At 38.8% G+C, this 288,358-nt stretch overlaps 3 protein-coding genes and 2 long non-coding RNA genes across 11 annotated transcripts; 3 read left to right on the top strand and 2 right to left on the bottom strand.

The window, feature by feature from the left end:
- Positions 1-14,393: 14,393 nt before the first annotated feature.
- Positions 14,394-40,940, bottom strand: LOC145521188 (uncharacterized). Its single transcript, XR_014065207.1, has 2 exons — positions 40,366-40,940; positions 14,394-14,658 (listed from the first exon to the last, which is right to left on the bottom strand). It is a non-coding gene; the product is annotated as an uncharacterized LOC145521188 (long non-coding RNA).
- FABP7 (fatty acid binding protein 7) lies at positions 26,523-33,739 on the top strand. Of its 2 annotated transcripts, XM_081529396.1 has the most exons (7): positions 26,566-26,760; positions 26,918-27,113; positions 29,647-29,799; positions 30,018-30,163; positions 30,621-30,793; positions 31,429-31,530; positions 33,368-33,731. In XM_081529396.1, exons 4-7 carry the CDS (start codon positions 30,091-30,093, stop codon positions 33,416-33,418), a joined length of 399 nt encoding a protein of 132 aa, XP_081385522.1. In that variant the 5' UTR covers positions 26,566-26,760; positions 26,918-27,113; positions 29,647-29,799; positions 30,018-30,090; the 3' UTR covers positions 33,419-33,731. The 2 variants fall into 2 exon arrangements, with proteins under 2 accessions (XP_081385523.1, XP_081385522.1); XM_081529397.1 differs by lacking the exon at positions 26,918-27,113 and having other exon boundaries at positions 26,523-26,760; positions 33,368-33,739.
- On the bottom strand, positions 34,307-38,500 carry LOC145521190 (uncharacterized). Its single transcript, XR_014065209.1, has 2 exons — positions 37,831-38,500; positions 34,307-34,832 (listed from the first exon to the last, which is right to left on the bottom strand). It is a non-coding gene; the product is annotated as an uncharacterized LOC145521190 (long non-coding RNA).
- Positions 39,971-59,831, top strand: SMPDL3A (sphingomyelin phosphodiesterase acid like 3A). 4 transcript variants are annotated; one of them, XM_081529395.1, is made up of 8 exons: positions 39,971-40,179; positions 46,228-46,441; positions 47,339-47,483; positions 53,971-54,067; positions 54,831-55,000; positions 55,610-55,790; positions 57,692-57,816; positions 58,981-59,831. In XM_081529395.1, exons 2-8 carry the CDS (start codon positions 46,353-46,355, stop codon positions 59,296-59,298), a joined length of 1,125 nt encoding a protein of 374 aa, XP_081385521.1. In that variant the 5' UTR covers positions 39,971-40,179; positions 46,228-46,352; the 3' UTR covers positions 59,299-59,831. The 4 variants fall into 4 exon arrangements, with proteins under 4 accessions (XP_081385521.1, XP_081385520.1, XP_081385519.1 ...); XM_081529394.1 differs by lacking the exon at positions 39,971-40,179 and adding an exon at positions 40,527-40,604; XM_081529393.1 differs by lacking the exon at positions 39,971-40,179 and adding an exon at positions 40,715-40,893.
- A 43,587-nt stretch (positions 59,832-103,418) lies between these two features.
- On the top strand, positions 103,419-284,951 carry CLVS2 (clavesin 2). 3 transcript variants are annotated; one of them, XR_014065601.1, is made up of 15 exons: positions 148,888-148,965; positions 149,933-150,017; positions 164,815-164,980; positions 165,472-166,316; positions 179,679-179,853; positions 222,880-222,990; positions 229,517-229,737; positions 235,281-235,411; positions 237,784-237,844; positions 238,508-238,632; positions 266,137-266,251; positions 275,217-275,284; positions 275,779-275,950; positions 277,819-277,938; positions 283,368-284,951. XR_014065601.1 is itself a non-coding variant. In XM_081530543.1 (9 exons), exons 5-9 carry the CDS (start codon positions 165,928-165,930, stop codon positions 238,593-238,595), a joined length of 984 nt encoding a protein of 327 aa, XP_081386669.1. In that variant the 5' UTR covers positions 103,419-103,591; positions 148,826-148,965; positions 149,933-150,017; positions 164,815-164,980; positions 165,472-165,927; the 3' UTR covers positions 238,596-238,797. The 3 variants fall into 3 exon arrangements, 2 of the variants coding, with proteins under 2 accessions (XP_081386669.1, XP_081386670.1); XM_081530543.1 differs by lacking the exons at positions 235,281-235,411; positions 237,784-237,844; positions 266,137-266,251; ... (2 more) ...; positions 277,819-277,938; positions 283,368-284,951 and adding an exon at positions 103,419-103,591 and having other exon boundaries at positions 148,826-148,965; positions 238,508-238,797; XM_081530544.1 differs by lacking the exons at positions 148,888-148,965; positions 149,933-150,017; positions 164,815-164,980; ... (8 more) ...; positions 275,217-275,284; positions 277,819-277,938.
- The last annotated feature ends 3,407 nt before the right edge of the window (positions 284,952-288,358 follow it).

Genomic DNA, 288,358 nt, shown 5'->3' with positions numbered 1-288,358 from the left:
GATTTGGGTAGTAGAGTCATTTTCACAGTATCGATTCTTCTAATCCAAGAACATGGGATCTCTCTCCATCTGTTTGTGTCATCTTTGATCTCTTTCATCAGTTTTCTGCCTACAAGTCTTTGGTCCCTGTTGTTGTTCAGTTGCTAAGTTGTGTCCAACTCTTTGTGACCCATGATTTAGGTAGGCTTATTCCTAGGTATCTTATTCTTTTTGTTGCAGTGATGGGTGGGATTATTTCCTTAATTTCTCTTTCTGATTTCTCATTGTCGTTGTTCAGTCACTCAGTCGTGTCTGCTTCTTTGTGACCTTATGGACTGCAGCATGCCAGGCTTCCCTGTCTTTCACTCTCTCCCAGAGTTTGGGACCAGATGCCATGATCTTAGTTTTTTGAATGTTTAAGCCAACTTTTTTACTCTGCTCTTCACCTTCATCAAGAGGCTCTTTAGTTCCTCTTCTCTTTCTGCCATAGGGTGGTGTCATCTGCATATCTGAGGTTGTTGATGTTTTTCCTGGCAATCTTGATTCCAGCTTGTGCTTCATCCAGCCCAGCATTTCACATGATCTACTCTGCATATAAGTTAAATAAATGTTCATTGTTAGTGTATAGAAATGAAAGGGATTTCTGTGTTTTAATTTTATATCCTTCAACTTTTCTAATTTCATTGATTAACTCTAGTAGTTTTCTGGTGGTATCTTTAGGGTTATCTGTGTATAGTATCATGTCATCTGCAAACAGTGGGAGTTTTACTTTTTTTCCCCAATGTGGATTCCTTTTATTTCCTTTTCTTCTCTGATTGCTGTGACTAAGACTTCCAAAACTAATTGAATAATAGTGGTTAAGAGTGGGCACCCTTGTCTTGTTCCTGATCTTAGAGGAAAATGCTTTCAGTTTTTCACCATTGAGAAAACTGTTTGTTCTGGGTTTGTCATATATGGTCTTTACTCCAGTATTCATTGAAACACTATTTACAATAGCCAGGATATGGAAGCAACCTAGATGTTGGTACATATATACAATGGAATATTACTCAGCCATAAAAGGAATGAATTTGAGTCAGTTGTAGTGAAGTGGATGAACCTGTTATTCAGATCCTGTTATACAAAGTAAAGTCAGAAAGAGAAAAACATTGTGTATTAATATATAAATGGAATCTAGAAAAATAGTACTGATGAACCTATTTATGGGGAAGAAATGGAGATGCAAACATAGAAAATGGACTTTACATAGCAGAGGAAAGAGAGGGTAGGACCAATTGAGAAAGTAGCATTGACATTTACACTATCATGAGTAAAATAGATAATAGTGAGAAGCTGCTTTATAACACAGGAGCCCAGCCTGGGGCTCTGTGAAGACCTAGAGGGCTAGGATGAGAGGCAGGAAGGAGACTCAAGAGGGCCGTATATAATTACGACTGATTCATGTTGAATGGCAGAAATGACCACAACACTGTAAAGCAATTATCCTCCCCACCAAAAAAAAAAAAAAAAAATTGGTTTGAATTCCACTCAGGATTCCTAAGGAAACTGAAAAGTTGTACATGGGCAGAGCAGCAGTTTTATTTATTTGTTTTCCATTTATTTATTCATTCACTCCTTCCTTAATATATATTTTACCTTATTCCAGAAAACATTTTATAGGGCAAGCTCACTCGCTATTTAATTTGCCTTTAACTTTCGAGACCATGAAGGAATAGAAACTCGGTGAGAGCCTGTGGCTCTGTAGGGTAGGAAGTAGTACCCGGAAGTGAAGCGAAGGGGATAAAGCTAAACTGAAAACAAGGGGCACCACGCCCACCCTCTACTCATTTCCGGCTTGCCCTGGGGCTGGTCACAATTATGGAAAGGGCATACTGAGGTTCTGTGGGACACACGCAAGTAACATGGCAGGATATATAAATATCGTAAAAACAGGGCCACAAAGGCAAATGAAATGATCGCCCTTGCTCCACGCAGATGTAGTTCAGAGTTTGAATAATATTCGGCAGCACGGAAGGCAGAGAAGCCCCTGATGTGCTGGGTGGGGTTGGGGGTGGCTACAGAGGTCTGGGCAAGCATTCTTCTCAGAGCTGCAAACTAGGAAAAAGCTTTTGCGCCAACTCAGAGTGTGTGGAATTGACTTCAGCAGCTCTGTGAAGGCTCTCACAGCGCTTTAGGTATATTCAGTTCAGTTCAGTCGCTCAGTCGTGTCCGACTCTGCGACCCCATGAACCGCAGCACGCCAGGCCTCCCTGTCCATCACCAACTCCCGGAGTCCACCCAAACCCATGTCCATCGAGTCGGTGATGCCATCCAGCCATCTCATCCTCTGTCGTCCCCTTCTCCTCCTGCCCCCAATCCTTCCCAGCATCAGGGACATTCTAAATTCCTGGTCTATAATAAAATTTTCACCTAAATTTTGGTTTTCTGTTAGTAGAAGGGGTTTACTTTTTAAATCTTGCCTTGATATTATAATACTGTCAATAACAGTAGAAAAAAGCAGAGGGATATCAGTCAATAAATGTGGGTTTCATTTCAGAATTTTGACTTAAATTAAGCATAAGTTGACTGCACGCTTTTGAGTAAATAATTTTCCACTATTTTCATTTTGGGGAATTACTCAAAATCAACACTAGGTGGAGCAAGCATCACATTTCTCACTATTAATTTTTTTTTTTTAAGTCCGATTTTCAGGTTTTGTTTGTTGTTTTGTTTTTACCAATTCTGCTATTGCTATTGGTCAGGATTGTTGCAAAAACAAAACAACAGCGGCAAACAAAACCCACAGCATTTTAAGCACGATTCTTTTCTGAGAGTTTAGAATGGAAATTATAAGTGTGCTAATCTCTGATTGTTTAGATTGAAGGCAGGAGGAAAAGGAGGGCGACAGAGGATGAGATAGTTGGATGGCATCACCGACTCAAGGGACGTGAGTTTGAGCAAACTCGGGGAGACAGTGAAGGACAGGGAAGCCTGGTGTGCTGCAGTCCATGGAGTCCCAAAGAGTTGGACACGACTGAGCTACTGAACAACAAATGCTCTTAGATACCAAAAGAGGGTGCTCTAATATATTTTAAGAATGCACTTCTTAGGAATAAAAAAGCCACAGCTTTTTTTTTTTTATGCAACAAAAAGTTCTTTCTTTCAAACAGGGTTCACTGGATTTCTTTCTTTTTAAAATCTAAGATAGCTATGCACAAATGCTTTATTCATTAAAATAAAATTAAAACCAGTTCTCAGTTCTCTACAATCTTAGATTAAAAATTGACGCTTGCTTTTTTTTTTGAGTTAAAAGCACTGTTTTCAGTTGAGACTTTGAAAAGCCTCTGGCAGTAAATGGTATATGAATATGTGATTTCATTCTTGATTTAATTCAAAATATCTTTTATCACTTAACAACGTCCCCCTCCACTTAGGAGAACAGTGGATCTCATGAAAACCTTGTGAGAGTTAACCAAGTGATTATTCATGGTCTTCCAAGGGCAGAAAGGGAAATAGGGGGAACTTTCCCCACAAATCCTGCTTTATGTTGTGTGGGAAAGTTAGGTGCACAAGAAGATGCTAGTCAAATTGTCTTGACCAGGAACCTGCTGGGGTAAGAGGCGCAGCACACAGCTTTTCCATGCCTCTGGAGTGCTTTCACTGGACACAAAGTTACCCACTCAGTGATGGTGTAAGGGTTGTGGAGGGAAAAATAATGCAAAAACAACTAACATTTAATATGCATTAAAGACTGTTGTTTAGTTGCTAAGTCATGTCTGACTCTTTTGCCACATCTTAGACATAGTCCACCAGGGTCCTCTGTCCATGGCATATCCCAGGCAAGAATTCAGGAGTGGGTTGCCATTTCCTTCTCCAAGGGATCTTCCCGACCCAGGGATTGAACCTGTGTCTCCTGCATAGCAGATGGATTCTTTACTGCTGAGCCACCAGGGAAGCCCCTCTGGTAATTAAATGAATGGTCCCCTTCTTCCTGTGAGAACGCCTGCTTCGCTACAGAATGGATTCTTAGGTGTTTGGCCAGGAGATGGTGTGGGGAGGTGCGTGAAGGGGGGAAATTATTGCATCAGGGGTTGTAGACCCAGGAAAATAACTTCTTAGTTACTTTGTTGTTGTTTAGTCACTAAATTGTGTCCCACTCTTTTGCGACTCCATGGTCTGTAGCCCTACAGGCTCCTCTGTGCATGGAATTTTTCAGGCAAGAATACTGGGGTGGGTTGCCACGCCTTCCTCCAGGGGATCTTCCCAACCCTGGGATGGAACTCACATCTCCTGCATTGCAGGCAGATTCTTTACCATTGAGCCACCTGGGAAGCCAAATGGGAAATGGGTGACAACTTATGCAAACTAGCCAACTTGGTCCAAAAAACTCCACGTCAGAGAACAAATCTAGACGCTGCAAGAAATTTCAGTCCATAGAAATGCCGTTTCAGCCTTCACACGTCCCCTCCCAGTACTGGTGATGTGTTTCTTGCATATCTAATTTACCTTAGCTGGTAACCTGCTAACAAAAAAAGCAACCTCTCCTCTTTGCCCTTTCTCTTTGTTTTTTCGGTATTAAGAAATTTCATTTCAAATGCCCTCAGTCTTCAGAGAAAGCAGGCGGATGTGGAAATCAGAGTCTGAACCACTGTTGTCTATGTTACTAAGTCTGCATTTTAATTAGTTGGGGAGACAGCCATGCTCTGGTAGCAAAAGTGAGTAGAATTTCTAGATCCCCGAAAGGCCTATGTGGATTTTCTAAAGAGGAACAAAACAGTAACCAGATGGTATTTAGTTAATAGGCCAACTTTAAAGGCAACTATTTGTTTTGAACTCCTTCCTAAGGGAGAGAAAGTAGCTAATTAATGAAAGAAAAGAGATAAGAGCCAGAGGAGAAGAAGTACTAAAAATAATGAATAAGGAGAAATGTGAGGAGGACTGGATATTGGAACTTAAGGGGAATAAACTAAGCAGTTCTAGGAAAATAGAAAATTAGAAGAAATATGTTACTGCAGATTTTTCACCAAATGGTTGCCTAGGAAACTTAAGAATGGTTCTCTCTCTACTGAGTAATTACTGAAGGACATACTGAATTTAGAGTCTGTTGGCTCTACCAGTATCAAATGGAAAGCAAACACATTTCAGGCAGTTTAGTCACGAGCACCATCTTTTCTATATTATGCTTTTCTCCTGACAGAAATGGTTGATTTCAACAATTTTGGAAGATAATAGCAGAAGAGCAGTGAGATCGAAGCACAGGCATGGTGAGCTATTTGAGAAATCAGATTAGTCTGGGATGGCACGTTAGTATGTGTGACATCAAGTAACAAACCGTGCAAAAAGTAAATTAGGAAGCAGCTCAGAGCCCATGTGGCCGTGTGAGGTCATCTTTACAGTTTGCCAGGTATGCTGTTGCAAAGCATTTTTCCATGTAAAGAGCTTGGTACACTTGAAGACTTCTAGTCTAGAGATTAAAATAAATCACATTGTGAAGCCATGTTTCATCTTCCATTAACCTGCAGCTTCTATTATCACTGGCATACAGAGCAAAACATTACACAATGCTTTACTGCTCCTATGTGAATTTGTCTTTCCTATAGCTTACCCTATTTTCCAGAAAATATTAATATTACATTGTTATATAATGTAAACCCCTTTCTGCCAAGCTGTCCTCTTGTATTTTGGGGGCTGAATACTTGGTTTTGTATATGTGTGGGGTGTGTGTATATGTGGGGTGTGTGTGTGTGTGTGTGTGTGTGCATGTGTGCATGTGTGTGTGTGTTTGGAGTAGTGTGGGAGAGGGCAGGGGACAAAAGGAGTGACAGGGATTGTCTTCCAGGATGACTCAGGCCATCTCTTTTTGCTTAACAAAAACAGGACTTGAGTGTAAGAATTTTTGTCATTGTTTGGAAATATAACTTGGTTGTGTCACCTTTCTCCTTCACATGAATACAAATTATCTATAAGGGAAACTTCCAAAATCACAATCTATAGTATGGGATAGAGTGAATTCTAAATCATAAATATTTATGCTTCAGTTCAGTTCAGTTGCTCAGTCGTGTCCGACTCTTTGCGACCCCATGGACTGCAGCACGCCAGGCTTCCCTGTCTGTCACCAACTCCCAGAGCTTGCTCAAATTGATGTCCATCAAGTTGGTGATGCCATCCAACCATCTCATCGTCTGTCGTCCCCTTCTCCTCTTGCCTTCAATCTTTCCCAGCATCAAGGTCTCTTCCAGTGAGTCAGTTCTTTGCATCAGGTGGCCAAAGTGTTAGAGCTTCAGCATCAGTCCTTTCAATGAATATTTAGGACTGATTTTCTTTAGAATTGATTGATTTGATAGCCTTTCAGTCTTTTCCAACACCACAGTTCAAAAGCATCAATTCTTTCAGGCTCAGCTTTCTTTATGGTCCAACATGCATACATGTTGGTCTCACATGCATACATGACTACTGGAAAAACCATAGCTTTGACTAGATGGATTTTGTCAGCAAAGTAATGTCTCTGCTTTTTAAAATGCTGTCTAGGTTTGTCATAAATATTTATGCTTATAGACAACAAATTGAAAAAGCTTAGTATAAAGCAAAAAAAAAAAAATTACCTATTGCTTTTGGCAAATGTCTGGATTTCCTCCTCAGAATTCGTTTTGTCAGTTATTTATTCTTCCTTACTTTCGTGTAGCATAGAAAAAAGTAAATCTAAGAAGTTCACAGCGGGACTAGAAACAAAGCAAATGTAATCCTCAAACTTTGATCACCTAGTTGGATCAAGTGAAAGTGAAAGTAGTCGTTCAGTCGTGTCTGACTCTTTGTGACCCCGTGGAGTGTAGCACACCGGGTTCCTCTGTTCATGGAATTCTCCAGGCAAGAATACTGAAGTGGGTTGTCATGTCCTCCTTCAGGGGCTCTTCCTGACCCAAGGATTGAACCCGGGCCTCCCACATTGCGGGCAGATTCTTTACCATCTGAGCTAGCAGGGAAGCCTTGGAGCAAAGTCAAGATTTTTTCAAAATAGAAATGAGGGAGAGATAGCCAAGAAAATCATGGTAACTTTTTGCTTTAATGGTATGTATTTGTTTTCCTGGATCCAGGGAGAAAACAGAAAATGAGGGGAAAAATCAGACTATGTATATAACATCTCTGCATATTTTGTAACATTTAACACAGCTTATGTTTGTATATATACTTTTTGAAGGTCATTTTATGTTTTAGTTGAGCAGGATAGCCACACATTTTAATTATCAGCAAGTCTTGCGTTCATAGTTTCTCAGTCGTGTCCGACTTTGCAACCCTGTGGACTGGTATTCTCCAGGCATGAATACTAAAGAGGGTTGGCATGCCTCCTCCAGTGAAGCTTCCCAACCCAGGGATCAAACCAAGGTCTCTTATGTCTCCTGCATTGTCAGGCAGGCTCTTTACCACTAGCGCCACATGGGAAGTCCAAATGCTATTAGTATTCATTAATTTTAATAAGTTTAATATTCATTAATTTTAAATTTTATTTGCTTTATAGTTTTAATAGGTTATATTGGATGTTTCAGAAGGAAAGTTCTTTGAAAATATAGAAAATATTTTTAATTTTATTTTTTTGCATTGATTTTAATTTCCTTGTTTTTTTTTTGCCTTGGATATGTTTGCAGTCCAATAGAGTTCTATGAAATTAGGGTGTTAGAACCACTGGAATCTACAGAAACATGGTGGTTATCTTTTTAAAAATTTTTTAAAAACTTTATTGGAGCATAGTCAATTTATCATGTCTTAATTTCTGCTGTACAGCAAAGTGATTCAGTTACACATGTAAATTCTTTTTCATATTATTTTCCATGGTAATTTTTCAAAGACTATTGAATATATTTCCCTGTGCTATACAGTGGGACCTTGTTTTTTATCTAATTTTGCTTTACTTTAAAAAAACCTATATTCTATCTTTGTACACTTTGTATATAAGTACATACTGTCTTTTAATCATCTAGAATAACTGCTGCCAATAGGACACAAAATAAGTGAAAAATCTTGTTAATTGCAATACAATTATTTTGCTTAAATGAAGACAAGAAAATTCATTTTGAATAATCATATAATTTATAAATTTTGCTTTTCATTATTAGTCATCCATCCATTGATAGCTCATTAGTGCAGTCAGACGTGCAGTAATAAAAATTCTTTCGTCTTCATTACTTTGCTAATTTTCATCCTTATGAACTCATACAGTTACATGTGTCTTTGGATTATGAAGGTATATTTGTCAGGGCAGGGAGTCATTGTGAAGATGTATTTGTCAAGGCAGGGAGACAGGACCTATATTTAGTGGCATGGGAACCTCCATCTTTCCTCTTCCTCTGGGATCCAGTAATGTTAAAGTCAGGATGAACAGAGAAGACGAGAAACTTGGTCTAAACCTGGATGTCATAAAAAGAATTTAAGGTGTTGTTAAGAGCAGCATTGGAATGACAGAAGGCCCATGAAAAGAGAAACATGAAGTCAGGAGGTAGCTGATAAATGGGATGATGAGAAGTTGAAGGACTAGGTTTATGCTGTGGAGTTTTTCCTGTTCTTCGGGATTGCTTAAATTACTCTGAGTTTTTCTGTGTTTTTGTGCTAAATATGCTGTTACTTTGATGTTCAATTATCCATTATACACATTGTCTCATTAAGAGTTTGCATTCGGCATCTTTTTAGTGAGTTTAAATCTTTGTGTGGGGACGTCTCTGGTGGTCCAGTGGCTAAGACTCTGAACTCCCAATGCAGGGGCCCTGGGTTCAGTCTCTGGTTGGAAAACTAGTTCCTGCATGTCACAACTAAGAACTTGCATACTATAACTAAAAGATTCCACACACAGAAACACAGACCTGGCACAGCCAAATAAATAAATAAAAATATTTTTAAGACTCTTTGTGAGAAAACAGCTATAATATATTTATACACACATAAATGTACATGAATATATATATATTTAAATATTTTCTTTGATCACTCTAGACTAGAAGAGATCATGAAACTGATGTCAGTAATTTCTACTTAATCTAAAGTAATTCAAGATTTTTATTCTTAACCTCTGTGTGTCTGTTTCCACAGAAACTCTGTGTGTCTGTAAAACAGGTTTTATAGCAGCACCTACATCATAGGGTTGTTGTGAGAATTAAATATGTTAATATATGTAAACTGGGGCTTCCCTGGTAGCTCAGTTGGTAAAGAATTTGCCTGCAATGCGGGAGACCTGGGTTCAATTCCTGGGTTGGGAAGATCCCCTGGAGAGGGGAATGGCAACCCACTTCATGTAGATGTGTTAATATAGGTAAACTACATCAAATAGTGCTTGGCCTATAGAAAGCTCTATAGTAAAAATAACTATTACTATAATAGCAAACTATAATAATAATAGCTTACTACTATTATTATTACCTCTGCCCTCATCCTTGCTGTTGATCCCAAGTGGTGACGGGTCATAGGGAACAAGGGAGGCGGGCATGCATCTTGTCCTTGGTTTTCACCATCTATGCTTGCTTGCTAGCATCCTTGCTGAGAAGTCTCATTCCTTTCAAGTTTCTACTCAGGTTCCTGCCACATCCTGTCTACAGGCTTTTCTGGTTTCCCTTCACACTTAGCTATTTTTGCACCTCTTTTCAACACATTTAGCTCAGGAAGTTTCTGTATCAGACATGTGTTAGATAATGCAAAGGGCCACTTTTATTTAATGCTCAGGGATGCTGGAAGGTAAGAAGGGAAGTCACCAAATCTTCTGCCTCTTCTCATCTCACTCCATCTAAGAATCAAGGCACTGACTTTTCATCTCTCAGGTCCCTCCAACCATATAGTCAAAGATTTCTGTCCTATGTTCCATCTCAGAACTCAGCTCGGGAAAGGGAGGCGGTGGAGGATTGTGGGCCTTAGCGGGGACTTGCTAGCTCCCAAGCTCTCTGGTTTCCTGCTCATCTTCCTTCTTTCTCTTCTCCCATCCTTTTCCCCAGCCCAGGTGATCTTTACTTCCTATGGACCTCCTGAGATCTGAGCTGGAGGGCTGGCTCTTATTTCATCAGGCTTTCCTCCAGACCCATTGTTAATGTCCTTGGGTCCCTATACCCAAATGTTCTGACTTCTATATCTGAAAACCCACTGCCCCTTCCCAGTTTGCCACACCGATATCCTCCCCCTCCTTTTCTCTGTGGGCACAGCTCCTCCCGGAGGCTTAGCTGACTAGCAAGTAATTTAGTAATGTGACTCTAGAAGGCTAAGGACCAAAAACAAAGAATCAATGATTTATATCACAAAATGTATTTTGTCTGTAAAAGTTTTTGTGTTCTGAAAAATACCTGACTTTTCCTGGAGGTATGATTGTCCTTGTAGGCAGTCTCCAAAAGAGCGAGGACCAGTTTCCTATAGAGAATCTATTTCACAAGAACAGTAACTTCCTCATCACCCTATGCAGCCTGTGCTTCTCTGGGTGACATTTCCTCCCCTCTCTCCATCGTTAAGCCTAAGTAAGTCAGTATCACAGGCAACACCCTTCACTAGCGTTGCCAGTCATTTTATAGGAGTTTTCCTCTTTCAAGTGCTGGTCTAAACTTCTGTCATCCTTTCTTGCTCTTCTCTGGGGACATTAGCCATAATTCAGGTTGAAACTGTTCTTCAAAAATAAGCTCTGGGGATTTCCTTGATAGTCCAGTGGCTAACACTCCCTGCTCTCAATGCAGGGGGCACAGGTTTGACCCCTGGTCAGGGAACTAGATTCCACATGCTGCAGCTAAGAGTTTGCACGCCACAAAAAAGATTCCACATGCTGCAATGAAGACATGAAAGTGAAAGTTGCTCAGTCTTGTCCGACTCTTTGTGACCCCATGGCCTATATAGTCCATGGAATTCTCCAGGCCTGAATCCTGGAGTGGGTAGCCTTTCCCTTCTCCAGGGGATCTTCCCAACTCTGGGATCAAACCCAGGTCTCCTGCATTGCAGGTGGATTCTTTACCAGCTGAGCCACAAAGGGAGCCCAAGAATACTGGAGTGGGTAGCCTATTCCTTCTCCAGGGGATCTTCCTGACCCAAGAATTGAACCGGGGTCTCCTGCATTGCAGGCAGATTCTTTACCAACTGAGCTATCAGGGAAGCCATGGCATAGCCATATACATACACACACACACACACACACACACACACACACACACACACACACACACACACACACACACACACATAGAATAAGCTCTGGTGAAAGCTCTTGCATAAAAGGTGAAGAGTTGGCTTTGCTTATAGACAGGGTACCTTGCGTCCTTTGTCTAAGCTTCGGACACCTTTGAAAGGGCACACTATTAACAATTATGCCAGGACATAAGGCATGAATTGGAATAGTCTCTCTCCCACCCAACAGACCAAACTTTATGGCACTTAGAGTTTACAGACAACAAACAAAGCTCTAGCCATATCTGTTCCCTCCTCATGGTGATGGCCTAGTCTTTTGCCATCAACAGTTTGAGAAAATGTAGGCTAAATTGGCTACACAGAGTCAGGGGCCTCTCTCTGATGTGTTGAATCCACCTAAGACTGCATGGTCCCTGTAGTTTTAGCCATAGTCTCTTTTTAAGGGTCTTGGCTAAGAACAAAATGCTATTTTCACAAAGGCAAAGAGAAAAATGCTCACTTCAGACTTCACGTTTAACAGCTATCTGAAATAATTCTCTCCGGGAATAAGTGGATGTCTCTGATTTTACCGTAGAGTTTAAACCCTTCTCCCAAAGTACAGTCTGTGGCCTAGCACGTGTCCTGGGTTGCTACTTGATGAGAGCTCTGCAAGATGACTTGCTAGGTTTTTGTAGACAGCTTTGAAAAGAAATTCAGAGCCTAAAGAATGGGCTGTAAATAAAATGTTCACTCCTCCCTAGGTGTTCTCCAGGGACTCAGAGAATTGAATCTCTGGGGCAGTTTAGAAGGCTCTGTTGACATTTGTTTCCTTCCTTATATAGGTTCTCCTGCATCTACCTAGAAAATGCAAAGCATTCAGTAGTCTGCTCACACTCAGTTGCATCACTGTCCAGCAGTTTATCTGAAATTGGTGTTGACTTCACAGTCTGCCAGTTCTCTCCCATCTGTCACCTCAAGATGATCCAGTTCTGTGGTGATTTGCATTTATTATAGACAGGCTTCTGCTATAGTAGGTAGCATTTTAGCCCACAAGACCCTGTTGCATAAGAAATGCAATTTTATTTTTTAAAGTCAAATTTAGTTTCAAATAGAAGTTCCACAAAGTGATTTTTACCGAATCTGTCAATTCTAGATTATTTCAGCTCATTTAAACTTCTCAGCTGATGAATGTATTGTATTTCATAGGAGAATACCAGGCAGGTATTTCCTCTTTTTCTCAAATCAAATCTACCAGTTTTCTGGCTCCAGTGCCCACATGCTGACCAGCCCCCCTTCCACTCCGTTTCAGTGGAAGAAATATCGCTACTCTTAAGGCAACTCCTTCACTGCCCTGTCATTCTCAGACCCTTCCACCTTCTCAGGGATTTATCTCTTGAAAGTATACCCTTTTTCTTAGTTTTCCATGAGAACTTCAAATAATTCAAAAGGTCAGACTCTTTCAAGTCAAAAGTGTTAGCTTCCAAAACTTGTTTTTCGCCTGTCTCCTTCCCTGTTCTTCAGTGGTAATACGAGGTGCCTCTAAGTCTGGTTGGAAAGAGTAATGGGATAAAACAGCGTGTCCAGGGTGAAAAACACCATGGCTAAGCAGTACAAAATATATTACCCTATTGCACTTTGGTGTATAATGTCACTTTGTAGAAAGTTTTACAAGGTCAAACTTTGACTTTGCCCATGTCAGGCTCCCAGGCAGGCTGTAGAGCGCCCCGAGACCACCGCTGCTCCCCGCCACTCCCACGTTTTACTACCACAGGTAATGGTACTTTCTCTGTGAAGGCTGTAATGAGGGTTGCCACTGACTGCCTCAAGGGACAATCATTAGTATAGCCTTACTGTCCCTGATGTACAAGCCTCTCTGGTCATCATTCCCTCTCTACTGCGCTAGTTTCATTAGCGCGCATGCGTGCTCAGCTGCTTCAGTCCTGTCAGACTCCTTGCGACCCCATGGCCTGCAGCCCACCAGGCTCCTCTGTCCATGGGGATTCTCCAGGCACGAATACTGGAGTGGGTTACCATGCCCTCCTCCAGTAACACTAGCATACCAACATGCTGTAATACCTGTCATTATCCAAACAAACTGAGGAATTCCCTGGTGGTCCCGTGGTCCGACTCTGTATGTTTCCACTGCAACGAGCACGGGTTTAATCCTTGGTCTGAGAATTAAGATCCTGCATGCTGCACGGTGCAGTCAGAAAATAAAAAGTTTGCATGACTTGACATAAACTTCCAGCCACTTCCCCAATTTATAAGTTCTTCTTTATGAAAAACTTTTCAAAAGGCCTCTCTGTATTCACTCTTCCAGTTCCTCTCTTAGCTTTTCTGGAACCCATTCTCATCACTCTTATCAGAGATATCAACAGCCTCCATGTGACCCGATCTGAAGATCAGTTCTGTCTTCATCTCTCCCAATTTCTCATTTATATTTGACAAAGTTAATCAGTCACTCCCCTTGAAATTCTTCTTCCTTTGCCTTCTGATACATAAAACTATCCTTGTTTGCCTCCCACCTCACTAGCCACTTTGTTTTAAGCTTCCTTGTCTGGAATCTTCTACTTTTCCTGATTTATTAACAGAGTTCTTAAGGCTCAGTCATTGAATTGCTTCTCTGTGCTGTCCACATTACTCCTTGGAACTTAAGAGTTTGATGACCTAATCCAGTCCCATGACTTTAAAGATCAATTATATGGTTTTGGTTGGAGAAGGCAATGGCACCCCACTCCAGTACTCTTGCCTGGAAAATCCCATGGACGGAGGAGCCTGGTGGGCTGCCGTCTATGGGGTCGCACAGAGTCGGACACGACTGAAACGACTTAGCAGCAGCAGCATATGGTTTTGGTGGCTCCAAAATGTACATTTTAATGGAAAATCTCTCTTCTGAGCTCTAGAATGCTATATTCAAAAGTCTGCTTGATATCTGCCTTGGATACATAACAGACATATTACACTTATAATTTCCAAATGAGAAATGCTGATTTACCCCTTCTAAACCACTTTCCCCCTAGATTTTTTAAATGCACTAAATGGAATTACAATTCAATAAGTTGCTCCAGTCAAAATCTTGTAATCTTTCTTGATGCTGCCTTTTCTCTCATGTGAGACAGGATAGGAAATCTCAGCAGGTGAGTGTCACCAATGTCCAAAGAAGATGACTGAGGACTAGATCCCGTGGTACCATAGTGATAACCACTTCCTTCCTGGGCCCTGGCCCTTTGTCCTTTCATCTCATCTTCTGTCTTTAGATCTTAGATGAAACCTCATGGAGAAGGAGGAGGGAATCTTTGAATTGAGCTGGGGAAAATCTAAAATGTCTCAATAATCACAAATTTTACTAAGTTTGCAAAAAAGTGAGCACATAAAGCTTTCTGCTTTTAGGTCAAAATGGGAAGTAAAGTTATTAGTCAAGTTCAGTTACAGAAGAACAAAGACATACATTATTACATACAGGTCTGGGCTGCAAATTCATACCCACTACCCTTGAGGTTTCTCTCCTCCTTATGTAACTTGTGAAACTTCTTTCTTGACAGGTTGCTCAAGGAGGCTACAGGAATCCCTGTGAGTCAGCAAGGTGATCTATAAAGAAGCCAGAAGAAAATATTAATGCCCTCATTCATATTTAATCTTATGTAAAATTAGATCTAAATTAGTCTTTACTAAGATATATATATAGATAGATAGATTAGCGTTAGTCCTTTACTGAGGCACATATCGGTCACTTGTCATACCATGTCCCGAGGAAGAGTGCTTGACAGTGAGTCCCTCATTTTTCATCCCATTTCAGTTACCATGATATACTGTATTGTATATGGACCCAACTAAGTGAATTTATAAATCATGTTATCCAGTTTTATTTAAACTAAGCATTATGAAATGAAGCAAAAAGATTGAAAATATGTCTAAGAAAATGAAGATTTAAAACAATGCTAACAGCATACAACCTAACAGCAAAAAGTGAGTGCTGGTGTGTGTTTCACGACTCCTAGTGCAAGCTCTTGTCAGTCACATTCTAGGGTATAAACGGGGAGCATATATAGTTTTAACAAAAAAATGAAAAGCAAGTTCACAATTACAAGAAGACCACTTGAACTGCGAATTTATGGCCATTATTATTGAAAGTAATACTCAACCCTAAATGTACATTTGGCCTCGAAATAGTAGTAAACAGTAATATGAAGTCATCTACAATTAGCAATATAATATATAAAAATATTTATTTTGTCTTCATCTCATTCTCTTCAATTTATATTTTATATGAGTTATGCATACTATGTTAACATGGTAGTTATATGTATATAAGTTACAAATAAATAATGCACAAATATGAGGTGGATAAACACTTTATCGATGAGGTGCAAGATAAAAATTATTTAGAGATCATTGCTCATTAGGACAGCAATTAGCAGGGCTACTTCTAAATCTTGTAGTGGAAATAGTAGAGTGACACAGTACTTCAAGAAGTTTCTTAAAGAAACAAGACCCTTTGGGACCAATATATATTTTGTTCTCTTCTTGGGTTTTTCTTTTGTAGAGTTATAAAGCAGGATCACTAGTGTCACAAACCCAGAACGAGTCCCACGCTCTCTCATTCATTAATTTATTCAAATGTACTCATTAAGTAACTCCTATGTGTAAAGAAAGCCCAGAGGTTCCGCCTAAGAATTTCCAAATCAAGTTACAAGCTTTCTTGGCAACAATTCTAAATTGTATTTGGCTCTGCCTTTCCCTGTAGGGTGTATGCCAACTATGCAAATCAGTTACAGAAAGGCATTTGTCATTGCTCAAGCTAAAAATCTAGACAAGCAAACCAATTCTAGTTAATTCCTAGTTTAAAAACTGATTTGCAATAAAGTGCTATTACTAATTTCTTCTCTTCCTCTTATCTTTCTCCTTTTGATGTATTAAAGTCATGTTATAAATTGTCAGAAGCATCTACTGTTAGTCAGGTTAAGCAAAGGATACAGATCTGGCAATAGCTAAGTATCTACTGAGTTCTTAGTGTGACACTATTCTAAGCATTTAATTTGTATTGACTCATTTAATCCTTACAACCATGATTTAACTATGACAATGAGAGTTTTACAGAAGAACTGAGGTGCAGAAAAATCACCTTTAATTTTACATATGGTAAGGAGTAGAGGCAGTATTTAGCCCCTAGCAGTCTGGCCAAAGAGCAAATATCCTAAATCACTATGCTATAATACAACACTAGACTACTTATGGTTCATTTGGCAAATGTTGTTTTTTTCTCTTTTAATTTTATTCCCAGATGACTCAACGGTAAAGAATCCACCTGCCAATGCAGGAGATGCAGATTCAATCCCGGGATCAAGAATATCCCCTGGAGAAGGAAATGACAACCCACTCCAGTATTCTTGCCTGGAAAATCCCATGGACAGAGGAGGCTGATGGATTACAGTCCATGGGATCACAAAGAGTCGGACACAACTTGGTGGCTGAGCATGCACTCATGAGCTATAATTTACATGCAACAAATGTGTCCATTTGAAGTGTACAGTTTGATCGTTTTGACAAACATACACATCCAAGTATCCAACAAAACAATCAACATGGAAAATATCTTTTTTCTCTAAAATGTTCACTTATGCCTTTTTGCAAGAAACAGTAGTTGAGTAATTGACTTTTCCTGTTTATAAAATGTCCCTCTTTATTCCTAACAAGTTTCTCTGTTCTGGGCTTCTTTGTCTGGTTGTTTAAATTAAATAAAATCACTTTATTGTGGTATCACTATGAACAAAGCTAGTGGAGGTGATGGGATTCCAGTTGATCTATTTCAAATCCTAAAAGATGATTCTGTGAAAATGCTTTACTCAATAATGCCAGCAAATTTGGAAAACTCAGCAGTGGCCACAGGACTGGAAAAGGTCAGTTTTCATTCCAATCCCAAAGAAAGGCAATGCCACACAATTGTACTCATCTTACACACTAGCAAAGTAATGCTCAAAATTCTCCAAGCCAGGCTTCAACAGGATATGATCTGTGAACTTCCAGATGTTCAAGCTGGATGTAGAAAAGGCAGAGGAACCAGAGATCAAATTGCCAACATCCATTGGATCATCAAAAAAGCAAGAGAGTTCCAGAAAAACATCTACTTCTGTTTATTGATTACACCAAAGCCTTTGTATAGATCACAATGAACTGTGGAAAATTCTTTAAAAGATGGGAATACCAGACCACCTTACCTGCCTCCTGAAAAATCTGTATGCAAGTCAAGAAGCAATGGTTAGAACCGGATATGGAACAACAGACTGGTTCCACATTAGGAAAGGAGTATGTCAAGGCTGTATATTGTCACCCTGCTTATTTAACTTTTATGCAGAGTACATCGTGCAAAATGCCAGACTGGACGAAGCCCAAACTGGGATCAATATTGCTGGGAGAAATATCAATAACCTCAGATATGCAGATGATACCACCCTTATGGCAGAAAGTGAGGAGGAACAAAAGGGCCTCTTGATGAAAGTGAAAGAGGAGAGTGAAAAAGTTGGCTTAAAATTCAACATTCAGAAAACTAAGATCATGGCATCAAGTCCCATCACTTCATGGCAAATAGACAGGGAAACAATAGAAACAGTGACAGACTTTCATTTCTTGGGCTCCAAAATCACTGGAGATGGTGATTGCAGCCATGAAATTAAAAGAAGCTTGCTCCTTGGAAGAAAAGCTATGACAAACCTAGACAGCATATTAAAATGAGACATTGCTTTGCTAACAAAGGTCTGTCTAGTCAAAGCTATGGTTTTTCTAGTAGTCACCTATGAATGTGAGAAGTGGACTATAAAGAAAGCTGAGCGCAGAAGAATCGATACTTTTGAACTGTGGTGTTGGAGAAGACTCTTGAGAGTCCCTTGGACTGCAAGGAGATCAAACCAGTCCATCCTAGAGGAAATCAATCCTGAATATTCATTGGAAGGACTGATGCTGAAGCTGAAATTCCAGTGCTTTGGCCATCTGATGCAAAGAATTGACTCATTGGAAAAGACCCTGATGATGGGAAAGATTGAAGACAGGAGGAGAAGGGGATGACAGAGGATGAGATGGTTGGATGGCATCACCGACTCGATGGACATGAGTTTGAGTAAGCTCCGGGAGTTGGTGATGGACAGGGAAGCCTGGTGTGCTGCAGTCCATGGGATCGCAAAGGGTCGTATACGACTGAGAGACTGAACTGAACTGATTGAAGTATATTGCTATAATGACCAAAATGGATATAATAAAGCTACAAAATGCTAGAAATGAAAAAATGAAAATTTTTGAGAGATAAATCTGTAAGTGTGGCTTCTGCAATGTACTACTTGTTTCAAAATTGATGTGAACAATTAAAATGAGTCTTTGCTGAGCATTTCCTTTTATGTTGACTGAGGCTATTTTGTCAGCTGTAAATACCTGAAAGAAAACAGCATATGTATCACTACAACAATTTAAAATGAAAGCTTTTGCCAATGATTAGTATACAGCTCCTCGTTAAGTAAACAATCAAATTTTTAATAAAACTCATGGTGAAGAGAATTTTATGAGATTTCCAGGTTAAACTTAGCACATTTACTTGACAAATTCAAACATAGTTATTTAGTTCTTTCTCTTTCCCCCAACTCCATCTTCCTAAAAAGATTATGTTTCTTATCTCAAAATTTTACATCAGGGACTTCCCTGGTGGTCCAGTGGTTGAGACTTTGACTTTCAATGTAGGGGTTGTGGGTTCAATCCCTGGTCAAGGAGCCAAGATCCCATATACCTCTTGAACAAAAAGCCAAAACATTAAATAGAAGCAGTATTGTAACAAATTCAATAAAGACATTTAAAAAATTTTGCATCAATAGAATTGTTTTATTTTCTCTGAATTAGAATCCTGACTGCCTCTGGGTGTTGCTAAATACTGACTGGGTGAGCTAAATACTGACTGGGTGAGCTAAATACTGACTGGGTGCATCTGGGTGAGTGCATAAGATATGAAGTATGAGGCTCCTATGAGGTGACTGATAACATAAATAGGTCAAAGTTCTCTTAACTTCTCAGATAGAGTTTCCATAAAGCTAAACTTGAAAATGGACTAACATAATGTAGAAGTACTGAAGAATTCTAGGGCATTAGAGAAAGAAGAAGCCTAAATTGATGATCCAGAATAACATCATCATTTCCAGACAAAGATACAAATGTTAAAGGCATTAGATAATTTATCTAAGGATAAATATATAGATAGCCAGTATAAGAAATCCTGTGTTTTGAACCTAGACAGTAGTCAAAACAAGAAAATCTTCTAATAGGCTTTGCATGTAGGACAGCAGCAGATTATTTTATTAATTTATCTAAATGCTGGTTGTGAACAGATATAAGATTAAAGGTGACAATCCCTAGGTCATGGAGTTTTGCTTCATTTTGTTTTTAATTATTTTTACAGCCAAAGACTATCTTGAAGAGATTGGGAATATAAACTTGTACATGGAAGATAAACACATTGCTGAAAGAAGTACCACAGTTCTGAATAAATGGAGCTAAAACCTATGGTTTCTAAATGGAAAGACTGCATGTAACAGTGATTCAATCCTTTCTGAAAAATTTATAAATTTTAACTCAATTCTGACCTGTTAAAATTTTGAAAAGATGTTTAAAGAGACAGAAGGATTATTCTCTCCTAAAGGATGCTGAAGATCCTGAACTGAAGAATTACTTCAATATTTTATGACCTATCTCCTTTTTGATAAAAATTGCATGCCTTCCCTTGATTTTTAAGTCAAAACAATGCAATTTTGCACCTAGTTTCTTAAACTGAACACATCGTCTCTTTCAACATTCAGGATCCTCAGCCTCAAGGAAGGGATGTGTGTGTGTGTGTGTGTGTGTGTGTGTGTGTGTGTGTATGTACCTTTCCTATGGGTTGGAATATTAGTCATAAAAAATGAAATCTTGCCATTGTGACAAGACAGATGGATCTAGAAGACATTATGGTAAATGAAATAAGTCAGACAAAGACAAACACCATGTGATCTCACTTATATGTGGAATCTAAAATACAAAACAAACCAGCCGACAAAATGACGTGAAAACAGACTTGTTGATACAGAGGACAAACAGTGGTTGCCAGAGCGTAGTGGGAGGGGAGAAACAGGTGAAGGGGATTAAGAAGTAAAAATCTCCACTTATAAAAAAGAGAAGCCATGAGGATGTAATACACAACATAAGGAATATGGTCAATATTATTGTAGTAACTTTTTATGGGTCAAAAATAAGCTTTTGTTTGAAGTTATGGTGTGATCATTTCATAATTTATGTGGCACACCTGAAACTAACATAATATTGTACATCAACTAGCTTTCAACAACAAAACAGAAAAGTGTTCGCAATTATTCAGAAACCAGACTCTGATGATGAGGATTTGGAAACAGTTTGACAGCAGACCTTGATCTTGTCTCTCGGCAGACACAGGGCAGCTAGGCTATCATGACTGATACATGCAATCAGATTTTATGGCTTTGCAGGAGAAATATAAGTGTAGAGTAAATTGGGTTCTCAAATGCAATGTCTAATATATTCTCTTCCTACAGACAAGTCGCACATGAGAATAGTATAATGAAAATGAGTGCTGACTGATTTTCAAAGAGAAAATCTCTTCTGCATTCACAATATGATGACAAAAATTGAGCCACCACTTAAAAAAAATTTCTATATCAGTGCTCTATATTTATTTGGTTTCTAAAGGCCCCAATGAAAAACTATGGTCAGCCATACTTCTTATAACAATTTATGTGTATCTTTTCCTCTGATTGAATATTGGATTTCCCCTTATATTTATGTATTCTTATTTGAATTATATTTGATTCAAAAATACTGCTAGAATTAGAGAGCTTGTGTTCTATTTTCATTAATTATGTCAAATGACGAGGCATTTTGAACTATATATTAGTGCCTATTTTTTAACTACGCAGGTTTGAACCCTGGGTTAGGGAAAACTCCCTGGAGGAGGAAATGGAAACCCATTCCAGTATTCTTGCCTGAAAAATCCCGTGGACAGAGGAGCCTGGCGTGCTACAGTCCAAGGGGTCACAAAGAGTCGGACACGACTGAGCAACTGAGCATGCATGATTTGTTAGCATACAGAAAGCTTTTCTCAATTATCATTTTGTTCACTACATATCTGATTCCAATTGTTTGGGAAGTGAAAGTCACTCAGTCGTATCCAGCTCTTAGTGACCCCATGGACGGTCCATGTAATTCTCCAGGCCAGAATACTGGAGTGGGTAGTCGTTCCCTTCACAAAGGGGATCTTCCCAACCCAGAGATGGAACCCAGGTCTCCTGCATTGCAGGAGGATTCTTTACCAGCTGAACCACAAGGGAAGCCCAATTGTTTAGATGCCTTTATTAGTAATATCTATAGTTAGGGTGTATTTTCCTTCTCTTTATATCTATTATTTTCACTTTGATCATTCACTTTCTCTATATTCTAGAAATTCTCTTCAAACAGTATTATGCTATATGTTAATATTACTATCTCCACTGCAGGATATTAGTTATTTCCAAACAGTAAATTAATAGGAAGAGCAGAAAATTTATGATATTCTGGCATTTTCTTAACAATTTCAAATGTAGGCTTACTCTTCAATAAATCAATGGGTGCTAGCATTTGTTAAGTCATTCCTACAACTTATAACAATCTTATGACTTAACAACAAAAATAATGTAATCATAATAATGGGTTTAACTTGTTTTTGAAATAAGCAATAAATTAATTAATATCCTATTTTATTTTAATTTTATATCAGTAACATTCAACGATAATGTTTAGATTAGGTTGATGAAAAAGTAAATGCAGTTTCAGACCATGAATTTTAAATCATTATAACTAGGCTCAGAGACATTTTTATTAATCAAATTAGGAAACATTGCAATCAACATGTTTTTACCAATGAGAAATAAGTTTGTTCCTGTAGCATAAAAATCCGTGCTTTGGGATTCAACAAACTTTTGGAAAGCATTTTCTGCTTCTGGCTAGTTGTGGAAGAGCTTTCCCTGCAAAAAGTTGTTGAGATGCTTGAAGAAGTGGTAGTTGGGTGGCAAGAGTTCAGGTAAATATGGTGGATGAGGCAAAATTTCATAGCTCAATTTGTTCAACTTTTGAAGCATTGGTTTTGTGATGTGTGGTCAGGCATTGTCATGGAGAATTGGGCCCTTTCTATTGACTAATGTAATCTGCAGTTGCATTTCTGCAATACTGGCAATTTTCCGTGCATCTCATCAATTTGCTGAGTACACTTCTCAGATGTAATGGTTTCACCAGTTTTCAGAAAGCTGTAGTGGATCAGACTGGCAGCAGACCACCAAACAGTGACCATGACCTTTTTTGAGTGCAAGTTTGACTTTGAGAAGTGCTTTGGATCTCCTTCTCAGTCCAACCACTGAGCTGGTCATTGCTGGTTGTCATATAAAATCCACTTTTCATCACAAGTCACAGTCCGATTGAGATTTTTGTTGTTGTTGCATAGAACAAGAAGTGACATTTCAAAAAGATGGCTTTTTTGATTCGCATTCAGTTCATGAGGCACCACTTATCCAAATTTTTCATCTTTCCAATCTGCCTCAAATGCCAAATGACTTTTGAATGGTCGATGTTGAGTTCTTGGGTAACTTCTCATGTAGTTGTAAGATGATCAGTTTCAATGATCCTCTCAGTTAGTCTCTGTCAACTTCCAATAGCCAGCTACCATGCACCTCATCTTCAAGATGCTTGTCTCTGCAAAACTTCTTGAACCACCACTGCACTGTACGTTTGTTAGTAGCTCCTGGGCCAAGTGTGTTGTTGATGTTGTGAGTTGTCTCCACTGCTTTTTGATCCATTTTGAACTCAAATAAGAAAATTGCTTGAATTTGCTCTTTGTCTAACATCATTTACCTAGTCTAAAATAAATATAAAATAAATAGCAAATAATGTCATTAGCAAAAAAAAAAAGCAAGAAATATGCGTAAAAATGATGCTTAAAAAACCACATTTATTTAAGAATGTATTCCAATATCAAACAGAAAAGTCCAGCAATGCAAGTTACTTTTGCACAAACCTAAAACTCCTATGCTTTCCAATTAGTTATTGGGTAAAAAATACCATGAATCTCAATGGCCCATTTATAATTTTTAATGATGTTATTGATCAAACTATATCAAGAGCTCTTCCAACAAATTGTCATGAAAATTACATGTTGCAAAGACTTAAAATTTAGATGGAACATATTATTAAAGGATTCCTTTTCTTCTAGAAAACAAGTATGAAAATATCTTATTCACAAGAAGGCCCAGGTAGACCAGATACTTTCTTGCAACAAGACTTCTCAGTGTCTTCAGAAGTGTCTCCATTTAAATTAATTAATAGAGTGCCTTAATTTTATGAATCTTGATAATTTGCACTCTGATAGATTATATTCTCCATTATGACACAGAATTTCACTTGTTAGCATTGGTTTAATTAATGTTTCATTCTTAGGATAGTTGGATCATGTTTCTTCCTTGCTGGTATCACATGACACATTATTTTTTATTTAAAAATATTTTTCTTTCCAGTTTCATTGAGATATAATTGACCTACAGCATGGTATAAGTGTGTTGTGTAATACACATAATTTTAAATGTGAAGCCATCCTTGGTATAAGTTACACACCATTTCTGAAATGATAGGGTCAATAATAGTATCACTGTTCCCTTAGTCTTATCTTGTATTTTGCATTGAATAAGTATGAGAATCCAAATTAATGTGATCATGACAGACTAGAGTATACTATTTATTTTATAAAGCATTAAATGTAATTAGCATATGCAGAATTTCAACTTAAAATTTTGTTTTTCGTACAAAGGTCACCATTATCCCAGACTACCTATTTCAATTGATTGCAGGAATGAAATTAAAAGACGCTTACTCCTTGGAAGGAAAGTTATGACCAACCTAGACAGAATATTAAAAAGCAGAGACGTTACTTTGCCAACAAAGGTCCGTCTAGTCAAGGCTATGGTTTTTCCAGTGATCATGTATGGATGGGAGAGTTGGACTATAAAGAAAGCTGAGTGCCAAAGAATTGATGCTTTTGAACTGTGGTGTTGGAGAAGACTCTTGAGAGTCCCTTGGACTGCAAGGAGATCCAACCAGTCCATCTTAAAGGAGATCAGTCCTGGGTGTTCATTGGAAGGACTGATGTTGAAGTTGAAACTTCAATACTTTGGCCACCTGATGCGAAGAGCTGACTCATTTGAAAAGATCCTGATGCTGGGAAAAATTGAGGGCAGGAGGAGAAGGGGATGACAGAAGATGAGATGGTTAGATGGCATCACCAACTCGATGGACATGGGTTTGGGTGGACTCCAGGAGTTGGTGATGGACAGGGAGGCCTGGTGTGCTGCAGTTCACAGGGTCACAAAGAGTCGGACACGACTGAGCGACTGAACTGAACTGAACTGAACTGAACCTATTTCAAAACCTCTCTGGGTAACTTTGAAAGTGAAAGTGAAGTGAAAGTTGCTCAGTCGTGTCCAGCTCTTTGTGATCCCATGTATAGTAGTCCATGGAATTCTCCAGCCCAGAATTCTGGAGTGGGTAGCCTTTCCCTTCTCCAAATGATCTTCCCAACCCAGGGATGGAACCCAGGTCTCCTGCATTGCAGGCAGATTCTTTACCAGCTCAGCCACAAGGGAAACCCAAGAATATTGGAGTGGGTAGCCTATCCCTTCTCCAGGGGATCTTCCTGACCCAAGAATTGAACCGGGGTCACCTGCATTGCAGGCGGATTCTTTACCACTGAGCTATCAGGGAAGCCCCTGGGTGACTTTAGACTCTGCATTATTATCAGTCTCTCCAAGTGACTCTAATGATTACCTACTTTAAGATATTACCAGGCATCTAGGATCTGTATCTTTTCTTTATAACCCTAAACTTAACTTTTTAAACAAACATTTTAAAAGCATATCCAGTTATCTCTGGGTTGTGGATAGGTTGACCTTTGATCCCACTGCCTTCTGTGGTTTTCTCTGCTCTGCAGAGGCAGCAGAGAGCAAAACAACATTTCCCAATCTCCTCTCTGGTATGCCTGTGCTCAGTCAGTCGTGTCTGACTCTTTGTGACTCCATGGACTGTAGCCCGCCAGACTCCTCTGTCCATGAAGTTCTCCATTAAGCCCTGCCTATCGTGCATGCTTGAGTAAGACTTGAATTCAAAACTCAGTTAAGTGATGAGAGAAAACGCACCCCAGACATTCACTTTGCTCCTGAGATCTGGCCCATGTGGCATGCATCTGGAATCACTGTTTCTAGGAGACGCTCCCCTATTCCTGAATGACAGCTAAGGCGAGAGATTTCTCCCACCAGTGGGTGGGGAAGCAGCTTCCTGATTCCCCAGACTTCTGATTTTAGTAGAGAAAATGCTTTCCTTAGGAGGCCAGTTTCTATGATGCAGAGGTGTGTTCTGGGAGCATTACCCAAAGCTCAGCTCAGCCTATCTCACCATCTCATCCTCTGCTTTTGCCTTCAATCTTTCTCAGCATCAGAGTCTTTTTCAGGGAGTCAGCTCTCCACATCAAAAGTATTGGAGCTTCGGCTTCAGAAATACTCCTTCCAGCAAATATTCAGAGTTGATTTTCTTTGACTGGTTTCATTTCCTTGCAGTCCAAGAGACTCTCAAGAGTCTTCTCCAGCACCACAGTTCAAAAGCAAAGATTCTTCCGTGCTCAGCCTTCGTTATGGTACAGTTCTCACTTTCGTATATGACTATTGGATCTCTTTATGAATTGCAGTCTGGTGGTGAAATGGCTTGCGTAACTCAATGAAGCTATGACCCATGACTGCAAGGTCACTCAAGATGAATGGGTGATAGAGAAGAGTTCTGACAAAACATGGTCCCCTGGAGAAGGAAATAGCCCTCCACTACAGTATTCTTGCTTGGAGAACTCCATGGACAGTATGAGGAAGAGTTTTTAGGTATCCTTATCAAATAGGGCTATATCCTGGAGTGGATTGCCACTCCCTTCTCCAGGGAATCTTCCTGACCCAGGGATCAAACCTGGGTCTCTTGCATGGCAGTCAGATTCTTTACCATCTGAGCCACCAGGGAAGCCCATCATATAGGACAGGAAGGATTATATAGGTTGCAAAGAGAGGAAAAGTTTGAATAGAAACTTGGAAAAGACCATTTGTCCAATTGCTCTCGTTCTTATTTTTTGAAGTTCTCTGATTCTCTGTGTCCACACTCTATATTTGTTCATGCCTTTAACATTGTAGAACAAACACTATGAACTTGATACTGTAACAGAAGATGAGGAGAGAGCACAATGGATAATAAAAGACATAGATGCTAAAACAGATGCTCCAGGGAACTCATGTTCTAATGGGAGAGAATGATATTAAACAATTGGCTACACAAGCATTTGATTACATTTATGACACGTTTAAAAAGATATAAACAAAACCATGGGTGACATAATTGGGGTTCTGATCCAGTCTTCCCAGAGTGAATATTTGAGTTAACCTCTAAAAGACAATTGGAAAGTAACCAGGGGACTTGAGAGGAGCATTTACTCAGCAGAGTTGTGGTGATATAGACGGCATGAAGAGAGGGAAGGTTCATAACTCTTTCCTAAACTAAGTTGGAACAAATTTCTCTCCCAAGTCTCTTTGTCAGATCTAGAAGCAGGTAAAGGACTTCTTCTGCATTTTATGCCCAAGAAATATGGAGAGTGGAATACTTGGACAAAGGGAGGTAAACAGAGGGGGGAAAACTGCAGAAAATGAAAAAGAATGAGAAGGATGTTGGAAAGACAGTCCAAACCTTGACAGCTTGTCTTTATTAGGTTTTCCTACTTCAGTAGAAGAAGATGAAACAGCACTTTTTTTCAAGATTGTGCCACACCTGCTGGTGTATCTCCTCTCTGGTCTAGTCCACATTTTAAAAAACATAATAATATAAAAATTTCACAACAACAAGGGATAGACACACCTCCTCCTGTTGAATTCCATCATCCATATTGCATTCACTCCTGCTTGAAGGTTAGAGTCTTTATCATTTCTAAAGCCTAGAGTTGGTTTTGCTGGTTGGTTGCTTGAGGGGAGAGACTGTGATGCATAAGACAGACCACAGTTGCAGCAAAAGGTGTTGGCTGAAGATATCAACTATCATGGGTCATTTATTAACTGTGGGTCAATAAATAGTGCCTTCATGGCATAATCACGTATCATGTCCAACTATAAAGATAATCTATTAGCATTTTCTTTTGTGTTATTTGGTAGCAAAAAGAAACTCAAGCAAGTACTTCGAATATTATTTAATATCTTTTGGTGAAGATCCTTGGATATTTTATAGGAAATAGTTCCGTGACCTTGGCTGGCTTACTTGGCTCAAGAACAGTGTTAAAATTTTATTAAAACCTTCTGTTTCCTTAAGAAAGAAAAATTTCCATAAAGCAGGTGCCTGGAGATTCAGCCTCATGTGGAGATTTTGCCAAGATCTCCCGAAGCAACTTTCTTTGTTCCTTTTATTTCACTATTAAAAATAGTCTTTATAAATAGATTCTTTAGAGCCCATATTACCTGTATAAAGGTAATAGTCCTGAGAGAAGGGTCAATCTGTCAAATTCTTTCCTTGTTTAAATATGTGGATGTACTTATACTATAAAAGTCATAGCAGGATCATAAATTGCTCCTAGGTTTAGGAAAATTGAAAAACAATCCATTATTAATACTTGAATCCTCCTTAGCAGAACACAATCTTTTCTCTATTCTTTTACTTTCTCTTTTAATAAAGTCCTCAATAAACAGAGCAAGTTGTCTACTATTTGAAAGCAATTATTCTTGGTTGTAAATCTATGGTATCTTGAACAAATAAAAAAAATAGATTAAATGTGTCAGTTTAGGTTAGGGAATTACAAAATAGTCAAGTGGCTTTTCCTAAAATTTTTACTATAGACATCTGCATAGCAATATTCTCTTCTGCTTATTACTAAATTAATGCACTATTCCAAAAAAATTATTTCTAAGTTGTTGTGATTTTATGTTTTATATAAGGTGTAAAAAAATTGCATTACAGAAATATATGCTTTAAGTGATAATAAATATATCAAAAGCTACTTATTTAAAGAATGGAAGACATAAATTAGGTAAACAAATATTTCAGCATCACAATCAGTAAGGAGCAATGATGAATATGTCTAACACCTGGTCCCCGCTCTCGACAATCTTGATCTTACATTTCCGGACTATGAAAAAGAAATGATCTATTACACTTTAGAATAATAATTAAACATTCCACCAGCTTAAATATGTTTTATTAAGTGGAACATAGAAGAGCATTTTGATGTAACAAAATAAATTGGTTTGAGAACTTCTCCCATAAAGGTGGTTTGTGTAAATGGATAAATTAGTGGCTTAGATTTAGCAAAAAAAAAAAGAATGTATAAAAAATTCCTACATGGGGCTATCTTCAGGAAGTTGGTTTAAAAAGGCTCAAATGTAAGCTTTGCTTCCTCTGGGCTTATTTCATTCCAGATTTTCAGACTTTTTACTGTAGCTTCTGGTAGCTTCAGGTTCCTGTCAGCACAACAGCAGGTCCTATCTAGTGCCCATGACAAGTTTAGGGACTATAGTCGTTGACTGGGAAGTATGAGCTCCAGAAAGTGAAAGTGAAAGCTGCTCAGTTGTGTCCGACTCTTTGTGACCCCATGGACTATACAGTCCATGAAATTCTCCAGGCCAGAATACTGGAGTGGGTAGCCTTTCCCTTCTCTAGGGCATCTTCCCAACCTAGGGATGGAACCCAGGTCTCCTGCATTGTGGGCGGATTCTTTACCAGCTGAGCCACAAGGGAAGCCCAAGAATGCTAGAGTGGGTGGCCTATCCCCCGGGGTCTCACCTGCATTGCAGGCAGATGCCTTACCAACTGAGCTATCAGGGAAGCCCCTGGACTCCAGAACTGAAGCCAAAGTCTTCTGACTCCCTCTGCTGCTCCAATTCTTCCCCTCCCTCCACAGCTAACACAACCAGTAAGCAGATGGAGACGTGGCCTCGGGAAATCAAAAGGTTCTAGAGCGCAGGTCATTCAAAATCTTATCAGATGAACTTCAGTTTATGTGAAGGAGTGCGGGAAAGAGTGTGTTCTGCTTTATTTCTGTAGCTCATTAGTGAATCCTAACCATACTCTCCCTTAGGTCCCTTTTCCATCTCAGTCTGGTTCTCGTCTCCTTAGAAAGATCTTTAAATTCACTCAGTTCATGTTGGGAAGAGGCCAAAATCAGGGTCCCATTAGTACTCCACTGGAGGAGTCTTTCAGCAGCACAGTCTAGGGGAGGCATTTATGTCTCCCCCTTCTCCTCCTCTTTCCCTGGCTTGGCATATTTCAGCTCGTGTTTTGCTCTTCCTATAAATATGAGAGAAAAATAAAAGACACTATTCAGCTTCCTTTGTTTGAAAAGTTTGGCATTTCAGTGGTTTTCTTGAAGGGGGGGAGTCCTCATTTGTAACCAGCTTTGCCATGAACGGAAATCAATCTGAATGTCCTATTATGCATTTTTTTTTCCTTTCTTCACAGCCTGAAATGGCCTTTGCCAAGTTTTCGAGCTGAATCTGAAAGACCCTCTCTCATTTTCCGCTCCCTGCCTCCAGCCTCATTGAACCTTTGCAGAGATTTCTCAGGCAGAAGAAAGGCTGCGGTGCGAGGACGGGGAGGAACGCGACCTACTCGGTAACCTAGTGGCCTGAGCCAATCACAAAGAGAACTGGAACCTCCCTGAGCCTCTCGCCCCACTCCCTTCCCATCCCCGGCCCCTACTACAACCTCCGGGAAAGAGGGACACCGGAGGGATGCGTTTGCAGTTCAAATCCTTGGCTTTCTGCCAGCCTTTTTTCTAAATAAAAAGGCAGGAGCTGCGGTGAGGTGCAAAGGGGTCTTTCGAATTGCAGTGGCGCTGCGATCCGGAGATCCCTGTATCCGCCGCTTTTGTCTGCTTCTGAAGCAAACGCGGAAAGGGCAAGGATGGTGGAGGCTTTCTGTGCTACCTGGAAGCTGACGGACAGTCAGAACTTTGATGAGTACATGAAGGCGCTTGGTAGGTAAAACTAAGATGTGCTGTTCTCTTCTTAAACCTGCAGCTTCAGATACTCGCAGATTCCTTTTTTCACCCATCCGATTAGCAAGAGACAAAAGCAGATCCCATTGTCATAATCACGTGCTGTGCTGATTTTAAAAAGCCATTTTCCATGGAAGGGCTTTTTAAATCTGGCATTTGTTTGCTTTCTTGCCTAGGGCCAAGTATTCTGTGAAGAATGCGAAGCTTCTGTGCCTTTTCTGCTTTTTCTCTAGCATCCTCTTATTATTTATGCTTCCAAATTGGCATCCACATATGACTAAGGCTCAGTAGTCATCCAGCATAACTGATGGGCTAAACGTACTCTAATGAAACTTACACTTTACGACCTGGATTCCAGAATAGGAAAGTGGATTCCTGTTTCATGAGCTATTTTGGAAGTTGCCACCAACTGTATTGGTTCTTTTTACTATTTTAGGTGTGGGCTTTGCCACTAGGCAGGTGGGCAATGTGACTAAGCCAACAGTGATCATCAGTCAGGAGGGGGACAGAGTGGTGATCAGGACTCAAAGCACATTCAAGAACACAGAGATTAGTTTCCATCTGGGAGAAGAGTTTGATGAAACCACTGCAGACGACAGAAACTGTAAGGTAAGGAGCCGCTCCTTCCTCTGGGGTGGGGAGGGGAGGAGAGAATAACTGTTTTCTTCTAGATGATGGGAAGTGGAAAATGTTCTCAGTATTTCACTTCAGAGAGAAAGACCCAGGGTTAATTTTGCATTCTAGTGTTCCATAGCTTATGTTCTGAATACTGGGCAACTACCATAGCTCAAACCTCCGATCTGTTTCTTTACCACGCGTTTCTCTCATTTTTGTACCAAATCTGTATTTCAGAAAGTATTTCACAGTGTTCATTTAAAAGGAAGATTGCACTTTGTTTAATCTCTCTTTTGCCTCAAGTTGGCTAAATCAATAGTTGACCTCATTGTAAGATCCTGTTTAAACGAGTAGGATGATTCCTCAGAAAGCACTAGTTCAGGATTTTTATTTCTGATAATTTATGTACCTGATAACCTTTGCATCTAAAGGTACACATTTCAATCAAATTATGATTAGAGTTTTTGCAGAGTTTTAACTCTGGAAACAACAGAGGAAATGGTACTACCGTGATAATTAATTGATCACTATTCGTTCAATTATTGCTCTTTGAAAAATCGATTTGACTTCCATGTCAGAAATCTGATCTGTACCTATTGCTATGTTCTGCATTTTGTTGGTGGTCTCAGTCTGTTGTTAGCCTGGATGGAGACAAACTTGTTCATGTACAGAAGTGGGATGGCAAAGAAACAAATTTTGTAAGAGAGATTAAAGATGGCAAAATGGTCATGGTAAGTAGAGCAATTCCCGATTCCTGCTTCTCCTTCTCCCCCCCACCGCCCCTCAAATTTCCCATCTCGTTCCCTCCTTTTCTCCCATCTTTCCTTTTTTAATAACATTAAGTCACTAGCAAGGGTATTTAACCATGTGTAAATATTTTATATTTTAGTTTATAAAAGTTTTACAAGTTCAGTACAAATAATTTAGAATATAACAGGAAACTGTAACAAAAATATAAAATTCCTTTCTAATGTCCCCTCAGAGAGAACTATTTTGATATTACTTCCCTCCAGTCCTTTTTAATTTTATAAGATGCCTTTAAAACATGTCTATTCAATACTAGATAGTCATGTAAAAATTATAAAATAGAAAATAGAATGGTGGAGTAGCATCATAAACTGGGGAAAATGTTTTATCTTGATCTAGCACCCTAGACACTTTTTTTGGTGAGTTGGGTAATGGAATCTTGATGACACTGAAGAAGTCGATACATCATTTTGGATTTTTTCTTGGATGGGAGTTGCTTTACATATTCCTTCTGAGATAACAGCAGGATAGGTTTTTTGGTTTTGTTACTTAAGACAATTGACTAGTTTTCTTCTCCTTCCCTTGACTACCAGCTGTTCTAGGTTCAGATAGAGGACTTACACATTCACTCTTTTTCCCTGGGTGGAAGTGGGGGTGGGGAGCAGAGGGACGGTTTTCCTTTCATGTTGACAAATATTTGGCCACATTTTTCTACAGTGATCATCATCACCAAAAAGAGAGAGAGACAGAGAGAGAGATTCGTTTACAAAAGATTCTATCTGAATCTGAAATTCTCCAGTTCTCCTTTATGCTTTTTTAATTTTTCTTCCAGAATACAGAAAAGTAGATAGTTCAGCTTTTATGTATGACTGTGAGCAGGCAAGACCAAGTTGAAAAAAGGAAATGAAAGTAATGTATGACAAGGGCATGCTATCCTCTTGAAAATCACAGGACTACAGGAAAATGATGAACACTAAAAAACACTAACGTTTGTAAAGAGGATTTATAGCAATTCTTCAAGTTGGATTTGATATAAGAGCCCACAGTGCACATTATAGCTACATAACCAGCAAGGTTCCCATAGACTAAAGCATGACAGTCAAAGCAATGAGAACATTTGCACGTTTACCTTTTCCTGCTTTTGGACCAAGTCATTGAAAATACCATTTGTCCAAATAATTTGGAGTTTCTAAAAACTTTAAAATTTATCTAGGTCATGAATTGTAAACTAGTATGAGAACCTACTATAAATTTTATGCACTTTTAAAAGAGAGCTAAAATGCTCCAATTACCCTGATAATTTAAGGCAAAAGGAATTCTTTTGACCTGAATCTAGATAGTTAATCTAAGTTTTTTTTCATGTTTCTTTCAGAGGTATGAACTATGTGTACATGTCACTCACTCAATAAATATAAGGGTTTCTTTTTAGAAAATGAAGATGTAGAAAAAAATGAAAATGTTTTTACACAACATTTAGTGCTTCCCCAGTGGCTCAGCAGTAGAGATTCTGCCTGTAATGTAGGAGATGCAAGAGACATGGGTTCGATCCTTGGGTTGGAAAGATCCCCTGGAGGAGGAAATAGCAACTCACTCCAGTATTCTTGCCTGGGAAAATCCCATGGACAGAGGAGCCTGGCGGGCTACAGTCCACAGAGTTGCAAAGAGCTGGACATGACTGAGCACACAACATTTAATGTTTGTAAATGCCATTATTCTTTTGTATAATACTTAAATCATATATATGACAATCTTAATAATCAGTAGGTACAACCACTGATGTACCTGTGTAAGAAGATTTGGTTATCTTTTGGAATCTTTCAGACTCTTACTTTTGGCGATGTGGTTGCTGTTCGCCACTATGAGAAGGCGTAGAAAACATCCTGACCTGGGGCTGGAGAAGCTCTACAATATTTCTGTTTACTCAAGTCTCAGTGTTAAACTGCTATTACAGTGCGGCTGATCCCTAATTAGGTTATCTTGGTGTGGAGGTGGAAAATGATGACTTTAAACCTTGTTTTAAAAACTTGTGGCTGCAAGCAATCAAAGCCATTTTTGATATGCAAATTTATCACATTTTATAATTCAGGTTAAAATTTTAGGCTACTGTTTTTAAAATTAAGAAGGAATACATGCTATAATTTCCATTGGAATGCAAATCAAATTGGAATAAAAAAATCTTACACCCGTGAGAAATGTGTTGCTGTTTTTAATATCCCTCACTAACCTGGCTGGGAATTGTATATTAGAAAGTTTTAAGTAAAATAGCTTTTTTTTTTTTTTGTGGTATAACGTTAGGCTGGGGAAGTTAGCACTTTGCTTAAAATACTAATTTAAAATATAAGCAATGTGTAAAGTAGATAGCTTGTGGCAAGCTGCTATATAACAGAGGGAGCCCAGCCTGGTACTCTGTGCTGCCCCGAAGGGGTGGGATGGGAGGGGCTGGGAGGGAGGCTCAAGAGGGAGAGGAAATATATACAATTATGACTGATTCCAGTTGTACCGCAGAAACCAACACAACATTGTAAAACAATTATCCTCCAATTAAAAAAAAATAATCAGAAGCCTAGGGAAATGTGGAAAATGTTTGGGTTGGAACTTCCATAGACAATTTGGCTAGGATCCAAAGGAGATTTGTTATGGTGAGCTGAGCTGCACAGTGACCTCTTGATACTAAAAACAGGTAGTCTGAAGAAGCAAGCTGATATACATGAAAATGTCTTATTAAGAAGTAAATATAATCAAAGTCTCGTACAATCAAAATGTCATGTAATTCAAGTTTCTTATTGAAAGGTAAATCGAAACAGGCAATGAATTTTATCCCCGAACATAAAAATATGTCTCCAGGCAAGTACATTGAGCTGAACTAAGTTGAGAAGTGCTATAATGGATAAAACGGAGTGTGCAAAGGGCATCCGAATTCCTTTGTGTGTGTGTGTGGCTGGTAGTAAGGAAGCAGGGTGGTGGGGGAGGGTGGTGGAACTGAGTTGACCAAAGGAAAGTAAATATGTGTTTACGACTGGTTAAGATTTGCATTTGTAAACTACAAATGTTATTTTGTAGTTTATTGTTTACAAGATGATTTTTGTACATTTTCTCAAACCCATAATGTGAAGCAGGTAAGGAAGATAATCCTTTCACTTTACCAATGAGGAAACTGAAGATTAGATTAATGTGTCCAAGTTCTCTTGTGAATGTTAATTTGCTTCAGTCATGTCTGACTCTTTGTGACCCCATGAACTGTAGCCAGTCAGGTTCCTCTGTCTATGGGATTCTCCAGGCAAAAATACTAGAGTGGGCAATGGAGAAAAGACAATCTCTTTAACAAGTGGTGCTGGGAAAACTGGTCAACCACTTGTAAAAGAATGAAACTAGAACACTTCCTAACACCGTACACAAAAATAAACTCAAAATGGATTAAAGATCTAAACGTAAGACCAGAAACTATAAAACTCCTAGAGGAAAACATAGGCAAAACACTCTCCGACATAAATCACAGCAGGATCCTCCATGACCCACCTCCCAGAATATTAGAAATAAAAGCAAAAATAAACAAATGGGACCTAATTAAAATTAAAAGCTTTTGCACAACAAAGGAAACTATAAGCAAGGTGAAAAGACAGCCTTCAGAATGGGAGAAAATAATAGCAAATGAAGCAACAGACAAACAATTAATCTCAAAAATATACAAGCAACTTCTGCAGCTGAATTCCAGAAAAATAAACGACCCAATCAAAAAATGGGCCAAAGAACTAAACAGACATTTCTCCAAAGAAGACATACAGATGGCTAACAAACACATGAAAAGGTGCTCAACATCACTCATTATTAGAGAAATGCAAATCAAAACCACAATGAGGTATCATTTCACACCAGTCAGAATGGCTGCTATCCAAAAGTCTACAAGCAATAAATGCTGGAGAGGGTGTGGAGAAAAGGGAACCCTCTTACACTGTTGGTGGGAATGCAAACTAGTACAGCCACTATGGAGAACAGTGTGGAGATTCCTTAAAAAACTGGGAATAGAACTGCCATATGACCCAGCAATCCCACTGCTGGGCATATACACTGAGGAAACCAGAATTGAAAGAGACGCGTGTACCCCAATGTTCATCGCAGCACTGTTTACAATAGCCAGGACATGGAAGCAACCTAGATGTCCATCAGCAGACGAATGGATAAGGAAGCTTTGGTACATATACACAATGGAATATTACTCAGCCATTAAAAAAATACATTTGAATCGGTTCTACTGAGATGGATGAAACTGGAGCCCATTATACAGAGTGAAGTAAGCCAGAAAGAAAAACAACAATACAGTATACTAATGCATATATATGGAATTTGAAAGATGGTAACGATAACCCTATATGCGAGACAGAATAAGAGACACAGATGCATAGAACAATTTTATGGACTCTGAGGGAGAAGGTGAGGGTGGGACGTTCTGGGAGAATAGCATTGAAACATGTATATTATCGTATGTGAAACAGAACACCATTCCATGTTCGATGCATGAGACAAGGGCTCAGGGCCGGGGCAATGGGATGACCCAGAGGGATGGGATGGGGAGGGAGGTGGGTGGGGGGTCCAGGAAGGGGAACACATGTAAACCCATGGCTGATTCATGTCAATGTATGGCAAAAACTATTACAATATTGTAAAGTAATTAGCCCCCAACTAAAATAAATAAATTTATTAAATAAATAAATAAATAAATACTGAATGTAAGGCAATTAATGTGATTGGAATTAGCAAATGAGTTAATATTTCAATTCTGGCTTACTCCACAGCTCTCATAACTTCTGCTGTTCCCACACTACACTAAAGAGGTGGAAAGTTGGGGATATGCATAAAAACATAATGGATGTCAAAAATAATGGAAAATAAAATTTTGAGATTTTAGTAAAAAAAAAAAAAAAAATACTAGAGTGGGTTGCCATGCCCTTCTCCAGGGGATCTTCCTGACCCAGGGACTGAACCTGGGTCTCTTTTGTCTCTTGTATTTTTACCACTAGTGCCACCTGATTAGTGAATAATACTGAAAATAATAATATTCCTCTTAAAAATTAATATTCAGCTAAATTTTCTTCTGAAACAAAATTTAAGATTTTTATTTTCCCTGAATCACTTCTTAGGGAAACTTTCTTCTGTTAGCCTCTGTGAAGGGTATGGGGTGAGGCAGAAAAAATGTAAGTGTTTTTCAGGACATTCAGTATTCATTTTTAATCAAAGCAAAACGTTCAGTAAGTTTCTACAAGTTAATTCAAGGTCCAATGAACTTACAGATATAAGTATGAGGAAACTTTATTTAACTTACACAATTCACCACAATTATACTATTACCTGGCTATTTTATTACTTTAACTACTATAATTACTATAATAAAGAGTTGCTGCTGCTGCTGCTGTGTCGCTTCAGTCGTGTCCGACTCTGTGCGACCCCATAGACGGAAGCCCACCAGGCTCCCCCGTCCCTGGGATTCTCCAGGCAAGAACACTGGAGTGGGTTGCCATTTCCTTCTCCAATGCATGAAAGTGAAAAGGGAAAGTGAAGTCGCTCAGTCGTGTCTGACTCTTCGCGACCCCATGGACTGCAGCCTACTAGGCTCTTCTGTCCATGGGATTTTCCAGGCAAGAGTACTGGAGTGGGGTGCCATTGCCTTCTCTCATAATAAAGAGTAGAAAAATCTAAAGTGCAGCTGTAGGATTTAACACATGAATGCGCAATTATTACTAAATGTCAAGATAAGACTGGCCCAGGTTGTCATTACTAAAACTAGTAAGGTTTGTCTTTAAAAGCATGGAACAGAGAGGGTATTTGCTCCAATTGCTCTGAATGCCTTCACTTCTGCTTCTGGAGGAATACAGCTTTCTCTTGATGTTCAGCTTATGCTCTAATAGAAGCATGGCTTCTGGCCTCTCCATTTTTAAAGACATAAGGGCAAGAATAGGGATTTAGTTTCACCTCATTATTGCTGTTGTTTACTTGCTCAGTTATGTCCAACTCTTTGCAACCCTATGGACTGTAGCCTGCCAGGCTCCTCTGTCCATGGGATTTTCCAGATAAGAATACTGGAGTGGGTTGACATTTTCTTCTCCAGAGAATTAGGTCAAATAACATCCTGGCATTCATTTCCATAACAACTCTCCGAAGAAGGGGAAGGTTTTGGGATGGCCTGATGGGAAGCAAAGCTACACCGGGTTAATACACCCAGTGTATTAACCTCTACACCCTCACAACAAATTACACCTACACCAGAATGTGAAAGTGAAAGTGTTACTCACTTTAGTTGAGTATCCAACTCAACTTCAGTTGTATCCAACTCTTGTGACCCCATGGACTGTAGACCGCCAGGCTCCTCTGTTCATGGAATTCTTCAGGCAAGAAAACTGGAGTGGGTTGCCAACTTCTTCTCCAGGGGGTCTTCCTGACCTAGGAATTGAACCTGGGTCTCCTGCATTGCAGGCAGATTCTTTACCATCTGAGCCACCAGGGAAGCCCCACATCAGAACATCAGCTCAGTTCAGTTCAGTTGCTCAGTTGTGTCAGACTCTTTGTGACCCCATGGACTGCAGCACGCCAGGCCTCCCTGTCCATCACCAACTCCCAGAGTTTACTCAAACTCATGTCCGTTGAGCCGGCGATGCTATCTAACCATCTCATCCTCTGTCGTCCTCTTCTCCTCCTTTCTTCAATCCTTTCCCAGCATCAGGGTTTTCAAATGAGTCAGCTCTTCGCATCAGGTGGCTAAGGTAGTGGAGTTTCATCTTCAGCATCAGTCCTTCCGATGAAAAAAAAGGCCTGATTTCCTTTAGGATGAACTGGTTTGATCTCCCTGCAGCCCAAGGGACTCTCAAGACTCTTCTCCAACACCACAGTCCAAAAGCATCAATTCTTCGGCACTCAGCTTTTATAGTCCAACTCTCATACCCATACATGACTACTGGAAAAACCATAGCTTTGACTAGACAGACCTTTAGAACATGGGGACCTACAAATACATGCAAGGTGTGAGCTGTACACCCAGAGATGTTAAGACATTGTAGCTTTGTGCGCCTCAGAGACAAGGTATAAAGGAAAACAAAAGAGAGCGGAGAGAGTTGAAGGGAAGATAGTGTTTCTACCCATTAACGCAATATATTACCTTTTAAAAATTGAAGCATTTCTTAAGTTTCAAAATGTGTATGCCATATTTCATGCTTACTGACTGAAAAATTATTTCACAATCAGTTTACTTCCAGTAAAACACTGAAAATTGGTAAAAGACAGCATGTGGGATATAATCCCCTGACCAGGCATTGAACCTGGGCCCCTTGCATTAGGAGTGTGAGGTCCCAGCATCTGGACCACCAGGGAAGCCCCTTGATGTGCTTTTAATGTAAGAAATTACTTTTTGGCCTGCAGGTTAAAGATATTCCCATGTTTTAAAGGTTTATTTTCTCTCTCGATTTTTTTCGGAACTTTGCATGTGATGTGAAATAAAAATTCAGTTCTTTTCTCATAAACACACACACACACAAAAGAAAACTGGCAAAAGAAAAAGTGAGAATCGCTATTTTTACGAATTTTAAAAATTCTTTTTCTGTCTTTCAAAATGTTTGTCCTAGAAACATGCAAGTTATTTTTACTGTCCTTAAGGTTGTTCTCCAAGGACCATTTTTTCCACAATTAGAAAGCATTTTGGTTGTCCAAAGGCTTTTGAATCATCCTAAAGCCATGGCAGAACTTGAACAGCCATGGCAGAACATGCTTATATGCTCAATAGCTCAGTCCTGTCTGGCTCTTTGCCAGCCTGTGGACTGTAGCCCACCAGGCTCCTCTGTCCATGGGATTTCCCAGGCAAGAATACTGGAGTGGGTTGCATTTCCTTTTCCAGGGGATCTTCCCTACCCAGGGATCAAACCTGCATCTCTTGTGTCTCCTGCACTGGCAGGCGAATTCTTTACCAACTCCGCCACCTGGGAAGTTCCCTGGCAAGACACGAAACAGAAAATGGAGGCACCTTGATTCCCATTTCAAAGCCTTTTTCATGAGACACTTTCCCATTAAATTACACAGCATACAAAATAAGAATTTCTCTGTTGGGAAACAAATACACTTGATAACGTTTTTTTACGAGGTTAGTAATTCTGGAAGATTTTTTTCTTCTTCAAAGGAATTCCACATCCTATAAATTTAAATTATATGCTCCTTTATCTTAAAGGGATCAGCATCCTCATTAGTGATATTAGAAGGAACACAGAACCCAAGGAAGTTTGAGGATCTTGGCTCCTTTGTCAGCTTGAGTATCTTCAAAAATTTCTTAAAGAATAAAACCCACCAGTTCTATATATGATTTCCGTGTTGTCTCTGAAATGCATAGAACACAGTTCTGAGACATTGCTCTAACTCAACTGCAAAAACAACCAAGCAAGCAAAGAAGAAACCCCAGACAGACAAAAACTGAAACCTAGTGTTTGTGCTAAGTCACTTCAGTCGTGTCTGGCATTGCGGGACCCCCCTAGCCTGCCAAGCTTCTCTGTCCATGGGATTCTCCAGGCAAGAATACTGGAGTGAGTTGCCATGCCTTCCTCCAAGGGATCTTTTCCACCCAGGGATGGAACTGACCTCTCTTTTATCTCCTGCATAGGCAGGTGAGTTCTTTACCACTAGTGCCACCTGGGAAGCCCAGTGTTTTTGAGTAGTGGTTCTCAACCGTCACCACCACTTTAGCATCTTGTGGAGGACTTGGACACACAAACGACTAGGCTTCAGGTCCCGTTTGTGGCTCAACAGCTTTGGGGCAAGCCAAATTGGGAAATTCTCACTTCTAAAGAGACTTCCCAGATAGTGCTGAGGATGCTGTTCCAGGGACCACACTCAAATCCACTGTATTCGAAATCTCTGCTGACCTGGTTCCAATCAAGACACTTGGAGGTTCTCTGCATCACTTCTGCGGAGGAGCCCCATGCACTTAGGGCCAAGTGGCACTAGGGGACTCGATCTGCACGGGGTTGCCTCAAGCACATTCCTTCCAGGACCTGTCGCCGACTTAGAAACAGCAACAACAACAAACCAGGTAATCGCTAGACAGCTGCTGAAGGTCAAGAGAACCTGCTCCTGGAGGACTCGGCTCTAGCACGTGACCGCTGGGCGTTAACAACCGCAGAGGTCTTCTCCTTCCTCCCTGATTCCCCGGGTCCCACGGTCCAGGGCAGTCTCCGGACACAGCAAGAGCCTCCCAGACCCGCGGCTGCAACTCGCGATGGCGCGGCTGGGGGCGCTTGTCTGTTGCCTGCTGGCCGCCTGGCACTGCCGCCCGGGCCTCGGACGGCCTCCGGCTCCCGCTGGCGCTGGTCCCGCGGTGGGTGAGTCGTCTGGATCCTTTCCGTCGTTGGAGCTGCCCGCGAGCTGCGGCCAAAGCGCATGCGCGCAGCCGGGGCCCGTGCGTGGGGGCAGCGGGGCGCCCGCGCCGAGGGCCCGGGACCCGGGGCTGCGCCTCCCGCTGCGGGACGCGGGGAGGGCGAGGTGTCGGAGGCACCAGAGTGCCCGCTCGGCTGGGCGGGGAGATCGGGACTGGCTGGTAACAGCGGGGGCGCTGCTCCTCTCGTGCAGTTGTTTTCACTTTGTGGCTCCAGATGTGTTTTGCTCCCGGGCAAAAGGAAGGAAATATTGGGTGTCTCGAGGGAAAAAAGAAGCTGGGGGCTGGATGTCCCGCATTACTAGGGACCCCGAATCTGCCCTTGTGGGGCGGGGGAGCTGCCGGGTTTCAGTTGCTCAGCAGTTACATTTCAGTGGGACTCGGAGTTTATTCCATCCCGCTCGCCAAGTTTGGTGGCCTTTTCGTCCCCCTTCACCAACCACAGCACGGTCGCAGGCAACGCGCTCCCCACTCGTTAGGCTACGTTAGACCGCTCAGGGCCTTCATTTCACTTTACCTGGACGCCCTTGGGTTCTCTGTGGGCAGAGCCAATTTTATTCATTCCCAACGCCTACCCCAGGACCTGGACGGAAGTGATTCTCAAAGTGAGGTCTGGGACCAAGAGCACCAGCATCACCTAAACGGGTTAAAAGTGAAAGTTTTTAGTCACCCCCAAGTCCTACCAAATCCGAAACCCCAACCATCCGTGTAACAAATCCTCCAGCTGATTCTGGTAGATGCTGGAGTTTGAGAACCACGGGTCGTGAATAGATGGGAGATGTTATGACGCCGTATGAGCCTTCAGTGTCAGGATATCCCCACCTCCCTGACTCATTTTCAAACAGAATCGCCGAGTTATCTGGGCTTCCCAGGGGGCTCAGTGGCAAAAAATCGGCCTTCCAGTGTAGGAGACATGAGTTCAACCTTGGGGTGGGAAGATCCCCTGGAGGAGGGCATGGCAACCCACTCCAATATTCTTGCCTGGAGAATCCCATGAGCTGATGGGCTGCAGTTCCTAGGGTCACAAAGAGTCGGACACAGACTCCGCACACAGGTGGTGGTGGTGGCTCTGTTATCTAGAGGAGGGGGAAATGAGCAAGGTGGAGTTATTTTTATGTTTTGTGGTTTAGGCATAGCTGTCTCTGAAACAGCGCAGTGCTGACTGCTGAGACTGCCGATCTTGTCACTTTACTTTCTCACATGCCTTCTATTTGTCCAAGAGCCAAGTCCTCGTGACTCAGCTGCTCATGACTTACTTGAAAGCTAGAACTGTCAGTCTGGTTTCCCAACTGTCAATCGTAACAAAAAATTGTCCACAAATACTTATGTATGCTGGTTTCTAATTTCATTAAAGCTGTTTTTCTTCAATTATGTGGCTGTTTAGGATTCTGAGATAGAATGTCCCAGATTGCAGGAGGCCAGCCCTTGGCAAATTCACCTTTTGGTTTTAAGGGTCTGATTGCTGAAGGCCTCCATGACAGATTTCTGTGGTCCGGTGAATCTCCACAGCTCCCTGTTTCGTCGCCTGGGAAAGAGGGAGGGAGAGGGAGAACCAGGGTTCAAACACCCAATATACATTTGTGAGAGTCTTTTTAAAGATTTATTCGCTAAGTCGTGTTTGACTCTTTGAGACCTCATGGACTGTATGTAGCCTGCCAGGCTCTTCTGACCAGGGGATTTTTCAGGCAAGAATACTGCAATGGGTTGCTATTTCCTTCTCCAGGGATCTTCCTGACCCAGGAATCGAACCTGTGTCACCTGCATTGCAGGTGGATTCTTTACCACTTGAGACACATGAGATTTCCCTATTTGCAAAACAAGATGTGATAATTAAAGAGTGAAAAGCATGTTGGACTGTGAACCAGAGAATCTGGGTTAAAGTGTGGGCTCTGCCACAGGCCAGGTCTATAGCCTTGGACACACACACACACACACACACAAACAGTATTTTGTATAAATTTCATTAGAGGCAGGAGGTGAGGTCTCTAGATGTTCATTATTGATAAATCCCTGGTTAAGAACCTGTCAGGGCTCCATTCTTGGCTTCTATTTAAAGATACCCTTCAGTGCATCTAAATAATTACCCCTTACTGATCTGTCTAGCAGTGCAGTGGTAGTGGAAAGAGCTCTAGACTGCAAGTCTGGAGAGACTGATTCTATTTCAGCTTTCATTACCGAGTCACCATTTGATCTTGAGGAAATCCTGAATCTTTCTGTGCCTAATTAAAGAATGTTTGTTGGGGAACTACCATAGGTCAGACATATTCTAGATGCTGGGGATGTATAAATCCAGGTCATAGGTTAGGTTACATCAAACGAGTGTCTTTAATGTGTTTCCAGCTTTGTTTTACAAAAATTTTGTTTAGAAAAATTTAATATGTTAGTAATTTCATGTCCCTTACTTGACACAGTATTTCCTGTAGGTGTGTTGTTATCTATTTTGATAAGGCAAGTAAGACGGAAGGACTTTTTTTTCTGAAAGGACTTTTGCATGTGAACTAACACAGTGAGGCACTGTGTGCAGTGGTTAAGAACAATGTGGACTCTGGAATCAGACTTCCGAAATTGCTGTCTTAGTTCTGTTGCATATGACATATGTGATTTGGACTTATCTGTAAAATGAAAATAATGGTCAGTAAATACATGTAAAGCATAAGAAACAGTATTAAAGTAAGTACTCAATACACTTCCACTATTACTTGGAAATGAGGAAATTCAGTGTCAAATGCAAACTTGACATTACAAATGAATAACAATATAACTAATGCTGAGCTTACCAAGTGCCAGGCCCTTATTTCTACTAAGTCACTTAACCCTCATTCAGTAGACAATAATATGATTTCCATTTTACAGATGAAACAGGCCAAGATCATACAACTAGATTGGGAAGAAGAGCTTGGATTTGAAGTCAAGCAGTCTAACTCTGGAGCCCCTATTTATTTTTAATTTTTATTTTTTAAATTATTTATTTATTTTGGCTACGTGGCAGGGCATGTGGGATTTTTGTTCCCTAACCAGGACTTAAACCCATGCCCCCTGCTTTGGGCGCACATAGTCTTAACCATTGGACTGCCAGGGAAATCTGTGGAGCCCCCATTCTTAACCATGACACTATACTTTTCTTCTTGTAAGTTCACTACACACGTTAACATTCTTTGAATAATATATACATTTACATAAAACTGAGATGCAGTGTATATTTATACCCCAAGGAAGGGCTGTCTCCAGGATAATTCTGAGTTATCTGCCAATCCACTTTATGTGCTGGGTAAAGTAGGTCCAAGCTGGAAAAAAGTTGGAGTACTTTCTGCATTATGGAATAAAATAAATGACTCATGGCAAAAGTTTTCAAATGAGGACTGAATACCAAGAAATTGACCATGAAGACTATTTGATGACTCCTTTGTTCTGGATTTTTTTGTCTACCACTTCTTAGCTGTGGGTTTAAAATGTGCTATTGTAACAACGTCGTGGAGAAACAACATCCCAAATATATATAATATGCCTTTTCCACCTTAAATCAACTGCTTTCAATTTTCTGCTTTATTATCCAGCTTTGAGTTTTATTCAAGTATTTGCTCAGGTGCAAACTTAGCTTTTTATCATTTGTATAGATAAAACTCTGTATTCTGCTCATTTTTTCCATGCTTCTGGTGTGGCATGTTGCTACTCTGTCGCTTCTGATGTGTTTCCTATTGTAAGTTAGTCATTATCAGATTGAGCTTAAAATTCAAAGTGTGAAAAAGTCTCAATATTAAAACAATTTTTTGGTCATATATAAGAAAGCAGCAAATCATTGAAGATATATGTAAATCAATTATAAGCAAAATTGAGGGCCTTTCAAAACGGGGGTTCAGATTTTGACTCTCCTGTTACTTAAGCTGTATATACTAGAGCAAATTTTCTAATTGACCCATTATTAATTTCTAAACTCTAAAATAGGAACAGGGATTCCTGCTTAAGAAGTAGTTTTGAGAATGAAATTACATAGTGTATTTCAATTGTTTCCACAATGTCCAGCATATGGTGAATACTATTCAATAAAGAGAGCCGCTACTATGCTTATTAGTACTAGTGTTTCCTTCAATGAAAGAATCTTTGTCAAGATGACTTCCAAGCAAGAGTGCTATCAAATGGTTCCTGGGCTTCTGCCTGAAAACCCAAATGGAAGCATCTTCTTTAACAAATGCTTCCCTTAATATTATTAACATTTTAGACAGTGTATAATAGAAGATGTTCCTCTATTAAATTGCTTTTGAGAACCTCTAGCAAGGGCTATTTTTTTCTGAAAACTAGATTAAAGACTCATTTTCCATTAATGTTGAGAGGCAAGGTTTTACATGAAATTAGGAGTAAGATTTATTAGTTACAAGTTCTGCAATCTCTTCCCTGGTGGCTCAGACAGTAAAGAATCTTCCTGTGATGCAGATACCTGGGTTAGGAAGATCCCCTAGAGAAGGCAATGGCTACCCATTTCCATATTCTTGCCTGGAGAATTCCATGGACAGAGGAGCCTGGCTAGCTACAGTGTATGGGGTGGCAAAGAGTCAGACATGACTGAGTAACTAACATACATACATACATCTGCAATCTCTTCACTGTGTAACCCTAACAAAACACATCATATTTTTATGTCCACTTTTCTACAAGAAGAAAATAATTTCTAAAACATTAAATTCTATAAGAAGAAGATATACTATTAAGATACAATATATGGGATTGTTACTGACTTCCTAGAAAGGGGTTTCCATGTATATCACTATGCAAACTTATGTTTGTTATGTAGTCATTGTTAAGTAGTCACGCTGTCACTGATTTCATCAATTTTGTTGTGTGCAGATAGTAAATTTCTACTAAAATCTCTGTACTATCTTTAGAGTCAGTATTTCTGACAGGGAAAGACTGTATTTAATTTCAGGGCATATGGATATTTGGGCTTCCCAGGTGGCACTAATAGTAAAGAATCCACCTGCCAATGTAGGAGATGCAAGTGACATGGGTTCAATCCCTCAGGTGGGAAGATCCTCTGGAGAAGGAAGTGTCAATCCACTCCAGTATTCTTTCCTGAGAAATCTCATGAACAGACGAGCCAGGAGAGCTACAGTCCCTGGGTTCACAAAAAGTCGGACAGGACTACTGAGCTACTCAGCACACGGATATTTAAATGGCTAAGGCTTTCCTCTAACACAGGATGGAACACCTGTTTTGTCTTACTGTAAATATTTGTATGGGAATTCTGAAAGAGAAGTAGGTTTAACACCACTTGTTTTCTCATCAACAGGACAGTTTTGGCACGTGACGGACTTCCACTTAGATCCTACTTACCACATCACGGGTGACTACACAAAAGTGTGCGCTTCCTCCAAAGGTGCAAAAGCCTCAGATCCTGGTCCTTTTGGAGATGTAATGTGTGATTCTCCTTATCGCCTCATTTTGTCAGCACTTGATTTCATTAAAAATTCAGGACAAAAAGTATCTTTTATGATATGGACAGGGTGAGTGATTATATAAATATCATATAGTTACTGAGTATGTATCTACAGTGTCCTAAGCTTCATTAGGATATTGAATTTCATAAGAAAATTTATTTACATTTTAAAAATTATTGGGGCTTAAAAAATACTAGATCAAATAAATCAGCATTATTAGGGATAAGAAAAACTTTCAAAGTCCCAGTTTTATTTGTTTAGAATACATCCTCTAGAAATATGTCCATATGAACTAAGAGATGAGTTTATAAATGGCTTTTTGTGCCATTGTCTCGAGCTGTTTATTAATGTGATAATAAGTCTTGGTTAAATAATCAAAAAACAAAAGTCAGCAATGGGAATTAACCTGTGATAGTGATTTTACAAACAGCATCTTCTGGTGGTGTAATTAACTAATTCTATTCATCATGACAGAGTGAAGAGGTCTGTATTTCCTGTACCCTCAGTAATGATCATGGCCTTATTTTAACTTATACGTTGTAACTCATTTAATCTTCACAATAGATATTGTTATTATTCTTCCCATTTTACAGATAAGGAAATGAAGGCACTGAGCATCTAAGTAACTTGCCCAAGTGCTCACAGCTATAAGAGGGCAAACCTGGTACTTTTGGCCCTGGAGTCTCTGCTTTTAATTACTAAGCATTTTTGCCTCTTATAAATCTTCAGTCAGGCAGCGAAGTAGGCTGACATTTTCAGTTTATCTTTTGTATTTCACAAGTTTTCTTTTTCTATAGGCTTCTCAGTGGAACAAAAATAAGTGCAAAGTAGTTTATCAACTCTTTATCATCTGTTGATTTATGGTAGAACTCGACAATGACAATACAGCAAAGCTTTACACAGGAGTCTAGTGACTTTTTATGGAAACTGATTTTGTTTTCTATGATTCTGTCTTCTTTTCAGAGATAGCCCACCTCATGTTCCAGTGCTTGAACTCTCAACAGACAAAGTCATAAATGTGATTGCTAATATCACAACCACTATCCAGAGTCTCTTTCCAAATCTCCAGGTTTTCCCTGCACTGGGTAATCATGACTACTGGCCACAGGTAAATTTGACCACAACTTCTGGAAATGCTTGAAGGATTTTTCCCATCAGTAGTGTCAAAATTTTGCAACTAACTGATTGATAATAGAGCATGGGAGCGGGGATCGTGGAGGTAGAGTGTGCTCTTAACACTAACCATCAAGGAAGGCAAGACACGTGGTTTGGGGACTTAAAACTGACTCTTAATAGTTCATAAAAAGTTATGTCCATAGTGAAGTTTTGGAAGCAGATTACTTAGTTCATGGGTTATTAATTGTGATTTCCTTCTTGTTCTTCCTCACTTTTTTTTTTTGAATAATTTTGTTCACTTTAATTTCCATGTTCAGGCTAGCATAAAAAGGTTAATGTTGACAAATGTTTACATGTTTTAGAATTTCTATTAGGCATACTAAGCTACTCATACTCTGATCTAAGCTGGATTGTGATTAAAAACAAAAGCATAGAGAATTGTCGTTAAGAACCAAGAAGGGAAGTCCACGTTCAAAATATAATTCAAGGCAGAGAGTATGTTCAGAATATTTTTAATGTCTGATACTGAGGAGTCATTTCCTAGGCAGGTTGATAAGAAGTCCAGTGGTCCCCAAGGAGAGAGCAGTCTGGAATTCTCATGGAGGAAGAAAGGACAAACTTTTTTCCCCCTCTACATTCCTTAGGATTATATAACAATAATGTATCCTGCTTGAGGACAGTCTTTGGAAAAAACCTTCTGGCTAATCCTGTTATCTTGAAATGTAAATTATGGGAGTAGGTCTAGTGAGGTCTTTACAACCTCCAGACATTCTTTTGATTCATTGTAATGACTAACTGGAGAGTATATAACTCCATTGCTAGCACTAGCAAGGGGGTACTTACTCTTTCTGCCCCCTTCTGATGCCTATGTCAGAAGCTTTCTCTATCCCTTTTATACTTTAATAAAACTCTATTGCACAAAAGCTCTGAGTGATCAAGCCTCATTTCTGGCCCCGGATTGAATTCCTCTCCTCCGGAGGCCAAGAATCCTGGCATCTTTTCATGGTTCAGCAACAACCTTTCAATACAACCTAGGCTTCAACCTCTATTAGAGTGGCTGTTTTAATAAACCGCCTGTGCATAGCAGTCGGGTAGCAGTTCTAGTAACAGGGATCTGCTGTAGCAGTGCAGAATCTTACATTTGTTCAGATTCAAGAGATCTTAGAGATTATTGCAGGGCTTGACAAACCAGGGCCTGTGGTCCAGATGTGGCCTGACAGTTGATTTTGTCAATAAAAGTTTTATTGGAACACAGCCATGGCTATTCTTTCTGTTTTACCTGTGGTTGCTTGTGTACTGTAACAGCAGAGAATAGTTACCATGTTAACTATATGACCCCGAAGCCTAAAGTATTATTATTTGACCCTGTATAGAAAAAGTTTGCTGACCCTTGGTCTAGATCAACTCTTTGGTTTATAAATGCGGAAACTGAGGCCCAGAAAAGTTAAGTTGCTTGTTGAAGTGCTCACAGTCAGTGGCAGAGCCCACATCCTGTATCTTTTGTGTTCAGTTAAACAAACATCCTTTCACAGGTCCTTTGCTCTTGCCAGGCTAACATATCAGCATTTCCTGAACATGATGTTTACTTTCATGTCTTTCTTTGTCTACGTTTTGCTTTGTGTTTAGAATATCTTTTCCATCTCATGTCAAAAGACTGCTTAATAAGGGTCTTGATTACATTAGTTAATTAATCTAAATACTGTGACTTTGAAAGTTGGCACTTTAGGATGAGCTTAAGTTTAGGTGACTTCCTGGGTCTGGCCTCCAGTCTTGAGATGAATAATACGTGAGTCTTGCTGACAGTCAGCCTCTCAACTAGTGGTCAGCTTTTGTTACTGTTGAAATGTGCGACCACACAGAGCAGAGGGTTGGAGGTGGACAAGCTCCAGGAATCAGAGATTACACACGTTGTTTTTATAAGCTTTAGGTGACAGACAGACTGCTTTAATGGAAAACCTGTGGGGTTTAGTGTCACATTTATTAGAATTTAAAAACCTGTTCTGCTTCTAATAGCTGAGCAACTTGAGTAATGCATGTAATTATCCCTGATCATTTGTAAACAAGAGCAGTAATGCTTACCTTGCAAAGTTTTTGGGAGAATTAGTGATGCTCAGTGGAAAGGGCATAGTTTCTTACCTGGCACATTATAAACCCGCAGTCAGTGGAATGGTGGTTTTGTAGCATGAAGCAGTGACACGGGACACGTGTTTCCTAACTCCTCTGAGGATTGGTTTCATTTTATTTTTATTTCTGCCTTCTTTTTGTGAAGCCAAATCATATAATAATTCAAAGATATAGGTACTATCCAGGTCTAAAATATATCCTATTACATGTACAACTAGGATAAATTGGGCAGCCTTTATACCTTAAACAGCTAATTCTTTCTTCTTTCTAGCTTGTGATCTTGTATCTAAAAATCTTCTTTCTACTATTCTGCCATCTTTCCTTCCATCCCAGTTTCAGGAATGTCAAATGTAACATGAAAGCTCGACAACAAATTCACCTAAAGGCTACTCATATCTGAGATCAAATTCTGGTGAATGTTAGTAACAAATAAATTGGATGTGTTATTTCTCCCATAAACATGTATATAAACATAGCTATATAAACATACAGATACAGACACAAGTTCCCACCCATTATGTCAGAAGTAGATATTCATACGGACAGCCCAAGAATTTCTTCCCATTGCCACTCAATGAAGCAGCCCAGGCCAGCATCCTCATGTACTCCTACACTGGCAAAGCTGGTGCCACCAAACTGTGGGTGGCGCCACCTCCCATTCTGCAATAGATAATTGGATATAAGAGTGATGGTAGAAGGACCTGGAATTTAGACCTAGCTCTGGAACTGACATTGTACAGGAGACAGGGATCAAGAAAATCCCCATGGAAAAGAAATGCAAAAAAGCAAAATGGCTGTCTGAGGAGGCCTTACAGATAGCTGGGAAGAGAAGAGAAGCGAAAAGCAAAGGAGAAAAGGAAAGATATTCCCATCTGAATGCAGAGTTCCAAAGAATAGCAAGGAGAGATAAGAAAACCTTCCTCAGCGATCAGTGCAAAGAAATAGAGGAAAACAACAGATTGGGAAAGACTAGAGATCTCTTCAAGAAAATTAGAGATACCAAAGGAACATTTCATGCAAAAATAGGCTCGATAAAGGACAGAAATGGTATGGACCTAACAGAAGCAGAAGATATTAAGAAGAGGTGGCAAGAATACACAGAAGAACTGTACAAAAAAGATCTTCACAACCCAGATAATCACGATGGTGTGATCACTCACCTAGAGCCAGACATCCTGGAATGTGAAGTCAAGTGGGCCTTAGAAAGCATCACTACGAACAAAGGTGATGGAATTCCGGTTGAGCTATTTCAAATCCTCAAAGGTGATGCTGTGAAAGTGCTGCACTCGATATGCCAGCAAATCTGGAAAACTCAGCAGTGGCCACAGGACTGGAAAAGGTCAGTCTTCGTTCCAATCCCAAAGAAAGGCAATGCCAAAGAATGCTCAAACTACCGCACAATTGCACTCATCTCACATGCTAGTAAAGTAATGCTCAAAATTCTCCAAGCCAGGCTTCAGCAATACGTGAACCGTGAACTTCCAGATGTTCAAGCTGGTTTTAGAAAAGGCAGAGGAACCAGAGATCAAATTGCCAATATCCGTTGGATCATCGAAAAAGCAAGAGAGTTCCAGAAAAACATCTACTTCTGCTTTATTGACTATGCCAAAGCCTTTGACTGTGTGGATCACAATAAACTGTGGAAAATTCTGAAAGAGATGGGAATACCAGACCATCTGACCTGTCTCTTGAGAAACCTGTATGCAGGTCAGGAAGCAACAGTTAGAACTGGACATGGAACAACAGACTGGTTCCAAATAGAAAAAGGAGTATGTCAAGGCTGTATATTGTCACCCTGCTTATTTAACTTATACGCAGAGTACATCATGAGAAACGCTGGGCTGGAAGAAACACAAGCTGGAATCAAGATTGCCGGGAGAAATATCAATAACCTCAGATATGCGGATGACACCACACTTATGGCAGAAAGTGAAGAGGAACTAAAGAGCCTCTTGATGAAGGTGAAAGAAGAGAGTGAAAAAGTTGGCTTAAAGCTCAATGTTCAGAAAACTAAGATCATGGCATCTGGTCCCATCACTCAATGGGAAATATATGGGGAAACAGTGGAAACAGTGTCAGACTTTATTTTTTTGGGCTCCAAAATCACTGCTGATGGTGATTGCAGCCATGAAATTAAAAGACGCTTACTCCTTGGAAGGAAGGTTGTGGCCAACCTAGATAGCATATTTAAAAGCAGAGACATTACTTTGCCAACAAAAGTCCGTCTAGTCAAGGCTATGGTTTTTCCAGTGGTCATGTATGGATGTGAGAGTTGGACGGTAAAGAAAGCTGAGTGCCGAAGAATTGATGCTTTTGAACTGTGGTGTTGGAGAAGACTCTTGAGAGTCCCTTGGACTGCAAGGAGATCCAATCAATCCATCCTAAAAGAGATCAGTCCTGGGTGTTCATTGGAAGGTCTGATGTTGAGGCTGAAACTCCAATACTTTGGCCACCTCATGCAAAGGGTTGACTCATTGGAAAAGACCCTAATGCTGGGTAGGATTGGGGGCGGGAGGAGAAGGGGACGACAGAGGATGAGATGGTTGGATGGCATCACCGACTCGATGGACATGGGTTTGGGTAGACTCCGAGAGTTGATGATGGACAGAGAGGCCTGGCGTGCTGCAATTCATGGGGTCGCAAAGAGTTGGACACGACTGAGTGACTGAACTGAACTGAACTGAACTGAAACTGACAAGCTCTCCCTGAATAAATCACTTAACTCTGGTGCTCATATTTCTCATGTTTAAAGTAGAGAGAAAAGTCTAGGGTAATGTTTATATAATTTTGATTCTACATGACTATGCCAGTATCTTGGCATCCATCCTGAAGTAAACAAATGGCTAAAATGTTAGGTTTTTTATGATGATGATGCTTACCAATGTTTGATTAGGATTTAGATTGGGCAAAGCCACTGTGTAACTTTCAGACAGATCACTCCGATCTCTGACACAAACTGAAAATATACTTTGAATAATTAGTTTCAGTTAAAAGAAGTCATTTACTTATAACTTGCCCTGAATATATTTATATTTTAATCACGTACTAGGCATATGTATTAGGAACTAATGTGACTTGAATGTCATTTTTAAAAAGGTAAAGCATTTTAATTAATGATGTCAGTGAAACTCCTTTTAGGAAATAGGTTTAGGTCACCAATATGCAGAGGGAAATGAATAAAGTGAAGAAAATGGCTTCAGTTTTTTAGTATAATTTTTTGAAAAGAAAATAGAAATAATCACTCAATTTCACGAATGATTTCTGGGTTTTTATTCAGTATCTATTTTCTTGAAGCTTTATTTTTCTTGCCTAGAGCTTAAGTCACCGTAAGGATTCTTTAATAATGATATGATAAAGTAGGATGATAAAAATACTGTATAATATATTATACATATAATATTTAGAAAATCAAAATGATATGATTTAGGCTGACATAAAGAGTTGTTGTTATTGTTTAGTCACTAAGCCATGTCTGACTCTTTGCGACCTCATGGACGGCAGCACGCCAGGCTTCCCTGTCCTTCACTCTCTCCCAGAGTTAGCTCAAATGCATTCCATTGAGTCGTGATGCTATTTATCTCATCCTTTGCCACCCTCTTCTCCTTTTGGCTTCAATCTTTCCCAGCATCAGGGTCTTTTCCAGTGAGTCGGCTCTTTGCATCAGGTGGCCAAAGTATCAGAGCTTCAGCTTCAGCATCAGTCTTTCCATTGAATATTCAGGGTTGACATAAAGAGACTCCAAATCAAAAACATGTGGTTATAAGTCTTCTTTCAAGAAGTTAAAATACTTTATACTAGTGTTAACATTTCAGAGGACTTTGTTTAATTCTGAAATCATGACGTTTTCTCCATTTCCTAGGCATGCTACACCAGAACTTATGTTTTCAGGTGCAAACTTGCCCTAAGTGTCTAATGAGCACACTCCCACATCCATTTTGTACTCCAGTTATGCCAAAACAAGGGCTTTTTTCTGTATATGGCACTGTGTTGGTGTCTGGGCCATTGTTCTTGCTTTGATCCCCTTTCTTGTCAACTTGATGAAATCATTCTTCAAGGTCTGGTTCAAATGGTCTTCTCACTCTCCCTGCTGACTCTCTAGGCCAGCCTTGATTATTCTTGTTTCTCCACTCACAGGATCCTTGTGATGGTTCCCAGCACATTGTCTTATAGATGACTGGTTGCATTTTGTCCTCTGTCTCCCCAGCAAAGCCATTAATTCCTTGAAAAATTAAGTATATCTAGTATTCCTGCATCTCCAGATGCCTCCTGTAGTAGTAATCGCTCAAGTCATGTTTAAATTAATTCATCCATGTATCTTCAGAGTTTCAATGTTGGGTTATATTGTTTGTGGCCAGGATCAACTGCCTGTAGTCACCAGCAAAGTGTACAATGCTGTAGCAAACCTCTGGAAAGCATGGCTGACTGAAGAAGCTATTACTACTTTAAGGAGAGGTAAGTGAAAGATTTACTCAGCTTTATTTTGTTTCTGTTTTTATTCAGTTACTATTGTTTAGATTTAGATATTTAGTGTTTGCTTGGGTGTGCCAATTCTGAAGTCTCTGTGCCCAATTCTCCTAGAGGCCTTACCGTGTTTGAAAGCCAAGGAGTGGCATGGATGGCGAGTGGGCCAAGGTCCCGGTGGCTGACTCTGAAAGGGCCATGACACCAAGGTCCCAGTGGCTGACTCTGAAAGGGCCATGACAGCAGGGTTCTGTCACCACTGGCTCATAGCTGTGAGTGGGGTTATGCGTTTAAGCCCCGTCTCACCTGAGAGTCTGGCAGCTTTGATTTATCTGCTATGGTTTCTCCAGTGTTTTCTGGCAAGATCCACATGTGTTCCCATTCTTTAGATTTTAGATTTCATAGTATCTCTTATCTTAATTCCCCAAACATACAAAAGTAGAAGTTGATTTCTTAATCGTTCCTTTGTAAAAATCAATACCTCATTGCCTAGTTATCTTTTCATGAGAATGTTAAACACAACTGTTGTGACCTCAGTATGTGAAAGTGGCAGCACTGGACTTGACACGGTAAGTGTTTGTTAAATCTGATTCTTATCCAGTGACAGCCTATTTAAGTGCAAATGAAGCAATGAGAAATAAGTATAACCTTCCTAAATGGATTGTAAACCTTAATTAAGATTTTTGCTTTCACAGTGTCTATGTATCTGTGTATTATTTTATTAATAGAATGTGTTTCAAATTTGTTTTTATAGGTGGCTTTTATACACAGAAAGTTTCAACTAATCCGAAACTTCGGATCATCAGTCTCAACACGAACTTATACTATGGCCCAAATTCCATGACCCTAAATCAAACTGATCCAGCAAATCAATTTGAATGGCTAGAAAATACACTGAACATCTCTCAGCAAAATAAAGAGAAGGTAGATGCCATAGACCAGCATCACTGGGGATAAACAGAGGGTTACACTTGTGAATTTATTAAACTTGCAAGGGGTCAGGTATTAATAAAAGTATTAAAATTTAAAGATGTTCTTGCATGAAACAGTTTATGATTTGCTCTGTTGTTGATGCTAGTTTTGTTTTATTTTGCTCTAAGGCTTGATAGATATTGAAAAAAATTTTTCGAGCAAGGTCACAGTTCAGTTCAGTTCAGTCGCTCAGTCGTGACCCCATGGACTGCAGCATGGTCACAGTTACCTAATATCATAATGTCCAGGGGATCTTCCCAACTCAGGGATCAAACCCACGTCTCTCATGTCTCCTGCATTGGCAGGGGGGTTCTTTACCACTAGCGCCACCTGGGAAGACTATTGTATCATAAACCATGCAGTTTAAATAGACAAGTATAAATTTAAGACCATTAATAGTTTCATAATTTCTCCTTTTTTGATAAATGAGTAGGAGAGATGGTATATTTGTTTCTAAAATTTAATTAATGTACTTTCAATCTTGGGTATCTAGATGTCTTTTTGTTATGATAAATGTGTGGAAAGAAATCCCATCAGTCCTCTTTGTGTTTCTCTCTCCAGGTGTACATCATAGCTCATGTTCCAGTGGGGTATCTGCCTTTTGCAAGGGGCATCCCAGCAATGAGAAAATACCATAATGAGAAATTGATAGACATTTTTAGAAAATACAGTGACATCATTGCAGGACAATTTTATGGACATACTCACAGAGATAGTATTATGGTTCTTTCAGATAAAAAAGGTAATAGAATGTTCTATTTGTATCTATTTTGCTACACAAAATAGTGAATATTAACTTTTACTGATCCAGTAAATTTAAAGTTTATTAAATCTACTTGCCAGCACTAGCTTATTCTGAGTTACCTTCAACGAATATGTATATAGCTTTATAGTATGTATGACTATATCTAGTCTAGCTGCTGGACTTCTTAACTCCCCAAAGCCATCACCATTTGATCACTGTTGACACAAAAGCCTCTGAAACCTTCAGCTCACTCAAATGTTCTTTTAGGTCTGAAAGTTTAGAGAAGCACTGTTTTTGTTTCACCTGTGAGACTCAAGTTCTTTCTTTCTTTTTTTATGATTCATTTATTTTTAATTGGAGGCTAATTACAATATTGTGGTGGGTTTTGCCATACTTTTTTAAAAAATTTATCTATTTTTGACTGCGCTGGGTCTTTGTTGCTGTGCGCGGGCTTTCTCTGGTTGTGGGTAGTGGGGGCTACTCTCCAGCTGTGGTGCGCATGCTTCTCATCTCCTGTTGGGGAGTACAGACCCTAGGGTGTGCGGACTTCGGTAGTTATGGCACACAGGCATAGTTGTCCCACAGCATGTGGAATCTTCCTGGACCAGAGATCGAACCCGTGTCCCCTGCATTTGCAGGTGGATGGATTCTTCACCACTGGACCACCAGGGAAGTCCTCAGGTTTCTTTTGCTATGACTAGTTTTACTTAGAATTTAAAGAGCAAAGCACAGTTTACTGTGGTTCAAAATAAAATATATTAAGCTCTTAACTTTTAAGTGGTTACCAACATGGCCATGTACTCAGCATTAAAAGAAAAAACAGAAGGAGCAGTTGCATTAAATAAGACAATGATTATCTATCTATTCTTAAAGATAATTTCTGTATGAGGGTGGAAAACTGAGAGTTAACAAAATAGAAGTTTTGATTTTTTAGTAGTCAGCCAGGAGAAAAATCAATATATATATATTCCAGTAATTGGAGAACATTTTTGAAATGTTTTGCCTTTTTCATCTAGGATGACTGGGCTTGGTAAAAATGACCATTTTTCAGCCTTTGATAGCTTTTTCACTCAGAAAGAAATTTAGTTCTATGATAGATATAAAACATGGTGACACTTTAATCAAATTCTTATTATGTAATTATTGGAATATTTTCATAGGTGGAGTACAAAAAAACTAGCTTTGTATTTTTCATGTGTGTGTACTTGTAAAGTTGGATATTTTTATTATGAAAAATTTCAAATATATATAAAGGCAGAGAGAACCTCTGTGTACCATCACTTATATTCAAATATCTACCAAGATTTGTTTTACCCATGATTCTTTTTTTTGAGGTATTTGAAAGTAAATCTCAAACATTAAATGTAGTTCAACACCATATGCTTCACACATTGCTAAAATATATGGATAACTTGAAAGAAAGAAAGTGAAGTCGCTCAGTCGTGTCCGACTCTTTGCGACCCCATGGACTGTAGCCTACCAGGCTCCTCAGTCCATAGAATTTTCCAGGCAAGAGTACTGGAGTGGGTTGCCATTTCCTTCTCCAGGGGATCTTCCCAACCCAGGGATCGAACCCGGGTCTCCTGCATTGCAGGCAGACACTTTACCGTCTGAGCTACCAGGGAAGTATAACATTTTATTATACTTAACATAATCATACTTCCATTAACTTAACTAACAGAACCCACAATAATTCTTTTAATCTCTTCATAATAAAACTTTCCCTGTTTTCTCAAAAGTGTCTCTTTACTGTTGTCTCAAATCAGGATCCATCAAGCATCACGCGTTATTTGGCTATTAAGACTGTTAACTTCTTAATCTGAAACTTTTCATATTTTTAATATTATTAAGCTCAATTGTTAGAAATACATATATTTATGTACATATGTTTTGTCCAGGAAATCCAGTAAACTCTTTGTTCGTGGCTCCTGCTGTTACTCCAGTGAGAAGTGTTTTAGAGAGACTGACCAACAATCCTGGTGTCAGACTATTTCAGTATGATCCTCGTGATTATAAATTATTGGTAAGTTGGTGTAACTTTTAGAACTGACTTCATATTTTTGCATGTCTATGTAGTTTTTATCAGTTTAGTTGAATGTTTTCAACACAGCTACTATAAGTTGTACCTTATGTTGAAATCTACAGATGCCTTCTTTTTTGTGTTTTGAATATCGGCTTTGTATCAATTCAGCTTCAAAAGGCTAGGCATTTAGTTTATGAATACTGTCCCTTTCAACAAATATGTAATTTGAAAAGAATTTCTCAGTTAAAGTCTCTACTGATGTAACTGTAGTTTTCTCGCAGGTAAATTTAGTAAGCAATAGTTCTATTATTCCCTGGAGCATGTTTTTACAAAAAACAATAGTGCAGGAGAAATCTGATTTTAATCCATAAGCATTAAATTAAGAAAGATAATATAATAACTGACTGATAACCATAGTCCAAATGAAATTTTTTATTAGTTGCCTGTTTTTAGATCTGAAACTCATGTGTATGTGTGTACATTGACATAGAAAGATGTATCTGCTATAATACTATATCATTTTTAAAGTGCAAAATAGTTTGTATAGTTTGATTTCATTTTACGAAAAAATGAAAAAGAGTAAAAAGAAATTAAATACCTATATTTCTTTTGTACATGCAGTCTGGAACAGCTTACGTACACTGGAGTGCTGGTAAACGTTTAGTAGCTGGCTCACTGGGGGGTGGAAGGTGCTTTGTTTTGTAGTGTTTGCCAATTTCCATGGCATAAATACTCCCAAAATGGCCAATTTCAAGCTGCCGTAATGATATAAACTTAACTTGCAAGTTTCCTGAAAATTTGACAGCCAGCATTTGTGGGCTTGTACAAGCCACCTGCTGCGTATAACTGATTTATAGACAGTTGTTAGCAGTGGTTACTTCTGAGGTGTATGAACTGAAGGCTTTTTATTCTGTTTATCTCTCTGTATAGTTGGATTATTTTCTATTATGTTCTTTCATTATATTTTACATGAACAAAACAATATAGATTTTTCTATCGGGACTCTTTTTCCTTAAAAGTGATTCTCAGTTTTTAAAATGACTTCACTTTAAAATTAAGAAGGTCACATAAATCCTAATAAGAACTCTACTTGCTATGCAGTACGTTATATGCCAAAATATGAACCAGGCTTTATTACTCTTTTTAACTATTTTTTAACTATAGGATATGCTGCAGTATTACTTGAACCTGACAGATGCTAATCTAAAGGGAGAATCCAATTGGAAGCTGGAGTATAACCTGACCCAGGCCTATGACATTGAAGATTTGCAGCCAAAAAGTTTGTATAAGTTAGCTAAACAATTTGCAATCCAAGAGAGTAAACAGTTCATAAAATACTACAAATACTTCTTTGTGAGTTACGACAACAGTGTAATTTGTCAGGGGAAATGTAAGATCCTTCAGATTTGTGCAATTATGAATCTTGATGTTATTTCTTATACAGATTGCTTCAGACAATATCATATGAAGCACAGTCTGTAATATTTCACAGTTTGTTCTCTTTGATAATGAAATGATGCTCTGCTTCTGAGATCAGTTTGTGGAAATTGTTATGCAAATCTTTGTGAGTTACTGAGTGGGCAGGAATAATTCCTGTCTTTGCTTTTTTATGATGCAAAAATGTAGCACTCTCAATTTTTATTATATCAAATGTATTTAAACTGCCCATTACTAGAATGATGTTTGAATGTAAATACCCTATCTTCCAGGACTTCCTAGGTGGCTCAGTGGTAAAGAACCTGCCTGCCAATGCCAATGCAGGAGACTCAGGAGATGCAGGTTCAATCCCTGGGTCAGGAAGTTCTCCTGGAGTAGGAGATAGCAACCTGCTCCAGTATTCTTGCTTGAAAATTCCATGGACAGAGGAGCTTGGTGAGCTACAGTCCATGGGGTCCCAAAGAGTGGGATACAACTGAGCACACACTCACCCTGTCTTCCAGTTTGTATAATTGTACCTAATTTGTACGCTTGTTGAAATTGTCATTTATACAATAAAACAAATTATTTTTCCTTAAGTAGAATGAATTATTTTTAATGTGATAATTTTCAGTTTTTAATTCACTCTCTTAGAAACTTCATCTGTAAACTCAGGTTCAAACTGTTTAAGCATCATGAGGTTAACCCTGTTTTTGCACTGTCTATACTCTTGAGAAAATACCAAGGTCACATTAGAGCTGTTTCTGATTCTATGAGATATCATGGGACAGGACTTCATTACCTGTCTTTACTCTGTGAGTGAAGGAGAGCCCTTTTTAGTACTGCTAAGTTTTAAGGAAGAGAATGTCACAGGAGAATGGATAAATGAAATATGTTATCAAACTTTAAAAATTGCAGAAATATTGATAGTATAGATTGCTTAGATATATATATAATAGATCCCCCCCAAAAAGAGGTATGTTGGTAAATCAAATACAAGAATGTTGGGAGTTAATGAATGGGAAAGTTGATTGGGGAGAGATATATAAAGGGACTTAAATGCATTGGAAAAGTTCTATTTCCTAATTCAATCAGTGGCTATGTTCATGTTAACTCTATTTTTTTTCTTCAGTTCAGTTCAGTCACTCAGTTGTGTCGGACTCTTTGCAACCCCATGGACTATAGCACGCCAGGCCTCCCTGTCCATTATCAACTCCTGGAGTTTACTCAAATTCATATCCATTGAGTCAGTGATACCATCCAACCATCTCATCCTCTGTCATCACCTTCTCCTCCCGCCTTCAATCTTTCCCAGCATCAGGGTCTTTTCCAATGAGTCAGTTCTTCATATCAGGTGGCCAAAGTATTGGAGTTTCAACTTCAGCATGAGTCCTTTCAATGAATATTCAGGACTGATTTCCTTTAGGATGGACTGGTTTGATCTCCTTGCAGTCCAAGGGACTCTCAAGAGTCTTTTCCAACACCACTCTTCAAAAGCATCAACTCTTCAGCGCTCAGCATTCTTTATTGTCCAACTCTCACATCCATACATGACTACTGGAAAAACCATAGCTTTGACTAGATGGACGTTTGTTGGTAAAGCAATGTCTCTGCTTTATAATATGCTGTCTAGTTTGGTCATAACTTTCCTTCCAAGGAGTAAGCGTCTTTTAATTTCATGGCTGCAGTCACCATCTGCAGTGATTTTGGAGCCCCCAAAAATAAAGTCTGACACTGTTTCCACTGTTTCCCCATCTATTTCCCATGAAGTGATGGGACCAGATGCCATGATCTTAGTTTTCTGAATGTTGAGTTTTTTGGGTTTTTTTTTTGAATGTTGAGTTTTAAGCCAACTTTTTCACCCTCCTGTTTTCACTTTCATCAAGAGGCTCTTTAGTTCTTCTTTGATTTCTGCCATAAAGGTGGTATCATCTGCATATCTGAGGTTATTGATATTTTCCCAGGCAATTTTGATTCCAGCTTGTGCTTCTTCCAGCCCAGCATTTCTCATGATGTACTCTGCATGTAAGTTAAATAAGCATGATGACAATATACAGCCTTGACTTACTCCTTTTCCTATTTGGAACTGGTCTGTTGTTCCATGTCCAGTTCTAACTGTTGCTTCCTGACCTGCATACAGGTTTCTCAAGAGACAGGTCAGATGGTCTGGTATTCCCATCTCTTGAAGTATTTTCCACAGTCTGTTGTGATGCACACAGTCAAAGGCTTTGGCATAGTCAATAAAGCAGAAATAGATGTTTTTCTGGAACTCTCTTGCTTTTTCGATGATCTGACGGATGTTGGCAATTTGATCTCTGGTTCCTCTGGCTTTTCTAAATCCAGCTTGAACATCCGGAAGTTCACAGTTCACATACTGTTAAAGCCTGGCTTGGAGAATTTTGAGCATTATTTTGCTAGCATGTGAGATGAGTGCAATTGTGCGGTAGTTTGAGCATTTTTTGGCATTGCCTTTCTTTGGGATTGGAATGAAAACTGACCTTTTCCAGTCCTGTGGCCACTGCTGAGTTTTCCAAATTTGCTGGCATTATTGAGTGTAGCACTTTCACAACATCATCTTTTAGAATTTAAAATAGATCAAATGGAATTCCATTACCTCCCCTAGCTTTGTTCATAGTGATGGTTCCTAAGGCCCACTTGACTTTGCATTCCAGGATGTCTGGCTCTAGGTGAGTGATCACACCATCGTGGTTATCTGGGTCGTGAAGATATTTTTTATATAGTTCTTCTGTATATTCTTGCCACCTGTTCTTAATATCTTCTGCTTCTGTTAGGTCCATACCATTTCTGTCCTTTATTGTGCCCATCTTTGCATGAAATATTCCCTTGGTATCTTTAATTTTCTTGAAGAGATCTGTAGTCTTTCCCATTCTGTTGTTTTCCTCTATTTCTTTGCATTGATCACTGAGGAAGGCTTTCTTATCTCTCCTTGCTATTCTTTGGAAGTCTGCATTCAAATGGGTGTATCTTTCCTTTTCTCCTTTGCTTTTTGATTCTCTTCTTTTCACAGCTATTTTTAAGACCTCCTCAGACAACCGTTTTGCTTTTTTGCATTTCTTTTTCTTGGGGATGGTCTTGACTCTTGTCTCCTATACAATGTCACAAACCTCCATCCATAGTACTTCAGGCACTCTGTCTATCAGATCTAGTCCCTTAAATCTATTTGTCACTTCCACTGTATACTCATAAGGGATTTGATCTAGGTCATACCTGAGTGATCTAGTGGTTTTCCCTACTTGCTTCAATTTCAGTCTGAATTTGGCAGTAAGGAGTTCATGATCTGAGCCACAGTCTGCTCCCGGTCTTGTTTTTGCTGACTGTATAGAGCTTCTCCATCTTTGGCTGCAAAGAATATAATCAATCTGATTTCAGTATTGATCATCTGGTGATGTCCATGTGTAGAGTCTTCTCTTGTGTTGTTGAAAGAGGGTGTTTGCTATGACCAGCAAGTTCTCTTGACAAAACTCTATTAGCCTTTGGCCTGTTTCATTTTGTACTCCAAGGCCAAATTTGCCTGTTATGCCAGGTGTTTCCTGACTTCCTACTTTTGCATTCCAGTCCCCTATAATGAAAAGACCTGTCTCTTTTGTGTGTTAGTTCTAGAAGGTCTTGTAGGTCTTCATAGAACCGTTCAACTTCAGCTTCTTCGGCGTTACTGGTCAGGGCATAGACTTGGATTACTGTGATATTGAATGGTTTGCCTTGGAAACGAACAGAGATCATTCTGTCGTTTTTGAGATTGCGTCCAAGTACTGCATTTCAGACTCTTTTGTTGACTGTGATGGCTACTCCATTTCTTCTAAGTGATTCTTGCCCACAGTAGTAGATATAATGGTCATCTGAGTTAAATTCATCCATTCCAGTCCATTTTAGTTTGCTGATTCTTAAAATGTCAGCACTCACTCTTGCCGTCTCCTATTTGACCACTTCCAATTTGCCTGATTCATGGACCTAACATTCCAGGTTCCTATGCAATATTGCCCTTTACAGCATCAGACCTTGCTTCCTTCACCAGTCATATCCACAACTGGGTGTTGTTTTTGCTTTGGCTCCATCTCTTCAATCTCTCTGGAGTTTTTTCTCCACTGATCTCCAGTAGCATGTTGGGCACCTATGGACCTGGGGAGTTCATCTTTCAGTGTCCTATCTCTTTGCCTTTTCATACTGTCCATGGGGTTCTCAAGGCAAGAACGCTGAAGTGGTTTGCCATTCTTTTCTCCAGTGGACCACGTTTTGTCAGAACTCTCCTCCATGACCCATCTGTCTTGGGTGGCCCTTCACGGCATGGCTCATAGTTTCATTTTTTTTCTTCATGTATTTTTAAATATATTACATACTATAGATGGAGATCCAGCCTTTAAAGTTGATTGTTTTGGCTCAGCCATGGAGAATGGTTCATAATGAAAGCATAGAGACACCAGGAGGGTTTGAAGTAGTCTAGTAGGGAAGGGATTTTGGTGGGCTTAGGTGGCGGCAGTGAAGAGAGGTAGCCGTTTTGTGATATATTTTGTTAAGTAGAAGCAGCAAGATTTGTTGATGGCAAGAATATAGGAGACAAAGTACAGAGAGAAATAAAGGATGACTCCTGGATTTATGGCTGGAGAAACATGGCTGTGTTATGAAGGAGTTAGGATTACTAGGAGAGGAGAGGGCTCGTGGGGAGTGTGTGGGACACAGAGCAACTGATTAAGAGTGCTGTCGTGTGTTACAGTTGGTACAAGCTACCCAAGAATTCCTCTAGTTCTTTAAACATTTTGCTATTCTCATCATCACTAAATAGAGAACTTTAGGATTTCTTTTTAAAATTAATCTGTACCCTGATTAATTAAGAAACTAATTTAGAAAGCAGCCAAACCAATTCTGATTGTTATTACAATATTTAAAATTTATCAGGAATAAATAAGATTCACTTATAGGAATGTATTATCTGCCTGCCTCCTCACTGGTACTGCCTCAGTCATTCTAGACAAATGTTGAGGACACTTAAGGAAAGGAAAAATAGTGTTAGTTGAATTATTGATGTGGTATATATATATTTTTTGATAGAGAATGCATTTCTGCAAGCTACAGCCTCCCCTACATGGGTTGTTTCTCCTTGGAGCAATTACGTATGTAAATATAATGTAGGCAACCTTTCCATGAACGTTGAAAGAAATGATAAGGGTCATATTTATTTTATAATCAATTTTTCAAAACATACCTAAAGTTCCTGTTTAACAAAATTCTCCTCATTAAAATGTAGTATGATTTATCATCCTTAACTTTTAATGAAGCAAATTTCTTTCTATTATCTGTTCTTTAATTTTAAACAAATCACTCTAAAATTCCTCTGTTTTATTGTAAAAATCCAAACTTCAAATGTCTTTTGCATTCTATATTGTACATAGTACATTCCGTCATGAAAGTTCTGTGTCCTCAAACTGGTGATTTATGAAGTGGGCTATGAGTGTCTCCTAACCAACGACTTGTAGACTTGGAGGACAGTTCTTCATACAGGACTAGGGACCAGAGGATCCTGTTGGTTTCTATAGCCTTTGTTCGTGCTTTAGGGAAGACTCCTACCTCCCATCACTATCCCATATTCTAATTAAAATAGGGTGTCAGTTTTTAAACACACATGTAATTATCCGTGTAGATAAATTACTTGTATTCAAAATATATAAATAACTCAAAACTCAACAATAAGAAAACAACTAAATTTTTTTAAATGTCAAAAAATTCAAATGTTTCACCAACGAAGAAATGCAAATGGCAAACAAGCATGTAAGAAGATACTCTACATTAGTCATTAAAAACATGTAAACTTGAAAGTAAAAACAAAAATTGCTTCTATACACCTATTGGAATTGTTTTTTAAAAAGCTGGCAATATCCAGAACTTGTGAAGACACAGAACTGAAATTCTTATATACTGTTATACACTGTTCCCCACTTTTAAACTGGTACACTTTATTAGATTAATTTTTATTTTTTATTAACTTCCGATATAGCATATATTTCAATTTCTTAATTTATTGTAAGGTTAGGATATATTTATTTTTCATTTTTAATTGTTTTCTTTCTAATTTTACAAGTGATACATGTTCATTTTAGACTAGAGATACATAAAAAGATAAAGTAAAAAATAACAATCACCCATTATCCCCACCCTTCAGAGGTAATGACCATGAGCATTTGATGCATTTACTCTCAGTGTCTACATATAATACATTTTTAATAATTCAAGTATAACTGACCTACAACACTATGTTAGTTTCTGTTGGACAACATAGTGATTGGGTATGTCTTTACACTATAGAATCATCATGATGAAAAGTCTAGTTACCGTGTGTCACCATACACAGGTATTACTATATAATTGATTAAATTCCTCATGTTGTACATTTCATCTCCGTGACTCATTTATTTTATAATTAGAAGTTCATACCTCTTAATCTCTCTTTACCTGTTTCTTTCATACCCCACCCATCTCCCCTCTGGTAACCACCTATTTGTTCTCAGCATCTGTAACTCTGTTTCTGTTGAATTAATGTTAGTTCATTTGTTCTGTTTTTTAGATTCCACACATAAGTGCAATCATACAGTATTTGTCTTTCTCTGACTTATTTCACTTAGCACAATGCCCACTAGGTCCATCCATGCAATTACCCATTTCTTTATTGTTTCTCACATTGTTTCTCTTTGAAATCTAAGGACCCCCGTATCTTTATCTCTCTAATATTATTATTTTTAAAGACCTGGCATAAAAATTACCTTTGTTGTCAAAACTTATCTAACCTCTTCAGACAGAATTAATCTTTTCTCCTTGGGGCCACCATCATACTTTATTTAAAACCATGAGGTGGATGAAAATGGAGCCTATTTTACAGAGTGAAGTAAGCCAGAAAGAAAAACACCAATACAGTATACTAACGCATATATATGGAATTTAGAAAGATGGTAACGATGACCCTATATGTGAGACAGCAAAAGAGACACAGATGTATAGAACAGTCTTTTGGACTCTGTGGGAAAAGGCAAGGGTGGGATGATTTGAGAGAATAGCATTGAAACATGTATATTATCATATGTGGAACAGATCACCAGTCCAGGTTTGATGCATGAGACAGGTGCTCAGGGCTGGTGCATTGGGATGACCCAGAGGGATGGGATGGGGAGGGAGGTGGGAGGGGGGTTCAGGATGGAGAACACATGTACACCCATGGCTGATTCATGTCAATGTATGGCAAAACCACTACAATACTGTAAAGTAATTAGCCTCCAATTAAATAAATTTGAAATATATATATATTACCAAAAACTTAAAAAAAAAAAAAAAACCATTAATGCCATTACTATGCCGTCCTTTCTCTCGTTTTCTTCCTTTAGTTCTGAGAGGACAAGGCTCACTTTACTCAACTTCGTATCCCCCTCACTTAACACAATGCTTGACCAATAGGTAAGTAATCTTTATAATGAGCAATACCAAATGAACTGGGCTTCCTTGGTTGCTCAGACTGTAAAGAATCTGCCTGCAATGAAGAAGACCTGGATTTGATCCCTGGTTGGGAAGCTCCCTGGAGAAGGAAATGGCACTCCAAATACCCACTCCAGTATTCTTTCTTGGAGAATGCCATGGACAGAGGAGCCTGGTGGACTACAGTCCATGGGCTTGAAAAGAGTCAGACATGTCTAAGCACACGTGCATGCATCAAATGAATTACATTATATTTACATTGGAAGATATTTTTCTCAAATTCTTGCTGATGCTCAGGTTCCTTAATGAATAGATAAAACCATTTATTATTATCATTAATCAGCAGAGATTAAATGTTGAAAGTGGAAATGCTGCTTAGGCAATCCATTGATGGGAACTTATTTACACCAATGGGTAATGAGTTGATTAGTCAGTCATCCTACCTGTCCGAGAGCATCCTCACTCCAGCTGAGACAAAGAGGATGGATTCTGGCATTGGCACTGGTGGGTTGGGGAAGAGACCTGAGAAGGGAAGTGGGGATTTTCAAACATAAGAAAAGAAGTGTAACCTGTCCTCTGACATGGTGGCAGGGAGAAGGGCTTAGTGAGTAGAAGATCATTAGAAAGTGATACAATTAGTTGATGAGGGCAGGGATTCTAGTTTAAGGTATTTGTGATCTGGTCTCAGCTCCTCATTCATTTTGAGTGTATTAATAGTTCAGGGCCCTCAATTTCTCTGTAATTCAATTTGTCTCATTTACTGAGAGTTATAACATCACCTGTTTTATAAAAAGGTTGTAGAAATTAAGTGAAAATGACAAGTGCACAGCTCAGTTCCTGGATGTTGTAAACATTGTGTAAAAGTTATAAATATTAATGTGATTTTTGACATTATTAAATGATGAAAAGGAGCAGAGTAGATTTGACAAGAATTTGGAAGCACAGAAGATGGAAGATAAAGCTAAGGAAAACAGAATCTAATATTTTTCAGTGTTGCTCTGTGGAACATGCAGTCTAATATGCAAATAAAGCTGACCCCTGAGTTTTGTACAGCACAATTCTCTTCACAAATATGTATGGGGTTCTTGTAATGTTATAGGCACTGTTCTGCATTCTGGGTACACAGCAATGAACAAAAGAGATGGAGATTCCTTCCTTATGGCTAGTTAGTGTGATGTGTGTGTGTGTTTGCACACAGCTTACTGGAAACACTGAATTCCTTTGAACCACATTGCATGTAACTCAAACTGATTTAACAATTGAAATGTTTTAAATAGTACCACCTGAAGATGGATGTCATTACAATGGACGTCATTCCCAGACACTAATTAGGAGCTGTGACTGCCATTCACAAAAAAAGAATGTCAGAAATACTGACAACTGTATTACAAAGATGACCACTTACGTCTTTGTTATTTGGAAAGAATGATGAAAAGTTGCTAAAATGATTGCTTTGTCTAAAACCATATGATTGCACAAACATGGAAATGTCTGTCACAACATAGAAGAAAAACCTTTTCCGATCAGTCTGTCAGGCAGATTTTGGTATTTTGCTGATTAATATTGAAATTCCTGCCGGATACTGCTTACAAAGCCCCTTTTATGTGTGCGTCTTGAAAGCATTTATTCTCAGATCACCCAGACAGCCATGGAGCTATGCTTGGAACAAGGACTGGAGTTACAAGGAACATTGTCCTATAGTCTTCATTTGTCTTCTTTCCTGTTAAGCCTGTAAATTACTGCCAGCTGGTGTCAAAACACTGTTGTGGTAGCCTGAGGCAGTTTCTATTCACCTGAAAATTCATTAATCACTAGTTCCCTTAAAATCTAGCTGGAATCTTTAGCTGAAACATATGTAGTTTCTTTTAATCATTTATTTGTTTGGCAAGGGTTGGTAGCATTGATTTTAGATGTACAAGGATATTAGTATCCTTTGGAAATGAAAGAAGTCATTCAAAAAATTTAAATATCATCTATTCATTATTATATTTTAATGGATATGATTGCTATAGAAGAAAGAACCAAAATCTTTCACTTGGAATCTTTATGCTTTGGAATCAAAACAAGATCTTTTCAATAAGAGTACATTTAAGAGGCTATTCACCTTCTACATTTGAGAACAATAGGCCGCAGAATATCAAACTGGGGACTCCTTTGTTTAGAAGCCATAATGTGTTTATTTAAGTTACTCATATGTTTGATAATTATTTTAGGAAAAAAGATTAATAGATTCACACATTTATTCATCAAACATTTTCTTAATGCCTATTCTATGCAGGGTTTGTGCTGGATACTAGAGTACAAAGGTAACTGAAACCTGAAACAAGAAAGAAAACATACACTTAAGTGGATAATTAAAAATTATTATATTCACCACAAAAAGAAATGATACTTCTGTGACATGATGGAGGTGTTAACGAATGCTAAGTTGGTAACTCTATTGCAATACACAATCAATCAACGTGTTGCACACTTTGAACTTACATGATGTTATGTGTCAATTATATCTCAGTAAAGCTGGGGGAGAAAAGATCTATCAGGATAAGAGAATATAAGTCCAGAAATTATATTTTTCCTTTAAATTCATGCTTCCTTGGTGGTGCAGTGGTAAAGAAATCACCTGCCGATGAAGGAGATGCAAGAGACGTGGATTCGATCCCTGGGCCAGGAAGATCCCCTGGAGGAGGGCATGGCAACATACTCCAGTGTTCTTGCCTGGAGAATCCCATGGACAGAGGAGCCTGACAGGCTGCCTTCCATGTGGCCGCAAAGACTCTGACATGACTGAGCACGCACGCATCCGCACTGCAGGCTCTGCTTTTTTTTTTGTTTTCAAATTCATATCAGAAACTCCTAGAAGGAACATAAGTTGTTTTCTGAGACACTTTTCTGAACCACAGATATTTTTCTGTCAATCAGTGCTGCAATTTTTAAGATTTGAGCCAAAGGTGGAGCAGAAGCACTTAACGGTCTTTAAGAAGATTTACATTAACTTGATAATAAAACTTCCTCCCCGCTCTGAAAAAACTATTATAGTAGATAAATCTTCCTGATCCACTCTCTTATTTTGCCTGATCCTATGTAGTTATAAGTTCTTGAGCTTTTGTATTTGATTAAGGATTTTAACAAATTTTCAAAACTTATTTTTTGGTTCTTGAGATGAGCTAGTTTAGAAATACTGTCCCGGCTCTTAATTTAAAGGCTCAGGACTTCCCTGGTGGTCCAGTGGCTAAGATTCTGCACTCCCAATGCAGGGGGCCCAGGTCTGATCCCTGGCTGGAGAACTATACCCCATGTGCCTCAACTAAGACCCATTGCACCCAAATAAATAAATAAATGAATATTAAATTAAAGGCTCATTGTTTTGTTTCCTTTTGCTACATTAGTTTTGTACAATACCCATTGTGGACTTTTTCTGTCATGCATTTTCAAATGAGGTATGCATAGTTTTGGATATTACCAAGAGAAAGAAGAGAGTTTTCTCATTTGTGAAATAGAGATAATAATAGTACTTCACACTGGCAATTCTTATGAATGAATTTTTGTAAAAAATGTAAAACAATGTATGACACATAGTAAGGGCTAGAAAATGTAGTTAAATAAGAAAAAGTATATTTATAAAATATATAAATATTTTATACTTTATATAAATTTTCTATTTTATATGAATATATTGATAAAATAAATATTTTAAAACAAAATTTATGTTTTTTCTTAAATCACATAGTTTATCTTATTTAACTACATTGATTGACCCCATCCGTTGTTTTCTTGAGTGCTGAGTATTGACAAGTCAATTTATTCTCAGATTCTCTTTTGGCAGATAATGGTAACCATCACCAAATTCTTACCTGTAAGGTAATAATGAAAGCAAGTTTCTGCCAGATTATACCACACATACAGACATTTATTAACGAAATATTTAATAGTTCAGTTCAGTTCAGTTCAGTCGCTCAGTCGTGTCCGACTCTTTGCGACCCCATGAATTGCAGCACGCCAGGCCTCTGTCCATCCCCAACTCCCGGAGTCTACCCAAACCCATGTCCATCAAGTCGGTGATGCCATCCAACCATCTCATCCTCTGTCGTCCCCTTCTCCTCCCGCCCTCAATCCTACCCAGCATTAGGGTCTTTTCCAATGAGTCAACCCTTTGCATGAGGTGGCCAAAGTATTGGAGTTTCAGCCTCAACATCAGACCTTCCAATGAACACCCAGGATTGATCTCTTTTAGGATGGATTGACTGGATCTCCTTGCAGTCCAAGGGACTCTCAAGAGTCTTCTCCAACACCACAGTTCAAAAGCATCAATTCTTCGGCGCTCAGCTTTCTTCACCGTCCAACTCTCACATCCATACATGACCACTGGAAAAACCATAGCCTTGACTAGACGGACTTTTGTTGGCAAAGTAATGTCTCTGCTTTTAAATATGCTATCTAGGTTGGCCATAACCTTCCTTCCAAGGAGTAAGCGTCTTTTAATTTCATGGCTGCAATCACCATCAGCAGTGATTTTGGAGCCCAAAAAAATAAAGTCTGACACTGTTTCCACTGTTTCCCCATCAATTTCCCATGAAGTGATGGGACCAGATGCCATGATCTTAGTTTTCTGAATGTTGAGCTTTAAGCCAACTTTTTCACTCTCCTCTTTCACCTTCATCAAGAGGCTCTTTAGTTCTTCTTCAATTTCTGCCATAAGGGTGGTGTCATCCGCATCTCTGAGGTTATTGATATTTCTCCTGGCAATCTTGATTCCAGCTTGTGTTTCTTCCAGCCCAGCATTTCTCATGATGTACTCTGTATAGAAGTTAAATAAGCAGGGTGACAATATACAGCCTTGACGTACTCCTTTTCCTATTTGGAACCAGTCTGTTGTTCCATGTCCAGTTCTAACTGTTGCTTCCTGACCTGCATACAGGTTTCTCAAGAGACAGGTCAGATGGTCTGGTATTCCCATCTCATTCAGAATTTTCCACAGTTTATTGTGATCCACACAGTCAAAGGCTTTGGCATAGTCAATAAAGCAGAAATAGATGTTTTTCTGGAACTCTCTTGCTTTTTCGATGATCCAGCGGATATTGGCAATTTGATCTCTGGTTCCTCTGCCTTTTCTAAAACCAGCTTGAACATCTGGAAGTTCACGGTTCACGTATTGCTGAAGCCTGGCTTGGAGAATTTTGAGCATTACTTTACTAGCATGTGAGATGAGTGCAATTGTGCGGTAGTTTGAGCATTCTTTGGCATTGCCTTTCTTTGGGATTGGAACGAAGACTGACCTCTTCCAGTCCTGTGGCCACTGCTGAGTTTTCCAGATTTGCTGGCATATCGAGTGCAGCACTTTCACAGCATCACCTTTGAGGATTTGAAATAGCTCAACTGGAATTCCATCACCTCCACTAGCTTTGTTCGTAGTGATGCTTTCTAAGGCCCACTCGACTTCACATTCCAGGATGTCTGGCTCTAGGTGAGTGATCACACCATCGTGATTGTCTGGGTCGTGAAGATCTTTTTTGTACAGTTCTTCTGTGTATTCTTGCCACCTCTTCTTAATATCTTCTGCTTCTGTTAGGTCCATACCATTTCTGTCCTTTATTGAGCCCATCTTTGCATGAAATGTTCCTTTGGTATCTCTAATTTTCTTGAAGAGATCTCTAGTCTTTCCCAATCTGTTGTTTTCCTCTATTTCTTTGCACTGATTGTTGAGGAAGGCTTTCTTATCTCTCCTTGCTATTCTTTGGAACTCTGCATTGAGATGGGAATATCTTTCCTTTTCTCCTTTGCTTTTCGCTTCTCTTCTCTTCCAAGCTATCTGTAAGGCCTCCTCAGACAGCCATTTTGCTTTTTTGCATTTCTTTTCCATGGGGATTTTCTTGATCCCTGTCTCCTGTACAATGTCACGAACCTCTGTCCATAGTTCATCAGGCACTCTGTCTATCAGGTCTAGACCTTTAAATCTATTTGTCACTTCCATGGTATACTCATAAGGGATTTGGTCTAGGTCATACCTGAATGGTCTAGTGATTTTCCCTACTTTCTTCAATTTAAGTCTGAATTTGGCAATAAGCAGTTCATGATCCGAGCCACAGTCTGCTCCTGGTCTTGTTTTTGCTGACTGTATACAGCTTCTCCATCTTTGGCTGCAAAGAATATAATCAATCTGATTTCGGTGTTGACCATCTGGTGATGTCCACGTGTAGAGTCTTCTCTTGTGTTGTTGGAATAGGGTGTTTGCTATTACCAGTGCGTTCTCATGGCAAAACTCTATTAGCCTTTGCCCTGCTTCATTCTGTACTCCAAGGCCAAACTTGCGTGTTACGCCAGGTGTTTCTTGACTTCCTACTTTTGCATTCCAGTCCCCTATAATGAAAAGGACATCTTTTTTGTGTGTTAGTTCTAGAAGGTCTTGTAGGTCTTCATAGAATCGTTCAACTTCAGCTTCTTCGGCGTTACTGGTCGGGGCATAGACTTGGATTACCGTGATATTGAATGGTTTGCCTTGGAAACGAACAGAGATCATTCTATCATTTTTGAGATTGCATCCAAGTACTGCATTTTGGACTCTTTTGTTGACCATGATGGCTACTCCATTTCTTCTAAGGGATTCTTGCCCACAGTAGTAGATATAATGGTCATCTGAGTTAAATTCACCCATTCCAGTCCATCTTAGTTCACTGATTCCTAGAATGTCGATGTTCACTCTTGCCATCTCCTGTTTGACCACTTCCAATTTGCCTTGATTCATGGACCTAACATTCCAGGTTCCTATGCAATATTGCTCTTTACAGCATCGGACTTTGCGTCTGTCACCAGTCACATCCACAGTTGGGTACCGTTTTTGCTTTGGCTCCATCCCATCATTCTTTCTGGAGTTATTTCTCCACTGATCTCCATTAGTATATTGGGCACCTACTGACCTGGGGAGCTCATCTTTCAGTGTCCTATATTTTTGCCTTTTCATACTGTTCATGGGGTTCTCAAGGCAAGAATACTGAAGTGGTTTGCCATGCCCTTCTCCAGTGGACCACAATCTGTCAGACCTCTCCACCATGACCCATCCGTCTTGGGTGGCCCCACATGGCATGGCTTAGTTTCATTGAGATAGACAAGGCTGTGGTCCGTGTGATCAGATTAGCTAGTTTTCCCTGTCGGCCGCCACCCCCGGCCCCCGGTCCCCGGCCCGGCCTAGGCCCTGTAGGCCGCCCTCCCCGGCCCCCGGCCCGGCCTAGCCCCTCTCGGCCGTCGCCCCCGGCCCCCGGCCCTCGGGTCCCGGGTCGGCCTAGGCCCTGTAAAGATACCTTTAGGGTCCTCCCAACCCACTGTTCTTGCTAATAGAAATTTTCAGCCATTCTGGTCACACACTCTTCCTGTGTATTTAATAGTAAAATAACATATAAAACAATACAATATAAAATCAAACAACAGACATTTTACAATGTTCCTTTTATAGTCTCTAGAAGATCCAGTTCTCCCTTCCTTGGGGTTCTTTGAATGGTACCTTGGATAAAAGATTTGGTAGAGTCAAACCCCAAAATTCTACAGATATAATGTTTCAGTCTTGTAGTCTCCTCAGATGCTCAAAATCAGGGAGGTTGAGGCATTAGTCTCTGGTGCAAATTTTGAAGAGGTGCCAAAACACTTAGTAATCAAGAGAAATAATATTTTAAAAAATCAAAAAGAATGCAAAATAACATGAATAAAATGTCAAATTTTAAAATAAAAACAGTCATTGTTTTATATTTCTGCATCTGTGCAACAAGAAGTCATTTCCAAGCAGTCAGTTCAGTTCAGTTCAGTCGCTCAGTCGTGTCGGACTCTTTGCGACCCCATGAAACGCAGCACACCAGGCCTCCCTATCCATCACCAACTCCCGGAGTCTACCCAAACCCATGTCCATTGAGTCAGTGATGCCATCCAGCCATCTCATCCTCTGTCGTCCCCTTCTCCTCCTGCCCCCAATCCTTCCCAGCATCAGAGTCTTTTCCAGTGAGTCAACTCTTTGCATGAGGTGGCCAAAGTAATGGAGTTTCAGCTTCAAAATCAGTCCTTCCAATGAACACCCAGGACTCATCTCCTTTAGGATGGACTGGTTGGATCTTCTTGCAGTCCAAGGGACTCTCAAGAGTCTTCTCCAACACCACAATTCAAAAGCATCAATTATTCGGCGCTCAGCTTTCTTCACCGTCCAACTCTCACATCCCTACAAGACTACTGGAAAAACCATAGCCTTGACTAGACTGACCTTTGTTGGCAAAGAAATGTCTCTGCTTTTAAATATGCTATCTAGGTTGGTCATAACTTTCCTTCCAAGGAGTAAACGTCTTTTAATTTCATGGCTGCAATCACCATCAGCAGTGATTTTGGAGCCCAAAAAATAAAGTCTGACACTGTTTGCACTGTTTCCCCATCTATTTCTCATGAAGTGATGGGACCAGATGCCATGATCTTAGTTTTCTGAATGTTGAGCTTTAAGCCAACTTTTTCACTCTCCTCTTTCACTTTCATCAAGAGACTCTTTAGTTCTTCTTCGCTTTCTGTCATAAGTGTGGTGTCATCTGCATATCTGAGGTTACTGATATTTCTCCCGGCAATCTTGATGAGGTTATTGATATTTCTCCTGGCAATCTTGATTCCAGCTTGTGTTTCTTTCAGCCCAGCATTTCTCATGATGTACTCTGCATATAAGTTAAATAAGCAGGGTGACAATATACAGCCTTGACATACCCCTTTTCATATTTGGAACCAGTCTGTTGTTCCATGTCCAGTTCTCACTGTGGTTTCCTGACCTGCATACAGATTTCTCAAGAGACAGGTCAGATGGTCTGGTATGCCCATCTCTTTAAAAATTTTCCACAGTTTATTGTGATCCACACAGTCAAAGGCTTTGGCATAGTCAATAAAGCATTAATAGATGTTTTTTGTTTACCAAATTTTCAGAACAGTTTGTGACGTTTAACATGGCATGTGATCTCACTGGGAAACATGAGGTTTATTTATGGTCATGTTTTTAATTGTAGAGATTTTATTAACTTTTATGTTTGGTTCAAAATATAAAAGAATATTTTGCTAAGAGTATAAAAGGATGCACCTTTTTCTTTGCTGAGCTTATGCTTTATATAGCTCCATGGGGCACTGCTTAAATCCCTCAGGATTTCACCTTCTGAGGCAGAAAGGTAAGGGTTGTCTAAGGTATCATCCTTACAGGTGAGGCTGCTTGCCTCCTGGGCTCATCTACCTTGCTTGTGTATGATAGGAGAAATATCTATTAAAAAAAATACATGCAGATATGTCTATGTCTGCCTATTTATCTCTCTATCCGTACCATTTTAGCTAATCTATATATTTTGCATATCTTTAATTTTATCTTTGAGGTACCTTTTCCAACATTCATTATGCTAGTCCACAGGCCATTGTTTTCCCCAATAAAAACTCATTTTTGTGCTGGAGAGTGTGTGGTGAAATGGGTATGCTCCTGTACTATTGGTGGGAATGTAATTAGTCACTATGAAGAGCAGTATGGAAGGTCCTTAAAAAACTAAAAACAGAGGTACCACATGATACTGCATGTGGCAATTCCACTCCTGGCTGTATGTCTGGAAAAGGCGAAATTCTAATTTGAAAAAATAGATGCACCCCAATGAATATAGCAGCACTGTGTAGAACTACCAAGACTTGGAAGCAACTTAAATGTTCAGGGAAGCCCCTTTCCTCCTCCTTATTTCTTGCCTATTTATTTTCTGGGGGTCTTAGTCTATTTTTTTTTTTTTCACAGAATAATACTTGTTGACTGATTAAAGATGAGGGAAACCAATTCTCAAGTTTCTGTGCTCTGGCTGGAGAGAAGTATATGTCTAGATTTCCAGTTGGTGAATGTCTTCTTCTGAGCAAGTGTCAGACGTGGGATAAGGGCAAAGGTTTCTCTTTTTCTTTCAAACCAGCAGATCTGCATTGGTTAAGTATATGTTATGCAGAGATCAGTAATTATTCTTCCCATCAATTTATCAGTTCAAGTTTTTTTCTGGATTCTGACAACAGGATGACTCTTAGTCCTGGTTAATTGATTTATTCTTTCATGAAATACTGATGGAATTCCTCCTACATGCTAGGTGCTATTTAGGCACTGGAGATACAGGGTGAAATATCCCTGCCTCTATGGAGCTTAAATTATTGCTGTGTTTTTTGATTTTATTCTGTGAATTCATGGAGTCACAGTATGAAGAGCTGCTAGAGCAATGTCCTTTGACACTGAAGTTCACCTGAAGACATGTAAGACATACATAGTGAACTTTCATTTTTAAAGTCATTATCAGTTCATTTAAATGTCCATAAATTGCTCATTAAGGAAATTAAAATTTTTAAGTAAAACTATTTATCTTTGTGTGTATTTCCTACATGAACCTTCAAAATAATAATTCCTTTACTTCTTTAATGTTTCAAAAGCATTTTAGATCATCTGCTACATTATTGATAGGCACATTTGACTCAGAAAGATTAAGTAACCTGATAAAGGGATATACTCAAATAAGTAAAGGAGCTGAAACTCAGCCCACACCTTCTGACTCCAAGCTCAGTACTCTTTCCATTATACTAGTCAGATTTGCAGTTTCCAGCACTTTCTACATTGATGTATAATTCATCAGGTTCATAGAGCAACAGATAATAAACTCTTCTACTAAAACAATTTCAATTATGTGCTTCACAATTGAGTTACACAATGGATTATTGCCAAGATTGTCTGTCACTATTTCAAAATATTGTGTTTATTCAGTAACCTCTTGCTTCTTTTCCTGTTAGAAACTGTCTGCTCTGAGATCTCAGAATCAATATTCTTTTGATGCTACATGCCTCCCTATGAAGAAACGTTCACTTGATTATTACTGATGGGTTGAAAACACAATGAAGACTTCATGATGTTGTCTTGACCTGCTTCATATTAAAACTTCTGTTTTGCATTTTGGTCTCTTTTTTCTCCTGACAGACACAATTTAGGAATCATGTAAGAAAGAATTTATCCTTTTTCTTTTACTTCAGAGTAGGTACTCAGACAGTAGAGAATCTGCCTTCAATGCAGAAAATCCGGGTTCAATTCTTGGGTTGGGAAGATCCCCTGGAGAAAAGAATGGCAACCCACTCCAGTATTCTTGCCTGGAGAATTCCATGGACAGAGGACTCTGGAGGGCTATGCTGTCCATGGGATCACAAAGAGTGGGATACAACTTAGTGACTAACACACATCACATAGGTAAAATGTAACTTTTTAGGTATAAGAGACTTTTTGTTCAGTCTTGATTTGTATATGGTAAATGTATCATTACTTTCAATATGTTACTAGAAAAATTTATCTTTTAATTCTAACCTCTGATTATATTATTTAATGGATCTCAGTTATCCATTTAACATGATCTACTGAACATTCATTTTATACAAGGTACAAAATTAGTTCTTATATACTCGATTACTTCAGTTTATGAAATAGTTTTCAAGTTTCTGAACTGGTTCTGGGTCCTCAGAGCCTCTGATAATAAAAAAGGATATGTTTCTTGGACATGCCTCCATCAGTCTCTTTGTTCACATAGGAAAAATCCTACAATTGCATTTGAAACAACACACCAATGTATAGAAGAGTTAATTCGAGAGAAGCTTCCAAGCTAAAGACCTTAATAAAACAAAGCAAAAAAAAGTGAAAAGTATTGAAGCAACAATGATTGTTTTTCCTACGGTCTGTGGCTTGAAAAAAAAATGGAATACTTAAACCAAGTCATAAATATTAGGGGCAAAATTTTGAGGTTGGTTTTATTTACACACTTCTTTATTCTCTAAAATATCCTTTTTTTTTTTTTTGCTTTAGTGTTAAACTATTTAATTGCTTAAACATAAAATTTTACATAAAAATAGATAGCCATGGGAACTTGCCGTGTGACACAGAAAGTTCAACCCAGTGCTCTGTGACAACCTAGTGGGGTGGGATGGGGTGGGAGATGAGAGGGAGGTGCAAGAGGGAGGCAACGAGTGTATACGTATGGCTGACTCATGCTGATGGTATGGCGGAAACCAGCACAATATTAGAAAGCAATTATCTTCCGATAAAAACCTAAGAAACATTTTACATAAAACGTGACTTATCTATGTCTTATTGAGCTTTTTTCTCTCTCTTGCTGTTCTCACCATTTACCAGACTGTTTCGTTGCTATAAAACAAGGAACCTTTGGGTTACATACCTCACCATCCCTGGTGCCTTTGTGTAATCTGTATTCAGACTGCATACTTAGCACTGCCTGTAATGAGGCTGCCTGAACCATGGTAACTCCTTGTAACTCAGTAAACAATGGAAAATAGACGGATCATTCTTTCTAGGGGTATGTTGTGGCTTAGTCACCTTTCATTACAGGCTTTCTTGTGGAGGGAAAAGGGATCAGATGCTATAAACACAGGGTAGAATATATCTGTTCTCTCAAAAGGCCAAGATGAAGAGCTGTATAAATCATTCTTAATTTCTTACAGACATTTTCAGTTTCTTTTTGAGACTTTAAAAAGAAAGGATAACCGTTCTTAGCATGGTTTCTTTCCATTTTCAAATCTCTGTAAGGGATTCTCATCTCTCTATTTAAATGGTCTTGAAATAAATATTTTTTCTTTTATGTATTAATTCAGCAATGAGTAGCCAAAAGCTATATGACTATAAGTTACATTTTCCTGGGAAAAAGGAGATTGATTCTCTCATACTTTCTTTTGAAGCTTAGTGTAGAACAAAAATATAAAGTTTTCTTTTGTGTATATGGTTGTGATTGTGTGTCTGCTTAGTCACTCAGTCGTGTCCAACTTTTTGTGACCCTTTGGACTGTAGCCCACCAGGCTCCTCTGTTCATGGGATTTTTCAGGCAAGAATGCTGGAATAGGTTGTCATTTTCCTCCTCCAGGGGATTTTCCTGACCCAGGGGTCAAACCTGCATCCCCTATATCTCCTGCATTGCGGGCAAATTCTTAATCCATTGAGCCAATATTCAGTTCAGTTCAGTCGCTCAGTTTTCCCTGTGAACTTAAACATGTGTGTGAGAGTACATAATTGGATAAATTTCTGTAGAAAGTATGTAAGTAAAAATGTTTGAAGATCCCTGAGATAGGGTTTAGTTTACAGGAATTGTTAAGGAGGGAGAAACAAGTTGAGATCTGATGGACTCTTTCCTTAAGGTGGGGAGACGGCTGTAGATGCAGGTACAGCTGGGGAACTTTCTGACCAGCCCCAAAAGTCATGGCTCTCCAGAAACAATAACAATGTTCCCAACTGGTGCTTGCTTCTCTCTAATCCTCTGAACCTATCTTCTGCAGACCTTGAGGCTGGACATGTAGGCTCTGACCCTGATCAAAGAAAGCTCCAAGCAGTTGTTCTAGACCCAGCCTTGTTCCTCAGTTCCTTGGTGAGGGTCCTGCCCCGGGCAGACAGGTTTCCCAAGAAGTGTTCCTGCTGCTGTTTAGCTGCTCAGTCATGTTTGACTCTTTGCAACCCCATGGACAGTAACCTGCCAGGATCCTCCATCCATGGGATTTCGCAGACAAAAATACTGGAGTGGGTTGCCATATCCTGCCCTAGGGAATCTTTCTGATCCAGGGATTGAACAAGTCTCCTGCTTGGGAGGTGGATTCTTTACCACTGAGCCACCTTCAAAGCCCCCAGGAAGTGACCCCACGCTGTATGTCTGGCTCTAGAATAGCCAAACACTGTGCGGATTCTTAATGATGTGGTGTGTGCATGCTCAGTCATATCTGACTCTTTGCAACCCCATGGACTGTAGCCAGCCAGGCTCCTCTGTCCATGCAGTTCTCCAGGCAAGAATACTGGAGTGGGTTGTCATGCTCTCTTCCAGGGAATCTTCCCAACCCAGGAATCAAACTGACATCTCTTATATCTCCTGCATTGGCAGGTGGGTTCTTTACCATAGCGCCACCTGGGAAGCCCTAACTCCACCCTTAGACTATTGCTTAAAAAAAAACAAAACACTTTATCAAACCCTCCTGGCTTGGTAAACAATAGTTTTTGAGGGCAGGAGCCCAATGTTTCCCCTTTTGTCTGGCAAAGCAATAAAACTATTCTTTTCTACTTCACCCAAAACTGTCTCTGAGATTGCATTCACAGAGAGGTCAAGCTTTCAGTATTAAATTTAACTGTCGGGTCAATGATTACCCAGGTGTCTGAGGACGTTCATCACTGAACTCCCCCAAGAGGATGTGTTGGTTCTCCCTCAGCTCCATGCTGAGTGAGCTGGACTCAGCTTTGTGATCTGGCTGCATCCCTGATGCCGTCTCTCAGGTTGCTGCCTCGCCACTTCCCTCTCTAGTTTTCCACAGTGACTCAGTTCGGCACCTCACTCCTCAAAACATCATGCTGCATGTCTGGCTCCCGTCCCTAATCTCTCAGCTGTCCTTCCCTCCTCCACACTCCTCAGGAAGGAGCAAGATAGCACATTTCTCAGTCATGTATCTACAAGCTATTGGTCCTCAGGGACCCTATTAAGCAGGTGCTTTGGTTGTATGAAGGGCTTTCCTGGTGGCTCAGATGGTAAAGAATCTGCCTGCAATGTGGGAGACCTGGGTTGGGAAGATCCCCTGGAGAAGGGAATGGGTACCCACTCTGGTATTCTTGCCTGGAGAATTCCATGGACAGAAGAGCCTGGTGGGCTACAGTCCATGGGGTGGCAAAGAGCTGCCCACGACTGAGCATCTAACACTTTTGGTTGTATGATGGCTGCCAAATGAGAAAGTCATACATATGATGACAAGTGCAGTTATCTTTACAAAGGTTAGTACGTGAAAGATCCCTATCCAAAACTGAAAGATAGGTTTGACTCCTCTTAATACTAAGGTAAGTTCTTAAAACTCTTGAATTAGATCAGCACGAAGCACGATTTCACCTTTGGTGGAGATGGAGGCAGCAGGAAATAGGACTTGAATCACATAGTGTTTAAATCACACGGTGTTATGGACTAAATGTTTTGTGCCCTCAAAATCCCTATGTTGAAATACTAATCCCCTGTGTGATGTAATGTGATGGTATTAGGAAGTGGAGACTCCAGAAAGTAATTAAGTCATGAAGGTGGAGCCCTAATGAATACAATTAGTGCCCTTACAAGAAGAGACAGGAGAGTTTCCTACCTCTGTTCTTTGATATGTGAGGATACAAGGAGAGGACGGCCATCTGCAAACCAGGAAGTGTTCCTACCAGACATTGGGTTTACCGGCACCTTGTTCTGGGACTTCCCAGCTCCAGAGCTGAGAGAAATAAATGTTTGTTGTTTAAGTCACACAGTAGTTAGTATCCTTGTGATCTCACTCCTGACTAAGACTTGCTATTGTTTTTGAGCTGCTCAGTCGTGTGCGACTCTTTGCCACCACATGGACTGCAGCACACCAGGCTTCCCTGTTCATCACTATCTCCTGAAGTTTGCTCAAAGACTTGTGGTGAATTCCTTTTGTTCTAATCCCTTCCTTCTCAAGCATTGGTCTCATGTTTTGACTTCTCAGGTAGCCGGAATTACATGCTGGCTAAGCTAATAAACAAGAATTTGATCTGCTTAATGATCTGCTCATATTTATTTTTGCAAGTTAATAAACTGACATTCATTTTTCATTTAGAAAATTAGGTGTCAAAATTCCTTAAAGGGGGCTGACTAAAAAATTGCAAATATGCTTTAACATGAAGGCTGTGTAGCAGAGTATTTAAGGAGTTCAGCCTCTGCATCAGGACTGCCGAGGGTCAAATTTCATCTCTGCTACTTCTTAGCTGTATGACCTTGGCAAATTTGGGGACCTGGGTTTCCTGATCTACAAAATATGATGAGTAATAGGATTTAAATGACAAATTTATGGTATGCATTAAAGGAATTACTTATTAAGTGCTTTGAATAGCATCTGGCAAGAAAAACACTATATAACCATAAGTTAATAACATTTCATAAATAGGCTTAGTTATTGTTGACTTAAACAGAGGCACAACTTGAGAGTTGCGAATTAAGTTTTATTTGGGGCAAAATGAGGACTGCCGCCCAGGAGACAGCACCTCAGAGAGCTCTGAGAGACTGCACCAAATAGGCAGTTGGGGAAGATATAGAAGATTTCAGTGAAGGGAGAGTTTTATGCAATCAAGGGCTTGCATTTTCTGCTAGTCACAAGGAGCTGATGTGTCCATGAAGGGATTTAGTGATTTTCTAGATATGAAGAGATGCAAGGATTGGGATCATGAGATCAGTTTCTGAAAATATCTATCTAAACACCTGTTCCACCATATTCCTTGGAGCAGAGTGCCTCACTGCACCCTGGATTTCCTCAGGGGCTGTTGAAGGTCAAAAGCTTCAGCAGCACAGAGGCAGATGGCAAATATCACTGTTGTTCAGTCACAGGCAAATGTTCTTGGCAAGTGCCAATTTGTAGACAGTATGCATATCTGTGAACTAATCTCTTAGTTTTCTTTTTCATTCCGCCTCTAATTCTAAACTTTGTATATCCCTTATTCAATTTTTTTCCACAATCAACTTTTAGTAGGCTCAATGTTTGGATTATTTTGCTTGGCTCTATTAGAAGGAAATTGATATTTTCATGTTAAATATCTGGAATTAAACATTTGCCATACACCGATCTTACCAAATGTCTCTTTGAAAGGAGTCTATCAAAAAGGATGTAACTTGGTACATAGACGTCTCTAGAAGAGGAAAGTGATGATAAAGAGGTAAATACAGCCAAGCAATACGTGAAAGCTTGGTGAGAGTTGGATGCATGGAGATTTACATAGGTGGGACAGGATAGTAGGTAAGGTAAGTAGATAAATAGATGCAATATCCGGGAGGAGAAGTAGTTCAGATCCCAGGGCCAGAGTAAGTGAGAGCTGGTACATTTCATCTAGTTCCACTCATCTCTAATATCACCAAAAATGTCATTGTAAATAACCTGTGCTTAGTCGCTCGGTTGTGTCCGACTCTTTGTCACGCTTTGGACTATAGCTTGCCAGGCTCCCCTGTCTATGGGATTTTCCCGGAAAGAATACTGGAGTGGGTGGCCATTTCCTTCTCCAGGGCATCTTTCCGACCCAGGGATCGAACCCGTGTCTCCTGTGTCTCCTGTACTGCAGGTGGGTTCTTCATCCACTGAGCCATTGGGGAATTATAGAGAATTAGCTAACCACATCTGCTCAGGAAAAACAGAATTACCATACTTAAACTATATTTTAGAGGTCTTCTGATAACCTTTGATCAGTGTCAAAATTCTTCAAAGTGTTTCTTGCCGAAAACACTTGCACTTTCAAGAAATGACTCTTCTCAATGTTTATGTTAGAAGTAAATGACACGCCAAGTGTACACAATTCACAAAATTTCTGCGTATGAATAATTAGTGGAGTTCTCTGGAAGTGTTTGATGCAGCAAACGTCATCAGTCCTGGGTGTTACTACACGGCACTGCTTTCTCTTCTTATTCTTTTCTCCCCCTCTTCTTATTTGTTTATTCTATACCCTGACACTGTCCCCTCACTGCTGATGTTGAACTTCAAGCTTTTCCAAGTGCGAACTTCAGGTGGTATTCCATCAGTCACGCTCCCCCTGGGGTCCTCACAATGCCCAATGGAGAGGGGATTAATGTTGGAAGCGGCTCACTCCAGCAGCCTGAGGGTCTCTTTTTGTTTCATACTTTAGGGACGCTTTGTCAGCCTTTGAATACTGTCTATTTGGTTGGCTTTGTGGAGACAACTTATGCTCAGAGGTGATTTAGTTGTAAGCTGATTTGCCGCTCCACGTGTGAAGAGAGCGTGAGCAGTTTGCAGGCAGCCAGTCAGGACGCCCCCAGCCCATGACATCAGCATCGCATGATGGGGACCTGGGGCAGCACCAAACAGTCTCTCCTTGTTGCTTTTTTTTTTTGGTCTTTAAGGAAAGAGAAGAAAGCCTGGGAAAAGTGCAAAAGATGCCTGCTTTTTCTGGAGAATTACTGAATGCTCTTCACTGTAACGCCACCACCACCACCAGCAAAAATGTGATTGATGCTCTATAACAGAAGGGGGGAAGCACAGGGACACAAGACTGAGGGGGAAAAAAGTAGTTTAGTGAGAGTTGGGACTAGTCTGTCAGCTTGATCAGTTTTGGTACTTTACTGAACCCTCCCCCATGACTCCCTTCCTATTTTTCTAGTGGTTATGTTAATGTTTATCTAGAAGTGTATGTGTACTAACATAACCGAGACAAAGAAAATAACATTTCTGTTTGTTCTGATTTTGATCAAAGTAAATAGCTTGCTTCTTCCTGTTTGGCATTGTGTATTACATTGCTTACAGTGGACTGTATGCTTACAATAGACGGTGAGCTAGTCCCATTCCTTCACCTGCGTCATTTCTCATCATGCTGTTCAGCAGAGTCACGGCACATGAAAATCTGGTGACACACCGGTTACCGATCCCATCATCCGAGGACGGTAACATTCAGGGCAATTCCTCCTTCTGGGAGAACTGGGGCAAGAATATGCCCTATGTCCCGCTGAATTATAGTCACTGCTGAGGACCCATGTCCACATTTGGTTTTGTGGTGATCGGCAGCGTTTTGAATCCGAGTTTCAACATTTGACCAAGAGGTTTTTAAAATAAGGAACTTGGTTCTGCTGATGTCCACTAACATCTTCATGACAAGTGGACCAGACTCCTGAAAGTGCTTCCTGCTCTTTATCTACAATAAAATCTCAGAATTATCTCTATGATCACATGAGACTAACAATGGTATCCTTGCTGATAACACTCATCATAAATGAAAGAAAGAAGCATATGTGTTAAAATCAGTTAAGTATAAGGAATTTTCCCTGGTGGTCCAGTGGTTAAGACTCCGTGTTTCCTCTGTAGGAGGCTCAGGTTCCATCCCTGGTGGGGGAACTAAGATCCCACATGTCATGCCGCATGGCCAAAAAAAAAAGTGAAGTATGCTTTCCTATATTTCTGGGAAGAGAGATTGCTGTTTCCGAGAAAACTTGTTTCAGTTATGAAGAAGAGGCATCAAAGCACGGACCACAAGTCTTTCTGTCACTTTTAATAAAGTTCATTTATAATATTACCTTATGCCTGTCTCCTTTCCCTTGGCAAGGAAAACTCCTGACTTTAGCAGCTAAAATGTTAATGAGAATATCTTTTATGTATTATTTAATAAGTTTTGTTAATTCGATTACATAAGTCAAATAACATCCTCATTGCAAAAAATTAAAACATGTAGAAAACATGAAGGAGGAAAATCTTCCATAATTCCACTACTTAAAGGAATCCTCTTAATATCTGTTGTACTGGTTGGCTGATTTGCCAGGAGTACCTAGGAAGACCAACATCCAAGTTGATCCTGGCACCTTTCCTTTGTTGCACTTGTCACAGCTAAAATGATCTTGCCCGTGGTGTAATTTTTATTTTTTGACTCTCTCTCCTTCACTAATATATATTAGCTCCATGAAGACAGGTGCTTTTTCTCTTTTGTTCATGGTTGTATCCCCAGCACCAAGAACAATGCCTGACATTTGAAGGTACTTACTAAATATTTGTTAAATGATGCTTTCATGAATGAATGTGAATATTGTCTTATTCCCTTGACTAGTCCTTGCTTAGTTGAATTTATCCTATCTGAGCAATTTTGTATCTTGATATTTAAATTAACATTATAAAAATAGTATCTCTCCAAGCTTTTATGTGGAATCTTTATGTAACATTGCAAAATTGGATGCTGAATATAGAACACCATGCCTTCTAGTGAGTAGGACAGGATTTATTTATGTTCATTCTTGGATGATGGTTCTGATACTGAAACCAAGTAGGACCCTTTGGGGCTCCTGGACATGGAAACCTTTCAAACAGTTGCTAATCAGGCAAGAGAGGGGATGCCAAGACCGGGGAGAAGGAATGAAGAAATAGTAGTGCAGCCTTGGGCAGGGCTCTGATTCTGCCTCAAGGGATACATGGAATAATATCTTTAAGCTTTTCTGCAGAACTAAAACCACCACCAAAGGAAGATACTCCAGAGAGAAGGTCACAGTTTGATAACTTCGAAGCTCATCTGGAGGTCACCTGGGGCCAGATTAAAGGAATGCAGGCCCTACATATAACCGGAGCCTTAGCAGCAACCTTACCCTTGAACCATTGCTATAAAGAAAGAAAAGTGTCAAGAAAGAAAAGTGTGAGTCACCCAGTCATGTCTAACTCCTTGTGACCCCCGTGGACGATAGCCCGCCAGACTCCTCTGTCCATGGAATTCTCCAGGCAAGAATACTGGATTGAGTTGCCATGCTCTCCTCCAGCAGATCTTCCTCACCCAGGGATCGAACCTGGGTCTCCTGCATTGCAGGTAGATTCTTTACTGCTGAGTCATCCTTCTTCCCTATTGCTGTAAAATGCCTCATCAAATCTCCCCAGGTTGGGACACATCGATTTTGTAGCGTGAGCCTGCTGTGTCTCCCTTTACCTGACAAAGCAATAAAGCCCTTCTTTTCTACTTCAGCCAAAACTGCCTCTGATATTCGGCTTGGCACTGGAGGACAAAGGCCAAGTTTTTGGTATTATTACTGCATTCCTTGTGTCGTCCTTTTCAAGCTGCTTTTCTTCTGTCTCCAGTGTAGAGAATAGCATAAGTGGATGGGATGCTTTCCTTCTGTGATTCCTGGCCTTGCTGATCTTTAGAACTGCCAAACTCACATGCAGGACCTTTATGCAAGCTACTCCCTTGCCTGGAAGGCTCTTCCGTGCTTTTCAGAAGACAGCCGTCACCTTCAGCTAAGTCACTTGGCTGTCAGTGACTTTCTTGATGTGCCACTGGAGTCTACCTACACTGATCACTGCCTGATACTTCAATTATTGAGGCATATGTATCTGTTACCTCTGTTGTCCCACCTCCTACTAGAAACTTTTCATGAGGCTGATAAGTGGAATAGTGCCTGCCATTGTTGTTGTTCAGATGCTCAGTCGTGCCTGACTCTTTGCGACCCCATGGACTGCAGCACGCCAGGCTTCCCTGTCCTCTATCTCACAGAGCTTGCTCAAATTCATGTCCATTGAATCAGAGATGCCATCCAACCATTACATACTCTGTCTTTCCCATTCTCCTCTTGCCTTCAATGTTTCCCAGCATAAGGGTCTTTTCTAATGAGTTGGCTCTTCACATCAGGTGGCCAAAGTATTGAAGCTTCAGCTTCAGCATCAGTTCTGAATATTCAGGACTGATTTCCTTTAGGATTGACTGGTTTTGTCTCCTTGCAGTCCAAGGGACTCTCAAGAGTCTTCTCCAACACCACAGTTCAAAAGCATCTATCCTTCAGTGCTCAGAATCCTTTATGGTCCAACTCTCACATCCATACATGACTACTAACCATATGAGAAACCATAGCTTTGACTAGATAGATCTTTGTCAACAAAGTAATGTCTCTGCTTTTTAATATGCTGTCTAGGTTGGTCATAGCTTTTCTTCCAGGGAGCAAATGTCTTAATTTTGTTGCTGCAGTAACCATCTGCAGTGATTCTGGAGACTAAGAAAAGAAAGTCTGTCACTTTTTCCATTGTTTCCCCATCTATTTGCCATGAAGCGATGGGACTGGATGCTGTGATCTTAGTTTTTTGAATGTTGAGTTTTAATCCAGCTTTTTCATTCTCCTCTTTCATCTTCATCAAGAAGCTTTTCAGTTCCTCTTTGCTTTCTGCCACATCAGTAAAGAAAGGATGTCACAGTCTTGCAGCCACTGCCTTGGTGAGCCCTAAGGGAACTCAGGAAGGAATAAGAATACCAGCCCCCTGAAAGCCAACAGACCAAAGCCACTCCCCACGTGAAAACTAGATATTGGCCCCAGACAGCTGAGGTACCTATCAAAGGAATGAATTCAAACTCTCCTCACATATAGAAAAGTGCTAAGTTCCTTAACTTGGAATTTTTAGTTTTCTTTAATTAACAGTAATCTTTTGTTCCTATTACCTGCCCTTTGTTGCCAAACTTCTCTGTAACCTCCTTGCCTCCTTGGAGCAGTTCTCTCGGATTTACTTGAGATGCTGCTTCCTGGGCTTGAAGTCCTAAAAATTCCCTCTGGCTAAAATATAACTCTCAACTTTTTGGTTGTGAATATACTTTTACAAGGACAGGAAACTTGTTTTGTTCACTGTGGTTCCTGGTAAACAGAATAAATAAATTAGGAGAATTGATAATTTAGACGATGCTTCATCAGTTCTTAACCGGGAGGACCAAGCCCGTGTGCAATGCCAAGAATTCAGTGACGAGTGAAGAGATTTGGCTCGGGAGCGGGGTGAGTGAGGTTGAGGAGTGGTACAGGTCTAGACGGTAAAGACACAAAATTAAAAATACAAGTCATTAGATAATTAGCTTTGATAAGTGCTACAGAGGAAAGTAGAGAACCTAGTCAGGATCTAGCTTGGATTCTTTGATTATTTCAGATAACTTTATTTACCATTCTATCAGAAAACAGGACAGAAAAGCAAATGTGTATATTTAGTACTCTTCAGATAGATGGCATAGATTTTTTTTTCTCCTTCTTTCTTTAGAATCTCAGTATATCTCCAACCAGAGATACCCACATAAATCAATGGAGTTAGGCCAAAGAAATGAAGCTCTAGGCTGATTTTGCTTTAACATGATAAAGTTATATACTTATTAGTACACAAAGTACTAAAAAGTCCAACTTGTATCTCTTTAGGTCCTCTTGTTTTTCTTTTTTTGATGAGAGAATAAAATTCTGTGAGACAAAAATGTGGATTGTGCTGTGTGTATCCCATCGCGTCTGACTCTTTGCAACCCCATGGACTGTACCCAGCGAGGCTCCTCTGTCCATGGGGTTCTCCAGGCAAGAACACAGGAGTGGGGTTGCCATTTCTTTCTCCAGGTGGTCTTCCTGACCCAGGGATCGAACCTGTGTCTCTTGCATCTCCTACATTGTCAGGAGAGTTCTTTACCACTGCTCCACCTGGGAAGCCAAATATGGATTAGACATTCTGAAATAAGTCAAATGCCTGAACTAAGAAAAAAATTACCCTAAAATAGAATTTAATGCATTTAATCCCATAAAAGGAATGGCTTTAATTAAAGCCACTTAAATATCTAATCATGAAAGGATGATTTCTCTTGCCTGTGGTAGTGGGCTCTGTATTCAATGGCAACATGCAATTAAGGGAATTTTTTTTATTCTGAGGTGCTATGCTAATTCAATGACCAAACTCATCTCCACAAATCCTTTGATGGCACCTTAATTTCTTCAAACCAAGAAAATGGTGAGTGACTATTATTAGGGGGTAGTAAAACCTAAAAATAAATTAGCTTAAAATATAATTCTTCTCTTGCATGAATACTTTATTGCCTAACAGCAATATGTAACTCTTTACTGCCCTCCCATGATCAATTTTAGAAATGTTGCTTCTTTCAGAGAAAATTAAACTCTTCCATCATTAAGAAAATAAATTTAGTCATTGTCTCCAATGGATAAATTTAAATGGCCTCTTTTCCGGAAGACAGTATCTTCTATGTCTCAAATTTCTCTACATTAGCTTATCCCCAAAAGTAATAACCAGGAAGGAAACTATAGCTTTTAATTGATGCTGTCTCAGAGCCCTGGGGATCTCCAAGAGCAGTGCTAACTTCTTCCCTTTCAGGAAATATTACTCCCTCTCATTCAAAAACTAGAGGTGGGAATAAAGAAATTGAGTCAAGCTCACTCTCTGGTATAGTTTTTCTGTTGAACTTGTTGGTAGTGACTGAATCTCAGTAGTTCGAATACAACTTCATGGGAAATGTGTTTCCTGACTTCTAGTCTGTATATGAGGAGAAGGCAATGGCACCCCACTCCAGTACTCTTGCCTGGAAAATCCCATGGACGGAGGAGCCTGGTAGGCTGCAGTCCATGGGGTCGCGAAGAGTCGGACACGACTGAGCGACTTCACTTTCCCTTTTCACTTTCATGCATTGGAGAAGGAAATGGCAACCCACTCCAGTGTTCTTGCCTGGAGAATCCCAGGGACGGGGGAGCCTGGTGGGCTTCCGTCTATGGGGTCGCACAGAGGCGGACATGACTGAAGCGACTTAGCAGCAGCAGCAGCAGCCTGTATATGAACACAAACTTAACATTCAAATTTAAGTTAACTTAACATTCAAATTTAAGTTTGAATTTAAAACGGTGATGTGGGCACGTGGGAGGCTTGTTTAATTTCCAACGGTAGAAGGCAAGGGCCAGAAGTGAATCAGAGTGAAACAAATCGAGGGATTGAATTAAAATATGAGGAAACCGAGTTCCTGACAGTGAAGTGATTCTCAAAGTGACACATTAAAAAACAGAGGTTGATTCTGTTCCCCCTGATTTCCTCTTCTCTGCAGCCTTTGTGCAGCTTGAACAAGAAGGTTTGAAAAAACCTGTCTCCCCGGTGTGAACCCGGGGTTCAGTGTCTCTTCAGCTTCCATGGTTAAAACCTCAATGCTCTTGTGCTGCCCTCTGGTGACAAATAGCAAGTACTACAGTTACTGGGCTTGGTCAGGCACATCCCTCCATTCATTCAACAAATAGTTATGGAGGTCTACCGAATGCCTGCTATTGCTCGAGACATTGGAGTTTCAGCAGTAAAAAGGAAGTATAGTATTTCTGCCCTCGTGGAACTTATGTCCTAGAGGAGGCACGACAGTGAACACATTATCTAAAACATGAGGACTATAGAGATGAAGGAATCAGGAATGGGGTAGGCTTGGGTGGGCAAGAAGTTGCAAATTTAAATAGTGTGTGCAGGGAAGGCTGCAGTGAACAGAAGACATTTGCAAACAGACTTGAAGGAAATGAGAGAGTAACCCATGTCAGTATCTGGGGGGGGAATGGCCAAGGCAGAGGAAATGGAGAGACGCCAGGGGGAGAGAGTAATTCTGAAATCTAAGGAGGCCAGGACAGCCTGAGCTGAGAGAAAGGGAGAGCATAGGAGCCCGGCCAGAGTGGAGCGAAGATGGAGAAAGGAAGGGGCTATGGGCTTCCCCTGGAGAAGGCAATGGCACCCCATTCCTGTACGCTTGCCTGGAAAATCCCATGGACAGAGGAGCCTGGTAGGCTATAATCCATGGGGTCGCTAAGAGTCGGACACGACTGAGCGACTTCACTTTCACTTTTCACTTTCATGCATTGGAGAAGGAAATGGCAACTCAGTCCAGTGTTCTTGCCTGGAGAATCCCAGGGATGGAGGAGCCTGGTGGGCTTCCGTCTATGGGGTCGCACAGAGTCGGACACGACTGGAACGACTTAGCATAGCATAGCATGGGCTTCCCAGGTGGCGTTAGGGGTAAAGAACCTGCCTGCCAAGGCAGGAGACATAAGACACACATTCAATCAATCCTTGGGTCGGGGAGATCATCCGGAGGAGGCCATGGCAACCCACTCCAGTGTTCTTGCCTGGAGAATCCCATGGACAGAAGAGCCTGGCGGGCTACAGTCCATGGGGTTGCAAAGAGTCGGACTTGACTGAAACGACTTAGCAGCAGCAGCATGGGGCCTGTTAGCTGTAATAAGAGTTTTGCTTCCTCTGGGGAGATGGGAACTACTGTAGCTCGGTAGGTAGAGGAGTGACGCAAAGGGTTATATTTTTGACAGTATTACTGTGACTGCGACATTGTGAAAACACCACCATGGTAGAAGCACAGAGGTCAGTTAGGAGGCTGAGGCAAAATGATGGAGGTGAGCAGCTAAGAGAGAGCTGAGGAGGTGAGGCTCTGAACATGTTCTGAAGTTAGAGCCACCAACACTTGCTGATGCTTTGATGTAGTGAAAGTGAAAGTCACTTAGTCGTGTCCGACTCTTTGTGACCCCATGGACTATGCAGTCCATGGAATTCTCCAGGCCAGAACACTGGAGTGGGTAGCCTTTCCCTTCTCCAGGGGATCTTCCCAACCCAGGGATCGAACCCAGGTCTTCCGATGTAAGGTGTGGGCAAAAAAGACTTGTCAATATTGATCACAAAATATTTGACCTTAGGATGGTAGGATAGAGCTGTCAGTAACTGAGATAAGGAAAGACTAAGCAAGAATTGATGCTTTGGAATTGTAGTGTTGGAGAAGACTCTTGAGAGTTCCTTGGACTGCAAGGAGATCAAACCAGTTCATCCTAAAGGAAATCAGTCCTGAATATTTATTGGAAGGACTGATGCTGAACCTGAAGCTCCAATACTTTGGCCACCTGATGAGAAGAACTGACTCATTGGAAAAGACCCTGATGCTGGGAAAGACTGAAGGCAGAAGGAGAAGGGGACGACAGAGAATGAGATGGTTGGATGGCATCACCAACTCAATGGACATGAGTTTGAGCAAGCTCCAGGAGTTGGTGATGGACAAGGAAGCCTGGCCACCTGATGAGAAGAACTGACTCATTGGAAAAGACCCTGATGCTGGGAAAGACTGAAGGCAGAAGGAGAAGGGGACGACAGAGAATGAGATGGTTGGATGGCATCACCAACTCAATGGACATGAGTTTGAGCAAGCTCCAGGAGTTGGTGATGGACAAGGAAGCCTGGCGTGCTGCAGTCCATGGGGTCGCAAAGAGTCGGACGCAACTGAGCAACTAAACTGAACTGAAGAAAGCGTGGCTCAGATGGTAAAGAATCTGCCTGCAACGTGGGAAGACCCAGATTCAATCCCTGGGTCAGGAAGATCCCCTGGACACGGGAATGGCAACCTGCTCCAGTATTCTTGCCTGGAGAATCCTATGGACAGATGAGCCTGGAGGGCTACAGTCCATGGGGTCTTAAAGAGTCAGACACAACTGAGCAACTGCACTTCCACTTTCAAGCAAGAAGCAGATTTCTGAGGAAAAATTCAAGAGTTCAGCTTGTATATGTTAATTTTTATATTCATCTATGTATTTACCATTTACAGTGCTCTTCATTCCTTTATGTGGAGCTAAATGAGTGTTTGTCTGGTATGATTTTCCTTCCCTCAGAGAGTAACTTCCTCTGATAGTTCATTTCATGCACATCTGTTGGTGATTAATCTCCTCTGCATTTTTTTTTTTTTAGAATGAAGCAGTCTTTATTTCACTTTCATTTTTGAAAGATATTTTCATTGCATACAGAATTTTAGGTTGACAGTCTTCACCTTTCCTCCAAATATATTCAGTTGCTTCACTGTCTTCTGGCTTTCACAGCTTCTGATAATTCTGTGGCTGTCCTGGTCTTTCTTTGTTCTCTGAATTTATTACACTTTTTTCCCCTAACTGCTCTTAAATCCTTTTCTTTATCATGTTTTCAACAACTTAATTTTGATGTGTGTTGTGGTTTCCTTTATATTTCTTTTCTTTGGGGTTCTTCTTGGATATGTGGGTTTATAGTTTTTGTCACATTTATAACATTTTAGTCATTATTTCTTCAAATACTTTTTCTATCACTTCTCTTTTTTGGGTCTCCAATTACACTATGTTAGATTGCTTAATATTACCTCACAGACTATGGATGCAGTGTTCTTTTTTTTTTAATCCTTGTATCTCTATACTTCATTTTGAGTATTTTCTATCACTTTAAGTTTACTTCAACATCTTTAAATTCACTGATCTTCTTTTAAGGAGGGTCTAATCTGTGGATAATCCTTTCCATATTTTTCATTTCTGATATTATAGTTCTACACATCAAGTCAAATCCTTTTGTATCTTTCACTTCTTCCTTCATAATGTTGTTCATGCTTTATTCCATCTCCCTGAGTATATGGAGTATAAACATAATAGTATTTAAGTTTCATTGTTTGCTAATTTCACCATTTCTGTAAATTCTAGTTCTTTTGCTACTGATCAACTTTTCTCCTGGTGATCGGTTATACATCCTGCTTCTTTGATGCTTATTTATTTATTTTTTTTGAAGACAGACATTATGAATTTTGTGTTGTTGGGTGCACAAGTCCAGCTAAATAATGCTGGACTTTGTTCTGTGCTGTGCTGTGCTAAATTGCTTCAGTCATACCCAACTCTTAGTGACCCTATGGTTGTGGCTTGCCAGGCTCCTCTGTCCATGCAATTCCCCAGGCAACGATACTGGAGTGGGTTGCCATGCCCTCCTCCAGGGGATCTTCCCAACCCGGGGATTGAACCCATGTCTCTTATGTCTCCTGCATTAGCAGGAGGGTTCTTTACCGCTAGCGCCACCTGAGAACCCAATAACACGCAGTTGGAGAAGGAAATGGCAACCCACTCCAGTGTTCTTGCCTGGAAAATCCCATGGACGGAGGAGTCTGGTGGGCTGCAGTCCATGGGGTTGCAAACAGTTGGGCACGACTGAACGACTAACACACAACACACACAGCTAAGCATCAGTTTGATCCTTTTAGGATCCACCTTCAACTTTGTTAGGGTGAGTTCACAGCATCCTTTATTATCAAATGATTATATTATTATGATTATTAAATTATCCCCAATACTAAGATGATACTCTTCTGAGGATTTTACCCAATTTTCCAATGCCTTACAAGGTCTTTCTTTTTTGGCTGGAGGAAATACTAATTGTTCCCAACCCCGCGTGTCCTTCTCTATTAGAATTGCTCTCCTGTTGCTTTTGGAGTGTTCTTTCTCCAGCCTCAGGGAATTCCCTTTCAGCTGTACTCATATCAGTACTCAGACAAGAACTCAAACTCTTTCTGTGAGGCTTCCTCCTCTCTGGAATCTGCCTCACAAATTCTAGCTACCTCAGGCTCTCTGCACTCAGATCTCAGTCTTCCAACTCAGTGAGATACCTGGGCTCTGCTTAGCTTCCTTTTCCTCACTCTTCAGCCCGGAAACTCTCTCTACATAGTAAGCTGTTCCGACCGTAGGACCCCCTGTTCATCTTCCTTCCCTCAGGATCACTGTTTACACTCCCTGTTTTCCAATGTCTGAAAAAGATCATTTCCCAAACTCTGTTTTGCTGGCTGTATAATATCGGGCTGGTGGTGGTGGTGGTCAAGTCCAGTCTCGGGACTTCCATCTGGGCAGGAAGCAGAAATCCTTAGGGCATTTTAATTTGGCATGTGTCTGTGGAATATGCAAGTGAAGATGTCAAGTTGGCAATTAGATATATGAATTTGGAGTTCAGGAAAGAGATTCAGGTTGGAAATATACATTTATGATATAAATTTATCACCTATTGCCTTGGAAAATTTCTCCCCACCTTTGGCTGCAGTCATCCCACCAGAGCTAAATGGTTCCTTTTATCCTGTCAAGTCTCTACTAAGGAGGAGATGGACTAAAAAAAATAAGATGGTCTAGTGTCATTGAGTTACACTTTCCATGTACATATTTATATGTTAATAAGACTTACCCCAGGGTCAATATCTTTGCCAAGCAAACACAAGTATATTTTACCTGAAGTGCCAATTCCTGTCTATAAATAGCAGCTTCCTGAAGTATTATATACAGAAGGAATCCAAGGTCATGCCCAGGCTCAGGAGGAGTGAGTGCCATGATTGATTATTCACTTCTGCTGCGGGAGCAGGAGAGAGAATAGAGGCAACTATACCATGTGTTTAACCCACCTGTCTTAACATAAGTTAATAAATGGGTATACTGGGGGCAAGTGACATACAAATGATACAATACAGACTATAAACTATTCTGCTTTCATTTAGGAAGATATTGGTTAATTATTTCCAAAGAATAATTCATATGCATATACCTCCGATCACAGATTAGTCAAGAACAAAAATGCTTGTTCTATTTTCTCCAGGATCGTGTGGTTGGCAAAAAGAACATTTTCTTATATAAACCATACGTGGTTTCATTTAACATAATGGAGGGTGGTGCCAACCGGTAAAAGAAATCTCTCTCCTTTCCATCTTGTAGGACTCATCACTGGGACCTCACTGTTTTTATAGTATAAGGGCCGATCTGGAAAAACAAATTTCATTTTCTAACATGAATGTTAAGAAAAGATTTACCTGTAACATCAGAGCTCAACTTTCTTTGGATTCTATCGAGTTGTATCTTCAAGCTTGTATTGCATAGTGTTTGGAAAATAGTAAGCACTCAATGAATGTTTCTTAAATACGTTAATGTGATGTTTCTAGTTTCAACCTTGAATGGAAACCTCAGCCTATTCTTGAGGATTTTCCTTGGAGAAAAGCGTTGACATATGTGGGCTCACAAAAGCATCTCAGGGTGGCAGACCAGCCTTCTTCAAAAAACTGAACTTAAAGTAAATATAGTACTTCCCTGGTGGCTCAGCAGTAGAAAAATCCACCTGAAATGCAGGAGATACGGGTTTGATCCCTGGGTTCGGAAGATCCCCTAGAGGAGGGCATGGCAACCCACTCTAGTAGTCTTGCCTGGAGGATTCCATGGTCAGAGGAGCCTGGTGGGCTATGGTGCAGAGGGTCACAAAGAGTCAGACACAACTGAAGCAACTAAGCGTGCACATTTAGAATATTTAGCTAATTTATAATTTAAAAAAATCACTTTGACTAGTAGGACATGTATTTGAAGTGCTAAATCTGGAATTAGGTAGAATTCCTAGACTCCTACACAAATTTCCAAGAACGTGATTATGAGGGCCTAAAATAAGTTTTCCCTGCTGCATGAATGGGGAAAAGCTATGTAGGGAGATGGATTCCCTTACCCCTGGGGATTACTGAAGGGGTTTCTGGGTCCATTGCGTCCAGCAATCTACAATTAGATCTGTTTACCTCTACAGCCTTATGGATATAGTAGCTTTTTATATGTAAATTATGGGAAAAGTATGATAACACTACATATACTGTGCTCCTGCTTAGTCATGTCCAACTCTTTGCGATCTTTTGGACTGTAGCCATTCACATTCCTCTGTCCATGGGAGTTTTCACGCAAGGATAGTGGAGTGGTTTGCCATTTCCTCCTCCAGGGGATCATCCTGACCCAGGGATTGAATCCATGACTCCCGTGTCTACTGCACTGGCAGGCAGATTCTTTACCCACTGAGCTATCGAGAAAGCCCATGAGACTACTGGCCTAAACTAATTCATTGACCATGAGGATGGTAAAGAGGGGTTTGATTTCCAAAATTCTGAAGGGACAAAATTGATCAAACTTGATGGTTAATTAATGTGAGGGCAAGAGACAGTGATGAGTCAAGGATGACACATTCATTTGCTCAGGTGGCTAGGTATATAAAAGTGGTGATTTTGCAAACTGAGGCTGGAAACACAGAAGGAAGGGCATGTTTTTGAAGCAGTGGTTCTCAACATATGGTTCCAGGACTAGCCTTTATTAGCCTTGCCTGGGGACTTGTGAGATATGCAAACTTTCAGGACCTAATGCAATCTATAGAATCAGGAGCTCTGGGCATGGGGCACAGCAACCTGTTTTCACAAGCCCTCTGGGGGACTCTGATGTTTGACAGAATTTGAGATCCCCCGTTTTGATGGGAAGGTGGTGACACCTTCCATTTGAGGCTTGTGGGATGTTCCAGTAGGACTTCCAGATGGAAATGCTCAAGGGGCACGTCTACTATGGATCTTATCGTAGTCGGTACTGTGGATGTGTTATTTTGAGTGAATGAAGGTGTCAGGCTCCTTTTAAAATTCTGTATCCTGAGGACAACAGATAGGGTCACAGGGAGCATTTCCTTTAGGAAAATGGTTCAAACACTTGGATGATAGTCATAAAGTTAGTATTTCAGTCTTAAGGCTATCCTTTCTTTCTTAGGCCTGGACTTCTACAGGCTGACTCACAGGTCGATTTATGTCCATCTCTTTCCACCGCTCTCTGTGCCTCATTTACTAAATGGCTTGAGTACGTCCTATGCACAACTCTCAAGCAGAAACAAGGATGTACACACACATTGCAAGGAATTTTGGTGCCGTTTGGGCTCATCACTAGGTGTCAGCACCCACACAAGGGTGAAAGAGGGAAGGGGGAAGTAGTGACCAGACTTACTGCCTCTTCTTCCTGCAGTCAGTTTTGTATATGAGAGTCAGCAATGGTCCTTGGGTGAAGTTCAGCCCACCATCAATTTTTGTAAATAAAATTTATTAGAACACTGCTGTGCCCATTAGTTTACAAATTGTCCATGGCTGCTTTTTCATTACATGGCAGAGTTGAGGATTTATGACCAGCATAGTACGAACTGCAAATCTAAAACCCTTACTCTCTTGCCTTTTACAGAAAAAGTTGGCTGATCTCGGCTTTAGACCAGTGGTCCTCACAGTTTAGCTTGCGGCAGAGCCCACAGGGGCTTTGAAAACAGAGGATATGTGGGCTGTATCTACTGAGTTTCTAACTCAGTAGATAAGGTCAGTAACCTGGGAATTCCTATTTCTAGCAAGTTCCCAGGGGAGGCTGATGCTGCTGGTCAGAGGACCACACTTTGAGAACCACTACTTTCGTGTAAGCCCTCAGGGTATCCATACCTGGATCAAAGCGAAAACTTGCCTCTAGCTATAAGTTCAAGGGATTATTTCAGTTTCTGTCTCTATCATCATCACTCTTTTGAACTCCATTTTCATCCTATTGTCTTTCTCCTTATGTTCTTCCCCTTTATCCAAACCTTTAAGGTAAAAGAATTCATTAGAAAAGTAAGCTCAATAGTATTATTACGGTCCTGAGGTGAAATATGTTACAATTTTGGCACCTAGATCTTTAAGATTTAGCAACTACTGTAATCAATAATAGGCTTCCCAGGTGGCACTAGTGGTAAAGAACCCAAGGCAGGAGATATAAGAAACGTGGGTTCTATGCCTGGGTTGGGAAGATCCCCTGAAAGTGGGCATGGCAACCCACTCCAGGATTCTTACCTGGAGAATCCCAAGGGCAGAGGAGCCTGGCGGGCTACAGTCCATGGGGTCGCAGAGTCGGACATGACTGACGTGACCTAGCGTGCATAAACGTAACCAATAATATCTTTTCCTTTAGCTTTACTCTTATATCTATTTACCCTGTTCCTGTAACATATTAAATAAATAATTTGAGCTCATGACTTTTTTCCCCTTGATTGTATGGAAGCTTCAAAGGAGAGGGAAATTATGCTTTTCATTAGACAAGTGACTACATCTATCAGCCTGAAGTAGGATTTGGGGGAAGTTGAGACTGGATTGAGTAGAAGTGATGGTTACTTTCTCCATCTTGATGAGTTAGAGCTTTACAAGGCTGTGTCATTATTTTGTTAGAAGTACTAGCAATTAAGAAGACAGTTACTAGAGTAACTGTGTGATCAGTCGTGATCGACTTTTTGTGACCATTTTGGATTGTAGCCCACCAGGCTCTTCTGTCCATGGGATTTTCCAGGCAAGAATACTGGAGTGAGTTGCCATTTCCTCTTCCAGGGGATCTTCTGACCCAGGGATCGAACCCGAATCTCCTGTATTACAGGTGGATTCTTTATCTGCTGAGCCGTTGGGAAGCCCTACTAGAGTAACAGGCAAGACCATATAGAAATATAGGTGAAAGCAGGTTCAATGTATTGATAACATCCATATTCAGAACTACCCATGTGGCTACTCCTTTCCATGCTTACAGAAATGTCAATGTGAAACTGCCTTTGGGTTTATCATGGAAAGAAAGCAAGATATAGTTTAATTTTGAACTTTAAAGTTCATAAGAAGTGAACTGTATTTATTTTATTAGTACCCATAAAGTACCATACTACCCAATTGTTTAATAAATATATTCAATTATATTTCTTTCCCTCCTTTTCTCATGTTATGCTTATTCTGCACCCCCACGCGGCCCCCCTCCCATGCACCTCCCCCCCCCCAACCCCAGGCTTTGGAAAAAAGTAAAATCAGTAGTAAGACAATCTGAAGGATTGTATCCTGGAGGTTCCTCTGTCCATGGAATTCTCCAGCCCAGAATACTGAAGTGGGTAGCCTTTCCCTTCTTCAGGGGGCTTTCCCAACCCAGGGATCAAACCCAGGTGTCCCACATTACAGGCGGATTATTTACCAGCTGAGCCACCAGGGAAGCCCAAGAATACTGGAGTGGGTAGCCTATCCCTTCTGCAGGGGATCTTCCCAGCCCAGGAATCGAACTGGGGTCCCCTGCTTTGCAGGCAGATTCTTTCACAGTTGAGCTACCAGGGAAGCCTGAATAACTCATCACCTAACTTTAAAAACCATGAAACTCAGGCTCTGATTAATTCATCATTCAACTTTTAAAAAACATGAAAATTGATTTACTATTTGAATGAAGAGTAAGGAAAACAACTACGCAATCTATAAATTGCTCAGTTGGAATGAAGTATTACCAGACATAGTTTAAATATGAAATGTACTAGTACTGGTTCTATCCATTTATTATAGATTTTATGCCTCAAATATATTCATAATGGATTACAATGTCGAAATTCATTCCTCACCATGTTTATATATTTAATATTTGTCCCTCAGAAGATTTGAGCATGGCTAAAGGCAAAGTTATATTTTTCCTTGATAACAATAAAATAATAAATTGTTACACATAAAGGAAATTTACTTTAAATTTATAGCTGAAGTTACCCTGTATTTCATGTTGCAGTAATGATGCTCTTACTCACCTGACATAGCGACTTCTTTCAGCATCGTCACTCTTCTGTCTTGTGCTAAAAAGTCATTTTTCCAACCTTGGCTTTGTCAGGTCTTGATAACTCAAGATGATGTACTTTCAGAAAAACAGATACCCTGAAGAATACCTTAGGAAAACTAAATGTCTCTAATCAGTGTCTTTGATTTAACAGTAAATGGGTAACAATATGACTGATATAAGATGACAGAGTTGTTTCCACTTAAAAGTGCATTAACAAAGCTAAGCTATGGTATTAGAAGTTAGAATAGTTACATCAATTACATCTAGGAAGTAGTTAGTTGAAAAGAGAGTGAGGAGTCCCTCGAGGTACTGGGAATATTCTGTTTCTTAATCTCAGGGCTTGTTTCATGAAGGTGTTTATTTTGTGAAAATTCATCAAACTATAGATTTTTGAATTGGGTCCTTGATGTATGGTTAAACTTTCACAAAAATGTTTATTAAATAGGAAAAAAATGCAATAGACTATGGTGACAGAAAATCAATTCTGCTTTTTATTATAGTTGAAATTTTCATGTGTAAAAATCCTAGGCATGGCCTTGTTAGCTTTTAATTCAGAAAATTTGCTTATGTTTTTGTGTGTGTTGCCCAACCAAAATGATTGCTTGTGCATGGGTATTGCCTTCTTCTATTCATTGCCTCTGAAATGAGAATATTCTGTCTTGCTGCTTACAAGACTTCATTGAGATATACCCAGTTAGGGCAACTGTCCATGGAAACAAGGAGAGGGATTTTTTTCCTCTTTATTAAATTTATTATAATTTAAAGATTCTCCAGAATAAAACTGCAAAGAGAGATACTGATGATGTCTATTCCTCCAGCTTACTTCTGTTCCTTAAAAGAACACTTTAGGAGCAGACATTACATACACATGTATCTATTATATATCTTCATTCCATAATATACTAATATATTTTCTGTAATAAGTTATATAGGCTCAGGAGGGATAAGAGTATTATCTATTAGCATTTCTGTGTAAGGGACTTCCCAGGTGGCTCATTGGTAAAGAACTGTCTGCCAATGCAGGAAACATGGGAAATGTGGGTTCAATCCTTAGGTCGGGAAAATTGAAGAAGGAAATGGCAACCCACTCCATGATTCTTGCCTGGAAAATCCCATGGACAGAGGAGCCTGGAGGGCTAAACAACTGAGCAACTGAGCGTGAGCACGCTTTCTGTGCAAGAGTTTATTAGATCCTGTCCTATAATCAGACAGCCAGCTGATCGCAGCTCACTGTAGACCTTACATAATCTGTTGTTTGGGCAGGACTTAGGAAAGTCCAGCACAGGAGGGGTCATGGGTATTTGGATAAGGTGCATGCTTCACTTTTTACCTGAGCACCCCAAAACCTGATCCTGAGACCACACTTTGGCGTTCCCTTCAGTAGGGAGTTCCTGCAGATGTGGGGAAGGGAGATGAGTGCAAGGGGTCGACTCTTGCAGTTGCTTTCTCAGCATTGATGTATGAGTAGCATCGACAGCTCCTTTCCAATATACACAGTTGGCCGTTCCAGACATCCTGGCCTGCGGAACAGAAAAACGATGAAACAATTCAGCCCATGAAGTTAATGAAACCACGTGATAGTAACTTACATCTACTGCTCTAGGTTGGATTTCTACAAATGAGTGTATCTGTTTGCTTTGAAGGCACTTAAGCATGCATTCACATCAGGATGCGTATAATGCTAAAGTAAACATTTCCACTATTTGCAATACAAAAATCAAATAGCCAAGGTATACATCTGAAAACATTATGCTAACATAGTGTTTCTTTATTTGGCAAGACTGAAATTTCTAAGTGTCTCTACTAGAGTTCACATCAGATCCTTCTTCTACCTCTCCCATTATCTCCATTCTAAAAATTCTTGAGTGAAACAAACACCTGCAGAAAATTTTTATTAACTTTCCTCAGAAAGTAATTTATTTCTTAATAATATAGCAGAGAACAGTTTTTTTGATATGAACCCATAGATAACATTTTTTAATTTCTAAAAGCTAAAAGAATTACAAAAACAAAACCCAAGGGGTCAATAAATCTTGCAGTCTGTTGCTGAACTGAGCAGACTGCACTGAGTATCTCTTTATGAAGAGTTCTTGCTTATAGTTCACTGATGAACTTTGCAAAAGAAAAGCTGTGCTGTGCTGCATTTAGTCATGTTCAACTCTTTGTGACCTCATGGACTGTAGCCCACCAGGCTCCTCTGTCCAAGGGGATTCCCCTGGTAAAAATACTGGAGTGGACTGCCATGCCCTCCTCCAGGGGATCTTCACAACCAAGGGATCGAACCCAGATCTCCTGGACTACAGGCAGATTCTTTACAGTCTGAGACACCAGGAGGCCCAGAGGATCCTAATGTAAACTGTGGAAGCAAAGAATAGCTGACCTGCTGGGCTAAGGTGGAGGTGAGTGGGACCAATTCTTTGGAACCGGTAAAAAGTCTTGTTCTTTAATCTTATTTCAATAAAAACAAAGACTAGGAGTGTCTATAGATAATAACAACAAGAGCACTTTGGTTATATCAGGGAAAAAAAAGGGAATTAAAATATTTGAATCCAGACTCTGCTATTTTCTAGTTCTGTAACTAAGTTGATAACCAATCTGAACACTAGTTTTTCCATCTTTAGAATTAGCATAAAACTGCTCTACGGACATAAACTGTACAAATGCAGTTTAAAACAACTTTAGAAGCTGGAATTGTGATTGTTATAGAAATACCAAGCATCCACTATGCTCCGTGCCCTTGGACAAACCTGTGAATCATGCTGCCAGGAGGATGTGTGAGCAATTTGCTATGTGGCTCAGCTTCCTTCATTTGAGAATGGATGGACTTGAAAAGTGGTTTTTAAGGAGGCTTATGTAGCAAGGTGGGGCTTATTTCAGAAGTTCAACAAGGGGAGGGAAGGAAAGAATGAGGCATTCTCCAGCCCTAACATCTGGCTCTGCATCCTGTTTGCTCATTTGTCTCAGTTAGAAAGCAGAGGGTATCTGCTGCTCAATGCCCCAGATGAGAAGGGGAAGTACGACTAGATGTCATTTTTGTTGGGCATTTGGGGCACTAGCGAGGAAATCAAATTTCTTATCAGGGAGGAGAAGCAGAAAAAGAACTTGACTGTGGGCAGTGATGGGTTAGGGTTGGGAATTTTCACTGGGGCTCCAGCTTGAAAGCTTTCCTGGGTAGCTCAGCAGCAAAGACTCCGCCTGCCAATGCAGCAGATGCGGGTTCAATCCCTGGGTCAGGAAGATCCCCTGGAGAAGGAAATGGCAACCTGCTCCAGTATTCTTGCCTGGAAAATCCCATGGACGGAGGAGCCTGGCAGGCTACAGTCCACAGGGTCACAGAGAGTCAGACAGCAATTAAACAACAAAGGACAAGTTTTAAAAGAGGTCGAAGAGTGAGGCTTCACCAGTAGAGGGCTGAGGAACAAATTTATATAATTCTGATTATTATTCAAGGTTATCTTGAGTAGAAAATAAGACGCACTGTTGGAAAGTGCTTCAGACTAATATCTTTTTCCTGTTCTGAATCTTTTGTTCCTGATGTATAAATGCATTCCTTTGGGACTTGGCAGGGAGAAAGTGATCTTTTGTGATCTTTGTCAAACACTCCCCTGAAATATAATTTCTATGTTTATATATCTGTATATCCATATATCTATGTATCTCTATCCCTTTAATAAGTGACATCTTTGATAGCTCAATCTCATCTCCTTCTTCCCTAATCCATACTACTGCTAAATTCTGTACTTTCATGCATGAAGGGATACTTACCTCCATTTCCTCATGGCCATGACCATGAATGTTGACTCTTACAAAAGTTGGTTGCTCCTATACATTATAACCTAATCTTCCTAAAGTGCTTCTAAAAATCTTTTCATAGCTCCACAATACCTACAAAATTGGATACCTACTCCTGAAGCCTTCATTAACGGCCATCTCCTTCTAGTCTCAGTCTACCTACTTTTAGGAGCTCAGTAAATATCAGTTTCTTTTTACCCTTTCCCTGGAGTTATACAGTTGACCCTTGAAGAACACAGGTCCACGTACATATGAATTTTTTGTCAATAGATACAGTTCTTTTCTATCTATTTAACAGATCTTTAAATTAACCAAGTATGGGGAAATTTTGTGTTTGATGATAGATCATAATATGTGGAATCAAGGTAACTAGGATTTGAGTCCTGATTCTAACCAAACCATTTCAACATCCTGAAGTCAGCTGAGTCATTTATCAATTCCTTTGTTTTCGAGGCAGAGATAGAAGTTTGAAGATTCTCAACCCCTTGATGGTTGATGCCCTCAACCCTGTCACTCAAGGGTCAGCTGTACATTCCTGAGAACCTATTGTAACATCCTTGCTTGTGTTTTCTACCACGTCCAGGATGGAGCAGGCCTTCTGTGGATGTATGTTTAACTGCATTAATAGAACTTAGCACAGGGCAAAGCACACCATCTGTGCTTAGTAAACTGACAGTTTTTCATTGTTTCTATGACAAATCTTAATATTAAATAACAGTGAAGACCTTTAGGAAATTAGCCAGCCTGCAGCGTTAACATAAGCAAGGCATGTGGAGAAAATAAATTACACCAGGTTCTCTAAGCAGCTATTTAGTAAACTGAAGGGAGGTCACCAAGGACTGGTTAGGGGATTATGACTAAAGGAGGAAGGAGAAACAGGAACAATCAAAACAGCAAATGTAACAGTAACTGAAGAATAGATGGAGTATGAGAAGGGCTTGCAGTTTGAAAGAGATGGCTCTGGGATTTCTGGTGGAAGAGGCAACCGGGGCACATCACAGCTGTTGGATTAAGAGAAGATTAAGAATAGACTTTTACCACCACCGCCAGTCACTGTGGGGCTCCCTGGCAGGACTACCATTTTTGTTGTTGCTGTCACAATGCCACTAGGCTGTCTACCAGACAGAACCTGTTGTGCACTACAAGATAAGCAAAAATAACTTTAACATTCAGAAACTTGCTTTCAGCCCCTTGATCCTCATTCAAGTTGACTAGTGTCTTGGTCCTGGCTGCTCTCACTGAAATACCATAGACCAGGTGGCTTCAACAACAACCATCTATTTCTCCCAGTTCTGAAGGCTGGAAGTCTGAGACCATCAAGAAGATCTGGTATCTGGTGAAAGCTGACTTCCTGGCTTGTAGACAGCTGCCTTCTTGCTGTGTGCTCACACGGCCAAGACAGAGATGTCTTTCTCCTGCTCTCCTTATAAAAGTACTAATCGGACTCATGAGGGCTTTCCCCTCATGACCTACTTACTTCCTAAAGGCCCCATCTCCAAATACCATCACCTTGGGGATTAGGTTTCAACATACAAATTTTGGTGGAACTTTAGTTTTAGAACTAAATGGAACGTTTAGTCCATTGCATTGTGACTAGCACAGACTTTTGCAAAAACTGTTGATAAGCTAAATCTTTATTGGACGGATTAGTCTGTGAACTAAGGAAAAGGAGAAAAAAAGGATCATGGCATCAGAGACTATGGTTCACTTGTGGATGTATGCAGGAAGCTTGTCTGGAATAGGAGGCATTCCCAAGGGAGTCCAGCAGGGTGCACTAGGAGGCCAGGGGAAGGGAACACACTAGGGACCTGCAACCTCACATTCGCTGAGTGAAAGGTAGACTTAATATTAAGGTTATGCTGACATTCATTGCAGAATTATCTGGATGAGGGCTGGAGAATGTTGGGATGGAAAAAAATGAGAGATAGCAAGTAGGTCAAACAGCATAGATGCAAGGATTTCTGGAATATGATGCACTTTAAACATTGAGCCTTTGTGCCTAGATTGAAAAATATCCTGCAAGAATTTGCAGACTTTGTCCCTAAAACAAACTACAGTAATTTTATTCTTTGCATATGAGTCTGGTGCACATTAGGCAAGATGCTGTCCAGAGCTCGTGGAAATATCTGTGCTTCTGCTTTATTTTTCATCATGTACATGAAAGCATATGAGGATAGTATGTCAAAAGTGATGCCGTCAGTCTTTCTTCCTGGGATTGGTTATGACCAAAAGGGGCTCTAATAGTGTTGTCTTTGGCAGTGAATAAATATAGTCATTTTCTAAATGCGAAGCAGCAGCCTCAAGAGTTACTAATAGACAGACCAATGTATTAACTGGACCTCCTTCCCTGTTCCTCTGTCTACTGAGTGTCACGGCTGAGAAATATATAGCCTCCTCTTTCGGCTTGGGGGGATGTTCCCAGGGGACCATTAACCCTTCTTTGTCCATGGCTCCAGAAGATGTGACCAGTTAAAACTGCTCCATTAACAGCTTAATCTGCTCTACACTGGAAAAGCAAGGCTGTGTAAGGAAGAGTATTTCCTGCTTAGGTTGAAAATCCAAACATTAAATATGTTAAAAACATCTATGCCAGGAATATGTTATCTAGAGCTCTATGTCTTGATATAGTCACATGTTCATTCTGTCTAAAGCAGTTTTCACTTCTAAAGACAGAGTTAAAAGCTATGCAATAAAACACAACACAGTGGGAAGAAACGAGAGCTTAAACGGTGTTGAAATATGGAGTTTGAGGGCTTAGAGATCACAATCCATACTTGGATTATGCCTATAAATTATTAAGCAGGGTCAGTGCTTGAGAGGACACAGTGAGGTCAGTCTGAGCTCAGAGTGTTCTTTATCAGAGCTTCGCTTCACCAAGAAATGAGAAGAAATATCAGAAGAGACTATGAGCCCAGCACCATGTACTGAATATGCCGCTCTTTCTTCACTGAGGAGAAATGTGATGTTCATCATATTCTGACCAATTACATACTCAGGTCTGTGTATACATTTGAATGTGTTCCATTGATTTCTCTGCCTAATCCTCTGCTGACACCACATTTTTAACTATCCTCTGTTTAGATCAACTCATTTATTTTTTATGTTTTAAACATTTATATAACACCATATGCGAAATGTTTTTTAATGACTTTTAACTATTAAATCATTTCATCTTTAAGTAATCGAGTGTCATAAATTCTAGCTCCCTCAGTCTGTATTCAACGGAAATGCTAATCCTCCCACCACCACACCCATCCTTCCCGAAGATTTCTGGAATTTCAAAAGATTTCTTTTAATTTCAAAAATTTAATTTCTCATGGTAACTTTTGGGTTCAATTTGATGTTTCCTGCAAACTCTTACTTTCAATAGTGTTTCCTTTCACAGAGCTGTTTTCTGCCCTCTGCCTGTGCCTAGTAAGCAAAGAAAAACAACCTTTTTTTTGTCTTCACGTCCCTAAACCACTCCTATTCCCACAAGGCTTTTTATGTAATACTCAATTTTACAGAACGTTTTGCAAAATAGATAGCTATGATTTCATCTCAGTGTCAACATGTCCTTCAGTTCATTATCAAGGATAAGTTATTGTCTATTTCATTTTCCATGTCTCTTTCTCTCAGTTTCATATATACACTGAATAGAGATGATTCTTTTGCTTTTTTCTTTCCTCCTTTCCTTCTGTGTCTCCACCATACCAACACATATTTACCTCTTCTTACTTTTACTCTGTATTCTACCCTACTCAAAGTAATAGACATAGAATGTTAGCTTTTACGTCCAAACTGTCCTATTAAGGTGACTGCTGAAATAAGAACATGGGTATGTCCTCTGGATTGAAATTATGCTAAGTCAGGGACAGAATGAGCTGTAGTGAATTGTAGCCTTCAATGATAATTGACCCTTTTTTCTCTTCATAATTAAAATATTGCTTGTTAGTTTATGTTTACTAAACATAAGCTCTTAGGCTGTTACATCTGGAAGAGCTTTTGATGATATCATACAGCTGTAGCTCTCTTTTATAAACCAATAATTCCCAACTTGAATTGCACACTGAAACCACCTGGGAACCTTAAACATTACTGATGCCTGAGTATACCCCCAGATATTCAGACTGAATTAATCTGGGGATTATTTAGCTATCAGATTTCTTTTAAGTTCTCATAAGGTTCTAATATGTAGCAAATTTGAGCATCACTGTCATAAATCCAGAAAAAGAAATCTGTAAAAGGTCAAATGATTAATTAGGGGCAGAGTTGGATTTATATTCAGCTTGACATGTAAGTCCAAGTTCTATTGTTTGCTGGTAACTCAGCTGGTAAAGAATCTGCCTGCAATATGGGAGACCTAGGTTCGATCCCTGGGTTGGAAAGATCCCCTGGAGAAGGGAATGGCTACCCAATTCAGTATTCTGGCCTGCAGAATTCCATGGACTACATAGTCTATGGGGATGCAAAGAGTCAGAGACGACTGAGCAACTTTCTTTCTTTCCTGTTGTTTGCTGTGGTACCTTGGGTGAGTTTCTTAATGCTTCTCAGAGTCACGGTACTCTGTCTGGGTTCCAGGCTGGAAGGTGATGGGAACTGGCATAGTGGAAACCAAGGAGATACGTGTATGTCCACGGAAGGCTTATTGTTATTTTAGGGGTCACTTCTGACATCTTTAAAATAAATATACTAATAAATAAGCTTATGTGCTTTCAATCGACAAGATAAAAACAAGGGCCCTCTAAGCCAGGTGCACAAAAGAAAGAAAAGGCATTAATGAAAAGATGACAGAAAGCAGTTGTCTTCAGTATTTTGAAAAGCCTTTTGTGTTAGTTTTCTAGGGCTGTGTAATGAATTACCAAACTCAGTGTCTTAAATCAGCACCCATTTATGAGCTCAGTTCTCTTGGTCAGAAGTCTGTCTTGTCATGGCTGTTTGGCTGGTTTACGTGCTCAGGGTATCTCAAATTGAAACCAAGATGTCAACTAGATAGAGTTCTCATCTGCAGGCTCTGGAGAAAAATCTTCTAATATCATTCTTAACCATTGGCAAAATTCAGTTCCGTTTAGCTATAAAGGAGATCTCCCTTTCTATGCTGCCTATTTGCCAGGGGCTACACTGGGCTTCTACATGTCACCTGCTTTCTTAGCTATATGGCCCCCTCAGTCTTCAGGCTAGTGGTAGTATGCTATCAAATTCTTCTTGTGCTTTAATTTTTGGCTTCTTCCTTTGCCACATGCCAAAGAAAATGCTCTGTATTTAAAAGACTCACATGATTAGATCAGGCCCATCTAACACTCTTTATTTTAAGGTTGACTGACTTGGGATCTTAATTATATCTACAAAATCCCTTCACAGCAGCACCTAGATTGATGTTTGATTGAATTACTGGGAGAAGGTATGTGTACACAGCAGGATGGGAATCTTGGGGCCATCTTAAAATCTTGTCATCATATCCTAGTCAAGATTCATATTTAGTTGGAAAACTTTTTATTCCATATTCCATACTCAGCTGTGAGAGCAGCATGGCAGTATTTTTGAAAGGTTTTATGATATGCTGAGCAGCGAGCAAATCTGCTTAATAAAATAAACAGCCAATCAATTCCTAAAATATAAGAAGGAATTGACCTTTTCCTTCCATAAATATTAAAGTAAGGAATTGTTTTCGCTCCACCAAAATTTCCTCATGGATTAAAAGTAGGAAGAATATTCTGGAATAAAGGAAACTACACAAAAAGTCATAAAGGGTGAAACTGAGAGGTGCTTTCCAGAAACATGAAGTGAAGATTTTGAGTTATAGAGTGACTTGAGCAGATTTGTATTTCAGAAATATCAGCCTGAGGCCAGAGGATGGACTGACTTGGGGGAAGTTTTGGAGGCTGGAAGGTCTGTCAGGAGGTTTCCAAATGGGAAGTGGTGAGGGCTGTGGCAGAAGGGAAGGAGAGAATGTTAAGGAAGAGCAATGGACAGGATTGTACAGACAGATCAGAAAGAAGTGTGAGGCAAAGAGGGAAAGATGAGAACTCTGTTTGTGTCAAGCTTCCCTTGGCCGAATCCAGAGGGCTGTAGAGGGTGATCAGCAGTCTTGGTTGCTGTGTTTTGGGGTTGGGGAAATGCAGGGAGAATCTGAATGGAGAAATGAATTAGAGCAACTGCTTTGAGGAAGAACACTTGCTTTCCCACAAGGAGAAAGTACAGGAGAGGGCTTTTAACTGCCCTGGTACATGGCAATAGAAAGGGGGCTTGCTTTTGGCTTCAGGCTTGGCCAGAAAGCTATACTTATTTTCAATCACCAACATCCTTCTCCCCTTTTCTCTGCCTTCTCTCATCTGTGGGCCTCAGTCGTCTTTTACCTTGTGCCAAGAGGAATAATACCTAATAAAAAATGATAGCTTACACTTAGAATGTTAATGGTTACCAAACACTATTTGATCTTCATTACAACATCGTGAGATTGTAGGGCAGATGTCCTGCTCATTTGATAAGGAAATATCTGAGATTAAATGATCAGCCCTATATTTGGTAAGTGGCAGGGTCCTGTCCAGCACTCAAGTCTTCTGATCAATAACATGGCACCCTTTCCACTGCATCATCTTTTAATGTACTGCTGGGTAAGTACTTTAAAAAGCATTGCACTTTATCTATAGAAAAGGAGCCTAGAGCAGTGGTTCTTGTAATATTTCACAAGTGCTATCTTGATCTAGTTTTGAAGTTGTGAATGAAAATTCTCAGTTCCCCTTTGCAGACAGTTTGCTAAGGCCCTGCCCCAACTACTGTACTTCTCTCATCAGGCTCTAACACCACTGGGTTACAATACAATTACGAGAGAGTCCCAGATACCTAACTTCCAGGGATGACCCCTTCTTCCTTGAGCCTGAGGAATTGTTCAAAAATACTCAATCTCAAGTAATCCCTTGGAACATAGCCAACTCCACCTCACTTGCCAAACATAAGCTTCCTTATACAATTCCAGCTTACACTTTAACCCTGTCTCTGGTACGACACCCTATGTGGCCCTGCATGGTAGCCTTCTCTCATTTGGTGTAGTAAAAAGAGTTTTGCTTTTCATCTATCTGAACATCCAGCCATCCAAAGAACCTGTACTCATGCCTAATAGTAGATCTAAACCAACAGTTAGATCACACCTAACAGTTCTCATCCTTGGCTGCACACTGGAAACCCAAGGAGCTTTACAAACTACTGATGCCTGGGTCTCACCTCAGAGATTCCAATTTAATTATCATGAAGACTTGGAAATTAAAAGCTCCTCAGATGATTCTTCATCTGTGGAAACCAAGACAGAGACCAAGATAGAGACTCTGAAACCAAGACACAGACTCTGCTGTCAATCTAGACATTGTGCGTGTAAAGAAGTTCAGGAGTCAGCAAATCTCTAGAAAATCTCGTGCTTATAAAATCCCTTAGATTTTACCAAGTATTCTTGATTTGGCTCCAATCACGTGTTAAAGCCAACAATGAAAAGCTCTGAGCATGGAAATATTGAAAGAGTACTAACCAGCATTTGGTCACAGCTCTGTAATCAGAAGTCATCTGCGTCAATAACAATTACAGCTGATATTTACTGTTTATTGTCAGGCACTTTAAGGGCTATATCTAGTTTATCTCATTTTACCGTCACAGTAAAGCTATGAAGAAGTTATTATCACATTTTAACTTTTTCTAAATTAAAATGTAATCATTTTACATTTTACAGATAAGAAAACTGAGGCACAACTATTAAAATGTAGAGTCAGGATCCTAGATTGGAATACTGATCTGATTGATTTCAAAGCCAATGCTCTTAGTACTTGTTGATAACTTTGAAACATATAATATACCAGAAGCAAGTTAAAAGTTTATTTTTTCATTAACAACTATTAAGGAATGCCACATACACACCCATGCACATTTACACTTAGGCATGCACACACACACAAATAGACCCAAGAATAGGAAGACCTTATTTATTAGATGTATTAGTATTGCCAATTAACTTATATCTCTTGAAGACTGAGTTTACCGTAGTTAACCTATATGTGTTAAGTTGCATTCAACTCTTTGCTACTCTATGGGCCGCAGCCCACTAGGCTCCTCTGTCCATGGGAGTCTCCAGGCAAGAATACTGAAGTGGGTTGCCGTGCCCTCCTTCAGGGGATCTTTTGACAAAGGGATCAACATCTCTTGCATATCTTCCATTGGCACTCCAGTTCTTTACCACTATTGCCACTTGGGAAGCCCTAGTTAACCTAGTATCAGAGTTATAAAGGAATTTAGTGTGATGGGATAAAAATGGACTAGGAATTTGGAAACATTAGTCAGTTGTTTCTTCCAACCTGTCTCCATAACACAGACCATCTCCAAGACCCTGGCCTACTATAGCTCTTATTGTAACTGGTGTCCACATTTGTGCAATGTGGCATTTGCATTGAATGATCTCTAAGACTTTTTCTAGTTAAGAAGGCAATAATTTTATTTTTTATTATTTGAAGCAATTGTGTATCTAATTCCTATTCTCTAGTATTTATTTACTTAATTTTTTGGTCTTCAATTAGTTATTTTATTTTTCAAATCCAATTTTATATCAAATAGTTCAATAGTAGTAAAATTATGTTAATGATTATGAAAATAATAGCTAAAATTTATGAAACACTAGATTCTAGGTATACGTATGAATAATATATATTAAGTCATTTAATCCTCATAAGTATCCAAAAATAGAAACTTGTATTACCTCATTTAAAAAAAATTTTGTGGGCTCTTAGTTCCCCAATCAGGGATCAAACCCACACCCCCTACATGGGATGGGCAGAGTCTTAACCAGTGGACCGCTAGGGAAGTTCTTATAACCTCATTTTATGGGTGATGAAACTGAGGCACAAGAGAGATAGTAAATAGTTTGCCTAAGGTGGTATAGCCAGCATATGGCAGGAGACTGACTGAAGTAGTCTGACTCCTGAATTTGTTCTATAAACTATTACACTCTACCTTTCAATATTTTTTAGATGCTGTGAATGGAAGTTTTACATTCTAATTAGTAGAGATTATTTAACGACCCATTAAAAAACTGTGGAGCCCCACAATAATAAAGGTGCTACCTTTCAGTGCCATTTGATTTAATAAAATTCCAGGTTTTTACCACTCTCCCCAGGTGGCACAGGGACACAGCCGATGCAGGAGACTCAAGAGATGTGGGTTTGATTCCCTGGGTCAGGGGGATCCCCTGGAGTAGGAAATGGCAACCCACTGCAGAATCCTTGCCTGGAAAATTCCATGGATAGAGGAACCTGGTGGGCTACAGTCCCTGGGTTTGCAGAGTCAGACACGACTGAGCATGCACGTCACCACACACACACACACACACACACACGCACACACCCCATAACCTGATGTCTATTCTTTATTTTATCTATAGTCCATGAGACAGATAATCTCTGGGATATTCCTTTATGAGAAAAATATATTTACATGTTGTATTCAGAAAAAATAAAAGCATCTATTTTTATGTTCAGGATGTTACATCTCCTTACATTTCTCTGCCTCCTGGGAATTTAATTAAAATAATAAAATAGAGCTACCATAGTTTACTACACAATGATGATAGCAAAAAAGAATAGCACACAATTAATCTCTTCTTTCTACAATGTTGCCTGATATGCACCTTCATCCAGAAACTAATGGTGCCAGTCATATCAATAAAGGGCAATGAGCTCACTGTGGATTCTCTGGGATTGGCTGGTTGTAAGCAATGTTTCAAGTCTCAGCTGTAAAGGTCTAGAAAATACACAGCTGCTAAGGAAGTTGCCTTTGCTGTAGCTGTCAGTTACCATGGTTTCTGGGTCTAAAGGTAGAGCTGCTGTAGTCTTAGAGGCTTCTGAGTCTAAACCCTTACTCCCAGGGCAAAAAACTGAATTGGAGCAATAATCTAGATAATTTACACAATGAGAAGCCAAAGTACTCCCCCCTCCTCTAGAAGTTATCTATCTGGATGATAATTTTTAATCATTTCCCACTGTTTGGATAATATGCTACTTGCCCCTTGTGAAACATGTGTATTATTAGCAGGAGGTGGCCAATGTTATGCCTTCATGTGAAAATGAACTCTAGCAGAAATGTTTGAGAATTTTGTTTTTCAAATAGCACCAATAGGTTTATACATACTATTTATGTATATTAATTATATATTATATTATGCTATTCAGTTCAGTTCAGTTCAGTTTCTCAGTCGTGTCCGACTCTTTGTGACCCCATGAATCGCAGCACGCCAGGCCTCCCTGTTCATCACCAACTCCCGGAGTCTACCCAAACCCATGTCCATCGAGTTGCTGATGCCATCCAGCCATCTCATCCTCTGTCATCCCCTTCTCCTCCTACCCTCAATCCTTCCCAGCATTAGGGTCTTTTCCAATGAGTCAACTCTTTGCATGAGGTGGCCAAAGTATTGGAGTTTCAGCTTCAATATCAGTCCTTCCAATGAACACCCAGGACTGATCTCCTTTAGGATGGACTGGTTGGATCTCCTTGCAGTCCAAGGGACTCTCAAGAGTCTTCTCCAACACCACAGTTCAAAAGCATCAATTCTTCGGTGCTCAGCTTTCTTCACTGTCCAACTCTCACATTCATACATGACTACTGGAAAAACCATAGCCTTGACTAGATGGACCTTTGTTGGCAAAGTAATGTCCCTGCTTTTAAATTTGCTATCCAGGTTGGTCATAACTTTCCTTCCAAGGAGTAAGTTTCTTTTAATTTCATGGCTGCAATCACTATCTGTAGTGATTTTGGACCCCAAAAAAATAAAGCCTGACACTGTTTCCACTGTTTCCCCATCTATTTCTCATGAAGTGATGGGACCAGATGCCATGATCTTAGTTTTCTGAACATTGAGCTTTAAGCCAACTTTTTCACTCTCCTCTTTCACTTTCATCAAGAGGCTCTTTAGTTCTTCGCTTTCTGCCATAAGGGTGGTGTCATCTGCATATCTGAGGTTATTGATATATTACATAATATATGCATATTATTAGATGCTAAGATAGCAGAAACGTATTAGAACAAAAATGAAATATTGTAGGTAGTCTCCAGCTCAGCAATATGTTACTTTCCCAAAGTCTATGTATAAATAAACTAGTGGGGAACCCCTAGGGCATTTTTCTACAGAAAATAATAGTCTGGCTAATTTCTTTTCTCATGTTCCATCTATGAAAACATATTTAGTGTTACAAGTAAGTCATGATCTCTCTGGTTTCTGGAGTCAGGAGTCTTGTTGTTGTTGTTACTATAAAAATACATGGCAGAAAATACCAGAAACATCAAGAATGGGTTTATGCAAAATTCCAAGTTTCCTCCTACTTCCTTCTGCCACATCCTCACTCAGCTGGGCCTCTGGGTTCCTCTGCTCTGCTCAGTGCTATGAGATTCCCCTAAGAAATGTTGCCTTGAGTTGAGAAATGGATCCCATTTAAATTGCTTTCAATTACTTGTACTGTTAGCAGGATTTCTTTGAATTATGAACTATATCAAAAGCCTTGAGGTGCCCTGCCTCACATTTAGAGCACATGTACATGTATCTTTTTCTTGGATTAAACTGATTATGGATATGATTTTGCACAGCTGTATTGTATTTGATTATAAGCTATTGAAGTCATAACTAAGTAATAAGGTGGGGTTTTTTAAAATTTTATTTATTTTAATTGATGGATAATTGCTTTACAGAATTTTGTTGTTTTCTGTAAGGCAGGTATTTGAATGACTTATCCTAACTTTAAAAATTATCAAGAAAATAAAAATCATAAAAAATTAAAAACGTACAGATAAAAGTAATCAAAATATAACAAGTTGTAGTTATGAGATAAATAAGTACTAGGGATGTAATTAGAACATGATAAATATAATTAACACTGCTGTATGTTACATATGAAACTTGTATAGAGAGTGAAAAAGCTGGCTATGACAAAGCTATGATGAACATAGCATATTAAAAAGCAGAGCCATCACTTTGCCGACAAAGGTCTATAAAGTCAAAGCTATGGTTTTTCCAGTAGTCATGTATGGATGTGAGAGCTGGACCAGAAAGAAGGCTGGGCACTGAAGAATTGATGCCTTTGAACTGTGTTGTTGAAGAAGACATTTGAGAGTCCCTTGGAATACAAAGGAGATCAAACCAGTCCATCCTAAAGGAAATCAACCCTGAATATTCATTGGAAGGACTAATGCTGAAGCTGAAGCTTCAATACTTTGGCCACCTGATTCTGGGAAAGATTGAGGGCAGGAGAAAAGGGGGCGACACAGGATGAGATGGTTAAATGGCATCATCGACAGAAAGGACATAAGTTTGAACAAACACTGGGAGATAGTGAAGGACAGGGAAGCCTGGTGTGCTGCAATCCATGGGGCTGAAAATTTGACATAACTTAGCGAGTGAACAACAGCAACACATAGAGAGTAAATCCTGACAGTTTGCATGACAAGGAAAAACGTTTTTCTATTTCTTCAATTTTGTGTCTGTGCAAGATGATGGCTGGTCACTAAATTTATCATGAAAATTATTCCATGATGTATGTAAGTCAAATCATGATGCGCTCTGCTATGTGCTTAGTTGCTTAGTCACGCCTGACTCTTGTGACCCATTGGACTGTAGCCCGGGGATTCTCTGTCCATGGGATTTTTCAGGCAAGAATACTGGAGTGTGTTGCCATTTCCTCCTCTGGAGATCCGCCCGACCCAAGGATTGAACCCGTGTCTTTCATGTCTTCTGCATAGCAGGTGGACTCTTTACCTGCTGAGCCTTTGGGGAAGCCAAATTTTGTATACTGTACACCTTAAACTTATACAGTGCTGTTTGTCAATAAAACTGAAGACAAAAAAAACCCATACAGAATTCAAAAATAGAATCATTCCTGAAATGACAGATATCTTAGATGCCTTTCAGTTTTACCAGAGGAAGTTTTCAGCAAACACAGGGTTATCAGCTTAGAGAGAGCTTTCTGCGATCTTCAAGGGGATCAGGGGAGATCACCCATTCTCAAAGACCTAAGACCAACTTTGTTCTGTTCTTCAAGTAGACTTTTCCAATGGAGTTAAGCTTCTAGACTTCTAGACTCTGAATTCTCTTTATTGCCTCCTGCAAATATCTAATCCTATTCCTTATACCAGCCCTAGATGGAACATGTGTACACTCTGGGCAAGGCAGAAATTCACTCAATAAAGCACTTCTCTGAGTACTATACGTGCCTTAGAAAGCTTACTAATCTTAATTTTCTGAAGTTAAATTCAAGCATATTTGCTAGAATACATTTCCAAGTAAAATGAATGATAGTAGAACTAAATCATTTATGATGATGTCGTATAGCTTCGAGAATTAACCTTAACACAAGTTAATGACGTGACTTTCTGGGTGTCAAGCATTAGTAGTGGCAGTACGAGCAGAAAAGCCTCACCATTACAGAAGTTGTTGCTGACTACGTTGCCTCTTCTGCCGATCTGTTCTTTTAGCTCCTTCTTCAAACAAGAACTCTCCAATTCCCTAGTTGCATTTGGTTCTTTATGCAAGGTTTCAACTTGCTGTGCCTCACATTTTCTTAGTGGTAAATTTAACTTGCTAATATCCAACTATCCCATGAGTATTACTCAGGGCCCTGGTAGTACATGTAACTGTCTCAAGATAATTGGTAGCTCCGAAATCTTTGATAGCACACATTAGACATATATTCATTCTTTTTACTAATGCAACTCTAATTTCATAGACATCCTCATAGAAAATCTCACATTGATTAGAAATGACAGTACTCTTTCTTGTCTTTTTATCATTTTACTTCCATATTGAACATATACTTTTAAAAAATTTATAAATTTTTTTAATTGAAGGATAATTGCTTTACAGAATTTTGTTGTTTTCTGTCAAATCTCAACATGAATCAGCCATAGGTACACATATATTCCCTCCCTTTTTAAACATATACTTTTATTTTCATACTATATTTACTTTTACACAAAATAATAGCCACTACCAAACTAAAATAGGTATTGTAATTATACAATAAGTATCATCTATAGGCAAAACACATTTTAATACATATACCATATGACCTGGTATAATAGAATTTAGAGATGAAAAAAATCCTGGGGGAATTTTTGACCCAATCATTTATTTTGTTATGTAACTTCCTCTACTGAGAACACTGTTCCTGATAGATGACCACTTGTCCATTGCAAGAATACTTCTAATCAATTATTTTCTTATAAAACAGCTCTTTCCATCTCTAAAGAGCACTGTTTCAAAATCCTTCTTAACATAAACCTAGATCTGCTTCATTATAATTTCTAGTGACTGGTTCCTGCAAACTCTTCTCCACAAGCTGCTCCTAATAATTTGAATTTCTTAATAACATAATCACCTAGATAAAGCAAAGGAATTATCATGATATGAAAACAAGAAGATATGTCATTATTGGGTGGCAAGAAACAAAGGCATGACTTGACAGAACCAAAAGAAAAGAAGAGAATGAGACTCAGAGCAAGAATAAAGGCAGGAAGAACTTACCCTGGTGCACTGGAATATGCAGAGTTCTTAAATTCAGAGAATGACACTTGACCTTCAGGAGAAGCAGTATGAAGCTCTTTGGAGGTAAGTAGGATGTTTATCAGCAAGGTGGGTGGTGACTCGAGTAGAGTTAACCATATACAGGGTGAGCTGCTTTGTCAATGAAAGGTAGATTTGTCCAACAGGAAAAGGGGTCCTTGACGGTGATGGCTCCTGACAGGTAGAGGCAATTTTGTGATCACCTAATGAGACCATCAGGAATGGTTTCTTCCTCGGAAATCATGTCTATGGGATGAGAAATGTCCTCATATGTAAAATAAAGATGATGTATTTGATTAGGACTATGTAGTCCTATACTGCTATTCAGGCATGTGTGCTCAGTCACTCAGTTGTGTCTGACTCTCCGCAACCCCGTGAACTGCAGCCAGCCAGGCTTCTCTGTCCATGGGATTTCCCAGGCAAGAACACTAGAGGGGACTTTCATTTCCTTCTCCAGGGGGTCTTCCCAACCCAGGGATTGGACCCACATCTTCTGCCTTGGCAGGCGGATTCTTTACCACTGAGCCACCAGGGAAACCACATACTGATACTCATGGTTGTCAAATATATATTATATGTATAGTAATATATGATTTTTACATATAAATATATATGACAGAAAATTGAATTGAATTTTTCTCTTTGCCTGGAACATGTGAGCAAGCATATTTTGGTGATGTACACACTGAGTTTTGACCAAGCTTGGCAGGGAATGAGACAGATCGCTCCACTCCATATGTGTGACTTCTTTCTATGATGTCTTCTCAAAAACACTTTCCTTGAATTTGGCAGCCAGCATTTTTATACCACTTTTACCTGGAAGTAAGGCTGAAAGCTGGAGGAGACTAAGGATGTTTTCTAATAGAAAGAGAGTCAGAGATCCCTGGAGGACTTAAGGTTACTATATTTAGGCTATTCTTAGTTATAAGTGGTCTAGATGTTTGTGGTAGTGAATAATAACCCCTCAGAGATGACCACATCCTCAACCCCAAAACCTGTAAATGTCACCTTACATGGCAAAAGGGACTTTGCAAATGTGATTAAGTTAAGAATCTTCAGATGGAGAAATTATTCTGGATTATTTTAGGGGCTCTTAATGTAATCACAAGTGTCCTTACAAGAGGAATTCAAAGGATCAATCAGAAATGTGAGGAAGGAAGCAAGAGATCCCAGTGGTATGGACAGGAGACAAGGGATGCGGGCAGACTCTAGAAGTTGGAAGAGGCAAGAATAAGCTTCTCCCCGGGAACCTCCAGAGGAAACACGCTCTTCCAACATCTTGACTTTAGCCCCGTTAAGACTCATTTTGGATTTCTGACCTCTAGAACTCTAAGAGAATACATTTGTTTTCTTTTAAATCGCTACATTTATGGTAATCTGTTACTGAAGCAATAGGAAAGCAGCAGTATTTTCTGTATTTTCCATTAATTCAGCTACTTTCTATAAATCTAGTAAAAGAGCACTTGTTTCTACATCAGATGTTCCCAGGGTGCTGTGAGAGGAAGGTGAATTGAGAGAGTATACATTCAACCATGCAATAGTACATGAAACTAAATTGTATCAGTCAAGGTCTGTTAGTTGCAAGGTTCAGAAAACAGCTCTGACAGATTTGAGCAGAAAATGAATTTACTGAGAGGATATTGGGAACATTACCGACTATAGGGTTTGGAAAATAAATAGGAACAAGGGAGCCAGGCATCAGCTAGGACCAGACTGAGAGTCCTGTAGAGATGCTCCTTCTATTGCTTCCAACACTGACCACAAAGCCACGGTAGTTCATCAAGGCACCAGACCCCAAGCACCACCCTGCTTGACTGTCCCTGATGCTTCTGGAGATTTAATGATTTTGCTGCTGTTGCCAACACCTGCCAACGGAATAAGGTTTGCATGGCCCCTGCCTCTTTAAATCACTAACTCCTGTCCATAGTCTAAATTGGGTAAATTTGTTTGATCAATTCTAGATCACATTTGGAACACCATAGCTGCAAAGGAAGCTGGCAAATGAGCAGCTGTTGGTTTCAGCTCCATCAGAGAGAGTTTGCTCTGTTTCTCATGCATGGTAGGATATGAATTCTCAAAAGGTGGGAACAGTCTCAAATGACGGGTAGGCTTAAAAATGTATAAATATCCCTGACCTAAGTGTTAAGGCAGACTGCTATAAAATGCACTGATATAGGGCCAGGAAAATGAACATAAGAGTGTAGTAGAATACACATAATAAAGATGACATTTTGAAACGGGGGGGGGGAGTCGGGGGGAGGGGCTGAGCTTAAAACTAAAAGAAATCCTACAAATGGAGAAGTATCACTGTTCAAAGAAAGAATAGTAATAGTAAATATTTATCAAGAGCTTGCTATATACTAAGTACTCTTTTAAGTATTTGACATGTAGTTAGTTCTATTAATCCTTGTAGGGAAGCATTTACCTTACTTGTAGGTAAATAAATGAAGGCATCAGATGTTTAAATATCACATGCAAGGTCACACATCTAGAAATAGCAGATCCAGGCTGTAAACCCAGCAGTCTGATCCAGAGCTGTAATCATTAGACTTTATTGACTTTTGAGAATAAGATCTGCTTCTTTAAAAGAATTGAATAATTGACAGATTTTACCAGATCTTTTAATTTAAAAAAGTCAGGCACATTTATTGTGGAAACAGCAACAATACAGAAGTTTATTGGGAGTAGAAAGTAATAGTGCTTTTTCCCTTCCTCCATAAATCTCATACCACTCAGACAGACATTTATTTGTGTAGTGCAAGGCCTTATGGTCTCCAAGTTGAGCATTAGGTTGGCCCCGTATTATATAAAACCCTATGAAACCGAGCCTTGTTAACCCCAGGGGACTATATGAATGCAGATAAAAGGGAAGATAAATTTTAGTATTTCTAATGTGGAAAGGTTCTGTTGGGTTTTATTTTTATCCATTATCTTCCTGAGCCCAATCTTACACACTTGAGCTTTGGATAGTCTTTACATAAAATCTGAGATCAGGTAATGAACCAGTGACAATCATGCAGAGAAATTAACTCATACTCGCACAGTTTTTGTTTGTAGGGTGGGAGGCTTCAAGGTAATCTAGTCACTTTGGTGACTTTAGCCTAATGAATTAAGTTATAGTTGAGCACTCTATTTGAGGACTCTCAGAATAAGACTACAGATCTTACCCCCAGATCTCAGGGTAACATTAATGGGGCTGATGAGCTCTGGGTCCACATTGCCATCCTGGAACCATTAATCTCCTGTTTTGTGTAAGTGTCCTGCTTCTTCGAGGATTTTGTAATAAGCTGTGCTTTTTGTATTATCTGTAGATGTCGTCAACGTTCTTTCTCTTTTATCCTATGCTCTCATTCCCTTCCAGGATCCAGGGTGACATCAACATCTCTGGATAAAAAGCCAACATCTGGGCTGCCCATTCTTCTGGTGCCTCATCTGTACTGACATCTTCGGCTTCTTAGTAACCCATTTCCATGGCTATATTCTGGACCAGGACAGCACCCAGAACTGGTCCAACCTATTACTTGTACTTTTAATCCCTTCGTCTACCTCACTGAGTGTATCAGGCAGGGTTCTTTATTGTAAACCAAATAATCTGATCTAGATTGTTTAAGCAAGAAAAAAAAAATATTGATGTATACTAGTTAGGTCAAGGAAACCAGGGAGCCATGTCTAAATGCCAGAAAGTAGGAATGGTGTTTGACCCTGTTAGGGACTGCTCTAGTGAAAATATCCCTGCTACCAACATTCAGTATCACCAGTGTTGCTGGCACCAGTGATACATGGGTGTCATTGGATGCTGAGAACTCCCATCCAATTCTTCTGAAAAGTTAGGCATTTTTACTGATATAGTTGCTGGAAAATAAACCCCTTTTGCTCACTTCCTCACATTGTTCACTCTTTAAAATTGATATTCCAGGAGCATGAAGCTGGTTGCTGTTCACATGCCATACTCTAGTGGAAAAGTTTGTTCGGGGAAGAATGAACTTGGTTTGTCCTTGGTTTCTACTTTGGGTAAGCAGGACTTAGAAGGCAGAAAGTACTCAAATATCATATATGTGTTCAAAAGATCCCTTGAAGCCAGAAAATATTGCAAATAGCCTCTATATTAATTATTTCTCTTTCCATTGGTTCTCCCTTATCAAGAATTCTAGTACAGATCACTCTACATGTACTTTATTTATACATTTTCTATTTTCTTGTCATCTCCAAGCTAGGTTAGATTTCATGGTACACAATTTCAATCAATTCTTTAAGAGTATACTGTGTTCCTTTGACCCATAATTTTTTCACACTGACTAACCCGGTATTGGATAAATCCAGCTATTTACATTTTTTAATGTCTGCATAGGGACTGTGCAGCATTGTTGGAAGTAATCACACAATTAAGCAGATAATTGTCACTGCATGTTAATGAACCTGGGGAGCACACCAACCATGCCCTTAAGGTTGTCAAGAATTCTACTACATTTCCCTTGTCAGTTCTCTTTCTCCATAGGTGCCATTTTGAAAGTCCTATTCTATTCTTAATCCTCTCATTATACCTTTCTATTAAGCTCCCTCATATTTTGGGCAAATAATTTTTTATGTTACTTCTTAAAGAAAATAAATCAATCAAAAAATTTTTTTTCAAAATGTTGCCCATGAACCTATAAACCTAATTATGTATATTTACATCAAATTGTCTTTTTTTCTACCTAATAAAATGAGCCCTGGTGGCTCAGATGGTAAAGAATCTGCCTGCAGTGTAGAAGATCCATGTTTGATCTCTGGGTTGGGAAGATCCCCTGGAGAAGGAAATGACAACCCACTTCAGTATTCTTGCCTGGGAAATCCCATGGACAGAGGAGCCTGGCAGGCTACAGTCCATGGGGTTGCAGAGAGTCAGACACGACTGAGTGACTAACATTTTCACTTTTCAATAAAATGAGACAACTCTTTAGGGTTTATCTCTTTCCATCAGAAGTTAAACACACTCATATAACTCCTTATTAAATTAATTTAAAACATAAAAACCCAAGTAAACAATTGTATAAAAATAACCAGACCTGCTCTGTACTAGCAACTGTTCTATTGCTTTTACCCTTCAAAGGAAACCTTGATTTCTGCCTCAACTTCCCACCGAAACAGCTTTCTAAAAGGTTTTTATTACCTACTTCTCTCCCTCCCTCCCTTCTCCATTCCTTACTTTCTTTTATTTCTTTTGACATTTTTTTTTTTATTTATTTAATTTTTGTCTGAGCTGGTCTTCATTGCTACTCCCACGATTTCTCTAGTTACTGTGTGTGGGCTTCTCATTGCTGAGGCTTCCCTTGTTTCGGAGCATGGACTCCAGGGCATGAGGGCTTCAGTAGTTGCTGCTCACAGGCTGAGCGTGGGTTCAGTAGTTGTGGCCCATGGGTTTAGTTGCCCCTCAGCATACGGTATCCTCCCAGACCAGGCACCGAACCTGTGTTTCCTGCACTGGCAAGCAGATTCTTTGGCACTGAGCCACCAGGGAAGCCCTCTTTGCTTTCTTTCCTTTTCTTTCCTTCTCTTTATCTTATTTAACTCCTCTAGGTCCTTAAGGATATGGCTTCTTCCTACTTCAACCTCATTACCTGGGGCCATGGGAAATAGTTCTGCTATACTGGATTTGTTCTTGGGAAAATGACATTTGGTAGCTTCAAATGAAAATTCAAGCATGTTTGCATCCAAAAATGTGTTATAAATTCTGATGAGTTTGCAGTCTCTGACTCTTTCTCTGACACTCTAGAGAGTTTGATTGCAAAGAACAGGAACCCATTAAAGTTAGCTTAATGAAAATGGGACATATTGGACGTATTAAGAGTTGCTTTGTGTGACTGACTAGCAGAGGTGCAGGTGGTCCTCAGGGGGCCCTGGCACCAAGAGCTGGGCAGTGATGACCTAGTGCTCCTCACTCCATCTCTCAGGGCCGTGAGGTTTCTCTCGGTGGTTTTTACAAGCCAGTAAGCTTTCTTTTCACTCTCTGCAGACTGCCTTTTTCTGCTTCTCAGTGCACATGCACAGGTGACTTTGGATTTACAAACCACATAAATAGTGTTCTCAATAGGATACTAGAAATATTTCTCAGAGATTTCATGGATTCCAAGGAAGTAGGTTTTTTTCTGCTTAAGACCCAGTATCATCCATTCATCCTAACTAAGAATTGTTTTCAGGTCTGAAATCAGTATTTTACTTGTATTTTCTCTGGATTTATAAATCTCTCTCACTTGACCCCTCTTTTTCTTCCTGCTCTAATGTTATCACACTGCATCCTGGCTAATGAATACATTCAGGTGTTCTCGTGACCTTGAACAAACTATCTTATCTCCTTTCCAGGTTTTGCAGAGCTTCTGCTCTCCATTTCTCTAAAACATCCTCTTTTTAACCCATCACACATTTTTCATTTTTGTTTTTTAAACAGCCCTCAAATTGTTTTTTTTTTAATCCTCCTATAATCTTAATAAAGTATATCAACTCTCATTGCAGAAATCATAGTTTGGAAAAATGAAACCAGCATTTATGTAGACAATAAACATCTTCTAAATGCATGCCATGTATGATACGTATGGCTCTGAGGATATAGAATGCATAAAATTTACTTCTAGTGTTCTAGCATCTTCCGGCATCATGATATGGGGCTCAAACATTAGCAATAGTATCACTATTATTTCATAACTGAAAAACTTAGACTTGAAGAGTTTAAGTAATACTAGTTCAAAGTCTCATGGTTATAAATGTAGTGGTAGAATTCAAACTCATGTGTGAGTTCTCAGAATCTGTGTCAAAATCTTACAGAAATCTTCAATAGTGGCAGATTGCTATTCCTTTTGTTTAGTGGATAATTAGAATTAGGTTCAACGGACGCTCCAAAAGTTATTGGGTTCCAAAAGTAATACAAAAAGTATTTTATTAGATTGATATGCATGATCATTACAATGTGAACGTAAATATAAGCTTTTTTTTTTTTTTTAATTTTGGTTTCAGAACTTGTAGAAGGTAATTGTAAAAAAAAGTTCCCGAAATATTTTGATTAGTGACAGCCTCCCTGGAATGAGTATGTGAGTGAAAGTCACTCAGTCGTGTCTGACTCTTTGAGACCCCATGGACTCTAGTCCATGGAATTCTCCAGGCCAGAATACTGGAGTGGGTAGCCTTTTCTTTCTCCAGGGAATCTTCCAACCCAGGGCTCAAACCCAAGTCTCCCACACTGTAGGCAGATTCTTTACCAGCTGAGCCACAGGGGAAGCCCAAGAATGCTGCACTGGGTAGTCTATCCCTACTCCAGCAGATCTTCCCAACCCAGGAATCGAACTAGGGTCTCCTGCACTGCAGGCGAATTTTTTACCAACTGAGCTTAGTTTTCTAAGATGAAGGATATTCTGAAGAATAACTTTCAATTATATGTACACATTCTTTGGTTTCAAAGAAGATATCTTATTAATTTACCACTATTTCTAGAAGGTTTTTAAAGGAGAAATAACTTACTTCAACATCCACTATTTACCACCATAGACCAGTTAGTTTATCATATTAATTTCTGTTACTTAGGCAACCCAGGGGGAATAAGAGTACAAAGATTAATTCAAATACTAATCAAAAGGCATTCTGAAACATAATAATTTCTACCATAAAGTTGACATCAATGTGTTTGTGTAACTGGGCTAGTAAAAAGATCAAGATCTATTGCATCTCAAAATATGCATTTTCTATAGTTTGATTTAGACTTAAGTCAACCTTCTTTAGATTATAGCTTTTTAAGTGGAAAGAAAATGTGCTCTTTCCTTTTGTAGCACATAAAACTTATTTGTCCTCTTTGTTTGCTCACTATGGTATTCTCAAGGCAATTTGCTGTTCTTTCATATCTTTCTGGATATCACTTCAAATAAAAAGAATAAGCATCTTTTCATTGTTGCTCAAAAGCACAGACAAATACCATCTGTTCCTTAAATTCTTCCAGGTATAGTGACCACCTATGACTCTCCATCTGTCAGAAGTACATCTATCCACATCAGCTATGCTGTCAGTAGATCCTACACTTTAACTCAGTGGCAATAATTTTTTTACATCTCATTTTATGTTCGGTAAAATGTGAAATTTTGATTCATAAATAAAATATGAAACTAGAAAACAGTGAATACTGTTTTCTAAGTTGACTTGGGAAGACATTTCAAAGGAGAATTTCCAAAAATGGTTGCAGCAGCATTGGCATTTGTGTTTAGTCTTTCAAATGGATTGTTTGGATGGTAGCACTCATTGGGATGTTTATCATTCAGTAAGTTAATTTTTTAAAGGTAAATCTTCCTTTTTTTTCATACTCACACAAGTAAATACTATAATAGCAAATCGTGTTAAATACAGTTAAATGGGTAGGCATTTAAATAACAAAATATTAGTATGCCAGCCCCCCTGATTTTGAGTCGTTTCACTTGCAATAAAAATTATAATTTTAGAAATATTCATATTAAAAATTTTTGCCTCATAATTTAAATTAATCATAGGGCATTTGACCACAATCACTAGGCTTTTAACTATATATCTTAAAGTAATTCAAATTGTCTTGAGAGTTGAAGAAGTTAGCTAGGAATGTAAAAAAAAATTACAAAATACACATTCATAGAAGAAGAAGTTCCATAAAAAAATGGCAGAATAAGAACTTCTGGCCCTCATCACCCCCACAGAAGCAACAATTTAACAATGATATGTGGATTGAAAGAACTTTATGAGAAGTCCAGAATCTAGTTAAAAAATTGTATTACTTCAGATGAGCATAAAACCAAAAGAAGCCACAAAGAAGTGAGTGAGAACAGCAATCTCACTTTACCTGCATCAGCCCCTCCCCAAGACAGCCCCTGGGAGGAAAGAGAGGGTGGAACAGGTCTTTTGGTGCCAGCCTCCTGTCTTGCCTCCTATGGAGAGAACTGATGGATCTGACATACATCAGATACCGTGGTTCCATTAAGATCAAAGGAAAAAGAGCAGGTGACTTATTGTGGCTGAGATGGCTCTATGAGAGGGAGGTGAGGCACAGAACCTGAGACTTCTTCCCCAGGGGAGATGGGAGTGTCCTGGAGCACAATCTTTTACTTTGTTGTCTGAAGGGCTGGTTTCCGTCTTGCCTCACCAAGACGACTGGCTAAGTTTGGTGGAGACAGCTAAGAACAAGAAACTTGTATTCAGCACAGCTCTGTGAGATTGAGAGAAGGCACAGAACTGGAGGCTTCTCCACAAGGATCAATACAGAATATTACTTAAAAAATCAATACATCACAAAGACAGCAAAAGAAGTAAAGAGTGACAAAAGAACTACAGAATAGAAAAAAAAATTGAGACAATGACAACTTATTGTCTTTAATTATGTTAAAAGTAGAAAAGTAGGTGGATTAAACTCCTAAGTAAGAAGCATAGAGGAGCTGAAAAGACTTTAAAAGAGAGAGAGAGAGGAAGACAAAAAAAGAAGATCCAGTTCAATGCTGTCTACAGGAGACTCATTTTCAATTTAAGGATTCGTATAGCTGCAGTTCTAGATCAAGATGGCAGAGCAGGAAGATTCTGAACTCACTCCTCCCATGAACACACCCAAAATACAATTAGCAACTACAGTGAGAACAACTATCTCTGAGAATGACCAGAAGACTAGCAGAACAGATTTTCTACAATTAAGGACATAACAAAAAGGCCACATTGAGACGGGTAGTGGGGCAGAGATGTCAGAACCCACACCTCCAGTGTGGGAACCCACAAATGGATGTCACAACTGCAGTTTTGTCCTGAAGAATCTGGGATGCAAGTCCCAGGCTGGTCTCTCCATCGTGGGGAAACTGCACTGGGAAAATGAACACCCACAATATCTGGCTTTGAAAACCAGCAGGGCTTGTATCTTGGAGAGTCAACGGGCTGCGGGAGACTGAGGCTCTCCTCTTGGAAGGCTCACACACCACCTCACTTACTCTGAGTCTCAGTAAAGGCAGCAGCTTGAGCCATAGGAGGTTCACTGACTAGTTTTAGAATGCGTGCCAGAGGGGCGGGATTCTGGTGGAACTTTCTCCAGAGACAGAAATACTGGTAGGCGCCAAGTTTCGAGCTCCTACTCTCAGGTGCAGTGTCGGAGGGCGCCATTTTTGTCACACTCCATTGGCCTCGCTAACACTGTGCGCCCCGTACTGGCATCCCCTTGAGGATCTGCCTCATGTTACCTACAGGGCTTGGCTGCCACCTCCATCACACATGGTGAGCATCCCTGAACCCTTGCAATATGGTTCCTGATCTAGGGGAGGGCGGCCTAGTCCTTGCAAGCCTGGATAGTGGCCTTGGCCAGCACAAGTGCCCCTCCAAAGTGGCTCTCACTCTGGGGGCCAGCCACAAACACCAGTGTACCCATAACAGTTGCAGCTAGGTCTCACAGCCAGTCATGCCAGGGGCCAGACCTGTGTAGTTGTCAAGATATAGACACAATCTAAGCGTCCACTGATAGATGAATGGATGAGAATCTATACACTTAAAAGAAGAAAACAAGGAAACAAACAAATAGAATAGAAACAGATTCATAGCTACAGAGAACAACCTGGTGGTCACCAGAGGAGCAGGTGGCAGAGGGTTAAAGGGGATTAAGAGGTACACATTTCAGGTTCTAAATAAATGATTTAGTCAATAATTTTAACAGCTTTGTATGGTGACAGATGCTTGCTAGACTATCATGGTGATCAATTCGTAATGAATTTGAACTGTGAATTACTAGGTTTACTCCTGTAACTAATATAATATTGTCTGTCAACTAATAAAAGATAAAAGGGAAATAAAAAGCAGGAAAAATGACTCAAAACTGTGATTTAAGTCAGACAAAGACAAATATCATATGATATCACTTGTATGTGGAATCGAAAAGAATGATACGAATAAATTTATTTTAAAAACAGAAATAGAGTCACAGATGCAGGAAACAATCTTATGGTTACCAGGGGGGAGCTGGGGGAGGGGTAAATTGGGAGGTTGGGATTGACATTACACACTATATATAAAACAGATAACTAAGGGGGACCTACTATATAGCACAGGGAACTCTACTCAACACTCCGTTGTGAGCTATATGGGAAAAGAATCTAAAAAAGAGTGGATATATGTGTATGTATAAATGATTCACTTTGCTGCACAGAAGAAACTAGCACAGCATTGTAAATCAACTCTACAATGACGGTCATTATATAATAATAAATGGGTAACTTTATCAGAAAGCTATAACGATTACAGATATGTGTGCACCCAACATCAAATCACCCAAATATATGAAGCAGGACTGAAGGAAGAAACAGACAGCAAAACAATAATAGAAAATTTTAATACCAAACTTTCCAAAATCAGTAAGTAAACAGAGGATTCGGACCACTTGGAATTTTCTATGAAGATTTTTCTGGAAGTTTAAAAAGCATTAAATGATTTCATTTTTATTTCTCTTTTGTGTACTGTCATATTCCATACTTCTCTTCATCAAATCTACTGCAGTGTTATAGGGGAAAAGTTGTTTTTTATTCTTGTCAGTGAAAGTAAATAGTATTATTAAAAATAGCAAATCAGAGTATACACAGTTCATCTAAGAATTTTGTTCCACAAGTCATTTACTCTATTCAGAGTCAAATCAAAGAACTCATACCAAACACTTAATGATAGGATGCAGATTATCCAATTTGATAGGAGACTCTATTGACCTCATAACAGCAGGAGTTGCAATATAAAAGACATTAGGAATAAAAAGACAGTAATGATATAGCAAGAAATGTCTTAACTCTACCTATAATACAGAATAAAAAGGAAATTTTTTCTGTTATATTTCTTTGAGGTCTAGGATGAAATTAAAATCCCAGGGGATTTCTATTTGGTTTCAGTATCCTTCAATAATTATTTTTTTATTAAAAATAAATAATATTTCCTTCAGCTCTTATCTTTAAGTGAATCCTTGTTAATTCTCCCAGGAATATTAAATTCAGACAAAACAATTATCTTTTCATTATTAAATCTACAAAATAAATTATTTCTCTATGGATAGTAGGACTTTCCAGGTGGTGCTACTGGTAAAGAATCCACCAGCTAATGCAAGAGATGGGGGTTGATCCCTGGGTTGGGACAATCCCTGGAGGAGGGCATGGCGACCTACTCTAGTATTCTTACTGGGAAAATTCCATGGACAGAGGAATACAGGCTACAATTTGTGGGGCTGCAAAGAGTCAGACATGATTGAGCGGCAGAGCACATAGATAGGTAAGGGAAACTGGTATACTTACAGACAAATGTCTCTTTAAATTTCCTGTTTTCTATAATAAGTTTATAGTTAAGATCAAGCTGTCAGTTGTCTGTGAAAGGGTAGGTCAATGTTCCAGGAGATGAGACTGTTTCAGACACTTCTGTTTCTTAAGCCCTTGCTTAAGAAATGCTTTAGAGGCATAAAGCATTTTATGAGAGCACTGCCTGCAGGATAATGATTTATCCAAGTATTATACTCATTTGTCTAAGAAATGAAGTTGTTGCACCAACTTCCTCAATTTATGATCTTCAGTCTCAGCATGGGAGGACTAGGAAGAAATGTGCAAGTGGTTAAAAAAATGAATTAAGGATGTTAAATGTCATCACAAAGAAAACATAGGATATTATAAATACAGTCTGAAACACTATATATAAAAAGTTCATATTTGACTATTAACAATGCCTTCCAAAAGGCAACTTAACCACTTTTAAATCTTTTTACTATTTCTTCTCTGGTTGTCTTTATATCTCTTTATAATATCCTCACATTGATATGTATTATGTTATTGATTTTATGCCTTATATTTTGATTTCATGTTATGCTGGCTTACTGTGCTATTCTCATCCCCTTCCTCATTTATTCATTTAAGATGTAGTCACTGTGTGCCAGGTCGTGGGGATACAACAATTAATGAAGCAGATAAGGTCCACGCCCTCAAAGAGCATATGGTTATATGAGGAAAGAGATAAATATGTAAATGAATTAATGAGAAAATTCAAATGTTAATGGAATGAAATGAAGACAATAAAGCATGGCAATATTAAGGGAAAATGTGGGTGGAACCACATACAACCTTACATAGAGTCAGGGAAGTCTTGCTGGGAAAGAAATCTTGAGCTAGGACTGGGATAAAGGGATTCCTCTTATGGAAATCTGGGCTGTACATCCTAGATAATAAAAAAAGCAAATGCAAAGACCCTAGAATTGAAAGATTTTCCATTACAATAGTAATTACATTTTACATAAATTTTGACACATTTGCACACTTAAGAAATTGCTTTTGCTCCATTTCTGTTAGCATGTCTTCATTTTTGCAGTATATAAGATGAAGATTTCATTGTTTTCAAATCTCCTTTCCATCTTTTCCCTTTTACGGCTTTGTAATCTAAACTTTGGAATTGTTAATGCTAACAACTCTGTTTTATGTTCTATAACCCAAACTAAGCTGTTCAATTTTCCGTAAGTTCATTCTAAAAATTCAAAAGAAAACAGTGTTTACATTACTATGAGTAGTAAAATCTTGCTCTTTCAGAACCAATGGTTTGCCATGAGTTTTTTTCTTTTGTGTAGTTTTTTATTTTTCCTCATTTCCTTTGTTTTTTTCTTTTCCTTGTACTGTCTGGTTTATCATATTTTTGTTTTTTAATCTACCAATCAAGCATTCTATTAGCTTCACCTTTTCTCTAGAGGCTCTCTTATGAATTTTTTCTGATCTTGTTTGCCATCTAGACCTTTTACATAACTATCAGCTGGAGACTCTCTGTTTTTCATATTTTATCCCCCGATTTCTGGAATCGCACATCTTTTTCTTTGTATCACTAGAATAGTTTGGACTACAAGGAACAAAACTACACCGAGATGACCTAAGTAATTACAAAAATAATCACCTCACACAAAAAAAGGCCTGAGATGGAGTGATTCTAGGGCTGTTTAATTCAATAACTAAATGGAAGCAAGGACGTAATTACTTTCCATCTTTCTGCTTTGCCAGCCTGAGAGTTATCATCTTTGTCCAACTGTCTTGCTACTGTCAGGATGGCAACATGGAAGTCACAAGTCTAACGATCACACATAGGCATGAAAATATCATCTCTTTTTTATTTCTCTACTTCAAGGTTTGGAAAACTTAACCTAGAAGCCATTATACAGACATCTGCTCTTCTCTCACTCCTAAACAAAATGTTGGCAAAGAAAATGAAATTAGTATGATTGGCTTAAATAATCAAAATTTACCTATAAGGTAGGAGCTAGGATCACCATTCCAAGACTATCTGGGAGAAAGAGAGAAAACTACCCACTCCCTCCTGGACCCTAGAAGTGGAAGAATGGAAAGATTGGCCATTGAAATACTTTTTTTTTGACTGAGACCACACTGTTCTGAGCCACATTGCCTGAAAGAATATGCTAAGAAGTGCATAGAGGTAGATTTTGGTGGTCCCTGCATATGTGAAAATGTCTCAATTTTATCTCCCAAAAGACAGGTAATTGCCTACTTTCGGACTCTTAGAATGAAAACAGTGTTTCCTCAGGACTTTGAAGGAACTGCTCCATGTCAACCAGGATCCAGTGATGAGAATTTCCATACAGGACTTTTTAGGTGATCAGCTTAATCCTCTGAAGGTTTTTAGGATATACTCTTTATTCTCGGTGTGCTATAGTTTCTTAATGTAATGTTGTGTTTTGTTTTTTCATTCAGTGCTATTCACCTTTGAATCTAAGGTTTTATGATCTACTTCCATTCTGGGATATTTGGTTTTATTGATCAAATGACAATTTCCTCCCACTTCTCTTCTTCATTCTTTCTTTCTGGAAATTCTTTTAATTACATGTTTGATGAAGATGCCATGAACTGGTCTTCTAAGTTTTATTTTTTTTTTTCTCTTTTTTATCTTTGCTCTTACATTTTCACCTCTTTTTAATTGTTACGATTTCTGAGAGGTGATCTTCATTTTATCACTTCATTCTCAGCTGAATTTTTATTTTGGTAATCATATTTTTAATTTTCATGATCTTTTAAATTTACTCCTATTATCACTTTCTTATTGCAGGGTATTCTGTTTTAGATATAGACATGATATCTCCTCCAGTCTCAACTGCATTTATACTAAAGTCTACTTGTCTCATTATTTACTACTAACAGGCAGATAATGTGTTTCCTCATTTCTGAATTGACAAAAGGATTGAGGGGAACTTTAATGGTTCTATTTCTACACAGAGATATTGACTTTATAAAGCTATTACTCCTCAGCTGACAAGACTAATTCAGGCAGAGTGGAGAATGATGTATGCAAGGACCAACAACATATGACAGCTCGGATGTTGATTTCAGTGGTGTATCTTGGGGACATCGTCAAGATTTGCCACTGTCAAAATTGCAAAGATGTTGAATTTGTGTTGTGTATTCATCTAGTTCTCTTTCTCTTATTCTTTATAGCTACGTTTCCTGTTTTCTTTAAATCCAAATTGGTCACTGCTCTCACATTGTCTACTCTGAGATTCTGTTCAGGCCTTTCTTTGCCCAAAGTATGTCTAGTTTACTTATACTACTCATCTATTAAATCTGCTAATCTGTAAGATTTCAAAATTAGCTGATAAGTTCATGTTTAGATGTGAATGATTAACGATCCAAAGAGAGATCTTGAAAACTCAATAACCTTTAATTGGCATAACTGAGAAGAATATTTTTGAGAATCTTTCCAGGGCCCCTTGTTTTGTCTAGGCAGGCTCTCAGAAGCTCTAGCCCAGACACATTTAAAACAGTAATCAGCAATTTAATGTCTTAATTCTGAGGAGATTTATTATACCAAAAATGACTTGCAAATATATTCACTTGATATAAATCTACATATACATTGTATACATACATTATGTTTTTAGACATAGGAGTATATATGTCTTTCCATGTTTTTCAAGATCCAGATACAAATTATAGCCAATCTCTACACAATAAAGCCTTCAGAGAGAGAAAGTTGTTATAATTGTTATACTTCATATCTTTCTTCCTTCTCAAAAGCAACTAATGTCATTTTGACTGCAACTTGAAGTCTTTTATAATATTGGCCAAAGGAATTAGTTAAACATAAATGAGAGTGTTGCACTTGTTATGTATTGATGACTGATTTAAGAATGTACTTAGAAGCATATGGGACTTCCATGGTGGCTCAGATGGTAAAGAATCTGCTCGCAATGAAGGAGACCTGGTTAGATCCCTAGGTCGGGAAGACCCTCTGGAGAAGGGAATGGCTACTCACTGCAGTGTTCTTGCCAGGAAAATCCCATGGACGGAGGAGCCTGGCAGGCTATGGTCCACGTGGTCACAAGGAGTTGGACATGACTGAGTCACTTTCACTTTCACTTCACTTCACTTTAGGAGCATATATCTAGTTTTTCAATGTGATTATTGTAAACAAATTCACAATATATGAAGGACAGCTGCACTGAAGAAAAAGTTGTATATATATACATATATATATATAGTGCAGTGCAGTGCAGCTTCTATGATGAAGATAGAGGAGATTAAATACTTTAAGACTGCAGGAAATACCTTCAGAGCTCAAGTCAACGTGGAAAACAACAACCCATGAGAAGTACAGTAAGCATGACATGGAATGGACTGATAATTAGGAATGAATTTTTAAATTTTTTAAAATTTTTAATTAGAGAATGATCGCTTTACAATAGTGTGTTGGTTTCTACCATATATCAACATGAATCACCCATAGGTATACATATGTCCCCACCCTCTTGAACCACCTTCCTACCTTCCACTGCACCCCTCCCCTCTTTGTTGTCACAGAGCACCTGGTTTGAGCTCCCAGAGGAATGAATTATAATTGGTTCCTTACATGGATTCAACTTAGTAGGGTACAACACCACAACTCAAACACAATCTCTAGGATTAATCTTTCCTATCCTTTCTTCTCAGCATTTCGGAAAGATTTCATAGTTTTCAGTCATTTTCAGATATTGAAAAATGGAATCTAATGTAAAATTCTAACTTTACTTACAAGTCAAGGCTTCTGTCCTTTTCTTAACTCAAGCCTAACCCAAGGCTTAAGATCAGGGATGGAAAGGAGAATCAGAGAGAGAGAGAGGACAGCTAGGCAGCACCTGAGGTCAAGTGTAGATTTAAGAGAGAATCATCCATGAGTGCAGAAAACCTCCTTTAAAATGTTGTTTATTTGCAAAGTTGTGTCTGACTCTTTTGCAACCCCATGGACTGTAGCTGACCAAGCTCCTTGTCCAGACTTTCTGTTTAGATCATGAAATGTAACAACTGAAGCCCATTTTTCTTCTTACCATTTCTCCTGTGGCATTGTGCAAAACGATTTAAATGAGTGAAAATGTGAGCAGGGGATTTTCATATCTCAAATGTTTAGAATGTATGTGTGTGAAAACATAAATAATATACCCTCATCCCTGCAAAACTGAAGTGAGGAAACAGAGTTTGGAGTGTTGATATAGACTGAGGTTACCCTGGAGGAAAATAAGATATGCTAATAAATATTTATGTTCTCATTAAATATGTGAAGAACTTCTACGATGGATATATAGTTAAAATTGGAGTGCTGAACTCAGGTTTGAGGCAACAAGGAACTGAAATATCTGAATGTGTTCAACATTCAGTTGGAAATAGCTGTTTAATAAGCACTCTGAGAAGTTCCTTTTTAAAAATTAAGTTAATGTTGATTTCATGATGCATGTATATTTAAACCTCTATGGTTTATTAGTAAAACTTTGAATTAAAATTATTTATTTTTCTGCTTTTAAAGATTATGCATATTGATGTACATAGTATAAATAAGAAGACATTTTTAAGAAAGAAATTTAAAAACTAATACCTACAGTTCTACCATCTAGAAATAACAACTACTGTTAAGTGTTTGATATCTTTTAAATTGCTTTTCTATGCAAATACAAATTTATATACATATTTTACAAACATAGCATATACAGTATATTTATAATTTGAATTTTTAATCATGATTTTTAACAACATGTCATATTTTTTTTGCTATTATAAATAGTGCCACAAGAAAAAATCCTTGCACATATATTTTAGGTACTGCTGTGATCTGAATTTTTGTCTCTGCTCCCACTGCAATAGATACAAATGTTGAAATCCTAACATCCAGTGTAACCATATTAAGAGGTGGCAACTTTGGAAAGTGTTTCACTCCTGAGGGTGGAGCCCTCTTGAATTAAATTAGTGCCCTTATGAAATAAGTTCTACTGAGCTCCCTAGCTCCATCTGCCATGGAAAGATACAACAAGTCTGTAACCTGGAAGAAGGCTCTCATCCAATCACACTGGCACCCTGATCTCAGAATTTCAGCTTCTAGAACTGTGAGAAATAAATGTTTGTTGTTCGTAAGCCACCCACACTACGATAACAGACTGATAGGAACATACAAGTTCATCATATCTCTGATACAATTGCATTTTTATTTTTATATGTCTTTTTATCATTTAATGAATTTTGCCATAACTTGTAGTTTATCTAAAATTAATATGCTGCCTTGGTTTTCTTTTGACTAGTTTTTGCTAAATATATTTCCTCTTATCCTTTTAAGTCCAATAGTCCTATACATATATGTGTGTCTGTGTACATGTGTTGTGTGTTTGTGAGAGTGTTTTGGATGTTTTTCTTATCGGCAACATAAAGCTGGATTTCTGTTAAAAAAAATCTAACTCAACAATCTGTTTTTTTCAATAGTTGGATTTAATCCATTTACATATATTGAAGCTAATGATTATAATTAATGGTTAACAGCATGGGTTTACTCTTGCAACTTATCTTGTATTTTCTACTTTATATATATATGTTTTCTTTTCCTATTTTTCTTCTTTCCTGCCTCCTGCTGGATTATTTATTTTTATTTTTGTATTATTTTTAGAAATTTCATTCAACTCAACCTTAATTTGGCATTTTATGTATAGAAAATGAATTATATATTAGCTAATTCTTTCAAACAGTTCCATGAATTATATGCTACTAGTATGTTAATTTTATGGGTAAAGGAAAATGAGCCCTAGAGAGAGAAAATAATTAGCCTATAATTACACAGTCAGTAAGTAAAATAACCAGAATTCAACTCAAACATTTTTGCTCCAGAGTCTATGCTCTTCCCAACCACAGGGCTAAATCAGTTCCGTGGAGCAAAATGTAGACTTTTGGACAAGGCTATAGGATATTTTGGGACAATATTACATATCATGCAGTAAACAACAGTAAGAAAGTCTTCATTAGGAGGTGGTATTTTAGCAAAGACTTGAAGGGGTGATGAAGCAAGTTATACAGACATCTGAGGAAAGAGAATTCCGGATCGAAAAAAATACTAAGCCCTGTGATGGAGGCCACAGACAAGGAGTTCTTGTGTCTGTGAGCAAGCAGGGGTTGAATGATAACAGTGAGCAAACAGGAGGATAGGTCATGTACAGCCTTGTAGGTTATAGAAAAACACTTTTCCTTTATTGGACCACAGACACACCCATTCACTTGTGCATTGCAGAACTGCAGAGCAGACTGGTTCCAACAGACTATAAGGATTACAAAGCCTAAAATATATACTATCTGACTGCTTACAAAAGAGTTTGCCAACCTCTGTTCTACTCCACAGATGTTTGTTGAATGAATGAAAAAAACCTCAATTTTGATACTTTATCATATAATTATATTATCATAGACCACATAATGTATATTTTATAATATTCACTGTACATATATTAATGTATAAATGTAACATATATTCATACACATAAAATATACATTGTATATATATTAATTTCATGTATATTAGATACATATTATAAGTATGTTATATAATATATAAATGTTATTTAATAACCCAACTATATATGCTACACAATTGTATATGCTGTATAAGAAGAAGGGAAGTCACTTAGTCTTGTCCAACTCTTTGCGACCCCATGGACTGTAACCTACAAGGCTCCTCCATCCATGCGATTTTCCAGGCAAGAATACTGGAGTGGGTTGCCATTTCCTTCTCCAGGGGCTCTTCCCAACCCAGGGATCAAACCTGGGTCTCCTGTACTGCAGGGAGACGCTTTACCATCTGAGCCACCAGAGAAGATATATACTGTATAACAACATATAAATAACAGGGAGGACTGGCCTGCTGCAGTTCATGGTGTCCCAAAGAGTCAGACATGACTGGGTGACTGAACAGCAACAACAACAATAATAATATATCATTTTAACTCTCCATAATTCATACATAATGTGTATATATTAAAAACTCTTATACATATATGTGTGATATTAAAAAATATGCATGTCTCCAGAACTTTTATTCTCTTTTCTCTATGAAATTCTAAAATAGGAACTAGGCTTTATAATTTCTTTATTATTTGGTTCTCAATTTAGCCTGGTGCTAAAGTGTTTAATAAATACTTGAGGTTGCATAAAATTGTTCGAGTTATAGCAATTCTTAACTCACTGACCTTTATAACCAGTTGCTCTTAAATTGAAGGCTTATGTCAGAGATTCAGAAGAAAGATATGAAATGGAATAAAATAAATGATTAAAGTATAAATCAGTAACTTATTGCTGGAACAATTATATGAGTGCAGGATAAATACTCCGTCCTCTGTGAGTTGTTATTAAGCAGTCTCTCAGAGTTAATGTACTTCTTAAAGTGCCCTATTAGCAACAGATAGTTACACATAGGGAGTAGCTAGCTTGAGGTACTATTGAATCAGAACTTTCTGTGTTAGTTCTGTATGCTTCTTTTCCACAGTGGTTTTCCATTTTAAAAGCTATGGACATTGATGGATTAAAAAATCACATGGCCAATATTGCTTGAAACCATGTAGTCCCAAACTCTAAGCAGCTTCATTGAAGAAGTGTAACTCTTGTTTAAAAAGAAAGTGTAAGTGAGAGAAGTGATAACAACTTCGAGGAAGCTAAATCCACAAGTGAAGGGCACTGATGTGTTTTAAGTTTTAAAAAAAAAAATGTCTTTGATAATGTGTTCTGAGAGCAAAAATCTATAGTAGAGTTATTCTGGAGCTAGTAGTCTCTTCAATTATAATTTGTCACTAGCTATGTGGAAGTTCTAAAGTATGATAAAGATTACCTGGTAACACACAAAATTAAAAATCTCTATGTTGCACCACAGACACTATTTGAATCAGTGTCATTTATCCAATGACTACACAAACCATATAAATGACACAGTTCATAAATGCACAAATATTCCACAAGGGAACACAAAATACTAAACTTTTATTATATCAGTTTAAATATGTTCTAGCTTGTTACAAGGCATAGTGTCCATATGATTTATACTCCAATGTGTCTGGGAAAAAAAGACAGAAGTTTACATGATCACAATTACAGAAAGAAGTTGCTGAACCAATTGATTTCTTGAACTACAAATGGTAACATGCAGGACCTTAGGTATCCCACTCCTTTGGGATATGTATTTATGTATTTTTCACTGAGTAAAACCCCATGGACTCTTCCAGTGCCCCCAAGGCTAGTACATTTTCTCTTTTGTTTTTATGAAAAAAAAAATTACTGCCTAGTGTGTAGAGTTTGGCAAAGGGACACTCTTTCAGGTCTTAGACTTCAAACATGAACTGTCAGCTTTGGATCCTGTGTTCCTATATTCCAATTTTTATTACAAAATAAACAACAATTCTCTCAGGTATAAAAATTTTTAATTTTGTAGAAAAACTGTGGCTGAGGCATGAGGGTAGGAATTGACAAGGGATTTGTACTAATCTTGTTACTTGGAACAAAAGACAAAAAACATTTTTCTGGTGGAGGAATTGTACTCTTTTCTTCTGGGAACCATGTGAAATTTATTTGTTTTTACCTTAGGAAACAAGAAACAGAAAACATTTTCCTTAATAAGTCTAAGAGTATGTGGAGAAAGAAATGTTGAGACTCAGTATACAAGAAAGAAGAGGGAACTAATACTTACTGAGAACTGAATGTGCATGACACTGATAGAAGGTTTACAAAAATTATCACTTTTAACCATGACAAGAACTTTATAGATCAGAGAGCTGAGCTTTAGAGACATTAACCAAATTCTTCAATTCATCCCACTATGCTTTGGTCTACAACTATTAGAATTTTTTATTCAAACTTACACATTAAGAATTCACATTGCATGAAATTCAGAGCTAAGGGTGGGCTCCAGTGTTGATTGATTTGAGCTAAACAGGTTATAAGGATTCAGCAACAGCAACAAAACCTGTTAGCCCAAATACATCCAGTAAATTTGCAAGATATAAAATCAACACATAAAAATCAATTGCATTTCTAATCAATAAAAATGAATAGTCCCAAGGGGAAACTAAGAAAACAATTGTATTTATAATAGCATCTAAAAGCACAAAATTGTTAGGAATAGACTTAACCAGGAGGTGAAAGGCTCATACACTGAAAACTTCAAAATACTGTAACATAAATTAAAGACAAATAAATGGAAAGACATCCATGTTCACAGATTGAAAGAATTAATATTATTAAAATTTTTATGCTACCCGAAGTAATCTATATATTCAATGCAATTCCTATCACAATTCTAGCATCATGTTATACAGAAAGAGAGAAAACAAGCCTAAAATTCATATGGAATGACAAAGGATCTTGAAAAGCCAAAAGAATCTTGTTAAAGAAGACTAAAGCTGGAGGCCTTATACTTTCCGATTTCAAAACATATTACAAAATTGTAGTATTCAAAACAGTATAGTACTGGCATAAAGACAGACATACAGGCTAATGGAATAGAATGGAGAGACTTGAAATAAATTTAGGTGTTGTTGTTGTTGTTTAGTCACCCAGTCACGTCTGACCCTTTGCGACCACACGGACTGCAGCACACCAGACCTCCCTGTCCCTCACCATCTCCCGGAGTTTGCCCAAGTTCATGTCCAATGCATCAGTGATGCCATCCAGCCATCTCATTCTCTGATGCCTTCTTCTCCTTTTGCCCTCAATCTTTCCCAGCATCAGGGAAATGCAATCAAATAACAGTCGACAAGGGTGCTAAGACTTTGTTGTTGTTCAGGCGCCAAGTCCTGTCTGACTCTTTGCAACTCCATGAACTGCAGCATGCCAGGCTTCCCTGTCCTTCACTACACAATGGGAAAAAAAAAATCTCTTTAACAAAGGCTGTTGGGAAAGCTAGATATCCACATACAAAAGAATAGAATTGGACTCATCTTACACTACACACAAAAATCAACTCAACATGGATAAAAGAGTTAAAAGTAAGGCCTGAAATTATAAAACTCTTAAAAGGAAACGTTATGGAAAACTTCACAACATTGGTCTTGGCGATGATTTCTTGGACATGACACTGAAAGTACAGGCAACAAAAGCAAAAATAAACAAATAGTGCAATTTCAAACTATAAACTGAGTGAAAAGGTAACACATTGAATGGGAGAAAATATTTGAAAACTATATATTTGATAAGAGGTTAAATCCAAAATATATCAATGTGAGAAACTCCTACAACTCAATGATACAAAGATAAATAACCCAATTAAAAATTTGATAAATGACTTGTATAGACATTTCTCCAAAGAGGACATACAAATGGCCAAAAGATATGAAAAGATGCTCAGTAACACTAATCATCAGAAAAATGCAAGTCAAAACCATAAGGAGATACCACCTCATATCTATTAGGATGGCCAATAGAAACAAAACCAAAATAACAAGCCATGATGTGGAGAGATTGAAACTCTTGTGCACTGCTAGTGAGAATGTAAAATGGTGTAGCCACTATGGAAAACTGTATGAAGTTTCTTCAAAAACATTAAAAATAAAATTGCCATATGATTCAGCCCCATATCCCATTTCTGGGTATAACCCCAAAGCAATAAAAAACAGGATCTGAGAAAGATATTTCCTTCTCGTGTTCGTTGCAGCATTATTCACAGTGGCCAAGATGTGGAAACAAACTAAATATTCACTGATTGATGAGTGGATAAAGAAAAAGTGGTATGCACATGCAGCAGAATATTATTGATTCTTAAAAATAAGAAAATGCTGTCATATGCTACAGTATGGATGAAGCTTGAGGGCATTATGTTAAGTGGAATATGACAGTTAAAGGATAATCACTGTATTATTCTACTTTCATCTAAAGTAATCAAATTCATAGAAGCAGGAAGTAAATTGGTGGTTATCTGAGGCTGGTGGAGGGTGAGATGGGGAGTTGCTGTTAAGTGGGCATAGTTTCATTCATGCAAGATGAAAAAATTCTAGTGACTTGCTGTACAACAATGTGCATATGATTAACAATACCGTACTGTACACTTCAAAATTTGTTAAGAGGGATTTCACAATTTATTTTTTACCACAATAAAAACAAATTGAAAAATTGAGTTCTGTTAAAAAGGAAGAACAGAGTTAGAATCTGGGTAAGCAAACAATCTATTCTATTAAAACAGCATTTTTGATTCCTGAGGAATCAAAACTATATTTTAGCATCAGAGGCTGCGATGTGTTGGCCTGTGATCTACTAGTTTTCATTTAAAATAGAAAATTTACTTTAGGTAAAAGGAATGTATATTGTATTGAGCATAGTATTATTAATTACTGTTTAAGTATATGTCAAACACTTATTTAAGCTCTTTATATGTGTTACCTAAGTTAACCCTCACAACACTTTTATTAAAGTAAATACAGTTATGTCTATTTACTGACATGAAAATTAAGAGCAGAAAGTTAAAGCAATTTGCTTCAGGTAAGTAAAGTGTAGAAAAAGAATTCAAACACAAGTAGCATAATTGCAGAGCCCACTCTCTTGAAACACATGAGAGAAAACTCCAAAGATGGTCTGTTATGAAAAAATGTATGTTAAAGTTAGCCTGCCTTACATGATTGACAAAATCACTACAGCAGCTCAAAAGCAACAAAAATATTAACATTGATTCACAGCATCTTGTGTGATGTGTGATCACTTGAAGATAAAAGGAGGAACTAGAAGCATTAATAATATTTTGTCTCTCTTGATGTGACACCAACATATACCCTTCTCCTTCACCGTTTAAATGTGGTATTCTCTTGACTTCCTGACAGAAAAAAATATGAATTCTATTGTCCTTAGTTAATGCAGAAACAATTAAAGAACTAATAGTTGCGCTCTTTTAACTTCTGCCTACTTTGATAGACACAAAGTATCATTAAATATTTGAAGAGGTAACTGTAAATCATTTGAGGTAATTAGCTACTCTCCCTAGAAAGTTCAGCTCTGTAGCTCTATACAGCAAACTGGAAAAACTGTCTTGATTAACCAGTACTAGCTGATTCTCCAGGGGACATTTAATCTCTTGGGCTAAATATTACTTTTGTGTCACGATGAATAGGCGCAAGCCTGATGACTTTCATCTCCATTTTACTTCTACATTTTTAGTTTATACTCCTTCACTTTCACAGGTGACACGCTGAAGGCTGTCACACCTACTCTGTGGCGCCATCACGAAGGATCTGTAGTCACTTTCCTGTGTCACTCTTTCTCTGAAGTACCATGTAAGGGTCTCAGAATAAAGTAGTTGTACAACATCATGGTTTTCAAACTCAAACAATTCATTTTTCTTCTCAACACTATATTAAATTTGTATGTATTCTTAGTTTTATTCTTGAAATATTTGAAGCAATATATTCTAGGTTTCATTGAAGTCTTAAATTTGAGTGTGCCAAGTCATAGTATAATAGAATTTGAAAATAATATTATATATTGTATTTTCTTATACAGTAATTTCCCTTTTCCACATAGTTCTTCTTATCCATTGTCTTGAGACGGAATTTTAATTTTTTGTTTTTTATGCATAATTTTCCCTTTGACTGTTTGGTTACTCCATGGAATAATTTGAATCACAGTGAACATTTTGGAAAGTGAAAGCTCTATTGAAAGGGGATGAAATTAAGTAGACTATCCAGGTCTAAAACTCTAAAAATTGTAATTTTGGACTCTCTCCAAAATTATCCTCTTGTCAGTATCACAAGGAACCATTTACTTGAATAATTTACCATCTATGCTCCCGAGTGTGCATTTCAAAATCCTCTTTATTTCCTTTAACTTTTCATTAGGGAGATTTTCAAAATACACAAAATTAGAGAGACTAGCAGAGCAAAGTCACTTATATCCATAACCCAGCTTCAACAATTATCAACATTATCCCAATTATTTTTAAACTTTCCACTATGTTCTACTTTTTTTCCTAACATGTGCTTTAAAGTAGATCCCAGACATCATGTCACTTCACTTATAAGTAAAATAATATCGTTTGCATAGAGCTCTTGTTAAAGAGTAAGAATTGTGCAAGAAAAACATTCAAATGAATATGAAAATCACAGTCATCCCTCTGTTGCAGGAAGAGGGACCCCTTCCAGGGCCTGAAATTGGGCTCTTGTCTAACACTCAGAGATGAATTCTCCAAGGAGACACATGTGCTGACAAAGCAAGAGATTTTATTGGGAAAGGGCTCCCGGGTGGAGAGCAGTAGGGTAAGGGAACCCAGGAGAGCTGCTCTGCACGTGGCTCGCAGTCCCAGGTTTTATGGTGAAGGGACTAGTTTCGGGGTTGTCTTTAGCCAATCATTCTGACTCAGAGTGCTTCCTGGTGGTGCACGCCTTGTTCAGCCAAGATGGATGCCAGAGAGAAGGATTCTGGGAGGTGGTTGGACACGTGATGGGAAAGGTTTTGACCTTTCCCGAACTCTTCTGGGTGGTGGTGGGTTATTAGTTCTGTGTTCTTTTCAGGACCTCCTGTTGTAAAACAGCTCATGCAAATGGTTACTGTGGCGCCTGGCCAGGGTGGGTGGTTTCAGTCAGTGTGCTTCCTCTAACACCTCTAGATAAGCTCAAGTAGTAGAGAGTGAAAAGGAGCCTTGGCAAGCTTCTAGTTCCCTTGAGTGACAATCCTGACTCAGGCACACATTAATGAGATTTCAGTCATGCACCTTTCTCCTCTGTGTCCTCAGTTCTCTTTTCTAAAGTGGAATTTTTGAAATGTCTTTTACCTCAGAGACAAATGCTGTGCTGTTACAATGAATACATACAAAGAATGTATGTTGCTGTTGTTTAATCGCTAAGTCGTGACTCACTTTTTGTAACCCCTTGGACTGTGGCTCACCAGGATCCTCTGTCCATGGGATTTCCCAGGCAAGTATATTGGAGTGGGTTGCCATTTCCTTCTCCAACAAAGAATGTATACATACATACAAAGATGTATACATACATACATACTCTGTTAATCTCGAATACAATGGCAACTTTAATAGAAACTCAGCATAAAAGCACCAAATAAGTATGTGTTAAATGGAAGAACAAGTATATAAAAAATGAATTAAAGACATTATCTGTACAGTATCAGATTGTTGTCTGAAATGCATAAAGTTAAGTCACTTCACCAAATGTTTTGCTCAACTGATGTCGAGCAGGTAGCTATTTAGTAACTGATTGAATATATAGTGTATATGGGCTTCCCTGTTAGCTTAGTTGGTAAAGAACACACCTGCCAATGCAGGAGATGCAGGTTCAATCCTGGGTCAGGAAGATCCCATGGTGTAGGAAATGACAACCCACTCCAGCACTCTTGCCTGGGAAATTCCACGGACAGAGGAGCCTGACGGGCTACAGTCCATGGGGTTGCAAGAGTCAGACACAACTTTATGACTAAACTGCCACCACCATATAGGGTATATAAAGTATATACACCTTTAGATCATTTGACTTTTAGTCTTTTGTCAATAGAACACCATGTAATGAACAGATGTTTTCATTCTTCATTTAGAGGCTTTATTATTACGTCGGAGAAGGCAATGGCACCCCACTCCAGTACTCTTGCCTGGAAAATCCCATGGATGGAGGAGCCTGGTAGGCTACAGTCCATGGGGTCGCGAAGAGTTGGACACGACTGTGCGACTTCACTTTCACGCATTGGAGAAGGAAATGGCAACCCACTCCAGTGTTCTTGCCTGGAGAATCCCAGGGATGGGGGAGCCTGGTGGGCTGCCGTCTATGGGGTCGCACAGAGTCGGACACGACTGAAGCGACTTAGCAGCGGCAGCAGCAGCATTATTATGTAGTAATAGCAAGAAAAATGCTACATTTTGCATACTACTGCTTATATTAAGTGTCAGATCTGTAACCTGTGTGTTTGGGCATTTTTCTTGTCTAACATGGTGACTAAGTGAATCTTCTCACACGAATTCTTATTGATCACTAGCTGCTCATGGAGACTGCAGTGACATACTTTTTGCAAGAAATTATGTTTTCCTCTAATTTTTTTAAAAGTAAGAATATTTTGAACTGGTTAAATTAAATGATGTTCAATTAGACACAAAGATACTGAAGCTTTATCTCTTTGGAGAGTACCATATATTGTGGTTGTGAAATATGCTAAGATGAAACAGCCAAGGGAACTGACTTTTAAGAGCTTACAATTGTGTCATAGAGAAAAACATGCTAAAATAAAGGTCTACTCCGAGACAGAAAGTTCTAGAAAGAAGGTTTTAATCAGCAGTTTTTCTAAATGTGCTATATGCTGTGCCATGCTAAGTCACTTCAGTTGTGTTTGACTCTTTGCAACCCCATGGACTTTAGCCTGCCAGGCTAATCTGTCCATGGGATTCTCCAGACAAGATTACTGGAGTGGGTTGCCATGCCCTCCTCCAGGGGATCTTCCTGACCCAGGTGTTGAACTCTTGTCTCTTATGTCTCCTGCTTTTGTAGGTGGGTTCTTTACCACTAGCTCCACCTGGAAATAACATTGTAGAATTAAATAGTTTTTGTGGAGGAAATGGCATAAGCAATAACATTATAGAATTAAACAGTTTTTTTGTGGGGAAAATGGCATAGAATTACAGGAAGCTTTTTAGTCAAAGCAGCTGCTCTTGTGATTTGTGTGGGGTTTACTGGATCCACACAACCCAGAGGGCTTCCTTACTTCCTCTGTCTCCATGGTGGTCGCTCTTGTCTCATCACCCTACTATACTCAACTGTAGCAGAAGCCACAAAAGGTTTGCAGTATCAAACAAATGGAGTCAATGAGATTTAAGGCTGTAGCTCTCGCCACTCTAGGGCTATGTAACAAACTGAGATTTTTGTCCCCTCCATTTAAAAAATACTGTGGGGGGGAATCTTTGAATGTGTTGTACATAGTCGCATAGGGAAGATGTGTTGTGGAATTTATCGCTGAGATGTCTGGGGAGGGGTACATCGACACCCAACTCTTTAAAGGCCCGTACTTTATGCTTCTGTCCTCCTAATTCACAGCCCCTGACTATGACGGAAGAAGGGGCCTCTTCTGCCCCTCACCCAGCTGCTCCCGGAAGTGCGGGCTTCTTCCGCGGAGAAGACCTGGACCTCCCCGGGGCCAGCACCGCACAGAGTTCTCTCTCCAGTACCCTCCTCAGGTCAGCTGGACTGGGGAGACATGCATGGTGCACTGTGTTTGTTTTTCCCTTGGCCACACATTCCTTAGGACCATCCTCAGCCTTCCTGAACTTCGCTATAGCTGTATATGACACACGGATGAAACACATTTCTCTCTCCCCAGCCATCTTCATAGCGCCATTGTCTTAGACAGTGAAGGGAAGATCATGCTTATCGTACAGATAGAGTCAATTGATTTCCATTCAGAGTGAGTCATGTTTGCTTTAATTGGTACATCATCAATGTCCATTCTACTAAGACAGCTAGTATGCTCTTTGATGAATTGCTTTTAATTTTGCTCTGACAGTTTGTGGTGGATTCTCAAAGGTGATATTACCTTATTCATTGAAAACTGGAAATTCTAATTCTATGGCCTCATAGCAACACACTGACATTAAATCATACTCATTTGAAAGAGAATAATGCTAACATTTTGAATTATCCATGCTGGCTTCTATATTGTGCTAATCAAAAAAGGATGCATAAAAAGGTACTAATAAAAGAAGCAGAGAAAAAAAAAAGACCATTTAATTGAAAAGTGAATTTCTATCTGAGATTGAATCCTAGTAATTAAAATTGAATTACTTAAAGTAGACTTAAGAGTGGGTTTCAAGACACATTTAGAACTGAGACAAACTTGTTTTCAACTTCAATTTTATTTAAGAATTAAGTTTTTCACTCGATAGCAAAATCGCAAAAACAAACTGATTTATAAACAATGTGAAAGATATTTAATCAAATAATAATGACTAATAAATATACATATATTATTTCATTTACTCCCATTTTACACAACTGAATAGAAGTAAACAAACCATCATGTGTGTGCGTGTGCACTCAGTTGTGTCTGACTCTTTGCGACTCCATGAACTGTAGCCCACCAGGCTCCTCTGTCTATGAAAATTTCCAGGCAAGATTACTGGAGTGTGTTGCCATTTCCTTCTCCAGGTGATCTTCCCAACCCAGGGATTGAACCCACGTCTCTTGTGTCTCCTACATTGGCGGGTGAATTCTTTACCAGCTGAGGCACCAGGTAAGCCCTATTCCTAGTTAAATAATCTGGGAAACATTCATACTTTACATAGATGCTGCCTACATTTGATGCTATTATCTGAGTAGAGAATTTTAAATTTGAAAGAAATATTGGGAAGTGTCTAACTGAACACCTTCGTTAAGTGAAAAAAAACTGGTTAAGGGATCTTAAATAACTTAACCTAAAGTGCAGCAAGTAAGAAAGACATAATTAATATTGGGTCTCTTGACTCCTACTCACATAATTTCTACCATGTAACTCATAAAGCTTTTTCTTATCTGTTTTAAATTACTGCTATCACATTTCATTTGATATATTTATTTGAATTTTTGAACCCACTGAGAAACCTGGCATACTCCTTAAGCTAGAAAGACAAATGGTGTTACTCATTAATTGAACATATATTTATCACATCCCTGCAAGACAAAGCCCTGACTTTAAAGTGAAAGTGAAAGTCGCTCAGTCATGTCCGACTCTTTGCGACCTCATGGACTATACAGTCCATGAATTCTCCAGGCTAGGATACTGAAATGGGTAGCCTTTTCCTTCTCCAGGGGATCTTCCCAATCCAGGGATCGAACCCAGGTCTCCCACACTGTGGGCAGATTCTTTACCAGCTGAGCCACAAGGGAAGCCCAAGAATACTGGAGTGGGTATTTTACTCCTTCTCCAGCAGATCTTCCCCACCCAGGAATCAAACCGGGGTCTCCTGCATTGCAGGTGGATTTTTTACCAACTGAGTTATCAGGGAAGCCCATACATATTAAGGAACAGGAAAAACAAGAGAAAGCAGGCAATTACACCAGAGCTTGATATGTGATACAGTAAGGTTATCATACAGTGTTATGAGTAGAGTAGAAGCTCAGATCAATCTTAGCCAGAGGTCGTGTAATGAGGTTGGTTTCAAACTGAGCCTTGGATGATTAATAGTTGTTTCCACTACAGTGCAGGACAGAAGAAGTATGTTCCAGGATTAGGGAGCAGAGTGTGGAAAGGCTCAGAAGTGAGACTGTGCAGTACTTATACTTTCAAGGCTATGCTAGGAGGTTGATTTTACTGAAGCTGAGTGAATGACAAGAGAAATGAGTCAAGAGGTATGCAAGGTTCAGATAATATTTGGACTTTAAACTGAGGGAAATAGAAATCTGGTGAAGGGGTTTAAGGAGGAGATACAAAGTTCACTGTGGTCCAAGGGCAGGGACTGGCACCTCTGTGGTCAAGGTAGTCATCTTGCCAGGTGACTTCCTGCTTTGCATTGGTCCATTCTCCTTAGGATAGAGTCTAATCTTCTTACACAGTTTACAGGGATCTGCTTCTGTTTCTTCTTCCTTGGTGTTAAATTTTTCTTGGTGCCAAAGACTTTAAATAGCCTTTTGAAAAGGAGGTTTAAAGGAGATGAGTGGGGAGGAGAGAGGTAGGGTGGGAGTCAGAGAGGTTTGGGAGGTTGAAAAACCCCATAAACAACAACATTTTTAAAAAATAACAAAATCATCAAAATGTTATTCTTTGACTTGTAATTGGATAAATATAGAGACATCAAACAGGAAGGATAATTGTGTACCTAAAGATAAAAATCATGCTAAATAAATGTGTATCACATACTTTGATTTGTATATTTGAGTTACCAAAGTATATATCTTATTGAAGCAACTCTGGTTTCTTAAAAGCTTATTGTGAAACATGCAAGACATAGACATAGAAAGTATATTATGATGTAACCCTTACACCCAGTTATATACTATAAAATAAAATAATGCCAAATTGCTTAAAGCCCAAGGTGCTCCTCTTTGATTTTATCTCCCTGCCTTCACCTGAACAGTTACCAACATTATGAACTTGGTGACACCTCCTCAGGAGATAAACTAAGAATACATTTTCATTCTGTCATTTTCCTGATAGTCAAATGACCACTAATCAGGATTAGTATAATGTTGATTTATTATTTGACACTATGAGAAATTCTCAATTTTGAAAAAGCTTAAAACGTATTTTTATACAAACAGTAAAATGAACTTTAGAAGATGGCTTAAGCCTTGCAGGAGAAGTAAATTCTCATGTAAACCAGACAGTCTGGGCATTATAATAAAAGATAAAGCTTATGAGCTAAACTAAAGCTCTTGCTTTGACTGGTGTTCCTAATTACATGCCATTTCCTTATTCTCATGGTGTCTAATACGGTATTTTGTGCTCAGAACGATTTTTTTCCAGGGTTAAGCCTCTTAGGCTAAGATACCAGTCTTCCTTGTGAATGCTGCAGTTCATTTGGTAGAAGGGCTGTGCTGTTTATACAGGTGAGCAGGGCCAGTCCAGACACTGAGCTAGTTGATGAGAAGGGGAGAAGATGGGACATAATTCCAGAAGCACATCACCAGATATTAATAAAGTCCATTGTTCCTCCACATGGTACTCCTTACTCATCCAATAACTTAAATCCTGGTCACGTTAAAATCACTCTGTCACTGGAAGATATCTAACATTTTCTGTAAGACAGGAGTACTTGGTCTTGCACAGATTTAGCTTCAATAGTTTTAGTATTCACAGTGAAATATTTCAGCTTTATAGTATAAAGAGATGCAATTATTTTTTACCAGATTATTTATTCCCCTCTTTTTGAAAGTCTCAATTACATTTTGATTCATTGATCATTTCTGAAACAAATATACAGTTCTCGAGACTCTGAAAGTTCCATTTTTGCCTTTGGAGAAAAATAATTTTCAGTTTCATAATCACAAAGCATTAACATAAACATCCACAGCAGCTCCTTTGAGACACCATTGCATCAGGTGTTGGGAAGTCACTACAAATAAAATTTAATCCTTTTATCCAGGAAATCCAAGTATCTCCTTGTGGATGCAAGCAGATCCCACTGTGCCTGCTATTTCTGGGTCCTTTAAACCAAGAACACTTCAAAGGCTGGGATTATCTCAAAAGACACATTTAACTCAAACATCCATTGAGTTTCTCTAAACTTGTAACTCTCCAGCCTTTCAATTCCCTTGCATGAGACAAAGCAGTGTCCTGGAGCCTCTGCCCTCCCTACAAGGGTCAACGCAATCCTGTAAGCTGGACCAGATCAATCAAATGACCGGCTTCCCAGATTACAGAAACCCATGTTGAGTTCCAGTGGGAAGTGCCTCCCGGATCCAGTGCTCCTATTCTCCATCACGGCTATCCCACTGTCCCGCAGCCCAAGCTTCTCGATGACAGGTTCAGTGCCATTAGTATGAGCCTGGTCTTACTCACCAGCTCCTTGCCTATATCTTCCCTGCTTCCATTTCTGGTATTGATTAAACAGGCCCTGTCTTTTACTGTTAAAGTTTCTTTCTTCCCCTCTGTGGGCAACAGGCTTTTCAACTAAGGCTACCCTGGTATGGCTCACACAGTAAAGAATCCGCCTGCAATGCGGAAGACGCAGGTTCGATTGCTGGGTTGGGAAGATCTCCTGGAGAAGGGCATGGCAACTCACTGCAATATTTTTGCCTGGAGAATCCTCATGGACAGAGGAACCTGACAGGCTATAGTCCATGGGGTCACAAAGAGTTGGACACATCTGAGTGACTAAGCACAGCACAGCAGATAAACCAGTGGGCTGTCCAGGTTAGATTTGGATTTTTTTTTTTTTTTTTTTAGTATAAATATATCTCAGTTATTTCACAGGTCATATTCCAGCTAAAATTTTGTTATTTGAAAATCAGTTTTTTTGTCTGATTCAGGCAATTTTGTTCTCTTTTTTTCTGAATCAGGCAATCCTACTTTCAATTAGCTTTTGATAGCCCAGACCCCAAGAGACCACTGTACTTTTGGCCCCTGAATGTTAGCCAAGCTCATTCAAGTTTGTAGCACCCTCTGTTGGGAAGCCAGACCACGTTTTTGACTTGAGCTCTGCTCTGAAGCTGTGAGCAGTGAGCAAAGGGTAGTTCTGGAAGAAACCATAAGATGATAATGGGGAATAGTGAGTAAATCCATTATATGAAGCATGGGGTATTTTGAAGAACTGGGCCACACATTTTTCCATCAGTTATTTTATATTTTAGGAATTTTTACAGTCATATGAAGTCACTTATTGTTCAATTAATTTTGAAATCATGACACCCGTGCTTTATTTATTCTTCTCCATAATGAATATACATCAAACGATTACAAAATTCTTTTGTAACTTGGATCCTAGAAAATGTCAACTATCTTTAAAGTCTTGTTTTGTAGCTTCTTGAGGGTTATAAGATCAAAAGATAGAAACAAGATATTATTTTCTAGTGATTAGTGTTTGTGGCACAGTAGTAAAGAATCCTCCTGTCAATGCAGGAGACACAGGTTCAATCCCTGGGTCAGGAAGATCCCCCGGAGAAGAAAATGGCAACACACTCCAGTATTCTTGCCTGAAAAATTCTATGGGCAGGGGAGCCTGGCAGGCTACCATCCATTGGGTTGCAAAGAGTCAGACATGACTGAGTGAATGAGAAATAGACAATTTGAAACTTCTAATTGGAGAAAATTACTACTAATTGGAGAAATGGCTACTGTTTTTCATTAAAATGCTATTTTTTAAATTAAATTTTGCTTCTTCGTGAGAGTCCTTCAGATCTTTTCCATACTAACTTTTCCACAGTAATTTGACAGGCACTTGCTGCAGAGTTGCTGAGGTGGGGGGAAGTATTTATAGTAGATATGTCTTTCACCCTTTGGAATCAAGTAGTACGAAAATGGACAGCTAGCAGGTTGACTGAGCCAAATGCAAATTTTAAGGGCAGCGTACCCTGGCCTGTATGTTACGGACAGCTTTGCATCTGGTAGCCAACATAAAATTCCTCATCAGTTTCTTGAAATGTGAGGAGGAACTTGCATAATCCACTGAGTGGAAAACAGAAGGCATATTCTGGCCTATTCAAGGTATATTCTTCCTTGAATTGTAATTTTGGTAGACTCAGGACAATTGTTAGCTGGGTAAAGCAGAAATGTGGAGCCAGAAAATCTCTCTCTGAGATGCTGCTGGGCTCCGTTCTCCGGAAGGGCCTATCTCTTTCCCACACAGGGTTGCAGGAGAGACATGCCCTTGACCGTGACTCTGGCAGCTTGGCTGCAGGTGCAGAAAGTGATGGTGCAGCCTCCAGTGCTCAGACTGGAGGGAGAACATTCACAAGTCAGAGAGTTCCTGGTCAACTTCTGGAGAAATTTGCTGTTGAGGAGTGATGCCTGGTTTCAGACACAAGGCAATATTCTGGCCACAAGGAGAGCAACCAGAACCAGCAAAACAGAGTAACAGATGGCTGTTCAGCATGGAAGTGTCTGAGGCAGGCTTCATAGCTCAATCCTGCAGAATGATCCCACTTGTGTGTCAGATATGAGGGAGTTATGAGGTGTTGTGACTCACGGATCATATGGGAATGAACTTCTGGCACACCATGTCCCAGGGAGCTTGGCTGATAAAGCTGAGGGGCTGCAGAGGTCAGTGGGGCAGCACAACCAACTTGAGCATCTGGAAGCTGCAGGGAGAGTGGTTCACAAAGTCTCAGGTTTGAAGCATGATAGAGAAGAAGCTTAGGCAGAAAATACTAGCTTACATCAAAGGATGGAAACTGACAGCCCAGCAGATGTTTTGGGAGCTTAGTAATGGTTATCCACTCCAGTATTCTTGCCTGGAGAATCCCATGGACAGAGGAACCTGGTGGGCTACAGTTCAGGGGGTTGCAAAGAGTCAGACACGACTGAGTGACTAACACACACACATACACATAGTGTGGAAAGAAATCAGAAGATCTGAGAGTTAAATATGCTTCACATTTGTCACAGTTACCAGCACTCCCTATGGCCTTACACAGGCTGCTTCACATTTTAAGATACCCTGCTGCTGGGTCCCTAATGCCATCTGAATCTGGAAACTCTGGTGGACACCTTACTTTTGTTTTGATTGACCTGGGAAGCTGAGAAGGGCTGGAATCTTCAGAAGCAGATTGGATCCAGCTGTGAGAAGCTGGATCAACCAGAGGTAGAGAAGGTAAAGTAGCTGCTGACATTGCTAAAGGGAAACCTGTCATCAGAACTACTATCAAATACGTCTGGTTACTCTGACACAGAAACCAGCTAAGCTTCATGTCAACTGATGAAACCAAGGCCAATTACTCCTAATTACAGGGAACCAACAGACACATCTTTTCGCCTTTTCTTACTGTTCATGGGGTTCTCAAGGCAAGAATACTGAAATGGCTTGCTATTCCATTCTCCAGTGGACCATGTTTTGTTAGAACTCTCCACCATGACCCATTCATCTTGGGTGGCCCTACACAGCATGGCTCATAGTTTCATTGAGTTAGACAAGGCTGTGGTCCATGTGATCAGTTTGATTAGTTTTCTGTGACTGTGGTTTTCATTCTGCCCGCCCTCAGATGGATAAGGATAAGAGGCTTATGGAAGCTTCCTGACGGGAGAGACTGACTGTGGAGGAAACTGGGTCTTGTTCTGATGCTGACAAAGGTCCATCTAGTCAAAGCTATGGCTTTTCCAGTAGTCACGTATGGATGTGACTGTTGGACTGTAAACAAAGCTGAGCAGAGAAGAATTGATGCTTTTGAACTGTCGTGTTGGAGAAGACACTTGAGAGTCCCTTGGACTGCAGGAGATCAAACCAATCCATCCTAAAGGAAATCAGTCCTGAATATTCATTCCAATACTTTGGCCACCTGATGTGAAGAGCTGACTCATTGGAAAAGACACTGATGCTGGCAAAGATTGGAGGCAGGAGAAGGGGACCACCGAGGATTAAATAGTTGGATGGCATCACCAACTCAATGGACATGGGTTTGAGCAAGCTCTGGGTGTTGGTGATGGACAGGGAAGTATGGCGTGCTGCAGTCCGTGGGGTTGCAAAGAGTCGGACACCACTGAGTGACTGAACTGAACTGAACAGACATTTTGTAAGGACTCTAGGTTGTATTCTATACTTATTTGAGTGGAAGAAAACTAGATAAGCAAGCTTTCCAGAGATTGCACAACACCCAAAGGTTTATCTTACCTATGAGGTCATTGGATGACATCTTAAATAGGTTGAGGAAACCTGTTTTGGATGAAATTTAGGTGCTCCTAAAGGGATGCTAAAGGATGCCCTTTAGGTTACAGCATCAGTTTGAAAAGCCACAGTTATCACCTGTAATGGTCACTATCCCAGAGGATTCTGTTTGAATTTACAGACCTGTGCCAATCTGAAACCAGAAAACATGACCTTAGCAAAACAACCCTGAAAATGAGGCTTTTGCAAATTAATCCTCTAATAGCTCAGATAATTTAGCTACAATGTATTATACTGCTGCTGCTGCTGCTAAGTCGCTTCAGTCGTGTCCGACTCTGTGCGACCCCATAGATGGCAGCCCACCAGGCTTCTTCGTCTCCAGGATTCTCCAGGCAAGAATATTGGACTGGGTTGCCATTTCCTTCTCCAGTGCATGAAAGTGAAAAGTGAAAGTGAAGTCGCTCAGTCATATCTGACTCTTCGCGACCCCATGGGCTGCAGCCTACCAGGCTCCTCTGTCCATAGGGTTTCCCAGGCAAGAGTACTGGAGTGAGGTGCCATTGTCTTCTCCGATGTATTATACAGTGGTGAGCTAAAAAGGAACCAAAAGTTGTCTAGCACAGGGTCTACATTGGTTTTCAATAAATATTTGGTGAAAGAATAAATGAATTTTCAGAGAACTGAAACTGCATTCCTATCTTTAAAAAACATTTTGTTTTTTTCAAACTTCATCCGAGGATTGTCCGTGACTTACTAGAATGATGTTTAAAGTACTCTTTGTATCCGTAAGAGTGTCATCTTAAAAATCTGTCAACAAAGATCCAGCTGGACAGTTTCAAGACTTTCTTCTACTACATAATCCTCTCTAGTAAGCCAGAAGATAAACAGTTTGGGAAAGGCACTTGAATGTTTGTAACTGTAGCCTAAAAGGAAGTGACCCAATGGATATCTAAGGAAGGCACTTTCAAAGGATGATTTAACTGAACTGCAAAAGAAATCCTAGAAAATCAATTTATAACATACAGTCAAATGTCAAATACAATTGCTTTTAAGAATCTAAAATATTTCACTGGTATATTATGTGGTCTATTTCCACTTAAAAATACTCACTTACAGTTGGAACACGTAGGGATTTTTTTTTTAACTCCACAAGTTTTACCTTTCTTCCACTTGTTCTCAATGGTGGCCTCTTGGAGCATTTAATGTGTGCTGGACATTGGGGCTATAAGCAGGGCAAACATATGTACGACTTCCATGTGCTTTTTGTACAAAATTTACTTCAAACTTTCATGAAGTTTAGCTAATTATGTTCCATTAGAACAAACCTAGGTCCTATTAGCTGACTGGTAACAGATATGATGTAATAACAGGATTCTCAATATTTTGGAGAATGAAAATGAAAGAGATTCAAGTTTGAGCAGTTGGTATGAAAATATGTTATAACTGAAATTATATGCCACAAAGTAAGAGCAATGAAGCAGAACTGAAATTGTTCTTATCTAACGATGAGACATCAACAGGATGACATTTAGTCACAAGCATATTCACTGCCACGGACAAGCCTGGATATGCTGCCTTTATTTACAGAGTGACAAGTCTGGAAATTCAGCATAACATTAGTTTTCTACATGTTTTTCTCTTGAAGTATCTTCAGTTTTACAGGCTCTTTAGTATTGTATTTGGGGGGGACTCATTTGGGGGCTAGTGGAGAAGGCAATGGCACCCCACTCCAGTACTCTTGCCTGGAAAATCCCATGGACAGAGGAGCCTGGTAGGCTACAGTCCATGGGGTCGCTAAGAGTCAGACACGACTGAGTGACTTCAATTTCACTTTTCCCTTTCATGCACTGGAGAAGGAAATGGCAACCCATTCCAGTATTCTTGCCTGGAGAATCCCAGGGATGGTGGAGCCTGGTGGGCTGCCATCTATGGGGTCGCACAGAGTTGGACACGACTGAAGCGACTTAGCAGCAGCAGCAGCAGTTGCTTATAAAAACTTCTGCCCAGGGAATGAGCATTCAGTTGGTGATTGTGTTAAAAATAGCTGAGGTTCATATACATCCATCCAGACCTTCACACACACACACACACACACACACACACACATACACACACCCTCTTAAACCATTTATGGAATCTTTTTCCCTGAGTTGGTCCTTAATGATTATTTTAATCTAGTTTCATCTGCACAGCTATAGCGGAACTATTGACACATAGAATGAAGTGATCCAGGCAAGTCTTTTCAGTGAAGTCTTATTTAAAAGTAGGAAACAACTTTGCAAAGTAAAATAAAATAACTAAGAAATTAATTTAATATAGATCTGTGATACAAAATAATAATTAAAAAATATATAATATGTATTATAAATTTAACAAAAACTGTCAGGCTAATAATTTAATGTAATCACCTTGAGTACATTTACTTCTCTGAAAGAAAGGAGAGAGCAGTTCAGTCACCTAGACTGCATGAAATAGGGTCTCTGGGAAGCATTTGTTCATCAAGGGGATAGCTGGATCAATTTCCCATTACTGGTTTCTGTGAAGGTGTGATATTACCAGTAATACAATACTAAGATGAAATGACAATTTGTCAACTACTTCTGCAACACCTCATCTATGCAATACTATTAAAGACCATACCCTTATCTGTAGTGCTACCTATATAGGAAAAAAAAGAGAGAGGGAGAAAAAAACAAAATAAACCTCTGGATGAAAGAATCTTGCCTATTAACTATCACAATAGAGACTATAAATGATAATTTGGGATGAAGAATAATGAAAAGGATAAATGTGTATGTAAATCTAGAGCAACAATTGTCAAACTTTAGTGTAAATTATAAAAGCCTGAAAGGCTGTTCAGGGGACAGTTTGAGATCCCTCACCAGGATTTCTGATTCAGTATGTCAGGGCTGGGAAGTTACATTTTTAACAACTTCCCAGATGATGCTAATGGTACTGGCCTGGGGCACCTACTTTGAGAAACACTGAGAAATATTGGTTGTAAAACAATGATGTCTTGTGGGACTTAAAATTTGTATAGAGTTAAAATCGATGTATATACAGACAGTTATTTTGTGGCAGTGGTAGCTTTCCTGCTCATTAGGAAAAACATAGCCTTTTCAATAAATAGTCTCAGTAAATGGTGCTGAATCAATTGGATATTCACATAAGGAAGAAAACCAATGCTTGATCTTTCCCACACCCTGCACTAAACTCAGTCTCAGGTGGACCGCAGGAGGTCCAAGTGTGAAATGCAAAAGAATAAAACAACTAAAAGGTAATATCAGAGAATAGCTCAGTGACCTAAAACATTCTTGAGTAGGACACAAAAACACTATATGTAGGAAAAAATAAAACTACGCTAAAATTTTAAATTACGTTAATCAAAAGGCACTATTAAAAAGAGTAAAAAAACAAGTCACAGACTGGAAGAAGATAGTTGTAACATATATAACTAACAAGGGATTCATATTCTGAATCTATAAAGAACTATAACTATAATACACAATCCACTCTAAAAGTGGGCAAAATTCTCAAAATGATACCTCACAAAAAAGGTTATACAAATGGTCAAATGTATGGAAACTTCATAACCTCATTAGCAATCATGGAAATATATATGAAAACCACTATGAAATTCTCCTGTTTAAAATCAAAACATGGTTTTAATTAAAATACAGTTAAAATGATAGACAATAATAAGAACTTATGAGAACTGTGTTACAGTGAGCAACCTTACATACTGTTGGAGGCAGGGTGAAATGGCGCAATCATTAGGATATAAATAGTTTGGCATTGTTTACTGAATTTGATAGCATCCTCTGGTGGCTCAGCAGTAAAGAATCCATCTGCCAATACAGGAGACATGGGGCCCATCCCTGGGTTGATGGCAACCTGCTCCAGTATTCTTGCCTGGGAAATTCCATGGACAGAGGAGCCCGACAGGCTACAGTCCATGAGGTTGAAAAAGAGTTGGACACAACCGAGTAACTAAGCAACAATGATAACAACTGAATTTGAAAATGTATATTCCACACGACCCAGCAATTTCATTCCTAGGTTATGTCCACATGCACTAAGAAACTTGCACCAGAATGTTCATACATCACAACTCCTAATAGTCTCAAAGAGAAAACAACACAATTTTCATGAACAGGAGAATGGATAAGAATATCATTTGTAAAATGGAATTCTATGTGTCATCACTGATTATGGATGAAATAACTACATGCAACCAGTTAGGTGAATCTTACAAACATAATATTGAAAGAAAGTGACCAATCACAAAATCACATATGAATGATTATATTTATTTAAGTCAAAGAAAAAAGACTAATTTGTAGGGCATAGTTACTTAGTTTGCAAAATTTTAAAGAATGACAAGTGATTTGAAGTGATTATTTTCAAAATGAAGATAGAATGGTTTCGTTTTTTGGGAAGCAAAGCCAGTAGTTATGAGGGGAGGATAAGGGGGCTTTTTTGGGTACCTGCAATGTTCTATTCCTTAAACTGGGTGGGTGTTTACTTTATAATATGTCACTGAATTGTACATCTCGTTTTGTGCCTCTTATGGTACGTATATTTTATTGGACAACAAATGGGATAAAATGCTTTAAAACAAAAACCACTCTCTCCATTTTAGTATAACAGTAAAGCAAACTGTCCTTTTGGTTGCTTGAAAACACCTGAAGTCCTTAATTTAATCATTTTCCAATTATGATTTAATTATTCCTGTTGCTTAGTTAATTTATTTTCATATTGCAGTTTCTATATTGCTGTAGTCCATGGGGTGGCAAAGAGTTGGACATGAATTAGTAACTGAACAACAACAGTTTTTACATTACTTTCCATTAATTTGTCAAAGTGAGTTAATTTTGAATGAGAATTAAATGCTCTGGATAAATATCTTGTTTCATTCTAGAAGGCTTTACATATTTATTTTGGCTTCAGAACTGATATCAAATGTACAAGGGAGACAGAATAAAAGTACAATCATTGAAGGACTTAGTAGTTTGTAAATACAACTAACTGACCAACTCCAACAATGCTAATGCATGACAGAAGTGATCTATATCATATACTGATATGTTGAAATGAACCTTTTTGAGGCAATTGTATTATTGATATATAATGAAAACATCATCACTAAATATGGGTTATACCATTTCAATGGTTTTATTTTATAAATTCTTCTCTAAAAATATAGTTTAATATTTCCATCTCAGAGAACAAAATTAAGCAATTTTAAGCACCTTGAAGGATTTGAGATTTAACCCTTCCTGCAAGCCAACTAGTTAGATGGCCACAGTTTCATGGATGCAAAAGTCCTGGGTTACAGATGAAAGACTCCGACTCAGCAAGTGGTCTGAGCATCAGCATATTTGGGGCTGGTTTTCTGAGCCCAATTCCCACAAGCATACCCAGTGGGAGGCGTTACAGGAGAGTAACTGTTGAGTTGAAGGAGACCAAATAAATCTGCTTGCCCTCTGTTCAGGAGAGAGACAATATCTCTCTTCCTCTAAAGCCCTAAGCAAACCAGTCCTTCCTTCAGATGGAAGTACTATCTGCAGCTTCTAAGGCTCTTCCAAAGCTGCTCACTATGCGCACAGCCTTGAAAAGATGGTCTCAAAAAAAGGATAGTTAGTGCCTTGCTCATAAGACATGAAGAAACATGAGACCCGTGGAGAACTGTGTCTCCTTATTGGTGATAGTTAAAACCTCTCTATGCATTTGATATGAATCATTTTCCTCAGTTAGAAATTGCAACCTGAATACTGTCCTACATTGAATTTTTCAATTTTTTTTGAAATAGAAACCCAAATATTTTAACAATTCATGTTGCACTCAGAATACTTTTAAGAGTCATAAACACATAAAGTCCTAGAAGGACTTTGAATATATATAGTGCATATATATAAGATATATAGTGCTAAGTGCTGTGTGCTAAGTCATTTCAGTGGTATCCAACTCTTTGCGACCCTATGGACTGTACCCTGCCAGGCTCCTCTATCCATGGGACTCTCCAGGCAAGAATACTGGAGTGGGTTGCCAAGCCCTCCTCCAGGGGATCTTCCCACCCAGGGATCTAACCCTTTCTCTTAAGTCTCTTGTATTGGCAGGTGATTTTTTTTTTTTACCACTAACACCACCTATATGTATATATGTGTACATATATATACATATAGATGTGTGTGTGTTTATATATGGTTTATTTTCACCTCCCTTATTCTTTGAGGATAATGACTATCTGTATGTACAATTTTTCTTATTCTGGTCCCTGCTTTACTTTGCGTTGATTTAATTAATAAAGTGGTATACAGGTGTGCCACCCCTCTTCTTTCTCTTTGTCAGCACCATCACCATGAGAGGAATAACAGAAAGCCTGTTTCTTTAATCTGAAGGTTCTAATAGTCATCACATACAAAGTTTTCTTATCTTCAAGACCACCCAGCCATAGACTCTAGGACAATGACTCACACCCAGTGGAGCTCAGTAGATATTTATTGCACTGAGTTAACCTGAACTCAGGACCTCATTCGATACTTTATAAGCCAAAAGTTTATAAAGTGACAGGCTCAGTAATACATGCTATGCTTTGAAAATGCAAAACATTCATTTTTCTCAAACCCTTAGACAGTCATCTTAACCTCAAAGACTTCTGTTCAATCATGATGATTCTAATATACAGACGTATCAAACTGAGGGAACTATCAAATGCATCTCCAGAAACATGTTTTATTGTGAGATGAGAAGTCAAGGAGTGCCTGTTTTTCCTTCCTCTAAAAACGGGGCCCCCCACCCCCACCCCGGGCTCATTTCCATCCTCTTCAATAGGAATTTGGCAGCCAGAGTGGTTGAAATACTATTCATATAAGTTCCTCCGGAGGCTTAATCATCAGCCCAATGCTGTGCAACCACTCTGGTCTTTTCTAAATTCAACATTTCTGTCAATAACAAATGCGGAAAGTACAAAATGTTTCCCTACTTCTTCCACATCAAAATTACCTCCTACAGGAACTAGAAAATGTTGTGTCGCTGAATTACCATCTACAACAGCCACTCGCCGCCGGGCAGCTCAAGGGTCTTGCACACAAAGGGTGAGAGAGGGGCGTGGGGAGGCTGCGGGGCGTCGCTACTCGGCCTGGCCCCGCGATGCCCGTCCCGAGTAGCCAGCCCGGGAGCGTGGGGACCAGGAGCAGCCTAAACTTGGGGCTCGGGATATCTGAATGCCACGGAAATTGCGGTCCTATCCAAACGAGTCAGGGTGAGAGGAGCGGAGTGCGTGCGCGAGCTGAGTGAGTGCTTACGTCGCAGCGAGATCTGTGCTGGGATAATTAGAGAGGAGTTGGGCTGAGCCGAGTCCTCTTTTAGCAGCGGCAGCCGGAGCCGCAGCAGCAGCAGCAGCAGCAGCAGCGGCCGGGGCGGCAGCCCGGAGGGGCGCGTCTGACTTCGGCCGCCCGGGCGCGCACAGGGTGAGGGCCCGGGGCCCGCAGCAGCCGCGCTCTCGGCCCCAGCGGCTCCGAGCGCACAAAGGCGGCTGCTGCCCGCGTGGCCTCCTCCATCCAGGCGTTCGATTCTCGCTCCCTTCCTTCTCTTCTCCGGCAGGCGAGAATGGCAGGGCTGGGCGAGGACTTGGGACAGCGGTGGCCCTAGCTCTGGTCTACCCCCCACCCCACCCCCACCCCTCCCGCGGGGAGAGGAAGCGGCTGCCGACGATGTGGTCGGGGCTGCTCCCCAGTGCGTCTTCTGCCCGGGTCCCCGCTGCCGTCCCTCTTCTCTGCTCGCTCCATCCCACAGAGAGGAGGAGTTGATGCTGCGATCGCCGCCGCCGCCGCCGCCGCCTCAGAAGCCGCGGCTGATGGATGCCAGGGAGTGCCGCATTGCTTAGCGTCCCCGCCTCCGGGTTTGCTGGTAGGAGCCGGCTGCGCTTTCTTCTCTCTTGCTTTGGGGCATTGTAGAAAAGGTAGAGACATTTTAATTTTATCTTCCACTCCTCTTTCCCATCCTCTCCTCCTCCCCAGCCTCGCATTTGAAATGTACCTTCACGGAGAGATATCCCTCTCCCCCACCCCCCTTCGCAGCAAGTCCGTTGAAATAAAGGGCTAGAGGCAGGCAGAAGTTGGGGGTGGGGTTGGGAGGGGGAAGCCCACGCGGGTGCCAACGCCACCAAAAACCCTTCTGGTGCCTTAAGAGATCACGGTGTATCCAGGAGGGGAGGAGGCAAGGTGCGCTCTCTGCAGTCGCCACCTAATTGGATCCTAATCGTTTTCAACGGAATCCCACAAATGTCTTAGAAATAGCATCTCTGAATAAGTAGGAGAAATAAGCTCCGTTCCCCTCTCTTTCTCTCTCTTTTTCCTTCTGGCAAAGACGCTCTCTCTCCCCCGCCCCGAGCTCAGCGCGCTGAAGAGCCACCTTATTATTAATCAGAATTTCCATCGTTATCCCTGGCAGGAGCATCGTTCAGCAGGGACCGCAGAAGCATCACAGTGCTGGGGCTGAGATGTGCGTGGGGGTTGTTTTTGTTCCATCTCGGAAGAGAAGAGGACGGTACCAAGATCAGTACCCCCTGTGTTGGGTGCAGTTAGGGGTGTTTTGTTAAGAGAGAGAGAGGACAAGAAGAGGGGTCCTGGGCCACAGGAGGGCTTTGGAGGAAACGGAAGAGGGAACCAAAGCGGGACGTTGTTTTTAGGGAGGGGTGGGGAAAGAAGTTCCTATCTTTCAGAGAAAAGGTGCAGGAAAGCAGGAGCAACAGGGTACTTGATTGGACACCAAGACAAATCATTTCCTGTAAAGAAGAGGAAGCAGGCAGCAGGGAGGTCTGGAGGCCGGAGTGCTGTGGTGGCTAGGGCCAGCTTGGTGGTGGGACAGTCAGCGAGAGAGAGGCAAGGCTCAGGAACACGCAGGACAATGACTCATTTACAAGCAGGTCTCTCTCCTGAGACCCTGGAGAAAGCCCGCCTGGAGCTCAACGAGAATCCGGACACGCTGCACCAGGACATCCAGGAGGTGAGGGACATGGTCATCACTAGGCCGGACATTGGTTTTCTCCGCACAGACGACGCCTTCATCTTACGCTTCTTGCGGGCTAGGAAGTTTCATCACTTTGAGGCCTTCCGCCTCCTGGCCCAATACTTTGAGTACCGGCAGCAGAACCTGGACATGTTCAAAAGCTTCAAGGCCACTGACCCTGGCATCAAGCAGGCACTGAAGGATGGTTTCCCTGGGGGCCTGGCCAATCTGGACCACTATGGCAGGAAGATTCTGGTCCTTTTCGCTGCCAACTGGGATCAGAGCAGGTAAGTCCTAAATGTCGTCTTGTGCTGGGTCTTCTTTTACTCTCCCATTTTCCAGAATGTGTCTTGAGTAGTGTCACCCTTTTACTGCTTTGATGGTACTGTTTATCTGGCTCGTGGGAAAAAGAGAAACCCGAACTAAGACAAGAGTTTTTGGTGGCCGCCTTGGGGGGTGGCGGGGGCTTTTATTTTTACAGTTGAAACTCTTACTTCACTAGCACCCTTTTTCTACTGGAGATTTAAGTATATTCTGAACCATATTATTGTGCTGTGTAATCTAAATCATTTGGCTTCTAAATAAAGCCGCTAAATTTTTCAGCTCCTGAATAAGTTTACTGTTCTGTGAAGAAATGAGTTTGAGAATAGAGACAACTTTCCCTCTTTCCTCTCTAAAGAAATTCTTGTGTTTTTTTTTCTAAAGAAATTCTTAAGCTAGATTCATCATCACTACCTTCCTTCTCCTCCATGTCCTCCTCCTCCTTTTCATCTCTCTCTCTCCAGCACTGCAATTTTATTTTGTTTTTAAAGAAGAGCCTGGCATTCAACCAATATCAAGTAGCTTTATTGCTTGGGAACTTTTCTGCTTGGTGATGTGTAGCTGAAGGAATAATATGATGTGTGTCACTTCAATAAAAAGGAAGAGTTGTCCCCTCTGTTGCTGAGCGTGCAGCCGACACCGAAAATAAAGGCTGACTGGTGTGCTTGTTCTACACCTGTCACTAATCTAAAGAATGTGTTTCCTGTCTGATGTGATTTTTCATCTTTTGGAAGGAAGTGAAAAATGTTCAGATCTGTCAGTTGGTAGACTTTTTTGAGCTCTTTGTCTTTTTAATAGAGGAGAACTAATATTCTTATTTCATCTACATGACAGTAGAAAATAACAGACTATGATTTCTACTTCCTCAGTCGGGGAATTATTTTCTTAGATTGAAAGATATAAGAAATTATAAAAGACTCTTGTGAAAGGTAGTTTCAGTTAACTTCGAAGTTAAATAAATTTCATGAAACTTAAAAATGTTACCAGAATTATGAATCATAGGAAGCCTGTTGTTAAAACGTCAGTATATTTTTAGTTCTGTGAACCGTAATTTTTGATGCATCTGGTTAGTTTAAACCATCTCTGGAGCAATTTTAAAAGACTTTATAGTTACTGAGAAACCTTATAGATCTTATAGGTCTCTAGATAGGCTTCTCAGAGTCTTGGAATTTTAGAATGCAAATTAATATTTTTAACAGGTGTTTAACTCATCAGTTTGTCTCCTTTTCTCTTTAATTTTAGGTTGAGAACTACTCTAATTCCTTTTTAGGTAAATAAAAAGATAAATTACTACCTAAAGAATCATAAAGCTAAGACACTTATAGAAAGAGTTAGCCATTGAGGTGAAATGAAGTTCTCTTTCTGTTTGTTACTTTGGTTATTTATAGAGATTTTACTCTACTTTTTATCAGGTAGCAAAGTTTAAAGTCTCATGAAATGCCATTCTTTGACCACAATTTCTCTTTAAAAAGTTTTTATTTCATCTAAGAAGTACATTGAAGATTTATGCAAACCAATTATTGTGTAGATCAAAGTCAAAAAAATTTATTCAAGAAAGAATCTAATATTTCATATGTCAGTTAGGTAGGAACTTAGTTTATTGAGCTACCGTGGAATGGGAGCTGTGGAAATGGTATGTTTAAATATGTGTCAGAGTCTGTTAAAGATATCCTTAGGGAGGCAGATAGCCCTTATAGACATGAATATACATCAGACCTATTTTCATTTATTTTTATAAGTGATCTAATATTCACATTGATTTATAAACATAATTGAGTTGAAAATCACTTGTATAGTTCTCACCTATATGAGAAGGTGATTATTCTGGATTTATTAAAGAAGCTATGTTTTAGTTGTCTATCTCATGCTTTCATATAAAGTATAAGTTGCTAGTAATCAAAATATATCTCCCTAGAAATCTACAATGGGAGGGAACTAATTAATTGACATATAGAATTATTTCTTTAAATCAACATAATATATGACATTAATGTATATGGGACATTAAAATGAAAATCTATGTCCTGTAAAAATACCCTACAGGACATATAGACTAATAATTGTGAATTCTATTTCTAAAGTTTAAATGAATAGGTATGATCAAGAAGTAATAGTACTTCAAGGTCAAAAGGTATACACAGTATTTAGAGCTTGTCTAAAATTCAGGTGAGTTTCCTCCTCCTATATTCTTTAAAAAAAGTCCCCCCTTGTTTCTCCTTGCCTTTTGCCACCCCCATCCCAGATCTAAGTATGCATATTGAGCTAGTGGTAAAGAACCCACCTGCCAATGCAGGAGACATAAGAGACATGGGTTCGATCCCTGGGTCAGGAAGATCCTCTGGAGGAGGGCATGGCAACCCACTCCAGTATCGTTGCCTGGGAAATCCCATGGACATAGGAGCCTGGAAGGCTACATCCAGTCCATAGGGTCGCAAAGAGTTGGACACGACTGAAGTGACTTAGCAGCAGCAGCAGCAGTGGATAAACAGGTCCATCCTCGTGGCATCTTCTGTGAAGCTTTATCATGGGAACGTGTGCATAAGGACTGTCTCTGCCCTGCTCTGAAACCAGCAGGACAGCTGTCTTTCTGACAGTACCAAGGTGTTACTAGCCCTTTTCCTGCCTTCAGCCTGAATCCTCTTCCTTCCTCCACTATACATCTTCAGGGCTTATCAGACCTGACTCCTACAGAAGTTTCTGCCACCTTCCCTAGATGTTTACCTTATGACTGTTCTGTTAGCTGGATATGCCATGTGCCAGATTCTCTTGCTCCTCATCCCTCCCCTGTCCTGTGACTCAGGTGTTTTCACCTTCCTGCTCTGATCCCTCCAGCCCAAACAACCTGGGCTGGAGAAGACTGCACATCTCAACATACTTCTAGCCATCTTCCTTGAGTTGTTCAGTGAGTTGTCTGGCTTTCAGTAACTTTAAAAAACAAACAAACACATTTTTAGAAGAAACAAAATAGCATTGTTTTAAAGAAAGAATAGGTGGGAACTGATCAGGGTTACATAGGGAAATTCTAGAAATGAGGTAGAAGAAAATACACCCTTCCCTTTTATTTCCAACTTTCCAAAGGGGATAAGCAAAATATTATTTGTGAATTTTGAAAAACTTTGTAAAGACCCATGAAGTAATTGATCTGTATAACAAAAAGCAAAAACAAAACTGAGTCTCATATTAACTGGACCATTTCCAAAGCCTTTACAAGAAATATGGAATCATCGGTAAGACAAAGGTATAATATTTACAGTGTGCCCACCTAATAAAAATAAAAAAATAATCGAAATGCTGAAATGTCAAAATGTCTTTCAGTGTGGTCTGTAGTTCTTTTTTTTTTTTTTATAAATTTATTCATTTTAGTTGGGGGCTAATTACTTTACAATATTGTAATAGTTTTTGCCATACATTGACATGAATCAGCCATGGGTTTACATGGGTTCCTCTTCCTGGACCCCCCACCCACCTCCCTCCCCATCCCATCCCTCTGGGTCATCCCATTGCCCCGGCCCTGAGCCTTTATCTCATGCATCGAACATGGAATGGTGTTCTGTTTCACATGTGATAATATACATGTTTCAATGCTATTCTCCCAGAACGTCCCACCCTCACCTTCTCCCTCATAGTCCATAAAATTGTTCTATGCATCTGTGTCTCTTATTCTGTCTCGCATATAGGGTTATCGTTACCATCTTTCAAATTCCATATATATGCATTAGTATACTGTATTGGTGTTTTTCTTTCTGGCTTACTTCACTCTGTATAATGGGCTCCAGTTTCATCCATCTCAGTAGAACCGATTCAAATGTATTTTTTTTAATGGCTGAATAATATTCCATTGTGTATATGTACCACAGCTTCCTTATCCATTCGTCTGCTGATGGACATCTAGGTTGCTTCCATGTCCTGGCTATTGTAAACAGTGCTGCGATGAACATTGGGGTACACGCGTCTCTTTCAATTCTGGTTTCTTCGGTGTGTATGCCCAGCAGAGGGATTGCTGGGTCATATGGCAGTTCTATTCCCAGTTTTTTAAGGAATCTCCACACTGTTCTTCATAGTGGCTGTACTAGTTTGCATTCCCACCAACAGTGTAAGAGGGTTCCCTTTTCTCCACACCCTCTCCAGCATTTATTGCTTGTAGACTTTTGGATAGCAGCCATTCTGACTGGTGTGAAATGATACCTCATTGTGGTTTTGATTTGCATTTCTCTAATAATGAGTGATGTTGAGCATCTTTTCATGTGTTTGTTAGCCATCTGTATGTCTTCTTTGGAGAAATGTCTGTTTAGTTCTTTGGCCCATTTTTTGATTGGGTCATTTATTTTTCGGGAATTCAGCTGCAGAAGTTGCTTGTATATTTTTGAGATTAATTGTTTGTCTGTTGCTTCGTTTGCTATTATTTTCTCCCATTCTGAAGGCTGTCTTTTCACCTTGCTTATAGTTTCCTTTGTTGTGCAAAAGCTTTTAATTTTAATTAGGTCCCATTTGTTTATTTTTGCTTTTATTTCCAATATTCTGGGAGGTGGGTCGTGGAGGATCCTGCTGTGATTTATGTCGGAGAGTGTTTTGCCTATGTTTTCCTCTAGGAGTTTTATAGTTTCTGGTCTTACGTTTAGATCTTTAATCCATTTTGAGTTTATTTTTGTGTATGGTGTTAGGAAGTGTTCTAGTTTCATTCTTTTCTAAAATAACATAGAACAGGTTCAGGTGATTTATTACATTTATTGAGCAGGCTATCCTTGGAAAAGATTCACATAATCTTATCTTCTTTCTTTCAAATTGTCCAACATAATTTCTGAAAGCAAAAGTAGATTCCACAAAATTAAAAGCAATTGAATTGATACCCTGCAGCACGATGATGCAGTAGTCCTCCATGCCTTACATGGTGTCTTGCTTTCATGAGTGACGGTACCCTGCTTTAGGACTCAGCAATACCTTCACATTTTCCACCTGATTTCATCAACAGAATGTGATGATAATGTACCCAGAAGCTAGAGCAGATTACACTACCTTAAGAAAGGAAGTTTGGAATGAAAGTCGATTGTGGTCTAGATCCTAGAGCATGAGAACAGGTATCTGAGAGGTCGAAATTCACTGGCATGTAACGATTGGGAATGTTCATGAGTAAATTGTGTCACCCAAAACATAATGATAACATATTTTGATAATTGGCCTGTAATTTGTCAGTTAGCCTGCAAGTGGTATTTTAAATTTGTTGCTGTTGTTTAGTTGCTAAGTCATGTCTGACTCATTCCAACCCCATGAACTGCAGTGCACCAGGCTTCCCTGTCCTTCACTCCCTCCCTGAGTTTGCTCAAACTTATGTCCATTGAGTTGGTGATGCCATATTTAATCCAGAAGACAACCATTGATTTGGAATCAGATTAACAACCACTAGAAAACAATTAAATACAGTGAAGTTAATGATTCTAATATAGTGGCAATTCAGAAAGCACTGACCATCTTACACCATGCTTGGCTTGTCATAATGGACATTGATTATCACTTTTAGTACTGAAAGTCTGAAAGGGCTGGAAGACTGATTGGTGAAGCCATGCTAAGATCCTCTAACCTGTCCTCGAATTTGTCTGAAAAATGTACTATTGTCAGTTTGTTTGTTCCCACTGTATGGCTTTTCATACAAAAGAAAATATACAAATGGTCAGCTATTTGAAGCTTTAGTTTGAATTATGATTATATTGTAATTTATTGGGCTTCCCTGGTGGCTCAGACAGTAAAGAATCTACCTGCAGTGCAGGAGACCTGGATTCGATCCCTGCACTGGGAAGATCCCTTGAAGGAGGGCGTGGCAACCCACACCAGTGTTCCTGCCTGGAGAATCCCCATGGACAGATGAGCCCGGTGGGCTACAGTCCATGGGGTCCCAAAGAAAATTATGTGGCCAACCTTCAAAATGAATGAAATTATGATGATGGTAGCTTAAATTTTTTTAAAAAAATAGCCATAGACTATACATATTTGTTTTATTCTCAGCCACAAGGCTTTACTATTCTGTGAAAGTGCAATAAAGTAAAATAACTATAAAATAAAATAAGTAGAAATAGATTAAAATAAGCAAGAGCAATTAACTAGATAATTACAGAGAAACACTCTTACTTGGTAATTTGCAAAAAGCAAGCCAAAAAAGAGGTTTAATTTTTTGGACTGATGTTTCAAGTCTTCCTGGCTCTGTTTACTAAAATATTTAAATATTTCTCAACTTTTTGTTTCATGGTAGGCTTAGGATTCCTTAACTTCAAAATCCTAGAGGCACTGCTGTGCTGTATTACGGCTGATTTTAAGATTGTGCTCAGTAACTCAGTTGTGTCTGACTCTTTTGTGAACCTACGGGCTGTGGCCCACCAGGCTCCTCTGTTCATTGGCTTCTCCAGGCAAGAATACTGGAGTGGTTTTCCATTTCCTGTTCTGAGGGATCTTCTCAACCCAGGGATTTGAACCCACATCTCCTGCATCTCCTGTATTGGCAAGTGGATTTTTTACCACTGAGCCACCTGGGAAGCCTGATTTTAAGGTTAGGTCAATCCTAGAAGTGGCAGGTATAGATTCCACGAGGTTTCTGTCCCAGCAGAGCTTCTGTATTGCTTCCTTATAGGGATGCTTTTTAAACAAATATTCTGGGAACTGCAGCTTATTTCAAAATATGCCCTTGGTTCATACCATGGAAAATGATAGAGAAAAAGTATTGTCCTGAGAAACGTTACCAAATACTGGAACAAATCTCTGAACAAAATAGGACAGTCTCTAAAAACTAGGACAATTATGCAGTAATTAGAGAAATAATCCTGAAATAACAGCAATGACCAGGAGTGCCAAACTTCACTAGGTCGTTGACTGGGTCTGGCCCAAACCAGGCCGTGTTCATGTTTCAAATATGCAACTTTAAACAAAGTTGGAAAGAAGCAATGGATTTGGTGTTACTACAGTGCTCTGAATGGATGCTTTGAAAGGAACTTTTAAAGATATTTTAAAACATGAGCCAACAGTAAATTCACAAATTATCCTTAGTAAATTACTGTATTTCCTCCATTCTGAGAAAAAGATTGAGCTCTTTTACACCACTGAAGGCATATATATATATATATATATATATATATATATATATATATATATATGTATATACACACACACACACACACACACATATATATCTGTCATTAACATAGTAAGTGGAGCTCTTGATGTGAGGGAAAAGATGTATCTTTACAACGTCAAGTAAACTGAGTGAATAGTACTTAATTCAAGTCAGTGTTTTAAAAAGTATACTTTTCCTCAGCATTTGCTGCATATGTAGAATTTTAATACGTGCTAGGGACAACAAAAGACATAACACATCCGTCGTACCATCAAGGAACATACAGCCTCTCTGGGAAGAAAAAACATGAAAACCTAAATGACTACCAGAGAGATGGTGAGTGCTTAATGAGGATACTGCTCCCTAGTGCTGGAAAGTCTGGGCAGAGGTGGGAGCAGCCTGCTCTGTGTTGTGTGGAAAGAGTATCACTTATTTGGGCAATGTAATTCAACCTTTTATTTTTTCATTTTAATTAATTCATTCATTTTAAAACACTTATACAGTATGCTATATTGTAGTATATGTGTCATATTTTATATATATTATATACAATATTTTATATACACGTATATACAGAGACACACATATATATACACATGTCATATATTTTATATACACATATATATTTTATATGTGTCAGGCACTATTCTAAGCACTTTATAAATATTCATTTATTAAATCTTCTTTACAATCATATGAGATAGGTCCTGTTAATATCCACATTTTGCAGATAAGGAAACTGAGGCACAGAGCAACTAAGTATTTCACCCAGAGCTGTACAACGAGGAAGTGAATTGGTCAAACTTGTTTTGTGTGTACAGATAGTGAACCAACATAAATCTGGGAAAAAACAAATATATCAAAAAAAGCAAGCTCTGATAATTAAAAAATCCATCTATGGTTTAGAAAACCTTGATTAAACATCAGAATGTAAACACTTAGGCACAGGAAGTTAAGTTGGTAGAATAAATATTCTTAAGACAAAAACTGTACTAAGCAGCCAAGTAAACAGAGTATTCTGCCCTAAGGAAAAGTTGCCTTTCCAATGTTTGTATTTTTTTCCAGCATGACTTCATTCTGTTTTATTTCATTTTGGTGGCAGTTGGGTGCACATTTTTTAACCTTTTTTTCTCTTCAAAGAAAGACATTTTTCCTCTAGATGTTTCATTTCCAATTATTTTCTTGTTCTCACTCACCTATGTTTCCATAGCAGTGAAATTCTGGAAAAATACTCAGTAAGGCTGAGACAGCTAATCTATGCCTAGTGATGATGTGATGATTTTGAAATTCATATTGTCTCCAAGGTTTGTAGACCTAGCGTCTTCCCATTCTGACTCAAAATGTCTTGATGTTTTCCTTCTGCTAAAGCCCCTTGTTGGGACCAGCCTGGAGCTGCCCTGATGCCTGGCCTGGTGCCATGTTGGTATTGACTTTCTGATCCTTCTTCTGATGTACATTATGCCACTGACACATAAAAACACAGAACAGCTATTCATCAAACTCTGTTCTAGGTCTTGGCACTGTAAGGAGTGAAGAGCTCTGTGGTGTCAGAAAGACCTAGCTTCTCATCTAGGCTTCCAGTTTTGCTCTTATAGTGATTTCAGAAAAACTCTAAATTCTCTGAGACCTCCTCTGTGTCTTCATCTTCAAAATAATAGGAACTAAGCCATGCACAGAGACTTTGGGCTTATTTTGAGATTAAGATAATGCTTTTGAAATTGCTTTGGCAATCTTAAATGGTTACACAGATAGAGATATTATTATTACCACTTAGTAATATAAAGCACCTTGATGGATTCATCAACTTTAGCACCAAAGATATCCCAAGGCATTAATGAAGGTAATTCTGCTCCTTTGTCTCTCCCTCTAGCACCTTTCCAACACAAGTGCTTCAGACATTAGGAAATGTGGCTTAATGAAAGCTGAGGGTTGGGGGCAGCCTTAATGAAGAATTTAATAATGGCTGATTGATTTAGTGACCAAGGCAAGCGGCTTGATGTTTTGCTGCTCAGTGTGATGCCAAGATGCCAGTTTTTCCTCGTCAGGCTAAAGAAAAGGCTGGAGAGTAGGAAGGAAATGACCTGTTTGTGATATGTGTTGCTCTTTGCACTGATGGTCAGCTCTAGTAGGAGATGAGACCTTGTGAACCCCAGGAGAGAAGCACAGGCCAGGCAACTCCCCAAAACCTTACAAGGTCAGAGGCAGGAGAAGAGGCTTGCCTGCTCTTGATCACCCAGGTAGTAAAAACAAAAGATAGGACAATTTTTTTTCCCCCCACATATTGTAGCAGCTTTGATTTAAGAGCAATGGTTTACATAGTCCCAAGTTGTAAAATTCCTTACTGGTGTCGTTATTTCATCATCTCCAAGTTGGTTTTGGATGCCAACTTTACCTGATGCTGCTTTGGGAAGCTCAGTTAGGAGTCAAGAGCTCCATTAACATGTTGGTTTATTGTTTATGTCTTTCTTTCAACATAGAAAGGAAGAATAGCAATGGTGTAGCTACTATAATTGGGGTATAAACCCCAAACATGAGCTTATGAAATACTGTAATAACCTCTAATTTATGAAGTATGGCAGTTAGAAAATAGTTTTAACAAGAATAATGAAAGTCAGATTCCTGAAGACAGAAAATTCATAAAATACTCCATTTCTTCGGAAGATATTTTATGGACTTTGGCAAGATCTCACGTAATAATGTTCTGCTTAGGAATAACCTGCTGAGCTGCTAATGGTAGTAATGTGACATGTTTGACAATAGAGGATTGGAACATCAAGAGTGGTTTTGACCTGCCCTTTGAATGCCGTTATTAATAATTAGAGTGTTTTTTATATTTCTTCTATTAAATGTATAGTATGTAACGTATACTTCTAATAAAGAAATATAAAAACACCCCAAGCTAACTGCATTCAAAGGGCAGGTCAGAAAAGAATCCACCTGCCAATGCAGCAGATGCAGGAGACTCAGGTTCGATCCCTGGGTCAGGAAGGTCCCCTGGAGGAGGAAATGGCAACCCACTCCAATATACTTGCCTGAAAAATCCCATGAACAGGGGAGCCTGCGGGCTAAGGTCCATGGGGTCGCAAAGAGTTGGACATGACTGTGTGACTGAGTGTGCACACACACACACACACACATACATTAATATAATTTATATAAAGGTCATTTAATTATCTTTTTGGAAGAAAATATTAAATTAAAAAAACCCCATTGGTTAGATTTACTCTATTGATGATCCTGGGATTTACCCTATTTTATTTCCTTTGGAATGATGATATGTATGTAAGTTTTTCTCTTGATTTGACATAGTTTTGGAAAACCATACTTAAAATGTGTTATTTAAAATAAATTGCCTCTTATTTTCAGTCCTTACTTGTGTGCTGGTTTATTCTTATTACATACAGTGTATCATTCTTTCAAAGCTGATTTCAAACTCAAGTTTTACTTAATGATATTTGGTATTCTCACAGGAAAATCTAAGAATGATCATAACGGGAGGAAGTTCTAAGTTGGATTGTTCTAATTTTTGATTTTCTTAAACTGTTATTATTATGAATTTCAAAAATTAAAGTGAGTATTTTTTTAGAGGGGGCTCTAAATTTTAACCAAGCTTCCCTGATGGCTCAGATGGTGAAGAATCTGCCTGCAATGCAGGAGACCCAGGTTTAATCCCTGGGTTGGGAAGATCTCCTGGAGAAGGGAATGGCAACCCACTCCAGTATTCTTGCCTAGAGAATTTCAAGGACAGAGGAACCTGGTGGGCTATAGTCTGTGAGGTTGCATAGAGTCAGACATGACTGAGCAACTAACACTTTTCACTTTAAATTTTAACCAGTCTTCCTGCTCCAAACTTTTCAATCTGTGTAAGTTCATAGGCTTCTGGTCACAGTACTGTGTTAGGCCATTATATTTAAAAAGGAGATGAGCCAGCCATGAAGTGACTGATAAAGTTATTCAGTCATTCTTATTTTACAGTTTTAAAGACAAATAAGTGACAGAGCTCTACAAAAAGTTTTATCTTATAGACTTATGTAGTATTGTGGGAAGCCATATCCTTAGGCCTATACATAGCCTGTATACTTTCCAGAGAATTAAATAGTCTCTTAATCCTTGCCTTTGACAGTAGCAGTGAGCTATCTAAAGATTATCATTACTTTTTAAGTAAAGTTTACAAACAAATATTTAGTTCTGATTACACCCTGCCTAGTGCACTGCGAGTGTGGTTACAACTATAGTGAAAGGTGTGCTGTGTGTGTATTCCAACAAACCCTCCTTGAACACACACTGTATACCTAGCATTGCTCACATGCTTTCATATCTTTGACACTCATATCTTTGACTTCTCTTCCCATTCCCCCTCCTCCGACCTGGCCACCGCCAGTGAGATGCAGTGATAATGGTAGATACTCTCATTGAAGGAACTCAGCCTCAGAATGATAAATCATTGACTTGTCCAGGGCCACACAGCTAATGAGGAACAATGAAGAGATTCCATCTTGAAGTCTTCTGACCCCAGGCCCCTTGCTTGATTAATGCTGGGACCCTAAAGAGATTCTATTCCAAACTACTGATATTATAGATGAGGAAATGAGGCCCAGAAAAAGTGAGAAATTGCCTGAGGTTTCACTGTTAATTTTTCCTTCCTTTCTGAACTACTACGCTTTCTCCCTTCTCCTCCAAATGTTTTTAGAAGTAAAAATAGAACTACTCCCTCACATGTGCACAATGTCTCAGATGTCTTCCTGGTGAGCCCATCACTTCCACTAAATCCCAATGATTTCAACTCCTAATCCACCACCCTCCCCATCCCACCTCTCCCCTGATATCAGGATCTCTTTCTCTAGCTTTTCCTGGACACCTCCACCTGAATGAGCAAAAAGGTAAACTTGAAAGCAGGGTGCTAAAAAAGGAAAATTGTTAACATCTTCCATAAATTTACTAATTTCTCTTGAAATGCGGGGATTCCCTTTTAGAACAATTATCTCATTTTCCTCTCAGCTCTGATTGCATTATCTCCTTCACTTCTGTGAACATGGGATTGATATGCTTTTGATTCTGGAATTTTCAATTTTGAGCTTTCTCCTGAGTTTGAAATTTACTTTCTCAGATGTTTCCTTGATATATCTTCCTGAGTATACTACCCGTTTCTCAAGTACAATCTATTCTATTCCAAATTCTACATTTCCAGCCATCCTTAACTGTATCCTTTTTTTGCATTATTGATTTTGATGAAAGATTTTACCATTTGATAAATGGTAAAATCTAAAGTACCATTTACTTTAGATAGCTTGCTGGTACTGTCAAAAGCAAGGATCTGAAGCTAGAATCGGTGTGTTATCTTTTACTCTTCCCTCAATCTTAGCCCCCACATCTAATTAAGTATTAAATTTTAACAAGTTTACTTCAAACATACTTCTCAAATTTGGCTTGTTTTCTTTTTACTTCCACTGCCTTTGTTGAGACAATGCCTTCGTGTACAATTAGTGTCTTTGCACTCGAGCTCCATTTTACAAGAAAGGAAGAGCATTTATTGGATTTTTACAGTCTGTCAGGAACTGTGCTATGCTGCAAGGTAGAAAAAGATAAAGACTCAACTCCTGAATTTGGGTGGCCTATGTAATAACAGACAGATACATTTTCTCTTTTATTTTCATTGATTTCACTGATTTCCCCTTCTTTCTATCCATCCCACCTTTCCTTTTTTTTTTCTTTTATCTTTATGATATAAACTCAGTACAAGTAATTAAAATCGGTTGACACTTTCAACCACAACTGTTTACACATGGTGTTGTTTATTGATGAAACTCCTTCAAATCTCATTCTCAAATTTTTCACATGTGAAGATATGAAATATCAGTACTTTTGAAAGCATTCTTGAACTATTTAAAAGTACCATGCCTAGTTTTTAGGGAATAGTACATTTGTTGAAAATGTGATTTTGTAAAGTCATAAAAGGGCCTGCAAGGAAAAGAAATGATTATAAAATATGAAACAAATTATAGAATTTTCAAAAGCATTGGAATTTGTTTTGGTAGAATGCATGTTAAATTCTAATATGTCCCCTGAGTATAGTGAATAAAGTACACTTCATCTTAGAAGATTTTTAAACAAAATATTTTCCTTAAGCTTCCTGAGGACTTTTAAAGGGAATTTTTAGTATGCTAAAGATATTCCATAGTTTCTACAAATGGTGGTTGTCAGATTTAATAAAGTACTTTTCTGTTGCTCATAGGTACACGCTGGTGGATATTTTGCGTGCCATCTTACTTTCTCTAGAAGCCATGATTGAAGATCCTGAGCTTCAGGTGAATGGATTTGTTTTGATCATAGACTGGAGTAACTTCACCTTCAAGCAAGCTTCTAAACTGACACCAAGCATGTTGCGCTTGGCTATCGAAGGCCTTCAGGTAATGATTTACAGATTACCGAGTTTCTCAGTCTCCTGTGTTTGGCTTATCTCTAGTAGACTAACAAGATATCTTACTTAAATAATAGTAATAAAAATTAAAAAACTAGTTTTTAAGCACAAACACTAAAACACTAACAGGACAAAGGATCGTAGAAGAAAAGCTAGAGGATATGGGCCTTTTAATGAAGGGCATTTTGTGGTACTTGGCAAAGCCCTCACTATGTCTAAACCTAAGTGGATGATGATCTGAGATTTTTATCTTGATCATCAGAATGAAATCTTGAAAGCTATTTAGGTTTTTGTTTCCCTTTCTTTTTTTGTGTATAGTTGTTAATTAGCTAAATATTTGCTTCATTATTACATTTAACCTGGTGAATTTGGGGGATGATTAGCAATATCTTCATGTAGTCCAACAACTGTTGGAAAGCCAGTCAATCAATACATATTTTGGTACCTAAGATGTGGAATCACTGTTTTGAGTGACTTCTTTAGATTTAATTGGGATTTTTGTTGCTGTTTTTTTGTGGAGGGGCCATCAAGTGAAATTTACATAGGAATGGTGCATCTTCCAATGAATGACATTTACCTGGTTGTGGATTATAAAATGGAAAATCAATTATTATTTAGTGGCATGTTGTAAACCTAATATTGACAATTTCTTTTTAGTTTTTAGGAGTCCTTCTTCTACTCTCTGCTGTCTGCTACTTTATATATAATATTTATAGAATAAAATTTAAATTCTTAAAAAGATTTGCAAATTAATTTTTAAGTGAAGTTATTCAGTATTTATTCTCAGTGTGTTTGATGTGCATTTTAGACTTTTGCAGCAGTTAAATTTTTGTAACGTTTACCAGTGAAAATATCATAAAATAACTAATTTTATCTTTATCATTCATTAGGCCAGGATGTTAGTTTTGTTTTTTTTTTTAAGTCAAATAACTAAAATTATCTAGAGCTCTGCTTCATAATAATTTCTGACTGTGTCTTAGGCACCTAAATTGATGGGTGATGACCCCCTAAAACAGGGTCACTTCTCCAAGCAGCAGGGCATCCTAACCAAATTGAATTCGCAGTTTGGGTTTTGCCTCTGGAGTGAATAAAACACAGTGATCTTTTTATCTGAATACGTTTTTCCTGATGCAGGCTCCTTGACTTGCTCCTGGTGAGTCAGCCTTGCTCCTACCTTATCTTGAAGAACATTTTCTTTTTAACTCCATAGAGATAGTTAATATGGGTTGGAGAGAGGGCAACACTTGGAAATGTGTATATCAGGTAGCTGCTGCTGTTGCTGCTAAGTTGCTTCAGTCGTGTCCGACTCTGTGCGACCCCATAGACGGCAGCCCACCAGGCTCCCCTGTCCCTGGGATTCTCCAGGCAAGAACACTGGAGCGGGTTGCCATTGCCTTCTCCAATGCATGAAAGTGAAAAGTGAAAGTAAAGTCGCTCAGCCGTGTCTGACTCTTGGCGACCCCATGGACTGCAGCCTACCAGGCTCCTCTGTCCATGGGATTTTCCAGACAAGAGTACTAGAGTGGGTTGCCATTGCCTTCTCCGATATCAGGTAGAATCAGTCCTAATTCTGCCTTATTGCCAGCAGCATGTAAAGTGTTCTTCACAGAGAAAATCAGTTACCGCCAGCATATTACTTAACACAGAATGGTAACTTAGCCTTTGATTATTGTGATCCCAGTTTCGCTGGCAAGAAGCATAGGCTAGGCCTTCAGCACGTGAAGAACTGGAGAACTCATATTATTTCCAAAAGATTGAAAAAAAACACCTCAAGGAGAGGCTTAGTATCTTGCTATTTGCTAATTTACACACTTTACGGAGTCATTTAATAGTAATAAGTCATCACTGGAGAGAAAAACATGCTTGGGAGCTTGGACATATTTGGGATCTTCCCATGACTCATGGCCCCAATCAGGACTTTTTAAGTGCTGAGAGTCAGCACAGCAAGAGCTACAGTCAGATTCAACTTCAACGTCTGTGCCTGTGTTAGCGAGGGAAATGGTCCCCTCTGTCCGTAGGGACCTCTACTGAACTTCCTTGTCTCTCTCCCCCATCACTCTCCCAATTCCCTTTCCTTGCTCCCGGGACCCAGACTGCGTAAGCAGGCTTGATTCCTCCTGGTTGCTGATTGGGAAGCCACTTAAAAGAAGGGAACTCCTCTTGGGAATAAATTTGACGTGTTACTACTTTTAAACTCAGTTTTTCCTTGGTTCAAATTACTTTCTTTTTAATTTAATCTTTTTTTCTCTTGGCTGCTCTGGGTCTTCATTGCTGCATGCGGGCTTTCTCTACTTGTGGTCAGCTGGGGGCTCTTCTTCATTGTGGTGCACGGGCTTCTCATTGTGGTGGCTTCTCCTCAGATTAATTTTAAATGCTCCATATCTATATCTGTGTCTGTGTCTATATTGGTATCTGTAAACAATGGTGATTCTGAATAGGAATGTAAGATGTGCTAAAAATGTTCCGTTGTGACATGTGTGCTTTCATACTCAGTTTTACATACTAAAGTAACATTTTCTGACTTTTGTAATTTAGACTCTGTTTTATTTTACATTTACTATGTGAGAAGTACTATTGTATAATGAGACATGTTTCATGTAGAGCTTGAATACATTTCTTTTGCGATTAATGTAAGATCATAATATATTGAAGTAAGATACATATACACAATTTTTGATTGTTAAACACAATTATCACTATCACTAAGATCATCACCAACACTACAATAATAAACCCCTTCCAATTAACCCAATCGGAGAAATTAAGAGATAAAAATATTTTTAATAACTCAGTGGTCATTTATATCATGCTATCATCCTGCTATAATATTATTACTTTTACTTGTTGTTGTTGTTTAATTGCTGAGTTGTGTCCAACTCTTTTGTGACCCCCATGGACTGTAGCCCACCAGGCTCCTCTGTTCATGGGGTTCCCAGGCAAGAATACTGGAGTGAGTTGCCATTTTCTTCTCCAGGGGAATTTCCTGACACAGGGATCAAACATCTCCTGCATTGCACATGGAACCACCTGGGAAGCCTACTTTATCAAGCATAAAATATATCCTAGAGAATTGAACCCAAAGTAAGAAAAGCTACCAGTGGGTCTAATGCCAGGGAGGAAACTTGTTTAAATGATGTGTATTATTAATGAGATGTTACTATGTTTTGAAGAGAGCCTATCTCTCATCCTTTTGAAGAGACTGTAACCTTTCTACCCTAACCAATCCCCTTTTTTCTCAAGTGTTTTGAGTGCCTCAACTAGAGATAGCACCTTATACTTTGGATAAAATATATAGGCTATTGCTATAATATCCACCCCTGTTCACAGTACAAGGCCAGTAGGGAGACAGAATGGGCTATAGAGGCAGACAGACCTGGATTTGGATGGCAGCCCTGCCACATATCAAATATTTGAGCAAATTACTTAACTTGTTTGGATGTCAGTCTATTCATTTATGCTGATTTTAAAGTATTAAATTAGAAGTGATACATCTTGCACCTAGCAGGTGATATTAATGATCAAAGTAATTAATGTGGATAAGCTCATTTTTCAAGTGGCATATTTTGCTGGATGTGTGCTGATTTTCTCACAATTCAGTGACTACCTTGACTGTGAAGACTTAAAGATGATTGACTTTGGGAATCTGAAAAATATCATACTTTGTCTTAAATGCTCAGATTATAGATGCTCAGATTACATTTTTTAAAAATCACTTCATTTTGTGGTTAAATAGCATCTAGATATTTTCATGGTAGGTGCCAAATAATATATTTTTTTCTTGTGGAAGCCAGGCAAAAAATGAGGTTTCTTTTCACCAGGTAAAAATTAATCTTTGTTTCTTTTGCGAGAAGCTCCAAGCACAGTTGGAATGATGGTGATTGTGGAGATAGTCTTGGCCTTAAGGGATGAGCAAGAGTTTGTTAAGTGGATAAGGGCAGGAAGAACAGTTTGGACAAGGAAATTTTGAGGAGGTAATTTGAACAAATATATAGCTATTTTAAAAAGGGCTTACCTTGTGCCGCAATGTAAAGAATCCTCCTGCTAATGCAGGAGACGCAGGTTTGATCCCTGGATCAGGACAATCACTTGAACAAAGAAATGGCAACCCACTCCAGTATTCTTGCCTGGGGAATCCCATGGACAGAGGAGCCTGGCGGGCTACAATCCATGGGGGCTGCAAAAGAGTCAGACATGACTTAGCAACTAAACAACAACAACAGCAGTTATAAAGGATTGAAAGTATGTGGTAAGTCTGATTTGATATAGTTACAGTGATGATCTGGGAAAGACAGGCTGAGACCTGGCTCTTTGGACTGGAGGAAGGCATGCTTTGTGGTTTGAGCTGTGTTCCCCAGACATGGGGATGTTTGGGATAGAAAAGTGACCTGGTCATCCCTCTGCTTTGGAAAGATCTGGCGAGTAGAAGAATTGACTGGGATCAAAGGAGGAAGGGTTAGATATAGAGAATCTCCAGACTACCCTAGAGTGGTTATACTGATCCCATTTTATAGGACAGATAATGAAACTTCAGGGAGTTTAAGTCACTTACCTAAAATTTCTCAACAGATATCAAGGCTTGAGTCCAGGTTGTCTGGATTCCAAAGAATGAATATCTTCCCTGAATCTTGTTGTTCCTGTTGTTTAAACATTAAAAAAAATTATACAATTTTTCATTTACAGTTATTATAAAATATTGGATATATTCCTTTTTATGTATAATATACCCTTTAGCTTATTTTACATCCAATAGATTTTGCCTCCCATCTCCCCTTGACGCTTCTGTTGTTTCCAAGACTGTGCCCAAGAAAACATGGGTCGGCTCAGGTTAGAGTAACTTCCCTCCCCATGCCAAAAATCCTCACATTTTCATACAGGTGAAATTGCTTTATCGGGATAGTACAGGACTAAAATAGTTACAAATGGCTGACCTTGCACTTTTGTGAAACCAAGTGGCAGAACTATTTTCTTCTTCCCAGTGAGTGGTCTCCTTGAGTGACTACAAGCCTCCCAGTTCCCTGTGATGAAGGACAAGGGCAAGGCACTTTTCTGATAGCCAAAGAAAACTTTTATCCTCACAACCACAAATTGGTAAGCCACTCATTATATCAATCCAAGGCAATCCTGTAGGCTTTCTCTCTGCACAGTCTTCCAACATTTTTTTTTTTTCAAATGAAAGGCATAAAGCATTTTTTTTTACCAACATAGTGCTCCTTGATGGATAAGAGGCAGCATCAGATATTTTTTGTGGAAATAAAGAATTCAGGCTTTTTTTGGAAAGAAACGAGAAAGAGAAAATTGTCTGAACCTTACATGAAGTTAATTGATTAAAGTAGTCATAGTAACAAGAAGCATCTTAGAACAATCAATAGAAGATTAAGTGGATGTGACTTGTTGACTCTAAGATATCTACCTGGGAGGCCAATTAAAACATGAAATGTTTGGAAATACCTGGAATAGCTGAAATTGAATTTATAATGAAGTGGTATGCTTTTAATATTTTTCAGTTACTATTGCTTTGTTTTAATTTTTTTCTTATAAAATACTATAATTCTTAAAACTCTTTGGTAATGAAAGGCTCAAACTCTGTTGTGAATCCTGAATCTCTTATTCGTGATTTTTAAAAAACATATCCTGACTCTGTTGTTTGTTGCCTTTTGGATGCATTTATCTGCTATTCCCCCTTAGCTCTGTCCTGCTGAGTCTCTATGCTTTTGCTTTCACAATTTCACAGGAATCCCCAAACTCCATCTGCTAAAAAGTACATAATGTAGTCAGGACGTGGCTTGTTGGCAAGGGGTTTGGCTGTAACAAGGAATTGAATAGCTCTTTGAATTGCTACATAAGACTCAGATGTAGGGCTGTCACAAAGTGCCTATATCAGTGCCAAATTTTGTAAGAACCCTTAATAAATAGGACTTGTGAAAGAATAAAGAATATGTAATCAATTCACAGTACTTAGTGCTGGCCCTTTCTTTTGACTCGAGGGCCCAGTGTTACTAACAACCACCAATCTGCTAGCTCTGAGAGCTCTGGTCATTCATGTAGAAGCTGAAAGTGCTGCCACTACAAATTCTGGCTCTAACTGTTTGGAAGCCCAGTCCTACCTAAGGGATCTTGCCAAAAGCAGAGGCCATGCTAATGACTTGGAATATCCCTATGCAAGGCCAGCAGGTGAGGAGCTCCATTAACTTCAGTCTTACATTAGATTATTTAGTCTTCCTGATCTTACCCACAATTCTCGCTAGCTTTGAAATTGTGTGTGTGTGTGTGTGTGTGTGTGTGTGTGTGTCTGTATGTAGGACGGTTATGAGAGGATATTAAAAAGAAAGTCAGTGAGATCTTGAGTAAATTAGGCTTTCATAATAAAACAAAAGGCCTCTGCTTTGCAACTGTTTTCTGCAATGGTTGTTAACCTGCCAAGTTTTCATGCTTATTAACTTTGGACAATAGCAGAAACCTCTTGCATGCAAGCTACCTTGTAAATTTAAGGCAGCATGATGGTGCATTGATGGGAGAGGTCTGAAACAATAACTATCTTTTTGAAAATGAACACACAGCCTCATGAACTGTATTCATTCAGACATCCTGGAGGTGGGAGCGTTTATTTCCACATTTTGTATGCACAGGCAGAACCATATTGAGAAACAGTGACAAGGGCACTGTATAAAAAAAGGGACATTTTGTGCATCACATGCTTTGCTCTCTGAGCTAAATGTGCTTCCTTTCAGTTGTTTTTTAACCTAAAATCAAATAAGTGAAAATTCTAAAGTTACTTTATTTCATGGTATGATAATGTGGCTTGGTTGAGAGCTTTAGTCCCCAGAAGTAAAATGTTGGAAATCTTTTTAAAAGCTGACAATAGGCTTGTAAAAGCTATATATAATATTTAGTTCAGCAAGCAGGCTAAGGATTATATAATCTTTGCTAATAACAGCAGCAGCAGCATATACACATACACACATCACATTTATGCACCTATATACATGTGTATCTGCATATATATCACAGTTTTTTCCTTACATTAAAATTGCTGTTTTTTAATATTAGCAGTTAAGTCTATTTAAAATGTCTAGTTATAGGAAGTAGCTGTCAACCTTAACAAAAGATGAAGAGATGAGTGCTCTAGATTTACTAACATACACTTATTGAATTGAAGTAGAGAATATCTGTATCAATAAAATTTAGTACCTCTACCCTTTCAACCACTGAAAAGGAGACTAGTTACCTTTTTTTTTTCAAATAGTCAAATAATTTAAGCAACAAAAGGGAAGGAAGCAAATAACAAAGAAATGATTCTTTCTGTTTGAGTCATTGAGATAATGATAAATGGATAGAAAGTAATCATCTAGAAAGAAAAACTGAACAAGCCATATGAGTTATTCTGCATTTCATTTTATTGGCTATGTTTAGACAAGTCCTTAACTGGAGAACAAAGAAGATGAGTAACTGCGAGTTCTTTCTTACTCTTTTTATTAGCAATGTAAATGTATCTTGATATATTCTTCTCTCCCAGTAGAACTATATTTTTTTTCACTCTCTTCAAAGCAAAGTGGCAAAATGTGAATGTTCATGTATCTTTAAAAAAGTAGTTTAGCTGCAACTTTAAAAAGGAAAGAAATCCTGCCATTTGCAACAATATGGATGAATCGTGAGGACATCATGCTAAGTGAAGTAAGCCAGGCACAGAAAGACAAGGACTACATGATCTCATTTATATGTGGCTCTAAAAAGTCAAATTCATAGTTAACAGGGAAGAGAATGGTGGTTACCAAGGCCTAGGAGGTGGGGGAAATAGGAAGATGCTGGTCAAAGGTACAACATTTCAGTTATAAGATAAATAAATCCCAGAGACCTAATGGTAGCATGGTGACTATAATTAATAATAAAGTGTTGTATACTTGAAATTTGCTAAGAGAGTAAATCTCAACTGTTTTTTATCATGCATACATAAAAAAAGGTTATTATGTGAGGTGACTGATTCGTTAGTTAGCCTGATTGTGGCATACCACATCATGCCGTATGTCTTAAATATATCCAATTTTTGTCAGTCATCTTAGTAAAACTGAAAAAAAATTGGTTTAAGACCCATGTGCCATCAGATTTCCTACAGATGTTGATAAAATTGACATGTTTATCTCTCAAATGCTTAGTCATTTCCCCTTCATAAATGTAACCTTCTGAAATCTAAATTAAAACCTTTAAAAATCACAAATAAAGGTGTCATTTTTGTTTTCTTAAGTCTTAAAATTCTAGCACCATGTTGCCAGAATTTGGGAGGTGAGTAGTTCTTCTGTTCCATCTTGTTATATTCTCAAGATTGATCTGGAAATTAAAATACTCTTTATTCTTCATATCAGGGCTTCCCTGAGAGCTCAGTTGGTAAAGAATTTGCCTGCAATGCAAGAGACGTGAGTTTGATTCCTAGGTCGGGAAGATCCCCTGGAGAAGGGATAGGCTACCCACTCCAGTATTCTGACCTGGAGAATGCCATGGGCTCTATAGTCCATGGGATCTCAAAGAGTCGGATATGACTGAGTGACTTTCACTTTATTCTTCATTATAACCATTCTGAGGATTTGTTTTTAATGATCTTAATTTTCTTCAGTTTCTGCAATTGGAGAAGTTTAGTACAATAAACTCGTAAGAGGAATGTCTCCTTGTGTTTTTCCAGGGCTAATATTTCATGCACAGTGAATTATAGTGTGTTTTTAAGACTTCAAGTCAACTGCAAGGCTTCAGTCATTGGAATTTTAAGATGTGGGTGACTGTGAGGTAATTACAAAAGATAGTAATAGCTGCTGTAACACACAAAAATGTGTACATTGGCTTAGCCATCCCATGGTGAAGTCAAATAGAGTCTTTGATCAATGTATGTTGCTTTTCCTACTGAGTCAGTAACCCATGTTCCTTCCACCTTGTTCCCCTGCTGTTTTCTATGTGTGGTTTCTCAGGTCACTTTGTTCAGTTTCATTACATTTCCCTATAAGGTGAAAAAGCATGGAGAAACACATATGATAACATTTCTATGGGCCAAAGCTGAAAACAGTGTACATTGCTTTATTTGAATTCTATTGGCTAGAAAACTCACTCAAGTCGACATGCATAACTCTAAAGGAGGTGAAGAAATGTAGTCTGTGATCCTCCTAGGAAGAAGAGGGATGTGGACACCTCGTTGCAAGGCTGGTTCCCTAAAATGGCTTTGATGACTCTTCTGTCAGCTCTTTATAGCATGTTTGCTTATGTCCTCTGAAAAGAAGAGGTGATAATTAGTGTTTCAAGAAAGCTTAATTCCAACATTCAAGCTCAAAGGAGTAAATGCAGTTTTCCTACAATTCATTCTATGCACTTATTGGAATCTCTGTACCCAGCCAGCTTTGACTAGGTAGGGGTGCTGGCAATTTCTATGTACCTGGATCACTTAGCTGTATCCCTATTACAAAGGTAGCACAGGTGTGATTCAATCAGTTCAGTGCCCCCTAAGATCCTGATTTTAAAAGGAGAAAAAAGGCAAATCATTCCTCTAGGGTCTCAAAATCATTCCTCTAGGGTCTCAAGACTGCATGTAAGACGACTATAGTGATACCTTTGTTGTTTTACCTTGGAAGTTAGAAAGCCTCTGAATTGGGGATTTAATTTTCATAAAGTGAGAATATGATTTTTTTAAATAACTTGAGATTACCTACTTTGAGAAACTCCCTGAAAAGACTATTAGCTGTTGAAACACTGAGAGGATTTCACTGTAAAGTCTTATTCTGTAGACTTAAAGACCAAAATCAGTGTCAGACTTTAAGATGTAGAGTCCACCAACTTTCACCATTTTGTCAATATCTATCAAATGCTTTAAAAGCATTTACTTATTACTTATTATTGAATTATCTAGACAAAACATGCAAAAACATAATTTTAGCACATAAATTAACAAAGTAAAATTGTATTATCAGTGCTTAGTTTTTCAATCATTTTGTGTATTATTAATGTAAGGAATCCACTTTCCTCTTGAATGTATTCTAGTAGCTCTTTATTTCCTGTTATGATTTGTTTTCCTCTTGTTTATTAAGTCTATATTAAGCTGTCATTCTAGAAAATTTGAGAATTTTACTCGTGTTATATTCACTGTTTTTTAGATTTCCTTTCCTCAAGTCCTTTTTTTTTTCCTCCTGTAAGAGTACAGGGGAGGTAAAGTTGCAGAACACATACATTCTCTAAAGTGTTTTTATTTTCACATTGGTTGATAGTTTTGTTTAGACATAGAAGTATAGACTCAAAATAATTTCCCTCAGGTACTTTGAAATCATTATTTTATTGTTGTTAGGCATCCATTATTTCTGACAAGAAGCCTGGATTCAGACTTTTTTTTTTACATTGTAGCTCCCTGTATTTTGTCTGTAAATACTTCAGGATCTTTTTTCATCTTCAGCATTTACAAGAATGTGTCTGGGAGCAGATCTTTTTATGTGTCTACCAGACCTTAATGAATTCTTCACTTAAAAAAAGAAACATTTTTGTGATTCTTTCCTTTCAATTTTTCTCTGATCCCTTTCTGGTATTCCTATTGTATGGACATTGTATCTATGAACTTAATCCTCTGTGTACCATAATACTTCTGGATCACATGTTTTTTAATTAAACTATCCCATTTTTATTTTGAAATAAATTTAGATTCACATGCAGTTATAAGAAGCAGTACAGAGAAGTCTCATATATGTTTTCCTCAGTAACATATAAAAAAATAACATCTTGAAAAAATATTGTGTAATCTCACAACCAGGATATTAACGTCCATATAATAGGGATGAAAGTCTTGGCTACCCACTCCGTCTTCTCTTACACGACACTGATGGGGTCTGGGATACTTCATCACAGCTTGCTGAGGGTGCTCTCATCCTTTGCTTGTATGGGTGGGAGTGAGGTCACATTTTTTTTTTTGTCTCCTCTAGTGTTTGGCTGGAGTAGACTAGTTACTGCCTAAAACTTTAATGCATTGCTACTAGGCATCTTTCCTGGTCCTCTGTCCAGTGACAGTAAACTTGAGTTAGGGCTCTTTTTTTTGGTCTCTGCCCATTGTAATTTCCAGTGGCCAATTTCCTGAACTATAAATCTGGGATAATACCCACTCCAGTATTGTTGCCTTGAAAATCCTGTGGACAGAAGATGCTGGAGGGCAGGCTACAGCCCACAGGGTCACAAAGAGTTGGACACAACTGAATGACTAACACTACTCCTACTATTTGAAGCAAAATCAAACCCAGGGAATTTGCTAGCATTTCCTTCTTTGGATCCCAAAGTCTCCAGCTGGTCTGCCTCCTTCTCTACACCATTTATAGTCTTCTTATATTTGTTTGGATAGCAAGGAGATCCAACCAGTCCATCCTAAAGGAAATCAGTCCTGAGTATTCATTGGAAGGACTGATGCTGAAGCTGAAACTCCAACACCTTGGCCACCTGATGGAAGAACTGACTCATTTGAAAAGACTCTGATGCTGGGAAAGATTGAAGGCGGGAGGAGAAGGGGATGACAGAGGATGAGATGGTTGGATGGCATCACTGACTCAATGGACATAAGTTTGAGTAAACTCCAGGAGTTGGTGATGGACAGGGAAGCCTGGAGTGCTGCAGTCCATGGGGTTGAAAAGAGTCGGACACAACTGAGTGACTGAACTGAACTATGTTTGTCTTATCTATAGTGCCCAGGCTTTTTAGTTATACTTAATGAGAAGAATACGGAAAAGTATAATTACTTCATCTTTCTTGAAGTGGAAGCAACCTCTCTGTATTTTTCACCTTTCAAAATTTAATCCAATATCTGATTTAATAAAGTTACTTTGCCTCATTTAGTTTTTGATGCTGTTGTAAATTTATTATAGTTTGTAATATTTACTGCCATTTAAATTTGTGGGGGAAGGTGAGGAAATTGTGCTTATTCAGTCTGCCTTTTTGACTTGGAAGCTCCTTAACTCCTTAAAACCAACCGTTTTATAGTTTATGATCACAAGACAATAGAAATGAAGGTTATGAGCCATCATTTTTCTCTATAGACAAGGATATAAGGGACAAATTATTATTATTCTATGTATTTATTGCTTGTATTATTATTATTATGTTCTTTAAATTTCTGGAATGAAATATGGAGTAAGTTTATTTCCCCTCCGCCCAAAATTCCAAGAGATATACCCACAGTTCTTTGCCAATCATTATAGAACTAAGACTCTAAAGCTTAGAAAGCCAGGTTTATTTGCAACTAAGACTCTAAAACTTAGAAAACCAGGCTTATTTGCAAGTAAGAAGTAATTTGGAGCTTCCTTGTAGCTCAGATGGTAAAGAATCTGCCTGCAATGCAAGAAACGTGGGTCAGGAAGATCCCCAGGAGAAAGAAATGGCAACCCATTCCAGTATTCTTGCCTGGAAAATCCCATGGACAGAGGAGCCTGGCAGGCTACAGTCCATGGGGTCACAAAGAGTTGGACATGACTGAGTGACTAACCAACACAACAAAGCAGTAATTCAGGCTGATAGGCAGTTTTATCACTTGGCTTTAAAAGAAGGCCTCAAAGAAATGCTACCAGTCAACCCATGATCTCTCCTAAAGTGGCTAAGAAAAGAACATTCTACCCCACATAGGACAGTGCCGGGTTACTACAGAACTGGTGAGCAAGCTATACTTAGTGATATTTGAGGCTTGCTGTCTCAATAGGAAGTAGATAATCTGCATCAGAGTGGGTTACTACTATATGCTAAACTTAGAGATGTAATTTAGTCAGTGAAAGGAGAGTAAAAGCACTCTGCTGTAAATCATAACAGGCTGTTTTCTAGCTTCGTATTTGGATCTGGAACATGCATTAACTCAAAGAAGAACTAATGTGACTTCAGGGTTGCATAGTGTTAGTTGCTCAGTTGTGTCTGACTATCAACAATCCCACGGACTGTAGCCCACCAGGGTCCTCTATCCATGGAATTCTCCAGGCAAGAATACTGGAGTGGGTTGCCATTTTCTTCTCCAGGGGATCTTCCCAACCCAGGAATCACACCCTGGGTTTTGATTCCTGCATTGCAGGCAGATTCTTTACCATTTGAGCCTCCAGTTAAGCCCATAGAAACCATCAAAGGAGGCTTAGGCTGAATTGAGCAGCACCACGGAGAGCTCCATGAATTCCATTGCTGTGGTTTATCTTTTCCACTTTGCAGTTCTGTTTTTCTCTGGCCATCACTGCCTCTAAAGGCCTTCCCTGGTGGCTCAGATGGTAAAGAATCTTCCTGCCGATACAGGAGACCTGGGTTCAATCCCTGGGTCAGGAATATTCTCTGGAGAAGGAAATGGCAACCCACTCCAGTATTCTTGCCTAGAGAATTCTATGGACAGGGGAACCTGGCAGGCTACAGTCCATGGGGTTGCAAAAAGTTGGACATGACTGAGTGACTAACACACACACACACACGCAGCCTCTAAAGTAAGCCTTCTACTTCTTAGAATAGGTCACAGTCCTCACAGAAGTAGAGATTTCCTTCGTTATTCCTTAGTCTCATAGTTTCAGTGATTCAGTGTTTGAGTCACAGCTACATTTTTCATGTGGTCCAAGGTTTTGCTTTTAAGTCTTCTTTTCCTTTATTATTTAGCTCCTATCTTTTTGGGATTGTTTACTGGAAACTCATGTATTGACATTGAATTAGAACTATCTCCTCTCTTGCTTTATTCTTGAAATCTTCCTGTAAGTTATTTATATTCTAATTTTAAAAACACAAAAGACTTTCCAAAATTGGATATAGGGTAAGAGAAATGACACAGTTATTTGTGTTTCATCATAAGGCCATGTAAGGAAGAAAGAGATTGTCTTCTTTCACCCAAGGTGGTTTGATTATATGCTTTCTTCATAAAGAGTCATTGGACACAAATTATATAGGATATAGTTGAAAATAAAGTTGTCTCTCTTCCTGACAAGTGCTAGAATAGGTCAAACTTTAGAATCAAGTATTCCTGGGCTTAAATCTTGCCTCAGTCACATCCAGATTTCAATTTTAGATAGACTGCTTAACTGATCCTAGGCTTTGTTATCACATATAAAATTGGGATTAATACTTTCCAGCTGATGTTATATGAGAATTAAATGAGATAACATAAATGAAAGAGATTGGCATGATGTCTAGTTAGAGAAGTCACTTGGTTACAGTCAGTCCTGCCCATGTACTTTTCCCCTACCTTGTGCTGGAGCAGATAGTTTAAGTAAACTATGTAATAAGATGATTACGTCTTTAGAACAAAATATGGTTGTTCTGTAATGTAAGTAGTCTAATTTGGCAGATCATAACAAAACTTGCCAATTAAAGTTAGGTGGGAAGAAACTCTTCCCCTACCTGGATATTCAGCAAATGATCCACCTTTTAAGAAATTAAGTGGATAATTTTCTCTTAGAAATTTGCAGTCCCTGCCTTTGTTCTTCTAAGTTGTAAGATATTGGGTGCGTGCTGTGTGCCGAGTTGCTTTAGTCACATCCGATTCTATGCTACCACATGGACTGCAGCCCGCCGGGCTCCTTCTGTCCATGGGATTCTCCAGGCAAGAATACTAGAGTGCATTGCCATGAGCTCCTCCAGGGGATCTTCTTGGCCCAGGGATCGAACCTGCGCCTTTAACATCTACCTGCATTGGCAGGTAGGTTCTTTACCACTAGTGCCACCTAGGATGCCCAGATAATGGATAAATGTGATTATAATAAGTGTAATAAGTACTGTGCTTCATTGGTTTGTTCTTAGGATGTAAGACTGAGGATTTTTCACTCTTGGGAATATCACAAATATTTTCTGTTGAAATAAGAGATTTATATTTATATGATTATTATACATATCTCTCCTCACTCAACTAGATGAGGAGTTCCTCAATGAAAAGAACAACATTTAGTTCAGCTAAATAACTCACCAACTGTCGGTAAGGAGGATTATGTCTCTGGCTCTGGGTGGACTAAAGGTGTGTTAAAGACCTGTAATCCTTAAAACCTTTCACCTGTGGTGAAATAGGATGGGATACTCTTGGCAGAGCAAACCCTGGAGAGTGCAGTAGCTAATACATTTGAGAGCTTCGGGGGAATTGCTAATCAAAAGGACTGTGGTAAAGCAAGCTGGTACATTAGAGAAAGTCAGTGAAAGGATTCTCTGAGCATTGGGGATGACTGGATTCAGAAATACTACTGGGCAGTTGATGGCATTTACACACCAGAAGTATGTTGGGTGCAATTATTATAATGAGATGCAAGGTTGGAATGACGATCCTAAGGGCCTGGCCCTTAGGGAGCTATCAGTTCAGTTCAGTTGCTCAGTTGTGTCCAACTCTTTGCGACCCCATGGACTACAGCACCCAGGCTTCCCTGTCCATCACCAGCTCCTGGAGCTTGCTCAGCTTCATGTCCAATGAGTTGAAGATGCCATCCAACCATCTCATCCAACCATAGGGAGCTATGGATATGGTTATTAAACATGGCATTCCTATAGGAAAGAAAGATGGGAAGACAATAAGTTTTGCTTTAAATATTCATCCAAAGAATAGAGAGAGAGAAAGGGAATGAAGGCAGCTATCTGAATACAAAGTTAGGGTAGCATGCCTAATTGCCTGACCTGAGACGGTTTTCAAACTCAGAATCCATGCGCTAAGGGAGAATATAGATCCTCATGAAGAAGGACTCTGCAACCCTAAGTTGTTTCTATGACGGATGATCTTTCAACTATGAGGAGTAATGGTTGCAAAGAATTTGTGGTAATATGGGCGATGGGATTATTAATAATCTTAGGTGTGCATGATAGAAACAAATGTAAAATAGGATCACATTTACATTAATAATATGTTAAAGAGAAGAAGAAAATGCTTTGGAATCTAAGCAATGATTATACGGGAGTGGTAAGACTGTGGTGAAATTTTATTTTTCCTACTTTCTGCATTTTACACATTTTATTATTAGGAACATTGCATTTTTATCATAAAACATTTTATTTCAAGCAGTCATGATATACAGTAAAAAAATAAAGGAAATTAACAAAGAAGTATGAACTGAACTGATACAATGTGCTATGTTTAAAAGATTATCTTCTATTTTAAAGTGATATTGATATAGTCTGATGAGAAAATTAATAGAATCAGGCAGCTGCACCTGCTCATCTTAAGAAAATTATGCAGTGCTAACACATATGTCTGTGATGGGTCACATTTGGGGAGCACAAAGGAAATTTACAACAAGACCTAGGAAAGCAGTCAGTGGAAATGTAAATATGCTTTGGAGTTAAAGATCAGACATGCTTAAAAAAGCATATTTTATGAAGCTACCAGACTTATATATAACCCCAAATATTATGCTAATATATCTGTATGTACTAACCAGTTTTTGGTAGGAGAAAAGGAAGTGGAATTGTTAGATAGCCATTAATAAGCCCTATTTAAAAGCATTTTAAGCAAATCTGAATACAATAACCAAAAGACAAAAAGTGGACATAAATTACACCTTTAAAGACAATCGTGGGACTTCTCTGGTGGTCCAGTGATAAAGTCCAATGCAAGGGGTGGGGTACAGGCTTGATTCCTGGTGGTCAGGGAGCTAGGATTACACATGCCTCTCAGCCAAGATTCCAAACATAAAACAGAAGCAGTGTTGGAACAAATTCAACAAAGGCTTAAAAACGTAAAGACAATCATGCTTTTAAATACTACATCTTATTTCTGCCTGTCAGTCATATCCTTATATTGTTAAAGTTAATTCTATTAGTGGCAAAATAAAATTTTCAGACAGAAGTGGTTTAATTGATCAGAAGAGAGAGTTAATGTGTTGGACTAAAATGCTAGAAATGTTTTATGGAAGAGTTGAAGATTGAACATATCTTCAAAGACGACAAGAGTTGGTATATAGACAGAGGGAGGGAAACAGCAGAGCTAAGTATAGAGGGGAAAATTCATACATTGCATTTGGATGTGTAATAAGTCTAGGCAGTCTGATGTGATGAGGTGTTGTAAGGTAGGCAAGAAAGATATGCTGAAGAAATCTGATAGGGTAAGGTCAAAATGGGATAGGTTTTAAATTTAAACTGTATTTTATGATCACTGGAGAATCAGAGTATTTTAAGTCAGAGAATAAATCTTAGAAAACGGCTAATGGAAAAATTAATGTGACATAATTCTTTTGCTTATGATTTCAACCCGCAAGTATCTATTGAGTGGGACTAATTTTAAAGGAAGAACTTGGAAAAGGGGGAGTTTAGGAGACTTTTATAGCAACCCAGCCCAGAGATTTGAAACCTGAATTTGTGCAGGCCAACCGATATGAAGAAGAAGGGGAGGGTACTTTTTGTCTGTCTTCTTCCCGTTCACATTTTTTTCCTATCCTCCTTTAAATCTTTGTTACCTCCTCTCACCTTTGTTCTCTCTGAAGATGAAACAGTGGCCCTGCCTCCAACTGTACCCTATCCAGTTCCTCCTCGACATGGATGTGGTAACCACAGTTGTGTTTCTAAAACGTGATCTAGTCATCAGACCTTCTGCCCCACCTCCTGTCTTTGCTCACGTTGGTCTTTTTGCACAGACAGGAAGTAAGGGTTCTGGCATGCTCCTTGGACCCAGAGTTTGTCAGGCTTACCTTAAATGAAACAAACCAGAGGTTTTGGCAAGGCAAGAGTTTGGGGTCTAAATTAGAATGCCATTTAAAGATATTCTTAAAAAATTAAATTAGTTGTTAATCGTGGTAAAGCCTTATGTGGAAAAGATTTTTTTGAGAAGGTTTATACTTTCATTTGCTCAAGGTATGATGGTAAATTATATTTATGATATTGAAGTACCTCACATTTATAAGGAAGTGCATTCTGTTTTATAAGACTTTTTAATGGATTGATTTTCTCCTAAATCTGATCAAATGGTAAATTATAAACATATTTTAAATATTTAACATTTACGGATTCATGACTGGATTCTTCTTCTCACTGTAGACTTTCTGGACTAGTAACTAAGTACACGTGAATGGAAAATCAAGTATTAAAATATTAGAGAACAACCTAGTGTGATCTTTCTTGTCTAGAGCTATGCTGTTTCTTGGCATTTTATGTGATTCTGTATTGGGCTCTTGACCATTTTATATAGATCTAAATTAGTTTCAGGTGGTGCCTGACACAGGAGCACATTCTATGTTGAATGCTACCATGAAAAGCTTAGCATAGATGTGGCTAGAATCTTAGCATTTGAAGGAAACAGACATTACACGGACAATCATAATTACTTCCGTGATAATATTAAGAGATGATTCTACAGCTTCTGTTTATACACATTCTGAGCCTGCTAGCATAGCACCTCTAAAGGTAGTACTTTCCATCTTTAAGAGTGGCAACAAAGCCCTTTCTTCAGCTAAAATCTGCTTCTGGGTGTTGCACCCATAGGTCCTTATACAAACTCACGAAGATGGTATCAATACTACTACACCTAGTAGGCTGGCCCTTTACATAACAATATTTCAAAATCATAGAGTGTCTGTTCCTTGGGACATCTGAAGCTCTCTGGTATTTTCTATTTTATGATTTTCTTTTGCAAATACCTGTGGCCTGTTCCTCCATCCTTTTCTCTCAAGACAGAGTTTCTAAATAGTGTATCCTTTTAGCTGCTTTCTTCTAAATTCAAAACATTTTTTTCACTGTATCTCCAAATAAAAAATAATTACTCCACATATGTTTGGATCAGTGTGCAAATATTGCCCACCATGAGAAAAAGATATTATTAAATAGCCAAATGTGATGTTAACTTAAAATTTTAAATACTTTGTAAAAGTGAAAATAACATACCAGAGAGGAGAATGGAAAGAGCAGTTACATTTTACTTAAGGAAAGGATTAAGAAAAAAGGTATTCTTAGAAGGCCCTGGAAGGATTTTGAGAGAAGGGAAATGCATCATTAAAAGCGTTATAGGCTGAGGAGCAGTTGGGGGAAAACTAGAGATGAATATGTACATAATGTATGTAATGGATGTTAGCAAGTAGATGAATTTAGTTGTATCTTAGCATTCATGAAAAAGTAAAGTAGGAAATAAGGTTGCAAAAGTTAATTGTTACCTAATAGTAAAAGGTCATAAATGCTACACTAGAGTTTGAACGTTTTTTCTGTGGGTGATCAGTCAAGTGTTTGAATTGACAGGAAAAAATGTATTTTAATAGAAAAATCTAATGGGCCTGTCATAAGGGATGGATTAAACAGAGATGAACATTGTAACATTTGCAACATGCTGTTGGTTAACTTAAGCAGATCATCAACCCTGCTTGTAGTAAACGCTGTCTGATGATGGAATTCAAAGGTAGCAAGGAAGTTGTGTATGAAAACACAGATTGATGAGGCAGTTTTTGCTAAAAGCACCATGAGAATAGTTCTCATGCATCATGTTACATGGAGAATGCTGTTGGACCTGAAGGTGCATCGCCCTCCTTAGTGAGATGCTCATAACCTCTGCACACGAGACCTTTAGCAAGCCATACAGAGAGCCGAGTCAGAGCCCTGTCCCATCTCCGCAGTGCCGACTGGAAAAAAGACCGGAAGTTAAGAGTTTATCACCATTACACTGTTGCCTTTTGCTATCCTAACGTCTCCTTTTATATCATTTTTTTCTTACTTCTTTGAAATAGGCTTTTAAATAGGCTGTTAATAAAAGTCTGTAAATTTAGGTCTTTTCTTGTTCAGTTCTATCTGTGCTTGATCTTTGATCTCATCTCTCGTCTTATGGGGCTATTATGAGAGACAGATAAGAGATTGGATTCTTGAAATATTGGTGTCATGTTTAATCTGCAGTGGAATCCCAGGTATCCAAAATCCTTATCTCTTGTTCTGTTTAAATGTTCTCAGGGCTATGGGAGTGAGAAGCAGGAATGAGTCATGTTGAAATCAAGCTTTATGCCACTTAAAACTGTGTTTTGTTCAGACTCATATATGACTGCTTGGAGAATGGCTCACTCTCTGCTGGCTAAGCATAAAGGTCAGCCCTATCTTCAGTAACATTTTCTTTAAATCTGCTTCCCTTTGTCTTTTTCTCATATCTCCAAACTGGACTTTGCTGTCCAGGTAATATTGGGGTGGAACCAAGGTGTGCAGATCCCAACGAGAGCATGTCCTTTCTTTTTACGCTAAAACTTGCTCTGCCAAACTACGTGGAGTAAATCTTAGGGCTTTAACAGCTAATTTGTTGCTACGCATTAGGATGGGTATGAAATACTTTTATAAGGAGAATCTTAATCCTGCCTGAAAGGTTACATTCAATTCATCACAGAGTAGAGAGAGGAAGGATGAACTTTTGTTGTGTTAGGTGTCTCTCTTAGGCCACCTCTAAAAGCTGCTTGTTTTCATACAAGCAAATGGTAATCCTAATTCCAGCTCATATATCTGTTCACCCATCTGACGAACTTTTAAGTGACCATTTCCTGAAGACTGTTGGGAATTACATCCCCGAATTCTGCTGCTAAAACCCAGGGATATATCTATAGTCCACTAGTACTTACATATATCTTGCTGCATTATCATTTTTGTGAATCTTGGTCTTATTTTTCTTTTTTTTTATTTAATTTTATTTAAAACTATTATTTGCTGTTTAGTTGCTAAGCTGTGTCAGACTCTTTTTGTGACCCCATGGACTGTATAGCCTACCAGGCTCCTCTGTCCATGGGATTCTCCAGGCAAGAATACTGGAGTGGATTGCCATTGCCTTTTCCAGGAGATCTTCCTGACCCAGGGATCAAATCTGCATCTCTTATGTCTCCTGCATTGGCAGGCAGACTCCTTGCTGCTAGAGCCACCTGGGAAGCATGAAAAATATTATATCAAGATATCTACTTCTTCATAAAAAATATAAGAGCTTACAATTAAAAGACCTTTTCCTGCTGTTTACTGCCAGTATCTTACAGTCATCTTTCCATATTTACTCATGAAATTCTTCTTATTCTTTTAAAAAGCATTTTTCTTTTAGCCTGGTCCCTCTTTCTTCTAATTTGTCTAATAGCTTTCTAGTTTTGACTCATGACTATCATGTTGGATTGTTCTTCAGTGAATATGTATATCATCAATAAAATGTGAAGTTCTTTTTTGCCTAAACTAACAAAATTATGAAGGTGGGTGTTGACTGTAGTCTGACTGAAGCAGTGTCACCATTACAGGAGTATGTGCAGTATTTTCTTAGTATGGTACTTAACTCTAATATTCAATTTTTTTGTCTCTTTCTCACTTACTAACTACTAGACAAAAAATTTTAAGAGTGGACTAGGAAGTAGACTTGAAACTATGGTAGAATCCATGCTTACCTTAACTACAGCTTGATTAGAAATTTAGTCCTTTAAAATCTTTAAACTTTCTGTACATCAGTTTTTTCAGTTATAAAATTAAGATCATTTAACAACAGATGTATCCAAGAGGCTATGGGTATTCTGTATATCATAATCACCAAAAGTTTATTTGTTGTCTGTTGTTTCTTTGTCTTTGTCAGAGATTTTTTTTAAAAAATTTATTATTTCTTAGCTGTATATTTTTTCCTAGTAATTTTTTCAATCTTTAGATATGTATTTTTTTATTCAGATTTGAGATTTTGGGGTTTCTCTTTTTCATATTGGCATATTAATCTTTTTTTTTTTTTTTGCTTTAACAGAAACATTTCGAACTAACACTATTTGGCCCATGAAATTGAAAGATATAAAATGGCAAGTTAATTTTCAGCTGTTTCTAGGAATGGAATTGTTTCCTCAAAAATCAATTTTTATTTATCTTTCAGAGAACTGCATAGAGTTATATTTGCAAAATAATTTTAACTTCACATCTTTAGAAGAAGTAGATTTTGTGTTTTTTTGTGTCAAATTTATACAGCCACAGTAATATTATATATAAATATTAGAATGTTGAACTGGTAGAAGGTAAACACATAGAAAAATAGAGCAGAGAACCTAGAAATAGACTTACAAAATTATGCTTGGATCTTTTGCAGAAATATAAAAGCTATTCAGTGGAGAAAGTATAGCTTTTTCAACAGATGATGCAGGAAGTAACTGGACATCCATAGGCAAAAAATGAATCCCAATTTAAGCTTCACACTTTATGCAAAAATTAACTTAGAATGGATTATGGAATTAAATGTAAATGACAGAACTATAACTTCTAAAAAACTGAAGGAAATCTTTAGGATCTAAGAACAGGCAAAGCTTTTTTAGACTTGATATTGAAAACACAATCTATAAAAGAAAAAATAAGTTGAACCTCATCAAAATTAATGTTTACTTTGTGAAACACTGTTTAAAGGGTGAAAAGACAAGCCACAAACTGAGAGAAAATATTTGCAAACCGCATATTGAAAAAAGTAACTTCTGTCCAGGAAACAACTCTTAAGAAGTTAACATTTTCAGACAAGCTCCAATAATAAAATGAGCAAAATAAATGAACAAATATTTCACTGAGAAGGATATATAGACGACAAATAAGGATGAGAAAAGAAGTTCAATATTTGGCATTTTATGCCTTTAGGAAAAGACAATTAAAACTATAATGAGGACTTCCCTGGTGGCCCAGTGGTAAAGAATCTGCCTGTCTTTTCAGGGGACATGGGCTCAACCCCTTGTGCCACAGTTAGTGAGCCCACGTTCTGCAGTAACTGAAGCCCAAACCTCTTAGAGCCCATGCTCAGCAAAAGAGAAGCCACCACAATAAAAAGAAGCCTCCACTCATTGTAACTAGAGAAAAGCCTGCTTGCAGCAATGAAGATCCAGCACAGACAATAAATAAAGCTGAAAAAAAAACCACAGTGAGATATCACTATATACCTATCAGAATTGCTAAATAGTGAAAATACTAAATGATGGTAAAGATCCAGAGAAACTGGATCTCTCATACCTTCCTTGTGGTAATTCTGAAAAACAATTCACAGTTTCCTATAAAACTAAACATGCAACCATATGACCCAGCAGTTTCACCCTGGAGCATTTATAGCAGATAAATGAAAACAGGTTCACACAAAATCCTACACACAGATGTTCTTGACATAGTAGCCCCAAGCTGGAAACAACCCAAATGTCTTTAAATGAGTGAATGTTGGTATATCCATACCATGGCATGTGTGTGTATTAGTCACTCTGTCATGTCTGACTCTTTGTAACCCCAAGGACTGTAGCTTGCCAGACTCCTCTGTCCATGATGTTCTCCAGGCAAGAGTACTGGAGTGGATTGCCATTTCCTTCTCCAGGGAGTCTTCCTGACCCAGGGATCAAACCTGGATCTCCTGCATTGCAGGCAGATTCTTTACCACCTGAGCTACCTGGGAAGCCACTACTTAGTAATAAAATGGGGAAAAAGCAACTATTGATACACATAGTTTTCGAGTATATCAAGGACATTATGTAAATGAGAAAAGCCAGTCTCAAAAGCTTTCATTTTGTTTGTTTCTACTTATATATAAAATTCTCAAAATAACAAATTATAGTGATGGAGTACAGATCAGTGGCTACCAGAGGTGTGGGATTGGCCTCAGATAGATTGGATGTGACTTTGAAGAGGTAGCGAGTGGGAGCCCTGTGGTGACAGATGATTTCTGGATCTTGAATGTGCTGAGCTACACAGATGATCCAAATTGCATAGAAGCTACACAAGTACACGCTCACCAATGAGTGCTTATAAAGTTGATGTCATCTGAATAGGCTCTGTGGATTGTTGTTGTTGTTCAGTTGCTTAGTCATGTATGACTCTTGGCGACCCCAAGGACTGCAGCATGCCAGGCTTCCTTGTCCTTCACTATCTCCCAGAGTTTGCTCCAACTCATGTCCTTTGAGTCAGTGATGCCATCCAACCGTCTCATTCTCTGTGGATTGTGCCAATATCAATTTCTTGATTTTGATGGTTTATTCTAGTAAAATAGTATCCCGTTGGGAGAGACTGGGGGAATGGTGCAGAGGGTCTTCCTTTCCGTTTTTCGGCCTCCTGTGAGTCTATAATTAAAAATTTAAAAATCAGTGAGTGAATAGATAGATACAAGTATCTTCCAATTGGTGAAAAAAGTCAAAATATTATAGCCTGGATCTCACTGTCAACATCATGGCATACTTACAACAAATACTTGTTAAATGAGAAATAAACACTTTTATTATCACTTTAGAAGAACACCATAGAATAACATTCAGAAAAACATTTTTTATTTTGCATCATTAAAAGAAGTAGAATATTTTTTGCTGTTTTGTTTTTGATCAGATCTATATGACAGAGACTATTAAAGAAATAAAAGCAGTACACTTTAATGTAAAATCTACCCTTGTGACACTATTTACTCGTAAAAGAATTTTTGATACCTTTTCCTAAAGTTGGGGGTTATTTTTTTAGAGTTAATAGATAGAACTTTATATGGAATTTTCCATCAAATATATACATATATACATACATGAACACAGATAAGACCCATGTTGAAGGGATGGTTAGTGGATGGTAGGGAAAAAAAAGGAACACGATCAAGACCTGATCCAATGACAAACTATATGAATGTGGCAGAGAGAGTATTGATGTTAGAGAAAAGGTGTAGCTCCTGGTGTTTTTTCTCCAAAATCTCTGAATTTACCTAAATTGTAATTTACAGTTGAGCCATGGTCTATTGTAAAGGTTAAAAAGTGTTAGTTGCTCAGTTGTGTCTGAATCTTTGCGACCCCACAGACTGCAGCCCGATAGGTTCCTCTGTCCATGGTATTCTCCAGACAAGGATACTGGAGTGGGTAGCCATTCCCTTCTCCAGGGGATCTTTCCAACCCAGGTACTGAACTCAGGTCTCCTATATTGCAGGCAGATTCTTTACTGTCTGAACCACCAAGAAAGCCCAAAAGATTAGAGTGTGAGACTTAAAAAATTACACAAATCAAAATATCAGCCTAAAATGTCACATACTTCAATTTTTAAAATGACAGGCATTGCCCCAGTCAGATTTACACTTTATATAAAATGGATATCTACCAGCTTTGTCACTAGTTCAGAAGTGTTGTGTCCACTTAGATTTCAAGGTCAGGTGAAGGGCAAAGGATGTAATTTCTTCTGCTCATGAATTGCAAGGAACAGGTGAAGGTTGGGAGCTTTTTTAAACACATACATCCATGCATTCAGCAATCATTGGAAATAACATTTCTTTATTCAGGAAATCCGTGCTTTCTTGAGGGTTTTATGCAACTTTATGTGGCTGGGCTGGAATTTTATTTTATTTTTTATGTATATGCCATGATTGAAGTTATGGGAAGAGGATGTGTGGTTGCCCGAATATGAATGCTTGGACAAATAGAGATGTTTGCATATCTTGTTCACGCACATTGGCAGGCCAAAAACTCATATGAACTCTCCGGGACCATTGTAAGATTCAACATGAAAGGAGCCCTTCAGTGTGTAGGAATACTATGAGGGGACAGTAAGTTCCAATCAGTGACATCTCTCCAGAGAAGTGTACCATGGTACAAGAACTTGTTGAATACAACTTCCCAAAGAGATTTATCGGTAAGAGAACTTTGCAGCAATGTGAAGGCAAACTTCCAGGGAATAATTTTGGATGATTATTACTGCCAATAAAGTCACAGGGGGTAAGCTAAAGGAAGGATAATCCTACACAGGCCATGTGAATTTCCTGGTGATTTAATTAGAATCTTCTCAAATTAACCAAATCGATAAGCACCTTTGATTTTTGTAATAAACACTAGGAAAACATGGTAAAATCTTTGAGAAATGAAGTTAGAATTTCTTTTTTTTAGAGGTACATTCATTACGTGTTTTCAGGTTTTGGAGAGAGAGTGATCAACCCAAGCCATACCCTTGTTTCCTTTCTGTTGTAAAACTACCAGGTAAGAAAAAGTAGATAGTCCCAGATTAGTTAAACTGAAGCATCCTCCTCCTTACCCTTGGCCTTGCAGGAGACACTCGGAGACCAAATAGGAGCTTCTCATTAGCAGTGTTGGGCGAAGGGGCTCCCTCCACCCTGAGCCTTGGCCGTGCTGTTCTTCATGTGTGGTTCTATGAAGGACACGTGCCTGAACATCTTTAGACCCTCTCAAGCTATCTTTATAATCCACTGCCTCACTATCCATATGGACCCCACACGGTCTTGGAAGGAGTTGGTAGAGCTAAAAATGTTCTGGCGAATGATTGGAAAACATCACTCTGGCTTCAGTGACCTCTTCTCTCCAACTCCTTACTCAAGCCGGCAGTGTGATATTGGTCAAGAACTTCAATTAGGGAGACAAATGGGTATTATTATCATTAAAAATATACGAGTGCCTGTAGCCTTTTAAAATGTTTTTCCGTGTATTCAGAGTCTCCAGTTTTTGCTCCGTTTCTGCTTTTCTGTGTCTCTACTCCAGTCTGAGCTATCCAAACTTGAGGAGAGCTCCACATGGCCTCCTGCCAGTTGAAATTCGACATATCACACTTCCCTTCAAATATAATCCTTTCCCTCTTCCAGTTCCTAGTACAAGTAGTGGTCTCTCGACTAAGCAGGATTAAAACGTACCAGCCTGCTTTCAGGCACCCTCTTGTATGCTCCCTCTGCATCCCGTCATTTCAGTTATATAATGTCTGTCTTCCCCGTATTTCTGCGAGCATACCCTGTTTTCCTTTTATCGGTAGTACCTTCACATGACTCAAATTTGGCTTTTTTACTGGCATAGTCCTAACAGCCTTGACCTCATGTCTCCTTCCTCCCTTTCTCCCTACTTGAAATCAAGTAAAGTAGGACGTTTTGCAAGTTTTCATTAAATGGACTGGGCAAATCAAAACATAAAATCACTATTTTATACTCTAAGAAATGTGCAGCAGAGACGCCCAGGACTCTCACTCCACCCTTATTGCCATTAGTCCCAAGTCTTCCTCTGGCCCCATCCCTCCCCTAACCCTCACCGTCTTGAACTCTCTGCCCGGTGATAGGCGGACCCGGTGGATGGATGTCTGTGTCACACATCACTCGGTCATTAAAAAACAAAACAAAACTGACACTTGTTTTCTATTTTTAACCTGAGACAGAATGTCTCTATATCAAAGTGGTTGCCCTAAAGCATAAATATTAAAACGTCAAATTTCCATAACAAACTACACAGCCCGGCTAGATAAGTGTTCCCACAGCATGACTGAAACATGCCTCTCTTCTCTGAAGGCAAAGTGCGAGATACACACAAACTCTTCCGTGAGACAGCTTGGACCGTTCGGGTGGACTTCAAAACCAGCTTCTCACTTGTGCTGCCAATACTTCTTCACAGTTAGCTTCAACTGCAGACAAACAGTCCTGGCGTCTGTATCCTGAAGGGGCCCGGTCTCCTGTCGCTAGTCCCACGGTTCCTTCTCTCTGAGATGCTGTCTTTCACTGGCTCGGTTGCCTCATTCACAGCAACCGGATCCTCATGGACATTCTAAGATTTACTGCAAATGCTACCTCTTTGGGAAGTTCTTGCTTCATCGCTCCAATTTCTGTTCAATCTATCATTCTCTCTCCTTTAAACCTGATAACATCTTGTAGACATTATCTTTCCTTATTTTACATTACTTGTTCCCTTTACCAGAATATATAGTCCTTCAAAGGAAGGACTCTGCTTCATTCATATTCCCCTGATGTTTCCTAGGCTTGAGCAGTTTTCAGTAAATATTTGTTAGAATCAATCAATGCTTAGTTCTATATTGTCTTTGTGTTGATTTTTTAATAATATTTCTCTAAATGTGTGTGTGTGGTATATGGTCATTTCAGAATATTTGAAAGATATAAAATATACAAAGAATAAAATAAAAATTATCTATTCTATTACACAGGGTTAACCAGGCCAATATTGATGTATATTTCCAAGTCTTTTATATTCTTTGTTAAATTAAAATTTTTCCTGATTTATTACCTAATACTATATTTTGAATATTTTCTGTCATTAAGAATCCTTTGAAAATGCCATTTCAATGGCTCTTTAGTATTATATGTTACAAATACATCATTCATTTATTCTCTCTTTTGTTAAATAAGTTTAAATTGATTCCATTGTTTTCCTCATTACAAAATATGTACAAAAATTCTTGTACAAAAATTTTTTCTCCAGTTAATGATAATTTCTTGTAATTTATTTCTAGAAGTAGTATTAGGAGAAATAAATTACAGGCTTTGAGATATTTGGGGAGAATGTTTCACCAGTTTCTATTTCCTTGGCAGAATATGACAGGTCCTGTCTTGCCAAACCCTTACAGCATTGAATTTCACCATCACAAACAATCTTGGCCAGTTTCACCTGCCAGAGTCAGCAGGAGTGACCTGCAATATTCACTTAAGGACTTCTGCCTAATTCTTTTTATAATTTGCTCTTCTCAGTTCCTCTGGCTGAAGTTCTGCTGCTTCATTCCCCTCTGGCAATTTTGAATATGAGAACGTCAACACTTCTGAATGTGTGTTACTAAAGCAGTTTAAAAATCAAGTGGGAGACCTGATTCGTTATTGGTCTTCTGGCTAGGGGTCTGTCTTGCTACAGCTGGCATATAGGTTGAAGCCACAAGACTCATGACACAGGTCACAGAAAATGACCATATATTCTCTTTTAATTAGAAATGGCACGATTGTTTACCTTTGCTTTGCGTTGTTTTAACAGACAAACCTAGCATTTTATGTGGCGGTAGTTTTTACCTTGTGCTCCCTCCTGCTGTTACATCTGACTGAAATTGATACTTCATGGACTGTGAAGAGGTGTGAGAATGGCTTTGTGTCCTGTCCTCCAGGCTGTCTCGCTGCCGCCTCGTCCCTCATGTACCAGGCACACGCCAGCAGCGACTAACTCAAAGAAGCCGTGTGTGTTTGTTAAGGCTCTGTGACTGTGATTTGTTTCACAGACCTTCTCTGACAGCAAAAGTAGCTGGGGAGAATACCAACTGCTCATGAAAAAGAGATCTTCTTGCTCATTCAGTTATGTGATGAGTAAACATGTTACAAATTCATTGTTACAATTCATTCAGTGTTGGTTTTGCTTTAAGAAATATTTTTAGCTAGGTGGAGCTCTTTCGAGGAGGAATATTTTATATAATATCCCACTGTATGTTACCTATATTTTACTGTACTCAAAACTCAGACATTCCCTTCCATACACAAAGTTGATGTTACTATGTCACCGGTGTCATTTCAGAGTTTTATCTAGGGGTAGTGATTTAGCCACACTAATAGACCAACATTGTGTTCCAGAGTTCTTCACAGGGTGGGAAGGGATGTATTTGAAGCAAGGTTTTGTTTTTATTTTTTTGTCATTTTTTTCTCCTTTTGTATCTATTATCTTTCATATTGAAAGGTAATTGCTTTATAATGTTGTGCTGGTTTCTGCTGTACAACAACGAGAATCACTCATAATTGTACATCGCCTCTCTCTGGGGCCTCCCTCCCGGTCCCATCCCAGCCGTCTAAGTCATCACAGAGGGCAGTAGCATCAGGGGATCAACTGGGGCACAAGAAAACAATAATAAAATAATGATTTGCCTGGAATTGGAATATACCTGAGATTTTGAGAAAAATTAGTTCTAGCCCACAAATTTCAGAGACCCTGATCACAAAGTTATAAGATACTCTCATGGGTATTCTTTCCATAATAATCCTTCTGGTCATTTTAATATAAATAATTCTGATTGTGTGGCTGGGGAGGAAGGGACAAGGATACTTTTGCTGATGGAGACACTTTTACCTAATGGGTAAGTGGATTTATCCCTGTAACCTGGAAGCCAAGAGTATTATGGATTACTTTAATACACATGCTTGAAGCATAACAAGAATAGGAAACAAATGGAATAACACTTGTGTTTTTTCCTATGGAGTTAGTGTATAACCATGATTTACCAGCAATGATTTACTGGTGAGAGAAGAGATAAGGTTATTCTTCATAGATTTAAGGAAGCCAACTATAGTGTATTTAAGATTCTTTAAACAAAATTAAAAATTGGGAAGTGGTGATCTATATTAAGATTACAACAATGATAAGAACATCACAAAATTCTCAGTTTCATGTGAGCAGGTGATAATCATGTACCATCTTGGGTGAGGAAAGGATTGCTCCTTCCCTTTCTCTAGGTCTGTAGCTTCGTGAGCTGGAGCAGCTTGTGGCCACCACTGGTTTCAGGGTGACCCAGAGATGTTCCTTCTAGTCATTTGGAGTGGAAGGTGGAAGACTGTCTCAGTGCAAACCACCACCAGAGTAACGCAGTCAGATACCTCTGCCTTCAAAATGTTAGTGTGAGACCTGCTCTCCCTACAGCACATGTCCACTCATAGTTTAAAGGACGTGATAATTTAATCCCTAAGAATTCTATGGCCATTTTCCTGGTTATTTGCATTGAGAAGATACAGCCCTCTAGTGATCCCTCTAAGCTTTCTTTTACGTTTTTCAGAAAGGAGAATATCAGGCAACATCATTGCACTTGGATATCATTTCTAATTAACTTAAAAAAAGAAAACACCCTCAAACAAAACTGAAAAAGAACAAAGCTAGCACATCTCCATAATGGGAACTGAATTTTACAAAAGGAGAGTGACAAGGCAAAAGATAGATTTATTTGGAGTCATAGTGTCATAAAGTCTTCTTTAGCCAAATATTGATGCATATAGGATGAAAGAAAGTGGAATTTTTTTAAACAGAAATGTCAGAAATGATATGCATTTGCCTTTGGGTACAGCACATTCTATTGGTCACCCTTAAGAGAAATACGTGTTGACACACTTGTATTCATGATAGACACTTTAAACAATAGCTGACCTTTGCCAGAGGTCTTAAAACAGATACTATAAAGTATGCAAATGCAAATCTAAGAACATCAATTTACAAATTTAAAAATTTAACACTGTACTTATATAAAATTTAATTTTATATTTTTAAAATATAGAAAGTTATATTTTAACACATATTTGGATTTAAGAGTTTAACCTTTAGAAGGGCAAAGCCATTTCAAATTATTTTCATATCTCAAAAATTTTTAACTCTAAAAGAATGCCACATATTAATGGGAGATTAATGTACCCTATTCATCACTCTTTTAAATGATCCATCATGATTAATCCATGTTTCTTAAAATACTTATTAAAATTAAGACACTTTTCTGAGGAATCATAAAAATTTAAATCTGTAATTTACATGCATTTTGTTTCAGAGATTGCTCATCAAATAAAAAGCTTTGCTAAGTGCTTATTTCGAAATGCAATGTGGTCTATCTTTGAAGGCTGACTTGTTTCCTGTAACAGGCATTTACTAATTTTTTCAATCATTCACTTTTTTTTCCCCCTTTTTTCTCTGATGACAAACTCTAAATGTTATATAAACTGATTCTAGAAAATATTAATCATTATTGTTTCCCTACATATCAGAGCAATTGCTTTTTGAGGGGTGAAATTTTGTTTCTAAATAATTCTTTGCCTTCAGCCAAATTCTTCTATTGTATGCCTACCTAGGTAGCTTGAGGTTTTAATGGACAGTTAGAAGTAAAGAGGAAGAAGATGAAGCAGCCTCCTGCGTGTGTGCAATTTCGATGTAAACTCTTATCTCTGTCCCAGGGTCAAAGTCCTTCATTTTCAATATGTTATTTGCACTAATTTACATATGGCTTATTACCAGTTATGAGACAGGACAGGAAAAGACATCCCAGTTAGCTGATAATTAAATACTCTCCTGTGTGTCTTCTCACAGTTTGGCAGAAGGCACTAGTTAGAATGTTTTGGTAAAAATTCTTGTTTCCCTTCTGAAAGCAATTGGATGACTTACCTGGATCTGTCTGTCCACTATTGATGACACTAAACATACAGGATCACAACTAATTTTCGGTTCCAGACACTGCTCAGGGTGCTAGTGTTAGGGAATGGGAGCAAGGCTTTGGAACTAGAACAAACATTTCATTCAGGAATTTAACCTTCTTGAAGATGGTTATGACAGGTAGTCAGATAGCTAATACAACATTCTAAAAGATGGATATGAAGTAGTAAGACACTATTTTACCATCTAGAAAGGATATCCTCAATATACATACTTAGGAAAACATGGTATGATTAGCATGGCAAAGCAATCTTCAGAAGTTTGAACGTACCTGAAGGAAATTAATGTTGACTGTCGACTAAAAAATATAGTCACAACCTGAAAGAGAGTTATTTTTTTTTGGTGGGAATGTTCAGGACTATGAGTCTGAGAGACAGCATCTCAGTAGCTCTGAGAAAACTGCTCTAAGAAGGAAGGAAGGGAAGTCAGGCTATATACAAGTTTGCAACAAAGGGAGCAGGCAATCTGAACATCAAAGATCAGGTGTCAAGTTAAGGAATTTAACATTCTATGTATGGGAAGAGGCAAGCCTCTGGGCTCACTGAATTCAGTCCTTTCATTTGAACCTCAGCTATCTGGGGCCAATCCTCTTTCCTTATTCACCTTGCTTCTTGCATCCCCCAGTTCCTCAGCAGTTATTGTGGGGGGTGACAACATCTGTTGGATCACGGTTCTGGGAGCCCTCATTCCCATTTGGAGGCCAGAAATCGCTGATGGCTGTGACGTTTCTTCTTTATCGATGTGGCAGGAGATGTTTTAATTTCACATGATCCTACCTGAGGAACGTGCGTGCGTGCTTGGTCATCAGTCGCGTCCGACTCTGCGACCCCATGGACTGAAGCCCACCGAGCTCCTCTGTCCATGGGATTTCCCAGGCAAGAGTACCGGAGTGGGGTGCCATTGCCTTCTCAGGATCTTCCCGACCCAGGAATTGAACTCGTGTCTCTTATGTCTCTTGCATTGGCAGACAGATTCTTTACCACTGAGCCACTTGGGAAGCCCACCTAAGGAACCAGTAGTATCAGTTGCTACGGTAGTCACCTACTTTCTATATCTGCTCATACTTTTAGAGAGAGTGATGTTACATATGTTGAATACATACATGCCATTATTAAAAAAAACTATTATCATAATTCCTGACTATTAGATAGAGTTTCATGTCATCTATATAAAATTTAACTGAAAAAAAAAAAGGAAGCATATCCCAAGATGCTTCGAGTATTGCTTTTGTCTCTGGTTGGTAAAATTGTGAGTGACTTTTTAAAAATTATACTTATTTTGTGTTAAAAATTTCTGCAACAAGCATGTTTTATATTTATACTAAAAGCATCATAAAAGAATAGTGTATTGTTTTTTATTCTAATGTAACTTTAGGGATAGAGTTATGGAATTAAAGATCTAATTTCTAGGTGCTGGTGCATTATCACTAAAGGAATTTTGCCATAGCACATACAGTAGTTGAAACTAAGCGCTATAAAAAAGTGCAAGAAAAGACAAAACGAAAAGCATTTTAAAAAGCTGAATAGATCTAATTCTGAGTGGGTGAACTACAAGTTAAATTTTTGCCTATATTCACATGGAGGACAATTCTTAACAGAGTTGAAAAGTTTAGGAGTCCTGGACAGTATGGTTTAGGAATTCTAATTAGTCTTACTTGTGAAATGAGACCAAAGTTGTGGATTTAATAATAGAAAGTTCATTTTCCTCACATTTATGACCTCAGACTTTACACCAGAAATTATATTGATTTATGCTCTTAAATCTCACAGTTTGTTCATAGTAGTACTAATCTTATTACACAATTTTTATATTTCATCAAGATTGGTTAAAAAATTCAAGTAATATGCTAATAGATTCTCCAGCTTTTTTCTTGAATGGCTAGATATTTGGAGCAAACATATTTTTTGCTAGAAATATGTGAATAATCAGTTATGTGTATTTGATAGATACAAATATGTTTGTCATTGTGTTATTGTTTAGTCATTAAGTCATGTCTGACTCTTTTGCAACCACATGGACGTAGCCTGCCAGGCTCCTCTGTCCATGAGATTCTCCAGGCAAGAATACTGGAGTGGGTTGCCATTTCCTTCTGCAGGGGATCTTCCCTCCTAGAGATCAAACCTGTGTCTCCTGCTTGGCAGGCAGATTCTTTACCACTGAGCCACCTGGCGGCCCCATAAATACGTTTACTCCTCCATATAGTGCCAATGGTACCAAGGTGTATAGTGTCTATAGTTTTTCTGTGCCAGTGAGGAGATGGTCAAGGCTTTGCTTTAAACTGAGCTTGTTTTACAATTGTTTGTCAAGGCAGTCACCTCTTAAAGAAACTCACATACTACAGGATAGAAGTACTTCCAAATCCATCTTCTCCCAAAGAATGATATGTATTTAAGTTTATGGTCAGCAAAGGATGAGATGATTGGATGGCATCACTGACTCAATGGACATGAGTTTGAGCAGGCGCCAGGAGTTGGTGATGGACAGGGAAGCCTAGTGTGTTGCAGTCCATGGGGTCACAAAGAGTCGGACACGACTGAGTGACTGAACTGAACTGAATGGTCTACAGAGGCTTGGAGAGATGCTGAATTCCACTAGAGCTTTAGTGGGTCACATTTGCATTAACTGAAGAATTTATTCAAGATAGTTTGTGCATTAAGCCCAAATGTTCTGCTCAAGGGAAAATGAATGCAAGCAGGTGAATTGGCAATAGCTCTTGGAGGATAGAAATTCTGTTAACTTTCTTCAGCCCTTTTTGGCCCTACTCTCATTAATTGCAAAGCGTTTCATTGTCTCCAGTGTACAGCAATGTGCCCAGCAGAGCCAGTGATTAGCATATTGTATTTTCTTGATATTTTTATTATTGTTTTGTACTCTGTAGTATTGGAGGAGGGCATGGCAACCCACTCCAGTATTCTTGTCTGGAGAACCCCATGGACAGAGGAGCCTGGTGTGCTACAGTCCTTAGGGTCGCAAAGAGTAGGACACAACTGAAGCAACTTAGCACACATGCATCCACTCTGTAGTGTTATTTAAGGCCAAACAGCTGCCCAGTAAACCGTATTATAAAATTTCCTCCACGGTCATTTCCACTTGTGTAAAGGGAGAGTTGATTGTTAACTTGGTAGCTTAATACCAAGGAGGTGTGCTGGATGAGTAACACCAATGGTTAGCCATAGCAGTCCTATTAAATGTTGTTCCCATTTTGCAGATAAACAAATTGTAGCTCAGAGAATATGGCTTAGTTAAATAATAAATATCAAGATCTATTTCATTTAACAAATATTCATCTAGCTTTGCTCTGGGACACACACATATATACACACATTTTCAAAACACTAGGAGTATAAAAGTGAATCAAGCACAGTCTGGATCAGCATTCAGTGCACAAAACAGAAATCTCTGGATAGTTCAAGGGAAAGTGGATTTAAATGCAGAGAGTGAGTGCCTAAAACCTCATTGGAAGAGCAGGAGGAATGAGAATTAGGGAGGACTGTGACTGCTCTCTTGTTTTGAGGTCACAACCCTGCAGATGTGATTCAGAGGTCAGTAAACAAATGTCTTTACCTTCTTACTGACTGATGTCCCAGCAGACTTTTACCTGCCAAAGTGACAACTAGAAAGTGGAAGATTGCGTCCAGATACTGCCGTAGACAATTGCTCCTCTAGAGCTTGCTTTTGTTGTTATTTAGTCACTATGTTGTGTCCAACTCTTTTGTGACTCCATGTACTTTAGGCTCCTCTGTCCATAGAATTTCCCAGGCAAGAATTCTGGAGTAGGTTGGCATTTCCTTCTCCAGGGAATCTTCCCGACCCAGGGATCAAACCTGCATCTCCTGCACTGGCAGACAGATTCTTTACCCCTGGGCCCTTGATGAAGCCCGGTGCTTGTTTAGCAGCTGTCATTGCACAGGAAGGTGGCTGCTGCCTCTCTCCTTTTAGTCCTTTAAATCTTACTCAAGTGGATCTCATATAGATCTCTCCTGTTAAGAACCCTAGTGGTAAGATTCCTGTGGTTTAGCCTTCCATGCCCTGCTCTCTTATGTGGGCATGAAGTGGGTGGAAATGGATGCCAGGCCCAGCACCAACAGATCATATGGAACACTTTGAATGCAGAGGTTTCTGCACTCAAAGAGCTCACAGTTTAGTAGTGAAAGCAGATAAATTAAGAGACAATTTTAGTATCTCATGGTAGGTGCAGTGATGGACTCCAGTGCTGTGATGGTAGAGGTAGGCTTTTATGGGAGAGTAGTGGGATGAGGCTACCAGTGGGGATTCCCCTGTGGCTCAGATGGTAAAGAGTCTTCCTGCAAAGCAGGAGACCCGGGTTCGATCCCTGGGTCAGGAAGATTCCCTGGAGAAGGAAATGGCAACCCACTCCAGTATTCTTGCCTGGAGAATCCCATGGTCGGAGGAGCCTGGCAGGCTATAGTCCATGGGATCGCAAAGAGTCAACATGACTGGGTGACTTCACTTTCACTTTCCTTTCTTTCAGTGGGATGAGAAATGAGGAAAAGGATCAAAAGAGCTTCCTGGAGGTGTTGGCTGAGCTGATTCTAAAGGGTTTAGTATGAGCAGATTATTTTAAAAAGGGGGGGAAAAGGAATAGAATCAACAAATAATAAAACAGCACATGAATATGAACAGACATGAAGGGGATGGAAGGAAGTGACATGGTACTAAGCAGAGAAATGGGGGTAGTGATTTCAGATTTTCCTGGGATCACATTGGCATTGCATGGAAGGTGAATATGAAAATATGAAGCTGCACAGCATTGGGTATAAATATTACAGGACTTGGGGTGTGGTAAGAAGTGAAGGAATCAGACTTCTGGTTTTCAGTTTCACATATAAAAAGCTTGGAAGTTGCTACTCTGTCCTAACAAGGAAACAATGGAACAGATTGAAAAGTCAATGACCATTCTTAGATTTTTAAAGATAATATAAGGATACAGGGCAATCCCCTACCTCCAACACTGGAGAAACAGGTGAATACAGGCAGTCTTGGCTTAGTAGGGCAGAAACTCTTGATCAGAAACCAACGTGGGAACCACTGCTGGAGATGGACAGCCTGAATTATAATTGATAAATTGCTGGAGGCTCATTGTACAAAATTCTGAGAGTGAAAAACCCCAGTGAGGGATGCAGGTATAGGGGGCCATCCACAGAAGTGTGGATGGCCCACCAAAGTGGATGGCCCATTCTGGCCCACTCCAGAATCTTGATCCAAGTTCTCTCAGTAAGTATTTGAGAAAAATCCCCTTGTGTTTGCTTCAGGGGTAGGGAAATGGAACCATTTTTAAATATGCCAGAGCACTGTGCTCTGGTCATCAAGGCTTGCTCTCAGGAGAACACGCGACCTCTGCACTTAAAGAGCTCACAGTCTGTAAATTAAGAGACAATTTAGTATCTGGTAGGTGCAGGTAACCAGAGCCCAACCGGCTGGGTATTATTAGAATCTAACTGCCCTATGTGGAGAAGGAAATGACTACTCACTCCACTGTTCTTGCCTGGAGAATCCCACAGACAGAGGAGCTTGGCAGGCTACTGTCCATGGGGTCACAAGAGTCAGATACGACTTAGCGACTAAACTACCACAACTGACCCAAGGAAAGAAAATTCCCCATTTTCGTCTTCCACATGGGAGAAGAGAAATACCCAACTCTGGATACTTTAGCCATGTTTTTCTACCTAGGTGGGGAGAAAAATATTAAAAAAACAAAAACCAAACACTTGTGAGTGCACAGTCCAGAGACAGGATCATTAAAAGCACGAGAGCTAGTCCACTGGACTGTAGAACGCTTTACCCTGCCCCACATCTTAGCATTACACTATTGAAGGCTTTTTACAATAGTTCCTTTTACCTGGTACATCATGCCTGGCTATCATGAAAAAATTATAATACATAGCTGAAAAAAGGTAGAAAGCACAATTTGAAGAGACAGAATAATCATCAGAATGATAGATGGCAGGGATGCTGGAATTATTAAACTGGGGATTTAAACAACTGTGAGGAATATGCTAAGGGCTTTAATAGATAAACTGGAAAGCAGGTTAAAACAGATGGGCAGTGTAAGTCGAGAGGTGGAAATTCTAAAAAAGAACCAAGAAAGAAATGCTAGAGATCAAAAACACTGTGATAAAAATGAGGACTGCCTTTGATAGACTTTTTAGTAGACTGGACACAGCTAAGGAAGAATCTCTGAGCTTGAGGATATATCAATAGAAACCTCAAAAACCGAAATGCAAAGAGAACAAAGGAAAAAAAGCAGAACAGAATATCCAAGGACTGCAGGGCAACTACAAAAGGTGTATCATTTGTATAATGGTAACACCACAAGCAGGAGAGAAAGAGAGAGGAAATGAGTGGTGTCACAGTGAGGAAAGGAAGGAGTCAAGTATCATGTCCTTGTTGTGGACTTGGATGCCTGAGAGGACACAGGCAATATTAAGTTAGGATTTTAACCCAAGTCTACTTGATTTCAGAGTCAGTGCTTTTCTTTCTCTTTTACACCATCTTGACTGTGACCAAGTTATTCTGTATTTAAAGATGTGTCTAATGGCATCATTTGTAAGTTATGTGTTTACATGTACATATTCCTTTTTCACAATAGAAGAAGCATGACCTTCATGATTCTCAAAGTTGAAAAATCTCTGAGCTAAAACTTTTGGTTAAATAAATCTATAACTGGCATTCATTCAGTTTTGTTCTAGAGATCAAAAGGTTCACTCAGGAGTATATTTTAAAAGGGTACCAAGTAGTTCTGCTTTAGGTAGTGCTGTAGGTTAAAAATTCTTCGAGAACACTCTGCCATGAAACACCAAAGTCTTGAATAAATCACAGTGAAAATATGTCTAGATGATCTATTGAACTCTAGTGAACATAAGACAAGTCCCAACAGAGACCAGCACACAGAGTCTACTGGAAAGAAAAAAGAATTTAAGTGAAGTTTGAATGGTTCTGCAGGTAAATGTTGACTGTAAGAATCTAGGTGGCGCTAGTGGTAAAGAATCCACCTGCCAATGCAGGAGACAAGAGATGAGGGTTCAGTCCCCGGGTTGGAAAGATCTCCTGGAAGAGGGCATGGCAACCCACTCCAGTATTCTTGCCTAGAAAATTCCATGGGCAGAAGAACCTGATGGGCTGCAGTCCATGGGGCCGCAAAGCGTTGGATGCAACTGAGCACACACACACACAAGAACCTAGAATTTTGGAGAGTGATGGTCGCTGGGGCTATGGGGTTGGCAGGAGCAGGCATGAGGCTTGCACACACTGAGGGCAAGTTGGTGACTGATGAGGACCTGCATTCCTCCAAGTGCTACATCCTTAGGGGAAGGTTGTGCTGGGAAAATCCCAGCTGGCCGGGAAACAAACTTTAAGGAAACCTGTCTGCCTCTCCCTGCATGCTTGCTCAGTTGCTTCAGTTGTGTCCGACTCTTTGCGACCCCATGGGCAATAGCTTGCCTGGCTCATTGGTCCGTGGGATTTTTCTGGCAAGAATACTGGAGTAGGTTGCCATTTCCTTCTCCAGAGGATCTTCCCAACCCAAGGATCGAACCCCCATTTCCTGCTCCTCCTGCATTGCAGGCAGATTCCTCACTGCCAAGCCACCAGGGAAGTCCACCTCTTCCATATTCAGGTATAAAAATAATAATAGTAATAATAATATTAGTATTGATAATGATGATGATAATAGTCTTCCCTGATACTCTGAAGTAATAATTGTCTCATGTGTCTGACATTTGCATATACATACCTTCTACAGGCAGAGAAACGGTGAGATGAGAAATTAAAGCCAAACTAGGTTGATAGAACCTGGTAGGAGCTAATATATAGATCTTGCCTGGAAAGAAGCATCCTCAAGATAGCTCTTTCAGGATTCCCAATGATTAATAGTGGCCAAATATAAACTCACTGTGAACAAGATACCATGAACAAGGTCAGCAGAGACAGGCCCTCAAGGACTCAGAAGCAGAATGCCTCTGAGTAAAATGGTTATGTTATCAAACAATGTTATTAATAATGGAATTACAATGAGCAAAGACCAAGCAAGTAGCAAATTAAAGTGTCAAGAGAGCCTATTTTATACTCGTTAGATTGGCATTAGGAAGATTGACAATACCAAGTGTATGAGGAATAGCCAGAACTTTCCTGCATTACTGGTGGAAGGAAGAGTATAAATTGGTACAATTTAATCTCACCTCTTCTAACTGAAGAGGAACTAAAGAGCTTCTTGATGAAGGTGAAAGAGGAGAGTGAAAAAGTTGGCTTAAAACTCAACATTCAAAAAACTAAGATCATGGCATCCTGTCCTATCACTTCATGGCAAATAGATGGGGAAAAAGTGGGAAGAGTGTCTGATTTTATTTTCTTGGGCTCCAAAATCACTGCAGATGGTGACTGTGGCCACAAAATCAAAAGACATTTGGCTCCTTGGAAGGAAAGCTATGACCAACCTAGACAGCATAATAAAAAGCAGAGACATCACTTTGCCAACAAAGGTCCATCTAGTCAAAGCTATGGTTTTTCCAGTAGTCATGTATGGATGTGAGAGCTGGACCACAAAGAAGGCTGAGTGCCGAGGAACTGATGCTTTCAAACTCTGGTGCTGGAGAAGACTCCTGAGAGGCACTTGGACAGCAAGGAGATCAAACCAGTCAATCTTAAAGGAAACCAACCTTGAATACTCACTGGGAGGACTGATGCTGAAGCTGAAGCTCCAATACTTTGGCCACCTGATGTGAAGAGCCAACTCATTGGAAAAGACCCTAATCCTCAGAAAGACTGAGGTCAAGAGGAGGAAGAGGCTGCAGAGGATGAGATGGTTATATAATGTCTCTAACTTAATGGGCATGAGTTTGATCAAATTCTGGGAGATAGAGAAGGCCAGGAAAGCCTGGTGTGCTGCAGTCCATGGGGTCACAAAGAGTTGGACACGACTGAGCGACTGAACAACAACTACGCAATGGTGTGCTATATGATAGTGACAGTGAACTGCAGCTATGCACCAAATGTTTACATTTCAAATCCAACAAATCTCAATGACACCATTATGTGATGACATTCACTATGACATTTGTATAAAGTTTACATGGTGCCAGCTAAGTCCCTTCAATTGAGTCTGACTCTTTGTGACGCTATGGACAGGGTCCTGGTAGCCCTATGGGTGACCCAGTAGCCCACCAGGCTCCTCTGTCCATGGGATTCTCTAGGTAAGAATACTGGAGTGGGTTACCATGCCCTTTTCCAGGAAATCTTCCCAACCCAGGGATCTAACTCGCATCTCCTGCGGCTCCTCCTACTGCTGAGCCACCAGGAGATGCCTGGTATATTTGTATATGTAGTATTCTTGCCTGAGAGAGGAGCTTGGTGAGCTACAATTCATGGTCTCTCAAAGATTCAGACATGACTGAGCAACTAACACACATAGCAAAAACATAAACTATAAAAATAAATAAAAGATGTAAGTATAAAATAATAAATATGACATTTATCTATTTATAATATAACATATAAGCAAAAGAAATGTTTATATTTGAAATAAAATATGAAATTTTAAAATGTGGGTAAGTGAAAGAGTATGAAAATGCAGTGAACTTCAAGGTTACCAGCATATTCTATTTCTTAAGCTGAATGGAGGGCACATTTTAGTATTCTTTTTACTGTATATACATTATTTATCTTCTTTTTATGTATAAAAATGTCACGATTTAAAAACAACTATGTCTTCTTTTCTACCTGATTCATTTTTGTTTTGTTATAATCTTTTGATGAATGAAAACCACAAATTTATAAAAGAAATAAGACACTGACATAGAATAAGACACATTTTACCAATTTATGATTAGACGTACTGTGGTATTTTCATAGTATATTATTCTCAGAGATAGAAATTTCTTTGCCAAAAAAATGTTTGTTGACTCAAAAGCCAATGTACAAAATCACTAATTTCTAATGCTCATAAAATGAAAGTGTTAGTCGTTCAGTCGTTTCTGACTCTTTGCAACCCCATGGACTGTAGCCTGCTAGGCACTTCTGTTCTAGGAATTCTCCAGGCAAGAATACTGGAGTCACCAGCCATTCCCTTCTACAGAGGATCTTTCCCACCTAGGGATCGAACCCAAGTCTCCTGCATTGCAGGCTAATTCTTTACTGTCTGAGCCAACCAAGCCCTTAATGCTCATGTGTTCCCTAAAAACAAAATAGTGTTTTCAAATCTTTTGAATCTTATTCAAGAGAAAATTTAAATTAAGAACATAGATTTACAATTATTTCAGTTTCTTTTCTTTTGTTCCTATTTATGCTCTAAGTAGTATCCAGAAATATGTTAATTATTATGATGCCACTCAAGAGAGACTTCTAGTGAATGGATTTTTAATAGGAGACTTTTGTAGTCAGCTCAGCATGGAATTTTGAACCATCAGGTGCATTTATGCAGAATCTTAGGACTGTCAAATGTTGTAATCTGTTTGATTTAAGGATTCTATTTAGATTTAAGGGTGGATTTGAGATGCACTTATTTAGTCACAGATAGGAAGAAAACACCTCTGCATCACTTCAGATGCAAATCTTGCACAGGAGAGTTCTTACTGAAAGAGAAGCTGGTTTTGTAATAGCCCCATTTTCCTCCTGTGGGATGAGAACAGAGTGTGTAACTTTCATTTAACCTGACAAAATGCGTGTGCAAATTTTCTTACACTACATTTCCAGGTTTTTATTTTGCTTAAGCACATTTCCTTTTTTTGGTAGCTGGAATAAGGAGAGTGTTCATAGTAAGTAAAGCTGATAATAAAGAGAATAAAATGAGTTTGGTATGTGATAGTCCTTACATTATAGATGTCTACACTGAAAATTAATAAAACATTTTAATTTAAATATAATTTAATACACACATATCTAATATAGATTCATTGTGCAACAAATTTCTCAGGTCTTTTACTTATGTTTCTTGGTTTATAATGACTGTCAGGAATTTGCAAGCTTGAAATGTGGCACTCTTAAAAACACTGAAATTCCTATCAACAACTGGTTCTTGAGAAAGATGTGCTTTATTACATATTCTTTCAGTTTCCATATGAAATTTACAATGTTAATTGCAGTAAGGTTCTTTTTTCTTTTTCTCCTTTGCTATACAGATAATCTCATTTAAGTGTGTGGAATAACAAATTTGTTCACCATAATACCTTCCCTTAACCGCAATGTTTTAAAGTGTGTTTTGATTTTTTCCCTTCTCCGTGTTACTCTAGGATAGTTTCCCAGCACGATTTGGAGGAATTCATTTTGTTAACCAACCATGGTACATCCATGCCCTATACACCGTGATCCGGCCTTTCCTGAAGGAGAAGACTCGGAAAAGGGTATTTGTTTGCTTCTTTGGTTTTTTTTGTTTCCTTTCTGCTCCCCATTCAATAAATTATGATGCATACTGTGTGTATAACATTTGCTACAACAAAAGTGTGCTTCTATATTGAATGCAACTATTTAACATAAAAGATATTTTACAAAATTTAAAACCTTGTGATTAAGTCTGAACAGTGTATCTGTGAAAAAAATATTTAAAAACTAGCTCTCTTGCTTTTCCACAAATGGGGAGAACATGTTAGCACATTCATAATATATTAAAGCCTCAGTTTAAAAGTAAAAAAAAAAATTATGCCATGTTACTGTATTGTATTGGTACACAATTTCATGTAACGTTTAGACAGAAGTTTTTTATATGTTGATAAATGGGTGTTAGTTATTTCACAATATGTATTGCATTATATATGGTGAATTTTGTGATATCTAATTTTGTAATGATTGTCATGTGCAATCATATATTACAGACAGAATGTTCAGGTGTAGAAATTTTAATGTTTCTTTAAATTACAGGTTACTTGAATTCCAAGATTTAGTTTTATCCAACAACTAGGATATTCAAAGTATGTTCCAAAATAATCATTTTTCTGAGAATACAAGAATTTATCTAACTCATTTGACACAGTGCATGTGCTCAGTCAGTTAGTTGTGTCCAACTCTTTGGGACCCCATGGACTGTAGCCCACCAGGCTCCTCTGTCCATGGAATTTTTTTGGACAAGAATACGAAGCAGGTTTCCATTTCCTCCTCCAGGGGATCTTTCTGACCCAGGGATGGAAGCTGCATCTCTTGTGTCTCCTGCATTGACAGGTGGGTTCTTTACCAGTGTGCCACCTAGGAAGCCCCCATACTACAATACCGAGCACATTAATCATTATAATGATTTTAAAGTGCATTTAATATACATTATTTCATCTTATCCTGCAAATATCTCTGAAAAGTATGATTAGTAACATCATTTCTGTTTCAAATCTGAGGAAAGTAAGTTTTAGGATGGATAAATAACTTGCTTACTCATTTACACAGCTGTAAAGTTGTAGAGTTAACATTTGAATCCAAATAGCTTCGCATTTAGAGATATTTTTACCACTGTGCTGTGACCAATTTTCAAATGATTAGTTCCACAGTAAAATATAGTTACTTCTAAATCCATACAGAAGATCATTTTCCATGTTTCTCAGTGAATGAGAAGGCACTTCAGGTATTTTAGTGCCATAGAGCCTTACTGTGAGTGTGAAAGTAAAATTAATGTTAGGTGTGTGTTGGTTTCAAACATTTGTGAATAGAGAGTTTTCTGCTTATGAATTTGTTGAATATGTTTTAGTAATTTAGGAGGGGGAATTTTGTAGACAATGATAATTTATATTAGGAATTATTTCTATCACCAAGACTCACGTTAATTTGTTGTTCAGTCGCTAAGTTGTATGTGACTCTTTGCGACGCGATGGACGGTAGCACACCAGGCTTCCCTGTCCTTCAGCATCTCAAACTCACGTCCATTGAGTCGGTGATGCCATCCAATCATCTCATCCTCTGTCGTCCCCTTCTCCTCCTGCTCTCAATCTTTCCCAGCATCAGAGTCTTTTCCAATGAGTTGACTCTTCGTATCAGGTAGCTAGAATATTGGAATTTCAGCTTCAGCATCAGTCCTTCCAATGAATATTTGTAAATCAAGGTAATTTTCAATTTATAGTTCAAAACAATGGATTGACGTGCCTCAGAAATAACACTTTCAAGCATTCTTTTGTGAGGGGATGATCAGGTGATCCAAAGTACCTGCTGGGGTTTTTAGTACAAATTATACCAGTGAACAGCAAATGTAGCATTCACTCTACACCACATGCTGTTCTAGGTACTTTCAATATGTTAACTCATTTAGTCCTTCCCACAAGGCTTTAGGGTAAGCATTATTATTTTTCTCCTTTTATAGATGGGAAAATGAGGCATGGAAGGTGAAACCATTTGCTCTAAATCTCAGCTAGGAGATAGTAGAACTGAAAATATGGATTTACTGGCAAGACTCTTCCAGGTACAGGGAATAGCAAAGGCAGTGGTCCTTGGGTAAAAACAAGCCTGGAATATTTGACAAATAGCAAGGAGGCCTTCCCAGGTGGCACTAGTGGTAAAGAACCTGCCTACCAATGCAGGCAACATAAGAGACATGAGTTCAATCCCTGGGTCAGGAAGATCCCCTGTAGGAGGACATGGCAACCCACTCCAATATTCTTGCCTGGAGAATTCCATGGGCAGAGGAGCCTGGTGGGCTACAGTCCATAGGGTCCAAAGAGTTGGACACAAATGAAGCGAGTTAGCATACACACAAGGAGGTCAGAAAAGTTGGAGCCAAATGAGCTATTGGAGAGGATAGTAGGGCATTGGATGGGTGGGAACCTGGTATGCCAGCTCTTGGAGGGCCTTGCACACTGTCATCAGATCTGGGCTTTCAGTCAGAGTGAAATGAGTAGCATTTGAAAGACTGAGCTCAGGGGGTAACTTGTTGTGACATTATTTTGACATGATTCTGCTCTGTTGAAAAGACTGAAGAGTGTCAAATCTACAAACGAGGAAAGCTCTAGGTTTGGGAGTTATTTGGTGGAATTTGATGATTTTGACAATGTCTACAAGAAGACATAGCTGGCACTATTCTAGATGGAAGTGAGGTATTTGAATTTTACCATTTTAATTAAAACTATACGACTTGGCAATTTTTGTATGAGAAAATAATTATAAATTAAAACACCCTTAATTTCAGGTTATATAATCAATGCACAATACAAAACTATTGTTATATTTCCTTCCTGGAATCCCAAGTGATTCAGCCTTACAGTATTACTCAAGCACCTTATAATGCATATGCTATAAATCTATGTTCTGAAAAACTGGTAAAAGAAAACCTAAAGAAAAGTTGTGAATCATCTTTCACAAATGGACATTTAGTTCTTCATTTTCTTAAATTAAAGCAGATTTTGAGTTTCCAACATGCTGGGCTGATGGGAATGTCAACCTTAAGTGTTACAGAGATCCCTTCTCAAAATTTCACCAATGTCTGGAGTATTTCATGTAGAGCCTAACTTAAATCCATCATGGCCACTTTTGACACGTTCACTGATCAAGCTAGTATTAGTTCCTTGAATTAAGGTCTCTTTTTGGACCCAAGCATCTTTACTAAAGTTAGAATCCAATAACTAAGTTTCAATCCACTATCCCAGTGAACTTTTTAGCTGGTCCATGGATGTGGTCCCGCCACACCCCAAGAGCTGACAGGAAACAGATTTTCCTACTAGTTGTCATAAGCTTCTATGTCTTCCTCAGTATCATGGACTCTCTCTTCTACTCCTTGCTAATTCTTAAAAATATTTTACCCTCCTCTTTCTGTAATTATGGTCTCCTACCATAATCTCTTTAATGGCACAGTTCAGGAAAATAAAATTTTAAGCTTTAAAATTTTTTAATTAAAAGATTCAGCCCAACTTTAATTGTAAGGTAATCTGAGGCAGAGGAGCCCCAAAGGACCAGATTTCTTGTGTGAAATGGAGGAAAAAAAATATATAAGGGGGAGAATGTAGTAAAACTTCAATAAATGATGAGACAAATGTGTGTGTGGATGCTGCAGCAGATGAGTTGCAGGAGATGTGTTCACTGAAGGTGTTCATAGAGGCTCTTAAAGGATTTACTCTAAGAGAAAGGAGAAGCCAATGGGGGATTGTGAGCAGACTAATATGATCTGACTGATGTTTTAACATGGTCCTTCTGGCTGCTGTATTGCGAGTAGAGTCCTGGTGGCAAGAGTGGAAGTAGGGAGAGCAGTTGGGAGGCTAGTGTAGTAATGCAGTGGAAAGGATGATAGCAGTTGAGTTAGGGTTGTAGCAGTGGAGTTGTTCAGATGTTTGAATTCAGGATACAGTTTGGAGGTAGTGCCAAAAGAATTTACTGACAACTTAGATTATGAGAGAAGTAAAAGATGAGTCAAAGGTTTTGGCCTGAGTAACTAGAAGCATATCTGTACCATTAGTTAACCTTGAAAATAGGGAGAATCTGATTTAGGAGAGAAAGTTATAAGTTCTGTTTTGGATACGATATGTTCGAGGTGCCCACCGATCATTTAAGTGGAGGTGATGTTAAGATATTGCAGAAGTGGAACAACCAGCAAAAGGGACTGAAGAAGGCATCTATCAGATAGTAGGAAACCAAGAGATCCTGGGAAAAAATGTTTTCATTGAAGAGAATCATCTACCCTATCCAGTGCTGCTGAGAGTTTAAGAAAAATAAGCATAGAGAATTATTGGACACTGAATTTAGCAATGAGAAGGATCTTGACAAGAGCTATTTCCGTGTAGTGGTGGGAGGCAAACCTATTTGGATTGGATTCAGGAAAAATGGGACAAATGTACTTGGGCAATGAATATAGATAATTTCTTTGTTAAGTTTTGCAGTAGGAGAAAATAGGATAACTGGAAATAGAAGTAGGGTCAAGATAGGTTTAATGCATCTGTATGGGAGTAGGCAAGAGTAAAATTGGTGTGTTTGTTCTTTGATGGAAGACATACAGAACAAAGAGGAAATCTGATGATGTGAGAGAGACAAGAGATAATTGCTTGGGAAATATAACTGAGTGGAAGAGAGGGTGAATTCTAGAGCACAGGTGGAGGGGTTGGCCTATGTAGAGTGTATTCTTCCATTGTGCTGGGAGCAAAGGCAAAGCATATGGACACAGATGCTAGTGGGTGGATCTCATCTGGTTGCCCTGTTTTTTTTCAGGGAAAGAGGAAACAAGGCCAAAGCTGACAGCGATGTTGAGGGAGGAGGTAACAGAGTGTTGGCAAAAAGAGAAGAAGTAGTGTGAATTACATTTACTTTTCTATGGATTTATCACCATAACTCTTGCATGACTTGAAAGAGAAGGTTTCTGATATGAAGCAACACATCTGATGAAAGAAAGGTTGTATACCTAATAAAGTAGGAATTTCAGGCATTAGAATTTCATCTTCTCAGGAAAATTATAGGGGTGTGTGTGTTCTCCTAGGCTGTTGTGCTCTGTAAATAGGAGTGGGAAGGTGGAAAATTTGCAAATAACCTGATTTAACTTGGGTCAGAAAGTATCTTCCACCTCTGTAGTATTATGTATTCCACCAGCCACTTGCTGTGATCATTTTGGCCAGCACCTGCTCTCACGTGCTTTTATACTCTTCCATAATTTATTAGTATTACTTGTTGATTGGTGACTCCCATTCTTCTCATTTTATCTGATATAAATGAGTCTTTCTTTGGGCTTCCATGGTGGCTCAGATAGTAAAGAATCTGCCTGCAGTGCAGGAGACCTGGGTTCAATTCCTGGGTTGGGAAGAGCCCCTGGAGGAGGGCATGGCAACCCACTCCAGTATTCTTGCCTGGAGAATCGCCATGGACAGAGGAGCCTGGTGGGCTACAGTCCATGCGATCACAGAGTTGGACACAACTGAGTGACTAAGCACATGCACACACAGTCTTTCTTTGTTTTCCAAAATGTTTACTTAGGTGGATTCTAAAAGTATGGAAAGCAAGATGAATGTCTTAGCTCGTTCATCTTGAACCTGAAATATGAGATTATTTCTAAGCCACTTATAAGCTATAATCTTTAAATAAATATATAAATCTATATAAGATGACAGTAGTACTTTATTAGAGAAGACTGATCTGCAGTTTTGAGATTGATATAAAAGAAGAGAAAAGAGGTAGCTATTTAGGGAGAAACCAATCTTGACCATGTAGCTTAAGTGATCCTCCAATTTAACAAAAAGCTCTGTGTAGACAGTAATAACAATGATTAACGTATACACACAGCTTTACAGTTTCAACTCATTCCATTTATGATTTGAATGATAAGCATGAAAATCTGTAGCAGAGAAGATGCTGGCAACATAACAAGACATGACTCCTTTGGGATGTGACTCTTCAGTCAACCTTTCATTGTGATGATGCTAATCTACTTTTATTTACATCACATACTTTGCATTAGAAAGCAGTAATTTAGTGGTTACAGTATTCTTATTTTTATTGATGATAATGGCAAAGCCATACTGGTGACAGCTTTGGGGTTCAATAACTTGAATGGGCTCAGCAGTTGATGAGTCCCTCATGAGAAAAGTCTGTTTTAATAGCATTCATTATGCACATCATCAGCTTTGCACAACTAACACCAGGATAATGTGCAGATCGAAGTAGGCACATTAGATGCTGCTCATGTTTCCAGCTACGAAGCAGGAAACTAAACTTCCAGTTCCAATTCTTTAAAAATGATCTGACCTTCTAGAAGCTACTTAAAGTCCCTGAGCCTCAGGATTTTTATATGAAATATTAGGATTACGATACCAGCCTGCTTGTTTCACAGAGTAGAAGAGAGGCTTAAATATGTTAGCAGACATGGAAAACTCTTGCTCTGGGTCTTTCTGTCCTCAATCCCTCCTCCTACCCTATCCCAATCCCTGGCATCGACATGACATTTATTCTCCTCGGTCTGTTTTCCCCACCCTCTTCTTGTGTTTGTAGATATTTTTGCATGGTAACAACCTGAACAGTCTGCACCAACTAATTCATCCTGAGATTCTGCCCTCTGAGTTTGGAGGAATGCTTCCCCCTTATGACATGGGAACCTGGGCAAGAACACTGCTGGACCACGAGTATGATGACGACAGTGAATACAGTGTGGACTCCTACAGCACGCCTGTCAAGGGGGTGGAGAAGGAACTATCCCCCAAGTCCATGAAGAGGTCAGCTGGGGGCACCTGGCAAGTGGGCTGGGCCAGGGTGGGGACGCCTGATACAACTCCAGGTTTTATATTTTTCTAAAGTAGATACTTGGTGGGATTTTAAAGTCTTTCATGCTCCTGTGTTTGGATGTCTAGGAGTTTTGAGTCAAAGATAAAGTCATTCAAGGTAACCTCATCTCAGAGTTCTGCTCCAGATTCACAGAGAGTCTAGCTGGCCCCTTAGAAGTCACTCAATCCAGTGGCTTTTCAAACTGTATTTTAAGGTTCTGGTTGAGTGCCTCAGGGCAAGTGGGGTGGCATGGGGACAGTGCCCCTCTCCACTGTGGTGAAACTGACTGTCTAAACAATTTTTTGGACTTCTGTGTAAGATTTCATTTGAAGAAAGGGATCCATAGCAAGCACACGCATACACACACACTTCAAACATTATCATTCAAAGCTTCTGTTCCTTTTTCAGTATCTGCCAGGTTTCTGTTTAAACGTTTCTATCTAGCCATTCCTGGGGCAAAACCTTCTGTTTCCCTACAGCTTTAATCTTTACAGAATTCATTGTTGAGAATGTCTAACTTTCTGCTTTGACTCTTATGGTGTTATTAGGCCTGTTTTCTCTCAATCAATGTGTATTTATTCAACATATGCTCTGTAATAGAAGCTTTCCTAAATGTTTTGGATTCAGTGTGTATAAAACATATGTCTTGCCATAGTCTACTGGTGATTGAGGGCAAGGGGTTGCTAGACACATGCAAATGCAAAACTGACTCTGTGTTCGTGTTCTGTGGCAAACCAGAAGACTTCTAATTCTCATGCTGCCCCAGGCTGTACCAGCCCAGGCTTCATGTGGGTAATAGCAACAAATATTATTTCTTGGTTGATTTCCCATCCCGGAAATATAGGAACCACAGCTCCTACAATTTTTCTTCACCTAGTTCAGGGAGGACCCAAGAGCATCTTACATGTCATCCCCAACACTGTCTTACATCCTTCTCTGATGACAATTTTGTGGTCTTTCAGTTATGCAGTGACAACCTGTTATTTTAGACTGACCTCTTTTATTTGTTGCTGTTGCTAATGCTGGGGTGTGTGTGTGTGTTTGATGCCTTTCTCTCCCAGACTGCTCCACAACAACTTGGACAAAATAGGAAGGTCAGTGACATCTCCAGCTTTAATTTCTCCATTAATTGACAAGATTATGTTTAAATGAAGTTCGGGCTTCTCAACTCATTTCCCTTTAAAACAAGGCTTCCTAATTTGAGTTTTATGCTCTGCTAAAAGGGTTCATTGATGGGCTCTCAAAGGAGTCTGTTAAGTGCTAAAAGCTGTGTTCAAAACTGTGTGTGCATATGTGTGGGTGTATATATATGGGTGTATATAATATATATAGACTATATATATATATATATATTTCCCCAGTGGCTAAGAGGGTAGAGATTCTGTCTACAGTGCAGGACACCAAGAGAAGGGAATGGCAACCCACTCCAGTATTTTTGCCTGGAGAATTCCATGGACAGAGGAGCCTGGTGGGCTACAGTCCATGGGGTCACAAATAGACACAACTGAGTGGCTAACATATACACACACATTTATGTGTGTGTATTTGTGTGTATAGTGCATTTTTTTCTGGAGAGAAGGCATATTTCATAAGTTTCTAAGACAAAAATGGTTAAAAGCCATTGCCTAAGAATAGGCTCCTTCTGATAAAAATCCTAATAATGATAACAATCTATCATTTATTACCAACTTCTTGTGAGTTAGGCCCTTGTCTACTGTGCTTAGTTGCTCAGTCATATCCGACTCTTTGTGACCCCATGGACTGTAGCCCTCCAGGCTCCTCTGTCCGTGGGAATTCTCCAGGCAAGAATACGGGAGTAGGTTGTCATGCCCTCCTCCAGGGGAATCTTCCCAATCCAGAGATAGAACCCAGGTCTCCTGCACTGCAGGTGGATTCTTTACCGTATGAACCACCAGGGAAGCCCAAGAATACTGGAGTGGGTAGCCTGTCCCTTCTCCAGGGGAACTTCCTGACCCAGAAATTGAACCAGGGTCTCCTGCATTGCAGGCAGATTCTTTACCAGAGCTACCAGGGAAGCCCTGAGTTAAGCCCTTACCAGGTACTTTTTTTTGGTAAAATTCATTTAAGTTTCATAGCAACCCTATTAAACAGACATTTGTGTCCCCAAAGTCACATAGTTTATATGTAATGGAACAGGATTCCAGTCTATGAGGTACAGAGTCTTTCACGTTGTGAATAGAACTCTTTTCTGCTCTTCTGTGACAGCATGACCCGGAGTGCCCTCACTCTAGAACTGAGCTAGAGGAGGATTCGGAGACAGCTCCCATAGGTGGCCTCAGTTTTTTTCCCTTGCCAGCTAGCAATGCTTATTTCTTTCAGCCCCTCCTTTTGTAACTTGTTAACTAGGGTGGTCCCTTCCTCTGAGCATACTTCTCTCATATCCTCTGCAGCCTTAGCTGTATCCTCATCACCTGCACTTCCTCCAAAATTTCTTACCTGCTGTCTTTGCCTCTACCCTCATCCTTCTCCATTTATTATCCATGTGTCAATCAAAATAGTATTTTTAAAATGTAAATCAGATCACTTCACTTCTCTGCTTTGAATTTTTGATGACTGGTAATTATACAATGCGTACAATCAATTTCATATTGTGACTTACAATATACTGCATAATCTGACTCTGCCTACCTCTTTCCTCCAAGTTTTTCTCCTCCCTTTTCTCTCCACCTTTCACACACAAGATTTTTCTTTATTCTCCTTCAGCTTCTGGTTGGAATGTCCTTTTCCTCTATCTTCCAATGGCTGGCCCCAATCAAAGGTCACCTCCTCCAGAAGGTCTTTTGTTCAGTCACCAGGTCTTAATAAGCTCTACTCTGCATTCTAGTCACTTCCAATCAATCATCTCCTTTATTTTCTTTATAGCTCGTTATTAGCCTGTGAAATGATTGACTTGATTTAATTATTTATCCCTTTCATCCTGCAATGTAAGCTTCAGGGAGACTTTCAGTGGCTTTGTCTATGCTGTTCTCTTCTGAATCTTCAGTGCCTGGAGTAGAGTGTGGTGCACAAAGGAGGCTCACTAGTTCAGTTCAGTTCAGTTCAGTTGCTCAGTCATGTCCGACTCTCTGCGACCCCATGAATTGCAGCACGCCAGGCCTCTCTGTCCATCCCCAACTCCCGGAGTCTACCCAAACCCATGTCCATCGAGTCGGTGATGCCATCCAACCATCTCATCCTCTGTCGTCCCCTTATCCTCCTGCCCCCAATCCTACCCAGCATTAGGGTCTTTTCCAATGAGTCAACCCTTCGCATGAGGTGGCCAAAGTATTGGAGTTTCAGCTTCAACATCAGTCCTTCCAATGAACACCCAGGACTGACCTCCTTTAGGATGGACTGGTTGGATCTCCTTGCAGTCCAAGGGACTCTCAAGAGTCTTCTCCAACACCACAATTCAAAAGCATCAATTCTTTGGCGCTCAGCTTTCTTCACCGTCCAACTCTCACATCCATACATGACCACTGGAAAAACCATAGCCTTGACTAGATGGATTTTTGTTGGCAAAGTAATGTCTGTGCTTTTAAATATGCTATCTAGGTTGGCCATAACCTTCCTTCCAAGGAGTAAGCGTCTTTTAATTTCATGGCTGCAATCACCATCTGCAGTGATTTTGGAGCCCCCAAAAATAAAGTGTGACACTGTTTCCACTGTTTCCCCATCTATTTCCCATGAAGTGATGGGACCAGATAGCATGATCTTAGTTTTCTGAAGGTTGAGCTTTAAGTCAACTTTTCCACTCTCCTCTTTCACTTTCATCAAGAGGCTCTTTAGTTCTTCTTCACTTTCTGCCATAAGGGTGGTGTCATCTGCATATCCAAGGTTATTGATATTTCTCCCGGCAATCTTGATTCCAGCTTGTGTTTCTTCCAGCCCAGCGTTTCTCATGATGTACTCTGCATATAAGTTAAATAAGCAGGGTGACAATATACAGCCTTGACATACTCCTTTTCCTATTTGGAACCAGTCTGTTGTTCCATGTCCAGTTCTAACTGTTGCTTCCTGACCTGCATACAGGTTTCTCAAGAGGCAGGTCAGGTGGTCTGGTATTCCCATCTTTTTCAGAATTTTCCACAGTTTATTGTGATCCACACAGTCAAAGGCTTTGGTATACTCAATAAAGCAGAAATAGATGTTTTTTTCTGGAACTCCCTTGCTTTTTCGATGATCCAGCGGATATTGGCAATTTGATTTCTGGTTCCTCTGCCTTTTCTAAAACCAGCTTGAACATCTGGAAGTTCATGGTTCACGTATTGCTGAAGCCTGGCTTGGAGAATTTTGAGCATTACTTTACTAGCATGTGAGATGAGTGCAATTGTGCGGTAGTTTGAGCATTCTTTGGCATTGCCTTTCTTTGGGATTGGAACGAAAACTGACCTTTTCCAGTCCTGTGGCCACTGCTGAGTTTTCCAAATTTGCTGGCATATCGAGTGTAGCACTTTCACAGCATCATCTTTTAGGATTTGAAGTAGCTCAACTGGAATTCCATCACCTCCACTAGTTTTGTTCGTAGTGATGCTTTCTAAGGCCCACTTGACTTCCCATTCCAGGATGTCTGGCTCTAGGTGAGTGATCACACCATCGTGATTATCTGGGTCATGAAGATCTTTTTTGTACAGTTCTTCTGTGTATTCTTGCCACCTCTTCTTAATATCTTCTGCTTCTGTTAGGTCCCTACAATTTCTGTCCTTTATTGAGCCTATCGGTACCAGTCAAATGAATGAAGGAGTTCTCTGCTGTCTGTCTGTGGCCCCTTTTAAGTGCAGTGTTTAGAAATGTAGAGGTGACATCTCATGCTGTCATTGCTTCTGCTGAGATTCCAGAATCCCTGGCTCTGCAGCGTAGACCTCATTGGCTTCCTTTGTTTACTGTTGTTGTCACTGTTGCTGTCGTTCAGGCAGCCAAGGTACATTGCTGACTCATATTGAGCTCCTTAAAATTAGTTTCCTTATTTCTAGACATTTATCTTCATAATCCTCTATTTCTATATTTAGCTCTTTCTTCTAAGCACATTATTTTAATTGATTGACATCATCTTGTTAGATTTGGTTCTGGCGATCCACCTTTTGAAGTCTTTTTGGATCTTGCTTCTCTTTTCCAATTAATTAGGCCATTTTGTCCCCTGCAGACTTGGCTCATGGCATGATGACTTCCCCAACCCTGAGTTTCTTGCTTCTAGCTTGGGCTGATTGTAATTTCAGACACCCTTTGTTTGGTATAGGTTTTGCATCTTGTGAAGCCTGTATGGTTCTATTTGAAAACTCCTGAAGAATGAGATCGAGAGAGTTGTTTCACGTGAATTTTATCTTCTCTCTGGCAGGGAATAGCAGCTCCCCATCAAGGATGGGAGAAAATTGTTTCTAGATTCCACCTTTCCTTCATTTTCTTTTCCAGTTTTATATCATTTTTAGATTGAGAGGGGGAAAAATCATTCCTTCACAAATGAGCTGTAGATAATTGTTCCTTTGGGTGAATTCAGCTTCCTGTATAGGAAGAAGAAATGGCAACCCACTCCAGTATTCTCGCCTGTAGAATCCCATGGACAGAGGAGCCTGGCGGGCTACAGTCCATGGGGTCTCAAAGAGTTGGACATGACTGTGACTGAGCACGGTAGGAAGAAGATTATGTTCTGTGTAAATTTGTGGAGAGATAGCATAATCAAGTGAAAGAATACAAAGCTCATTACATTATGGGTAATATGTGCTTCCAGTTTATTAAATAATATTCAGCATCTATTGTTACTACCTGTCAAACCCTATCTAATGTTTTGTATGTATCAACTCCTTTGCTTTTCTAAACAACTAATAAGGTGATACTGTATCCATCTTATTGATGAGGAAACCCAGATACAGAGAAGGTAAGTAACTTCTACATGCTCCATAGCTACAAAGGCACAATGCTAATATTGGAACACAAGCAGTAGTATTCTGTAAGTCATTTCTTTAACTGCTACCATATGCTATTTGCCAGAATTAATGCTGGGGATTATGCATGCATTATTGCATTTGATCCTTAGTACATCTGTATGATGTAGATGTTATTTTCCCCATTTCACAAGTAAGGGAACAAAATCTTAGGACATTTAAATAGCCTCCAGTCACGAAACTAGTAAATCACAGGAAATGGAATTGGAATCCATTTCTGTCCAAAATCTAGTCTTTCAAACACTAAGGTATAGCACAATGTTGTAAATGTATAATAAATGAATAAATGATACCTGGATAATTACAGTTAAATTACCGGTTTTCATGGGAAAAAGTTATTCATTGAAAGACAGCAGAGCCTGGAGACTAAGATGTACTATGGGTTAATGACAGATAGCTTCCTCTATTGTAGTTGAAAAAAACCAATTCAATAACCAATTGTACGCAAATAACCCTGTTGTTTTGTACAAGAGGGCAAAAAGAAAATCTAGACTAAAACAACAATACACTTGGGACAATTAAATACCAAAAACGTCTTAATCAGAAATTGTTTCTTTCTGTCTTACTTTGTTGAGGAATTTCTCTGCATTTGAAGCCAAGCAGCGTTCATAATCGGACAATTCTAACATCTGTAGTGCATGATAAAAGCAAACTAGAAACGTAATCCCAGGTTGAATAGTGCACTGCAATTTAAAATATTTTATTAAATTGCCATGAAAGAAAGAAAGTGAAGTCGGTCAATTGTGTCCAACTCTTTGTGACCCCATGGACTGTAGCTTACCAGGCTCCTCCGTCCATGGGATTTTCCAGGCAAGAATACTGGAGTGGGTTGCCATTTCCTGCTCCAGGGGGTCCTCCCAACCCAGGGATTGAGCCCAGGTCTCCCGCATTGCAGGCAGATGCTTTACCGTCTGTGCCACCAAAGTAGTTAAGGAAAGTAACAATATAAGACGTGTGTGTGTGTGTGTGTGTGTGCAATGTGTATTTTAATAGAACATTATAGCAAATGCTAAATGTGTAGACTCTATGCTGTCTGAAGAGCTTTGGTGTGTACTTAATATTATTAGGATGTTCCTCAACATTTGTATACTTCGTGTGATTTTAAAATAACTTCTGTAAAGAATTTTTTTCTTCACAGGATAAATTGCTTTATCTTCATCACTCTCCAGTTTGAATGCTTGACATCCAGCTTCTTTCAGTTTGGAAAGTATTTATTGGATAAGAATTAAGACATTGAAATCCTACTGTGTAACAGACTCTGACACACAGTGTCTGTAGCAAGGAGAGATACTGATAAAGTCCCTGCCTATGGAACTTATAGTCCAGTGGGCACTAGTTGTCAGGTTAACACTCTAGTGCAGGACATTAAATGAACCTCTGCATATTTTAGCATGGATTCATCTTGGGGAGCCAATTATTTTAGTTGAGTCTAAGAAAAATAATGTTACAGGTCTAATTATTGGTGTTTTGTGCAATTGTCAATTGAGTTAAAGTGTATTTTATTCATGTACTGTTTTCTAAGGTAAATTATTATTGCTCCTGTCCTTTCTTTCTTTCTCTCCTGCACAGACACACACACACACAAACACACACCATATTCAACTGTGGTTAGTCTCCATTCTGATTTATGCATCTAATACCTATTATTGAGATAAAACAGTGAAAATGACTTAGAAAATAAACCTCCTGATATAACTGTTCTCACCTTCCTCTTCATTCTCTCTTTAGAAATGAATTTGTTTATTTAAATGAAAGAGTCAGTTTATCAGTTAATCTTGTAATTATTTTTGCTTTGATAATTCCTTCCATTGCTGTTCTTCTTCATTAGCATGTGTGGTTGTATTTTCACTTGTAGTCTTTCTTTTTGAAAGTTAATGAGATCTACTAAGACGCATATTGTCCCAGCAATAACCAAATGGCTGGAATGCAGCAGCAGGGGGAAAATTCATTATGGAGGAGAAATTTAAAAGGACGGCTGCTTCTTTAATGCCGTAGCCATTAAGATGGCAGCTTCCTGCCACCACAGTAGCCCGTTTCATTGACTTTCCTCCTTCTCAGCTTCGTGTTGTTTCCTGGTGATGAATTGAGATGTAATTCCCACCTGCTATCAAAAGCATATGTAAGAGTTTTCACATTGTTTGTTTTTCTAATAGTAAAGTACTGCTGCCTAAACAAGAGAGGTTTTTAAAGTTTTAAACCATTTCGTAGATTTTCAAGAGTAAGATTGATTTTATTCAGATGTTCTAGTGGAAAATTTAACAAAACTCATATTGAAATATTGATTTTGTCCTAATGTGCTCATTACGTATTATAAAAAAAGATGGTTAAAAATGCACATTCCTGTTGAAGTTGTTTCATAGAGCCCTTTAAACCAGAAATCAAGGCTCCTATTATTTCTACTTCATTTCTTATAATGGTAAATTCACCATAATAATTTCCCCTTTTAGTGATGTTCTCTTGGAACACATCAGTCCTGTGCTAGAAGTTCTCAGTCTCAAAGAAAAGGCTCTTCTTGATTGTAAAGATGAGAACTTAAGCCTGTTACTGTGTATTTAGAATCCTCTGCTGTGCACTATTGTATTCAGGGGCCAGAGGGGGTTGTTTCCTCCGAAACAATCACCGTAAGTGTGCGTCTCTCTCAATGTGTGGCATTCTCAGCTCATAAATCCCTTGATGTAGAAGTTAACCCACATCCAAGAGAGAAGTAATAAAAGAGAAAAGACAGAGAAGAGAATGTGATTGTTTGGCAGTAACACGCTGACATTGGCTTTATCATTTCCAGATCCCAATCAGTTGTGGATCCTACAGTGCTAAAGCGCATGGATAAAAATGAGGAAGAAAACATGCAACCTTTGCTCTCTCTGGACTGATAACTTCTCTACCCTCTCCATGGATTAGAAACGGAAGGTACATGTTTTCAGCACCAGGGCCAGCGCTGTGGATGGATTATCAGCTGGAAACTTATTTATTCATGTTAATGTAGCATAATATATAATAAGGCATCAGGCTTTCCCATTTGCCTGAACCATGGGTGCCCTGGTCTGGATTTAAAAAAAAGTCAATAATTTATTCTGTAAGTGCCAAGTTCTTTGTAAATACAATGTAATCTTCACGTCAAGTTTATAAATTTTAGTAGTAACTTAAATTGGAAGATTGGCTTTTGAGTCCATGCCAGTGATATGAACTATAACAAGAACAGAAAAGACACATAAACAATCGAAGCTAATTAAATGTAGCCCTGTTTCCTATGAAGCCATATTTCAGCTATCATAGTGATTGTTTCATTGTTTTCCTCTGAAACTCTGTCATACTCAAATGTACGTTTAATGGGCACAGGAAGCTAAATGATTCTAGGAAATTATTATGATAAATGTATTTCCTGTCTAGTGATTTTCAATTCACAGAAAATGTACCCTAGTGACTATCACTGGCTTTGAATCTGGGAGGCAAGAAATGGCAAATAACCTGGTAAACTCAGCACTTGAACTCTTCTATGTTGTTAAGTTCCTGGAGTCTTGTGAACAAATATGTTCCCCAAAATAAGATGTGGAATTCTGAAAGAGAGTGGATTCTTTATAAACTGCTGTCTTCACAATGTGTCCTTTACTCAAGATCCCATTATATGCTTGTCTGATGTACTTTAAGAACTTTTTCCCAAAAAACTCTTTGACTAAGAGAAAGAGAACTGATACATGAGTAGTGTTTGACAGCTAATTTTGAACATAAAAGTTGCCAAGTACTGATAAGGGGCTAATTTTTCTTGTGACTGGTTGAAAAAAATATATATATATTCACACACACACACATATATATTTTTACTGAGCTTTGGTAAATCTGTGATGTGACAGGCTGATAAAATAAATCATGCATATTCAATGGTCTTAGAGATGTTATAGATTATTGTCTGAGATGTTAACTCTGGAAAACCACTTCCTCTAAAGTTAATGAAAATGAGATATTGTGAAACAGACTTTCTGTGAATTTATTTAAGGAAATTCAATTTAATTTGTAATGCAATCTTGTATCTGTGCCATTTCAGTGAAATATATTTTTTTCTTCAAAAAGAAACAACAGGTCTCAACATAGCATACGCAGTATCAGGTGACAGAGAATAATATTGTTTTTCTCAAATTCAGGTTAATTATCCTAATGATCCTGAAAGTACACATTTTCTTCTCATAAAAGATTTTAAGAACATATTGCATCTAGGAGACATAATGAAAGCTTCTGAGGGCATCTGAGAGTCTATGTTATAGTTTAAATCTAGATTTGGAATCCTTATGTTAAAATTTTCTTTTCACAAAAATTTTGCAAGGATAGCACATTTAAAAAATTTAACTTTAAATTTCAAATTCTAGTGTGAAAAAGCAAGATTCTTACCACCTTTTCAGAGTGGTAATTTTTGAAACTGAGACTTTACCATTAAAATATTGTCTTGAAAGAAAAATATCTCAAGGAACTTTTGGAAACCAATAGAAATAAAGGCATGTAGCAGCCTTTATCGGAGAAGGCAATGGCACCCCACTCCAGTACTCTTGCCTGGAAAATCCCATGGATGGAGGGGCCTGGTAGGCCACAGTCCGTGGGGTCGCTAAGAGTTGGACACGACTGAGCGACTTCACTTTCACTTTTCCCTTTCATGCACTGGAGAAGGAAATGGCAACCCACTCCAGTATTCTTGCCTGGAGAATCCCAGGGACGGCGGAGCCTGGTGGGCTGCCGTCTATGGGGTCAGACAGAGTCGGACACGACTGAAGCGACTTAGCAGCAGCAGCAGCAGCCTTTATATACTTTTTAGCCAAAAGCTTTAAAAAGTCCAGTTATAATCCTGCAGCCCAGAATCTTAAAATTAATATCAGTTCATTATTATGCCGTGTCACCAATGAACTGTCTAGTATTTGTAAAAATACATAAATTCACATAGATATTATGAATGAAAGATACCTTTAAAATGCCAACCTCCAATCGAGTGCAGAAGAATAATGACTGTCAGGTACTCTGCTCTACCCATAAATGTTATAGAGATTGGAATGCACTGGAAGAAAAAGCCACAGTAACTCTAATCTTTCTAAGAACCCTGACCAAAGGTGTTCTTATGTTTTTTTCCTACTTGACGTAGTACATTTTTTAGCTTTGGGCTCTATATACTGTACAAGCAAGTGTTAGACGGTATGATGCATTGGAATAAAATAGAAACAAACTAAGTTCAGAAAGCCAGTCAACTTTTCATTTTCATGAGTTTCTTTGATACGCACCATTTATTGCCAAATTCAGAATTCTACCAGCTTCAGATGTCAATCAGCATAGTCAGCTTTTTCCCCCTGTCATATGCTAGTGTCATATGTAAAAATAACTTGGAAGGCATATTTTATATGTATACCTACCCACTTGTAAGTATCATTCACACTCTCTCACTACCCAGCATTTGGAACCTGCACTGGCATTGCTGCTCGATTCTCTCCTTAAAATGAGCAACTGAGAGTTGTCTGGGTTGTGTAAAATATTTTTAAATGCCTGAACAAATGACAACAATGTTGTGTTTGAAATCGCTGTACCTAGTTCAGTCTGCCTATGATATCTTCACCCTGAAAAAAACTTTCAGTAACCTTTTAAAGTTGCTTATAGAACATTTGATCAATTTTATGAATTTTCCCTTCAGCACTAGCTAACTGACACCATTTAGGAGTTTTCTTTTTTCTCATATGATTTTCTGTGTTATGTGGTTATGTATACTGTTACATAACTTACTAAATAAGCACCCTTATAGTCTTTCGATTTACTTGAGATAGTACATCCCCACTCTTGGTGATGGACAGCGAGGCCTGGCGTGCTGTGATTCATGGGGTCACAAAGAGTCGGACACGACTGAGTGTCTGAACTGAACTGAACTGATCTCATACATAGACACAAACACTACAGTTTGCCCTAATGATTTGCCTCTCTATTTTGACAGCTGTGCTTTTCCTTTTCAGTTATTTTGTTACTTAAAATCTGTAGACATCAAAGAATCATCGCATTTGATTTGGGATAGGCCAGTATTTCATTTATTCCCCTCACTCAGACTTCCCTACCTTCTACATCTCGTATTATTTCTTTTCTCCAATTTTTCAGGGGCAGCTGCTTCTAAAGCTGGTTAAAAATAAGTAGCTTCCTTATGTTTTCAGTGATATTTGCACACATTTTTGACTGATATTTTTAAAGGAAGAGATTATCATAAAAATACCCTCTAAGAAATATGAAGTGCCTCTTTTAAAATGGAATAAAACAGTGATACTAATATATGGATTCTATTTGCTCTCTCTTCCAAAAAGTAAATATATGCATCTCTATTATAAGGGTGAAATACAGATATCATTTGAAGAAAGATATTTGAGGTCTTGCTTTGAGCTTTCTTGTATAGTATTAAGTCTTTATTGTGTAAGTTCAATATAGTAACTTGAAAACATTATTGACAAAAATACAGTATTAAATTGAGTTTTGCAAGCAAGTTTTTGAAATGGACATGCATGATTACTTTTATTTCAATAATGATTTGTGTAGGTGTGAGCAGGGACATTCCTTAAGTGTTTCCATGTAAAACCCTTGTTTACTTTACAATACTGGAAATTCATACAATCGTAAGTGGGAAAGCCAAGCAGCTGGGTTCTCTTTAATATTAACTAGGTCACATTGTTAAATTAAACATTTGAAGTTTCTGTAATATTCCTGAGGAAACAGAGGCCCTCTAAGGCATCCAGAAAATGCAGAGTTGTTTTAGACATCAAGAAATATGTCTACAACTTGTCACGAAAAGAAACTTCGAGCCGTGGCAGTGTGCTTTAGGAACAGACTTCCTTTTCTTCTACAAATAACACAAAAGCATATGGACATACCTTTACAGAAGTTCTATCAAGAAAACCTGCTGAAAGGTTGTATGGTCCTCTGTTGTTTTATTTAAGTGTCTAGCTGGTTTGGTTGGTTAATAATATCTCTTTGGCTTCTTATTTGGTATGTATTTATTAATAATTACTTGAAACATTGACTTCAGTTATGAGGATATTTCAGAATGATTTTCAACACACAAAATAAATGGAGCAGAGCTCTGGTACAATGTGTGAACGTTCAGATTTGATATTTATATTTTTTGCATCAATCAGCTAATAGGCAAATGTTCCATTTTATATGTGCTATATGGATATTATAGATATATGGTCTAAGAAACAGTGATACATTTTAAACTTATGAGGCTATTAGACTGTGTAAGAATCAGAAGATTATCTAAAATATATTAGAACAAACAGGGAGGATTGGCTAGGTGGGTAGCAGGTGAAATTATCTTTAGCAGTGAAAAGGACATGTTATTTTTTTTTTCAGTTTTTGTTTTAGTTGAGAAAACTGCTTTCTAATATGTTATTAGAACTAGTTAACAGTGTTACCAGTATTCTTGCCTGGAAAATTCCACAAACAGAGGAGCCTGGTGGAGTATAGTCCATGAGGTCGCAAAGAGTCAGACATGACCCAGCACACACGCACATATCCAGCACTATTAGTATTTGAAAGGGAGAAAATAATCAATACAAAACAAGGCTTAGGTTTGAAACATTATTATATCTCAACTTAAAGAATATAAATTTTTTCATGAATTGAAGTTTTTATTTTGTAAATATCTATAGGTTAGCCCCACACATGGACATAATACTGTGGAATCTATTCTGTGCTGTGTAGAAATTTATTCCCCTGTACCATAGGAAAAAAATATAAAATAACAATTCAGTGGACTGGAACACCCAAGTTGTACTATTTTTTTAAAGGAGTGCAAATGGTACTGTTGAAATAAAAAGATATATTTAGAAACCAAATAAGTATAGGTATTAAATACAGTAAATGCACTTTTATAATAAATAGTGGACATTGTTACATTTAGACGGTGTTTGGTCAGTATTTGACTTAGTTTCAAGTTTCATGCATATATTTTTGTCCTTAATGATACTGATGCATTTGTTCTGTCAAAATTAGTTTTTGTGGTGAGTGATAGGGGCCTAGATGAGAATCAAAATAAATGTTAACAAAACAATTAAGAATGAACAAATCCTAAACTGTATTAAAAAATTGCAACGGATTATAATTGGTTTACATATAACAAAGTTTCAAAGCTTTGTCTTGTTTCTAATTCTGTTTTTCAGTTTTCATATTTCTGTAAAAGATAAATGAAACTTCCCAATCTAAGTAGTTTTTGTTTTCAAAACTGTCCAGATTAAATGAGAAGAACACTAAACATACTCTTTACTATTTGGCTCAACTACCTTTGACCTTTTGAGTGAGTTGTTTATTATAATACAATATTATAAATGATATAATTCTGAATAAATATACATTTATGCTTTTTAAAAAGCCTTTATTTTCCGTATGGTAAATGTTGAATTTTGTAGTGTGGATCTGTTGCATCTGTGAAATGGAGATTTCTAAAGTGACATCTGAAAATGGACAACAGTAATTTCATTTTGAGAGAAATTGTAGTTAGCCATTTTGGTTAGGACACCTGAAATTTTCTGATACTTGTATGTTTGGAGTTAAAGGGAAAAACACAATTTCATCAAAATTACATTTTCAGTATGTTGTAACTTCTAGACAAGCCTTCAAAGGAGAGCTTGAATGAAGAAAGTTGACTTTTAAGTCTCATGGAGCAGTGGGAATGATCAATAAGTAAAATAGCATTTTCATGCAAAGTTATTGGATTAAACAAGAAACTAATTATAAAAACATTGATTTAAATTAATCCTATAAAAATAATTCTGGTTCAAAATATTAAGTAAAATAAAATTTTCAGTTTAACTTGAAAAAAATGCCTACTCAATAAATACACAGTTGTATCTTCTGTGAGTTTCCTCGTTTATCCTATCTGTGGATGAAAAATCATCTAATGAGTGAAAGAGACATCTGGAATCCTTTATAACTGATGTATGACTTTAGCTCAGATGCAGATGATTTTCCTGTGCACAGCTTTTGAGATTGTCATGTCTCTTAGAGTTGCCTCTTTCCCCAGCTCTGTCAGGAGAAGCCCAAGTTTTCTAGGAGCTACTGGAGAAGCATTCTGAGTGGGAATAAACCCAGGCAACCAGAGAATACTCAAAAAGCCAGAGATACAGTCTGTACTTCTTGTCGCTTAAAAATACATTAAACTGTAGCATTAATTCTAAATATAGAAGATGATTTCAAAATGTCAAGGGTTTCTGATATCAAGAGTTAAATATCAAGAAAAGAGGCCCTGGGGACATGATGGGCGGGGCGGTGATGTGTTGTCTGTTCCCTTATCTCTGAGTAATCACTTTTCTCTGAAGATAAGATATGCCCTTATTCCCCTTTAGCTTCCCCAGGGGCTCAGCCTTCAAGAAGCCACCTGCAATGTAGGAGCTGCAGGAGACGCAGGTTCAATCCCAGGGTAGGAAAAACCCCCTGGAGGAGGCAATGGCAACCCACTTCAGTATTCTTGCCAGGAGAATTCCATGGACAGAGGAGCCTGGTGGGCTATAGTCCATAGGACATGACTCGGTCGACTTAGCACACACAGATGCTCTTATTCCCATTTTTTTAACTGGAAACATAAAAGTATCCACTGGAAACTGTATATGCTTTGTAATCTTTTAGGGAAAAACAAACGCTGTGTTATACACATATAAACACAATTGACTCAGTTGCATAGGACTGAAATATTTGCATGCTGATTTATAAGTCCTAACAATTTTAAAATACGTACAATAAGACTTTATTGCTAGAAAATTATTAAATGTTCTTTGTATCTGGTATTCATGGAGAAGACTGGTAATATCCTTTCTGTTGAATCCATATATCTAAACATTTCATTTGGATGTTTAACGGACATATCACATTTAACAGTGACGAAACTAAATTTCTTTATCCTGAACCTGCTTCCTCTCTATAACCTTCCCATCTCACTAAGTCAGTCCTAACCTTCCAGTTTCTAGGGCTTAAAATTTTATAGTCATCCTCTCTCTCTATTTTTTTTTAACCTCAGAACCACATCCATTCTGCTAGCTCATAGTTCCCACACTTGGACCACTTCTCTGAACCTCATCATCAGTACCTTGCTCTAAGACCTTACTTTCTACCTGGAATAATAATGTGAAAACTAGTCCCCTTGCTTCTGCTCTTGCCCTCTAGAGGTCAATTTATAACACATTGGCAAGGACGAGCTCAGGTGATTTCATTCTTCTGAAAACCCTCTGCAAGAGTAAAAACCAGAGTCCTTACATTGATGTTTGAGGATTGATAGAAAGTTTGTAAGCACCAGTATAGCAGAAGAACATATTTTCTGATTGGGCTGGCATCATTACCTGCATGATGCCAACATAATTGTTAAGTAATTTCTTGCTTCTGAAGTCTTAGACACTGTACTCTTTCACCCCTGACCTTGATTTTTCTTAGGTCATCTCTTAAACTTTCATCTACTCTTTATTATCTTCCTGTCATCCTTGCGATTCTAGGAACTTGTCAAGCATTCCTCCACCTCAAAATTTTCACTCTCTGTTGCTTCTGCCTCTTTCCACCAGATATCCCCGTAACTTTTTCCCTCGTCTCCTTAAGATCTTTGCTCAAATGTCACCTTCTTAGAACTCTCCGGATTTCCCTGCTTAAAACTACATGGCCCTTTGGTTCTTCACATTTTTTTTCTGCTCTATTTCTTCTCCATAGCTTTTATCACCTCCTAATACACCATAAAGCTTATTTATTTTGGTCACTTTACATTTTCCTCTAACAGAATATCAACTTTACACAGGCAGGGATTTTTGTCTGTCTTGTTTACCATTGCATTACCAGTCCTTGAATAGTGCCTGGAATTTAGTAGCAAATCCAAGAAGACTGCATGAATATCTTAAGTTGTTTCAGCAAATTATATATTAGCTGGTAGTATAAATTTGAGACGGGCTCTTTTTTTGTTGTTGACAAGAATTTTTTTTAAAAAATTCATCATCAAAGTGAGAATTTCACCTCTCTGATGATGGTGGAATCATGAGCCAAGAATTACTTCCCCATTCTCCCAAATCTGGTTTCTACCCCAGGGCCTAAGTTTTACATCAGTGTTTGAGCTTTATCTTTGGAAGTCACTCTAAGATCATTAAATGTTGTGTCTATATATTCATGGCTTATATTTACGCCTAGAGAGACTACAAGATACATCAGATGAAAAGTCATTTTGAACTCAAAACCATAGCAAATTGTTCTTAATTGATTATCCTAGTTAATTCCAATTTTTAAAAATTGAAAAATGTTCAGTATGGAAGACAGATTAAGAGAATATGTGTATATACTTACTTGTATGCGTATATACTTTCTAGTAATAGAAAGGAAAAGAGGAGAAGGAAAGAAATAGATTATGATCATCTTTCCTCTGAAACAATTATTAAGATAAATGAGGAAATTCTTTTATGTTTCTAAGATCTTCTTGTTATCTAGAAATCTATATATTACAACCCCTTAGTCTATGAACCCTCTTAACAGAAGTCTTATCTCACTTGGGTTTTATATTTGATATCTTTTCATATTTTTCATTATCCTGACACCACATGACAGGAATTGATCAAACATATGTTCTAACTGCATTTCCAACTTTCTCCCTTCACTTCTGTATTTCACTTGCAGATACTGTTTTCTGACTTTACAATCACATTTTTGGCCCTTAACAACTCCCCCTCCTTTTTTTTTTTACTATTTTGATAGATATCCTCATAATTTTACTAAACAGATATCTTAGATATTGGTTCTTGGTATGACAAGTTTTGATTTTTATCCTTTGCAGTTTATCTTTTTATTCTTATTAAATCGATGCTATTCCTTTCCTTCCACTACACCTTTTCCAATATTACAATAGTTCAATCCTCCAGGTTTATAGTTTTCTACTAGGACTTCTGTTAAGAAGACACTGAAAATAAAGGGTTGGTAAGTGGTATTGAAGAATGAACTAGAACTTGAAAAATATAGGTATTTGAAAGTGTTTTCAGAAGACAACGAGTCTTTAGTGACTTTTTGGTGGATATTGTAAGCGCTGATACTCAGTGTTGATCATATTTATTGTCAATTACTTAAAAATATGACATTCAGAGTTAATGGATAGTTTGGAAAATCTTCTATAGAGAAGAGACTAAATGGCTCCTGCTCAGAAACAAGGCAGGATTTTCTTGTGTTTAGATCCTTGAGAGTCTGTGCAGTGGAAGCCATTTGCCTCTGTGGCATCCTTTCCTGTCAGTCTTCAAGAATGTGTTTAGTTCCACTTCAGAAATAAAGAGTTCAAGCTCAATACACACAGAATATGAAAGATACTATAAGTTGTGTTGTCTTTTTTATTTTCTTCATGAATTATTTTTATGATTTAATTCTAACAACATATTCTTTGATAAATGTATTAATTACATTCACTGTTTAATGCACCTAGAAATTTTACAAAATAGGTCACTTTTTATTATATTCTTAAGCCCATAGTATCAATGTTTCATTTAATGTCTAGATTATTTCATGCCTTTGTTGATTTCTGAGGACAAATGGACTTCTGTTAAATAAAATGTCATTAAATGAAATTTCATATTCTGAAATGTGAATGTGCATATATGCCCTTTCAATCTTTTCATCATAAACTAAATTTCTATAAATTTAGAAGACACATCATATCAAAAAGCTATGAATACATTTGTCATTAAAACATGGAGACATATGAAGCTGGTGTTAGTATTTGAAAGTATAAAATACTTTTAAGAAGACTTTAAACGTGTGGGCATATATATTGTAATGTTATTTTGAATTTATTGCTGACTCAATCAAATACATTTTATGTGATTGTTATAAACAACAAGTCACTAGAAAGAACTTAGTGACTTCTGGAATGACAGAGTATCTCCAAGCCAGTGTTAGTTATAAAGTCCTCCCCTGAAGCAGTGGAATGGACTGGAGGGTGATTTCAGTTTGTTTCATTTTTAACATTAATGAACATTTATTGAGCACTTATTCTGTCCCAGGTACTGTCCTAGGCTCCAGAGGTGCAGGAGCAAACAAAACCAAGCCTGTGTCCTTATGCAAGTGTCCTTCTAGGGGAGAAGACATACAAAAAGCAGATAAGCAAAATTATATACTGTCAGTTAGTAGTGTGAGTACAATGAAGACTTATTAGTTTAATTTGTGTCACCTCTGGCACTCTGGGCTTCCCTGGAGACTCAGATGGTAAAGACTCTGCCGAGGTGCGGGAGACTCGGGTTTGGTCTCTGGGTCAGGAAGATCCCCTGGAGAAGGGAAAGGTTACCCACTCCAGTATTGTTGCCTGGAGAATCCCATAGACAGAGGAGCCTGGCGGGCTACAGTCTACCGGATCACAAAGAGTCAGACACGACTGAGCAACTGACACTTTCTGGCACTCTGTTTCATCAGCTACGATGTAGGACAATACTTGTACCAAAAACATGAGCTGGATCTTATTATATATCCTCTTGTTAATCTGGCCCCTTACTTTTCATGGAAAAATACAATATAATCTTTCTACATCCATGCTATTTGGGGATGGCAATCAGGATTCTTCAGTTCCTTCTTTTCTGCTCGGCACTGGAGGTAGTTGCCAGGATTGCACATGCTCCCAGAAAATGCTTCTTGCAACCTGCCTTTTAGGATCATCCAGCGGTGCCTGCTCCTCCTCAGTTTTGTCTCTTTTAAGGGAAATTCCATACTGCTTTAATTTATTATGAGTGAAAAATAAGCATGAATTTTCATCAGAAAAGAAGACTAAAGAACCAAAGATAAATGAGTCCTGATAGACTGAACAATTTAATTTTTCCATTTAATAGGTTACTTTCCCTTATCCACAGGGAGAACCACAGGTCTATGGTTTTCCTGGATGGGTTTGGGTGTATTTCTTCTATGTACCACAGTTAAAGGGAGCTCTGATTGTCCATCCAGAGGTGTTAATTTAGGTAGTATGAAAAGGATTACTTCCTCTTGGTATGTGAAACTTAGTGAGTTTTGTTTTTTTATAAATGGGTCATATTATAAAATACTCAGAGAATCTTGTCATGGGAAAGTCTGAAAGTTTGGACAGAGTACAGGATACCGTGAATATTGATTATAGCTCATCTAGGAGGAGCTGTGAGCAAATAAAAGTTTCTCTTATGAAACAGATAAAAAAAAAAACAGCAAATGACTTCCATCTTAGGAAAACAAGGAGCATCTCTATTTCTGTTCACACAGACAAATCACTAAATAAAAGTATCTACATTAGGGCAGGATGGAATGCCAGGTTAATTAATTAAAATAAAAACTGAGTCTTCTTTCATATTCTTTCATAAAGGGATATTTCAGATGGTCAACAATTGATTCTTTAAATTCATGGGAAAAACCCAGATAATCTATTATGGTTATAATAAAACATCCTGCCTTTGAAAGCAGTAAAGTATTGCCTATTTTTGTGAACTGATATGTTTCTGAAATCTTTGTAAATTTATTTCTCTCATTGACTATATACTAAAGATTTTAGCCAATCTCTAGAAAAAAATAGTGACTTTTCTACAATTTTCATACAAAAAGGCATTTGAAAGCAATTTTTCTTGTAGAAAGAATTTTAAACCCATTTTGCCACAGTTGCTCTTTTGTCATTTAATGGAGGTTATAAACATGGCTTAACAAATTTTTCTCAAAAATAGTAAAACAAATTATTGATATAATTCAAGACTTTAAAAAAAAATCTAAGAATCTGTAGGCAAAAATAATTTTAAATTTGGAACAATTAGAGAATATTTGATAATTATTCAATATATTTGATTAATGAAAACTGATAAAGAGTTGTTAACACCCAAGGAAAAAATGCAATAAAAAGGAGCTTTCTTATTACTCATCCCTCAAGCATGGCCCCCCTCACCATAACCCAAAACCGCCTCTCTTTTTGCTTTCTTTGAGAATAATAAATACTACTACTGGAAGATCCTTTAGAGATTAAGTAATCCAGATTGCTCATTTTATTAGGGTTTCTATAAATATACTATTATTTATAGTATAATATAAAGTTTGTCTTGCTAGAAGTCACACAACTAGTTAAGTGAAATGCTGGTACTAGAATGAAGATTCAACCAATTTGGAGATAATGTTGTTGCTTCATTGCTCTCCCCACCCTATTCTACTAAACTATGACCCCATTTCATTTTTTTCCATACCATTTAATGTGCTTGGAATTCTCAACCAGTATTTATTGGGTAAACATCTACAAATGCAAAAAGCACAATACTGAGGGATATCAAAATTAGAAACAGACTGTACATATCCACTATTCCCAGTCTTTGAAATGATCTTCAGTGAAAGTCGATTAGTCATGTCTGACGCTTTGCGACCCCATGGACTATACAGTCCATGGAATTCTCCAGGCCAGAATACTGGAGTGGATAGCCTTTCCCTTCTCCAGGGGATCTTCCCAACCTAGGGATTGAACCCAGGCCTCCTGCATTGCAGGCAGATTCTTTACCAGCTCAGCCCTTGAAAGGATCTTAGCCATCAGTAGATGTAGCATAATCCCAGTCCTGCAGGAAGATGAAATTTTATCACGCCTATGACTAAAATAGCAATAGTCACTCTACAAAGCCAGCTATCTTGTGTTTAGAAGCATGTGTTTCTTGATTTCAAGAAGAAAATGGGTGTGGGGAGAACCTCAGCACAATTACTCAGCTTAACTCGTGACTGTCTTCTCTACATTTGTCGATGATTGAAGGCAAGTCAAAGATCAGGAAGTTGGTGACTTTTCCTGTTATGGTGGCTGCCAATCAACTTTGTGTTGTGTGGGAGGGTTGTGGTACTGTTTGAGAGAGACCTTCCCACGCGCATTTCCCCTAATGTGTTACCTTATGATGTGCTTTTGTCATAGGATTTGCAATAGGAATTTTATGGACTGTCAAAGAGTCGGATACAACTTAGTGACTAAACAACAACAGTCTTCAATGGATTGAATTTTCTCAAATCTTAAGAGAAAGTTGGAGAGAAATATGGGTCTTAATAAATTGGTTAATCTAAGTATACAAAGATATTTAATTCAGTTCACTAAAAGGGAGTAAGAAGGTTCTGTTTCAGAATTTACCTGAGATTATCTCAGCATTGCTATTGTTGAGTTTGGAAAATGGTGGCTTTGGAGTTACTTGGCCGTTATCATTTTAGTTAACTTTTTAACTGCATTCTTTTATTTTTAAAATTAATTTTTATTGGAGTATAGATGCTTTACAATGTTGTATTTGTTTGTACTGTGCAGCAAAATGAATAAGCCATATATTAATATATACATATATCCCTCCCTTTTGTTTTTTAAAATAATGTGTGAAAATATGGTATCAGACCCATACTGAGAATATTAACATAAATGTTACACAAAGTAAACTATCTTAAAATAATGCACTTAAAAAACCATAGTACTCATAATGCAATTGTATTCTAAGTTGAGAGCAATTTAATTAAAATACGGTTTCTCTTCGGGAAACAAAACTATGATGAAAAACAGCATAGCTTCATACATCATACCACAGATTATGATAAATTTCAAATGCAAGTCATTTGAAAGTCAAAAGATAAATGACAATTGGGAAATTTTTTCAACTCATATCACAGACATAGAGCTAAGTTCTCTAATATATTAAAATGTTTCTAGAAATTGATGAGAAAAAGACAAACCTAATAGAAATATGGGCAGCTGATTTAAACTTACGGTTCACAGAAAAGAGAATATAATATCTCTAAAAATATAAAAAGATGCTGTACCAATGCTCAAAATGAGAGAAAGAAAAATTCAGTGGAATAGTCTGATAGCACACCCTCTCTTGAGGAGGTGATGGAGAAATAAGTTCTTCCTCATATTGTTTTTAGGATGGATGACCATTTGGCAGTATCTACAAACTACAAAAGGAAAGGTACTTAGACTCAGCCAATTCATTTTTGAGAATTTAATCCTTCAAACATACTTGCATAAGAGAAGTATTTCATAGGATATATTTAAATATATTTACAAGGATGTTCATAAGATAATTGTTCTTAAGAACAAAATATGGAAGAAAATAATGTCTAAAAACATGTGCTATATCTATAGAAAAAAATACATGCTATATCTATCCTATACAGATCTAACAGAAAATGCTAAAATTAACCAGAATACCATACAAACCTAAAAAAAATGAAGAAACACTTTTTGTACTAAAATAGAAAGATACATTGTTCAGAAAAATAGCAAGGTACAGAATACTGTACAGTTCAGTTCATTCTCTCAGTCGTGTCCGACTTTTTGTGACCCCATGGACTGCAGCACACCAGGCCTCCCTGTCCGTCACCAACTCCTGGAGCTTACTCAAACTCACGTCCATTGAGTCGGTGATGCCATCCAACCATCTCATCCTCTGTCATCCCCTTCTGCTCCTGCCTTCAATCTTTCCTGGCATCAGGGTCTTTTCCAATGAGTCAGTTCTTCACATCGGGTGGCCAAAGTATTGGAGTTTCAGCTTCAGCATCAGTCCTTCCAATGAATATTCAGGACTGATTTCCTTTAGGATTGACTGGTTTGATCTTGCAGCCCAAGAGATTCTCAAGAGTCTTCTGTACAGAATGTGTTTATTTAATGTAAAAAAAAAAAAAAGTAAAAAAAGTGGGGAAGGGAATAAAATAAACGTACATATTTGCTTGTATATTAAGGAAATGCAGAAGAATACAAAAAAAATAATAGCATTGGTTGTCTGTTGGGGGAGTTGTAAATTGGGTAGATTCAGCAAGGGTAGGAAGGAAATTGGCACTTTTCACATTTCTGTATTTTTTAAATTGAACTTTGTCCATGTATTGTTTATTGAAAAATCAAATAAAAGCAAGAAATTGTTATTGTCTTAAGCCATTTTGACATTGCTAATAGTTTAAAAGTTTGTAGTATATATACAGAATAACAAGAGTACCCATATATCTATACTTCAAGCTTAAGACCATTACCAATAGTTTTAACTCTTCCTTCACATCTCTATATGATGTCATCTGATTTCACTTAGATTGTTATCCCAAATTATGTTGATTATTAACTTTATTTTCTCTGTATTTTATCACTTATGAGTAGTTCTTTGAAAAATATAGCTTTTGCAAAGAGCAAGGTCAAATTTTCTCTTCTTTGAATGGCAAGCACATTTAAAATTATCTGGGGCTGATATTTTCCTTATGTAAATACTTACATTCTTAATAGCATATCCTCAATGATTTCAGGACTATTGCAATTTTCATTTTCTAGTTGAGTTATTTAGGCTATTGTACAGGCATACCTTATTTTATTGTGGTTTGCTTTATTATGCTTTGCAGATACTGTGGTTTTCTTTTCCGAACTGAAGATTTGAGTCAACCTTGCCTCAAGCAAGTCTATTGGCTGCATTTTTCCAACAGCATTTCCTTATTTTGTATCTCTGTGTCTCATTTTGGTAATTCTTGCACTATTTCAAACGTTTTCATTATCATTATATGTGTTATGGTGATCTGTGATTAGTGATCTTTGATGGTACTACTATGACTCACTGAAGGCTCAGATGGCGGTAAGTGTTTTTTAACAATAGTTCAGTTCAGTTCAGTCGCTCAGTCGTGTCCGACTCTCTGCGACCCCATGAATCGCAGCACGCCAGGCCTCTCTGTCCATCACCAACTCCCGGAGTCTACCCAAACCCATGTTCATCGAGTCAGTGATACCATCCAAAATAGAGTATATTTTAATTAAGGTTATGTACATTGTTCTTCAGACATAATGTTGTTGCATACATCATAGACTAGGGTATAATGGAAACATAACTTTTATATGCACTGACAAAACAGAACAATTGTGTGACTGGCTATATTGCAATATTCACTTTACTGCAGTGGTCTGGAACTCAACCCACAATATCTCTGAAGCATGCCTGTCTATATTTCTTTTTCTAGAAATTTGATCATTTTCAATAAACTCTTCAAACTTATTTACCTAAATTTTATACTAATCTCTGTTTTTTGAATACATAGGCTGCATTTGTGTTCACCTCCGCTTCCTATTCCTCATATTAATAATACATCATTTTTGCTTGTATTGCCATATGCCTTCTTTATACAGCTTAGTTGAAACTGTATTGTACTTTTGCTTCCTGTTTCACTAATTCCACTATATTATTTTTCATGTGCTTCTTTCTTTTTGTTAAATTTTGTGGATATTCTTTTTTTAAAATATGAATTCTTACTTGGGTTCTGAACTATTAATTTTGAGTCTTTCTAATATTAAAAATTTTTAAAGCTACGATTTTTTCTTCAGAAAAAATGTTTTCCTCTTTGTTCCAAAGTATTTTACATTGTTGCCTCTCACATTTCATCCTTGACCTCTGTGGAATTACTGTTTGTATGCAGTGAATGGTGGAGATGAAATATTGCCTCCCATCAAGCACCTAACCTTAGTCTTTGGTAGGCCTGACTTCTCTTATTGTTGTGTATTTCAAATGTTCCAGCCTCTTTATGTTTCCCTTGCTTTATCTCCTGTAGTCTCAGTAACTATCTAAACCAAAACTTTAAATGAAACAGGAATGGCAAAAGATTCCAGATCAGTGACCATCATCAGACTTAGAAATCCTTCTTCAGATTCACACACACGTCTTGTATTTATCATCTGAGAATTTCCCTTATTCTCTTCTCAGTTTAGCATTATTTAAATTTTTTTTAACATATAGCATTTCTTTTTGTTTTGTAAAAAGAGAAATTGCCATAGTATCTACATGTCAATAGTATAAGGATTGCCATTTTAAGAACTTTTAACTACAGCAGAATAAAAGCTTTGGAATAATGAGCGTGATTTATTTTTTAAGAAACATATATTCTAGGGAACTTTGCCTCTCTCTCTGTGATGTGTTTTTTTATCACCAATACTTTTGACATTTTCCTTGATGCAACATGTTCCAATATTGTATGTTAACAGACAGAAAAGAAAATATCATTAGTATAGGAAGCTGAAGGGGCTTCCCAGGTGGTGCTAGTGGTAAAGAACCCACCTACCAATGCAGGAGAAGTTAAGAGATGTGGTTCGATCCCTGGGTCGAGAAGATCCCTGGAGGAGGGCAGGGCAACCCATGGCAGTATTCTTGCCTGGAGAATCCCTAGGACAGAGGAGCCTGGCAGGCTATAGTCCATAGGGTCACAAACAGTTGGACATGACTGAAACGACTCTGCATGCACACAGAAAGTTGAATACTCACTGATTTAAGAATAGGTGTTCTAGATATTGTAGATACATATAAAGTTAGGTATTCTATATTGGTTGGAATTGTTGGTACATTTCCTTGGAATCACAATTGCATAGTCATTTATTTTTCTCTTGCATGTAATTGATGTATCGTTCTAGGCAAAATGCTCTCACATTTCACCTGCTGCCTATGCACTTTTCCATAAGTTTAGGTAGGACTTTCTGAGGTCATTGATATACAGAAAGTATTCAGCAAGGAATCTGTCATTTTCCATGGATTCCTTCTGTTTAAATGATCACATAAAGGGTGAAATCCTTTCAGGATTATAGGAGGTAATGTTATAGTAAGCAAAATGCTTAAGTGGGATTCTTTCTGTGTCTAATTTTTCTACTGTTCAGAACCTCCAGATTGTTTCTAAAATAGTTTCTTAACAAAATCATTTTATACCTTTTAGAATGGATGTTGCAGAATCAGAGGTAATCTCTTATGAAATTCATCATTTGTGGACCAACAAAAAAATCTGTCACAAGATACTCAGAACCTAAAGTGACTTTCAGATTATTAAAGAGCTGTCTACGATTGCTTGGATAAAAAGGTTCAAAGTGGGTATTAATAATACAGATAGAAAATCAGAGGCAAACAAAATTAACCATGTCTGTCATGATACCCCAAAATAAGGGTTAGCGTGGAAGCCTCTCAGGTTTAATATCTTTCATGTAAGTTTATTTCTTTTATATATTTTATGTGTATTTTATATATTTTATGTATATTTGCTAGAGTTGCCTTACCAAAATACCACAGACTAGGTGGCTTAAGAAACAGAAATCTATTTCTCACCATTGTGGAGGCTACAAGTCCAAGGTCAAGGTGTCTGCATGTTTGGTTTCTTCCAAGGCTTCTCTCCTTGACTTGGCAGTGGCTAGCTTCTCGCTATAGCCTCATGTGGTCTTTCCACTGTGTACCCACATCCTTGGAGTTTCTCCATGTCCAAATTTCTTCTTATTAGAGTACCAGTAAGACTAGATTCAAAACTACCCTATCAGCCTCATTTTAATTGAATTACTTCTTTAAAAACCCTGTCTCCAAATACCATCATGTTCTTCAGTCCTGGGGGTTAGGGCCTCAATATATGAATTTGGCAGGGTGGAAAGCAAGGGAGAATAGAATTCAGATCATAATGTCCTTGTTTGTTGTTCACCAACTGTGAGACATGTCTATCTTTTTAAATATTCCTTGTACTTACTAGGATTATTATGAGTATTAAAGAATAAAAAACATGCAGAGCACTTAGGATAATGCCTGGTAAATAGTAAATGTTAATTACTAGTGCTCATTACTATGGCCTGGAGATGTGTATTTTTACATTTTGATAAAAATTGTGAAATACCAAGTGTTCTGAAGATATCAAGTAAGTATGTGCATGCTAAGTTGCTTCAGTCATGCCCGACTCTCTGAGACCCTCCCTATGGACTTAGCTCGCCAGGCTACTCTGTCCATGGGATTTTCCAGGCAAGAATACCAGAGTGGGTATTGCTCTTCTCCAGGGGGGTCTTCCCAACCCAGGGATTGAAGCTGAGTCTCTGAATTCTCCTGCACTGGCAGGCGAGTTCTTTACCACTAGCACCCTCTAGGAAGCCCTATATCATGTATTCTATTTCCTTGTTGATCTTCTGTCAAGTTGTCCTATCTGTTGTTGAAAATGAAAATTTGAAGACCCCAACTACTACTGTTGAATTGTCTATTTCTTCCTTCAATTCTGTCGGCTTCCCTTCATGTATTTTGGGGCTCTACTATCACGTACCTGAAGGTTTACAACTGGTGTGTCTTCAATGAATTGACACTTTTATCATTATAAACTGGCATGAGTGTTAAGGAGAACATCTATAACTGAAAGCCGTAACATTCTTTGCCTCTTTTGCTTCCGATTCCCTCACCTATTATGTTGATACATGTGGTAGCCTTTTCCTGGCCTTGGAGCCCAGTTTGAAGAGAGGGGAAACTACTACGGTGCTTTTGATTGGTGTGTGCTGCTATACTCATCCTCTGTGCTCTTGCCACTGGTGACTCATCCTTGGTGTGGATGCAGCTCACCCAGGCAAGTGGGAATTGGAAAATAGCAAGTGTTTTGAAACTGAGCTAGAAATCAGAGGAGACCATATCTTCTCAATTTGCATTGACTGTTATTAAGCAAAACTGAATATCATGACAAAAAAAGTCTCAAAATACTGATGAAAAGTTGAAGTAGTATTGGTCACTATGTCTGCTGTCAATATTTTCAGCAGTAAAAACAGTGAAATAATTATTGATTAATAGTCATTAAAGACATTGGATTATATAGCTTTACCTTATTTATTAATAGGTAACATATTCTACTTTTTAAATGTTCTTAAGAAACATGGAGGGACTTCCCTGGTGGCTCAGATGGTAAAGAATCTCCCTGTGATGCAGGAGACACAGGTTCGATCCCCGAGTCAGGAAGATCCCCTGGAGAAAGGAATGAAAACCGACTCTAGTATTCCTGCCTGGAGAATTCCATGGACAGAGGAGCCTGGCGGGCTGTAGTCCATGGGGTCACAAAGAGTCAAACACGACTTAGCAACTAACATACACACACACACACAATAAACATGCAAGAAGAGAGAATATATTATATACAGTACTTTTTTAACGTAAAGAAGCTATTTTAACTTACACTTCAATTTGATGAAAGCAAAGATTGTGTGAAGATGAGTTCAGAGTAATAAATGGAAAAAGTAGGATTGAAAGAATTGGATATCTAATGCTCAATAATTAATGAGCAGTAACTAATGTAAATTATCTCGACTGCAACTTTCTGCTATTGCAAGATATCTTGACATTACCCAAAATTAACTTCATCAGGATATTCTGCTTTTTATATTTCTCATTAATAGAAATGTTTTAACGTAGCATGTTATAATGTGAAGCATATCGGTCATGTCATATACAACATGTATTATGTAATCCAAGCAATTAGATTGTTTAAGTCCTATTGAAAATTGATTTTGCCATTTTACAGTAATAAAAAATTCCTCTCTATTATGTTTATTTTGTATAATGTGATCTTCACCAATGACACATTTGCAAAATGTGTTAGTAAGAGGAAGATTGAAGACATAGATCTCATAAAACAGAACTATCTGCAATGTTGACATGCTCTTAGTTCAAGGTAGTGACTGTTGATGTGAAAGTTCTGGTGGGTGTATATCACTACTTCTATGTCATAGTGAAGCTAAGTGAAAAAAAGGAATTGAAGATAAGGATGGACACTCTCATAAAGCATATTCATGTGTATTATCTCAACATTATGTATCTTATCTCAAGCTACTTGGAGGTGACAACCAAGAAATGTCTTTTAATGTACCTAGTAACTGAGAAGAAATGTGGCACATGTTATATGTGTTAAAGCTGTTTGAAGATTGAGTTTTAAGCAAAAGTATTTTATAAAAGAAAAATGTTTGAAACCAATGTTCTCATCACTTACTATTCATGAACAAGTTTACTTAACATACATAAAATCTTCATAAAGCAGAGAATGGGGACATTGGGGGGTGGGTTCCTTGCTCTCTTCTTTAACATAACAAGTTTGTTGAGTGAGAAAAAAGTCATAATCAAGTGCTTATTCTTTTTCTTATCTCTAACTTTAGAAAATCTCTTACATTGATTCCAGTTATCTAACCTTATTATATTGCTTATTCATTGAGATGACATAGTAGGAAAAAAAAGATATTTAACAGATTTCTAAGAACAGTAACAATTGAAACCAACCTTTACTTGGTTGATTATGTTAACCATATGGTCTCTACCAGTTTTCCAAGGGCAAATGAGAACAGAGATTTTGAAAAGAAAAAGAAGCACAAATAAAGACATGTGATATATAAAATATATTTTGGCTGATTTTTACATTTTTTTCCTGGATAGTCTCTCTGGAATAAAAGGTGAGAAATTAACATGTTTCTGTCTATAGCTAGATAAGTGATATTAGTAGTAGATCAGTTGGGAAACTGCCTAGAAAGATGTTCTATATGTGACCCAAAAATATTCTTGACATAAATTAGAAAAATTTAAATTACTCCTGCTCCCACTTGCAAGTGGTGGAGATGGGGAACATTTCTTTGTAGCACGATATCTCAGTTGGGTAGTTGTTTTCTTTTGTTCGAAATTTACATGACAGCAGAAATTTGGCAGGTTGTCACAGTGAGTTTAAATTCTGAATATAAATAATTCATGATGCAGTGTTGTTTATGGGAAATTAATCTGGATTTTAAACTCTTTGCTATACCTCCCAAGTGATTTCTAGATAGAAATAAATGCATAAAAATGCTGAAATGAAAATAGAAACTATAGAACAGTTATTTATTAATTTTTTAAGACTAAAAATCCTGCTTTATCCAATTAAAGTGGATCAGTAAGGGAATCTATTAGATATACCATACTTATAAATAGAAAAAGAGGGCATCCGTTTATAGCAGTACTTATAAGCAACAAAATAACTAGAATGATCACAGTATTTTTTTAATCCTTTTAAATGCATAGCTGGACAAGCAAGAAAATTAAGGGAATACTCAAGATAAGAAAGTAAAAGTATTAAAGTGCTTAAATTATACTGGGTGGTAAGTTTGTGGAATGTTGGGGTGAGAAGTATGTGGTTTAGTTCAGTTCAGTCACTCAGTCGTGTCCGACTCTTTGCGACCCCATGAATTGCAGAACGCCAGACCTCTCTGTCCATCACCAACTCCCGGAGTCTACCCAAACCCATGTCCATCCAGTCAGTGATGCCATCCAACCTTCTCATCCTCTGTCATCCCCTTCTCCTCCTGCCCCCAATCCTACCCAGCATTAGGGTCTTTTCCAATGAGTCAACTCTTCGCATGAGGTGGCCAAATTATTGGAGTTTCAGCTTCAACATCAGTCCTTCCAATGAACACCCAGGATTGATCTCCTTTAGGATGGATTGATTGGATCTCCTTGCAGTCCAAGGGACTCTCAAGAGTCTTCTCCAACACCACAGTTCAAAAGCATCAATTCTTTGGCGCTCAGCTTTCTTCACCATCCAACTCTCACATCCATACATGACCACTGGAAAAACCATAGCCTTGACTAGATGGACTTTTGTTGGCAAAGTAATGTCTCTGCTTTTAAATATGCTATCTAGGTTGGCCATAACCTTCCTTCCAAGGAGTAAGCGTCTTTTAATTTCATGGCTGCAATCACCATCAGCAGTGATTTTGGAGCCCCAAAAAATAAAGTCTGACACTGTTTCCACTGTTTCCCCGTCTATTTCCCAAGAAGTGATGGGACTGGATGCCATGATCTTAGTTTTCTGAAGGTTGAGCTTTAAGCCAACTTTTTCACTCTCCTCTTTCACTTTCATCGAGAGGCTCTTTAGTTCTTCCTCACTTTCTGCCATAAGGGTGGTGTCATCTGCATATCTGAGGTTATTGATATTTCTCCCGGCAATCTTGATTCCAGCTTGTGTTTCTTCCAGCCCAGCATTTCTCATGATGTACTCTGCATATAAGTTAAATAAGCAGGGTGACAATATACAGCCTTGACGTACTCCTTTTCCTATTTGGCACCAGTCTGTTGTTCCATGTCCAGTTCTAACTGTTGCTTCCTGACCTGCATACAGGTTTCTCAAATTATGCTGGATGGTGAGTTTGTGGAAGGTTGGGGTGAGAAGTATGTGGAGGTGGTTGCTATTTTATTTTGCTTGGGTTGTAAAAGTTTAATGAGAATTTGGGTCCAGGGAAGGGGTGGTGAATTGGAAATAAGATCCTGCACTGAGCTAAGCCCCTCGCAAAGGGCTATATTCTTATTAAAAGAGCAGAATATCCACTCCATTAGTAAATCCACCCTCATAAGGAAACTTATAGGTAGTAGTCTGAGCCATAGTGGGAAAATATGTATAAGTCCTGAGAATTCATAACTATGTAGATTTAGGGTTCTAATTTATTTTATATGAGTGATCCAGAAAACCATAATCAGAAATAACATTTAAATAGTAATATTAGATAGGGTTACCCCAAGAGTGCCTGGCAGAAGCAAAAGGACAACCACTCTAAGCCAAACTCATACTTCCCAGGACTTCAAAAGAATCTAGACAATAAATTCATAATATAAAATTTAAAACCCATAAGGAAAAAATTTACCATGAGCAAGAATCATAATTTCAGATATTAGAACTATCAGATAAAGATTATAAAATTAGTAAGCATGTCTACCAGTTTATTTATTCAGTATTCTGAGTAGATTAACACCTTTTTTTTTTTGACTCATGTGTTAAGAATTTAAATATGAAAATGAAACTTCAAAATTTCAGAAGAAAATATAGATGAATATCTTGATGCCAGGGTAGGAAAGAATTTCTGAACTCCCTCTCTTTAAACTTGTAAAGGGAAAGAAGGATATATTTGATTACATTAAAATTAAAATTCTCTATACAGCAATAGATAAACTTATTAAACTATAAACTGTAAACAAATTTATTTATGATGAGCTAGAGTCTAGTAAGATCTATTTGAATTGAGAATATATGAGTAACTTCTAAAATCAATAAGGTAGATAATGCCATAGAAAAATGAGCAAAGGATTTAAGAGAAAAAGAAAGCTCAATTGCTAACAAACACATATGAGATGCTTACCAGAGAGCAGGAAATGTGAGTTAAAATAACATGATGCTAACATCACACCCTGAGAGATTAAAAAAAAAAACAAAAATATTTTATAACAAATTTCTGTGAAGTTGTTGAGGGGATATGACAAGTGCCACCATTGTAAAGGGCAATTTGGCAATATTTCATAAAGTTGGAGATATGAGATCCCTTCACTCTTATGGGCATATTCTCAATGGGATTTAGGATATGCTACTCCAAAATATGGCACCTGGGCATACTGACTATTTTAAGCTAAAAGAGTTTGAGAAAACAGCAAACTAAGGAAGGTTACTCTGATCATCCCCCTGCTCGCTCCTGGAACAGCTCAAAAAGCCCTCATGTGTGAGGTATCCTACCTATACCTAGAGAAAAGGAGCATTCTTATCTCTGATGACAAAGGAGTGCCAAGAAAAATCCCAACACAGCCCTTGCTAAGTTTTCCTCAGTTTTTTATTACATTTAACTCATACTCTTTGACTTATTATATTGCTTCACAACTGTCTACTCTATTAAACCTAGGATAAAATGCTCAGGCTTAAACATTTCTTTGGGCCTTCATTTCCTTACAAAGGCTTCTGTGTCACATACAACTTATATTAAGTAAATTTGCATGGTTTTCTATTTTTAATTTGTCTTTATCAGTTTAGTTTTTTGATACTTCCAGGAACCCTAAGAGTGTGAAAGAAAATTTTTCCTCCTTTACAGTTTGTAGAGAAATTTTGAGCATTCACACAATAAGCTAGGTACAAAATCCTCCATCAGTATTGTTTGTTCAAGTTAACAAATTGAAAATAATCTAAATGTCCATCAAGTGAAGAACGACTATACTGTGATATAGTCAACCCTAGTATACTATATAACAATTACAATGAAATATCTGGAGCTAAATGTATGAAAGGAAATTTGGGACTGATAGTTATATTACAATGCCACTTGTGTGAAATTTAATAATAAGAAAAGGAATAGTCTTTTCTTATTAAGACTAGCAATATTCATAATCAGAATAGCAACATTCATATGAAGCAAAAGCATAAAAATACACATGATGGTGAGAAAATTGAGAAAAATAATAATTGCCTGTGGGGCTAGAAAGAAGGAACTATGATCAAGAAAAGATTCACAGGAGCTTCAAATGTGTCTCTAATATTACATTTCTTTTTAAAAGAACAGTATTTCTCTTAAAAGAACTATCCTAAGAGAATGTGTTTTGATTAATTTGGAATAACACCTGAGTATTCACTTTACAATTTTTGATATTTTCCTGTATATTTGAGAGATTTCACTATAAAAAAGAAAAAGTTTTTTTATCCTATTTACTAAATGAGTTATTGGGCTGATAATTAAATAATTTTGATGAGAAAAATGCCATTTTTTCTTAACTTGCCTAAATGACTGACATGACTTAATGTTTTCCAGGCCCTATAAAATTTGGCTACATTAGTCTCCAGCCCCGCCTTTGGGGGCCTTCTTGGAAGCTGCTTATAGCATAATGTTCATTATTCCAGTGTTCCAACAGGGGCAGGGAGATTGAACCTCATCAAATGATTAGCCTACAAAGCTGTTGTTGTGGGCCACATTGTGTTCCCTGAGATTTCACATATTGAATCCCTAAACTCCATTATTATAATTTTTGAATGTAGTACACTTAAGGAATTATTTAAGATTAACAAATGAAGTCATAATCTTGGGCCCTGATCCAATAAAACCGCTGTCCTTACCAAAGAGGAAAGGATGCCAGAGAAAAGAGCATGTGAGGACACAGTGAGAAAGAGGTGTTTTGCAAGCCAAGGAGAGCTGTGTTAGGACAAATCAAACCTGCCAACACCTAGATCTTGGACTGCCAGCCTCCAGAACTCTTCTGTTTAAATCATCCAGTCTGTGATATTTTGTCATGGTAGCCCTTGCAAACTAATTCAGCTGTTATATCATGGGAAGATATGAAATTGGAAGCCCAGAATTAGATCAAAGACTAGAAGTAGAAAAGTTAGTTCATCTATTTACTAAAGAAGCCAAAAGAACAGCAAATAGTACTCTAGCAAAGTGGTTAGTAGTATTAGACTAGTTAAGATAGAGATCACTCAGAATGGTGAAAAAGTGAAAGTGATAGTCACTCAGTCATGACAGACTTTTGCGACCTATGGACTGTAATCTGCCAGGCTCCTCTGTCCATGGAATTCTCCAGGAAAGAATACTGGAGTGGGTAGCCATTCCCTTCTCCAGGGGATCTTCCCAATCCAGGGATCAAAGCCTGGTGTCCTGCATTGCAGGCAGATTCTTTACCATTTGAGTCACCAGGGAAGCCCCACTCAGAGTGGGCCATGGCCTTATTCAAACATCAGCTGATTGCCAACCTGATTGAAAACCCAAGTATAAACCCTATCTGAAGAATAAGTTTTGTTTTGGCTACTGTATAAACGGGTACTCTCTTTACTTTGAGTTGTACACTGTATTTGTATAATTCTAACACAATACACTCTGGATTCTGGCATATTAGTAAATATTCTATGGTTTAGTGCCCAAATACCTGATTTTAAGTTTATTCATATTTTTAGAAATCACACTTAATAGCAAAGGACAGACAAATAAATGAAAGCAAATACCATATCTAGGTTGTAAGTAGGCCTTGAGTTCAATCAATTTCAAATAAGTTGATATTTGAGTTTTCAAAGTAATACTAAAGTAATAAAAAAATTGCCTCAGATATGAGCAAATTTTTGTCTTTATTCCTTTTGGATGATTAGATTGTTAAGATATGATATCAAGAGTTAGCCTAAGGAGAGTTAAGCTAAGGAATCACTAAATAATAAAAAGAAATAAATCATGATGAAAGCGAAAGTGGCTCTTTCCAACTGTTTGCGACAGCATAGACTGTTCATGGAATTCTCCAGGCCAGAATACTGGAGTGGGTAGCCTTTGCCTTTTCCAGGGGATCTTCACAACCCAGGGATTGAACCCAGGTGTCCTGCATTGCAGGCAGAGTCTTTACCAGCTGAGCCACAAGGGAAGCCCAAGAATACTGAAATGGGTAGCCTATCCCTTCTCCAGTGGATCTTCCCCACCCAGGAATTGAAATGGGGTCTCCTGCATTTCAGGCAGATTCTTTACCAACTGAGTTATCAAATGACAGTTAAAAGAACATTGAATTATTATGGAAACAGACAATGAATATAATTCCTTTAATAATATGTTCCCACCTGGTTCTATGTTCTACTTTTTATCTACCAAATTCCATTTAATCCTTACCACCCTAGATGGTAGATAGTAAGACTGGCCAAAATTTTCAGATGAAGAAGCTGTGATTTAGGGATACCGATTAAGCTGCCCAAGGACACACAGCTATAATCTGAATCCAATTCCGTCTAATTAACCAACATCTTTAACCACCATAACATACAAGGACAGACATTGCTTTTAAAGAATTGTAAAAGTCAACATGAAGCTTTATATTTGAAATGTCTTGTGCATTGTCAGTGGTCAAAAATGAATGGAACTCCAGACTAACTCTATTTGGCCCTGTGTCGTTTCAGGACACCTTGTTCTCCAACTTTTGTCTGCTGATGACTCGGGGAGACTGACATCTCCATAACACACCAATTAGAACAGAGTAGCAGGGCTGTCTCCGAGCTGAAGCTGACCCTCCAGGTAGTGTAGACCAATCAGACCTATCCTCAGAGGACTCTGTAATCAGATTTGGGAAGTCTGGAAGGAGGCCAGGCATTCTATTCACAGGAGTGGGCTGAGATTCAGATGTAAAAAGAAGAGAAAGCCTGCAGTGGCAGTGGAAAATAACTGTGTAGCCCTGGATTGCCGATTTAGCATAAAGACAGCAATGATTCATGGCTGAGTTGATAAACACGTTTTCCAAAGTGAAAGCAGGCAGGATGCAGTTTCCAGCTTGGAGGGCTTCATTACTGAAAGGTTTCTAGAAAGAAGCCACTCAGCCCACGCTTCCGTAGTTTTGGAAATGGATTGGTGCTAGGGGCATAGTTTTTTTCAATGAAATGAGGATAAGAGGAAACTCAAGCAGTTTACCATAGCATAGTTTGAGGGGGATCTTTAGTTCATATAATGAACTTCATACTCGTACTTCATATAATGAAGCAGACTCAGCATCATATTCAGAGCTCATGCTGACAATAGCCATGCCAGAAATGCTAACTGGCTCACTGGTATGGTCACCAATATCTTCCCAATCCTGGGAGACAATAAGGACTCAAACCTCAGCACTTGAACATCTGTCTGGCATTATTTACTGTGAATCTACAGGTGAAAAGAAATTAGAAACAGCTACAAGGAAGACGTAAGGAAACCACCATACCTCAGTTATTAACACAGAGAGTTTACTTTACAGCTTCTCTTTGTAATACATTTAACTCAAGTTCACCACCACTACAACCCCCAGGCTTTCAAGACTTGCTCTATAATTCACTGGGGAGAAAGAACTTGTGCTCACAGGTAAACAAATTTCCAAAGTCTGTTTGAAAGGGAAAGCTGGTAATGGGCATTGAAAGGAGTTCAGTTACATTTGAGAAGAATGACAAAGCAGAGTATCTTTCCGAAGAGAGTATAGTATATATAAGGGGCCCCATGGTGGTTCAGGGAAATAAGCATTAAAAATACTTTGTTCATGGAGTTTTTCACTTTTAGAATTTGTGACAGGAAATTCAACAGATTAAGCATGAGCTAATTGTCTTTTTGGCAATTGTGCTAAAGAATCTGCCTGCCAATGCAGGAGATGAAGGAGATGTGGGTTCAATCCCTGGGTCAGGAAGATCCACTGGCAGAGGAAATGGCAACCCACTCCAGTATACTTGCCTGGAGAATTCCATGGACAGAGGGGCCTGGTGGGCTACAGTCCGTGGAGTTGCAGAGTCAAATATGACTTAGCGCACACACACAAACAACTGCCTATTACCTAACAGTGTCAGGCAGATTGAAGGTAAATCATTAATTAAACAAATACACAATTTAATTATGAAATATCCAAGTGATACATTACTTAGGCATTTGGCTATAGTTCTAGGGTTTGGAAGAAAGGTTGTAATGGAAATATAAATCTGATTTATATTCATGGTCTAAAAGGAATAGGAGGAAATATAAACACTTAAAGAATGAAGATAAATTCAAATATACTTAGACCTGAGCCTTACAAAATTTCAGTCTTTAAAGGTCTAGTACTCGGCAAGTGTTACTAGAAGAGATTGCCTGAGAAATGAGAAGAAAAATAAGAAAATGTTCTGTTAAAGAAGAAAAGGAGGTGTTTCAAGAATAGGAAATTGTTAGTTGACTTGTTGAAGTCAACTGAAAGACCAAACAAGTTTTCCTGTGATTTAGCTGTTTGCGTGGCATTGGTTTCACTGACAAAAGTAACTTTTTTAGGGTGATAGAGCCAGAATCCAGACTGGAGTAAATAGAAGAATAAGGTAAAGTGATGAACTTGAGAAAAAGTGAGGAACACCCATTTGGCTGTGATTATAAAGGAAAGGACAGGGAAATGAGCTGCATCTGAAACAGGGTAATAGAAATAAATATCTATGGAATTAAACCTGTGTAAGGAAGACTTTAAGCCTGGAAGGGTTTAGACGTAGTAAAAAATAATAGGGATCGTGGAATGATGATATCAATGTGTGTGTGCTAAGTTGCTTCAGTCATGTCAGACTCTTTGGGATACAATGGACTGTAGCCTACCAGGCTCCTCTGTCCATGAGATTCTCCATGCAAGAATACTGGAGTGGGTTGCCATGCCTTACTCCAGGGATCTTCCCAACCCAGAAATCAAACCCATGTCTCTTATGTCTCCTGTATCAGCAAGTGAATTCTTTACCACTAGTGCCGCCTGGGAAAGGGTCATATGAATAACTGCTTCAGGGGACAGAGAGGGGTTCTGGGAAAGTGGCTGAAAGAATGGATGTTGAGGTCAGAGCGGGAAATTTGAAATGGGTGCTTTGGGAGTGACTAAGTTTCCTAAGAAGGCAGAGTTCAGGTTGTAATAGAGGGAGCAGGTGGCTAGGTGAAGTGGGGGAGATCATTAGGAAGTTTAGTGAACACAGAGTCAAGGATTGTTGGATGGTTATGCTTAATCACTGGAAGTGTGGGAGGGAAAATAAACAGACCACAAAATAAAAGCACTTTGCCTGAGCAGGATAAAAGGTAAATTATGTTTTCTGGAAACATCTAGGTTTCAGTTAAGGTCATTTTTTAATAACAGACAATTTAGGGGAATATCAGTGGTCATTGCAGAGAAGGCAATGGTACCCCACTCCAGTGCTCTGGCCTGGAAACTCCCATGGATAAAGGAGCCTGGTAGGCTGAAGTCCATGGGGTCGCTAAGGGTCGGACATGACTGAGCGACTTCACTTTCACTTTTCACTTTCATGCATTGGAGAAGGAAATGGCAACCACTCCAGTGTTCTTGCCTGGAGAATCCCAGGGATGGGGGAGCCTGGTGGGCTACCGTCTGTGGGGTCGCACAGAGTCGGACACGACTGAAGTGACTTAGCAGCAGCAGCAGTGGTCATTGTGGAAAGTTTGAGAGAGAAGATTAGAGTGAGACATTGGCTCAAGAGAAAATATGTTAAAAGCATTGTGGGGATGAGAGCCGAAAAGCTGATGAATGATCTGAAAGGCTTGGCCTCTGGGCAGTAACAATATAAACAGGGAAGAGAGATACCAAATCCTTGGTTCTGATTGTGTCTTGGATGTAAATGATCTTGTGAACTGATGGAAACAGCTGCAATCGAGAAGCCAGAGCTAGCGATTGCTGTGTAGAACTAGGGTTCCAGTGGCCAAGTGTTGTCACAAGCAGTGGGGAAAATAATGCTGGCCACAGCTGTCCATGATACTTTACTAGAAGTCAAGTGATTCTTACTGGGGGACAGCTTGTCTAAGTGAGTTTAGTTAAATTTCTGCATTAAGTGGGCATCCCAAAGGACTGATCAGAATTTTCCTTGGTTTTCAAATGACTGGGACCAAATACTCCTTGAGGCAGCCTGTGGGGTCCCAGCACATCCACCTGTGTGCTTCTCTCATGGAATCTCCAGCAGAGTGGGAGGAAGTTTTCAGAAAATACAGACTTAACACTATGAGAAGATATCCCTTTAAGTCACATACTGCAAAACATGACTTTTTTTTTATATGCTGTGGAAAATTCTGAAGGAGATGGGAATACCAGATCATCTGATCTGTCTCTTGAGAAACCTGTATGCAGGTCAGGAAGCAACAGTTAGAAGTGGACACGGAACAACAGACTGGTTTCAAATAAGAAAAGGAATCAGTCAAGGCTGTATATTGTCACCCTGCTTATTTAACTTATATGCAGAATACATCATGAGAAATGCTGGGCTGGAAGAAGCACAAGCTGGAATCAAGATTGCCAGGAGAAATATCAATAACCTCAGATATGCAGATGACACCACCCTTATGGCAGAAAGTGAAGAAGAACTAAAGAGCCTCTTGATGAAAGTGAAAGAGGAGAGTGAAAAAGTTGGCTTAAAGCTCAACGTTCAGAAAACTAAGATCATGGCATCCAGTCCCATCACTTCATGGGAAATAAATGGGGAAACAGTGGAAACAGTGGCTGACTTTATTTTGGGGGGGCTCCAAAATCACTGCAGATGGTGATTGCAGCCATGAAGTTAAAAGACGCTTACTCCTTGAAAGAAAAGTTATGACCAACTTAGCATATTAAAAAGCAGAAACATTACTTTGTCAACAAAGGTCCGTCTAGTCAAGGATATGGTTTCTCCAGTAGTCATGTATGGATGTGAGAGTTGGACTATAAAGAAAGCTGAGTGCCAAAGAATTGATGCTTTTGAACTGTGGTGTTGGAGAAGACTCTTGAGAGTCCCTTGGAATGTGGGGAGATTCAACCAGTCCATCCTAAAGGAGATCAATCCTGGGTGTTCATTGGAAGGACTGATGTTGAAGCTGAAACTCCAATACTTGGGCCACCTCATGCGAAGAGTTGACTCATTTGAAAAGCCCCTGATGCTGGGAAAGATTGAGGGCAGGAGAAGGGGACGACAGAGGATGAGATGGTTGGATGGCATCACCGACTCAATGGACATGGATTTGGGTGGACTCAGGGAGTTGGTGATGGACAGGGAGGCCTGGCATGCTCTGGTTTATGCAGTTGCAAAAAGTTGGACACGACTGAGTGACTGAACTGAACTGAAATGAACATAAATTGGAGAGAAAATTTTATTAATACCTAGAGAATAAGTTTTGAGTTTGAAATATAATTGCGGCACTTAGAGAATGACACAGAGACACTATCTTTTCTCATGTTCAGATTCTTTATCTTAAAATGAGAATAAATTAACCTGTAGGAATGATCTAAGAAATAAATATTTATATTGTGCATATATATCATATATTTATATATATTGTATATTTACATACAAATTTATACAAATACATATGCATATATTCACACATATACATATATAGTCTTATAGAGTTTATAATAAATATGAAACAAACATGTTTTATTTTAATAGGATGTTATTCAGAAGTGATAGTCAAACCATTTAACAATTAGTGAGACAGAGAAGAAAGGTTGCCTAATCAATGAAAATGCATATTGGCTAGTTTGTGATACCAAAGCTGTGAAAAATTAATAAAGAGAAACTTCAATTAAATAGTATTGGGACACCAGAAGAAATAGATCTCACACCCTGTGATGATAGCAGAGTAGGAAAGGAAGAAGAAAGACTCCTCTCCTTTCCTGGCAACAACTCAGCCAATGAAAAGAATGAACTCGCTCTTTCCTATAACCCTCCCAACTTCCTTTTCCTGTCTTTCCTTGCCATGCAGGGGGTGGGGGGTGGCGGGGTGGTGGCGGGTGGGGGGAGGTGTGACCCGGCTTTGCCTGTGGATCACCATGGTGGTTGCAGACCCCATAATGCAATTCTTTGCTGATCCGGCAACAAACCCATTTTTGCTGGAGAAATAGCTGGCAGTGTGTTTGTTTTAGATCAGTGAAGCATGCCCTGATGGGTATTGGTTCTGACGCTAAGTACATTGAAATAGCAAGAGCAGCTGGACAGTGGTGCATTCTATCGTGGCCATGCAGTCTTGTGACTTTTCTCACAGTGAACTAGCTTCTCATTTTCACCCACTGAATTAGTAAGGCCTTAAAATGCAACAGGCAAATTTCTCTACTGAAAATTAGGGTTACTATTTCAAATGTATTTCATTGTAGTATTTAAACAGATTTCTAAACTAGTCTATATAAGGCTAGAAGTAGTATTTCACCTTCCATTAACAAGTTAGAATTGCCCAAAACAAGTACAGTCTCCCATCAATATCCACAGAGGATTAGTTGCAGAACAACCCAAGGATACCAAAATTCACTGATGCTCAAATCCTTTGTATAAAAATGGTTAGTATGGTTGGCCCTCTGGGTTCACATTCACAGATAGAGAGCCAACTTTAATAGCTAAAGCAGTTGCTTCTTGATGTCTTCTTTGGAAAAGTCTGTATTTTGAGGAGGTGGTAGCATTTAATTTCTTAAGATCCCTCTTAAAAATATGTTTATTTCAGTTTATAACAGCTTACCGGTTTTTGGTGTGTGAGTCAGTGTTTGAACATTGGTTCTGTCAAACTGAAGTGAAGTGTTAGTTGCTCGGTCGTGTCCGACTCTTTGTGATCCCATGGACTATAGCCCGCCAGGTTCCTCTGTCCATGGAATTCTCCAGGCAAGAATACTGGAGTGGGTTGCCATTTCCTTCTCCAGGAGATCATCCCGATCCAGGGATCAAACCCAGGTCTCCCACGTTGCAGGCAGATTCTTTACCATCTAAGCCACCAGGGAAGCCCTTCTGTCAAGCTAGTCTGTTATTAAACTAAGGAGAAAAGAGTAAAATGATAGTCTTCTTCCAAATATTCACATTTTATGGAATTATGTTGATATTCATGTTATATGTTAGAATAAGGAATTTAGACTATTTTTAAAAATTTAGGTCTTCCTTCTCTCCTAAACCCTATTACATCCAAGGAAAAATACCTACAAAGTGGAATCTAAGGTTAAGATTTAGACTGAATTAGTAAGTGGTTCTCCATAGCCTTTGAGGTATGGAAATAACGTGTATCTATATCATGTGTATATATACATATATATATGCGTGTGTGTGTATGTGTGTGTGTGTGTATGTATGTATATATCTCATCCCTGGAATATTGGAAGGGTTTGAAAGAGTCCTCTCCAGATTTTGATACAAATTTGTGGAGATTTATACAGAGTATTATTTAATCCTAGCACAATTTTCACTTACATTGTTAAATGGATAGTTTTCAGGAAAGTCATAGAGGAATATGTTTGTTTATGCTTTTCTATATGAATATTTATAAGTTCATGATCCTTGACCTTGAAACACAGGAAATTTAAATTTTTTCTTCTAACTCTAAGAAAGTATTTTTTACTGGAGTCTAGGATGCCATTCTAAGTTTTGATTAAAAAATATTTTTATCTTATATAATAATTCTAAATAATTTTTGCATGTGTCATTATAATAAAATTGGTTCTTTTATGATCTTTCTCAAGTTATTTAAAATAACTTATTGCCTTGATTTAAATGATTTGGTCCATGAGAAATTTAAGAGCTCAAGGTGAATGCCTCACTTGAGTCTGTATTCAATAAATATTTATTAAATTAAAAAACAATGTGTTCATTAATTGTAAGTGCCCTTTAAAAAAGTTATTTTATCAAATTATGGGGAAATCACAATACTAAATACAAAAAGCAAAATCAATCTAAGTAAGTTGCATAACCACTCTTGCTTTTGTTTCTGTAAAATAATAAGACTACTGTTGGGCTAGCCTCCTTTGGCATCCTTTGTGATTCTTACAAATTGTTGCATGATTGATTGCTCTGTAGGTTATCTAAATAAATAAAACCCAGGGGCAGGGAGAATTCACTGTTTCTTCTGTGACAAGCTTTCATTTCAATTCAACTCACAAGATACACATTGGGCATCTAATATTTAGTGGGTCTCATCTAGTTGCTAGGATATGAATATGAATAAGAAATATCTTTTATCTCCCGTAACCTAGTGAGGGAGACAGACATACAATCACCAGTGAAAGACATGCAGCATAATAACCGGTAGAGTCATGCGACGGGAGGACTGTTGAGGAAGCAATTTTTTTCTGAATAAGATTAGAGTGCATAATTGGTAGCTCAGTTGTGTCCAACTCTTTTCGACCTCATGGACTGTAGCTCACCAGGCTCCTCTGCCCATGGAATTAATTCTCCAAGTTAGAACCAGAGTGGGTAGCCATTCCCCGCTCCAGGGGATCTTCCCCACCCAGGGATTGAACCTGGGTCTTCAACATTGCAGGCAGACTCTTTACCATCTGAGCTACCAGGGAAGATTAAATGGTTGGGAGTAAAAAGAGAACTATAGAAACCTGCAAATGTTTGGCAATGTTTGTGCCAGTTCTTGAAGCCTGAGAAAATCATTTTCCAGGGAGACTAATGGAGAAAGACATTCTATGCCTAGAGAAAAGCAGGGGCAGAGCCATGACCAGAGGATTTATGTGTGATACATTTCTTGCTGGGCAACAGTGACCCACCAAGAATGGCTATAACGCGACGTTTGGTGGGGACAGTGTGGAGGCAAGAAAGGAAAAGCAAACTGTCATGAGCTTGTGGGGTAAGTGGGGCAGGTGGTGGGTGGGAGTGGGGAGGTGGGGAGTAGTGGTGATTCCCTTTCTGCTCTGGAAAGTGGAAAGCAAGCAGAGGCTTTTAAATTAGAAGCAGATAGGATCTGAGTTCAGATGCAGATGAATCATCTCAATCTGTTTATTCTTCCTTTCATTAAATTCTTTTGCATTTTCCTCTTAGAGAAAACTTGGTTTTCATGCGGCTATATTTTACTCAGGAGAGCAATTACCTGGCAGTACTCAAAGCAGAAGACTAAACATGGGAAAATGGGAAATGGGGAGATAATTTATATAACCAGGAATCAAAATGAATATTGAAAGGTCATGCTCTGGCCTTTGCCTCTTGAGATTAGTAAATCTAGGCACAAGAATCAGAGTTGACATATCTTACAGCCTTAAGGATAATAATACTGAGATTTGTTCACCGCACGGTGTGTCTCCCATTGCACTGCTCATCAGACAAGTCTCCTCCTTTGGCACTCTTGAGTGTGGACCCTCACTTCAGTCCTTCATAAAGAATTTCAGGACCTAGAATTCACTACACTTTCTTTCTTCTGTGCCTTTAAAAAATTTATTTAGTTTTAATTGAAGGATAATTGCTTTATGATATTGTGTTGGTTTCTGTCATACACCAACATCAATCAGCCATAGGTATGCATACATATGGTTTCCCTCATACCTTAGTCGGTAAAGAATCTGCCTTCAGTGCAGGAGAACTGGGTTCAATTCCTGGGTTGGGAAGATCCCCTAGAGAAAGAAATGTCAACCCACTCCAGTGTTCTTGCCTGGGAAAGCCTATGGACAGAGGAGCCTGGCAGACCACAGTCCACAGGGTGGCAAGAGTCAGACACAACTTAACAACTAAACCACTACCACATACATGCATATGTCCCCTTCCTCTTGTACCTCCCTCCCATCTTCCACTCCACTCCATCCCTCTAGGTTGTCACAAAGCTCTGGTTTGAGTTCCCTGAGTCATACAGCAAATTCCCACTGGCTATTTTAATATGGTAAGTGTATATATTTCTTGCTACTCTCTCTGTTCATCTTCTGTGCCTTTTAATATGCCAATCACTAAAGTTGTCTTTTGTCCAATGCTTTTTTTCAAAACTGGATATTTTCTATTTATTCTTCAAGATTCAGCTCAAATATAATCTGCTTTGGCTGGCCTTTCCTGTATATTTGCAATCTGGGTTAGATATTCCCTTATGTGCCTCAAGGTCATCCTGTGTGTATTTTGATATTACCACTCTTTCAATTGTATTGAAGTTGTTTAACCTTTTCCCACCTTAAACCTCAAGCTTTTGGTAGTCACGCATTATGTCCTGCCTCTATATTTTTGATGGCATATACTTAGAAGATACCAAACTTGCTAAATCTGATGAAACAGGATGAGATGGAAGAAATGAATAGATTAATTGAATTTGATATTTTAATAAAATCTACCAATAATATAATTTTGACATTACATAACTTTGTTTTCTTTTCTTGCACATGGGCTCAGTTGCATCCAACTCTTTGTGACTCCATGGACTGTAACCTATCAGGCTCCACGTCCACCAAGTCCATGGGATTTCCCAGGCAAGAATACTGGAATGGATTGCCATTTCCTACTGCAGAGGATCTTTCCGATCCAGAGATTGAACCTGCATCTCTTTTGTCTCCTGCATTGGCAGGTGAGTTCTTCCACAGGCGAGCCACTGTGGGAGCCCCTAAAATTAGCATTTTCTTCTTATTTTTTTTAATGTTAAGTTCCCACTGTTTAGGTTGTCTTTCAATTTTTGAAATGATTTTTTTGGGGCAAGATTACTGGAATGGGTTGCAATTTCTTCCTCCAGAGGATCTTCCTGACCCAAGGATCAAACCCAAGTCTCCACATCTCTGCATTTCCTGCATTACAGGCATGTTCTTTACCACTGAACCACCAGGGAAGTTCATTAAGTATACATATATCCCCTCTATCTTGAATCTCTCCCCCACAACTCCATCCCTATAGATCATCACAGAGGACTGAGCTGAGCTTTCTGTGCCTTTTAGCAAGTTCCCACTAACTATTTTATACCTGGTAATATTTATTGTTGTTGTCCAGTCGCTAAGTTGTGTCCAACTCTTTGCAACCCCATGAAATGCAGCACACCATGCTTCCCAGTCCTTCACTATCTCCCTGAGTTTGCTCAAACTCATGTCCAGTGAATCAGCGATGCTATCTAACCATTTCATCTCTGTAGCCCCCTTCTTCTCTTGCCCTCAATCTTTCCCAGCATCAGGGTCTTTTCCAATGAGTCAGCTCTTTGTAGTGTGTGTGTGTGTGTGTTAGTCGCTGAGTTGTGTCCAAATCTTTGTGACCCCATGGACTGTAGCCTGCCAGACTCCTCTATCTCTGGAATTCTCCAGGGAAGAATACTGGAGAGGATAGCCATTCCCTTCTCCGGGGGATCTTCCTGAACCAGGAATTGACCTCAGGTCTCCTGGATTGTGGGCAGGTTCTTCACTGTCTGAACCACCAAGGAAGCCCTCTTTGCAGTGTGTATATGTCGATCCTAATCTCCCAATTCATCCCACCTCTCTTTTTTTCCTTCCTTCCTCTCTCTGTTCCTTCCTTCCTCCATGCTTTCTTTTTTCTTCCTTTTAACTGGATTCTGATACAAAGAAAAGTAAAAGTGAGATAAAATGCTTCTCCTTAACCAAGTCGGGATGTTTCTAAGCCAGTAAATTTGGGTGGAGAATAAAGAAAACAGGTTTTGCAGGTAGTTTCAGATTCAAACATATACAAGTGCACATACATGAAATGTATGAAATAAAATCACCACTGCCACAACCACCACCACCACATTATATGTAAATACATATATATATTCTAATAATTCAAAGAATAATGTATTCCTGTTGGAATAGAATCTTTATATTTTTCTCCAAATCAGTAGCAAGAAGGCTAGATAACTTCCCCTGAGATAAATCCACTAATATTTGTTCAGCTGTAATGAACCAGGACTTTTGGGCCATAAATCCACCACCCTGTAAGCTTCTGAAAGTCACAGACCATGCTTTATTTATTCTTCCCATGACCTAGCACCATGTCTGGGTTATAGCATATACCAAATAAATGATTGGAAAGGGAAAGAAAAGGAGGGGGTAAAGATAGTTTAAATATTGCTTCCTGGTTTCCAGCTTTATGACAATTCAGATAGATATAGACTTTCTAATATACTACTTGGGCTTTATGTAGGTTGTTGTTGTTGTTCAGTCGCTAATCCACGTCTGACTCTTTGTGACCCCATGGACTACAACATACCAGGCTCCTCTGTCCTCCATTATCTCCTGGAGTTTGCTCAAACTCGTGTCCATTATATCATCCAACCATCTCATCCTTTGCAGCCCCCTTCTCCTTTTGCCTTCAATCTTTCCCAGCATCAGGGAGTTTTCTAAGGAGGTGGTTCTTCGCACAGGTGGCCAAAGTATTGGAGCTTCAACTTCAGCATCAGTATTTCCAATGAGTATTCAGGGTTGATTTCTTTTAGGATTGGCTTGTTTTATCTCCTTGCAGCCCAAGACTCTCAAGAGTTTTCTCCAGCACCACAATTTGAAAGCATCAATTCTTCGGTGCTCAGCCTTCTTTATGGTCCAACTGTCACATCCTCACATGACTACTGGAAAAACCATCTAGGTAATGTGTGTCAGATAGTTGATTTTCTTTCTTTTCTATTAGTCAGTTTGGGGCATTGGGAACTTGAATCTAAATCCAAAAGCAATTAGCAACATTTTCTGAAATAAATATATACTTAATTGCCTTGGGGACTGTATAATTTAATAATGTCCATTCAGGAAACATAAATGCTTAAATATATACTTACTCTTTTTCATTAGATGTGAAAAATGTTATTATTCTTCATCCCAGATCATACAATAAAATTATAATTCAGTACCTATTTGTGAACTAAGTAAACAATACACTAATTTTAAGTCTTGTTATTTTTAAAGTGGAGTAAGACTTTGTTTTCTCAAAACTCAAAAAAAAGACTTCTTCAGGAAATTGTTTATTGAACTGCTTTCTCTTAAATTATTTCATATTGACTTTTACCATTGCTCTAATGTGCTACTAAATTTGAGGTAACTGTCATTATTTGATTAAATAATTCAGGGAACTAATATACCTCTCATCATAATCCATAAGCACCGAAGTTCCTTAGTTTTTTTTCAGGATACATATGTCAAATCACTTGAAGCTTTGACTGATGATATTTTAAGGTCAGACTCTGTCTATGCCATTCAAAGACTTATGTGGACCTAGGCAATGTTCTGGGCAGGCTCCCATCTACCCTCCTATACATACACTTTACCATGGCCTTACCTCCTCTCTGACATAGTGCTTTCCATGAGCTGAGGCTTCTCATCCTTAATGCTCTCTGCATTCATATACTTAGAATATATCTATGGGTTTTCTATTGTTACATAGCAAATTACCCCAATGTAGCTTTAAACAATACACTGACTCCAAGGGTCAGGAGGCTGGGCACACTTTGGCTGAGTCCTCTTCTCAGGCTGTCACAAGGTTCCAATGAGATTATAAGTCTGGGATATGATTTCACCTAAGGCTTAGGGTGCATTTCCAAGCTCACCAGTTGGCAGAATTCAGTTCCTTGTGACCATAGGACTGAAACCCTCCATTCCCTGCCACTTGGTCCTATCCAAAGATGGTAGTTTGCTTCTTCAAAGCCAGCATGAGAGTATTTCTGCTGCTTTGAGTTTCTGAGCTCTGGACTCACTCTGAAAGTGCTGACCTGATTAGTACAAGCCAACCCAGGAGAAACTCCCTTTTGACTAATTTAAAGTTAGCTGATGAGGGATTTTAATTATATCTGCAAAATCCCTTTACCTTTGCCATATAGTCTGACCTATTCAAAGGAGTAGGGCTTCCCTGGTGGCTCAGCCTGCAACATAGGAGACATGGGTTTGATCCCGGGTTCAAGGAGATCCCCAGGAGAAGAAATGGCAACTCACTCCAGTATTCTTGCCTGGGAGATCCAATGGACAGAGGAGTCTGGCTACAGTCCATGGGGTCACAAAAGAGTTAGACGTGACTAAACAACAACAAAGTGATGGTAGGAAGTGGTAGAGGATGAGGTGAGTCAGAAAGCCTGTGGTCGTCTAAACAACCCAACTCTTCTCAGCTCTAACCAATCCTTGTCTTGCAGGAAATCTGGCCCAATGAGCCATATCTGATCTTTTTTCAAGTAAGCCAGGAATCTTGATTTCTGTATGTGTATATGTATGTGCCTAGGTATGTCTGAATATGAAATCTTAAATGTTACTAATTAATGCAAATAATAAAAGCACTCTCTAGGCCCATATTGGAGAAGGCAATGGCACCCCACTGCAGTACACTTGCCTGGAAAATCCCATGGATGGAGGAGCCTGCAGTCCATAGGGATGCTAGGATGGTAGGCTGCAGTCCATAGGGTTGCTAAGAGTCGGACACGACTGAGTGACTTCACTTTCACTTTTCACTTTCATGCATTGGAGAAGGAAATGGAAACCCACTCCAGTGTTTTTGCCTGGAGAATCCCAGGGACGGGGGAGCCTGGTGGGCTTCCGTCTATGAGGTCGCGCAGAGTCGGATACGACTGAGGTGACTTAGCAGTAGCAGGCCCATATCATGCAGAACAAATAAATATATGTACAAGTAAGATTTGTTCTTGTGCTATTCGTTGCAAATTTTATCCTAAGGTATTATTTGTGTTACTACTTTTTTTTTTTTAAATATATTTGACCCCTCTAGATCATAAGTGCTTGAGTTCCTGGGTCATGTCTGTCTCATTCATTCACATACTTCAGCACCCAGCACAGTGCATGACACATAATATATGATCAATATATATTTGTTGAATGGATTAATAAATGGGAATATTTTGAGCTCTCTCAGCAAGGTGGACCTGGGTTAATAATTTGATTCACCAACAGGACTACTTAATCCTTGACAAATGGTCTAATATTTCTGACCCTTAATTTCATCATTTATAAAATGGGATTGTTTGTAGTTATAGTTGTGGGTAGTTTAACTGAAAAATTAGTAGTAGTTATTAGCTAGTAGCTTTATTAACTAGAGTAACAAATATAAATTGTTTAGCACAAAGATTGCTCATAACAATGATGATTCCTTTTCTTAGGGATGGCTCATGATGTGAATACCATCTATGTTTGTATAATTTCCATGTTTACAGCAGTGGATGCATTTGATTAAATTTATACGTAAAAAATAAATACATAAATCTTATGTATTTTAGTATACATACCTGGAAGATATATAAATGTGAATAATGTATGTGTGTATATATGAATGTCTATATATATGTGTGTGTGTGTACTTGTATATGTGTGCATATACATGTATAAATGTATGTGTGTCTATAGTCAAAGTGAAAGTGAAGTCGCTCAGTCATGTCTGACTCTTTGCAATCCCATGGACTGTAGCCTACCAGGCTCCTCCGTCCATGGGATTTTCCAGGCCAGAATACTGGAGTGGGTTGCCATTTCGTGTATATATATGTGTGTGTGTTTGTGTGTGTGTGTATCAGAGGCTGATGTGTTTTGGTTAAGGGAAGAGAAATGGAAAAGTATATTTCATGGGTCCTTGGCAGGAAGAATGGGCTTCCCTTATAGCTCAGTTGGTAAAGAATCTGCCTGCAATGCAGGAAACCATGGTTGGATTCCTGGGTCAGGAAGGGAGAAGGGAGAAGGGATAGGCTGGAGATAGGGATAGGCTACCCACTCCAATATTCTTGGGCTTCCCTTGTGGCTCAGCTGGTAAAGAATCTGCCTGCAATGTGGGAGACCTGGGTTCAATCCCTGGGTTGGGAAGATCTCATGGAGAAGGGAAAGGCTACCCACTCCAGTATTCTGGCCTGAATAATTCCAAGGACTGCATAGTCCATGGGGTCGCAAAGAGTTGGACACGACTGAGTAACTTTCACTTTCACCTTGGCAGGAAGAATAGGGATCAGGGAAAGTTATTTTGCCACAAAGAGAATGAGACAAAGTGATGTTATACACAGAGCCTCTCCTCTGCCTCCCACATAACACTGTGGAAAAGGAGCTTCTCCCTGTTATCAAGAAATATTTTTAAAAGGAAGCGAAACCCAATTTGTTTCTAAGTGCTTATTCCACAAATGCTAACAGGAAGGGATATCTTTATTGTTCATGGTGAATGAATTAAATTCTGGATTTTAGCATTAAGCTTTTTCCAGGAATAGTTAAGCATTATTTATAAGCAGACTATGATAGATAGCTTATATTCAATAGGTCATTATTAAATGGTGATAAAATTGAAGTATAAAATAGAAAACCCGTGTCTTTCTTTAAAATAATGAATGCATTTGTTAAAATGATCAGATAAACACACAGTAGCAAAGAAAAAAAAAGCCACAAGAAGAAGCCCTGCAGAAAGAACATTCCAGAATTTATAAATATTCAATGTTGTGGCTCATTTCATTTTTAAACTGCTATTGTATCTACAGTGAAAGCTATTTTATTTGTTGTATGTCAGAAGGAGATGAGAATGTGCTTAAGGGAATTTGATGCAATTAGTGTTACATTGCTGACCTTTAGCAGAAAATAGACTAAGTGAATTCAACAGTAGGATTTAAAGAGGCAGATTATACATTGCATGTATTCTAACAGTTCAAAGGTGTAATGCTCAGGGCTGGGGCAATGGGATGACCCAGAGGGATGGGATGGGGAGGGAGGTGGGTTGGGGGTCCAGGAAGGGGAACACATGTAAACCCATGGCTGATTCATGTCAATGTATGGCAAAAACTACTACAATATTGTAACGTAATTAGCCCCCAACTAAAATAAATAAATTTATTTTAAAAAAAAATTTTAACTTTGTGGTTACAAGCAAGTACATTGTAAGATTTTACAATCTGAATTGTTTTTAGCCCTGGGGCATCATTTCAAGAAATTATCCTTAGAAGAGAAATACAGCCAAATGAAGCTGAACCATGTAACAAAACTAACAATTAGCATTTGGTAAACAACTTCTTTCTAAATGTATTAATATCATCAGGGTTTATCTCTCCTACTGTCTGCAGAAGTCAAAACCTACAAGAGTAAATTACTTCCACAGTTGTCCAATGTACATTATTACAAAACTTGTGAAATTATTTTACAAATCACTTCATAAGACATTATCTTCATAGTCATTAAAATTGTTACATGGCTATCTGGTGTATGTTTTTAAGTGAAGTTTTAAGTGTAGATAAAGGAAAAAAATCTAGCTGAAAAATAGAGCTAAGCAAATTTCTGCTTTTTCTTTTTCTCAAGGTCAGGACAATTCAGTTTTTACCCCTTGGGAGTACTGCACTAGAACTAGGCCATGAAGAATAATTTTGAGTACATAAAATGGAGCCTATTTGGAATTAGGTGATGCAGATTTTAACATAGGTGGACCTTAGTTTCCATAGTAAATGTGTTTCCAAAACTATACATGCATGTGAACCAAGTAGGAAATGATTTGTGCATGTGAGTGGTAGTTTAAATGGTATGTGAATGATACTGCTGGTGAATATCTGTATCTATATTAGATGCAACAGAGCATCCAAATTTATTCCTTAGTCAATTCAAAAAGATGGGTCTATAGTGGCTCTTGCTTCGCTCACAGTGGGTTTAGGAAATATCTTTGGCTGCTTTAACTACACACTATTTTGGAATCAAACTTAGCTGGTGGGTTTCTGAAGTTATTTCTATGGTGTGGCCTGTCTGGTACTTAGTTCTGCTTTGGTGGCTTGAAACTGTGACACTTACTCAATTCCCCAGTGTCTGGATCAGATCATCCACACTCTTAACATCTTTCCATGTCTGCTCTAGATTTTGGCATCTGTTGAGCTACTCACACTTCACAGGTTTTACTTCTTGCATCACTGTGTTTTTCTCTATTGGATCATTCACATCAGCAAACATATACGCTATAATTTTCCCCATCTTTAGAAAAATAGTCAAAAAACCCTTGACCTCATATCTCCTTCACATACTGCCCAATTCTTTGCTCTTTGTAACAAATCTTTATAAATTTCTTTTAAAATATTTGAATTTGTGTAGGCCAAGAGGAGCAACCCCACGTCCAAGGAGCAGTGGCTGCACGGCGCAGGAGGACTGAGAGGAGCTACTCCACGTTCAAGGTCAGGAGGGGCGACCGTGAGGAGATACCCCTCATCCAAGGTAAGGAGCAGCGGCTGTGCTTTCCTGGAGCAGCCGTGAAGAGATACCCAAGTCTAAGGTAAGACAAACCCAAGTAAGATGGTAGGTGTTGCGAGAGGGCATCAGAGGGCAGACAGACTGAAACCATAATCACAGAAAACTAGCCAATCTGATCACATGGACCACGGCCTTGTCCAACTCAATGAAACTAAGCCATGCTGTGTGGGGCCACCCAAGACAGATGGGTCATGGTGGAGAGGTCTGACAGAATGTGGTCCACTGGAGAAGGGAATGGCAAACCACTTCAGTATTCTTGCCTTGAGAACCCCATGAACAGTATGAAAAGGCAAAATGATAGAATACTGAAAGAGGAACTCCCCAGGTTGGTAGGTGCCCAATATGCTACTGGAGATTAGTGGAGAAATAACTCCAGAAAGAATGAAGGGATGGAGCCAAAGCAAAAATAATACCCAGTTGTGGATGTGACTGGTGATAGAAGCAAGGTCTGATGCTGTAAAGAGCAATATTGCATAGGAACCTGGAATGTTAGGTCCATGAATCAAGGCAAATTGGAAGTGGTCAAACAGGAGATGGCAAGAGTAAACATCAACATTCTAGGAATCAGCGAACTAAGATGGACTGGAAGGGGCGAATTTAACTCAGATGACCATTATATCTACTACTGTGGACAGGAATCCCTTAGAAGAAATGGAGTAGCCATCATGGTCAACAAAACAGTCCGAAATGCAGTACTTGGATGCAATCTCATAAACGACAGAATAATTTCTATTGGTTTCCAAGGCAAACCACTAAATATCATGGTAATCCAAGTCTATGTCCCAACCAGTAATGCTGAAGAAGCTGAAGTTGAACAGTTCTATGAAGACCTACAAGACCTTTTAGAACTAACACCCAAAAAAGATGTCCTTTTCATTATAGGGGACTGGAATGCAAAAGTAGGAAGTCAAGAAACACCTGGAGTAACAGGAAAATTTGGCCTTGGAGTACAGAATGAATCAGCACAAAGGCTAATAGAGTTTTGCCAAGAGAATACACTGGTCATAGCAAACACTGTCTTCCAACAAGCAAAAGAAAACTCTACACATGGACATCACCAGATGGTCAACACCAAAATCAGATTGATTATATTCTTTGCAGCTAAAGATGGAGAAGCTCTATACAGTCAGCAAAAACAAGACAGGGAGCTGACTGTGGCTCATCTCCTTATTGCCAAATTCAGACTTAAATTGAAGAAAGTAGGGAAAACCACTAGACCATTCAGGTATGACCTAAATCAAATCCCTAATGATTATACAGTGGAAGTGACAAATAGATTTAAGGGACTAGATCTGATAGACAGAGTGCCTGATGAACTATGGACAGAGGTCAGTGACATTCACAGGAGACAGGGATCAAGACCATCCCCATGGAAAAGAAATGCAAGAAAGCAAAATGGCTGTCTGAGGAGGCCTTCCGAATAGCTGGGAAAAGAAGAGAAGCAAAAACAAAGAAGAAAAGGAAAGATATTCCCATTTGAAAGCAGAGTTCCAAAGAATAGCAAGGAGAGATAAGAAAGCCTTCCTCAGCGATCAGTGCAAAGAAATAGAGGAAAACAACAGAATGGGAAAGACTAGAGATCTCTTTGAGAAAATTAGAGATACCAAGGGAACATTTCATGCAAAGATGGGCATGATAAAGGACAGAAATGGTATGGACCTAACAGAAGCAGAAGATATTAAGAAGAGGTGGCAAGAATACACAGAAGAACTGTACAAAAAAGATCTTCACGACCCAGATAATCACGATGGTGTGATCGCTCACCTAGAGCCAGACATCCTGGAATGTGAAGTCAAGCGGGCCTTAGGAAGCATCACTATGAACAAAGCTAGTGGAGGTGATGGAATGCCAGTTGAGCTATTTCAAATCCTGAAAGATGAGGCTGTGAAAGTGCTGTACTCAATATGCCAGCAAGTTTGGAAAGCTCAACAGTGGCCACAGGACTGGAAAAGGTCAGTTTTCATTCCAATCCCAAAGAAAGGCAATGCCAAAGAATGCTCAAACTACCACACAATTGCACTCATCTCACATGCTAGTAAAGTAATGCTCAAAATTCTCCAAGCCAGGCTTCAGCAATACGTGAACCATGAACTTCTGATGTTCAAGCTCCATTTAGAAAAGTCAGAGGAACCAGAGATCAAATTGCCAACATCTGTCGGATCATCGAAAAAGCAAGAGAGTTCCAGAAAAACATATATCTCTGCTTTATTGACTATGCCAAAGCCTTTGACTGTGTGGATCACAATAAACTGTGGAAAATTCTTCAAGAGATGGGAATACCAGACCACCTGACCTGCCTCTTGAGAAACCTGTATGCACATCAAGAAGAAACAGTTAGGACTGGACATGGAACAACAGACTGGTGCCAAATAGGAAAAGGAGTACATCAAGGCTGTATATTGTCACGCTGCTTATTTAACTTATATGCAGAGTACATCATGAGAAACGCTGGGCTGGAGGAAGCACAAGCTGGAATCAAGATTGCCAGGAGAAATATCAATAACCTCAGATATGCAGATGACACCACCCTTATGGCAGAAAGTGAAGAAGAACTAAAGAGCCTCTTGATGAAAGTGAAAGAAGAGAGTGAAAAAGTTGGCTTAAAGCTCAACATCCAGCGAACTAAGATCATGGCATCTCGTCCCATCACTTCATGGGAAATAGATGAGGAAACAGGGCAAACAGTGTCAGACTTTATTTTTATGGGCTCCAAAATCACTGCAGATGGTGATTGTAGCCATGAAATTAAAAGATACTTAATCCTTGGAAGGAAAGTTATGACCAACCTAGGCAGCATATTAAAAAGCAGAGACATTACTTTGCCAACAAAGGTCCATCTAGTCAAGGCTATGGTTTCTCTAGTAGTCTTGTATGGATGTGAGAGTTGGACTGTGAAGAAAGCTGAGCGTTGCAGAATTGATGCTTTTGAACTGTGGTGTTGGAGAAGACTCTTGAGAGTCCCTTGGACTGTGGGGAGATCCAACCAGTCCATCCTAAAGGAGATCAGTTCTGGGTGTTCATTGGAAGGACTAATGTTGAAGCTGAAACTCCAATACTTTGGCCACCTCATGGAAAGAGTTGACTCACTGGAAAAGACCCTGACGCTGGGAAGGATTGGAGGCAAGCGGAGAAGGGGACGATAGAGGATGAGATGGTTGGATGGCATCACTGACTCAATGGACATTAGTTTGGGTAGACTCCGGGAGTTGTTGATGGACAGGGAGGCCTGGAGCGCTGCGATTCATGGAGTCACAAAGAGTCGGACACCACTGTGCGACTGAACTGACTGAACTGAGGCTCCACGTGTTCAGTTTAATTATCTCCTGAACTCATCCAGTCTTTTGTCTACACCTCTCTACTAAAGGGAATTCCCTGGTGGTTCAGACGGTAAAGAGTCTGCCTGCAATGCGGGAGAATCATATTTGATCCCTGGGTTGGAAAGATCTTTTGGAGAAGGAAAGGGCAGCCCAGTCCAGTATTCTTGCCTGAAGAATCCCGAACGGAGCAGCCTGGCAGGCTACAGTCCATAGGGTCGCAAAGGGTCGGACACGACTAAAGTGACTTCGCTTCACTTCACTTCTCTACTAAAGTTAATTTTGTCAAGGCCACCAATAACCTTCATAGTTATAAATCCAAATTCTAGTCTCCATCTTCCTAGACTTTTCAGCAACATTTAAAATAATCTCTCTGTGTTTGTAATCATTGTCTTGTCCTCTGATATATCAGTCTTTCAGTAGCTTTACCTGAATCTGATTCCTTTTCCCTACAGTTAAATGTGTGTGTGTGTGTGTGTGTGTGTGTGTGTGTGAGTGTGTTTTATTTGTTCAGGGTGGAAAGTAAACTATATGAAAAATCATAGAGACTTGAGTTTATCAGTATATAGTATCTATGTTATAGAATTTCAGTGATACTAAGGAAGTTTCTCTGTCCCAAATATACATAAGCCCTCTTGATAGTGTTAACTTGCACTTCTAGAGATGTTCTTTGGAATTAAAGATTCTTCAGGTCAGTAATAATCTTTATAATACTCCTGGGAGACGTTACTATTGAACAGTTGATATTTTAAGGGGAATTATCATGTTTTCTCAATTAGTGACAGTTAAGAGAGCCTGCTCTACAAGGACTAGGAAGAAGCACGCCTTAGGTAGAGAGTAAAATTATTAGGAAGGAGGGGAAAAGTAGCGCAGGTACTCAGTCTATTTCACAATTTAACTTAGGGCTGGCTCTGAAAAATGATCTGTTATTGACACACTGTAGTTCTTCAACATTAAACTACAGTGTAGAGAGAAGCCCAGCATCCATCTAAGACCACTTCACTGTTCATACAGCAGAGATGGAGAGCAAGTCCTGTCCTTTCTTGTGTAATGGGCTAAAGCACATCTTCCCCAAATCTTTAATCTTGTATTCCTCATGCTTTTCACAAAAGGCAAATTTCTCTACATTTTGTGTAAGGGAAGGGGATAAATAATAAAGTGCCTGAGTTAGTCAACCCTCTCCTTGAATTCAGTAAATATAACCTGTACTGTAATTTACTTAATTTTTAAAGTTTATCTTAAATTGACTCAATTTCTTTACATTATGTAGTCTTACCCTAAGTATTAAGAATTAAGGACGGAGTGATAGCTGTAACATTATTAATGTGATAAGCCATATATAAGAATAGATAATCATGAACAATTAAATACATTAAAATATGTAAGCTGATAAATGATCTCCTTTGAAAACAAAGAATATGCCATACTGCCCTTCAGCAAATGTGACACTACAATATACATTTATTTTGAATTTTTCACACTTTAAACTTTTAGAAGATTAAAATTTTCTTAAAAAGCTGT

The sequence above is a fragment of the Giraffa tippelskirchi genome, chromosome 9 (genome assembly GCF_054371585.1).
Source record: "Giraffa tippelskirchi isolate mGirTip1 chromosome 9, T2T-mGirTip1v1.2.pri, whole genome shotgun sequence".
NCBI lineage: Eukaryota > Metazoa > Chordata > Mammalia > Artiodactyla > Giraffidae > Giraffa > Giraffa tippelskirchi.
The sequence above is the reverse complement of the archived record's forward strand: the minus strand, read 5'-3'. Positions and strand labels throughout refer to the sequence as shown.

Excerpts from the sequence above, each read along its gene's own strand:
- FABP7 (XM_081529397.1), top strand. The coding sequence starts at position 30,091 with ATGGTGGAGGCTTTCTGTGCTACCTGGAAGCTGACGGACAGTCAGAAC. Across the intron at positions 30,794-31,428 it reads CAGACGACAGAAACTGTAAG|TCTGTTGTTAGCCTGGATGG; the intron begins GTAAGGAGCCGC and ends TGGTGGTCTCAG. Across the intron at positions 31,531-33,367 it reads AAGATGGCAAAATGGTCATG|ACTCTTACTTTTGGCGATGT; the intron begins GTAAGTAGAGCA and ends GGAATCTTTCAG.
- SMPDL3A (XM_081529392.1), top strand. The coding sequence starts at position 40,952 with ATGCGCGCAGCCGGGGCCCGTGCGTGGGGGCAGCGGGGCGCCCGCGCC. Across the intron at positions 41,109-46,227 it reads GGGGAGATCGGGACTGGCTG|GACAGTTTTGGCACGTGACG; the intron begins GTAACAGCGGGG and ends TCTCATCAACAG. Across the intron at positions 46,442-47,338 it reads TCTTTTATGATATGGACAGG|AGATAGCCCACCTCATGTTC; the intron begins GTGAGTGATTAT and ends TCTTCTTTTCAG.
- CLVS2 (XM_081530543.1), top strand. The coding sequence starts at position 165,928 with ATGACTCATTTACAAGCAGGTCTCTCTCCTGAGACCCTGGAGAAAGCC. Across the intron at positions 179,854-222,879 it reads TGGCTATCGAAGGCCTTCAG|GATAGTTTCCCAGCACGATT; the intron begins GTAATGATTTAC and ends GTGTTACTCTAG. Across the intron at positions 222,991-229,516 it reads AGGAGAAGACTCGGAAAAGG|ATATTTTTGCATGGTAACAA; the intron begins GTATTTGTTTGC and ends TTGTGTTTGTAG.